The sequence below is a fragment of the Carcharodon carcharias genome, chromosome 5 (genome assembly GCF_017639515.1).
Source record: "Carcharodon carcharias isolate sCarCar2 chromosome 5, sCarCar2.pri, whole genome shotgun sequence".
NCBI lineage: Eukaryota > Metazoa > Chordata > Chondrichthyes > Lamniformes > Lamnidae > Carcharodon > Carcharodon carcharias.
In genome coordinates this window covers 71,670,144-71,914,998 of record NC_054471.1, presented here as the reverse complement: position 1 = coordinate 71,914,998, position 244,855 = coordinate 71,670,144, and the positions used below count along the sequence as shown (strand labels likewise).

The 244,855-nt window shown below is 44.4% G+C and overlaps 1 protein-coding gene across 4 annotated transcripts; it reads right to left on the bottom strand.

The window, feature by feature from the left end:
- Window positions 1-2,725: 2,725 nt before the first annotated feature.
- LOC121277904 (cAMP-specific 3',5'-cyclic phosphodiesterase 7B-like) lies at window positions 2,726-231,224 on the bottom strand. 4 transcript variants are annotated; one of them, XM_041187728.1, is made up of 13 exons: window positions 230,770-231,224; window positions 185,431-185,491; window positions 76,426-76,509; window positions 71,023-71,174; window positions 54,001-54,064; window positions 46,976-47,071; window positions 37,086-37,186; window positions 33,239-33,370; window positions 30,426-30,517; window positions 27,859-28,003; window positions 22,629-22,725; window positions 6,907-6,987; window positions 2,726-5,068 (listed from the first exon to the last, which is right to left on the bottom strand). In XM_041187728.1, the coding sequence occupies exons 1-13, from the start codon at window positions 230,788-230,790 to the stop codon at window positions 4,860-4,862; spliced, it is 1,335 nt and encodes a 444-aa protein (XP_041043662.1). In that variant the 5' UTR covers window positions 230,791-231,224; the 3' UTR covers window positions 2,726-4,859. The 4 variants fall into 4 exon arrangements, with proteins under 4 accessions (XP_041043662.1, XP_041043660.1, XP_041043663.1 ...); XM_041187726.1 differs by lacking the exon at window positions 230,770-231,224 and adding an exon at window positions 155,982-156,135 and having other exon boundaries at window positions 185,431-185,489; XM_041187729.1 differs by lacking the exon at window positions 76,426-76,509.
- Window positions 231,225-244,855: the final 13,631 nt, after the last annotated feature.

Here is a 244,855-nt window from a genome sequence, read left to right as displayed (position 1 = left end):
GTGGGGAGGGGAGGGGGTGAGAGTCAGACTTGGCAGGGGAAGGAAGAGTGCATGGGCATGGGAGAAAGTCCCGTGGGTTGGTGAGATCCTGTTGGGAGGTGTAGTCCCTTGGCGAGGGGGAGTAGTAGGAGCGGGTGATGGGGGGAAGAGACCCCTTGGGGAGTCCTCTATTGGATTTATTAATAGCCATCTTGATTTTAAATTCACTGGTTTTGGATTCTCCCAAAGGTAGAAATATTTTTTCCATGTTTAACATGTCCAACCAATTCATAATTTTAAAGACCTCCATCAGTTCACCTCGAAGTCTTTTTCAAAAGAAAAAAAGTATTAAATTTTTCCTGATAATTAATATCTAAGTTATGATACATCCTTGTAAACCTTTATTTGGACTTTCTTCAGATCTTCTAAGGTCTTTTTTACAGAATGATGCCCAGAACTGTACACAGTATTCCAAGCACAGCATGAATCAGTATAATGTAACTTTGCTACTTCTGAATTCTGTGCCTCTAGACATAAATCTTAGTGCTTTCTTAATATTTTTAATTGCTTTGTTGACCTGTGATGCTGCTTTTAGTGATTTTTTTCACCTGCTCCATAGGTCCCTTTCCTAGCTATACTCCCCAAGTTTAGTATCATCTGCAAGTTTGTATATTGAGTCTCTTGTCCCTAAGTTTAAATCTTGTCAATTATGAACAGTGGTTGCAGCACTGATCCTTGTGGAATACCACTTTCTATCTTCCCCCAATCTGAATAACCTTTTACCCGTACTCTTTTTTTTTTTGCCAATTTGCTATCTATTCAGTGATACTTGTTTAGAGTCTCAGCACATTAAATAGGCCATCAATAACAATGTGTCATGCACTCTACCAGACGTGGATAATGCAGACGAAGATATTCTTCAGGCAGCAACATTTTCTCATCCAACTGACCATATTTTCTTGAGTCTTGACAGTAGGTTCAATGGAATAGTTCACTGATGACGGGAGGGTCTATGGCAATTTAACCTTATCTTAACTGCATCTGTCTTCAATAAATTGTAGGAGTCACTGGATGGAAGTTAGGAAGCATGACCTTGGCTGTTTCCGCCCCCCCCCCCCCTCCTTTTCCATCCTCTTCAACTAACTTCAAATTACTGAATCTAAGTTTAGCATTACTACTGCTTTCCTGGCTTACATTAATTAAATTAGAATTGACTAAAGATCTATCTATCTGGCTTTATCATGGTTGACCAGCTCAGTAATGCATTTTTCTTTGGCGTCACATTATTTGTCTGTCTCCTGCTATTCCTCGTGGTTGAGAGAAACACATTACCACCCATTCTGCATAGTTGACCAAAAAGAATGTTAACATGTACCCATCAATTACAAAAACAATAGTCTGACCAATCAGCAGTAAGATCCTGCCCATATTTCCATTCTCTACTTTATATAACTACTTCTTTCACTTATTCTAGTTATTTCTCCAGCTAATGGGCAGAGCATGTTGCCTGAATACGGCTGGAAAATTTGTAGATCCCCTCGAGCTATGTGCCTGATATGGAATGTACATTGTAAATATCGAGAGTATTGAATTTGTGTTGAGGCACCTTAGTGAGGAACATGCTGTTGGGAGAAAAGTTGAATTCTGTTGCACTTCCTGTGAGTTTTCAATTTGAAACTTTTTTGTTTGCCCTTAGGCTGTATGCCTGACATGAAATGTATAATCGTAAATATCAAAAATATTACAATTGGTTAGAGGCACCTAAGAGTAGAACATGCTGTCTGGAAACAAGTTGAATTTTACTGCACTTTCTGTAATTTTCAAGTTGGAATGTTTTGTAATGTGCTTTTACAAATTTTATGAATAAAGTATATTTTTGGGGACAAAATCCAGTTCTTCTAAGGAATTCTAAGGTAACAACGCTTTTCAGAGCAAATTTTACATAAAATCGTCTTACTCAATACCACTCTTGCCATAAAAACCTTCAAGGAACTTTTAAATTGAAATACTGCTGAGCACATTAGTTGACAAAAGATGGAATGCTAATTGTTTAGCCTGTTTATACTTTAGATATGACCAAAGGTTAAGTCAAAATAGATTTGTTGACCAGTCTTTGGTTAGTTAATTCGGTTAGTAGCAACTAATTCTGTGCAATACAGGTTAAAGTTTCCTTTAGCAATAGTACCCATTACATTTGCAAGCTTCAATTTGCTGATTGGTTTCTATTCTGTTCAAAAAGAAGGCATTTAACCCTTTCAATTGCTGCAGGTCTTTAACTCCTGCAGCAGGAATTAAAGGCCTGCAGCATGAACAAAACAGGCATGCTCCGAATCAAATGAATTTCTAATGCATACAACTCACCCAATTTATCTTAATGAGGTTGAGCTAAGAAGATACGGCAGGGCAAACCAGCACTTGGATCTATAAAGGTATTTTAGTGTTTCTAGCTTGGAGATAGGAAAATTCATCGGAACATTATCAAACTAGCACCATGGTATGTATCTAAGTAAATCGAATACAAAATGTTTAGACACTTTCAAACAGCAATTAAAATGTTGACCAACTCAATCATCTAATATTGCAACACTGTCAGCTAACTTTTTGACTAATGTTTGAATAAACCTGAATGCACTATAACACAACTTTAGACACTGCATTGTTAAACTAGCCAATGGCAGATGATGCTGATGCATTTGTGTATGTTGTCCTCCTGAAAATTGTAAATCAAAGTCAGTCAGTCCAGTTATTGATATATCATTTTGTTTGCAGATTTATGTTTTTCATAAATGGAAAACACAAGTGACATATACAAAAGTTTTCTAATTATGATTAGTTCGAGTCCAAAATCTTGAGAACTGAAAGTACAGCACTCTATTCTTGATTAAAATTTAGTTTTAGAAATAACAATAATAATTCTTGGCAACACTGCATAGCAGTCACAGCAAATTTCACAATATATTCATCACAAATTTTCAGCATTAGACAAAGTTTACATTAAAATGGTGCTATCATACAGCTGTAAGGCTTGTTTACATAGGTTACAGGAATGTACTGTAAGAACCTAACCTCTAAATCAAAATATTGCCTTTTGTATATTGATTAAAGTTTAGGTGTACATAAATCTGTAAGAGTAATCATTTTAAAGTTACTTACACATAATGTAAGGTTCATCCTTGCTGTGTAAATTAAATCCAAGGTTATATAGAAACAGGAATAGGCTATTCAGTGCCTTGATCCTGTTCCACCAGTTAATTAGATCTTTTCTGATCTATACCTCAACTTCATTTACCCACCTTTGAACAGAAAGGCAAACAAAGATGAACAAAAGCCTTTTTTGTTTTCATTATTAAAACAACAGCTTGTATAACAAAGCATTTCTGAAGGTGTGTGTGTGATTTTCTTTTGCAGTCAATAGAATAATAAATACATTTCAACCTCTGTAGTATGACAACATGGCTTTCAGGGCTGATCTGTTCATTTATAATTTTTAAGCAGAAAGTACATTTATTAAAAAAAACACATTTACTTTCTCAGACCTTAGCTGATGATCTGTGACATCAGTAAAATGCCAAATCTGTACAAACTGTCAAATGGTTTTAAATTTAATGGCATTGTTATGCATTAGTGGCATTGAAAAGGAAATAATCCCTAGAGTTGCCTCAGTGAACAATTAAAAATAAATGTAAATTGTGTAAGGAGAAAATGGAATGTTTGTGAAGTTTTGACGCTCTTATTAAATACCATTACCAGAACAATAGAAATGAAACAGCTTGCTGTAATTAGTAATGACAAATAGTTTACTACAAAGGATGCCTGTGCTTAATTATCAAAACAGTATAAGTATAGCAATGGGTGCAACGTTAAGGCTTTATAGGAACATACCAGTGTACTACAACTAAAACAGCTATTTACATTTGTTCTATGATTCTAATTTTTGGCTTCTTTTAATACCAATGGTATTTATTTTTCACAGTGTAGCATTTTTTCAACACAGAATTCTAAAGGTACCGATCTTTTGTTGTTTGTTATCAGTAGTAAATGTCTGAGAGAAAAAGAGAGACTAAGACAGAGACAGAGCGCAACATGGAATTGTGTATGCCTTCTAATTGATCGTATTTATATCTCTACATCTTAATTTTATTTATAACTATACATGAAAAAAATCTATACGTGTACTCAGTAGGTATGCAATCCAGTTCTGAATGCCACATCTGCTTTCTGATGCAAAAGGTACAAAAATGAAAAAGTTTGGTTGTTATTCCAAAAAAAACTATTATTCTCAGTGCACACTCAAAATCCCATGGATTCTGAGCTCAGTTGAAGCTGGTTTTAGCAATGGTTTATAATGGTGCAGCCCAGCTGCAGAGCAGTCGAATGTTATGTTCTTCAGCATTTGTCAGTTACAGCCAAAGCCACATTGCTGAATGAGTTTTGTCACTGCACCACAATGAAGTAAAGCTGACTTTCTTTCCGTGGCTTTTCCGTCCCCATTTAGTATCATTTTCAGCCCACACTGTTCTCTACCCATCAGTATAACCTTAGGTAAATGCCTTTGAACCCGATGCTTGATATTTTGGGATTTGAATCTTGCTTCTGGTAGAACTCAAATATCATGTCTTTTCCTTTTTTAATCAAACGTAGTTGGAGGTTGCTGAGGTAATATGCGGAGCACATTTTCAAAATTGAAGATGGAGCAAAGAACCCGGAAAAGACAACCATTTTTAATTGTAACAAATTGTTCTCTTCCTTCATCTTTTCTCTGGAGAAATTTTTCCCAGACCCTTTAAGATTTTTTTCATTTCACTCAAATGGCAAATTTTGAAAAAGGAAAGTGAAGAATAAATGGCATTATTTGACTGGACCATCTAACTGGATTTAGATTATTGATGTTCAGCTTCCTGAGAAGTTCTGCTTTTGTCTTCATTCATTTGGGCTGAATTGTCCTCACTGTTATGTTGTTTGAGAAGCAGTCCTCGCCACCTTGTTTTGTTTTTTCGCAGATGACTCATCATTGTTATACTCAAAGGAGTATTTTCAGTAAAACGAGACCATTCCACAAACAGAGGCTCAACAATATAACTCATAAAACCTAAAATAAGGAGTAATATGAAATTATATTTTTTTCTATAATGCAAGTGTAGCTATTGAACAGTTAGACAAATATTTTACTAGTGCTTGCAGTTTCTCCTACAATATATATGCAATAGAATGAACCATTAACATGGCATGCTAATTAGTGACAAAGTTACAATTAAGATAGTCAATAGGAGTTCAGATCTCAAGCTGTCACTCACTGATAAAACATCAGCTCATCACTCTCCTGAAATTAGGGAAGTCTTACCGCTTCTCTCTCCCAACCACTGCCCCACCCTACAACACTTAATATTTATTAACACTGCTTCATCATGGCAGTAGCTTTAGCTAGCTATAACTGGATTAGATGCATGCAAAACTACTAACCTGCTCATGGAGAAGATCTATGTTCTTGAATGTTTGGAGTGAAAATATTATTTTAAGATCTTAATTTCTCTATAATTTCCAAAATACATGTAAACTAGGCTAAAGACTCAATTAATCCCTTTCCCCCTCACAAACAAGGAATGAGGCAACATTGTTCAGTAACCCACTGTATTTATGTTTCTTTAAAATTTTGTGCTGGATGACATTGTAAAAGATGCCTGATCTGGAAATTTCAGAAAGAACTATGATGCTCCTTTTTGCAGATGATATTGAATTATTGATGGTTTCAATTGGGAATTTTGTGCTCCCTATTTATCATCTTGAATAAAGGATCCTGCGATGTGACATAGGAGGTACCTGAACTGGTATTATTGCCTTGCATGATAAAAAATGTTGTTTGGAAAATACAGAATGCATCAATTCCAATTGTTCATTGATGCCAGTAACTAGGTGGCTTGATACATGTCAATTACAGCCTTGAAGTAGCCCTTCAGGATTGTTATGAAAAGGAAACAGAAGACTTCAGTCTACCTTATCTCTTTTCAATCATGGAAAATTCTCAAACAAGTTAAGGCTGTGGCATACAAGTCATAGCATCAAATTATTCTCCTTCATGGTTCATAAATCCTTAACAAGTAAAAAAAAGACTTCCTTTGACTCACTTGCAATATCGAGGACCAAACTTTGAGGTAGATTTATGCCTAAAATGGAAGACAGTTGCAAGGAGAAGGTTCTCTGGCTACACTGACCCATTACTGAATCACTCTCATGGCAATATCTCTTTGCCAAAGCCTGGCTTAAGCATTTATTAAGCTGAATAGCCCTTGTATGTGGCTTTGGATTTTGGTGTTTAAACAGCAAGGTGCTAGCAAGTTGTCTTGAGCGGGTTCTTCCACTATGCTCAAGGCAGATTTCCATCATATAAGTGACGACAAAACTTGGAATTAGGACGTCTTTCATTTCTACTTTCCTGGGTCTAAACTCATCTGCCGCCATGTTTAATTTTGCTACAGAGCTACATTTTACATTTCTCCTCTTGTCACTGCAATAGGCTCTTTGCATCCCCATGCATTCTCACTCTCAACTAAACATCTATTCTTCCACTATCTCAGACTTTTAACTTGCTTGCACAAGTACTTGTCCTTCCTCTGGTTCAAGCTGGGTATCCACTGCCATGCCCCCTTCAAACAGCCATCAGTTACCTCATCTTCCTTTTCAGGGTCTTAATCATCTTTGCTTTTAAAAGGTCAAAAAACCACCTTCAACCTCAACACCTGAAATTATCTCTAATAAAAACAGAAAATGCTGGAAAAACTCAGCAGGTCTGGCAGCATCTGTGGAGAGAGAAACAGAGTTAATGTTTTAAGTCCAATATGACTCTTTGGCACACTGAACTTATCTCCATCCTTTCTCTTCAAGGTCAAACACAAGTAGAAATTTGTCCATAGTTTCATTGCATTATTTTACCTATTTGTATGCTGGGAATTGTGTCTTTCTGTTGATTGCAGAGTGGACTAACTTCAAACTGAAACCGTTGCTCGAGGTCACCTGCAAACCAAATAAACAACAGCATTTTTGAGAGAGAGTGAAATTTACCAACTCGAAATTTTCAAGAGTGGGCACATTTTTGAAGATACAAACGCAGGGGCAGGATTTTGAGTTCGGAGTGTGGGTGTGGTTAGTGGGTCCAGGAGCAGCTGGGAAATGGGCCGCCGCCTGCGATTGGCTCCCCCACTGCGATTTCACACTGGCGAGCCAATTAAGGCCTGCTGAGCATCAACGGCAGCTCCCCAATGGTCGGGAGAGGGTGGGCCGGGGTGGGGGCCTGTTAGCTGCCAGGTCCAATGATGACCCGGCGGTCGGTTCAACCAGCACAGTCAGGCCCTGGAAAGCTGCCGGTGACAAAGACATCTTCGGTGTTGTCGGCAGGAGATTAAAAATTAAGGATTCATGCGGCAGCAGTTGCCAGGTTCGAGGGCAGGTCAGGTGGGCACTCGGCCCCCTGGTTTTTTGATGAGTGCCTCGCGGTCCTCCTGGAGGAGGTGGCTGCCAGGAGGGACACCCTTGTCCCCAGGGATGGAAGGAGGAGGCCACCGTACCTTACAAAAGGAGCTTGGGAGGAGGCAGCAGTGCTGGTCAGCAGCCATGAAGTTTTGTGGCGCACTTGGATCCAGTGCCGCAAGAGGTTTAATGACCTGCTGCACTCAGGAAAGGTGAGTACCGTGTTGTCATGGATTAGTCTGTTGAAGTATTAAGGGTGGCCAACCCCCGTGGAGCTCAGGGGTGTTAGAGAAGTGTCAGTGATGTTGGAGCTGGCCAAGGGGATGAGCCCTGGCTGCCTGGACTGAATGCCTTGCGGCTCGAGGGCCATGACTCAGATATGCCCTGCCAGGTGTTCCTCAGCTGCGTTTGGCCAGGCTGCAATGGCGCTGGAGAGTGGACTAACCAATGCTCCTCCGTCCTTTCAGGAGAAGATGGCCCATAACAACATTAAAAGGTTGCAGACCGGTGGAGTCCCCGCTAACCTAATCCTAACCAGATACGAGGAGGGTGCCTTGCAGCTGGAGAGGCGCCATGCACCTCAGCTGTAGAGAGGCTGGGGAGTCAGATGAAGGTAAGGGTGCAGTGCACAGAGGTGAGAGTTTTGGATGTGCAAACATTCTTGCGTAGTCTCATCGTTGATGGGGTCCTCAAAACTGGATTCCCCTTTGATCATTGAAAGATGATAGCACCATGTGGCAGATCGCTGTTGTCTCCCCAGGGCGCTCGACAATGTGATGACTTAAACTAATGACATGTCCTTGTTCTCCCTTAGGTTTGCCACCGCACATCCAATCACAAGACCCCGAAGACCCACCCCTGGTGCCAGAGGCCTACCAGGCTCCACGTGCACCTGCGTCATACCCACTCTCTGAACCAGGCACCCAGCACAGATACCAGCACCTAGTGGGTGTTAGATCTTCGGCTAGAATGTCAGTGCACAGCGGTGAGGGCACTTCACACTCTCTTGAGGTGCAGTCGGAGTCAGAGTGTGCCTAGGGCGCTGGCAGTCAGAGGACTGCTAGAGACCAGGACAGTGCTCAGATGAAGGTGGATGATGAGCCTCTGGAGTTGTCCATTAGACGGCAGATATTATATGTCCAGCAAGATGTGTGGGAGGATCTGGCAGAGATCCATGAGGGTATGCGTGCCGTTGTCTCCATTATGGAGGAGTCCATGCAGAGCATCAGCACTCCGTTGACCCTCATGGCCTAGTGCACTGCCTCCTCCATTGAGAGAGTGGCCACTCTCGTGGAGAGGCAGCTCCAGGCAGATAATCAAGTGTTCCTGGGGTTGCGCTCGGACCTGCAAGCCCTCACACAGGCACTGAGCTCAGGTGGTCAGTGTCCGTGTGGGAGATGGATGAAGCACCCAGTATCCCGGCTAGGTACCCGCCCATCAATGTGGAGCAGGGAGGTCCAGAGCGACCTCATGTTGGCGTACGAGCTGCTTGTTGTCTCTACGGGCTCCTCTCAGGGCGCTCTAGATGATGGCGGCAGCTCCTTTGCCTCTGCCAGTGACGGTGGGATCTGATGAGGCTGCGACGACTGGGGTGATGCCAGCTGTGGCACTGGCCACTCCCTCCCAGGTGGGCCAACTGGCCAGAGGACGACTGCCAAGGTAATCCAGGCCAACAAGACAGCAGAGTCAGCAGGCTGTCTCTAATACCAGTGCCAGCGAGGGGGATTGCCAAGACGTAGCACTCGCAAATGTAAGTTTAATTCACCACGAGCACAAGAGGGACTGGTCACGGATGATCTCCTATTGTGCAATATTTTGTTTATTTTAACTGTTCTGGGGCTGAAGAGCAGAGAAGGTTCTATTAATTTGTTTTGACCGTCAACATGAGATAAATTTTCTTTTGTCATAATGGCCTGAGTATGTTTTACCTTTTTTATTTAATGTGGTGCAGGGTACACCACTATGTAATGCTGGATGTTGGTGGCTTGAAACTTTATTGCACAGGCACTGAGTGGATTTTGGGATCAAAGGAAAGGGCCATTTCAGACATCCAGGATGGAAGCGGCAGCCTTGGTGTGAGGTGGTAGCACTTATCTGGCAGCCTAGCTGAAAGAGCATTGGATCAAGGCATCCCTGGTGTCCCTGCCTCCCTGAAGGATACAGAGGTCTGCCTTCACACCCTCAGCGTTCTCCTCACCATGCTCCTCGTCTGACTCACGACTGGATTCATCATCTGTGGCCTGTGCAGCTGCATCAACATCCTCTTCCTCCAGTGGGTCCCCCCTTGCCAGTGCCAGATTGTGGACAGTGCAGCATGTGACCATTATCAGTGACACCCACTCTGGGGGGTATTGTAGTGCTCCCCCTGAACAGTCCAGGCATCGGAAACGAATCTTCAAAAGACCTATGTTTCTCTCTATCACTGCCCTTGTGGAGGCACGACTCCTGTTATACCACTGCTCTGCTTCTGTTCTTGGATGGCGGAGAAGTGTCATAAGCCACCTTTTCAAGGGATAAAGGCAAAATACTGTGGATGCTGGAAATCTGAAACAAAAACAAAAAATGCTGGAAAAACTCAGCAGGTCTAACAGCATTTGTGGAAGAAAGACAGAGTTAATGTTTCAAGTCCGGATGACTCTTCTTTCAATGGATAGCCCTTTTCACCCAGCAGCCATCCAGTCGGGCTGGAGCACTGAAGAGCTTCGGCACCTGGGAGTGTCTCAGGATGTAAGCGTCATGGGAACTGCCAGGGTACCTTGCACAGACTTGCAGAATCTGCATCCTGTGGTCACACACTATCTGCACGTTCACGAAGTGGAATCCCTTCCTGTTGGCACCTTGATGGCCGCATGTGTGCAGTTGATTGCACCCTGGATGTGGGGGGACCTCAACAATTGCTGCAAAGCCTCTGGTTCACTCTTCCTGACTGGCCTCGTCCGTACGGAAATGAATGAAAGTCAATACCCGCCTGAGCAGAGCTTCTGTCACCAGCTTGACGCAACAATGGACAGCTGATTGGGAGACTCCACAAAGATCCCCCACTGACCCCTGTCAGTGGCATAGAAGTTGAGGGCCGCTGTGACCTTCAGAGCCACTGGCACAGGGTGTCCACCCACTTAGTCAGAGCTGATCTCAGGCCCGATCATCTGACAAATGGAGATCACTGTCTCCCTTGAGAGGCGGAGCCTCCTTCGGCATTGCACTTCGGACATATTGAGGTAGCTGCATCGCTGCCTGTAAACCCTGGCAGCAGGATAGTGGCGTCTTCTGCAGCTGCTAACACCTTGGACTGCCAGCTGGTCCTGTACCCCCGGTGCCTGCGCCTCTCCTCCCATAGGTCGCTCCCCAGGAAACCTGATCTCTCCCTTCTGCCCCTCTTTTTCTCCTCAGAGGAGTTTCCACTAGCGGAGACCACAATCCGCATTACCAGGGTAACGGAAGGCTGTCTGATACCTGGAAGGGTCCACGCGGTCTGAATTCTCCGGGGTCCTTGGATACATCAAGGAGCCCTGAAATGAAGCCTGGAAATGCCAACGGTGAAGATCTGAACAAAGATGAAGCTGCCATATGCCAATAAGTTACCAGCAGCAAACTATCTACTTAACTCCTCACTGGCAATGCTGCTGGCCCTTTTTATCTCGACTGTGGATGAGGTCTTTGAAATTGTTGGCTGGCTGCCTGCCACTTTGCCTGCGACAAGCACAAAATCGCATGGGCAATGAAAAATCAATGTCAATTGACTTTTAATGGCCTTAACTGGCCTCTTAGTGAATGGTGGGTGCAACTCCAGCACCCGCGTACTACCGCTGACCAAAATATCGCATGAGTGCACAATGACGTTGGGATGCTCGCCTAATGTCATCACATGCCACTTTACGCTCGAGCGTGTTGGGTGCATGCCCGCACAGCGAGCAAAAAATACTGCCCCAGGGACTTGGAATGGGAATCTGGAAGTGATTATTGCTTTGAAATCATCCTAAGGTATACATTTGGTTACTGAGGGACGGGTTATTGGGAAAGATGGAGAGAAATTAAGTTTAGGAATCCATTTGTTGACAACATCCATCAGGAGAACACAAGAAATAAAAGTACTAGACAATTCAGCGCCTTGCGCCTATTCCACCAATCAATATGTTCATTACCGATCTTCTACTTCAACTCCTTTCTGGCCTGCTCTCCATATCCCTTGATTCCCTCAGAGATCAAAATCTATCAATCTCAGTCTTAAAAATACTCAATGATGGAGCATCCACAATCCTCTGGGGTAGACAATTTCAAAGATTCACAAACATATGGATGAAGAGATTTCTCCTCATCGCACCCCTTAGATCGACCCTTAGCCTGAGGCTGTGCGCCTGTGTTCTAGAATCCCCAGTAAAGGGAAATAACCTCATTGCCTCCCATTTCAAGCCCCTTCAGGATTGTGTATATTTCAATGAGATTACCTCTCATTCTTCTAAACTCGAATATTGCCCCAATGTACTTAGCTTCTCACCATAGGTCAACACTCTGATGCCGGAAACCAATTTAGTGAACTTTTGCTGTACCATCTCCAAAGCAGGTATATCATTCCTTAAATATGGAGGCCAAAACTGCATACAGTACTCCAGGTGTGGTCTCATCAAAGCCCCATACAACAGTAGCCAGACTTACTGGTTCTCGTACTCCAATGCCCTTGCAATGAACACCAACATGCCAGTTGCCTTCCTAATTGCTTGCCATTTCTACATGTTAACTGTGTGTTCCTTGTACGAGTCCACCCAAGTCTCTCTGAATATCAAGATTTCAAAGTTTAAGGCCTTTTAAAAAATCTTGGCCCATAACTTCCGTTCCGGGTGTTGGGCGTATCCGGGGGTTCCCCAGAAGATACTCTGGGCGCCCTCCAGCCTTAAGTCCCCATGCAAGAACAACACACGAATTGCCCGGGAAGTTCAAACGTCTTAAATTGGAGACTTTGGATGGTGCCAACTGTCTTACCAGAGTAGTTACCTGGGAAAAGTTAGAAGAATTAAAACCGCTTCTAACTCATGGTTAACTATCGACTATAGTACTGATGTCACCCCCCCCAACCCCCTCCCAGCCCCCCAGCACGACCCCCCCTCACTCCACAACCTCCTGACTACACTTTCAACCCCTTGACTACCCTCCCACCAGCACTCCCCAACTACCCTGCCGGCCCCCGATTACCCCCAGATTACCCTCCTGACCCCCTGACTACCCCCTCATCGCCCAGACTAACCCCTCACCCCCAACTGACCATCCGATATCCCCCCAAACTGACCACCTCCCTCACTGACAACCCAACTGACTGACTGCTCCCCTGATTGACCACCCAGCCTCCACCCCGACCTCTTTTTTTATACATTCACAAAAGCTTTTACAATCTTTTCTTATATTCCTTGCTAGTTTACTCTCATTCTATTTTTTACCCTTTTTATCAACTTTTGGGTTGCCCGTTGCTGGTTTTTAAAATACTCCTAATCCACGGGCTTACTACTACTCTTTGCAACGTTATAATCCTCTTCTTCTAACCCAATACGAACCTTAACTTCCCTAGTAATCTATGGATGGATCGTTCTTTCTGAGTTTTGGTTTTTAATGGAATATATTTTTGTTGAACCTTTTGAATTGTTTCTTTAAATGTTTCCCACTGTTTACTGCCATACCTTTTAGGCTATTTACCCAAGCAACCATAGCAACCCTCATATGAACATAATTAACTTTAAGTTTAAGATTCTTGTTTGTGACTGGAGTATGTCGCTTTAAAACTTAATATGAAATCCAATTATATTATGATCACTTTTTCCCAGATGATCTTTTATGATAAGATTGCTAATTAAACCTGTCTCATTGTACAATACTAAATCTAAAATAGCTTTATCTCTAGTTTGTTCCATAATGTATTGCTCCAGGAAACTGTTGCAAAAGCTTTTCTAGACTATCTCTTGCCAATTTAATTTGTTTAGTCTAAATGACGATTAAAGTCCTCCATGATTATTATATTGCCTTGGTTCCAATAATTTCTTATTTAATGCTCTGTCCAACATTATAACTACTGTTAGGGGGCCTATAAACTACTCCCACCAGTTTTTCTAACCCTTGTTTTCCACCCATACTGATTCTACTTCCTAATCTTGAGTCAAGATCATTTCTCACTACCGTCCTTATATCATCCTTTACTATCATGGTTACTACTTTTTCATTTTGTCTGTCTTTTCAAAATGTTTTGTACCCTGGAATATTTGTTTCCCAACTGGCCAGGGGCAAGAATGGAGGCAGGTGGGCACAGAATTTCATGTCACCAACCTGCATGCCAGTTCCCTGGCTCCATCCGCCCCCTGGCCATTTTCCTGAAGACAGGGTGGAACACAGCAGGGCTACCTGCCCACAAGTGGCATGTAGCCATACGAGTCTGTTAATGGCCGCTTAAGCCAATTGTTGGACACTAACTGGGACCTTCTAGTCAATCTCCAGGTCCCTGCAGGTGACAGGTCACTACAGTTGCCTGGAGGCAGAATGGGACTGGGCAGTCAGGCAGGCTTAGAGACCCATCTCACCACTTGCCCGCCCCCAATCTACATGGGTTCAGCAGTACTGCGGCTGCCCTGTGGAGGGGTCTCGCCCCACAGTGGTGCCTTGATTGCAAAGGCCTTTTTATTTTAAATTTGATAAATTGAAGACAAGTGACCTCACTTACCCTTACAGACATCCAACTGCTACTTTCAAGCTAGGGAGTCTCATATTGGCCCTCCAGCTTCAAAAGCCCACCTTCCACCCCTAATTGGATGGCGGGTCTGTTCAGGGATAATCACAGATGGGTGACTGCTTCCCAAACAGTGTGTGCTTTTGAAGCTTGATGGTGAGGTCTGATGGGCCTGATGGTGAGGTCCTGAAGCCCGCAGGAAATCCTGTCCCATGTCTTTATAATGGCAAGTATGTCTAAATCATTTATCTCTAATTGTGGTGCCAGGTCATCTACCTTGCGATGAATGCTTTGTGCATTCAGATAATGAGCCTTTAATTTTATTTTCTTTTACTATTATTCCATCAGTTTGCATGCCAAAAGATTAGTGATTGTAGGATCAAATAGGCTAGAAAAATAACTTGCAGTGGTTTACCAGGAATTTATGGCCAGTATATAGATGGAACACAACTGAAGTTATCTAGATACTTTGAATTTCACCCATCTGGACACAAGTCAATTATGTTTCTTTTTGAGCAATACACTGAAATATAAGAACATTTTTTTTCAATTAAACAATTCAGGGAACATAAATTTCCCAAGACAATCAACCAGGCCCAGAACTCATTACTCACTACTAGGTTTTCCAGTTTTTTGTGACTTAAATACCCGTTACCCTAGTTAGCGGCAGTACTTATATACAAGTGGGAGAAGATGAAATTAATATTTCCTCCTCATCAGTCTAAGCAAGTATACATTTGCTCTGCATCTCTACCAATGCTGCTCTAAATAAAAACTAAGGAGGTGTATAACTAAACCTGGGAAAGACAGTCTTAATTCCACTCTCTTGTAGTCTCTGCTCAGTTGCTTCCGTATCACAATGGCTGAGATCAGCAACTTCTGAATTAAGGAGTGAAAGAAGAGAAACCTGAACCCGTGTCCTATGACACACTCTAGGGGCAGAATTTTCCAGTCTGTGTAGGGGTCAGGCCTGACGCATAGAAGAGACTGCGCAGTACAAAAAAAATTCTTTATTCTAATCATTTACCATCTGATTAATGTAAGAGGTACAGAGGGAGAGACAAAAGGCCCTATGCCAATTTAAAGATGTTGATTTTGGTGCCAGCAATAATGAACAGTGCCGGCGGGGTAGGGGGGGATGTGGGCTGGAATCCCGCTCTCCTTCCAATTCAGGCCAATTAAGATAATTTAAAAGCTTGTTTCGACTTTTAATCGCTTCTGATTTTGAAAGGGCCAGACAGGTTACCTGCACCTTCAGAAACTGAAGGCAGGTGGACACAGAGTGGGAAGCCTAGATAAGAAATAGGAGCAGGAGTAGGCTATTCAGCCCTTTGAACCTGTGCCACTATTCAATAAGATCATGCTAATCTGATTGTGGCCTCAACTCCGCTTTCATGCTTGCTGCCCCCTCACAATAACCCTTGACTCCCTTGTCAATCAAGAATCTGTCTGACTCAGATATCAATATATTCAATGGTCCAGCCTTCACTGATCGCTGGGGAAGAGAATCCTAAAAACTAACAGCCCTCTGAGAGAAGAAATTCCTCCTCATTTCCATCATAAATGGGAGACTTCTTATTTTTTAACTGTGGCCCCTAGTTCTAGATTCCCCCATGAAGGGAAACATCCTCTCATCCTCTCAGCATCAATTCTGCCAAGCCACCTCAGAATCTTATATGTTTCAGTAAGATTTCTTCCCATCCTTCTAAACTTTCCATGAGTATAGGCCCAACCTGTTCAATCTTTCCTCATAAGCCAAATGCTGCATTTCAGGAATCAGCCTGGTGAACCTTCTCTGAACTGCTTCCATTGCAAGTATGTCCCTCTTTAAGGAAGATGTATACTCTTTAAGGAAAAACTGTATCCAGAATTCTAGATGTGGTCTCACCAATGCCTGTGCAGTTGTAGCAACGCTTCCCTATTTTTATACTTCATCCCAATTGCAATAAAGGCCAACATTCCATTTACTTGCCTAATTACTTGCTAGATCTGCATGCTGACATTTTGTGATTCATGTACGAGGACACCCAGCTCTCTCTGTACCACAGCATTCTGCAGTCTTTCTCCATTTAAATAATATTCTGCTTTTCTGTTTTTCCTGCCGAATTTTCCCATAGTGTACTCCATCTGCCAAATTTTTGTCCATTCATTTAACCGAGCTAAATCCCTATGCAGACACTTTGTATCCTCCTCGGAACTTTCTTTCTTACCTATTTCCGTATATTCTCACCAAATTTGAGTACAATACAATTGGTTCCTTCACCCAAATCATTGATCTGGATTGTAAATAATTGAAGCATCAGCACTGATCCCTGTGGCACTCCACCAGTTACAGTTAGTCATCCTGAAAATGACCCATTTATCCCGACTCTGTTTCTTGTTAGTTAGCCAGTCCTCTATCCATGTTAATATATCATCCTTGAATGTTGTCAAAACAATACTCATATCAACCCACAGCTGGTCAGCCAAATATTCCACCTTCCATATATGTTGAAGGAGAGACTCTGGAATATGTTGAGCGCTTTCCAAACCTCTCTCAAAAGGCCTTCGTTGATGAGGAGATCCAACATAGGATCAGCTGTGCCAGCACAGACTTCTATAAATTACGATAATGAGTGTTTGACAACAAAAACCTCCACAAGTCAACAATGATCCTAGGCCAGGACTGATGAGGCAGACCAGCCAAAAGTCCATTGACTTTTGGTGGGACTGAAAGATCCCGGCAGTGGGTGGGGCTGGAAAATCCCAGCCCTTGTGCACAGAGCAGAAGTCATCACTGCACTCTTATACGGTAGTGAAACCTGGATTATGTATTAGTGACACACAAGAGCAGTAGAGAAATTCCATCAACAATGAATCCACTGCACGCTCAGGATTCAATGGCAGGACCGTCGAGCAAATGCCAATATCCTTCTTGAAGACAGCTCCACAGGCATTCAAGCAAAACTCCTGAAAAATCAACTTGAAAGGACTGGACACAGTGGCCAGATGGCTGAAAACCACCTTCCCCACCAGGTCCTGTTTTCTCAATTCTCAAATGGCCAATGTTCCAGGGGAGAACAAAAAAACTGCTTCAAGGATACTCTCCTTGAGGTCTGGCAGCTTTGACATTAGTGACTGGGAGGAGCTTGCTACCAATGTTTCAAAATGGCGACAACTTGTCCATCAAGCTGCATCGTGCTTTGAGTAACAATGAAGAGGCAGAACGGCGGCAGAGAAGGAAACAAAAGGCAAATCCTGCACTCCAGATCCTACTACCTTTTGGGGCATCCTGCTCCATTGTGCTCAAATATCTGTGGATGAAGAATCTGCTTGTTCAGTTACATGAAGACCCATGGCAGAAACTCATGTAGACCAAGTAGACATCATCCTCGAATCAAGGCATTAGGAGGGCATGGGAGAAGAGGAAAGGCAGGAAGGCAACAGAGGCCAAACCCCCCAACACAGGATTGACCAGAGGTATCTGAAGATGGCTGAGCCCCATGCTGCAGGAGATTATGGGCAGAATTGTCCCAGATTTGCACTGTGCGATAGCAGATGGGTTAAATGATGTTCTACCCGCTGGCCACAATGGTGGCTTTTCACACCATATTGTCCTGAACCTGCCTCATTAATTATGCATTCCCAGGAAACACGCCACTTCCATGGCAGGCATGCTCTCATTTGCATGCTATGTCACTATTTTGCTGAGCGCCCTATTTGTAGTCTAACTGCTGCACACCTCTTAATGCTTCCAGCCCAGAATTGTCGCACAGAACACAGGATGGCCCCAAAAGGCAAAAAGACTGCAGCACCCAGGTTTAGTGACACGTCGATCGAGCACCTTTTGGACACCGTGTAGGCCCACCGTGATGCCCTTTACCTCCACTCTGGCCGCAGGAGGGGCAGCAGCATTACCAATCCAGCATGGGAGGCAGTGGCAGTGGTGGTCAGCGCCAATGGCCTTCCAAACAAGACAGCCGCCCAGTGCAGCTACAGGATGAATGGTCTCATCCGTTCTGCCAAGGTAACTCACTCTTCTCATGATTCTCAACTCTCTCACTCACAATCCCATCACATATCCTCAGGGATTTCACCCCTCAAGGGACAACACCACTAGCTCTCACACACACCCTCACATCTCCATCAGGCTTATAACCTCTCGAGCTTGCATCCTCATCCGGTCCTTGGCTTCGTTCACCGCAAAAACATTCCACGAGGTGACATGTGCCCTGTTCTCATGCAGGAGAAGCCTATTTATATGAACCGGAAGAGGTCCCAGACCCAGGGAGGTGGTGTGGCCCACATTTGACCTCTCACTCACTTTGTGGAGCGTGCCATCACACTGACTGGTGAGGACATGGACCGTGCCTGCGGTGACAATGAGGTCAGCGGTGAACACCCACATGAGGATCCTGCACCTCATCATCCCTCTCTCAAGGCAAGTGTGAATGCTCCCTCTCCTGTTTTTGAGTCTGTTGCCATGCACTATTTATCTCTACTTTGGATCATAGGGAGCTGTGCCAAGTGGCCGATGCCCTGAGCCAGCGAGTCCCTCAGCTCCATTCAGGTCCTCAACTCCAGCCAAGAGGACACCTCCTCTTTTGAAGAGCTGGAAATAAGCAGCCTGGAAGATGCGTCACAGTGCTTACCCACACCCTCCACCAGTGCAGAGACACACACCTTGTTGGGACCTAGATCTTGGGTTCATCTGGTGGTCACCACACGGACACATATCCGCAGCAGCAGGAGGCAGATTTGTGCGAGCGCCCCGACAGGCAGAGGACTGCTGGGGATCAGGCATCTGTGAGGTCCGAATCAAATAATGAGCCTCTGGACTTGGCCTTCCAACTCATCCTGGACAGTCAGCAGAAGGCGGGGGAACATCACGCATAGCTATTGGAAACCCTCAACAGAGTGGCTAAGAGTCGCAGAGTGCGTCCACCTGCTCTCTGATGAAGTGGTGCCCACATGTGCGTGTATGGAGGTCTCCATGAAGAGGATGGCGGATGTCATGGAGACGCTGGTCCAGCAAAATGTGGAGATCTATTAAGTCCAGCATTCCATTGCGGGAGCCATGGGTGAGTCTCTGCAGTGGCAACTGGGGAGGAAAACGGGGCACCTTGATGTCCCTCCAGGTGCTGCTTCCCCTCAAGGAGTCAGGCCGGGTGCCCTGAGCAGCAGCTAGACACCTTGGGTCATCTACTCAGGAATCTTAGAGGTTGTCCACTCCCTCTGAGTCCCTTTTGCCTGTGAGCCCCTTAACCTTGCCCTCTGTCACCGCAGAGAGAGCAGCTGGCCAATGAGTGCTTCTGGAGGAAGAGGTGTGTACGTGGCAGGGCCATTTGGAGCCTCGTGCAAGCACTCTCCCATGCACGTGGATCCTTCAGGTATCACACTCATCTCAATGTCCTGAGCACTTTGAATGCTGCCTGCTGGATTTGCTTTCAGTTGTCCATCTGAACTGACCTGCATTTCTGCCTACCCACTGATCACAATCCCATGCTGCTCCCGATCTCTCCCACTATGATTTTAATTTCACTTTCGATTTAGGCAGCATGGTCTGGATTCGCTTTCTTATCAGCTCCCCCTTCTTTTCCCATCCCCTAATCATCCATTTCCTTTCCCCCATCACAGTTGACCTCCCTGGCATTGCCTTCCACGTTCCCTCCGTGACCTACCAGCCACAATTCTTTTCCTTTGGGGGTGTCCAGGTGAACATTCACGTTCCCTCCCCAAAAATCCCACCCCCATCCACATTCACCTCCCTGACCTCCTCCTTCCCAGCTCCAGGGTCTATGTTTACTTCTGAGTCCCCACCGACCAGTCCCTTGTACTGCGATTGTCGAATCCTCAACATCCCACCCTACTGCCTGACTCTGCCCTTGGTCATTCTCACCATTCCCTCATACCATGCCCACCCTCAGTTTTCTCCCCAGGAGGGAGTCATGGACCCATCAGACCCCTCCCTTGCACGTTCAGCTGGACATCCCCACCTCCGGACCCCTTCCCCTCTGAAACCTGACCCCCCTGGAACCATCCCCCCGGAACATCTTCACCTCACTTTGGTCCTCCCAACACCCCGGACTCCCCCATCCCTGCTTAGTCCCTCCTCCTTCCTGACTCCCTCAGACACCCTTACTTCTTCCGCCACGCTTAGTTCTTCCCCCTCCTGACTCCTTCCTCCAGCCTCACTTCTTCCTCCTGCCTTACCCCTTCCCCCTTCTCGACTCCTTCCTTCACCATTACTTCTTCCTCCCCCCTTACACCTTCCTCCACCCTTATTCCCTATCCCCATGCCTTCCTCCCCCGGCCTTCCTCTCCTCTCCACATTTCTTCCCCTCCCCCGGACTCCCTCCCCTCTCTGAACTCCTTCTCCCCTCCGAACTCCTTCTCATGCACTGTCCACACCCTTACACTTACCTCCCCAGTTGCCATCTTCTCTTCTGCTAACACTTCCTCCCCTGTACTCCCTCCCCCCTCCCAATCTCACCCCCTTGGTAGCTTAATTTCCCGCTTCCAACCTCAACCCCCCGATACCTTCATCCCCCCCACCCCCCCACCCCCCGGCCACAACCTTAACCCGACCGACACCTCTTCCTCTCCCAGTCAATCCTAGACCTTCCTCTCCCACCCCCTCGACCATCATCCGTTGTGAGCATCAGTGATGACTTTCCAACATCCATGAGCTGCTTCGCAGCAGAGCCATGTCCATGAGAATCCACCCAGCATGCCATGGACATTCCTCCAGTGTGCTGTTGCTCCTCGGTTGCTCCATTCCCTCACTGTTCAACTGGTCTGCAACCAAAACAAGAGCTTCCTGCATGAGTGTGTGTGCTTCCCTGGCACCTGCCATGGCTCCTTCATCCTTTGCCAGTCCAGAGAGCCTCAGATCTTCCCTCCAACTACCAAAGTGATGGATGGATCCTAGGGGATATCCATTAAGAGATGATTAACCCCTCCATGGGAGCCCTAGATAGAGGCCCAGAGGTGAGATAACAAATACCACCTGATCAGTAGGACAGCTACTGAGCAGGCCATCGGATTTCTGAAGATGTGATTCCAGTGCCTGGACCAGTCCAGTGGTGCCATCCAATACCCTTCTCAAGAGCCTTGGCCATTGTGCTGGTCTGCTGTACTTTCCATAACATGGCTCTCCAAAGGTGTGGACCCTGAGGATGTTGAGGTCCTTGACAACTTATCAGGGGAGGATCAGCTAGTAAGAGAGGAGGAGGAAGTGAAGGCCGAGGGAGATTATACCGAGGGGTGCCCATGCTGCATGGAGATGGCTACCCTCCAGGAAGAAATCCTCTCTCCTCTCCCTCATGCCCTCCAACATTAGATCCAGGTTGGCACTGATGAAGCGAAGGTCTGCCTTGCCCTGGATGCCAGGCCTCAGGCTCCCTGTGATATCTCGCTCTCATCTGTTCAAGTGGAAGGCTTTAGCACATGCCGCAGATCTCTTCCTCAGGACAGCCAGTAGCCTCAGCGATGGCTGCATGGGGTGCCTAAATGAGTCCCAGACAATATCTGACCCAACTTCATTTCTATCCCCACTGGCACTAGGCGGACTGAAAACTCACCTCCAAAGCAATTAAGGGGTCACTCCAGTGAAAATCCAAACTTCGGTCAGTTTCCCAACAGAGTTTCTGACTTAATAACAGGCCCAGCTCCCATCTCCTGCTTCATAGTGAAAATTCAACCCAACAATGCAGTTAGATGCTAGGCATTCTTCATAAGAATACTAGAGGAAAGTGAGTTTTGATGAACCAAATGGCATTTCCCTTTCCCTATACTCCAAGTGGCAAAAAAACGGTTGGTATCTCTTGGCTGGGTATAATAGTTTTGTTAGTGCCATCTTTGAAATAATTTGGCCAGCAGCTGGAGAGTTCCTTCAAATCTGAGACTAACTTTTTCAATGTTTTTTTCACCTCAGAAATAGAGTGGAAACAGGACTCTCAGAAACAAATGTGTTAAAGATTGATCTTGTTATATCTGTCAGGATAGAATATGAATGAGGTATAAAAACAATCAATTTTCATGCACCCATAAGCCAGAAACTGCTGATTATATTTCTTTTTTTCTGAAGGATCTTAAAGACACTTTTAGACCTAGTAGTGATATTTATACGTTCCAAGTTAAATAAATCCAGGAGCTATTGCTAACAAAGCTGAAAAATAAAGCTCCTTTTTACCCATTTGTACATTTTTTTCCATGAGAATTTCTAAATCTTGAATTTGTATTTGTTTTCTTTAGGAAAATTAAAGTAACTGATTCATCCATCACACTAGAAGTGATCATTTCCTCTTTGTTTGCTAGTTTTCCTTCCTGTTTTTAAGTGCTTTTTTTTTTACACCTCATTACCATTGGTTTAATTGGAATTTTAAAAAATGCAACACACCCTCTTGGACCACTTATAACAACATGGAGTGTCTATGCTCTAGGCATGGGTCATTTTCCTTGGAATTGGCTGAACTCAAACAGAGTTCACGGTGGCCCCACAAACCTTGTCTGTAGAATTCCTCACAGACTTTCTCACTCCATTGCTTGCTCATATTCCAGACTCGACAAGGATTACAAATGTCTGCGCACTTCAGTGCTATCTGAAAAAAGTCAGAAACAAACAGAAATTCTCCAATGAAATAGCAAGTAAGATTTTGGGTTTGTTTTAAAGCAAGCTGCCACGAAGTTACAGTGGTAATATTCTTGTAAAGTGCTGGTTATCTGGCTCCACAGCAATAGATAAAATTAATTACAAACCAATCTAAACCCATGAAACAAATTAGTGCCTGTTTAAGGAAAAGTCACAAATCATATCTTATGTAAATATACTACAGCGCACCTCTGTATTGTGAAACTTACAGGGTATGTCATTCTTGACTGTGGCATCATTTTTCTTAGGCCTTTGTGGTAACTTGCAGTAGTTCTGCAAAACCATACAAAATACCTGGAATACTATTACAGGCAGCATAGTATAGAGAGGACATGTTGGCACCATCCTCTCTATTTCAGTTCATCTATTTACACAGAAAAGGGATTGCTGTCTTCTCTGCTCTTTTAGAGATCAGTCACAGATGCGATCTTCCTTATTTTCAAAGTCTCCAAGTAATAGCTAATACTCTGTGGAGAGTGTAGAAAGGAACAAGGAAAACTGAATTGCAATCTGTCTCAGAGAATTGAAGGGGATTTTTTTTTTGCAATGAGGTGATAAACCCTTCTGGGTGATTCCCTATATTGAAATCACTTAAGTGGAGACACTCTATCCTGCGTGTCTGAAATGGATGCTTGCAGAGCTAATTTAATTAATTATAATTAAAAAAAAGCCAATGTATTATTATGAGACCACATAAGGATTATATGGCAAGTGCCATCAACAATGGTAGTTACCCATAGGAAAGTGAGGCAGCAAACATTCTGGAAAGCTAAAACATTTAACATTCATATGCTGGAAAATCTTTACTACAGAAAAAATAATATGTTCCACTATTACCAGATGCTCCAGGTTGAACAAGAGCTTATCCAAAACTACAACTTCTCAGACTGCTGTGCTGTTTGAGAAGGTTTACGAGACTAATACCTGGAATGGGAGGGTTGTCTTATGAGGAAAGGTTGGAGAAACTAGGCTTGTATCCAAGTTTAGAAGAATAAGAGGCAACTTGATTGAAATATATAAGATCCTGAGGGGTCTTGACAGTGTTGATGTAGAATGGATATTTCCTCTTGTGGGAGAAGCTGGAACTTGGGGTCGCTGTTTAAAAATAAGGGGTTGCCCATTTAAGACAGATGAGGAGAAATTTTTTCTCAGAGTGTTTTGAGTCTTTGGAACTCTCTTCCTCAAAATGCAGTGGAAGTAGAGCCTTTGAATAATTTTAATGCAGAGGTAGACAGATTTTGGATAAGCAAGGGGGTGAAAGGTTACCGGGGGTAGGTGGGAATGTGGAATTGAGGTTTAAATTAGTTCAGCCATGGCCTTATTGAATGGCGGAGCAGGCTCGGGGGCCGATTGGCCTATCTTGCTACTAATTTGTATGTTCATGACCTATCTTGGATAAGGTTGACAACTTGAAGAGCTTTTTCCATGGCTGCTGAACCCACTGAGAAACTCCCTCAAAGCAGGGGAGCATCTCAGTCTTGATGTCTTAGCATTTGATGTTCCTCAGCTGTTTCTCCAGCTTCAGTGAAAGTAGGCCATGCAACTTGGGCATAATCACAGAATCACACAGTGCAGAAGAGGCCCTTCGGCCCATCGAGTCTGCACCGACACGTGAGAAACATCTGACCCACCTACCTTATTGCATTTACCAGCACTTGGCCCGTAGCCTTGAATGTTATGACGTGCCAAGTGCTCATCCCGGTACTTTTTAAAGGATGTGAGACAACCCGCTTCCACCATCCTAGAATCTAGATCGTCACCACCCTCTGGATAAAAAAGTTTTTCCTCACATCCCTCCTAAACTTCCTGCCCCTCACCTTGAACTTATGTCTCCTTGTGACTGACCCTTCAACTAAGGGGAAAAGCTGCTCCCTATCCACCCTGTCCATGCCCCTCATAATATTGTACACCTCGATCAGGTCGCCCCTCAGTCTTCTCTGCTCCAACGAAAGCAACCCAAGTCTATCCAACCTCTCTTCATAACTTAAATGTTTCGTCCCAGGCATCATCCTGGTGAATCTCCTCTGCACCCCCTCCAGTGAAATCACATCCTTCCTATAATGTGGTGACCAGAACTACACACAGTACTCCAGCTGTGGCCTTACCAAGATGCTGTACGACTTCAACCTGACCTCCTTACTTTTATAATCTGTGCCTCGATTGATAAAGGCAAGTGTCCCATGTGCCTTTTTTACCACCCCACTAACATGCCTCTCCGCCTTCAGAGATCTATGAACACACACGCCAAGGTCCCTTTGTTCCTCAGAACTTCCTAGTGTCAAGCCATTCATTGAATACTTCCTTGTCAAATTACTCCTTCCAAAGTGTAACACCGCACACTTTGCAGGGTTAAATTCCAACTACCACTTGCCTGCCCATTTGACCATCCCATCTATACCTTCCTGTAGCCCAAGACACTCAACCTCACTGTTTGACACCCGGCCAATCTTTGTGTCATTCGCAAACTTACTAATCCTACCCCCCACATAGTCATCTATGTCGTTTATATAAATGACGAATAATAGGGGACCCAGCACAGATCCCTGTGATAAGCCATTGGACACTGGCTTTCAGTCACTAAAGCATCCTTCTGTCATCACCCTCTGTCTCCTACAACTAAGCCAATTTTGAATCCACCTTATCAAATTACCCTGTATCCCATGTGCAGTTGCCTTCTTTATAAGTCTCCCATATGGGACCTTGTCAAAGGCTTTGCTGAAATCCATATAAACTACATCAACTGCACTACCCTCATCTACACACCTGGTCACCTCCTCAAAAAATTCAATCAAACTTGTTAGGCATGACCTCCCTCTGACAAAGCCAAGCTGACTACCCCTGATCAAACCTTGCCTCTCCTGTGGAGATTGATTCTCTCCTTCAGAATTTTCTCCAATAGTTTCCCTACCGCTGAAGTGAGACTCACTGGCCTGTAGTTCCCTAGCTTATCTCTATAACCCTTCTTAAATAGCAGAACCACATTAGCTGTTCTCCAGTCCTCAGGCATCTCCCCTGTGGCCAGAGAGGAATTAAAAATTTGGGTCAGTGCCTCTGCGATCTCCTCCCTTGTCTCCCTCAGCAGTCTGGGACACAAATCATCCAGACCTTGAGATTTGTCCACTTTTAAGCCTGACAACACCTCCAATACCTTGTCACTCTCTATATCATTTTGCTCAAGAACCTCACAGTCTCTCTCCCCGAGTTCCATACCTTCATCCTCATTCTCTTGGGTGAAGACGGATGTGAAGTATTCATTCAACACTCTACCGATGTCCTCTGGCTCCACGCATAGATTGCCCCCTTGGTCCCTAATGGGCCCTACTCTTTCCCTGGTTATCCTCTTCCCATTGATGTACTTATAGAATATCTTGTTTTTCCCTGCTTTTACCAGCCAGAGCTTTCTCATATCCCCTCTTTGCTCTCCACTTGCTTTCTTAAGCTCCACCCTGCACTGTTTGTACTCCATTAATGCCCCCGCTGATTTGCTTCCCTTGTACCTGCTAAAAGCCTCTCTTTTCTTTCTCATCGTATCCTGAATATCTCTGGTCATCCATGGTTCTCTGGGTTTGTTACTCCTTCCTATCACCCTAGAGGGAACATGTTGAGCCTGTACCCTTCCCATTTCCTTTTTGAAAGCCCCCCCACCACAGCTCTTCTGTAGATTTCCTCACAAGTAACTTCCCAGTCTACCTTGGCCAGATCCTGCATTATTTTACTAAAATCTAATCTCCCCCAATCCAAAACATTTTTTTGCAACTTGCCTATTTCTTTGTCCATAACAACATTAAATTGTACCATGTTGTGGTCGCCATCAATCAAATGCTCCCCCACCACCACCTCAGCCATCTGTCCACTTCATTCCCCAGAATTAGGTCCAGCACTTGAACTGAACAAGTGTATGCACAAGGGCAATAGTGGCAATGTTATATTTTGAACAGACATTGATTTGTTGGTTAAGTTAAATCCAATAATATGGTTATTGTTGGCCTTTTACCTGCCCCCCCCACCCCGTGCAATTTCAAAGCTCCATCAATGTCAAAAAACCTGCGTGCTACAGACAGAGCTAAGCGATATAACTAATGGATCAGGTCAAAGCTCTGCAGTCCTGCCACATCCAGTCATGAATGGTGGGGGACAATTAAACAACTAACCGGATGAGGAGGAGGATCCATGAACATCCCCACCCCGAATGATGGTGGAGCCTGGCAAATCAGTGCAAAAGACAAGGCTAAAGAGTTCAGGCAGAAGTGCTGATTTGGATGATCCACCTTGGCCTCCTCCTTGGGTCTCCATCATCACAGATGCCAGTCTTCAGGCAACTTAATTCACTCTACATCATATCAAGAAATTGCAAAGTGCACTGGATACAGAAAAGGCTATGGATTCTGACAGCATCCTGGCTGTATATGCTGCGCTGCCACCTCTCGTCCCACAGGCAGTACAACTGAAGACTTGTGTTCCAGGACTAGCTGTGCCACTAGAAAAACTGTTCCAGTATAACTATAATACCAGATAATGTGGAAACTTGCTTTTCTTTATTCATTCATGGGACGTGAGTGATGCTGAAAACTCCAGCATTTGTTGTGCATTCATAATTGCCCTTGAGAAGGTGGTGGTGAGCCACCATTTTGAGCCACTGTAGTCCATCTGGTGCAGGTATACCCACAGTGATGTTCAGAAGGGAGTTTCAGTATTTTGACCCGGCAACAGTGAAGGAATGGTGATATAATTCCAGGCCAAGGTGGTGTGTGGCTTGAGGAGAATTTGCAGGTGGTGGTGTTCCCATGCATCTGCTGCCCTTGTCCTTCTAGGTGGTAGAGGTCGTAGGTTTGGAAGGTGCTATCGAAGAAGGCTTGGTGAATTGCTGCAGTGCATCTTGTATAAACGTTAACTCTGTCTTCCTCCCCACAGATGCTGTCAGACCTGCTGAGCTTTACCAGCAATTTTGTTTTTGTTTCAGATTTTCAGCATCCACGGTATTTTGCTTTTACAGCCACAATATAACTGATTTGAGCGTTAATGCTATTAAAAGTAACTGTTCTACTTTGCAGACATTCAAAACTAGTATTTTCCATTAACATACCTGAAGTATGAAGTGTTTGTGATCTGCATCCTCCAATGATAAATCTCTGTTGTCTGAATGAGTTTTCATTCTTGCAAGAAACTCATTTTGTCGGCTAATATCTGTGGCCAGAATAAGAGATCCTAACTGTTGCTCAATGTCTTGTCTGTAATAAAAGCAAACTACATTATTTTCTCAACATCAGTGCCTTCATTGAATATAGCAAAACAAATAAATATGTGCATCAAGGTGGCATAGCACCTTGTGTTTCAAAATGGGTGGAATGCACGTTCACATCTGCACCCTCCATAGAACCATAGAAAAACTATGGTGCAGAAAGAGGCCATTGAGCCCATTATGTCTGCACTGGCCAAAAAGATAAAAAAGGAACTAACTGCTCATTTTAATCCCACTTTCCAGTACCTGGCCCGTAGCCTTGAAGGTTACAGCACTATCATCAGATCCAGATACCTTATAAATGAGTTGAGTATTTCAGCTTCAACCACCAGCTTAGGCAGTGAATTCCAGATGCGCACCACCCTCCAGGTGAAAAAGATTTTCCTCCCCTCTAATTCTTCTACCAATCGCCTTAAATGTATGCCCCTGGTAAATGACCCCTCAGCTAGCGGAAACAAGTCTTTCCTGTCTACCCTATCTACCAGGCCCCTCATAATTTTGGGCACCTCAATTAGGTCACCCCTTAGCCTCCTCTGTTCGAAGGAAAACAACCCTGGCCTATCCAATCTCTCCTCATAGCTGCAATTTTCAAGTCCTGGCAACATTCTTGTAAATCTCTTCTGCATTCTCTCCAGAGCAATTATATCCTTCCTGTAATGTGATGACCAGATCTGTATGCAAAATTCCAGCTGTAGCCTAACCAGCTTTTTATACAGTTCCATAATTACAGCCCTGCTTTTGTGTTCAATACCGTAGAATCTTGCCTTTGAATGCCTCCTACTGATTTGACACAGTTTTTCCTTCTAAGAGCTGTATCCAGTCCACTCTCACCAGCTAACCTCTCAGTTTTGTAAAGTTTGTCTTCCTCTAATTTAGAACTTTTACTCCTATTTTATCTATGTCCTTTTCCATAATGCTAAATCTAACTATATTGTGGTCACTATTTCCAAAATGTTCCTCCACTGCTACTTCATCCACTCGACCAACTTCATTTCCTAGAATTACACTCCCTCTCACTGGGCTTGCTTCATGCTGGCTAAAAAGGTTCTCTTGTATTCATTTCAATAATTTTGTGCCCTCTGTGCCCTTCACACTGTTCATATCCCAATTGATATTAGGGTAGCTGAAGTCCCCAACAATGACTGCCCTATTGTTTTTGCATTCAGAAATCTGTCTACAAATTTGTACTTCTAACTCCCCTCCACTATTTGAGGGTCTATAGTACACCCCTAACAGTGTGGCTGCCCTTTTTTATTTCTGAGTTCAACCCATAGGGCCTCATTTGATGCTTCACTTAGTTTATCATCCCTCCTCACAGCTATAATTGATTCTTTAACCAATAACCTACACCCCCACCGTTTTTATCCCTCCCTCTAACCTGCCTGAAAGCTCCATATCCACAATGACTTCAGCCACCACTCGAAACCCAGAGCTCAAGGTTCTGCAGCTGGCAATACTTCTTGCATGTCTGGTTGTCTAGGGCACTGGTAGCATCCACAGATTCCCACATATTACAAGACATGCATTCCATACAACCGAGCTGTCCTGCCATGGCTTCAATTTACTTCGCTTGTGTTAACTTTATTTTACTTGGTTTTGACTTAACTTTATTTTCCTATTGCTTGTGTTTCTTACTTAAATGTAAGTAGCCCCTTCTTTTGAAAATAATGTGTTTTTCTAATTCTCAGCTACTTGATGACACTCCCTAACAGCAGTTTCTCATCAACCAATAAATTTAGGTTTCTCCAGTGATGTTAGGTGCTGCTGACTGCCTGGTTCGGAGTCCTCCTCTTGCATTCTCCTCTAAGTGCTGTTGCCTGCCTGTCTCAGGGTCCTCCTCTCGCTCTCTCCTTTCCACATGCCAAATTCTTGACCTCAATCATTCAGTAATGAGGAGGTGCCTTGCAAAGGGCAGTGCTTCTCCACACAGAGGAGGAATTGGAGGAGAGACTCCTGTGCTCACCTCCTACCAACCAACCAACTTTATTTGTTGTACATACATGATTGCATTTGAGATGAAATTATCTTTCCAAATCAAAATGATCTGAATAATACACAAGCATACCAGTGTTAAAAGAAACAACAAATTGATGATTTTCTGTGTCCTTATTGATGCTCTGACTGTGCTTATTCATGGAGTGTAATGGAGTCAAAAAATATGCCACTGTGTCCCAATACTTTGCAGTGAGAAGCAAAAAAAACCAAAATCAATACTAATATTCACTGTCGTTTTCACGTCACATTTTCCATCACGTATTTGACAAGTAAATGAAAATTTGGTTCACTTCCAGATCACACTCGATTCCCAGTTGAATGCTGCTCTTAATCATAATCCTTTATTAAATATAAAGGATACACTATTGTTACTTTTACTGGAGTGTATTGAATTGCTATAAATAAACATTACTCACATCATTTCCACAGGCAGATGAGCCAGCAGACCTGATTCTCGGAGCATCCCGACTGTAGATCTCCAGTGGTGATTCTCCAGTACAGAGATATTCTTAAAAGAGAAGGAAATTAAAATAAATGAAGAATATTCTGTATTTACAAATGGCTCCAGTGAGTAAAAGATTAATCCATTCTAACACCAAGCCATTGAAACCAGAAGACCCCTGGTAAGAACCTGATTTGTGCTGAGTTAGGGGATCTCAACTAGGGCAACAGTAGGATTGCAGCATTTGGCCTCTGTTAAGAAGGGGACAAGAAAAATAAATAGTGCTGGTTCCCACATTAATTGCTTCTCTTAGTTTCTCTGCACAGCACTCAAAAGGTAGTCCAGCTGAAATAGGGAACTCACATAATGAAGAGCTGTGAAAAGAGAGCTCATGTACTAAGATGTTCCTAAAAGACCAAGAATCTTCCAATCTGGAGTCTAAGTTCAGTGGCAGGAGCAGAGTGGGAGTGATTTCCGCTGGGGTGGGGGTGGGGTGGGGGGGCTGGACAGCTGGCTACGCATGATCCTGCGCTGTTCAGCTCATTACATATGCATCTGCAAGGAGCACGGCGAACCTCGTGGGTGGGGGGGTGGGAGACAGGAAGTCACTGTCCTTGCTGTTGACTCATGGGGTCGAAGGTCTGGGCACCATATTTAAAAGGCACCCAGACAACCATTCATTCACTCAGTGCAAGCCAGGAGCTTCATATTCTCTTGGGGCAGCATTTTCGGGTCAGTGAGCCGGCGGGGGGTGGGGGGGTGGGGAGGAGGAGCAGTGGTGGCGGGGCCCACTCGCCGACATGTAAAATATCATGTGGTGACGTCGGGCAGGCATTCCCATGTCACCGCACGTCATTTAGATTTTCAGTTCAGAGGTCGCGCAGCCGAGTCGGCAGCACACCCGCCCAACTGTTAAAGGCCTATTAAGGCCATTTAAGACCTAATTAACTCAACTTAATGAGCTGCCTGTCCAACCTTAAGGTTGGCTGGCCGGTGAAGAGCCCAGGCGGCCTTCGCATTTTTCATGAAACCTCATCCACGGGCGGGGTGAGGTTTCATGAAGTGTTTTAAAATCTTATAAAAATTTATACAATTATTCTTTGACATGGTCCAGCTCATGTGATAGTGTCTGTGGCAGGCAGGCTGATTAGGATAAGTTCAAGTATGTTTTTCCTACTTGTTGGTTCCCTCACCACCTGCTGCAGACCCAGTAGGAGCTATGTCCTTTATGACTCGGCCAGCTCGGTCTTCAGTGGTGTTACCGAGCCACTTTTGGTGAGGGACTTACCTCCATCCTACATTCCTGCGCCCTTGCATTCCCTCACTCCCTCCTACCCTTCCCTGGATGGTCGGTCTTCTTTGTCCGGACAGTCTCTCCCCCTCCCCACTGGTCCTCTCTCCCCTGTCCTGCCTCTGCTCCAACCTCCCCCGCTGGTCCTCTCTCCCCTATCCTGCCTCTGCTCCATCCTTCTCCGCTGGTCCTCTCTCCTCTTTCCAGCCTCTGCTCCACCCTTCCTTGCTGGTCCTGCCAACCATGTTCAGCCTCCGTGCAGCTTGGCCTACTGAGACCAGATCTCAGTCAAGAGGCTAACATTTCTGAGCAGTCCCCAAGAAGGCCAAAGCAGCGGGTACTCACTTCAAAGTTGTGGAAGGAGTCAACCTCGCCAAGTGCTCGCCATTTAGACGCAGTGGTAAATGTCAACGTTCTAATTTCTGACTGGTAGGAAGCTTAATTTAGAGGGGGAGCTCAATGCTGGCGAGCCAACCTTTTATTGAACGTACATGATCTGCTAATACATGCAAAAGGACTTCCCAACGTTGCTCTTTGGGAACCTCGGTCAGAAGTTCCACCTGCCTTTAAGGTCCAGGGAACATTATCATAAAAGTTCATCCCGCCTTCGGGAAACTGATTTTTGGCCTCACGCCAAGTGAAGGTTCCCCCTCCATCCAAGTTTCTTGCTGCTGGCTGGCCTGGAAAATTCCGCCCCATGCTTAAGTCAGGATAGTAGTGTTTATAGATCTATAGATCCTGTCCACAAAATGCATGACAAATCCAGCCTTGCCAATCACCGCATCATCAGTCCACTCTCAATCATCAGCAAAGTGATGGAATATGTGATTGAGAATGCTATCACGTGGCAGTTGCTCTGCAATAATTTTCTCAGTGATGCTCAGTTGAGGTTCTGCCAGGGTAACTTGGCTCCAGACCGCATTACATCCTTGGTCCAAACATAGTAAAAAGGAGTTGAATTCAAGAGGTGAGGTGAGAGTGATTTCCCTTGACATCAAGGTAGCAGTTGATCAAGTGCAACACCGAGGAGCCATAGCATAACTGATGTCAATAGGAATCAGGGGGAAAGCTTTCCACTGGTTGATCTAGTACAATGGAAGGGCTCGGGCTCTTTGACGCTAATCCTCTCAGCCCCAGGACAATGGTGCAGAGTTCCTAGGGTAGGGTCCTAGGCCCAAACATCTTCAGTTGCTTCATCAATGACCAATGATCAGAAATGGGGATGTTCGCTAATGATTGCACAATGTTCAGTACAATTCGTGATTCCTCAGATAATGAAACAGTCTGTTCCCACAACCTTCAAGCTTGGGCTAATAAGTAGCGAGTAACATTCATCTGACATGAGAACTTTTACTCCTGGTCTATCTCTTCTTATCCATTACTAAATCTAACTGAATTAGGATCACATCCACCAAAATGCTCTTCCACTGACATCCCTTTCACCAGCCCTGTACACTATATATAAACCAGTGAAAAATATTAATTACCATATTTACCTGGTATAAACTGGCTAGATGGTGTTTGGTTTTGATTAGAAAAGGCTGGTTGACTCCTGGATGATCAACGTCATGTGCTGCAGCTGCCATCAAACCAAGCATGATATCAAGTGGTGACAAAAACCGGGAAAGCTTTAATAAAAGTAAAATGGGAAAATGATTATAAAATACTTACAAATTGTTTAAACCATTGCTAAATATTATGCCATGGCAGCTACTTATATTCCAACAATAAGAGCCCTTGAATATAATGACATGTACAAATATAATGATGAAAGCAACCCAGGATTCCCACAGAGTTGGGTGGATCAATCAATCACTGACGTGGAGTGTACTTTCCAACCTGTATACAGTACCTATACAATACCCTCTTAGTGCCATTTGCTTGCATACAGGCCTCATTATGCATATTTATCTAATTATACACTTCAACCTAGTTATGTAACTATCTTTTGCTGCACTTGTATAAGCAAGAGAAGAATATCAACAATCATCAATAATAATATTTATCAAAACACTGAGATATGTTGCAGACAGCAGAAAACAATTATTCTGTTCTAGTGGCTAACCATGGATTCTGTGGCATAACATTACACGAAAGGGAACGTTTGAGGCAGCTTGTTCGGTTGAGGTGATTAACTTTAATCATTTAAATCCAGTTTTGTGTTTGTAAGCCAACACTTTAAAAATAGTGCAATTTTAGACTTCCAGCTTGGAGCTAATCATAGAAATCTTCATTGGGTTAATAAATTGAAAATCAAATCGCAAATCAAGAGGATACCAAATTAATTGATTTCTGACCATCATGAATTGCAATGTAAAATCACGAACACACCATTAGATCCTAGCCAAGTACCTGGTGTGACTACCAGGATTCACCCTCCCTGGACCAATGGTGCTGACCCCACCAAGATTCATGAGTCAGGGAGAGGACTGTAAATTTAAATACATCAGTAGGCGTTCATGTCACTTGGGTGCATATTGGGAAGTGTGTGTGCATGCGCACCTTATATAGTATTGATAAGATCTCTTGAAATTATGCAGCAGAGCGCAGATTAAAACTTTGGGTGTAAATCATTTGTCACAAAACCCAAATGTTAGCCTATGCTTGATAAGCGCGAATGGACTATTGTGTATTTACAGTGCTGTATTTATTTCTAACTTTTAATACTTGTTATTTATCAATACAATCTTTGGATTTCAACAATATCCTACCCCTATAACCTGGAAACCTGTAGTTTATTTGCATTTGCCCCTGCACAAGCTCTTTGAAAGAGCTCGCCACAGTCTGATTACCCTGGCCTCTCTTCATGCCCTTTAAAATTGCTTTACAAAATAATGCTTTTAACAGCGATAAAAGCTAAGCTTTAGCATGGAGATTTAGGTCATGAACACTGGTGCAACATAAATCTTCTAGGGCTTTATTTTTCATACAGTGAAAAGCCCTGATAAGAATAGATCAAAAAGTTCCCTGTTCCTGATTCACTTCAGAGTGAATTTCATCTTTTCTTGATATAACTTTACATGAGTGAATGCATCTTCAACAAAATATGAATAAGACCACCTGATGTGTCCTCAATCCCTTTGGAGGCTAGTTGTCTATTTCTATACAACAGGGGTTACTAGCTAGTGCTATGTTTTCCCTCAACTTCAATTAAGTTAAACCAGAAACCAATAAGCATAACTGCGAGAAAGAGCGGGCGAGTAAATGTTAAGCAACATTGTACTAGCACAATAATCAAATTTAGGCTTGTTTAAATTAAACTATAAGATTGTTTGTGGAAAATCATGGAAACAGGTTCAAGACATTACAATGATCATTACTTTGTTTACATTTTTAACTGGAGTAACTAAAGTAGGTCACTGTTCTCTGAGGTTTACAGTAATAACATGATGAGCCTTTTAAATATCCATATAAATATGAGACAAGTATACAAATCGGCATACTACTCTTATCCCCCACCTACTGAAGATACTGGGTAACATTTCTTTATCTAGCATTTAGATGATTATTTAATACTCATAGCACTGTGATTCCTGTCACTGTTTGAAAGTCTTATTTGCACATGTGCAAATGTGCAATGAAGATGGTGACATGATCAAAATGGTTTCAGGAGTTTTCAGTATTCTAGAATTTTTTAATATTCTGCCTTTGCTGCAGCAGGTACCTGAGAAAGAGATCAGCACCAATAAAACTCATTTATTGCTGCTTCAAAGGCATCTCTTCCTAATAACAGCTGCTTGACATTGCACCAAGTTTGTAGTCAGATCTTACTGGATTTAATCAACTCATCCAGCTCATCAGCATACCTCTCAGATTTGAACCTACAGCCAATTCCATCTTTCACACCACAAGCCAAACAAACTCTTGTCCTCTGCAGTTCAGCATCTCTTGTAAGCCATTCACCCGCATTTAATTCTCACTTGGCTGCTGACAGTGTGAATATCACTACTGTGCACAAGGAAACATGCCCCTTCTCATAGTGCCTTCTTGTATTGTGAATTTTGCTAAAGCTAGTCCCAATTGAATTTAAGTGCAATTAACCAGTTTTTTCCTAACAAGGCTGGCATTTCACCCTTCACATGCAAATTGTGCGCAATGATGAGCGACTTTACGTATTGCTTCTTGAAAGTGACTGGAACCGACACATTTCCCACTGGGGATTTTCTCTCCTCCATAACTTCGGAATTCTATTTGTGATTTCTCCAGTTGATGCTGACTTATCTTTTGATGGTATAGTAATTCGTGAATGACTGATGCCCCTATGTCGACCTTCATGTTTACCAGAGCTCCATACAATGTTGCTTGGACTGCAATGCCCTTCAAATTTCCACTGGACATCCTTGCACTTCGGGTTATATGGTTTCAACTGATTCTCCATTGCCCTGGTGCTGTTCGACAACTGTCTGCAGTGATTGCTGTTTCCTCCAGTCAGCATGTTCATGTTTACATTCTTTTGATGTGCCTTGGCAAGACGACCATTCTTCTCGCAGCTGTAGTACTCTGCTATCACAAATGGATAATTCTGTGCCTAATGGGGCCAGTGTTGGTCTAAGCACCAGTAATAGGACTTTTAGTACATCTGCCACTACTAACTGCTGTAGATGGGGTCTTCTGGTTACTCAGTTGCAGCTTATTTATTTCAGCAGATGACTGGCAGTTGTTAACTCGAACTTCTCTCACGTCATGCTCTGCCATGTCCATGGACAATGCTGTTTGCAAGCTATGTCGAAAGTTAACTTTGGCAATGTCAGCAATTTACTGCGAATGTACTCGCTTTGTAAACCACACTCAAATCTATCCTGCAATGCTCTCTTTTGAAATTCTCCAAAATTAGAATGGATGGAAAGCTTTTTTAAAACCACGATAAAGTCTCCAATGTCCTCACTGAGCAGTTGGTTCCTGGTTCCAAACCAATAGCTTTCTGCAATCTCCAAGGGCTTGGGACTATGGTCCTGCTCAAGTTTACACAAAATGTCTAACAGCGGCATGTCTTCCTGTGTCTTCAGTTCCCCAATTTTCTCTAAATAGAACTTGATAGCTGTGATAAACAGATAAAGGCCTAGATTTTTCACTCAGACAAAATCCTGAATGAAAATATAGCGAGACAGAATTATGCCTAATCACATGGTCTACCTCCATCGCAGTTTCCAGGGTCAGTCGGTATGGGAAATGCTCCCTGTAGTGTTGCGGTGTCAATAGATGCAGCCTAAAGCAAACCTGAAGCCCAAAAGAGCTGGAAAGAAATTTGCATTCAGGTCTATGTTGCTCTGCGTCTAGCCTTTGTATAAGTTTTTTTAAAGCCTTTTTTGTTTGTACTATACCGTAAATAAGATACATTCATACCTTTGGTTCTTTTAGATAGCAGTGCATTGCCTGAGTCACATCAGCAGCATGAACAGCATTGTGATATGGGTTTTGGCTGTGATAATCTTCTTGAATCATAACTGGTAGCAAAAAAATATATACAAGTTAGGTACAAATTTAACGGCATAAAAGTCTGAAGCAGTAGTTACACAAGCATAAAACTTTCATGTGTGATTTAAATAGTTATCTGGCAGAATAAAAATGAGTTATGAAACTAGATTGCATAGTATTTTATAAGAGTATAAACCAGTTTTCTTTTGAAATGAGAAGTTAACCTCAGCTTTTTCCCCCAGGGTCATGCAGCAAGCGCAGCTGCATAAACTACTCAAACTTCCCACTAATGCTATTCTGAATCAGCTACTAGATCTTTAAGAGGTGTCACCAGAGATGACTCTCCGATTTTGCCTTCCTAGGTTGGGAACTGCCTACCTTCTACACTCCATCTACTTGTGGTAACAAGGCTGAGAAGAATCCAGCAGTTCAGGGGATTGAACTGACTCCCATGACCAAGTTTTTTGCCTTTTTTAGAGAAGTATAATATATTCAATTACCAATCTACTTGCTCACAGGGAAATAAATGAAACGCAAAATCAACCCAAGACACTTTTGTGCAACTCTGAACCACCTAAAGAGGAATGTGACCTGACCACTGTAAATAAGTAATAACCTGGTCCAAGAAAAGATGATCTCCAACATAAAAGAATGTCCAGCCAAAATCAGCAGCATATACTTTGTTTTTCTCCTCAAATGTAAATCTAACATACAGAGAAGCAGAAAAAAGAAAGTTGAATTATTTACCAAATTACAAGTTGGTGTATAGGTTTGTTATTGCCCTACTTGAGTGGTTACACATCAGATGCTGGTCATCCATGTTACAGGGCACTGAGGAGTTCTAAATGCCTGATGTGTACAATGCATTATTATGCACCCTAAGGCCTAATAACCTCAATGGGGCTAAAGCACCCCCCAAGCCAAACCTGCCTGTTATGGCCTTTAGCCTGTCTGTCTCTAGTTCCTCTTCTATCTCCCCTTGTGCCCTTTCAAAGTTCATCTTGCTATGAAACTTATCTTCCTGCTCTGTTGACTTTATTCCCAGTTAACTAATAGTCATTTTGGCAGTACAGAACTTGAGTATTGCTGAAGAAAGAGACATACTGTCTTGGACTCGGGACCCTGTTTACGTGGTTGTCGATAAGGATGTATGTCAAAGTTGGGCCTAGAGGGATCCCATGGCAACATCATCAATTTGGGCATCTTTTGTCAGTTTCTACAATGGAATTATACCTAACCTCCTAACCCTTGCATATTTCTGATACGTAGATGATACTTTTGCTATATTTGAAACTGCAGCTACATGTAAGCATTTCCTTACACACCTTAATGGGCTCCATCCTGTGCTCAAATTCACCTTTGAAATGGAACAGTCAAATGAGCTCACTTTCCTCAATGTGCTAGCTGAGAAATTTGCCAGGGGATTCTCTACTGCTGTCTACCACAAGCCTACCTTCACTGGTCAATACACATGTTGGGGTTCCTATGGTTCCACGTGCTATAAGATTGCCCTTATCGGCAACTTTGTAAACAGGCCTGAGCTATTTGCTCACTGTGCAAGCTTGACTTCAAAATAGGGCACATCAAAACCATTCTGTCGGATAATGGCGACACTGATCATTGATCACTGTATACCAAGCAAACTCATGAATAGGCCTATGGCCACCATTTTCAGTCCTCAAAAGTGCCCAGTTTACCTCAGGTTACCCTGGAAGGGTAAGGTGTCTCAAAAATTTGAGCAACAGGTAAAATTAGCCGTTTCACGCTGCTACTATGCAGTAGCAACATGAGTGGTATTTACCACTAACAGGATGCTGCTATCAAGCCAAAAAGATGGTCTGTCTATAACACAAATGAGCAATATGGTATATGAATTTCAGTGCTGCTGTGATGCCAGGGTATGTAGACCGTACGTCCCAACAACTGGTGAATCGTAATCAAACAGCATGTCCCTTCAACCTTTTGCAACAGGCAAAGTACTGGCCATATCCAACCAGTCCGTGCTCGCAAAACTCAATACATAGGGCTGAATTCTCCCAACCTGCCCATGGCAGGTTTCGTGGCGGGCGGAAGCGGAGAATCCAGTGGCAGGCAAAAAAATCACAAATCCACCATCATAAAAATAGCTTGCAATTCTCCCGACGCTGGGTTGGTTGGCTCCTGCTCTTTCCCTACATTGTCCCGAGGAACACCACTGTGCTGTGGTACTCATGCAGGCCTCCATTTTCAGAAACTAGCATTTCAACTGGGATGGGCTGTGAGGCGAGGGGCTGATGAACACGAGGGAAGCAATGGGGAGGGAAGGCTGTGAAAGGGCAGTTAGGGGGAAGGGTGGGCAATAGGGAGGGAAGGCTGTGAAATGGCAGTGAGGGGGGAGGGCGAAAACAAGGAGGCCTTTCTGGGGTTGTCCTCTAACCTCTTGTTGCCACAGGAGTGAGCAGGAGTTTGCTTAGAGAGAAAGGAGGAAGACCTCCTTGCAATGAAAGCGAAAGGCTTCATTAGCACTGTTAAAGGGCTACTCAGAACTCAGTGGCTTCACATCACAGCTGCTGCATCTCAAGAGTAACACTTTGGAATTTAGAATTTGGGAATGCAGGCAATAGTGAAGGAGGCACAGCTGTATCATTTATGACATTCCATCAATGAAGGCCTATCACCTGTTCACCAGATGTGACACTCCTAATGGGCCAAAGGGCATCCACTCATTTACCATGCACAACTGATTGGTCATTAATATGCCACATCAGAGATTGGAGCACAGAGCTATGTTGGGTCACTCATCTCACTGAAACTTTAGCATCCCAAGCAGGGCTCAAGATGTTACATTTCTGCGATGCCATCTTGGTCACCTCGGTGTGTGTGCGAGTGTCTCAGGGCCAAGGTGGCATCAGCCACCATGCAAGTAGGGCTAGAAAAACTATGGACCCTTACAATTTCCATATGTTTCATCTTCTGAACTTCACCTTCTTGCGCCTTGAACTATTAATGTCTTCAATGTTTCCTTTCAGAAAGAAGACAAAAGCACATAGGGATCCAGGGCTCAATGCTGCCTTTGTCAAGGTCCTAATGCAATGGACGAGGCGAAAGAAGGAGAGGTGACTTCACGCATAGCTCCAGCAGGAAGGGGGAGAGTCCTAGACAACTAGGGTGACTCGCCAGACTTATGGTTCATTGTAGGAGAGTCTCCTTTTTACAAGTGAGTGAGAGGCAATGCTGTGCACGTCTGTGCTTGTCCTAGGATCTGGTACATCACATATGCCACATTTTCGTGAAGACCTGACACCACGTGGAGTTGGAGGGTATCCCCTGCCAGTGGCTTTGAAGATGACCGCTGCACTCAATTTCTTTGCCTCTGGGTCTTTCCAAGGATCAACTGGGGACCTGTGTGGCATCTCTCAGTCCACAACACATGGATGCATAAAGGGGGTCACAGATGCCTTTTACAGGAAGGCCCATCATTTTGTGAGGTTTACTCTGGACAAAGAGAGCCAGGCTGCGAGGTTCACTGGCTTCGCCACCATCTCAGGCTTCCCAAGAGTGCAGGGTGCAATAGACTGCACCCATGTGGCTATATGGGGCTCCATGGCAGCAGGTCCTAATGTTTATAAATTGCAAGGGCTATCATTCCATCAATATATAACTGGTGTATGATCACCAGAAGCACGTATTGCATGATTGTGCACGGTACCCTGGGAGTTGCCATGACTCCTGTGTCCTGAGTCACTCCCAGGTGCCTCAGACTTTTGAGCGGTCATTACATCCGCAAGGATGGCTGCTTGGGGATAAGGGGTACCCACTGAAATGCTGGCTGATGACTCTGGTGCATTGCCCTCAGAGTCATTCCGAGGTGAGGTACAATGCTGCTCACAGCTCCACTCGCTCCCTTATAGAACAGGCCATAGGGCTTCTGAAGATGTGCTTCAGATGCTTGGACTGCTCAGGTGTCTCAATCCAATACACTCCAGACAGGGTTTCCTGCATCATCGCAGTGTGTTGCGCCCTTCACAATCTGGCAATGCAAAGAGGCGTCTTCCTGCCAGAGGATGACCTGGAAGAGGATGAGAACTCATTGGATGATGAAAATCCAGAGGCCCTGGAACCTCATGAGGTTTCTGAGGGTCAGTATGAGCGCATTCACGCCATGGAAGAAGGATGACATGAGAGATATGCCTGTGAAACGTTAATCGCTGACAGGTTCCAGGAAGAGTAAAGTGAGGGAATATGGCCACATCTCTCCTAACCCTCAATGCTATTTTTTTTCAACTCAGGGATGTCCACCCACTTGCAGCGAGAACGAGTCCCGTATGCACACTTATGCGCTCTGACCTCATGAATCGCCAGGCTATGATCTTTGCTTTGGTCTGTGGAGCCCTGTGAGTGAGCTCGCTCTGCGAACTGAGTGTCCACTTAGGAACAAGAGCAATAAGAGAGAAGACTTGAAGCCTTCGCCGCCATCTAATGATGCAAACACTGCTGCGACTGAGATGTGGAAATGCTGAGGGATCTCCTCCTCCTGTGCATGTCTTTTCTTCTGCCACTACCATGAGGAGACACAAATGCCACCAAAATATCAATGCTGATGAACTGCCCTCACTCAATGGCGTTCCTTCTAGAAAAAGGGTTAGAAACACTTACATCACACAATTCAAATAAAGATTTAAACACATCCCCCTGACATCACACAAGGTTGTGGAGACGAGTTCAACTGATGTTGACATCACAGGAATGTGAATCTCACAGTGGGACACTGTCACTGAGTGGGAGGAAGGCTAAACCTCGAAATAAGAGGATTCCAAAGTATAAAATCACAACATCTTCAGTTGACAGGAACATTCACATAACCATCAAATGTATTAACAAAGCTGCAGTTTATTTACATGCCTAGCACACGCGTGACCCAAATGTGACATCAACTTTTCTTAACTTCCCTAACTCTACCGCTATGCTTGGTTGCAGCCCTGACATCTGAAGCAGACGTGGAGGCAGCCTGCTGATTGCTACATCCTGTTGTCTGTGATGACCTTGGTGGACATCCTCTGGTGGCCCGAGGCCTGGAGGGCCTTAGCCTGATAAGGGTCACTTGCTCATGGGTGAAGTGCCCTCGCCAGCCTGAGCAGCTGGAGTGGATGGGGTCACAGGCAGAGGGGGCTGTGAGCGGCTGTACATCCTTGGAATGCCCTGAGAGGAGCCCCTAGAGCATCCAGCTGATGCCCGTCCTCCCTGTGGGTGCCTGAGGGCCCTGCCCTGACTCCTGCAGGAGATAGTGCACCTGGAGGGAGGTCAAGGTGTCTCGTCTCCATATTGCCTACATCTTGACGGTGCCCACCAAGGTGTGTGGCCATGAGTGCAGGGCCAAGTGCAAATCCAGCAAGACCTGCTGGACCAAGGTCTCCATGGTGGTTGCCAGCCTTCCCATGATGACCTCGAGGCGCTCGCCTATCGGAGCCATGACATAAGACAGAACACGGAGGGACTCCTCCATCGTTCACTCTAGTTTAGTGAGTGAGTGTCGAATCTCTGCCTGGTGTTACGCTGCCTATTTCTGCATCTCCAGCATAGATTTGCTGGCCGCTTCCAGAGACTCATCATCTGACTCCAGCAGCCATCGGAGTGCTCTAGACCTGGGCTGTCCCTGCCTCCGACTGCTGCGGGGATGTGTCAGTGAGGTGTTCTCCAGAAAGTGAGCCTGAGCCTAATCTACAGCTGTGCCCCACCGACATGTGTGACTCCAAGCTGGTGGAGGGTGTGTGTGAGAGCAGTGACGGTTCATCTGGAGCCTGTCCTCCTCAGCCAGCTCAGCTGCAGCCTCCTCAAAGTCAGTGACAGCATTGATGTCAGCTGTCCCTCCCCTGGTCTGCGCTCACTCTCACCCCTGTTGAGCACCAGCTTGGCCTGTGAAGAAGAAAGAAAGACATGTGATGAGAAGGGATGGAGCAGAGTTTGGGTGTGATGCATGACCCCTGTGTGTGGTGAGCCCTCCCAAGAAGGGCCGGAGGATGGAGTGTGAGCAACATGGTAGGTTGGATGGTGGTGATGTGAAAGTCTTGGTGAGATGTTGATATTAGTGAGTGTTGATATGTGTCACCCACTAATGGTTGCGTGATATCCCTAAAGAGAGCAGCTGTTTCAGTGCATGATGCCATGATGAAAGTTTGATATTGGAGGGAGTTGAAGGATGACTTACCCTGGCGGAGCGGATGAGATCATTCATCCTCTTCCTGCACTGGGTGGCATTTCAGGCGCAGTTGCCAGCCATGCTGACCTGCTTCGCAATGGCTTCCCAGGCCAGAGAGGTGAGGCTGCTGTGCTTCCTGCAGCCATCCCTGGGATAGAACCTGTGCATTTGCTCCTGCACCCCTTTGATCAAAGCCTGGAGGGCCTGGTGCATGAAGCGGGGCACTGCGTTCTTCTTCAGGATCTCGGCCTTCCCCTCTTCTGGCTGCCAGGCATCTCTGGTGGGATGAAGAAAGTGAGACTTTGTGTTGGTCTGGCCTTTAAATATAGTGTCTGGACCTTCGAGCCTGCCACTTAAAGGCGGCCGCACGAATCAACACCCAACCCGCCAGGTGATTTGGACTGATATGCGCCTTTGTGTAATTAATGAAGTTCCAAATGCAGAATCGGGCACAAGCTCCCACCATTCCATACAGCAGGGTGGGCGCTGCTGAAAACGCCAGTTAAAGGCCAGTCAGCCTGGACCAAGTGCTGAAATGCTTAGCGCTGCCGGGGTGGGGGCAGGAAGAGGGAGGGCCAGGATGTCAGCACAGGCGCGGGTGAGTGCTGTGAGAAAGCTCCCTGAAGGCAGACAGCTGCCTCAGGGAGTTGCAGGCCTGAAAATCATCAAATAAAGGCTTAAAAAGCTGAAAAAAAGAAACCATTCATCAAATTCAATCACCCGAAAATATAGCTGAGAAAAATGCTGCCCACAGTTATTTATTTTTATTTTACTTCATAACGGAAATTTCATCTCGCCCTTGGATGAAGCTTGATGAAAAATGCAAAGGCCGCCTGGCCGATTCGCCCATCCGCCAACAGTAAGGTTGGATCGGCCACGAAAAGTCAGAGAAAATTGTGCTCTTAATGGGCTTAATTGCCCTCTTATTTGTTGGCGGGCGTGCTTCCAACTTTTGCACGCGCCTGCCGAGTGAAATATCGCGTGAGTGTGCAATGACGTCATGGCACTCGCTTGACGCCTTTTCGCATGATTTTACACCCAATCAGGTCAGGTGCGCTCCTGCCTGTGGGACATAAAATTCAGCCCCTTGTCTCTTTTTTCAGCAATTCCCACGTAATTGTTGATCGCTGAACATTTCTTGCAAATTTCCATGCTAGCGAACGTTGTAAATGGCTTTCTTTCCTCAGGTACTGTTCCGTTCCCTTTTAAAACCAGTGTCATCACCTTTTTCAATTAACGTGCTCTCAAATCTCACACTGCGAACTATTGTTCCATCTCCAAATTTCCTTTCCTTTCCAAAGTCCTTGAATATGTTGTCACTTGTTAAACCTGTGCCAATTTTTCCTGCAATTCTATATCTGAGTCTCTCCAATTAAGCTTCTACTCAACCATAAGACTAAAAGTCTAAAAGTCAAAGTCACGAATGACAGTAGCGGCCTGGACTAATAATCCAGAAAACATGAATTCAAATCTAACAAAGAATTTGGGCACTTGAGTTCAGTTTAATAATCTGGAAAAAAAAACCTGGGATCTGTAAAAATATCAATGAAGCTGTTCAAATTGTTGTAAAAACCCAACTGGTTCACTAATGTCTTTAAGGGAAGAAAAGCTGCAGCCCTATATGTGACTTCAAGCCCAAATCAATTTGGTTGACAATACAAGGCACTAGTTAGACCACACCTAGAATATTAAGAACAATTTTGGCCCCATTATCTAAGGAAAGATATACTGGCATTGGAGGCAGTCCAGAGAAGGTTCACTGGGTCAATCCCGGGTATGGAAGGATTTTCTTATGAGGAGAGGTTGAGTAGGTTGGCCCTGTACTCATTGGAATTTAGAAGAATGAGAGGCGACCTTATTGAAACATATAAGATTCTTGGGGGGCTTGACAGGGTAGGTGCTGAGAGGTTGTTTCCCCTTATGGGAGAGCCTAGGACCAGAGGGCATAATCTCAGAATAAGGGGGCGCCCATTTAAAACAGAGATGAGGAGGAATTTCTTTTCTCAGAGGGTAGTCAATCTGTGGAATACTTTACTGCAGAGGGCTGTATAGGCTGGTTCGTTAAGAACATTGAAGATTGAGATAGACATATTTTTAATCAGTAAGGGAATCAAAGGTTATAGAGAAAAGGCAGGAAAGTGGGGTTGAGGAATGTCAGATCAGCCATGATCTCAATGAACGGTGGAGCACACTTGATGGGCTGAATGGCCTACTTCTGCTCCTACATCTTATGGTCCCATTATTGGAGAGAGTCCATCATAATGATATATAATTTTGAAGATTTCTATCAGATCGCCAATTAAACTTCTCAACTGAAATGGAAAGAAGCCCCAAGTTCACGAGTCTCTCCTCACAACTGCAATTCCCTTTCAGTTGTAACCTCCTAGTGAATTAACACTGCAACTTTTCCATGGATTTTATGGAAAGAATTTCCCCCCCCCGTTAGGGGTTAAGTGCAGGAGGGGGCACGGTCAGGCGCGCCTCTGATCGCCACCCGCAACTGGGGGCGCGCTGCCATTTTACGTGGGCAAGCCAATTAAGGCCCAACCAGTGTGATGTCTGCCAGGAAGCACTATGTGCTCCCTGTGCAGGTGGGGTGGGGGGGGATTTCCTCAGCCAAGTGTGCGCTTTTTTTGTACATGCGCGCAAAAGAGCGCACTCATTTCCCTGAGGCTAAGTGCTGCCTCAGGGAGATCGGCGCCAAATTCAAAAATGGTAAAGGTGCACAAACAAAATTTCCCTGACATGTCCCCTCATGTGACACTGTCACATAAGTTGAGACATGCCCATCACTTTAAATCAAACATTTATTAAATTTTTAAAAACCCTCATGAAACCTCATCCCTAAGGTTGGATGGGCAGGTCCATTAATTATGTCAATTACTTTTTAACTGGCCTCAATAGGTCGTTGACAGGTTGGCGAGTGCACAGCTGATTTGGCTGCACCCCCGCCGACCTGAAAATTGAAATGATGTGGGGTGATGTGGCGAGTTCCGCCCAACGTCATCCTGTGTCATTTTACGCGTTGGCGAGCGGGCCCCGACTCCTGCTCGCTGACCTAAAGATCCTGGCCTATATCTTTCTGACAATGGAGTGATCAGTATTGTATACAATTATCCAACTGCAGCTGAACAAGATCTTGTCCATCTTTACCAACTCCATCCAAGCTTTTCTGACGGTATTCTTTACAGGGTGGCTCCTCTTAGCTCTGAAAAAAATCTACCCTCATTCAGAGCACCTCCTGAAAGTCTGGAGAAACACCTTAGAATGGTGCCATTCTGCCTGTACATCGTGCTTCTGCCATTTTTAAAAAACTTAGAGTCAGTTCTCAGGTAGTGGCGCAAAATGTGCAGTATTGAATTGTTATACATAGTGCCTGATATTTAATTCCATTGACTGCAATAGAAATGAATATTCACTAATAATTCAGTTAAAGGAGATGGCCTCACTTTATAGCACAAAGCCAGCAATATATACACCTACAGCACTTAAGGAACAATGTTCCTAGTGCCTTTGTGTGTACTGCATTATCATTCTTGTGATATTTATTTTTAGAAAAAAATACATCAACAGTTTTTCAGCAATAATATTAGGCTCACTACATACAATATATGTAACACTTCCAAATATTTATTTGACTTACCTAAAAATCTGTGCAATTTTACCATATCCAACTGGAAGTGATGAATGAGACCATGGAGATTAAATAGGTGACATAACAGGGTGACAAGACTATTCCCTGAAATAAAGGAAGAGCTCATTAGTAATTAATTAGCATTGACAAAATTTTAGGACTGACATTTAATAAAGCAATAAATTATAGGGTCATCCTATATTATAAGGATCACGTTGCTACACAAAATTTCTCCTGGATAAGGAGTGTCCTAGGCCCAACCATCTTCAGCTGCTTCATCAATGACCTTCCTTCCATCATAAGGTCAGAAGTGGGGATGTTCACTGATAATTGCACTATGTTCAGCACCATTTGCGACTCCTCCGATACTGAAGCAGTCTATATCTAAATGCAACAAGACCTGGACAATATCCAGGCTTGGGCTGAAAGGTGGCAAATAACATTCGCGCCACACATGTGTCAGGCAATGACCATCTCCAGCAAGGGAGAATCTAACCATTGCCCCTTGATATTCAATGGTATTACCATCATTGAATCCCCCACTATCAACATCCTGGGGGTTACCATTGACCAGAAACTGAACTGGACTAGCCATATAAATACTGTGGCTACAACAGCAGGTCAGAGGCTAGGAATCCTGCGGCAAGTAACTCACCTCTTGACTCCCCAAAGCCTGTCCACCAACTACAAGTCACAAGTCAGGAATATGATGGAATACTCTCCACTTGCCTGGACGAGTGCAGGTCCAACAACATTCAAGAAGCTTAACACCATCCAGGACAAAGTAGCCCGCTTGACTGACATCTCATCCACAAACATTCACTCCTTCCACCGCTGATGCACAGTGGCAGCAGTGTGTACTATCTACAAGATGCACTGCAGAAACACACCAAGGCTCCTTAGGCAGCACCTTCCAAACCCCTGACTGCTACCATCTAGAAGGACAAGGGCAGCAGACGCATGGGAACACCACCGCCTGGAAGTTCCCCTCCAAGCCACTCACCATCCTGATTTGGAAATATATCGCCGTTCCTTCACTGTCACTGGGTCAAAATCCTGGAACTCCCTTCCTAACAGCGCTGTGGGTGTACGTACACCACATGGACTGTTGCGGTTCAAGAAGGCAGCTCACCACCAACTTCTCAAGGGCAACTAGGGATAGGCAATAAATGCTGTCCTAGCCAGTGACGCCCACATCCCATAACTGAATTTAAAAAAATGTGGGTTTGGCGTTTCAATTTTGTTGATGGAAAGAAGAATAAAAACTAGAACAGTCTGGAAGAAAAGTAAGTTTTTCTCAGTCAGCATCCTCTGCACAATAAGATTATTCTAATAGTTTGCCCATACAAAGAATTCAAAATTATTGCTGTTTTATGATGTTTTCTCCTTTCCTCTTTTGTTCTGGATAAGTAATGTCTCCCTGAAGCAGAGACCAATCATTTTCCCCATTGCTGCAATTGGCATTTCCAACTGTGTGTGCACATGTCAAAGTTTTAATTCTTCTTGTGCTATTTCTTATTTTAGTTCATCAATGGCTCCTAAGATCCTAATTTTCTGATTGTCCAAATGTCCTGTTTCTGTGTTGTATAATTCCATATACTTCTATGTAGAATGTATTCCCTTTCAGTTGTTTTTTTTAGGCTATTCTTTCTTTTATGTACATAACCCAGTCTTGTTAGCTCTGGGTTTCAAATTTTACAATAAGTAAAAATAAGGGCACTATTATCCATCATCAAAAAGCATTATAATAACTTAGATGCTTATCCCAAAACATCTCTCAACATAAAACATATTCTCTCATCCCTGTTTTTGTTCTAGCAAAACTAAACTGCACCCTTCCATGGTTCCAATATTCTTTTAGGGTGCTCAAAACTGTGCACATTTCAACTGCAACCTAATCAATGTCTTTTACAGATTCATCATCACCCCTCTTTCAGAATCCCATTTGCCCTGTCAATAGTTATTTCCACATGCAATCAACATTTAAATAGTTGTGTACTATGACTCATATGTTTTTATGTTCCTCTATTCTATTTGATACATAGGGTATATTTATGTTCTCTGGTTTTGAAATTTGAAAAGGCCCAAGAGTGGGGACACAGGACACAATGAGCGATTGACCCACATCCATTGTCTCTGATGCAGGCAGCAAATTTTGTGTTGCCTGCTCAGCTACATGATTGAAGCGTGCAGTGTTAGCTGCTGGTTTTTACATGTAAGCTAATAAAACCCAGCTCTACTTCATCACCACCACTCTCGATTCCTCCACTGTTGCTAAATTATCAGGCTGCTTGTCTGACACCCAATGCTGGATGAGCAGAAATTTCCACCAATTATGGGAAGAGTGAAGCCTTTGTTTTTGGTCCATGTTCCAAACACCATTCCCTAGCTACCGATTCTATCTCCCTGGCAGCAGCCTTGAAATTAAGCCAGTCTGTTTGCAACCTTGTAATTACATTTTATGCCGAGGTAAGCTTATGTTTGTGACATTACTAAGACCACCTAGTTCCACCTTCTAAACATTGCCCAACTTCACCTCTATCTCAGCTCATCTGCTGCTGAAACTTCATCCGTGCCTTCGTTACCTCTATACCTGACTATTCCAATGCACTCCTGGCTGGTCTCCCACATTCTACCCTGCACTGGAGAGGGTGTAGAGGAGATTGACCAGGATGCTGCCTGGGCTGGAGGGTCTGAGCTATGAGGAAAGATTGGATAGGCTGGGTTTGTTTTCCTTGGAACAGCGAAGATTGAAAGGGGATCTGATAGAGATGTATAAGATTATGAGGGGCATAGATATGGTGGATAGGAAGGCACTTTTTCCATTAATAGAGGGGTCAAAAACCGGGGGGCATAGATTTAAGGTAAGAGGTAGAAGGCTAAGAGGGCAGTTGAGAAATTTTCTCACCCAGAGTGTGGTGGGAGCGTGGAACTCACTGCCTTGAAAGGGTGGTTGAGTCAGAAACTCTCGTAACATTTAAGAAGTATTTAGATATTCACTTGCGTTGTCGTAGCCTCCAGGGCTATGGGCCAAGCACTGGAAAATGGGATTAGTGTAATCAGATCTTTGACTGGCAAGGACACGAAGGGACGAATGACCTCCTTCTGTGTTGTAAACGTCTATGAGTCTATAAACTTGAGGCCATCCAAAATTCTTCTGCTCGTGTCTTAAGTTGCATCAAGTGCTGTTTCCCTATCAACCCTGTGTTTGCTGACCTATATTGGCTCCCTGTCAAGCAACATCTTGATTTTAAAATTCTCATAGTTTTTTGCAAATCCCTACATGGCCTCACCCCTCTCTATCCCTCCTCCAGTCCCACAACCCTTTGAGATATCTGCACTCCTATAATTCTGGCCTCTTGTGCATCTCCGATTTTAACCGCTTCATTGTTGGTGGGCGGGTCCTCAGTTGCCTCGGCCCCAAGCTCTGGAATACCTTCCCTAAACCTCTCCACCTCGTTTTCCTCCTTTGTGATACTCCTTAAAACCTAGCCCTTTTTTCAAGCTTTTGGTGAACTGACCTAATACTTTGTGTCATCTTTTGTTTTATAATGCTTCTGTGAAGCACCTTGGGATGTTTTACTGTGTTAAAGGCCCTATAAAAAATTAAATTGTTGCACTGTAGGTGCGCTAGGTTGGGAAAAAGCACACAGAAGGCAGGCAGTAAGAGAATGCACAAGGGTGATTGGCTAATATTTATATGGAATATGGGATTGTTTGATTGATAAAGTTGGTTTGGAATGTTTGTTTTGTGGTGGTTTTTACTTCAGCATTGTGCCAGAGAGATGCCAGTGAGGTGTGGGACTGCTGTTAAATGGAGAAGTGGGGTTGCATTCACTGGTATCGCTGTCATTTGAGCTGCTCACAGATAGCCCAGCTGAAACGGGGCTGTGTCGGTTGCCTCCTCCTTTCCTCCTGATCACCACATATGGTGGCAAGGGTTATGTCCTCACGATGGCATGGCTGATGGCACACTACAGCAAATCATGATGAACTGACACATGCTCGGAACAGTACTGCAGGGCTCCTCTGGAACTATCCAGGCAGCAGAAGCTGACCACCTGTCAGCTCTCATTATATGCATGCTGCCCAAGAGTGTTTGGGTTATGCACTGGAGTCATGAGCCAGGCAGTCAACAGATTGTCCTTTTCACCCTGTGGCCACCTTCTGCTTTCTCAGGGTAGTTCAAATGCTGATGGACAAAGGAATCATAATTGCTGCCAGGATACTGGGCATTGATCTGCATGATGAGCTGAGCATGGGTACTCCCTGCAGCATGTAGCGCGCCACTACCTACCAAATATCCACATAGCCTTAAGTTACTTTTTTCTACTTCAGCAAATGGTAGAAAAAACATTTTGCTAGACCATGGCTTAGGCTCTATGTCTTAACAATAAACACGAAAAGTTAAATTAAACAGCAGTAAATTAAAGTCACTGTGGCCTTGAACTTCTTTGCTTCTGACTCCTTCCAAATGTCACAAACAAAATTTGTGAGTTCCATTTTACTGCCCATGATCAGAATGTTGGTAAGTAAAAGGTGTATCTTTTCTTACCCCAAAGCGAGAATCTCAATTTTAAAAATTCAGCTTTTGTCGAGTTTTAAAACAAAAGTTTAATTATTATCACACACTTACCCCGAATTTTAAAATGCAACATCTCACTCACTCATCTCACACACACACTCACACACCCAACGGTTAGATACAGGTGAACAATACGGTTGCAACTTATAATTATCTCAATCTCTTTTGCTCCAGGCCTGTAGTTTCTTCAATGAAGGTGATGCTTTATTGTTGAAGCGAGAGTTTGGTCAAGTGGAGGGCTCCGAGTAAGCTGAGAGGTTTATTGTAGTCAAATTTTCAGATGGTTTGCTCTCAGGTGAACTCAAAGTTGGAACAGGTTGGGAGGAGTCCTCACACTTTCAAGGTATTGCTCTTTATTACCCTGACCGCTTGGATGACATGAAGCTGGTTTGATGGCATTCAGTGGAATTCTGTATCTGTTTGCAAGCAGCTTCTGCTAGTTTAAGAGCAGACAACCAAAATGGTTTCCTCATCATGCGACTTCCACAAGTTCAAGGTCCTTTTTTCAAACAAAATGTATCTGTTTATTCCAACCATCCTGTGTTGTTGTTTGACACCTTGAGAGTTTGAACAGCCAATGGCCAGAGTCTTCGGGTCGGCGAGCGGGGGCAGGCCCCACTCACCGCTGCGTAAAATGAAGCGTGGTGACATGGGCCCTGCATCCCAATGTCACCGCGCATCATTCTGATCCTCAGTTCGGCAGGCACGCAGCGGAGTCGGCTGCACGCCAGCCAAACTGTCAAAGGCCTATTAAAGCCATTTAAAAACTAATTTAAGTGATTAACTGAGCTGCCCATCCAACCTTAAGGTTGGCGGGCAGGCAAAGACCCAGGCGGCCTTCACATTTATAATGAAACCTCATCCATGGGTGGGATGAGGTTTCATGAAATGTTTATAAATTGAATGAAAGTTTTTATTAAAGTCCATTAACATGTCCCAGCTTATGTGACACTCATATGAGGGAACATGTCTTAAAAATTTTTCTTTCTTTATTAAAATTTGTACAAATCAAACTAATCTCCCTGAGGTAGCTCCGTGTCTCAGGGAGATTTCTGTGCTCTTTCGCGTGGCAGGCTCTGACTCAGCCTACTGCCTCCGTCAGCACAGGGAGTGCTCAAATGGCCAATAGGCTCGCCCACGTAAAATGCCGGTGCGCAGCCGATCACGAGTGGCGATCAGCTGTGCGCCTGCCTGGGCCCACCTAATGCCCCCCAACCGGAAGAAAATTCTCTCCAATGTCTTTGTGTTTGAATGACCCATTGAATTTGAAATTACCCTTTTGAATTAGTTTCAGAAAGGGAATTTATACAACAGCAGTCTGGAATGTTCCTTTTGTTTCCTCGAGACATTGGAGTGGTTTCAATCAACAAAAGAAATCAGGTGTCCCTCGGGCAGCCATATTTTGCAATATTTTGTTCAGTTTTAAAAATATAAATTATTGATTGAAAATCCATTAAGTAATGGAACAGGGCACACAAGGATCAGCTGTAGATCCTCGAGGCATTTTAAAAGCTACACACTACTGCATCTTGCTGGTCACCGTTGCCCTTTTTGCCAAAGCTGGACAGAACATTTTATTTAATAGGCACGGCCTCAGAGGGACTGTGGCATTGGGTTTTGCCTCTGTTGGCGCTAAAATTTTCTTTTACAAGTCTGGAGTTTCATTCCTTCGGATTTTAGTTATTGTAGGAGTTAGTTTATATTTTCTCTTATTCCTATCTTTCCCTCTTTTTATTTTGTTTTCCATACATGATTTGGCATTAAATTAACTGTTTTAGCATAGACTTCCTGCATGTCACATTAAGAACTCTTCTGTCTGATTAGTTAAAATGATACACAGTTGCTTGCCCTGTTCAATCGGGTTCTAGAAGGAGGTGAAGGTGTCTCACCAAAATGGATTTCTAATTACTGCAGGTTCTTGTGCAAAAGCCCACAGAAACAGTAAGTGTAATGAATGGCTGGCACAGTTTGTTCATCGCTGACTGAAAATTCTGGATCATTATGTCATTTACATCAAAGGCATTTAATTATGTGCCAAAACATGTTATTGTAGACATACACAGATTATTGGTAAGGTCATATTTGGAATACTGTGCGCAACTTTAGACAGTCTAACCTTCAAAAAGTACACAGATGTGTTGTAGATTGTTCAGAGAAGTGTGTGAAGGATGATTCCAGACGTTAAGTTTACTAAGAAAGAATCATGGCCTTGGCTCAATGGTAGCTCTCTTACTCGAGTCAGAAGGTTGTGGGATCAACTACCACTACAGAGACTTCAGAATATCTTCACTTTGTTAGTAGCAACATCTTGCAACTACATACAGTGATATCATTTTTTAATATGCTTATGTAACATTACATTTTGTACAAGTACATTTTGGTAGACACAGTACAAGCTCCCTCATCAGCAGCATACACCAACTTACTAAAAATTCACTGATTAACTTACCATTTGTCAGACGGTCAAACAAGAAAATGTCAAAGTTCCACCTTCCAACTTTTGATAGCATATGCTGTAATGAAGCAAATTGGGAAAATAAAATCAATTTTTATGCAGCTAAACACATAAAATAAAACAGTGATTACATTAATTTTATTGACTATTACACCAAAATAACTTCACCTCTGTTTTTATTTTGGTATTGGTGGAATTTATCACAATTGAGAGCAGTCAGCATGTTAAGGGAAAGAGTATAGTTTCACACAGTGATCTCACTAGAACGGCTTTGCAACAAATGTGCTCAAGCCCCTTTTAAAAATTTAAGTGTATCATAACTATTTAATATCTTACTTAACATGTAATATAAATAAAACAAAAGAGAAGGAATCATTGGAGGCATTCTAAATTGAGTACTGAATTGGAACAAACAAGCAACCTAAATCTAAGTGAATTGCAAGAAATGAAAAGGGACTTGATTGGGGAGGAAACGGCAAATTGATTTTCCCAAATTAAACAGGAGTTTTATTTTCACCATTACTGTTCTTAACTCATATTAAATCCAGCAAATTCTGTCCTTTGATTTAAATTTTGTTTTCCTCATATCTCCAGTGCTTTATCCTCTTCTTCTACGGTGAAGGCTGATACAAAGTAATTACTTTGCTGGTCTGCCCTTCCCTTATTTTCAATTACATATCTCCGCCTGTTTTTAGGGACCTACATTATCCTTAGCCACCCTCTTTCTCCCAATATATTGGTAAAAACTCTTAGGTTTATCCCTTGCAAGTTTTATTTCTTTTTGCAACTCTTATTATATATCTTTCCAGCCCATGTGATCTCAAGTCTTTGTATTTGTGTAAGATTTTTCTTTTAATTTTAACTAGCTTTCAATTCTTTTTGACCTAGGTTGTTTAATTGCACAAATAAAGTTCTTATCCTTTAGAAACATGTAGGTGTCTTGTATTGTATTAAGTACTTCTTTGAACACTTCCAACTTAGTACCCATTAACAGTTTCACCCAGTTTACTGTGGTTAGTTTCTGTCTCATAGCTTCCAAGCTAGCCGTAACTAAGTTTAAAAGCTTGGTTCGTGATTACCCTTCTCTTAAACCTGATATTGAATGCAAAAAAAGTTATAGTCTCTATTAGCTAGGCGTTCCCTTACCATTAGATTGCTGATTAATTCTGCCTCATTACTCAACACTGAATCTAGAACACCATGTCCTCTTGTTGGTTCAAGAACACAATTCCAGGAAACTGCATCAAACATATGATGCCATGCTTTGAACTGTGGCAGCTGCTGTTTTCTTATCTTCACACTGCTTGCTCAATAGGAGTGAAAGGATTTGCAGGATGATTAACAGGCCACAATATGAATGCTCCTTCCATAGTCATAACCATCTTTATACCAGTCTAAATATGAGGGCCATTAGTTGTATGTAGTTGGAGACTTCTCCAGGCTCACATAACTCACTTGTTCACCAATGCGTGTAGCCTGCTGGATGCCAAGCCAGAGCTCCTATACCCACTAGCTGGGACAGTCTGGAGCAAAGCTTGAAGCCTGTAGCTCTTGACTTAAAGGCAGGAATGCTTCCACTAAGCCAAAGACTCACTACCACTGTAGAACTGAACAGAATAAATAAAATCAAAACACAATTCCGCAGCTCATTTGAAATTCAGATTGAAAGTTTATTAAAAGTGTCCCTGGTTCATAATTTGAATTCTCTAAATGTTCAATATTTGTGAGAAATAATCTGTTTAACTTCATAGTCATAGTCCATTTTATTATAGTGTAAACAGCCTTTTTCTATTTGTTTAATTTGTTCAGGAAGTTTTACATAACCACAAATGATAGCTAGTTGTGAAGTATTTTTGGCAAAGTTGTAACATTTTTTAAGTTTTCAAAGAATGTTTGTGACATAATTATATTTGTGACTGACAGTGCCCAATTGTGAACCTTAAGCTAAAAATGAGTAACCTGAATTGAAAAAGGTAGAAACAGATTTATAAGATCAATTATGGATTTAATGTCTAATTTTAGTACATGGTCAAACACACTACTGAAAAACAAATGGTGTGTCAAATGGCAATTCATTCAGCTTCACGGAATGGCATTGAATGAAAATCTGTTACATATCTAGATATCCTACTTCATATACAACCTTAGTTTAGCAGCGCTGGGAGGGTGGTCCCAGGCTTTGACATTAAAAAGGCAATGGGGTAGATTTTAGTCTTTACTGCCTGGGAAACAAGCATCTGGGCCTCGTGGTCCTCTCATCAATTTCCCAAACCCCCCTGAGGCCATCCCTTTCTCACTCGTGAAATGCAAACGGCAGTTGCGGTGGGAGGGGTGCTTTGACCCTGGCAAATTTACCTGATGTCCACATGTGCAACAATTGACTCCCAGGCCAGTCATGTGGTTAATCACAGGAAGTACACCACCTAAAAGAGGATTCAGGCTTTAGAGCGATCTTTTCAGCAGCACCACAAGAATGCTATGACCAAGCACTCTCAAGCTCTCTCATGGTGGCAGAAATCCGACTGGGAGCCTGCCATTCCTGGGTGTTACCAGAGTCAGAGGGTGTGGGCAAAGACCAAGCCAGGGGATAGATCAATGGAGAAGCAGTGGCAGACATTTAAGGGGATATTTCAGAATACTTAGAATAAGTATTATTCCTACTCTAAAGAAAAACTCTAAGGGGAGGACCCACCATCCATGGTTAACTAAAGAAATTAGAGAAAGTATCAAACTTAAAGAAAAAGCATATAACTGTGCAAAGATGAGTGGCAGGTCAGATGATTGGTCAGGATATAAAGAGTGGCAGAGAATAAAAGATTAATTAGGAGAAAGAAATTAGGGTATGAGAGGAAGCTAGCTAGAAATGTAGAAATGGACAGCAAGAGTTTCTGCAGGTACTTAAACAGGAAGAGTAGGTAAAGTGAGTGTTGGTCCTCTAGAGAATGAGAATGGGGAGTTAATAGTAGATAATAGGAAATGATGGATGAAATTAACAAATATTTTGCTTCTGTCTTCACTATAGAGGATACAAAAAACATTCCAGAAATAGCCATAAATTGGGAGGTGGAGGGGAGAGAGGAACTTGGTGAAATTACAATCACTAGGGGAGCAGTATTGAGAAAACTGAGGGAGCTGTGAACTGACATGTCGTCGGGTTCAGATGGACTTCATCCTAGGGTCTCAAAAGAGCTAGCTAATGAGGTAGTAGATGCATTGGTGTTAATTTTCCAAAATTCCTTAGATTCTGGAAAGGCTCCATCAGACTGGAAAGTAGCAAATATAACCCCTCTAATCAAGAAGGGAGGGAGGCAGAAAACAGGAAACTATAGGTCAGTTAGTTTGAAGTCTGTTGTGGGGAGAGTGTTACAGTCAATCATTAGAGAAGTTATAGCTGGGCATTTAGAAAAGCTCAAGGTAATCGGGAAGAGTCAACATGATTTTATGAAAGAGAAATCAGGTTTAACCAATTTATTACAGTTCTTTGAAGGAGTAGAGGGGAGCCTATAGACATACTGTACTTGGATTTCCAGAAAGCATTTGATAAGGTGCCACTACAAAGGTTATTGCAGAAAATCAAAGCTCATAGTATAGGAGGTAATATATTAGCCTGGAGGGAAGATTTGCTGACTGGCAGAAAACAGAGAGTATGCATAAATGGGTTTTTGTCTGATTGGCAGGATGCGATGAGTGGAGTCCTGCAGGGGTCTGTGCTGGGGCCTCAACTTTTTACAATTTACATCAATGACTTACACGAGGGGAGTGAAGGTCTGGTAGCTAAATTTGCAGACAAAACAAAGATAGGTAGGAAAGTATGTTGTGAAGAAAACATAAGGGGCGGAATTTTCTGTGCCTGCTGACATCAGGCATGTTTGGAGGCGTGAGTGGAGAATATGGCAAGGAGGTCAAAAATCAGTTTCATGCTGTTGTGAAACCAGTTTGCAACTGTCCACGCTGCCCATCAACGGCGGGCCGCGTTTCCCACCGTCGGATGTCAGGAACTTTATCGTAATCCATCTGCATATCATTATAAGCTCAGCTCACCAGAATCATCCCCCACATTAGATCAACCGAGATCACGCCAATGTGTTTCACAACAGTATATATAGGGGATGTAGATGGAGGGCTGCTACTTCGAGGGGAACTCGGAGTTGAGTACACAGTAAGGTTGTGCAGCACTCACGAGGGCCGCCTGTTGGACCTCAAGGTTGAGGCACTGCACATTCAGGTGAGGGCACAGGTGAGTCACTTTTTCCCAGTTGGCTGACAGTGCGGGGCCGGGTCAAGGGCTGTCCTGCAGTTGAGGTAGGTTGCGGGGTTTGGACAACTGGGACAGTTCAGATGCAGCCAGATTGACATGCTTGGAGTCTGGCCCCTAGCTTATCTGTCCACTCAAGCAACGCAGAGGCGTGGAAGTGCCACCAAGTGCTCCAGAGCTTTTCACCCTTTGGGCACATGTTGCAAACTAATGAGCATTTTATTGGACTGCAGAACAGGTGGACACCTATGCACATTGTACAAGCTCCTTGCAAAAGTTTGTCATGGAGCAGTCACTGGTGGAGGTGTTCACAGCCTCTTGCAATGTCATCATCCCGGTTTGGACTAGTCTCCCCCATGGTTCAAGCTAACAGTGCAGTCTTGCAGTGCGGGTTAGGAGAATGTCTGTACCTGAGCTGACAGCACAGCATGCAGTCCAGTGGCCAAAGCTGCTGCCAATCGCTCAGGTGGAGTGGGAGTGAGTTGCAAGGGGTTTCGGGCAGCCATGCAGTGCACTAAACACTGGATATCCAAGTGCTGGCCAGCACTCTCCAGGATGCGTTAAGAGATCTTCAGACTTAACAAAGGCAAGTTCTTAGAATGCCCATGTTAACACATGCGTCTCTTTATTTCAGCCTGCAGGAGGAATACATCAGGAGCATGGATCCTAGTGACCTAGCTGTATGCCTCGTGGCTTACAGAGCATGGAGATGAAGGAGAAGAGAGTGACGGAGGTGCCTGGTCGGGCAAAGGGAGGAGCAACACCAGCAGGAATAAGAGGCGGCTCCCGCTCACGCTGCTGAATAGCCACAGTGAGCCGTCACTGGTCGGTGCCTAGCTAGACCCAGGGTCAATAGGCACTGCCTTTCATTCCTTCAGATGACCTAGAACCAGTGTTGCTGAAGACTGCGCATTTCCAGGGAACTGGTCAGTCACATCTGCCACCTGCTGCAGGATTGGCGCCACGGGGACATGGAGGGCATCCACTGCCAGGGGCTGTGAAAGTGACTGTGGATCTTAACTTTTATGCCAGTGACTCCTTTCAGGGCTCCACAGGTGACCCCTGTGGGATCTCACAAGCCTCCACCCACAAATGCATCCATGAGGTCACGGATGCCACCTTCGCAAAGGCACACAACTTTGTGCATTTCGCCCTGGACCAGGAGTGCCAGGATACAACGGCGATTGGATTTGCCCAGATCTCAGGTTTCCCACAGGTGCAGGGTGCCATCGACTGCACTCACGTGGCGCTCAGATCTCCATGACAACAAGCAGTCAATTATGTCAACTGTAAGGGCTTCTACTTGCTGAATGTGCAGCTGCTGGTGTGCGACCAGCACAATGCATCTTGCAGATCTGCACACAGTTCCCAGGGAGTGTCTATGATTCCTACATTCTCAACTGGACTCAGGTCCCTGACATCTTCCAGGGTCACAGAAGCTGCATGGATGGCTCCTGGGGGACAAGGGCTACCTGCAGAGGACGTGGCTAATGTCAACGGTGTGGTGGCCTCAGACTGCAGCAGAGCGACGGTATAACGAGGCTCATGCTGCAGCTCGCACCTTGGTGGAGCAAACCATCGGGATGCTGAGAATGAGGTTCTGGTGCCTGGACCGGTCTGGTGGAGCCCTGCAATATAGTCCACCATGGATGTCACACATTGTCATCATCTGCTGGGTCCTTTATACCTGGCGCTGTAACGGGGAAAGGAGCTGGCTGAGGAGGAGATGCAGGAGCTGAAGATCTCCTCTGATGAGGAGGACGTTGACAGTGATGAGGGTGAGGAGGTCCTCGAAGGCGAGGATGTCCTCGAAGGCGAGGATGATAGCAATGAAGCTATTGCACTGCCCAGATGAGGCAGGCGTGCTTGGGAGGCCCTCATAGCTGCTAGATTTGCAGAGGATGATGGTGACATGAAATGAAGAGACACCAAAGATCCTCACATTGCATCTGTGAATGTTTGACTCCAGTCTGGCTGATGGCAGTGCACATACCCTCTTTGATAAGGCTCCTGTCATGGGGACACAGTTGAGGCCCTAATAGTCCCTCGATTCTAAGAGGATGATGACAACATGCAGTGAGGACACCCCATAGATCTTCACATAGCCTCTGTGAACATTTGACTCCTGTCTGACCCAGAGCAGCTCCTTGCACCCTGTGATCAGGGTCATATCATGTAGACACAGCGTGAAACTTTAAATGCATCTGATCCTTTGTCAGTCTTCAGCACCCAACCCCTTCAGGAGCACAGCATCACTGATCTCAGATGCTGAAGAGGTGGGGACCAGCCCCACCTTAAAGGTGCTGAGAGAAAACAGAGAGAATGATGGAACTCTGTGATGCCTGCCCAAGACATTCTGGCAGCAATGACAAGCATCATCGAGGTGCAGGCATCACTAATGTTTCCAGTGAGTGTGAGGCCGGACCATCACTTTGGTCTGAAGGCTGATAAAAGCACAGGGAAGAGGCCCTGGACTGAGACATCTGCCTTTAATTTGTGCAGGAACCAAGGTTTCACATCTGTGTGACATTAACACTGTTCATCAGAACAAGGAGCCATAGACAAGGAGACATTCTTGAGAGTTTATTACAATAGTGAACATTATGCACAAGTGATTAACACCTGTGCTCAGGCTGTGCAATTGTATCTTCTTAACCTTCCTAACCCTGTCACTACGTCTTGGTGCTCCCCCGACACCCACGGTGGAGGTAGAGGCAGCCTACTGACCTTGACTGGCATCCTTTGGAAGGCCAAGACCCGGAGGGTCCTGGTCTGCTTTCAGGGTCCTGCTGTGTGGCAGTGGCTCCCTCCTCAGCCCGTAGAGCTGCTGGGGTCACAGGAAGGGGGGATTCGGATGGGCCGAACTTGGGTGGATGGCCCTGGGGTGTGCACTTTCTGATCCTCCTCCTTATGGGTGTCCAAGGGCCCTTGGCTGACTCCTTGAGGAGAAGGGGAAGCTGGAATGAGATCGAGCTGCCCAGCACCCCTCTCGCGTTGACATTGCTTGAGGCCAATTATGGCATCAGCGACGGAATTCAGCCTGCACAGTAGTGCAGAACCAATATACTAGACTAAGGTCTCCATGGCGGCCACCATCCTACCAGTGTTGACCTTGGTGTGTTGGCATGCCGGCACTATCGCCTCAGACTGAAAGTAGAAGGACTCTTCCATCATGCCTTGCAATCTGAGGAGTGCAGCAGACATCCCTTCCTGATATTGTCGAGCTTGCCTCTGCTGCTCCAGCAACTGAGGTATGACAAGTCCAGAGGCTCATCATCTGACCTGGACTCAGCAGATTTCTGGCCTCCAGCAGTCCTCTGAATGTCAGAAACCAGGGAAGTCCCTGCCTCCACCTGCTGTGGATCACACAGTGCAGCGTGCTCACCAGATTGTGACCCTGTGACTCTCTAGAACTAGATCCCACTGTGGTGTGTGTCTCTGTGCTGGAGAGTGGGTGAGCGCTGTAGCGAGTATTGAATGAGGGTGCCTTCAGATTCTTCTTCAGGGCTTGATTGGAGGCCCTGGATCGTGGATTCCTTTGGTTGTTTCCCAGATGTGTCTGCGAAAGCAAGGGGAGATAATTAGTGCCTGGCAGTGGCCTGTGAACCAGGATACATCACTCACAGCATGGTTGTCTGATGGATGTTGCACTGCTGGATCCTCACTTGGTAGAGCAGTGCTGAGCTCACTGTCAGCACAGGAATGGTCCAGATCCTCGCTGGCCAGCTGGATGGCTCTGTTTTCAAAGTCCGTGAGGACCTTGATGTCAGGCATTCCTCCAACGGTCTGCCACCTCCCCCTCTTGTGTGCCAGCTTGTCCTTCATGAATACAGATGGGGAGAGTATAAGCGGGGGAGCCTACCAGGCCAGATGATAAGTATGCTTGGCATGTGTGGGTGGTGAGTGGTCCTACGGATGGGATAAGGGCAATGAAGGTGTATGTGAGAGAGTGAATGGTGATATCCCTTGAACTGGCAGTGACTGAGATCCCTGTGAACGTGTAATGGGTTTAACAGCATGTGAGCTGAGAGTGATGAGAAGAGTGAGTTACCCTGGTGGAATGGAGAACATTAATCATCCACTTGTGGCACTGGGTGGCTGTCCTCTTTTGCAGGGCATTGGAACTTACCAGCGCTGCCACCGCCTCCCAGGCCAGATTGGTGATGTGCTGCCCCTCCTGTAGCCAGAGCGGGGGTAGAGAACATCGCAATGGGCCTCCACGGCATCCAAAATGCACTCGAGGGGTGCGTCACTAAACAAGAGGGCTGCAGTTTTCTTGCCTTTCAGGGCCACATCTTCCGTGCAGCAGTCCTGGCCTGGCAGCACTGAGAGGTGTGTGCACGGCTGCACTTTAAATATGGCACCCAGCATGAGGAAACAGCAAGTTGATGGTGTGGTGGGCGAATGAGAGCCCACCCGCCATTGAAATGGCAAAGAATGCATAATTAATGAGGTGAGATCAGGATGATATGGCGTGAAAAGCTGTCATTGTGGCCAGTGGGAAAAATGCCGTAGAATTTGTATTTTTTGATTTTGGTTCTGATGAAAACTCCACAGAGGAACTCAGAAACTTAGAAAACTAAATTTGATTTTTTTAACTCCAATGTTGCCAAATAGGCTGGAATACAAGATTTGATTTCTCTCTTTCTGACAACACATATTTATATTTTTATAGAACAATTATAGAGCAGCTTTAATGTCATCAGGATGTCCCTAAGAGCTTCACAGTGAAATAATTGTTTTGAAGTGTAATCCCTTCGTTTTGTAGGAAAATATAGTAGCCAGTTTGAGCACAGCAAGGTCCATGAACAACAAACGTGATGAACAACCAGATGATTGGGTTTCATGATGTTAGCTGAGGGAGCCCAGGAGAACTCCCCTTCATATAGTGCCATGGGAACTTGTACAACCACATGACCACGCAGAGAGAGTCTCGTTTTCACGTCCTATCTCAAAGTAATCTAGATTATCTGTTCAACACCAGGGGCCAAATTTTCATCTGGGTGCAGAGTGTCATATTGGTGCATGAATGGCCACACTTAAGCCTGGATTGTCGCTCCTGAGGCAGGTGCACAGAGGCAAGAAATTTTCCGATTCGCTGAACCGGTCCTGGATAAAACAGCTCTGGATGGCTGGATTTTCACTCCAGGTGGTGGCGTGATGGAGTCAGGCCAGCTGACCCCGGAAGCAGTAGCTGCTGTGCTCCTGCTGTGTGACAGGAAGTGGTTGGAAGTGCTGCTGGTCCTGGGAGGAGGTATCAATCAGGAGTCAGGCAGGCACTAACTGTAATAGTTGTCCAATTGGTTGTGTCATGAATTTAAGTAACTGCATGGTCCCCTGCTTCACTCATAGTGGAGGCTATTGCCTGCCATGCCCTCTTGGTGACTGTGGGCAGGTTCCACCGGTCACTGGGGAATAATGTGTGCTGGCGTCTCTTGATCTCCTCAACCAGGATCTGGGGTTCCTGGTCATTGAAGTGAGATGCTGTCCCTTATGTATGTGCTTCAATCTTTTCTTTTGCTACTAAATGTTTTAATTTAGTTTTTAAAATCTCTAAAGGTGTTAGTGGACTCATTACTTCTGAAATCAGTGCACAAATCTTCTCGTAATAAATACAAATCGCCAAACTGTTGTGATAGCGTGGCCGTTTCCTTTGTGGATTTGGTCTGCATGACACACATCACCTGCCAAGTCATAAGAGTTGCTGACACTGGAAGAGATGCCCCATTGTGGGCCTTCCATAGGAACATCTAGAGATTACTGCTGCCTATTCACCTTGTACTGAAAGAGCACACACTACAAACTTAAGGCTGGAAAAGCTTCACAAGATGCAGCGACTTGGCAGCATCAGCTGCTCACAACATTCTGTATTGATTTAGATTAGTATAATGCCTCAGAGGATTATGATACACACCACATGCAGAACCTTTGCCTGTCCACTGACCCTCTTTCTTCCCATCTCTCAGGGTGCAGTCATGCAATTGAACTTTGCTTAGTACCCTCACAGCTGCACATTGTCATGGCAGACCAGTGTGACTCAGAGGGAGTAGGATAGTTTGCGTTCAGGAGAGTAACATGCCACCTCTGAGTGACAGGAACAGATGCCAGGCCACCTCACAACAGCAGGCACTTCTAAACCAGAGACCATGGTATGTGTATGAAAGGAGGTCCGTGTGTGACCAGTTGAAGCGGGAAATGTTACATGCCCCTGTTTTGCGTTTATCTGTCACGCTAGAATGTCAGAAAGGAGGCCAAGTGCAGAAGTAGAGAGACAGGCGGCATCCCACTTCAGAGATCAGGAACTCCATATCCTGGTTGAGGAGATCAAGAAACGCCAGCACACATTATACCCCAGTGGCCGTGAAACCTGCCCACAGTCGCCAAGAAGGCATGGCAGGTAATAGTCTCCACTATGAGCAAAGCAGGGGACCATGCCAGATCATGGATACAGTGCAGGAGGAGGTTCTACAGCCAGCTTTACTCCAGCAAGGTGAGTTGTTTGTCAGAAGTCCACAGAAGTCCAAGTGATGGTTGACATCCGAATGCTGCACCTATGTTGGGAGACTTGGCACATATCTTTCCTACAGCATGTAGACTTATATGTCCAATCCACTCCTGTGGAGCCAGGCAATAATAGGTAGAACTGTGAATGTCCACTGTGATGCACTGCCATATTCAAGAGCCTTGACCCGGCAACACTATATAATACGGTAAAATCACTCTTGATGTTGTATTTGCAGGACAAGAGTGTCTACAATGCCAGGGAGATGGCCAGGACTGGGGGTGGGTCTGCCAGGCCATAGGTGATTAAAAATGTTGTGGAGGTAGCCGTGGAGGTTGCAGCTGGTTGTCGGGGATGGAGAATCACCTGTAGGAGCTGCTAAAGATGATGTTACAAGCGCTTTGGAACATGATGTTAATGGTGGAGGTGATCTTGTTAGTGCACTAAGCAGAAGAGGATGTTGATATCCGAGGGAGTGGGTGGCACCTCAATTATGGTTAAAGGTAATGGTGTGTATCCAAGTGTGCTTTCACAATGTCAAGGGCTAAATCTCATTAGCTCCTTTTGTGTTTCACACAAGTCCCAGCGGTACTCGCTCATCAACACCCACCCCCCGCCATGCCCCCCACCCTCACCATGGGCTGCTTCGTCCCTTAGGCAACAAGAGGAGGAAGAGATGTCTGAGGAGACAGCATCGCAACTGGTTAGCCCACACTCTACCAACACAACTATTAGTACATCAGAGAAGTATAGCGGACAGGTAGAATCAGTGGCACGTGCTAGAAACATAGAAACATAGAAACTAGGAGTAGGCGTAGGCCATTCAGCCCTTCGAGCCTGCTCCGCCATTCATTATGATCATGGCTGATCATCCAACTCAATAGCCTGCTCCCGCTTTCTCCCCATACCCTTTGATCCCTTTCGCCCCAAGATCTATATCTAACTCACAACGTTTTGGTCTCAACTACTTTCTGCGGTAACGGATTCCACAGGCTCACCACTCTCTGGGTGAAGAAATTTCTCCTCATCTCATTAAATGGTGATGAAGGGCACTACAACAGAGTGCAGGAGGAGGTGTCTGAGTCAGAGAGACCTGTGCATAGAGCCCCTCAGAGGACAGTCATGATGATGCTCCAGTAAGCATGGAGGTAGGTAGGGCCTCAGGAATCACCTTGTGGGGCACAGTACTTGGGAGCCTCAGCAGCAGATGTTTGGAAATCTAGAGGAGTTCCCTGAGATAGCGCAAGCTCATGTGCTGCAAGTGGAGGAGTCCGTTACAATGATGGGCTCTACTTTGCCTCAGGAGATCAACAGCATGAGCTCCAGCCATGACAGAATGGCTAATCTCAGAGAGACACATGCAGTATCACTCGAGGTGGATGCAAGAGCTGCGTAACTCCCTGCAAAGGGTACAAGGCTCACTCAGTGGCCTGGAGCTGTCCATTCAGAATATGACTGCTGGTAGCCATGGAATACATAAGGAACTGCGTCCCCCTAACAGGACGTTTGCACTGGTGGCACTGCGGTTGCCAAAATGGATGACTGCTGCGCTCAAGAAGCCAGTTCCAGCTAACCCACCTGAAAGCCAACCTAAGGCTGTGGAGGTTAGTGAGGAGGGTGAAAGTTCTGAGACATCCCAGCACTCCCATCTTCTTCTGACTCCCCAGCCCTTCCACCAGCACCCTTGTTTATGCTACTTGTCGCAGTGACAACTGCTGCCACTGCCGAAATGCAGAGTCTGATGTAAGTCCCCGACGGTCCCTCCGTGATGAGGCCAGCCAGCCCGCTCCTTGTTGCCATACAGCACGCCCAACTGAGCAGTCAGCCTCCACCTCCTCCGAGGCAACATGGGGCTGGAGGGAGAGGCACTATATAGGAGCGTTCATGAGTACAGGGCACAGTGTTACCTTGATCATGGATAGGTTCATCATGGTTTCATTTCATATCACTTTGTTGACATCACAGTTAAGTGTGTTGTAAAGACACACCTCTATGACAAAGAATGTTTTGGGGCAGGATTTTTACCTTATTGGGTGGGCGCGGCTGGCAGGCCCTGGAAATCTAGAGGAGTTCCCTGAGATAGTGCGAGCTCATATGCTGCAAGTGGCGGAGTCCGTCACAATGATGGGCTCTACTTGACACCGACCACCGCCCGCGTTCGAGTCTCATCCGCAATTTCACGCTGGATGGCCAATTTACAGCCAGCCAGTGTGAACTGCGTGCTGCAACGCTGAGTGCCGTCGGGGTGGAGAGGAGAGCGAGCGTGTACAGAGCTGCCTCAGGGAGCTGAAGATTTATAACAGTTCAAATAAAGACTTAAAAAGTAAGGTGAACATGGCCCCTCATGTGACTGTGACATGAGCAGGGACATGTTATAAATGAGATTTCAACATTTTTATTTTTTTTTAGCTCCTGTTGGAACCTCATCCCACCTGTGGGTGATGTTTCAATAAAAATCCAAAGGTCTGTGGTCTTTTCGCCCGCTCGCCAACCAAACGGTTGGACTGGCAGCGAAAAATCCGATTTAATGAATTGATTAAAGGCCTTAATAGGGCTCTTAATTGACGGAAGGCGCTGCCACCTCTCGCGTGCGCCCACTGAGCAAAATATTGCGAGAGTGCGCGATGACATTGGGACGCTCACCCGAGATCTCATTATGCACTATTTTACTCTCGTTCGGTTCGGGCACACGCTGCCCAACAAAAGAAAGATTCTGCTCTTGGTCTGTTTGTACACTAATACTCTCAATGAGAATGTTTACAGGATAAATAAAGTTCTTACCATTGGCACTGAAGACTGCATGCTGAAGTCTACCTATTGCTGATGCCATCAGAAGCAAAGGTGTGCCCATGCATGTCTGGCAGTGGCAAACTGTTTCCTTGTCCAGACTTTCAGATAAGGTAGTAGTACACCAAGGGTTATGACTTGAGATGCTCCTTGCAGCATTTCTTGCCCATCAATGATTGTTTTTAAGGGAGGATCAATGATCAGGCTCAATGATCAGTTTATCATGTGCACTTCAAGCAGGAATTTTGGGCAGTCATCCGCACATAATTGTTACACAGTGACTAAAGTGGATTCCCTGCATGGCAAGATCCCATGTATGAACCAGGGAAACATGCCTGAGTGGTTTCTCTACTATATTTGAAGCCTTTATCTTCTAGGTGGTGCAAGCTGTAGGTTCACAGGGAGCCAAGATGTTCGACAGCATTGCATGTTGTAGATGTCACACACTGCTGACACTGGAGGCCAGTGTTGGATGGGTAATTTGGAAGATAGTTGAAGGAGTGGCAAACACACGGGTAGCATCACTCTGTACCATGTGTATTCGCTGCAATACTGGTAGCACATACAATCATATCTGAAGGTCGTGGATCTAAAGTTATGCTTCCTGATAGCAATCTTGGCATAGTGAGCATTGTTTGACTAGGTAGAAGGTTGGGTCTTCTCTGGCTCACTGACAGCCTCTAATATTTATGTGTATGGTCCAAGTTGTGAAGGGCTTCTCAAGGTGTATTTGTGCTCGCTATGCTGAGGCCAAAGGTTATGATGGTCATGGTTTCAGCCATGTTGATGTTCTGTTGGTTTTCTTTCTTGTCGGGAATTTCCCTGAGGAGATGTGGCTTCCAAGTTAAAGGTTAATTATATGGAAGTTACTCTCTGAGGACTGGCTGAAGTAACTGGTGACATTTCAAGAGCCTAGGAGAATCTGCTCTGTATTAACAGGCTTCTGATGATTACTCCCTCCTGTAAAGAATCTGCCATGGCTACATGGGCCTGCTCCTCAGGTGGTCTCCCTTTGCTGCCCTCTTCCTCCTCCTCCGCGTCATCTCCATTATCCTGGACAGAGGGCCACCTCCTTCTCCTCCTCATTGTCCTCCTGCTCAGACGTCATAACTATAGCGCTGACTTCTGTCCTCTCTGGTTGTAGGCCCCTCCGCTGCGCCATGTTGTGCCGAATGCAGCATATGATAGTTATTCCGGAGACCCTTGTAGCAGAATACTGTAGTGATCTTCAAGAATGGTCATGGCACCTAAAACTCATCTTCAAGATGCCAATGGCCCACTCAATTGTGTTGCAGTTCAGTACATGGCCGTTGTTGTACTACCTTTTGGGTTTCGTGCGTGGCCGCCTAAAGGACAAGGTACCCCTTGTCTGCCAGAGACCAACTATGGACCTGTGTTGATGTCTGAAAAAGCCGAGGCAGCTGCAAACTCCTCAGTATAAAAGAATCATGGTAGCATCCTGGGTATTGTGCACATATTTGCAGGAACCTCTTGGTGTGGTCATACACCACCTGCACATTCAAGGAATGGAAAGATTTCCTGTTAGTGAAGGCCTCTAGTTGATGACTTGGTGCCCTTATGGTGATGATTGTGCAGTCTATAGCTCCCTGTATTTGAGGGAAGCCTGTGGTTTCCACGAAGCCCTCTGCGTGTGCAGCCACATCCATTGGGATGTTTATCTGAGCAAAGAGGGCATCTGTAACTGCCTTGATACGCCTGTGGATGACTGATTGTGAAATGCTGCAGAGATCTGCAGCAGACCCTTGGAACAGGGCAACAGCATAAAAATTTAGAGCTTCTGTGACCTTAACTGCCAGCAGCAGAGCATGTGGATCTGCAGGCTGTGATGCCAGATCTTGTTGCATTGTGACATGTATCCCTGTCATCATTTCTATGGTTAATCTCAGTCTTCTTCTGCGCTGTTTTCCTGTCATGTCCATTTAAGACCTTCAGATTCAGTATATCTTTACCTCAGGGTAGAACCTTGTGGTCTCCTCCTCCTCCTGTCTGGTTCACACTGTATTGCCTCCAATTCCTGGCCTTGTTCTCTTCCTCTTGCCACATGTTGCTCCCTCCCAGGTGCCTCTGTGACCCATATATAAAGTGGGGTCTTCCTCATTTCAGCAGCTTGTTTGGCACGATGTGCACTCATCCCCTTATCTGGCACACTACCCTTCCTCCCACCTGGATGCCCGAGTGAAGATGGCCAAAAAGATAGGCCCTTCCAAGGCCACAGGCCCCACCCTCCAACTCCCTTGGGTCTCAGCCTTACACCTGTATTTGTGCTAGTGGACTTATTGTGGCACTTCTTTAAACTTTCTGTGCTCTCCAAAAATACCTCCCGCTAGCTTTACAACTTTTGTTGTAAAGTTGTAAGTCACGCAGGTCGGGTTCTGGAAATGGCAGTGACAAAAATAGCTCCCGTTTGCAGTCAGTTGCACATTTAAATGTGCCTCTGCTTCCGTGAAATGTACCTGTGTGAAATCCATCTCAACCTCATTCCTCCCACCCCCACCAGCGCCAAAAATGGTTTGTGGCAGACAATGGGGCCTGACTTGCAGACCTGGGGCCTCGCCATTTTGGATAAGGCGCAGGGTCTCTATGACTCTGTGAAAATCCAAGCCTTGGTTATTTTTTGGAGGAAGTCCGATTTTCCTCTGCATTCCGACCCTTTGCCATTTTCCTCAGGCCTGATGGTGTGCCGGGAATGCCTAGTGTGCAAAATGCACACCTGCCATGCTGAGGTCTAGTTCCCCATTTTAAATGGGGGATGAAAATTGGATTTCCTCTGTGCACTATTTTCGTCTGGTGGTGTGGGATTTTGGAAGATATACCAGGTTTGAGAGTTTGTGAAGAAAATGGAAAGCCTGCTGGAATGTTCTGAAAGGTTGATATAAAATGATTTTGCACCTTCAAATGTCTCGATTAGGTGCTATATTGTAATGTAAATGTGTTTTTTATGTAGTCATTCATAATAAGGTTCTGTCCTTTAAAGCTAAATTGAGCCTTACATTGACCTGCTTTAGTTCAGATGCATCACATAACTTTTTCAATGGAGAAAGTGTCATAATGCAACCAAAATGTTACAAAATGTCCTGTCAGTCTGTGCTGTCATCTTTCCAACAATGATTTACATGGCTTTGGCTGATAGAAAGATAACTGCTTTTGATATTTCAAACAAATCTAACCACCTGCTCCCTTACATTGATTGACATGCACTCTGCTTTGAAATTAAAATGGCCACCTCCTATTTTCCCTTCCCAGTGAGTAGTTTATTATTTGGACAGCGATCTCGGTTCCTGGTCTAGAGCTTGGATTCACAACCTTCTGACTCAGGGGCAAGACCCACCATGAGCCAAGGCCCCTTAATCTATTTCAACTCAAATTCTAGAGAGAGTCTTAAAAGTTTTTAAGCTTTGGTTCCAGTTTAATGAAGGATGATTGAAATCATGTTAATTAAAATCTCACGTACTCTGGCTTGTCCAAGGTAGTCCTCATCCAGTAAATGCAGACATGTCTGTGGTACAATGCCACGTAGCAGTCGAGAAGCATGAAAATACCTCTGAAAGCTCAATAGTCTTTTCACCCTTTTCTTTGTGCCAATTTCACCTGAATGTGCGGTTGCTAAACAAAATGAGAGAAAAATTTGTATAAAAATAATTGGAAGTTAAAGACACACAAATTAAATGCATCCTACAAAATGTAGCCTGCATGCTTGATATATTATTAAGTCTGATTTGGTTATTCCTAGTTCCTAAACCAGGAGCAGGTTACTCACCCATTGGCAAACAGCCATAAAGCACTCTGAATCAAAAATAGCATTGTTCTCATTAAATTATAACAGTTACATCTGTTTAAACTGTGTAACTTTCCCATGGTGTTGCTTACAATATGTTGTAGAGTATACTGCTACACAATTAGAGAAGTATTGGACTATGTTATATACATTATATTGTATAGTGGAGCTGTGTTTAACTTGTTCTGTGTCTTCAAAGCTACCAATTATTGTAAATAGACACATTCTGAAATCCATTAGAGCTAATTCCTGTTGCTGTATAATGGTTTGGGATGAAAAATTGTCCTTGGCGGTCTTGAAAATGGGCAATCGTGAATCAGTAGCACTTTTGACACACCACCTAACTTTCCACTCCTTTGTATTCAGACTGGCAGTTGCATGTAAATCCTCATTTGGGGAGAGGCCAAGTGAGAGAGGAGACGAGCAGCAAATGGCTCACTTCCCATTTTTAAAAAAATGCTATCAGTTCTTTGAAAAGTTCTCTGCCTGTTCAGTCACGATTTGTTCAAATGTCATTGAAATTTTATAAAAATATGTTTTCTGAGTCAATGAAATACAAATGGGACACCTCCAAGTGCAACAAAGAGGTGCAGCTGATGTAAAACTTATAAGTATAGGCTTTGATTGGTTTTAAAAGATGGCCAACGATATGCCACATGTAGAAGGGATATGCTTCTTAGCCTCCTCCTTTTTTCATTATACCATAAAAATTGAGATTTCCATTCCCCTCTCGCTCTTTCTGTTAACTATGCCAAATTGCATCACTAACCTAAGCTTTTCCATTTTCATCAATTACAACATGCTGCTTTTTAATAAATACACAGAACTAAAAGAAGGAGAAAAACATTAGTTCCGAAAACTAACAGATTGAACTAAGACCAATGATAATAAGTAGACCAAATGATAAAGGATCCCCCTGGCCTCACATCCTATCACAATCACTGCATTGTTTATTGGATGAAATGGAAGACTAAACATAACTCCACAAATTAACCCTATAAATGGGAATATTTGGAGATTTTTTTAATGATGAAAAAGATGTACTGCACTTGGAACCAACACTTCATCTACATAACATTTACAACAACTCCTTTCTCCTTTAAGTTGGACTAAGTTTTGAAGGGGACTTGTCCATTTTAAGGTAATGCCTTCTCCTTTCACTCAACTGTACCCTCACCTACACCTTTGATGCCCTAGTCCCCAATAAAAACATGATTCTCTCTCACCTTGGCCATTCCCCCTGGTAGGGCCCTCATCCCTGCTCCCTTAAATCCAAAGAATGCAGATCTGAAAGGAGATGGGGCACAATTGGCTTAGCCATTCACCAGCACATCTGGTTGGACCATATAAACATTACTCAGTCCTGTTATTGTCTGCGAAAGCAATTCATAACTCCAGGACTATCCTGGATTGCAAAGAGAACATCCAGCTTCTTTTTTCCACCGCAAACCATCTTCTTAAATGCCTCTTCCCTGTCTATTCCACTCTCACCTCCAACAGTAAGTACGAGGAGCTCATGAAGATTGGCTTGGATTTTCACTCCTGAATCAAGTCACGGGGGTTGGGAAATTTCCTGGTTCGCCATGCCCCTCTCGGGAAAAAGTGCCCCAAATGGCGGGATGGGGTCAGGCCCGCTTTCCCCGGATGCAGATAGGAGATGGCTGCTGGGACTGCCAAGTGCTAAGGCGGGCTATTTCAAAGGCTTGCCTCGGTTCTCTGGGACTTTGTCCCAGTTGTTTTCTTAAGACATCGAGCCCTCTTGCCCTCAGCCCTGAAACCTGCTCACCCACTCCACCCACTTCGCATGGCCATATATGCCAAATCAAGCCAGCCTATGCAGCTTTACATGTCGCTGAATGTTGGGAGCCAGCTGATTTCATGTACATACCAAGTAAAGAAAGTCATAGTCTTGAGCTTACTGACATGGAATGTTTGGTTTTGTTTTAAACAAGCCAATCCAAAATAATCTACCCTGATATTACTTTTTAATGAACTAATAAATGGTAAACATTTTGAGATCTTGATACACAATAGAAGAAAATGTCCTCCATGCGGTACATGTAGTGAAACTGTAAATATGAATGCTTTAAAAGACTTCACAATATGTAAAGCACAAAGGAGTGGCTTTTTGATAGACAGTTAACATTTCACACAGAAATAAAATATAACCATTAAATATAATAATAGTGCATGCAAAAGAGTAACAATTCCTAATTAGTAACTTGAATTCGGGCCAGGACTTTCGCAGAATGGTAATCAGAGTTGGATTGCCATTCCACTCATACTTTTTTTACCTTCTAATCTTTTCGATCCTGTCTCGCCCGACCTTCCGACTCAGGCCGGGCAAGACTTGTGCAGGGTAACGTGTTCCTGAGGCTTTCAATTCAAGCGCTGCTGAATTGGAGGCAAGGAGGCCACATCCCCTTTTTTACGGCACTGGCTGCTGTAAATCAGGTGAGTTTAAAGGTCCTGCCCGGGAGAAGGTGGGTTTCTCAGGTAAGTAGTTAGAATTTGCGGGCGTGGGGGCGGGGTGGGGGTGTGAGGGTGTCAAGCACTTGGTTGGTTGGTGGGGGGGGGGTGGGGGGGTGCAGTTGGTCGGCCAGGGGTTGAGGTGGGCATCGGGCAACCAGAGGGAATGGGGGTGGTCGGCCACTAGGTGGAGGGGGCAGTTAGGAGTTTGGACAGCCTGGGAGGGAGGGAGGGGTGGTGTCTGACATCTGGTGGCGGTGGGGGGTTGTGGTGGCTGGATCTGGGGGTGCCAGTTGAAGGGGGTGGTGTGATTTGGACAGTTGGGGGAGGGGTGCCAGACAGTCAGCAGAGGGGGCAGACGGTTGGGCGGTGGGCAGTCAGCGGGGGGGGTGTGGACAGTCACTGGGAGGATGGGTGGGGAGGGGGGTGCGAGGTCAGGTCAGGTAGGCCAGATCGTGGGGGGGGGGGGGGGGTGTAGTCGGGTGTTTGGGGTGTCCTGGGGAGGGCAGGGTGTCCCATGGGGGCAGGGGTTAGTCAGGAGTGGGGGAGTTCAGGGGAGATCCTGTGGGAGGGATTCCTTGGGTGGGGAGAGAGCCCCATGGGTGGGTGTGGGAGTAGTTGGGAGCATGAGGGTAGTAAGGGGTGGTGGGGGTGTCGGGGGCATCCTGTGGGAGATGGTCATCGGTGGTGGGGGGGGGGCGGTGGGGATGCGGGTGGGGCATAGGGCATCCCATGGAGGGCTGGTGTGGGTGTATACATAGTTACCCAGAAGCTGGAAGTGCTTTCCATTCTTCTAACCTTTTTTGTGTAACTACTGCTGTAACACAGTTGGAACTATCTGAAGTTTGTGATTTATATTGCATTTTTGGACAGGTGCCCAGTGCAGGGCATCGAAGGTTTGCTTTTCCTGGGCAATTGCCTTGCAAACCTTACCTGGGAACTTCCAGGGGCAGGGTTCTCCAGCGCATCTTTGGGGTACCCCCCCAGTTACACTGCCCTGGAGCATGGAAGTTACGGCCAAAGACTTTGCGTTATCACAAATGTTTGCTCGGTGCTGTTTAAATAAGACATTGCAAATTTGCATTTGAGCAACCTAAAACAAAGCCTTTCATACGTCAAAAGCATTCCAGCAATTTAATAAAGTCAATGTGTGTGCTTCGTTCTCTTTGAAGGTTTCCTATTTGAAGCTTACACTACATGAAGCCGGAAGCAGGTGCTACAGTGCGGTGTGCATATGAATGCTTCAGAGTCAGCATAGGAAATGGACTTTAATCATTTGAGTGCTTTAATTTTGTGCTTTGCCAATAGCAGAGATTATTTGACATGAAAATTTTCCAAGAGATTTGCAAAGATCCAGAATTACACTTCAAAGCATGCAAGCCAAGAATTGCATATGCTTGAAAATGGATTAGCGTACAGTATTTGTCACACACAACTGGTTGCTATTATTGAGTTCATTGGTAGGGATGTCACTGCCAGGGCCTACATGAGTACATGCGTCACTTTGCTGTAAAGCAGACCAGCAATTATTACAATTTTTGCTAATTATATACAATGTCAGAGTGTTTTTCTTTTGAAAAAAAGGGTTGTGTTCGATTCACTATTGATTTAATCAAGTTTTGTACACTGCCATTGAAAACAGCACAAGTGATTCTTATTATCTGTAAAGTGTAGGGCAGAGTTAGCATGTATCGGGGGCTGATCTCTAGACACTGAAATTTGTCATAGGTTCCCTATTAATTTTCCGCAGATGGACTCAAACATAGTCATTAGATTGCTCCTGCTTATATGATCTATGTTTGCACAAAATGGCCCTCTCTCTTTTCCCTCTCCCTCCCCAAAATAAAAAAATCTTTAATTAGGTTCTCTGTGAGCAGTACTTTAGGGGGCTTGCTAGATAGGATATCCAAACCAAATTTTAATAAACTGTATCCAATTATATAATGGGCACTTAAAATTTGAATTTAAATAAGAGATGGGTCCCATATACGTAGTACAAATGGCAACTGTTTGAAGAAAAGCCTCCGGCCCCGTGAGCCAATGCTGTTGTTTATAGCTTCACATCATCCAAATTGCCCGTAGGTTAACTTCTATTACCTCATCAACTGAGGATTTTCTCTTGCAGGGAAGTACATTTGGTACACAGGATGATGAACTGCAGTCAACCTTTAACCAAACATACTTCTCTTCAAGAGAAAACCCTCCGTTTTTGAGGTAACAGAAGTTAACCTACGGGCAATTTGGATGATGTGAAGCTATAAACAACAGCATTGGCTCACAGGGCCGGAGGCTTTTCTTCAAACAGTTGCCATTTGTACTACATATATGGGACCCATCTCTTATTTAAATTCAAATTTTAAGTATGCATGATATAACTGGATAAATGCAGTTAATTAGCGCAGTCAATTTCTGACACAAATGCAATTTTGTTTCAAAAGGGGAATCCATGATGAATGGCCAGACAGTAAACTTCCTCACTTTAATTTTACTGCAAATTCACAAGAAAGCATCCCCTTGCAGGAATTCAGCAAAAGCAGCAGCCATGTGCTGTGAATAAAAAACTCTGGATCCTGTGGGTTTTTGTCTCAAGTATTCTGTTGTGGTACTCACTATTCAGAAGGCGAAAATCAATGACTGGGTACGACCCTCGGCGCTCAGAGAGAAGCCCTGCTTGCCCCCTCACTCGTGCATTTCCTGGGAAAACAGATTCAAGAGAAACATAAGAAATAGTGGTGTCATTGTTCAGCATTAGTATTCTATGCTGCTGTCTTAGTCCCCTTTTATTTTCCATCACATTTCTAAAATCTTCACATGTTGTCAACTTAATTGGATCAATTTCCATGTTTTGATAGAAGTAGAAATGTTGAACGTGATATCTGCAAAACTAAAGTAGGTTCTACAGTAATTAACTAAATAAAGTGACTAGTGTATATAATCAGTGCTGTCAACCATCAATTACAATTTTATTAAAGATCCAGGCCTAGGTTTTCTCTAGGCTAACATGATGATGGAACCATAATAGGTGGGCAATTCTGCCCACTGCTTGCACATGCTTTCAAGGTCCAACTAATGTATGTACACAAGTGTGGATACCCAACAAAAAGATCCATTTGTGGCTGGGCTCATATGGTAGAGGAGGTAGAGGTCTTAGTAGTTCCACAGGTTTCAATATCCCAGAAGCAAAAGAACTGCAGATTCTGAAAGTATGAAAGAAAAAAATCACTCTGGAAACACTGAAGGAAGTATCTGTGTAGAGAGTAGATGAGTTTTGATGAAGACATTAACTCAGCTGTTTTTGTCCACAGATGCTGCCAACATTTTCAAGATTTAGGGCCCAATTTTAACTCACTGAAAACCCCAACCACTTACATAGAGTTAAAATTTGGCCCTTAATGCTTGACTTATTTTGCTGGGCCTGTGATTATCTGTGAAATTTACTTGAAAGTCAGAAGCTGCCGGAAGAGAAGGAGATAAAAGCAAAGAACTACGGATGCTGGAAATCCAAAACAAAAACAGAAACAGAAATACCTGAAAAAACTCAGCAGGTCTGGCAGCCTCGGTGGAGAAGAGCACAGTTGATGTTTCGAGTCCTCATGACCCTTCAACAAAACTGAGGAGAAGGAGGTTCTTTTAGATATGATGCCATGTTTTCAGGGGAGTTCTTGATTTTAGGTAATGAAAAGTTGTCCCTGTTAGTTTGCTCCTGATTTTTCCAGAAGTAGCAGGTGTTTTTCCAATTGCTGGGTCTTTCCAAATGAGCCTGTTCTCCTTCATGTCTAGTATTGATTAAGCTGCTACAGCTGGATCCCTCTGGCCAAGGCAAAATTATGAAGTGTTCTGGCAAAATTTGTGAGAACCATGAGAGAGCACATGATGCCTTACCACCTAGATCTGTTGAGGCAGCAGAATTGAGTTTTTGACAGACCAAAGGCATGCTGAGTGATGGCTCAAATTGTTGAATGCACCTCATTGTATAGTTCCTTGTCTAGTCTCCCAGCAAACTTCAATAAAGTTTTTAGTTATAGCTGGAGAGGATCCATCATCTCCAAACAAATCATCCAGTAAGTCCACCTGGAACATGACAAACAAGTGTTATTGTCTCAGCATGAATGAGTCATGGTTGCTCCTCAGGTATCTAGCATGTGGTGAAATATAATTCTGCTGTTGCAAATAGTATCCAACACCTCACGGATGCCCAGTTTTGAGCTGCTAGAGCCGTGCTTAATCTAATCTAGCACAGTAGTAGCATGATATAACCTGATGTTTTTATCTTCATTGTGAAGACAGGTATTGTGAAGACCTATTTATGCAAATACCATGCAATGGTCACCAAACCAATATTGTCATGGACAGACACTTCTATGATAGGTAAACTGGTGAAGACAAGGTCAAGTAGGCCGTTGCCTTTTGTCCTCTTTACTTTCTGCAAGCTTAGTCAGGTAGTTATGTCCTTCAGGTTTCAGTCAGTTCAGTCAGTGGTGGCACTACCGCTCATGGTGACTGAAGTCCCTCATCCAGCCTTTTTCTAGTATCTTGAATATTGCTGAAAAAAGAGCATGTCTAAGCTTTTCATCTTGCGCTCATCAGGACACTCGCAAGAATAACAATATAAGGGGGAAAACAATAATACTGTATGCAAAGAGTGTGCCAAGTGGTTGGCAAGTGTTGTTGCCATGGAGAATGCACCACTGACGGTGACTGACAATTAACTGCCAAGCATTGTTTGAAATTTAAACCAGGCTGCTTGACCTCAATGGGGATCAGAGATCTGAATTTCTGTACAGCAGGAGTGATCACACATCTTGGCATCAATGGTGAAAGGACAACATAAATCATAGATTGCCAAAAAAAAGTGAAACACTACTAATTTGGAGCCAAGGAACAGAAGTACACCTAATGCCTGCAATTGGCTTCTCATTTGTTTTTGTCACTGTTGTAATGTAGGAAACATGGCAGCCAAACACAGCAAGATCCTGCAAACAGCAATGGAATAAATCATCACATTGTCTCTTTTAGGTGTTGGCTGATGGATGGGATAAGTGTTAGCCAGGACTTCCCTGCTCATCTTCCACGGGATATTAACATCCACCTGAGAGGACCTTAGTATAACATCTTGTCTGAAAATCAGCCCCTCCGACTCCCACAGCGTTGCATTGAAATATCGGCCAAGTTTCTATTCTCAAGTCTCTAGAGTGGGTCTTGAATCCACAACCTGCTGACTCAAGAAGTGTGAGCACCATCACTGAACCAATGGTGACACCTATTTCTTGCAAGCTCCCAGACAAAGTGTCTATCCATTCTAGACAAAAACGCTGTAGAATAACATTCCTGTAAACAAGCATTGCTGCTTCTACCGCAGCCTAGGTCTACAGACATCAACGGAGCCTCCCAAAAGGAACATTTCCTGAGCGGATGTTTGGCTACTTGGCATATCCCAGTGGTGTCTGTATATAAACATAGTTCCTGTTTGATGACAAAGTTCACCCTGAATCACATCTAACTGTCATTAAGGGTGGAGTACATATGGCAGACAGCTCAAAGATACTAAAACATCACATACATTATAGGCCCCGGTCAAATGGAAATTAATGTCAAGGTCAGTAAATGTGTCTGTAACATAGGAACTGCCTTTAAACAGAAGCTGTGTTTGGAAAGAAGAAAACTGTCAAAACGTTTTTTGTAAACTGTGCTGTTAATTGATCTTGGAATATAAATTTTACATTGTAAAACAAGTTTATATCTGGTTGTTTAATATGTGGTTAGAACCAGGGATAAAATGTTTGCACTGTATTTTAAGTTACAAAATTCTAAAAATATAAGCTAGTGAGGTCGTACAGTAGTACAAGGAACACAGTCACAAGCAAAATGTTCTTTTACGCAATCATTCCCTTTATCCACTCTGAGCAGTGTTCACACAGAATACCTTAGCTTCTGCCAAAATTTTGTTATTGATACTCAGTTGTAAAAGATTCTGCTAATCCACATGATAAAATTTTAATTCATCACCTAAAGCTATCTACTGTCTGTTGTATATTTTATTTGAACACTACACTGTCAGTGGAAAATGAAATAGAATTCGGTGGCTCTCCTGTGGCAACCACATGCACAAAATAATAATAAGTTGTTGACCATTTGAAATCTCCATTCCAAATGATTTTTAAATATTCTCTCAAATTGGATGAGTGAAATTTAGTGAAACTTTTGAAGTTTTCAGAATCAACAGAGATGGCAAGCCATCTTTTAAATTGTAATTTCTAATTCCATAGGGAAGTGGGATTATAGTACATATTTTCTGGTTGAAGAGTCCGTGTAGTCGCAATGGACTGAATGTCTTACCTTTTGCGTTGCAATTTCAACGGGATAATTTTAAAGTTTTAACAGCTAAGGTTAGAGAATTGATTGCCTCTTTTATGCCCGGTTCGATTTTCATTTCCATTGAAGCAGCTGAATCACTACCACCTGTTTTTCGCCCAGTGGTAAAAGTGAAAATTTGCCCCATCCAATAAAGCTAATTTGGCTACGCTACTCCAGCCTTTCTGGATCCTTGCCAACTATTTTGGTTCTGTTGCAACTGAACAGCCAAACCAATTTAGTTCTACTATCTAAGAATATCATCTCTTTCTAAATAAATCTCCCCAACCTTCTTTGGGTTTATACAAGTATTCATGTAACACTGTTTCAGAAGAGCTTTCCTTTACACCATATTGATGATCATATCAAGCTGGCACTGCAGTTAGGCTTGCCAATTCTGGTTGACATATTTCTGGAGGGTTGCTCACATGACATTGGATTACACAGTATTCAATTACATAACATGTGATCATTTCTGTCCACTCTTTGCAAATATTATTCCACTTACCTTAGTTGAGTATCTCAGTGTCATCAATGGCTGAATAACATTTTAGTCTTTTTGCTTTGTAGAATACAAAGAGTTCAGTGAGATGAATTACAACATTATTTTATAAATCAAACCAAGTCTAGTTAACTCATTTCCTGTGCATATTTTGGGTTACTACTATACATTTTGTTTCCTTCTACTAAGTGGAGCTGCCACAAGTCCAAATTCTTCCCCCCTACACATTTTCAATTTTGCCCCTCACATTACCTGTATTTTCCATCATTTCTCACTGCTGGCTCCCATTGCCTTTGTTTGTTATTCTGATCTTGCTGCACTCCCTTCTAGTTAACCAATTGCCCACACATGACTAATCTGGCCCAAAACCTTTCACGGTGCTCCACGCGGATAATTTAAATTAAGGTGAGCATTAGAATGCTGCAGGGCCACAGGTTAATTTTCAGCCTCAAATTCATTCCCCCACCATGCATTGTACAGGGATTCCTCATCCTCCCAATTACAAACTGAATTTTACTGTCTTTGCCAGTATTTTCTCCTCTCCAGTTTGTCTGAGGCGCACTGGTGTGAAGTTCACTTCTCTCCTGTGTTGCCACCAGCAGTGTCAATGAACCTCAATTCTCAAGAAATTTGGCTATCCCAACCATAGTAGACATTGCACCACTCAACTTAATCTTTCTTACAGCTAAGATAAAAACAATAGTACACAACCAGGGAGGGTACTTGCATTAAATGAAAGCATTCTACACTGCAAGATCTCAAAGGTTAATAAAATGAGTCCTGGATCCTGACAGCAGACCTGCTGCTGGTGGAAAAAGCTCCCATTCACAATCAATTAAACCAATCAATCATCATCTGTCCTCTCAGATGAATATAAAGATCCCATAACACTTGGTTTCTCTTGGTTTCCTGGCCAACATTTATCCCTCAAACAACCACTAAAACACAAATGGCTAAAATAATAATTTGTAGGTCATTCTTGTTTGTGGGATCTTGCTGTGTGTAAACTGACTGCCACATTGCCATACAAGTGGTTATACTTCAAAAGCACTTCATTTGCTGTGAAGTGTTTTGGGACATGAAAGATGCTACATAAATGCAAGTTCTTCTGTCCATACCTGTACACCAATGACGTTTCACAACTTCATGTGCTCAAGAATTTCAATCATAGGTTGATCAGCATGATGTGATCCCTTGTGGGTGGTTTTGGAAAAGTTATAATTCAAATGGTTTTATGAACCCAGTACACCCATATACTGTTACCACTATTGCCCTAATCTAGCATTGTCTGTATTCCTCCCTAAGGTGTGTCACAAGGAAAGCTGCAAAACTAGATTCCCCAGCTTCATAATAACTGACATAGCCCCCAAGAAACAACAAAACTACACTAAAAACAAGTAGAATACAAGCTTGCAGTCAAACTAATCAACATTCCTCCATATATAGGTCTGAATAATACGGTCTGTGACAGTGGGCGGGAGTCAGACTCTGAAGCAAGTGGCTCTCCGACTCCTGCCCAATGCCACCCCCAACCCCCAGCTGCTCTAGGATGGTGGATAATACAGCAATCCTCCAATTATCATTCGCCAGGGGGGTTTCTAGTCCGGAGTGTTTCAGGAAAGTGGCCTGTGCAACCAATGGGACCTAGAGAGCGGGACCTCTGGACACTGAGCTGGCAGGCCGGGACCCGGAAAGAGGTCATGGCCACTAATTTAAAGGGACACCTGGCATGGGAATGTGTCAGGTACACCAGGCGTAGGAGTTTTCCAGAAGGCAGAGGATTTTGATGCAGTGTATAAATATTTGCAAGCATTGGCACAGGTGAGTCTGAATTTTCAATTCACCTTAACTATTTTCACAGAGGGACAAAATTAAGAAGCTTTGGCAGGGAAGTCGCAGCCATGACACCACATCCACAAACATTCAGTCCCTCCACCACCGATGCACAGTAGCAGCAGTGTGTACCATCTACAAGATACACTGCAGGAATTCACCAAGGGTCCTTTGACAGCACCTTCCAAACCCATGACCATTACCATCTAGAAGGACAAGGGTAGCAGGTAGATGGGAACATCACCACCTGGATATTCCTCTCCAAGTCACTCACCATCCTGACTTGGAAATATATCGCCGTTCCTTCACTGTCACTGGGTCAAAATCCTGGAACTCCCTTCCTAACAGCACTGTGGGTGTATCTACACCACATGGACTGCAGCCGTTCAAGGAGGCAGCTCACCACCACCTTCTGAAGGCAGTTAGGGATGAGCAAGGAGCGAAGCCCACATCCCATGAATGAACAATAAAAAAGCACTCTATGCATAACCCTGATGAAAATGGGGAAATATGGAGCAGCTGACTGATAACTATCCTTCTCCCTCCATGGATGGCCAACAGAAGGAAGCCAGGTGATGGGGAGGGAAGAAGGATCAAGATGGCCCCAAGTTTCATCGTTGACTCATTGTGAGCTCTCCTCCAGGCTGTTAGTAACAGGCAGGATGTACTCATGCCTGCCAATGGGAAGAGAAGACCTCCCAGTGTGACCAGAGCAGACTGGACGGAGGTGACAGCAGAGGTCAATAGTGTTGGGGTCGTCTGGAGAGCCTGGACTCAATGTTGAAACAGATTCAATGATCTTTTAAGATCTGTAAGGGTCAGTAAGTCTCCACTGTGGGCATGAGCATACACCAGTCATGGGAAGGCTCAATCTGGGTAATGCTTTGTATGCTGCTTAGAAGTGTGAGGTCACATGATGCACCAATGACATTGAACCTGGCCCTGAGGCCTATGTAGGGGGTGGTGTTGGGGTTGGTGGTATGGGTGGTGGGGGGTGCGGGGTGAGGTGTGGAAGGCACACAAACTATTGGCTGCTAATCATTGTACAGCTTGTGGAGTTCTCACAGCACATAAGTGTGAAGGAATGAGTGTACCTGAGAATCTAAATCATCATGCTGTGACATTTCGTTGCAGGAGAGAAGCAGGGCAGGAGGTGGTGTTATCAATCTGGTCATGCTGACCCCACGAGAGGAGGTGGTTGTGGAGCTCGTAGCAAGTGACTTGAGCCGTTCCATCGGCAGGGGTGAGATTGGAGGAAGGTCTCAGGTAGTGAGATTGCAAATGGCATTATCTATAGTTGAAAGAGAGAGGTGATAAGAGGGCTAAGGGTGGGGGTGGGTGGGGGTGGGATGCATGATGCCTGCTATGCTGTTATGAATGACTTGTTGATGGTATATGCACACCAAGGCTCTCATGGACTGGGGAGGAAACAGTGTCTGCACTCAAGGAGTTGTTGAATTCTAACAGTAATAAAGTAATATCTCATTCTGCATGTAGTGCTACTGTAGCTGAAGGCTGTGTCTTCACCTCAGAACGAATGTGCAGGCTGCTGGAATGCAGAGGTAGGCTGGGTGCAAGGCCTGCCTCTGTGCATTGGCGCTGTGTTTGAGTAAATAAAAAATAATAATAAAACAAAAAACATCCCTCCAACCCTCACCTCTCCCACACACTCCTTATGCCCATCCATGCCAACCCATGCCTCCATCCACCCACCATGGCCCACATAACTTCTATCCCAACTTAATGCCCCATCTACCAATCTCCCATGGACCCCATACTCCCTTTATCAACTTAGTACCAACTCATGCCAACCCATGCCTCCATCCACACCCCTTTGCCCTTACATCGTCCATGCCAACTCACCAATATCCTTGAACATTTGCTTGACAGCATTGACTGATAGTTGCTGGGCAGCTTTGACACCTCCTGGACAACTTGGACACTCCCGGGATAGCTTTGACAGGTTTGATAGCTAGGCAGCTCTTTAACAGTTCCTTGGCAGATGGACAGTTCATTGACATGTGGTCAGCTCTTTAACAGTCCTTGACAGCTAGACATTTCCTTGACAGCTGGACAGCTCTTTGACAGCTGGACAGTGCCAATGATTTCATGTGTAATCATGTACACTTTTAACAATTCTAAAGGGTGCTTTACTTCTCCCAAAGTTCTGGGACCAAATCCAAAGGGGTACCTTAGCTCTCCAAAGGGGTACTTACCCTGGCTATCCAAATCCACCAAGTTCAGGCCTCCTCTTACTTGTTCTAATCTGCACACTCTGGATTCAACACTACTGTTCTTCCAAAATCCCACTTCAGTGGAGGCAGGTGGTGATTTAAATGGCCAGCTGCCTCCACAAATTGTGCATGCACAAACCCTAGCCAGACTCTAGTCCTGTCCCCGCGAAGATAGGAAATGCTGTGTTGAGGGGGGACTTAGAAATTTTAGCCAGTTCCAGGATTTTCACACAAGAGCCTCTCCCACCACGGTGAAAATTCGGGCCTGAGTTCTTATTACCACATCAAGTTTATTGTTAAGAACAGCCAGTATAAGTATGGAATTCCCACATACTTGAACACCAAGTGGATCCAGTATTAAGCAAACATAACAGGTATAAGCAATAACCTTTTGCTGTACCTTGTTAGGTGATTGTACATGGCAGCACTATTTACTGACAATTTTGACACTAAACTTTTATAAATTTTAGAATATTGGTAATGAGATCTGATAAGAAAGAAGAGGTAAGTCCAACATGTCTTGAGCAGCCCTCTAAATTCATCATTTCAAATTACTCCAACTATCGTTATCAGCAGCATTGATGAGGTTCAACACATTTTTGAGGGTATCAGGCTCTAGAATGCATCATCAAGAGGTGGAAAGCAATTTCTTGGTTTAAGATATCCTCTGCAGAGCTATAGGCAAGAGCGAAATATTGGATAAAGTTTGGAATTTCTGCCCCTTTGCCACTTTGCTCTTTTTTTGTCTCAAGACAGTGACTAGATAAAAACAGATACTGTGCAATGTGAGTTCAACCATAAGCACAGAGACATAAGAGCATTGCTAGTGATTTTGCATTAATATGATGGTCATCACATTACACCATCTGTCCAGTTGAAATGACACAAATGCCTATGAGAGATTTAGTGGCCTTCTTCCTTCTCCAACCAGAAAAGGTAGAGCTTAAGCCAACTTGAGAAGAATTTTCAGGCAACTTGGTACTGTGACTGGTGCTCCACTCTACCCTGAGGGGAACACTGTGGAGGGTACTGCCACTGTCAATACCTCTGAAATCTCACTAAATAAGCACCTATCTAACTTTTGAAATGTCATTTCCAAACCAGAAAAGTTTACACTAATTTATTTTGCAGTACTTCAAAATTGTTGGATCCTGGTCACCATGTTGTCGGGACTTATGGATTTGGGTTGCATACTTGTTCTGGGATGGCCAAGTTGGTACAATGGGAAGAGTAGGTCAGTAACATTTCTTAGGTGAAACATATTCTGTTTATTTACAAAGGTATTCAGCAGCTACACTTGTGTGCTTTCAACTCAAACTCTGTCTCCACATTACAGACTCTAACTATAGACTACTGACTACTGAAGTAGCCCACGCAACTCCTCTACTGGATACTAAGATCACGTGATCTTCCATTATAACATTCTTCTTAAAGATACATCATACATCAGGTTACCAGAAAAATGGATAAAAGGAGACAATGTTATAGTAATTTTAGAAAAAAGTTTCCAGCAGTATAGCTAATTCAATTTTATTTAAACTTCAAGAAGTTCACCATGCAGAGTTTATATATGCTTGGATTAAAAAGTTTATAAATCAATCATTCCTTAATCCTGTGTCATTCTTGGTCATGATTGTTTTTCAATTTGATTTTCACCCAGAACAGTTATGAGCCCTAACTTGGCCATACAGCCTGAATTGTGGTCGTGAAAAGCTTCTGCAAACAACTATTGCACACGACGTTAATATAGGCCATGATTTTAATTATATGTTAATGTATCATGTGGCTTGGGGGTGTACTATTTCACAAATACATATAAATTATTTGCCAAATAAGTCTTCTTTAATACAGTTTGGAAAAGATGCAAAACATCAATTTTAAAAACTGACCTGAATTTTATATACACATAAAACTACATTTAAAGTGGATAATTTCACTGTTTTAAATGTTTATTTTCAAATTTGACAATTGGCTGAATTGGCAGACTTCTATAGCAATGGGGCAGATGATTCAACTTGGTGAGCGAACAAAAAATTTAAGTTGGTTGCATTGTAAACCGCTCTTTAGCACAAAAATATAGTACAACTGAATTTGGCTGAAGTTTTTCAATAACCACATCCTGCAATAAAAATCTACTTTTACTAAATTAATAGTTCTGGGTAAACTGCATTAAAGTACAGCCCTTACTAAAAGGGCACTCAAGCGCTATTATAATTTTGCAGGTCATGGTTGTGTGTCACAACAAAATATGCTGTGCAAGTATTAGTAGCACTGTACAATCCTTTATCACATATTCAATTAAATAAAAATTACAAATGCAACTGTGTAATAAGACAGAGCTCATTTGTTAAAGCATGAAGACACCAACAACTCTCAACTGCAATTATAGCCTTTTAGTCAATGCCCATTCCAGTGAACTGTTGCAGTCTGATAAATAACAGTGCCTGCTGTGCTATCTCACTCTGCAAAGATATCCTGTTGCCATGGTTCAGTAACCAATGATTCCTCTTCCTGCCTCTCCTCTTTCCTCCTGACGTTAGCAACACTTTATCTCTAGTAAATAGGACCATTGCCTTCAATCCTCCGATTGCTTCCATTTCCCTTTGGTAAAATCCTGTAAAGAATAGTCAATCTATCTTGACCGCACGCATTGCTACTTTTTCAAAAACAGATAATTGCTTTACACAAGTCATTTACCTAAACACCAACAGAAAGGGGCCAAGACAGGTTTCGTCTTAATGGATATTCATCTGTCACTTCAGTACACTAAAAACTACTGAGAAACTGCCAGGTATTCTAAAATCATGAAATTCGCTGGGGCCTTTTAGAAAATACCTGTTAATGATGTTAAGACTGCAGGACAACATTAACGATTGATAGAATAGCCAATAGGACACAAACATTTTGGGCTGGATTTTACACTCTCTTGCCAGCATATTTGAAGGTGGGGGGAGGGGGAGCTCATAAAATGCAGTGCATGACCTTCCCACCACCTTCCCACCCACTGCCTACCTGTCTCTCATTTTATGTTGGGCAGGGAAGGTGTCTGGCACCCCACCCACAGTTGGGACTATTGAGGCCCATACGTGGTCAATTAATGTGGGGACTACCTTTGCATGGTCTCCTGTGCACATCGGGGCTCCTGCCCCCAATGCCATATCCACCCCCCCCTTCGCCCTTTAATCCTAGCCCCTGGCCTCTCAAACCCAGCCCCTCACCCTCTTAATAGGGTTTGCCAGCCAGACCCCACCGATACCCTGGACGTCCTTGTCAGTCTGGCCCCATTATCCCTTCTGTGTCCCAGCAGTGGCTACTGCTCAAACCTAGTGCTGCTTGGACAACAGTAGTCCGCAGATGGGGGCAAAGAAAGTTAATCATGCACCAAGCGTAAAATGGCTGCGGGGCAGTGGGCTTTTGAACGGATGAGCTCCCTGCCAGGGAATATGGTGCCCCATAAACTTTTTTATTTGCTCACAGGATGTGGGCATTGCTGGCTAGTCTAGCATTTATTGTCCATCCCAATTGCCCTTGAGGTTGTGATGAGCTGCCTCCTTGATCCACTGCAGTCCATGTGGTGTAGGTACACCCACAGTGCTGTTAGGATTTTGACCCAGCAACAGTGAAGGAGCAACTATATATTTCCAAGTTGGGATGGTGAGTGGCCTGGAGGGGAACTTCCAGGCGCTGTTCCCATGTGTCTGCATCCTTGTCCTTCCAGATGGTAGAGGTTGTGGGTTTGGAAGGTGCTTTTGAAGCAGCCTTGGTGAGTTGCTGCAGTGCATCTCGTAGGTGGCACACATTGCTGCCATTGTGCATCAGTGGTGGAGAGAGTGAAAGTTTAAGGTGATGGATGGGGTGCCAATCAAGCAGGCTGCCTTGTCCTGGATTGTGTCAAGCTTCCAGAGTGTTGTTAGAGCTGCACTCATCCAAGCAAGTGGAGAGTATTCTATCACACTCCTGACTTGTGCCTTGTAGATGGTGGACAGTCTTTGGGAGTCAGGAGGTGAGTTACTCAGAATTCCCAGCCTTTGACTTGCTCTTGTAGTCACAATATTTATATGGCTAGTCCAGTTCAGTTTCTGGCCAACTGTAATGTCAAGGATGTTGATAGTGGGGGGATTCTCTCTTGTTGGGGATGATCATTGCCTGGCACTTGTGTGGCACGAATGTTGCTTGCTACATGTCAGCTCAAGCCTGGATATTGTCCAGGCCTTGCTGAATATGGACATGGACTGCTTCAGTATATGAAGAGTCATGAATGGTGCTCACTAGGTGCAAACACCCATGAACATCGCCACTTCCAACATAATGACGGAGGGAAGGTCATTGATGAAACAGCTGAAGATGGTTGGGTCTAGGACACAATGCTGAGGAACTCCTGCAGTGATGTCCCGGAACTGAGATGATTGACCTCCAGCAGCCACAACCATCTTCCTTTGTGCTAGGTATGACTCCAAGCAGCAGAGGGTTTTTCTCCTGATTCCCATTCACTCCAATTTTGCTAGGCTCCTTGAAGCCACACTTGGTCAAATGCTGCCATGATGTCAAGGGCAGTCACTCTCACCTCACTTTAGGAGTTGAGCTCCTTTGTCCATGTTTGAACCAAGGCTGTAGTGAGCTGAGTGGATCTGGTGCAGGTTATTGCTGAGTAAGTGCCACTCTATAGCACTGTCAACGACACTTTCCATCGCTTTACTTATGATCGAGTGTAGACAGATGGGGTGGTAATTGGCTGTGTTGGATTCGTCCTGCCTTTTGTGGATAGGACATATCTGGGCAATTTTCCATATTGCCAGTAGATGCCAGTGTTGTAGCTGCACTAGAACAGCTTGGCTAGGGGTGCGGCAAGTTCTGGAACTCAAGTCTTCAGCACTATTGCTGGAATATTGTCAAGGCCCATACTCTTTTCAGTATCTAGTGCCTTCAGTAGTATCTTAATATCACATGGAGTGAATTGGATTGGATGAAGAAAGGCATCTGTGATGCTGGGGACATCCGGAGGAGGCCAAGATGGATCATCCATTCAGCACTTCTGGCTAAAGATGCTTGTATATGCTTCAACCTTATCTTTTGCACTGATGTGCTGGGCTTCCCCATCATTAAGGATGGGGCTATTTGTGGAGCCTCTTCCTCCAGTGAGGTATTTAATTGTCCACCACCATTCACAACTACGTGTGGCAGGACTGCAGAGCTTAGTTCTGATACATTGGTTGTGGGATCGCTTAGCCCTGTCTACAGCTTGCTGCTTTCGCTGTTTGTCATGCAAGTAGTCCTGTATTGTAGCTTCACCAGGTTGACACCTCATTTTTAGGTATGCCTGGTGCTGCTCTGGCATGTCCTCCTGCACTCTTCATTGAATTAGGGTTGATCCCTTGGCTTGGTGGTAATGGTAGAGTGGGGGATGTGCTGGGCTATGAGGTTACAGATTGTGTTTGAGTACAATTCTGCTGTTGCTAATGGCCCACAGCGCCTCATGGCTGCCTAGTCTTCAGTTGCTAGATCTGTTCCAAAGCTATCTCATTTAGCACGGTGGTAGAGCCACACAACACAATCCTCAATATGAAGACGGGACCATGTCTCCACAAGAACTGTGCGGTGGTCATTCCTACCGATACTGTCATGGACAGATGCATCTGCTGCAGGCAGGTTGGTGAGGGTGAGGTCAAATATGTTTTTCCCTCTTGTTGGTTCCCTCACCACCTGCCACAGACCCAGCCTAGCAGCTACGTCCTTTAGGACTCGGCCAGCTCAGTCTATAGTTGTGCTACCGAGCCACTCTTGGTGATGGATATTGAAGTCCCCTACCCAGAGTATATTCCATGCCTTTGCCACCCTCAGTGCTTCCTCCAAGTGGTGTTCAACATGGGGGAGCACTGAGTTATCAACTGAGGGAGGGCAGTACGTGGTAATCAGCAGAAGGTTTCCTTGCCCATGTTTGCCCTGATGCCATGCAACTTCATGTTGTCCGGAGTCGATGTTGTGGACTCCCAGGGCAACTCCCTACCGACTGTATAGCACTGTGCCACCACCTCTGCTGTACCTGTCCTGCCAGTGGGACAGGACATACCCAAGGATGGTGATTGTAGTGTCTGGGACATTATCTGTAAGGTATGATTCCGCAAGTATGACTATGTCAGGCTGTTACTTGACTAGTCTGTGAGACAGCTCTCCCAATATTGGCACAAGCCCCCAGATGTTAGTAAAGAGGAATTTGTGGGGTCAACAGGGCTGGGTTTGCTGTGGTTGTTTCTGGTGCCCAGGTCAGTGTGTCCAGTTTCATACCTTTTAGGCTTTGCAGTGGTTTGATACAACTGAGTGCCAAGCCATTTCAGAGGGCAGTGAAGAATCATTCATGATGCTTTGGGTCTGGAATCAATAATAGGCCAGACCACATCAGGACAGCAGATTTTCTTCTCCCGAAGGATGTTTGTGAACCCGATGCATTTTTATGACTATTGTTTTGTGGTCACCATTAGACTAGCTTTTAATTCCAGATTTATTAATTGTATTTAAATTCCACTAACTGCCATTTGAACCCGTGACTGCAGAGCATTAACCTGGGCCTCTGGATTACTGGTCCAGTGACATAACCACAATGGCATTGCCTCCCCCTAAAATCCAGCCCTTTATGACTATCTTGGACTACTGAGGAACTAAAAACAATTTTTGTTTTTTGAATAAAGCAAGGAACTAGTATGAAAATATGAGTACTTGATGCGACTCTGTTAGTATTCACATGTACACTGATGACACCCAGGTCTACCTCACCACCACCTCTCTTGATTTCAGCTCTGTTGCTAACTTGTTAGACTGCTTATCCAATATCTGGTACTGGATGAGCAGAAAATTCCTCCAACTAAACATTGGCAAGACTGAAGCCATTGATTTGGTCCAAACTCTAGTGCCTAACGACTGATTCCATTCCTCTCCATGGCTCTGAGATTTTGTTAGACTGTTTGCAAACTTGGTGTCACATTTAATCCAAGTTGAGTTTCTGACCTCATAACTGAACCATCGCTAAGAGGTCCTTTTCCACCTCTTTTCCATAGCTCGCCTTGTCCCTGTCTCAGCTCATCTGCTGTTGAAAACCTCATCCATGCTTTCGTTTCTTCTATACTTGACTATATCAATGCATTCCTGGCTGGTCTCCCAAATTCTACCCTCCGTAAACTTGACATCATCCAAAACACTGCTGTCCGTGTCTTAATTCACTCCAAGTCCCGTTTCCCTTTCACCCCTCTGCTCACTGATCTACATCGGCTCTGAGCAAGCAACATTTTAATCTTAAAATTCTCATTCTGATTTTCAAATCCCTTTGTGACCAACCGCCCCCCTCCACCCCCCGCCAACCCCCCACCCCCAGACCCCCACATATCTCTGTAATGTCCCCAACCCACAGCCCTCTGAGATATCTACGCTCCCCTAAATCTGGCCTCTTGTTCATTCTCAATTACAATTGCTTCACCATCGGTGGCTGCATCTTCTGTTGTCTAGGCCCCAGGGTCTGGAATTCTCTCCCTAAACCTTTCCGCCTTTCTACTTCACTTTCCTCCTAAAAGACACTTCTTACAACATAGGTTTTTGACCATACTTTTGGTCATCACGTTATGTGGCTCAGTGTCATAGTTGTTCTATAATGCTCCTATGAAGTGCATTGAGATATTTCATTACATTAAAGGTGCTATATAAATATAAGTCACTGTTGTTGCTGATGTGACAATGCCATAAAATAAAAAGTCAATCAGCATCTATGAAGGATAAAGAAATATGAATAAAAGGCAAATTTGCTTTGGAAGAGCGGCTTTCAAGATCCCAAAGTACTTTGCATCCAGTGAAGTGAAGTATTTTAAGTGTCATCGTTGTTGTAATGAAGAATGAATGGTAATATGCAGTCAAACTGTACACAGCAAAGCCATCCAAATAGAAATGAGGCAAATGATCTGATAGTGGTCAGAATTTTCCCTGAAATCAGCAAAGTCCGATATCGGGTGGCAAAATCAGCATTTGAACCGCCAACAGCAATGGCGGAATTTCACTCCGTATTGTGTGGAGCATTGTTAGAAAAAAAATCAGAGGCACGGGTTATTACGTCAGATCACTGTTGGGGTGACCTCGGATTTGCCTGCCCCACCGTGACCTCAGGACTTCAGTAATCCAGGGGCCATGTTTAAAAGGCGCCCCTGCACAGAGCTAGCACTCTACCAAAACGGAAGCTGCTGGAAAGTCATGGCTACCAACATAAAGAAACATGCTGTCCCCAAATTTAGCAACACCTTCCCAGGCACCTACTGGATGCAGTGGAGTCCCGCTGTGATGTCCTCTACCCCCGCTCTGGCCGCAGGATGGGCAGCAACCTCACTAATCCAGCTTAGCAGTGGCAGTAGTGGTCAGCGCCAATGTACTCCAAAAATAGACAGCCACCCAGTGCCAAAAGAGGATGAATGATCTCCTCCATTCTGCCAGGGCGTGTCACTCTTCTCATCACTCTCAACTCACACACTCACAAACCCATCAGATATAGGGATTCACTCACTGCCAATTCAAGGGACATCACCATTCACTCTCTCATACACACCTTCATCTGCCCTGTGGATCATGTCCTCATCCCATCCATTTCGCCACTCTCCACCCACACATGCCAGGCATACTGAACATCTGGCCTGGCAGTCGTCCTGCTTACACTCTCTCCACCTGTCTTCATGCAAGACAAGCTGGCACTCAACAAAAGGGAGAAGTCGCAGACCGGTGGAGGAAAGCCCTACCTCAAGCTTCTAACAGACTTTGAAAATAGAACAATTCAGCTGGCCGTCGAGGGTGTGAACTGTTCCTGTGCTGACGGTGAGGCCAGTGGTGCTCAACTAAGTGAGGAATCAGCAGTGCAACACCCGTCAGACAACCATGTTGTGAGTGATGTGTCCTCTTTCACGGGCTCCTGCCATGCACTAATTATCTCTCCTTCCTTTTCCAGGCACATCTAGAAATCAGCGAAGAGGTCTACGAGCCGGATGCCCTGAGGACACCACGGAAGAAAAGGAGTCCACAGAAACCAACTGTGAAGGCCATCACAGCGCTCACCTACACCCTCCACCAGCACAGAGACACACACCTCAGCGGGACCCAGTTCCAGAGCAGCCACAAGGTCACAATTTGGTGAGCACATCACACTGTCTGATCCACAGCAGGCGGAAGCAGGGACATTCCAGGGTACCGGCACTCGGAGTATTGCTCGAGGCCAGAAATCTGCTGAGTCCGAGTCAGATGAGGAGCTTCTGGACTCAGTTCTACCTCACTGCAAAGCCAAGCTCGGGAACATCAGAAAAGGCTGTCTACTCAGATTGCAAGGCACAATGGAGGATTCCGTCCGCCTTCAGACTGACGCAATAACGCTGGCATGCCAACACACTGAGGTCAACGCTGATAGGGTGGCGGCCGGTGTGGAGACTGCCATGGAAACCTTGGTTGAGGACATTGGTTCTGCACTGCTAGCAGGAACTATACTCCTTTGCTGAGGTACTTGCTGGCATCCATCAGTGTCAATGCTGGGTGGGGTGGGGGGAGGCATCTCGAGCTCACTCCAGCTGCCCCTTCTTCTGGAGTCAGCCATTGGCCCTCAGGCACTCATAGAGAGGAACATCAGCAGGTGCACAGCCCAGGGCCACCAACCAAGGTGACTCTGGGAGTGACCGACCCATCCGAATCCCCTCTTCCTGTGACCCCAGCAGCTCCATCTCCGCATACTGAGGTGTGTGGCACTGCCACACAGCAGGACCCGAAAAGCAGGCCTCCAGGTCTCGGCCCTCTAGAGTGCACCCGCCAAGGTCATCACAGACAACAGGGTGTAGCAGTCAGCAGACCACCTCCACCTCCGATGTGGACATCGGGGATGCACAAGACATAGCGGCAGGGATAGAAAGGTCAAGGAGATGTAGTTGTATAATGTGGGCATGGGTGTTAATCACTTTTATGTAATGTTGACCATTGTAAATACACTCCCAAGAATGTCTCCTTGTCTATGTCTCCTTGTTATGCTGAGCAGTGTTTGTGTCAATCAGATGTGAAACCTTATTTCCTGCACAAAACGAAGGCCAGTGTTGCAGTCCAGGGCCTCTCCCCTGTGCAGTGTGTAACCTTTTGAGCACAGTGATTGTGCAGCTTCAAAGTCACTGTCCAGATTAGTGATGTCTGCACTTCCATGTGACTCGTGTTTGCTGCAAGTATCATGTACCCAAGCGTCACTGGATTCTGTGATGTTCTCTGTGGGCTCTCAACATCTTTGAGGCGGGGCTGCACCCCATCTTGTCACCATTCCTGACAGGTGAAGGTGTGGTGCTGAAGGGAACAGGTGATGAAGCCTGCCAATGGATCAAGTGCGTATGTGCGCTGCCCTGAGCCAGACAGGTGTCAGATGTTCCCAGATGCAAAGTGAAGATCTCAGGCGTGTCCTCACTGCATCTTGTCACCATCCTCCTGGAATCTTGTGGCAATAAAGACCTCACGAGCAAGCTTGCTTCATCTGGCCAGTGCAATGGCTTCATCGACTGCACCCTTGCCTTCCAGGACCTCATCGCCCTCATCCCCTTCAAATTCCTACTCATCAGGGGAGACGTACATCTTTTCCATCTCCTCATCATCCAGGTCCTCCCCCCTTTGCATTGCCAAGCTGTGTAGCATGCAATAAACCACGATGATGTGTGACACCCTCTGGGGAGTGTACTGGAACGCTCCACCAGGTCTGCCCAGGCCTCATTTTCAGGATGTCAGTGGTGCGCTCAACCAAACTCCGGGTTGTAGCATGAGTCTCATTGTACCTGAGACCACTGCACGGGCGTCATCAGCCACGTCCTTTGCAGGTAGCCCTTGTCCCCGAGGAGCCTGTGTTGCCCCTGGGAGATGTCAGTGATCTGAGACCTGCTGAGGATGTACGAGTCATGGACACTTCCTGGGTATCTTGCATTTGTTCTGGTCACAGACCATCTGAACATTGAGAGAGTGGAAACCTGTGCAGTTCACATACTGGGCTGCTTGGTTCCAGGGGGATTTAAGAGCCATGTGAGTGCAGTTGATGGAACCCTGCACCTGTGGGAATCTGGAAATCTCAGCAAATCCCAGCGCTCTTACTTCCTGGCTCACCCGATCTCTGTTGAAGTTGACAAAGCTGAGTGCCTTGGCAAAAATAACGTCCGTGACCTCCTGGATACATTTGGGGTGGAAGCTTGTTAAATCCCGCACAGGTCCCCACTGGAGCCCTGGAAGGAGTCACTGTCATAGAAATTGAGTGCGGCGGTAACTTTACCTGCCAATGGCAGTGGATGCCCTCCAGTCCCCCGTGGCACCAAATCCTGCAGAAGGTAGCATATGTGAGTGACCAGTTCCTTTGATATGCGCAGTCGTCAGCGACACTGGTTCTCGCCCATCTGCAGGTAGCACATGCACCATCTGAAGACCCTGAGTCTAGCAAGGTGCCTATGAATGACGGCTCTGTGTGCGGAGGAGGTCGTGCCACCCCTTGGTCTTCAGGGTTCTGCTCCTCTCTTTGGTGAGCCAGCCGCCTCTTTCACATTCTTCTCCTTCTACTCTCCTGTCGATAAGCATTGAGGCAGACAGCAAGATCATCAGACTCCATCTTCCTGATGGTCTCCTCAGTGCAGTATCAAAGAGAGAGAGATGCAAGGTTCAGCAATTGTCTCCTAAGGACCACTCTTGGTCAAGTCATCGCCTGCGGCTGCCTCTCAAGGCTCCTTTATGCATGCCAGAGAATCCAGGCCACCACATGGATGCCCAGTGTTTAGTGCGCATGATGGTTGACCAAAACAAAACCCACCACGGCCCCACATCACACGACCGAGTGGCCGCAGCTTTGGCCACTTGATTACATCCTGAACTCTCATCTCAGGCACAGACATTGTCCTAACCTGCACTCCAAGGCTTTGCACTTTGCTCGGACCATGAGAGTGACTTTTCAGTGTCTACTTAAAATACATAATGCAAGTGATTAGGAGCGCACCCCTCTGTCAGGTGTTCCTTTCCAAAGGGAATCCTCAAACTTGCCCAGTCGCCCAATGGTTCCGCAGCACCATAGCACTCATTTGATTTTGAAGCCTGCGCGCGAAGGTTTAACAGTGGAGGGACAATCATTGGCACTCTCAGGAATTAGTGCTACTTGAGTGGGCACATTTGCTTGACTAGGCTGACTCCAAATATGTCAACTGAGCTCAAGGTGGACAGTCTCAGCTGTGGAAAAGTGCACATCTTTGACATGTTTTTCCATTGGCCTGGACGTTTTCTTCCCCGCCAACTCTGGCGTGTGTTAGTGCGCAGCCTGCAGTCTGTGATGCCATGATCCCCCCTTGCACTGTTGTTCTAGCCCCGAGGTTCTCTCTGCTCCAGCACTGTTGCCCTAGCCCCGACACCACAAGCCAGCCACAAAGAAACTGCTTTGGATACTTGCCAGTGACTCCCTTGAATCCATGGAGCTACTTCCTTGCATAGGGACTTTCGGGAGCGCTGCACTAAGTTGTGTGCACTCACTTCCGAGTTCCCTTCGAAGTTCAGGTCCCCAGGTGCACACCTTTTAAAGGCAGTTGTAAATCATGCCCTTTTAAAATCACGCCGACATGGGATTTAAGTTTGATGTATGGGGGTGATTCCAGCATGTAGCCATAATAATGGAGATCACTGAAAGTACTTAAAGAGGTAGATAGATTTTTGAAATATTGGGGAGTTGAGCGCTGTCAGAAGCTGGCACGAAAGAGGCTGGGGCAGATCAGGCATGATCTTATTGAATGGTGGGGCAGGCTTGAGGGGCCAAATGGCCTACTCCTGCTCCTATTTCTTATGTTCTTATAATGATATGCAAATGTATTAAAATTACGACAATCTAGTAGCTTCACAGTCACCCTTACTGGGACTTGGGTCTGAACTTTTGTTCCAGGGTCCGGGCTTCGACATCGGCTGCGTTTCCAGGTCCCAATCCCATGTCGTATTCGTGCCTGACTGTTCTAGATGTGGGTTAAAAATGGTACATGGAGTGCTAACCCCTGCCTCCCGGTGTGCCACTGGGAGCCGCCTCCATGCATCGTTGGGATTTGGACTCAGTGGGAGGGGGTTGCAATTGCTGATTAGGCTGTTGTCACCATCCACACCTCCACCCCAATCAGCCTCTTCAAAAATGGCCTGCAGGTGGGAACGTAGCTGGCAAATCAGCATCCCAGCCAATCGTGGGAAATTGCAGTCCCGTCTGCCTCCAGTCCCTCCTTCACTGCCGATTGAAAATTCCTGACTCAGAGGTAGGTTATGGCATTTTGGGTGTGTTGCCTTTGATGAGAATTGAAAATTAAACTTGCACAGGCACTTCAGTAATCTTTTAACATTGCCCATCCAAATTGCCTTGACAGCATTAGGTGCCAATTGTGCTGCATGAGACTGGAGTCTTATGTAGAATAGACAGGGAGGGATGGCAGATCTCTGAATGACTGTAACCAGTTTGCTTTTTATGACAATACAATAGCTTTCATTTATTCTTTTCCCCATTGGTGCTTACCACAGATTACCATATTCATTGGATTCAATTTGACAATTTTCCATGGTGGGGTTTAAAGTTAGAACCTCTGAGCTCTAGGCCCACAATGACACAACAATACCTGTTGCTCATGTCAGTATTCTGTTCTCATGAATGCTTATGTACCTTAAACATCATAAACTCTCTTTTTACAGATGCCAATGTGTGCATTTCCTGCTTTTACAGTTTTTAAAAATTTTGCAAAATAAATAAAAAACTGTAAATAATCAAAATTGCCCTCTGATGGGAACTGGAACAACATACCTGAAGCAGTGCCCCATGTGCACCTTAACTAGGGAATAAAGGAAACATTTGCACTGCTTTTGTTAGCAATGTTTCTGACTAATTAAAAGTGAATAAAATAACAAGGCAAACAAAATATATAAGGAAAGAGGGTTTCAGGAACTGTTAAGTATTCTCACTTAAAAGCTGAGGGCAAACTATACTCGGGGTTTCTAGACATAACGTGAAAGTTCAAAATATCCTTAACCTGCAGTTACTGAATTATCACCTTTCTTTGTTCATAACATTTACATGTTCTGAAGGTTAAATTTTGAGCAGCTCATTGCCCCTTAATGTTTTTATCAGCTTCTCCTAATCTGCTGCATTGATTACTAACGTCAGCAGAGCAGTTACAGTAACTTTGTGTTCCCATACTCTCCTTGCTGCAACCAGCATAACCTTGATAACCTTAAAAACATGATTTTCTTTATCTTTAGTGGAACCTAAACTGCTGATTTTGGTTGCATTATTTTATTTAATGTGTCATTATAATTTTGTATTATAAGTTAGATAGTTAAGGTGCAAGAGGATGTTATTAAAAAAAAGGCTCAATTTCAACAGGCCAGGAGAAAAGGCTTTTTTTAAACCCCATTTTGGTATGATTGATGGCTGCTCATCCAAACAGGCAGGCTGTCCATTCTCTGCACTGTTTCTGCTGGGCCTCCCCAGACCTATATAAAGCAGAAAGGCATCTTTTGAAGTAAGATTGCATTCCCTTCGGCAATACTTCATTCGAACAGCGTGGAGACAATTATCTTGGCAGGGTTGCCCCAAAGTTTCCTGATGCTTCCACGGAGCTCCACACAGAAGAGGTCAGATCAAAGGCTGGGGATAGAGGAGTGGTGGTGGAGTGGTACTGCATTGCAGCATATGCAGGAGTACCCTCAACTGCCTAGAAGGCTTGGACAAAGACTCAGTGTTAGGTTTCACTCCTCAGGCCTGGTATGAGTATGGGAAGAGATTCAATGACCTCAGAGGAGCAGCAAAGGTGCTCATTGTCTTTCCATCTTGCTCGACAACACCTCACAACACTCCTTTCACCCCTTCCACAATACTCAACAATTTCATCCTCTCCACCACATTGTTCAACATATAATCACAGGGATACTGCAACACCTCTCTTTCTCATCCCAAACACATTCACCTCTTCCTTTCCTCCCTTTATACTATGTAAATTCTCTCTTTTCCCACATCCCAGCATTTGCACGCCCAGCAACTTCCCTCAGTGCTCCTTTCACACATTTGGGGCAGGATCTTCCGATTGGCGAGCGGGGGTGGGGCCCGCTCGCCGACGTGTAAAATGACACGGGATGACGTCGGGTGGAACTCCTGATGTCACCCCGCGTCATTTCCATTTTCAGGTCTGTGGGGGCGCAGCCGAGTCAGCTGCGTGCCCGCCGACCTGTCAACGGCCTATTGAGGCCTTTGAGAAACTAATTAAGGTCATTAATGGACCTGCCCATCTAACCTCAAGGTTAGCGGGCAGGCCTGGAGCCCTGGCGGGCTTCAGAAGAAGCATAGAACCACGGGCGGGATGAGGTTTCATGAAGGTATTTAAATTTTTATTCAAGGTTTCAATAAAAGTTGTGGACATGAGGGGACATGTCAGGGAAATTTTTTTAGCATTTGTATTACAAATTTTAAATCCGAGCCGATCTCCCTGAGGCAGCACTTAGCCTCACGCATGTGCGTGAAAAAGCACACTCCCAGCTAAGGAAATTCCGCCCCCCCAACCCCCCTCCCACCCACACAGGGCGTGCTTCCTGACTGACATCACGCTGGGCGAGCCTTAATTCTCCCAACAGGGGAAGAATTTTTCCCTTGGTTCCACATTCATCGCCTCCCCATCCTCATTCCATGTTTGCTCCTTCACCAATTCTCAGCACACATACTACATGTCCTACATATTTTCAATTCCCCTTTTCACCAGCCGCTTATTCAAGTCTCAGCCACTCTTCTGCAGCATAAAAAGGCACCAGCTCTGGAGATTAATGACCCAGCTAAAGTCATGATCACAGGGAAAGGCAAGGCTGGCAGATAGCTTACCTGAACAGGGTGTCCTGCATATTACTTGTAACCTTTCAATCAGTAAATCACATTCTCAAGACTGTCACCTGCTTCTCAGTGCCACCATAACTTGTGCTGTTTCTCATGCCTCTTAATCTTTCTCAGTAGCAAGAGCTTCCTGAAGGAGACAACTCAAAGGAGGGCAATCCTCCTGAAGATGCATTATCATGCGTCCCATCCCTCCCAGACACCTGCCCTCCATGGGGTTAGATAGTGAGCCAGCAATGGCTATACATGCTGAAACATGCAGCAGCACAAGTAAACTGCAACAGGTCGCAAGGACAGCTCAGGACCCACCAAAAGAGCAAAAACAAAATACTGCGGATGCTGAAAATCTAAAATAAAAGCAGAAAATACTGGTGAGGCTCAGCAGGTCTGAGACATCAGGGACTAGGTCATAATGAGCTACCTGGAGGTGACTTCATAAGGGGGCAGGGCGGCAGCACTTCAGGCAGGCTTTGAGCCCCTCTCAACTCCCTGGCCACATTGCCACCACATGCCGCCTTGTGGAGAGGTTCTCCTTCCGCAATGGTAGCATAGCTGCTGAATGTTTCTTTGTAAAAAGTTGGAGAAAGGGCATCTCAGGATGGAGCTGCCCTATTTCTCTCTTACCAGAAACAGAAAACTGCTCCTCCTTCCAGCTGGGCCTCCACTAATTGACCAATTTGGGGAAAATCACTTCTGTGTGACTGTCCTCCACATAGCGCAGTGTTGTGACCCCCATTTGACCCTGACATCGGTTCTTGACCCAGAACCCAAAATCCTGCCCCAAGGGACTTCCATGATTTCAGATCAAAAATGATATTGGGGTGCCAATAGGATTTGATTCGTAGGTATACGAACATACAGATTAGGAGCAAGTGTAGGCAACTTGGCCCCTCGAGCTTGCTCCGCCATTCAATAAAATCATGGCTGATCTGATTGTAACCTCAACCCCAAATTCCTCCAATAGCCTTTCACTTTGTTGCTTATCAAGAATCTTTCTAGCTCTATCTTAAAAATATTCAAAGACTCTGCTTCCACCACCGTTTGACGGACAGAGTTTCAAAGGCTCACAACCCTCTGAGAGAAAAAAATTATTCTCATCTCTGTCTTAACTGAGCGACCCCTTATTTTTAAACAGTGATCTCTAGTTCTAGATTCTCTCACAAGAGGAAACATCCTCTCCACATCCACCCTGTGAAGACCCTTCAGGGTCTTAGATGTCTCAATCAAGTCGCCTCTTACGCTTCTAAACTCCAGCGAATACAAGCCTAGCCTGTCCAACCTTTCCTCATAAGACAACCCTCCCATTCCAGTTATTAATCTAGTAAACCTTTTCTGAATTGTTTCCAACACATTTACATCCTTCCTTAAATGAGAAAACCAATACTGTACACAATATTCCAGATGTGGCCTCACCAATGCCCTGCATAACTGAAGCATAGCCTCTCTACTTTTGTATTCAATTCCCCTTGCAATAAACAATAACATTCTATTAGCTTTCCTAATTACTTGCTGTACTTGCATATTAACTTTTCGCAATTCATGTACTAGGACACCCAGATCCCTCTGCATCTCAGAGCTCCACAATCTATCGCCATTCAGATAATATGCTTCCTTTTTATTCTTCCTTTCAAAATGGACAATTTCACATTTTCCCACATTATACTCTATTTGCCAGATCTTTGCCTACTCACAACTTACTTAAGTCACTGAACTCATTTAAATTTAGCAACCACTTCTTTGGTCCCTTCTCCCAAGTCACTTATATAAATTGTGAAAAGTTGAGGCACCAGCAATGAACCCTGTAATACACCACTTGTTACATCTTGCCCACCAGAAAATCACCTATTTATGCCTACTCTCTGTTTCCTGTTAGCTAGCCAATCTTCTATCCATGCCAATGTATTACCCCCTACACCATGACCTTTTATTTTCCATGATAACCTTTGAGGCGGCGCCTTTCCAAATGCCTTCTGGACATCGACATACAGTACATCAACCGGTTCCTCTTTATCCACAGCACATGTTACTTCTTCAAAGAAGTCCAATAAATTGGTCAAACGTAATTTCTCTCTCACAAGATCATGTTGATTCTGCTTGATTATCTTGAATTTATCTAAGTGCCTGCTATAACATATTTAATAATAGCTTCTAACATTTTCCCAAGGACAGATTTAAGCTAACTGGCCTGTAGTTTCCTGCTTTCTGTCTCCCTCCCTTTTTGAATAAAGGGGTTACATCTGCTATTTTCCAATCTAATGGAACCTTCCCCAAATCTAGGAATTTTTTGAAAATTAAAATGAACGCATCAACTATCTCACTAGCCACTTCTTTCAAGACCCTAAGATGAAATCCATCAGGAACCGGGAACTTGTCAGCCTCCAGCTCCAACAGTTTGCTCAGTACAACTTCCCTACTGATTGTAATTTTCTAGAGTTCCTCCTGACCGCCACACACACACACACACACACACACACACACACCCCCCCCCCCCCCCCCCACCCCCACCAGCCATTTCCATTTCCTGATTCACAGCTACTTCTGGGGTGTTACTGGTATCCTCTAGAATGAAAACTGATGCAAAATACTGGTTCAATTCATCTGCCATCTCCTTACTTTCCATTATTTTAATTTATTGGGCCCTCATTTGCCTTTGGTAGACGCTTCAGCAGAATAAAAGAAAATGTGTGGTTAAACCGATGGCTGCCGGAGTCACAGCAGGAATGAAGAGATAAGTGCTCTGTAGTAATGTTAACTCCCTGTCTGTCCCATTCTTCACAGATCAGCAGGGTTCAAAATCAATCTAATGTGCCAAATTATGTTTAATGTTTTTAATATATTCATTCACAGGGTGTGGGTGTCACTGGCTATGCCAGCATTTATTGCCCATCCCTAATTGCCCTTGAGAAGGTGTTGGTGAGCTGTCTTCTTGAACTGCTGCAGTCCATGTGGTGTAGATGCACCCACAGTGCTGTTAGGAAGGGAGTTCCAGGATTTTGACCCAATGACAGTGAAGGAACAGTGAAGAAATATAATCCTTTACCTTCCAAGAGAAAATCATAGGTTGGAATTTTCCTGTTCCCCCGCGGTGGATACCCCAGCGTTGGGGCCAGCGAGCCATTGAAATATCCATTCACATCGGTGGGACAGGAGGATCCACCAGCGTCAGGGGCTGGAAAATTCCACCCATAGTTTCGAAGATAGAACATACACTCCACTAATTAAAACTAGACTAAAATTAGTTGTTAAGTTGTTACATTTTGCTGAATGCAGGAAAATATCTTTAATAATAATATTCCACAACTGATATAGAAAGCAATGCAGTAACATATAATGTGCTGTAAAATATAAACATCTGCATGCTGAAGCACTCTCCACTTTTAGTAATTTGATGCAATTTGACAGCATCAGCATTCAGGATAGTTCTTTGCTTCAGTGTGTTTTCTTCTGTCAGAGGCATTAGATTGACATTTGGTGGAACCCAATATCGCCAGAGCAACTACAAGCACCCGCTCAGATGGAGAGTTCCATTAGAAATAAAAATAAATAAGTTGAAAATGCATGGGAATAAAGTTGAGCTTTTGCATCAATGGCGGTCCTTTTTAAATTTACCAACAGCATAAAATGGGATTTGGTCAAATAGAAGTGCAGAATACAAGAGGTGTGTGGCAAATCCAATATCACCACCTTACACTACAGCCAAAGCTAAAATTATGTCCAATAAAACAATAATCGCAGTACCCAGTGATTGTAGAAAGTTACCCAGGTGCTCACCAAATATCAGGACATGGACAAGTAGGGTTGGGTGGTGAGGCAGAACTTGCTAGTGCAGTAGAGCAGAACGTTTTTTTCCCCCAGATTCCAAAAACAGAGTAAACCATGAAATCATCACTCAATCATCCCAACTGAATTGCAGGCCTTGCTAACTATCCACATTCATGACAGTGCCATGCTCTCAGATACAGGAGTCTTCAATGTACCAACAAAAATGACAGTGGGAAAAAATATTTTTGTAGCTTAGAAATCTGATTCAGAATGATGATTAAACTGGTGGCCCACAAAGAATAGAAAGATTCTTGGTGTTACTGATCAGCTGCAGAGATTCTGGCTGATTTTCTTCTCCCCAGCCTAGGGATATAGAGGCAAACTGGATAGTGTTGGCTTAGAACAGAATTGACAAATTAATAATAACTTATTTGAATAACTCATTTCACATTGCGCAATCAAATTTAATTGCCATTTTATATATGCAGCAACAACAGTAAAACAACAATATGTTTATTTGTATTCTAAGCTGCTCTTTCTGAATACTCATTACTATTACTGTACTGTCAAACCTGCTCTCATACAAGAACAACATGCAACAATTTCTTATCCGTTATGATTATTAAGGATTACTATGAGAGTTTTGGTCTTGGGTGCCTAGTCCATCATGCAGCATCTCTCAATAAAGTGCTTGAACACATGGGAGCAACCCATTATCATAAGCTATGGCTTAGGAATATAGAAAAGAGAAGTATGATATTTTTCTATGTCAATCTAGATACTAATTTAGATTTGAGGACTTTAACCAAGAACCCAATATTGCCACTATCAGAACTGAAGTTACATGTACTTTATATATTGCATATTGATCCTGATGATCAAATTAATCCTTTAATTTGTTACACCCATTCAACAACACTTCTTTCATCTGCTTCTGCCTGCCAAAGTATTGGAGTTAACTTTTGGCTCAGTTTCTGTCTCTTTTCTTTCCATTGTAAGTATATTGCAATTTAAGACCATAATCTTAATAGTGCTAGTGCACTATTCATGGGTAAACTGTGAATTACTAAAAGTTTCTGTAAAATAAGGGTATTTGGCATTAAAAGGGTTAATGTGGGACTGAGACACATGGCCTGAAACTAGAGAGAATTGTGGACTGGACAGAGACCTGTGTAGAAGCAAGCATAGAGTTAGCTCATAGCTTGGGCTATTCCCTGTATTTCTGTACATTATTATGTATTACAAATAAACAGTTAATGTTCAACCAGACAAGACTCAGAACCTATTTGTGAGACCTAGTGAACGTATAACATGTAACAGCTTCTGGCAATATTTCAGTCTTATTTTCAGTCTGTGGGCAGGGTCAACTAATGAGAAAGAAGCAGTCAATCAGTTTTGAGCTGCAATTAGGAGCTAGTTAAGCAACTGAAACTGAACCAGAAAGGCAACACCACCTGATTACTCACCAAACTGCTGTAGACCAGGGTGTCACTGACTGAGAAAAGCCAGTTTACTTGACAAAGTATTCAAGGACTTAAAAGTATCTCTCCAGCCCTCCTGAAAACACCAAACATGGGAGGAGGTATCTTAAACTAGTCAAAACCACTCAGCATCCAATTCCAGTTGTGGCTAAATCTACACAGTAACATTCCAGGAATATCAAGGTTATTAGAATATAATATCCCACTAGGCTGTCCTGAAACCCGGTATGCATTACAGCAGCTTATGGAAAAGCTGACATTGCTCTTAATGCTCTTGTGCTGTTAGTTTTATAAAAAGAAAAGACTTGAATTTATATGGCACTTTTCACAGCCTCAGGATATCCCAAAGCACTTTACAGCCAATGAAGTACTTTCAAAGTATACTCTGTTGTAATGTAGGAAATGTGGCAGCCAATATGCACACAGCAATGTCCAGCAGCCAATATGCACACAGCAATGTCCAGCAGTGAATATGCACACAGCAATGTCCAGCAGTGAATATGTACACTGCAATGTGATAATGATTAGATAATTATGTTTTAGTGATATTGGTTAAGGGATAATTATCAACCATGATACCTGGGAGAATTCTCCTACTCTTCTTCAAGTAGACGTGCAGATGGGGGTATTGGTTTAATGTCTCATCCAAAAGACAACACCTACAACAATGTAGCACTCTCCCAGTATGACAATGAAGTTTCAACCTAGGTTACATACTCAATCTCTGGAGTGAGACTTTACCCACAAGCTTCTGAATTGTAGTCAAGAGTGCTACCTACTGCACCCACATTATTTGCCACATCAGTGAGAAAATAAATTCCCTTCTTCAGTCACATCAAGCATAAATGTTAATGTTTCCCATCCTGGGAAAAGCAGCAAGTCTGCAGAATAGCATTGTCTTCTCATGTAACCACAGTTCGTCAAGTTGAATTGCCAAGCCTCTTGGACTATCCAGTTTTCCTTATTCAATAATTAATTTTATGGGCACTGTTGCTGACAACCTGAGATAAAATGCAAAACAGAATTTGTGGTTTGTACATGTGGGACTTCTTTCATGACAGCTTCAAGTTCTGGTGTCAAAACTTTCCTGACCTCAGTGTCATGAGGGAGAACTCACAAAAGCCCCGGGGCAGAGGAACGTGGGGTTCCAAAATTTGGATCAAGTCCAAAACCAGACAGGAAACAAGATGGATTCACAAAATATGCTCAATCCCAAATAAAGGACTGGCTTAAACAATTTTTTTTTAAATTGGCATGACCACCAGATACAATGTTACAGTTTTAATTTAAGATACTTGATAAAACTCAATCTTTTAAGTATTTGTTTAGCTTAAAGAAGCTTCATTTCGAAAAGAAAATCTGTTAACATAACACCTTTGTAAGTTAATAGCTGTACAAATATCACAGTACAAAAATGAATCAAAGTGCATAGAAAATAAAACTGGGCAAACTGCTATAAAATCTAGAAGATGAGTCATATTTTCTAAATTTAAGATTAAAATTACTGAGGACAGTGCAACTTCTAAGTTTTCCAAAAAGGCAAGTTAAAAAATGTAGATGAACTTGCCTTTGCAATAAATGTGGTGTTCACAGAAAAATGAAAGAACATTTTGTATAATAGTCAACTGTGATTCGTTTAAAAACGTAGTGTAACGCGCAAGCTACAGTCAACTACAGGGAACCTCAGCCATTAGAAGGTGAGTGTAAAAATATTTACAAACTGAAGGGAAATGTCATGTGATCAATTGGATAGGAAAAGTAAAATATGTACAGATCTCAATGCTTATCAACCAAGATTAAATCACCCCAACAACCCTTATAAAGCACAAAGTGTTTTCTTTTTATAAATTTATGAATTACGGAATTACACGTTGTATGGAGGACTGTTGTATGAGGATAGATTGGGCTGACCAGGCCTGTATTCACTGGAGTTTAGAAGAATGAGAGGGGATCTCATTGAAATGTATAAACTTCTGACAAGGCTGGACAGGACAGACTGATGTTTCCTCTGGCTCGGTGGGGGGAGGGGGGGTGGTGTCTAGAACAAGGGGTCACAGTCTCAGGATATGGGATAGACTATTTAGATGAGGAGAAACTTCTTCACTCAGAGGGTGGTGAATTCTCTACCACAGAGGGCTGGGAGGGCCAAGTCATGGAATATATTTAAGAAGGAAATAGATTTCTGGACTCTAAAGGCATCAAGGGGTATGGGGAGAGAGCAGGCACTGAGATAGAGTATCAGTCATGATCATATTGAATGGTGGAGCAGGCTTGAAGGGCCAAATGACGTACTCCTGCTTCGATTTTCTCTGTTTCTATGTTTCCCTGTGCTTTGTGCAGCCTTCGGATCAAAGTGATGGTCCGGCCTCACTCTCCAGGGACAAATTACTGATGCCTGCACCTCGATGGTGCTTATCATTGCTGCCAGAATGTTGTGGGCAGGTGTTACAGAGTTCTGTCATTCTCTCTGTGTGCTCTCAGCACATTTAAGGTGGGGCTGGCCCCCATCTCTTCAGCATCTGCGACCAGCAATACTAAGCTCCTGAGGGGGTCGGGTGCCGAATGCGGACAAAGGACCAGATGCTTTTGAAGTTTCATGGCTGCATCTCAGACATTCTCAGAGGCTATGTGAAGATCTTTGGATTGTCCTCACTACATGTCATCATCATATTCCTGCAATCGAGCAACTATTAGGGCCTCCACTGTGTCTCCATGATAAGAACATTATCACAGGGTATATGCATAGCCATAAGCCAGACTGGAGTCAAACGTTCACAGATGCAACGTGAGGATCTATGGTGTTTCCTCACTGCATGTTGACATCATCCTCCACAAGTCTAGCAGCTACGAGAGCCTCCCGAATGTGCCTGCTTCGTCTGGCCAGTGCGAGGGCCTCATCCTTGTTATCGTCGCCTTCAATGATCTCCTCACCCTCATCCCCATTGGTGTCCTCCTCATTGGAGGAGACATCCAGCTCTTCCATCTCCTCCTCAGCCAGATACTCTTCCTGTTGCAGCACCTGTTGTAAAGGGTGCAGCAGATGACGATGATGTGTGACACCCTCTACGGACTGTATTGCAGGACTGTATTGCACCAGACTGGTCCAGGCACCAGGACCTCATTCTCAGCATCCAGATAGTCTGCTCCACCAAGTTCTGAGCTGCATTATGAGCCTCATTATACATTCACTCTGCTACACCCTGAGGCCGCAGCATGGGTGTCATCAGTCACGTCCTCTGTGCTTAGCCATTGTCCCCAAAAAGCCATCCCTGCAGCATCTGTGGATCCTGGAAGAGTTCAGGGATCTGTGACCAACTGAGAATGTAGGAGTCGTACACACTCCCTGGAAATTGTGCACATGCCTGCAGGATGTGTTTGTGGTGGTCTCACACCAGCTTCACATTCAGTGAATGGAATCCCTTGCCATTGACATAGACGGCCGTTTGTTGCAACAGAGATCCACGCACCATGTGAGAGAATTGGATGGCACCTGGCACCTGTGGGAAACCTGAGATATGGGTAAATCCAGTCGCTCTTGCAACCTGGCTCTCCTGGTCCCAGGCGAAATGCACAAAGTTGTGTGCCCTCGTGAAGATGATGTCTGTGACCTCATGGGTGCATTTGTGGGTGGAAGCTTGTGACATCCCACAGAGGTCACCTGTGGAGCCATGAAAGAAGCCACTGGTGTAGAAATTGAGCGCCGCAGTCACTTTCATGGCCACTGGCAGTGGATACCCTCCATTTTCCCATGGCACCAAATCCTGCAGCAGCTGGCAGATGTGACCAACCAGTTCCCTAAACATGCATAGTCTTCGGCGACACTGGTTCTCGGTCATCTGCAGCCATGAAAGGCGGCATCTATAGATGCTGGGTCTAACTAATCGCCGACCAGTGACGGCTCGCTGTGGCTCTTCGGTGGTGTGTGAGGATGTGCCAGCTACCCCTTCCTCCAAAGGGTGCTGATCCTCCCTCTGCACAGCCAGGTGACTCAGTCACTTTCTTCTCCATTGTCTTTGCTCTCTGTAAGCCAGGAGGCATACAGCTAGGTCACTAGGCTCCATGATCCTGATGCACTCCTCTTGCAGGATGAAAGAGAGAGACGTGAGGGTTAGCTTGGGTGTACCAAGAACCTGTCCTGGTTAAGCCTGAAGGCCTCTTAACACATCCCGGAGAGGGCTGGCCACCACTTGGATAGCCAGAGTTTAGTGTGCTGCATGACAGCCCAAAACCCCACCTTCCTCTGCCCCACTCCACCTGACCAATTCGGGGCAGCTTTGCCCACTGGACTGCATGTTGTGCTTTCAGCTCAGGCACAGGCATTCTCCTAACCTGCAATGCAAGGCTGTACTGCTAGCTTGAGCCATGGGGGAGACTGGCCCAAACAGGGATGATGATGTTGCAAGGGGCTGTGAGCGCCTCCACCAGTGACTGCTCCCTGGCCAGCTTTAGCAAGGAGATTGTCGTCCAACTGTTCTGCAGTCCACTAAAATGGTCATTAGTTTGCAGTCTGTGCCCGAGGGGTGAAAAGCCCTGGAGCACTTGATAGCACTTTCATGCCTCTGTGTTGCTTGAGTGGGCAGAGAAGCTAAAGACCTGACTCCTAGCATGTCAATGTGGCTGCACCTGAACTGTCTCAGCTGCAGAGGAATGGTCACTTTATACAAGATTTCCCTAATGCGTGGCTGCTTCCCTTGCCCACCCACCCCCCTTATTCTGCATGTGCTTGTGCACTACCTTCAACAGCAGGGCAGTCCTTGACCCCTCCCCCAACACGCCTGAACCACACAGCAGCCCTGGACCACCCATACTGCACCCCCCCACCCCAACAACACTCCTCAACTGCAGGGCAGTCCTTGCCCACTCCGCCCCCCCCCCCCCAACATGCAACCCGCACGATCAGTCCGCAATGTTACTGTGTAGTCACCTCCGAGTTCCTCTCAAAGTGCAGCCCACCAAGTGCAGTCCTTTTATAGTTATTGTGAAACACGTCGTTGGACGATCCAGTGGGGGTGGGGGGAAGATTCCGGCAGGGTGGGATAATAACGATATGTAGGTGTATAACAATGAGATCCCCGCTGCCCAGTAGTGGGATACGCAGCTCGCCATCAGCGGGTGGAGTGGATGATCTCAAACTGCTTTCATGATGTCGTGAAACCGATTTTTGGCCTTCTTGTCATTTTGTCCGCTCACACCACTGAAAACGCCTGACGCCAGCGGGCACAGGCGATTCTGCTCAAGATTTTTTATGTGAGCGTCTTAATAAGGACTAAATCAAGGAAAAAAACAGGCTCAGTTTAGTAGAAAATCAATTATCTCTTGAGGGGCAACTTTACTCCAGAGGTAAAAATCTTAAGCTGGGGAAAGCCACTGCTCTTCCTGGCACAGACCAGCAACATTATGTTAGCCATAGGTATTTTGCCATAACCTATAGCGTGAATAACAAAGTGGCGGAATTCCAGCATCAAATATCAAAGCATGCACCATTAAAAATTATGTAGGTAATGGTATACAGAAGCCAATTAAAATACTCTTTAAAAAAAAAATAAGGCTGGAGATCTTAAATATCCCCATCTCTACCTACCAGTCCTCGCTCTCTCTGTCTGTTCAGTTACCATGCCCTAAGAGGGTGTTGGCACCCATGGACTTGATCCATGATTATGCTTGGCAATGTACTGCAGTGGTTGGCTGTTGCCTTCTACAGTATGACTGACCAGGAGGCTCCCCCGCTCTTACCGCCTGCCATCAGGTGTATCAGAAGGATTCACAGGTTAATAAACAACCTGTTTGGCCACATTCTGAATGCACCTTCCATAACCACCAAGTCCTGGAGTGGGACTTGAATCTGGAGTTTCTGGATCTAGGAGAGGGACGGTACCCACTGGACCACAAGACCTCCCACCTACCAGTCCTACTTACTCAAAATTACTCAGAAATATCTTTCAAAAAGAGTCAATGGGCAAGTGACCAGCCACCACTAATAAAGTGTTAGCTGTTCTACCAAGGAGATTAATGCTGTGCACCCAGTGGTCTAAATAAATCAATTGGATTCTGCAGAAACAAGCTTCTCATCCAGTTTAATTTTGAAGTGTTAGAACTTGGAGAAAAACTAAATTAACACATGCTCACTCCAATGTAACTCACAGTCCTTTTTAAGAATGTTATGTTCTTTAGTTCTTGAACTTATTTATCCAGAATGGGTTTAATTGCCTTCCTCATACCAATTCGAAGTGCCCAAGTAAGCAATAAAATCTTTAAGAGTCATGGCCCTTACAGGCAGTAGTTTTAATTCCAATTCAACGGCCACAGGTAATACTTCAGTGCGCAAACCTAATGGGGATGCATTTCTAACAGGATTTTTTTGTTGTTGCTGGTAATCCAGGATTTATTGCACACCCCCGAGGACAGTAAAAGTCAATAACACAGTTTGGGATTGGGATTGCATGTACATCAGCCCAGGTGAGAATGGCAGGTTCCCTTCTCTGAAGGACATTAATGAACCAGGCACTTGCATGTGGTGTATTATGCCAAAGCATGATGCTGAATTATGATACTGGAGATGTGACCAACAGCTGCGTGAAATTTGTATTTGTTTGCAGTAATTAAACTATAATCTCCCCTAGGATTGTTCATGTTGAGTTAGAAGGTGTACTGTTTTAGAACAGTAGTGATGTAAAGCCATTAAAACCACAACGTATTATTGGGACTATTGATTTACAGTGACTGAGCCAAATTACAATTTTATTACATGCTATTCTGTAATTTACACTAATGCTTTGGGAGATTAAATTTTCTAACTCTGCTCATTATTCTATGAAAACCTTAAATGCCTTTATTATTAATGTATCCAAGAATGATCCTACAAAGTTAAAATATAAGAGATAATCTGAAAAGAGTTTCACTATTATGTTTTTAGATTTCTTGTAATCTTTTCACTCCAGATAGTTTTGGTTCTGTGCTTCAGGTCATTGTCTTAGCTTAGCCAATGCTCCTACAGCCTCAAGTGGGTTTTTGTTTGCCCAGATTTCTAGGCAAAATTCACCGTGTGCCAGGGAAGATAGCAGCAAACCCCTTTTCAGGTTATTTCGTATCCTGGTTCCAACAATCTTAGCCCACTTTTAATCACCTCATAACACAAAGAGCAGCAATGCAGTCAACATCTTCCAAACACTCAGCAATGGAAGTGGTTACATATATTTGATCTCTCAGAAAGAACAGGTTGTGTACATGGTAGTAGAACCGGCGGACAGAAAGACAGCTTGTATAAAACTATGGGGAAGAAGTACCCAGGAGCACCCTCCATACAATCCCAACTCTTTTGAATATCAGCTGTGAGTACTCTGTCCTATGTCATACACATGATCTTAGCTCTCTCTCTCACACACACTGGCCCAGATTTTCGTGCAGTCATGGAGACTCCATGCATTAACTAAATTGTGCTGGGGCCCCAGATCCAGGAGTCCTGTCTGCATTTCCAATAATTCTTATTTTTACTGGTTGTTGGGATGGTGGGTTGGGGGGGAATGAGGCAGGATGTGATTCACACATATGGGAAATCCAAACCAGCAGGGCCATTTGAGCTAAGCGCTGAGTTAAAACAGTCCTCATTTTCGCAGCAACGAGGTCCATTTCCCATAGAATGTGACTTACATTTTTGAAAAGTACACCTGAATGTGTGTAAAAGATGGATAAGGTCTGTGGAACTGTCAGCTGTCAAGTTATTTAATCCGTTGCTCTTTAAATTTTGAGAAAAAAGCCTTCTGTGTCTCTGAGTTAAGAAAAATCAATGCTTGCAATTTCAATAGCTATTTGCAGATATAAGCCCAAGCGTAATCATTATAGTACTGCTTGACTGCTTCTACAACCTGTCATTATCACATTGGAGAGCCTGTAATTTCACAGTTTAACTGATAGCACCAAGGTGTTATTAAGGGACTAACTGCCTTTGCGGGGCCATGAATACAAATGTTTGTTTCCATGGGGGATTAAGTACTTGAAAGGATTTAAGTGTATTGAATGGGCTTTTAATAACAAATGTTTTCAATATATTGTAGTTTGTAATAGATACTTAGAACTTAATTTGACCTCAGCATGGCTCCTGAGGTCTGCCCATGCTGGGTATAAGGTGAGTTCTCATTGGGGGTGTAAGGGCAAAGGGTGGTACTTGGGAGAATGGATTGGCATAAATTGGCACTATATTGGCATAGAGGCTTTAGGTGCCATGGGGATAAGTGAGGGTAATGGGTTGGCATGGGGCTATAGCAAGCAAAAGGGGGTGGGTAGAGGGACATAGGTTTGCCTGGAGGGTATGAGGGGCCATGTGGATGCATAGAGGGGCATAGGTTGGCATGGACATTATGAGGAGCCATGCGGGTGGATAAAGGTGTATATATTGGCATAGAGGGTATGAGAAGCCATGGGGAGGTAGGTGAGGGCATGATCCAGAATGCATGAGACATGGGGAGTGGATGGGCGATGAGGGGGTGCAAGGGGTGGGGTATAGAGTGCTTAACTACTTCTTGTACAACTGGGACAAAGTCCAAGAGATGGACCCTTTAAACAGCCCGCATTGGCATTTGGCAGCCCCTTTGGCTGCATCAGAACTGTTTCCAGGGGTGGTGAGCCTCACATCAGACTGCAGAATGAAAATCTGGCCATATGGGGCTATTTCTCCTGATGTGGATGCGTCAAGCCTGGAATTTTCCCGACTCTGCACACCTGTCTTGGGAGCGAAATTCTGGAACACTAACTCCAAATCATGCAATACACTGAACTTAAAGCAATTTTTAAACCCCTCTACAGCTTTTCTGCTGCAGATTAAATAAATAACACAAATGGAGCAACATGAAGCAGGGAGAATGGGGAGAAAATCAAAGTAAACAAATTGGGCAAGAAATAAAAGTGATTATTTATCCCCAATTATCAACATCCTGGGGGGTTACCATTGACCAGAAACTGAACTGGGCTAGCCATATAAATAATGTGACTAGAAGAGCAGGTCAGAGGCTAGGAATCCTGCAATGAGTAACTCACATCCTGACTTCCCCATCTACAAGGCACAGGTCATGAGAGTGGTGGGATACTCCCAACTTGCCTGGATGAGTGCAGCTCCAACAACACTCAAGAAGCTTGACACCGTCCAGGACAAAGCAGCCCGTTTGATTGGCACCCCATCCACAAACATTCACTCCTTCCACCAGTGACGCACAGTAGCAGCAGTGCGCACCATCTACAAGAACCACTGCAGGAATTCATCAAGGCTCCATAGCACCTTCCAAACCTACAACCACTAGCTTCTAGAAGGACAAAGGCAGCAGATGCATGGCAACACCACCTTCCAAGTTCCCTTCCAAGCCACTCACCATTCTGACTTGGAAATATATCACTGTTCCTTTACTGTCGCTGGGACAAATCCTGGAACTCCCTCCCTAACAGCACTATGGGTGTACCTACACCACATGGACTGCAGAGGTTCAAGAAGGCAGTTCACCATCATCTTCTCAAGGGCAATTAGGAATGGGCAATAAATGCTTGCCCAGCCAGCGACGCCCACATCCCAAGAATAAATAAAGAAAAAACAACGCAGGAACATAATCCAGCAATCTATATAAACTCAGTCACCTAGCCTTCTTGAACTGTGAATGGATACAGTAAATACAATTGCCAAATAGATTAATAGTGGGAAAGGGGCTATAGCCAATGAAAATGAGAAGGAAAATAAACTGTGTAGAAAAGCAATTCAGTAGTGCAAACAATGCAATAAGCAATGAGCAAAAGAGAAAATTCACAAATTAAAGAAAAAGGGAACAAAGGAATGAAACATAATTGTAAAAAGTAATTAGTGAAAATGAAATGCAAGGGGTAAAGCAACAAGCTTGTGTGCAGGTTTCTCCAGTGGTGAAGATAGAGAAGTGAACAAATTTAACATTTGGGGAACAGCAAGTAACTCAAACGCCAACTCAGTAAAGAAAGAAAATATATTCTTGAGAAACAAATTCAATAGGAGGAATGGGACAACTGGTGGTGGGGAGTACAACAACAACAACTTGTGTTTATATAGCACCTTTAACACAATAAAACCGCCAAGGCAATTCATAGCAGCGTTATAAGGCAAAATATGACACTGTGCCACATAAGGAGATAATGGCCAGGATTTTATGGCCCCTCCTGCCTGGCGGGGTATTGCGGTCCTGCTGAACTGAATGGAGATTTAAATGGCTCACAGCATCTGTCAGGAGGAGACACATCGCGGCAGGGCCGTAAAGTCCTGGCCAGTAGGTCAGATGACCAAAAGCTTGGTCAAAGAGGAAGGTTTTAAGGAGTGCCTTATAGGAGGAAAGAGAGATAGAGAGGCAGAGAGATGTAAGGAGGAAATTCTAGAGCTTAGGGACGAGACAACTGAAGGCATGGCCATCAATGGTGGAGTGATTAAAATCAGGGATGCTCAAAAGACCAGATTAGAGAAGTGTAAGGATCTCAGTGGGCTGTAGGATTGGGAGAGATAGGGAAGGAGGAGGCCATGTAGGGATTTGAAAACAAGGGTGAGAATTTTAAAACTAAGCCATTGCTTAGCTGGGAGCCAGCGTAGGTCAGCGAGCATAGAGGCGATAAACAAATGTGATTTGGTGTGAGTTAGAACATGGGCAGCAGAGTTTTGAATGACCTCATGGTTAAAGAGAGTAGAGTCTGTGAGGCCAGCCAGGAATCAAGTCTGGAGGTAACAAAAGCATGGATGAGGGTTTCAATAGCAGAAGAGCTGAGGAGGGGCGAAGTTGGGTGATGTTATGGAGGTAGAAATAGGCCAATCTAGTTCTGGCATGGATATGTGGTTGTAAGCTCAACCCGGGGACACATATGACACCTAGGTTGCGAGCAATACAGTTCAGCCTTAGTGCCAGAGAGAGAGCTAGATCCGGTAGCTAGGGGGCAATGTTAGTGGCAGTAAGGGTTAAATTTAACAGTGAAACAGGTAATTGAAATGCGAATGGGAAGCAGGCTCTCTGGGCAGCAACTGAGAGAGAAGTAACTGAGCAAACAGTAGAAGAAGTGAATGAAATAAGCCCTGATAGCAAAGCTGGAGTCTTGTGTGGTGATAAAAAAAATTAATTCAATAATAATAGTAGGGAAATGAACTGAACACACAGTAGAACAAAATGACTGAAATAAACTAGGAAAGAGGATTATTGGGCAGCAATGGCAGTGACAGGGGAGGCTTAAGGTATTTCTAACAGTGGTGGCTTAAAGAAAATAAACTAATTCAATGGTGAGCATGGTGGGGAAAAAGTGAACTGCAAAGAAGGTAAGGTTTTACTTATAATTTTTAAAAAAGCAACAAATATTAACATGGCAGTAGCTATGCTCAATGTATTCTACAGAATCTCAGTGACAAAATAAACTTCAGTCATGCAATTAGATCAGATCACTTGGCATTACCCTCTAAAATAAAATAAAATATGCTTAAGTTAAATATTTCAAAGCATGGCAAAGAGATGTGACACTGATATGAATGCCACAGTGCTACTCAAAATCACAATACAGGAGGTAAGCTGATAAAGAGACCAGGAATGCATGCAATATACAAAATTTGTAATATCCATCAGAAAATTCACTGTTACATTGCTAAGGATTAGTTGCTGATTGTATTTTTTAACAGCTAGCAGGGTTTCTTTTGGTGATGATGTGACTCCAAGATGATGCAAACTCAAAACCAAGCAGGCCCCCAGTCTTCTGGGGAACTGTTAACGAAAGGCCTGCCAGCCTGGCTCACCCTTAGAACGTGGAGTGTTAGACCTGTTAGCGAGGTCAAGATTCTTCCCAGACAGCTTCGGATAATCCTGGAAGCCAATGTCCAGTGATTTAGCACTCCCAGTTTGAACTGAATCAGCTTTAGAGTGAACTTCGCTAGAACCTTTAACAGCACTGTACTAGCTTTACTATTCCTAATAGCAGCTTTTCAGGAATAGAATCAGCTTCCCATTCAGGTGGTTCTTCCCATATGGTTCTGTGTTGACACCATCAAATCATTCATCACACCTGCTTTGGCTTAAATTCAGCCCACAGGCAACAAAAATAGGCAAGCTGAAACTGCCAGCTGAGGTTGGAGTGGGGAGTATGAGGAAGTGGAAGGCATCGTTGGTGAATTACGATTTGCAAAAGGGAAAAAAAACTGGACAAGCTTCTTGATTAAAAAAATATAGCATGTCCCTGAAGTACATACTTTTCACTATGAACTTTTCAGAGGTTGGCCTATTTAAATCGTAGATCTGCCTCATTAAAATCATTTTTTCTTTAATTTCAACAAATTAAAGAAACTATTAAATTTCCAGTCGTGACCCAAATAGTCTGCGCTTCATACCCTACCATGAAGATTTGTCAAAGAATCCTCATTCAGAAAAAAGCTTTAGTTCGCTGCTTGCAAGCTGCTCTTCTACTTTCTGATTTCACATATCTTTCTATAAACTTCAGAAGGCTTCGAAGACTGTGCATCTTGTAAACAGGCAGGCACATAGCAGTAACTAGGCAACAGTTCTTTCCTTGCTTTCCATTTTCTACCTAGCTTTGAATTTTAAAATCTATTTAAGATTAGCATTCTTCTGATCACCTTTGTTGTGGTTAAAGCAATGCAGCAGAAACTTTCTTGTTGAGGGTGCAGCTACCTTCCTTAACTAATGTCTGTATTCAGACTCCAAGGTCCTTGGTGCTTTGGTACAGCAATAATACAGTGAATGTATGCCAATCAAAGTTATACACTCTCTCCCATTTGCTGCTTACAGACAAATACACCATCAAGGCTAAGGCATAAACAATAATTCAAAATAAAACAATAAGCACTTCTTGAATGTCAATAAAATCCAATCAAGAAGGACTCTGCAAATATCATTTCCATGAGGCCATTAATTATCTCCTAAAATTGCTTCTAATATTAACCGAAAATCATCCATCCTCCAAACAACAATCACCAAAACACATTTGCATAGAATTACATGGAATGCATAGCATAAAATGTACAACGACCCAACTGGTTCAAGACAGTGATATGCTCCAAATAAATCTCCTCTGACCCACTGAATAAATCAGCACCCAACAGGCAATCCAACAGACTCAGCTCACAGATGCCTTTCACTCGGCGGTCTGGCACCATGCCACATCTTGCTCTAACAACTGCATTATGATGCAGATTTTAAGAATCCTGTTTGAATTTACCCACTGTATTGCAATTAAGTAAGCTTTTGGCTTTCCTTTCTGTTCTTACCAATTTTGAAAGGTTTGTCCCAGTTAGTCAAATCTTTTTGTAACCTCAACTGCCCTTATGTTGTGGAGGAGGAGTGTTGGGAAATCAACATCCATTTCACATTCCAAAAAGAACTGTGAAATGTATGAAAGAAGGATAAAGCACAATGTGCTTGAGGAAAACAAACACTTCTGTGTAGTAATGCATTGAGTTGCAATGAATTCTCTTTCCAGTCTTCACTTCCATCAACCATTGTTCCACTGGACGGAACAGACTTGTTGTGCTACCCTGTCAATTATTATAAGTACAAAATAAACTTAGCGTGCACACTCTCCTAAGCTCCAGTTTTTGAAATATTGCAGCTGACGTCTTCGCTCTTCCATCAAATCCTTAGCACTGAATATAAGGGCCTAAAGGATTTTGAATATTTTTCACTAATCAGAATACAGGTACTGCTTTAAAAAATTCCAAAGTATTCCTGCAAGATTTACCGGCAAGAAAAATCTGCTCTCTGGCCTCTGCACATTTGCTCCTCAGTTGTATCTTAGACTAGAGCATATGTAGCCAATCATTAACATATAAATCTTACAAGTAAGGGAGCATGGAATGAGCAAAAATATTCGACCCATAAAGTCTGCTTCTTTCACAGAACTGATTATGGACTCTACCAATTTAATTTCCTGAGGAAAAGTTTTCCAAAAATACATCAAGTAAAGGCAGTCCCACGCATCTGGGCAATGGAGTACTGTAGAACCATGGGAGGAGAATGGTATGATTGACTGTCAATGGCTGCAGACATGGTGAGGAGGGTGAGGAGGTATATTGCACCACAGTCATGGTCACCGAAAATTATTTGTGATGTAGCTTTGAGTAATCTCAGTGCAGCAGCAGGATTGGACAGATTCAAAGTTGGAATTGCAGGAAAGATGGATACAGATTTAGAAGGTGACAATAAGGGCGCGGGGCAGGAAAGGGAGATTGGAAATGAGTTAATAGTTTGCAAGGGCAGAGGGATACGGGTAGGTTTTTTGGAAGTGCAGTGATTTCAGAAGTGTTGAAAGAGTTGTGGACGATTGCCCGAGGAGAGGAAATCATTTACAACAGCTCACAAAAACCTTGAAATGATACTAGAGATTTGTGAATTTAATTCCAATAGAAGCCCCCAATCCAACAGATATTTGAACAAATCAGCAGAATATTTCCATTTTGATTGAGCAGCTAGCACCCGCCTCTACAGACTGCTTTTAGTAAAAGAGGAAGCATGGGGTGAGCAAAAATATTCAAACCCAAAAAGTCTGCTTCTTCCACAGAACTGATTTTGGACTCTAACCACTCAATTTTCTGAGGGAAAGTCTTCCATAAATGCATCAAGCAAAGGCAGTCCCACTCAACTGGACAATGGGGCACTGCAGAACCACTATGGGTGACCGTCAAAGGCTGCAGATTGGTCGAGGATGGGAGAAGGTATATTGCACCACAGGGCAGAATCATCCCAGATTTGCATTAAGTGCGGTAGCAGGCAGGAAAAAGAATGTTTTACCCACCGGCCGCAATGGCAGCTTTTCATGCCGTGTCGTCCCAATCCCACCTCATTAATCATGCATTCCAGGGAAACATGCCGTTTCGATGGTTGGGAGGGTAGGCTCTCATTTGCCCACCACGCCGTCACCTCGCTGCTTCCTCACACCAATTGCCATATTTAAAAGTGCAGCTGCACATACACCTCTCAGTGCTTCCCACCCAGAACTGCTGCATAGAAGATACAGCCCCGAAAGGCAAGAAGACTGCAGCCCCCAGATGCAGCGATGTATTCTTGGAACATCTTTTGGACGCTGTGGAGGCCCACTGTGATGTCCTCTACCCCCTCTGTGGCTGCAGAAGGTCCAGCAATCTTACCGCTCTGGCATAGTAGGGATTGGCAGTGGTGATCAGTGCCAATGCTGCATGGAAGAAGTTGGGCATCCAATGTAGATAGAGGATGAATGATCGCATCCATTCCGTCATTGAAAGGCCATCATCTCATCACTCTAAACTCACTCAAACCCATCATGCATTCGTTGGCATCTTACTCACTGCCAGCTCAAGGGACATCACCACTCATTCTCTCACACACACATTCATATCTCCATCCGGCCTCACTTCCTCTGGAGATTGTCTCCTCAGCCCTCACCATCTTGAGTCACTTGCGCAGATCAACTTATGCCCCCACACACACATCCTGGGATACCCCACTTCTCCAGTACAGTCCTTGTCCTGCAGCCTCTTCCCTTGCCTGAGGCCACTTCTTCCCCTTCCCCAAGCAAGCCCTAGCCCTGTAGCTGTTGAAAAGCCATCCCCCCACCTTACAGCTGACCTGGTATGTAAAGACCTGCCTGTGAGCCCCCCTAAAAGTGATGTGGTGCTGTCTGCAAAGCCAGGGGCTGATGTCCGTGAGTGCTGTCCAAAGCAAAGTAGGCAAACAAACCTTGAAGTCCCAAATGAAGTGCAGCTCACTAGGTGCATGTCGCTTATGTACAGTTGTAAAATGCATCAAATCAAGCCGATGCACTCGGATGATCCAGCGTACGGGAATGATTCTGGTGAGCTAGCTTATAAAGACAAGGGCCAGGACTTTACAGCCCCCCCGCCCAGTGGGATATTACAGCCCTCCCGAACTGAATGGAGATTCAAATGGCTCACTGCATCCGCCAGGGGAGACACGCCATGGTGGGGCCATAAAATCCTGGCCATGTAGATGTATTACAATGAAGTTCCCGTCGTCTGACGGCAGGCAATTGACAGGCAGGGTGGATGGATGATTGCAAACTGGTTTCACAACGTCGCAAAACCGATTTTTGGCCTCCACACCATGTTGTCCGCCAAACATGCCCGCTGCCAACAGGCACGGAAAATTCCACCCACAGTCTTTATGGGTTGAATATTTTTTTATATTAACATATTGGCTGAGATTTTCACGCAATGGCTAGATGGTTGACAGAAACTGTAATTTGTGCTGTCATGTGCGCCAGTCTCCGATCACTTACTTCATGGTAGGAGTTTGGGTCAGGAACTTGACAATGGGGGTCAAATGGGGGTCAGGACCCTATACTGTGTGGGAAACAGTCAGCTATTAATGAGTAGCCAGAGGCTGTGCGTCTCACCTCATTATGGACTGCAGAATGGCTCTTGGTGCTGCAAGGCCAATAGGAGGCCCTTCAGCTTGGAAGGAGCAACAGTCTTCATCCTGAGGCACCCTCTCTGCAACTTTTAAAAGTTTTAAGATAAAAAAATGGCCTCAGCAGCCAGGAGTCCCCTCCGCAGGCACAACTATGGCAGGCTGAGGGAGCTTCAAATCTTGCCTGGAGCACTGGCCTTTTGTCACTGGGGGGCTACCTTCAGCCAGCTGGCCTGTTCCTGATTCTGCTGGGGGCCCACAGACTGACTGGAATTTTCCAACTGGCCTCTGTAAAGAGCAAATAAAGTTACCTCAATTGGCTGTCTGCCGCTTGCGGGCGGGTAGCTCTTCCAACCCCTATCCTGCCTCTGTGAAAATGCCTGGGGATGGGATGATGCTGGCAAACCAGCATGCGAGTCAGTGGTGGGAATTTTTGCGCTCCCCCGGCCTTGCCCCATATTTTCCTGCCTTTCCAATGAGAATTTGAACACCACAGTGAATTAGGAGTTGCACGGACACTGTTCATTGTATCTTCTATTGCTCCAAGGACCGAGCCATATTCTCACATCCTGATAGATTAAAAAGAAATGTTTGGAATAAAAATCCTGAATTGGAGCTGTTTTCAATATTTTTTAAGAACACTAATACTTCAAAAAAATATTGGATAACCACAGCTATTGGTAAAAGCTTGCTCTTTTTGCTGATATAGTTGCATGGTGGTAAGGAGTCATCGATAGCACCACCGCTACTCTACGGTCAGTTAGTATATTCTTTTTGTTTCTGTGGCTGCAATACTCAGAATATCATTTTCTTTTTGCCCATCATCTTTGAGGATTAACATACGTAGGCAATATGGAAAAAGAAATAGCTATCAGATGCTGCAAACTGTTGCCCACTGAAACAGTGAATTAGAGATTAGATGGGTCCCTGGTGCATTTCTGTGCTTGTACTCTTTCCTCAGGGCTTCTTACACAGTTAGAATTTCCATAAAGCTTGTTTTTCTTGGATGGCACACAGTTCAAATGAGTCAAATCTTATCCAAATTAAGAAAAAAAGCAATGGATTTTATATAAAATTTCCTTTTACTTTGTAGATTTTAGTAATCCATATTGCAAGCCAATATCTGACCAGAATGTCTGAGTGTGGAACTTATCAATTGAAGATGTTTTAGATTGCTTTATTGTGTAAGTTAAATGTTTAAATGTTACACCAGTCTTAATATTAAAAAGTAAGTTTATTATGTTGCTTCTTTCCATTTCAATTGCTCTTTCCTGGTCTTTGACTTCCACACTCAATTTAAGGCCTTTTTTTATAGAGGCCAACAGTTAGTTACTGGCAATTAAAATCAAACTGCAGTTTTATTTTAAAATGACAAATTAAATGGTAATTCGATGCATTCAAAATTAATTAAATATTCATCAATTTGAGCGACTAGATCATTGCAATGAGACCAGCACATCCAAAGACACATTTATGGTGAGATGGGAAGGGTGCAGTCGATGAACCCTGAACAGGCAAAGGAAGCAGAGGTTTCGCAGAACTTAGCAGGATTTCTTTATTATATTTGGTTCCATTTCACACTGGCAGCCAGCCAAATGGGCAGCCTAGCCAGTGGGCAAGAGAGAACGCCAGTGGCATGAGGCTACTGCCTTGGGGCAGTCCTTGGCAATTGAGAGGGCGTAAAGTTGACCACTGCGGCTTGCAGCTACAGGCAATCAGCATCACAGGCTGAGAAGAGTACATCTAGGTTGGCAGGGGATGGTTGCTTATCAGTGGCTGCGGGGGGATGGGGGGGGGGTAGGTACAAGTGGGGGTTGGTGGTGGTGGGCAACTAGGGCTAAGGTGGGACAAAAGCTTTCACTGCTCCTCCTGGCCCACGATGAGCACTGGAAATGGCATTTGCCTTGGGGATCCAAGTGAATTTTAAATTGAGTTCCCAATTCTGCTGCAGGGGCCCAATATATGTTAATAATTTTTCCATTAATATTTAAGTAAATAAATATTTAATTATTTATATATTATATGATCCAAATAATGCATATATAATACATATTTAAATATTTACTATAAATATTAATATTATTTAAAAAGTGTGCTAGAGAAAATAATGGGACTTATAGCAGATAAATCTCCTGGACCTGATGATCTACATCCCAGAGTGTTGAAAGAGGTGGATGTGGAGAAAGTAGATGCATTGGTGGTCATCATTTAAAATTGCATAGACTCTGGAATGGTTCCTGCAGGTTGGAAGATGGCAAATGTAACCCCATTCTTTAAGAAAGGAGGGAGAGAGAAAATGGGGAACTACAGACCTGTTAGCCTGACATCAGTAGTAAAGAAAATACTAGAATCTGTAATAAAGGATGTATTAAAGGATGTGATAACAGGACACTTAGAAAATTATGTTAGGATTGGGCAGAGTTAACGTGGATTTATGAAAAGAAAATCATGTTTAACAAACTTGTTGGAGTTTTTTGAGGATATAACTAGCAGAATAGATAAGGGGAAACTGGTGGATGTGGTATGTCAAGATGTTCAGAAAGCGTTTGATAAGCTCTCCAACAAGAGGTTAGTTAACAAAATTAGAGCACATGGAGCTGGGGGGAATATACTGACATGGATTGAAAACAGGCTAATGGACAGAAAACAGAGAATAAGGAATAAATGGGTTATTTTCAGGTTGGCAGGCTGTGACTAGGGTACCACAAGGATCGATGCTTGGGCCCCAGCTATTCACAATCTATATCAATGATTTGGATGTGGGGTTTAAAGGTAATATTTCCAAGTCTGCAGATGACACAAAAGTAGGTGCAAGTGTGAGTTGTGAGGATGATACAAAGACGCTTCAAGCAGATTTGGAGGGGTCAAGCGAGTGGGCAAAAGTTTGGCAGATGGAATACAGTACAATTTGGAGAAATGTGACGTTATCCACTTTGGTAGGAAGAACAGAAAGGCAGAGTATTTCTTAAATGGTGAGAGACTGGGAAGTATTGAACTTCAAAGGGATTTAGCTGTCCTTGTTCATGAGTGACTGAACATTAACATGCAAGTACAGCAAGCAGTTAAGGCGGCAAATGGTATGTTGGTCTTTATTGCAAGGGGTTTGAGTGTAGGAGTAAAGATGCCTTACTGCAATTATATAGGACCTTGGTGAGACTGCACCTGGAGTGTTGTGTACAGTCTTGGTCTCCTTCCCTAAGGAAAGATATACTTGTCATAGAGGTAGTGCAATGAATGTTCACCAAATTAATTCCTGAGATGGAGGAATTGTCCTGTGAGGAATGATTAAGTAGACTGGGCCTTTATTCTTTGGAGTTTAGAACAATGAGAGGTGATCTCATGCAAACGTACAAAATTCTTACAGGGCTTGACAGGGTAGATGCAGAAAGGATATTTTCCCTGGCTAGGGGTGTCTAGAACCAGGGAACACAGTCTCAGAAGAAGGGGCAGGCCATTTAGGACTGAGATGAGGAAAAATTTCTTCACTCAGAGGGTGATGAATCTTTGGAATTCTTTGCACCAGAGAGCTCTGGAGGCTCAGTCATTGTATATGTTCTAGACTGAGATTGATAGGTTTCTACATATTTAAAACATGAAAGGATATGGGGATAGACAAGAACATGGTGTTGAAGTAGAGGATCAGCTATAGGAAATAGGAGCAGGAGTAGGCCATTCAGCCCATCGAGCTTGCTCCGGCATTCAATACGATAATGGTTGATCATCCGCTTCAATGCCTTTTCCCCACACTATCCCCATATCCCTTTATGTAATTGTATTTAGAAATCTGTCAGTCTCTGCTTTAAACCTACTCAATGACTGAGCTTCCACAGCCCTCTGGGGTAGAGAATTCCAAAGATTCACAACCCTCTGAGTAAAAAAATTTCTTCTCATCTCAGTCCTAAGTGGCTTCCCCCTTATTTTGAAATTGTGTTCCCTGGTTCTAGACTCCCCAACCAGGGGAAATATCTTACCTGTATCGATCCTGTCTATTCCTTTAAGTATTTTGTAGGTTTCAATGAGATCATCTCTCATTCTTCAAAACTCTAGAGAATAGAGGCCCAGTTTCACCATTCTCTCTTCTTGGACGGTCCTACCAACCCCAGAACAAGTCCGGTGAACCTTTGTTGGACTCTCTCTGTGGCAATAATATCCTTCCTAAGGTAACAGGACCAAAACTGCACGCAGTACTCCAGGTGCTATCTAACCAAGGTTCTATATAATTGAAGCAAGACTTCTCTACTCCTGCACTCAAATTCTTTTGCGATAAAGGCTAACATACCATTAGCCTTTCGAATTACTTGCTGCACTTACATGTTAACCTTCAGTGACTTATTGATGAGGACACCCAGGTCCCTTTGAACATCTACACTTTCTATTCTCTTATCATTTAAGAAATGCTCTGCCAAAGTGGATAACCTCACATTCTTACACATTATATTCCATCTGCCACGTTCTTGCCCACTCACTAAGTTTATCCAAAGTCCCTTGAAGCCACTTTGCTTCTTCCTCATGACACACATTCTCACCTAGCTTTGTGTCATCTGTGAACTTGGAAATATTACATTTGGTCCCACATCCAAATCATTGATAGATATTATGAACAGCTGGGGCCCAAGTACTGATCCTTGCTGTACCGCACTAGTCACAGCCTGCCAACACGAGAATGACCCGTTTATTCCTACTGTCTGTTTTCTGGCTATTAACCAATCCTTAATCCATGTCAGTGTATTACTTCCTATCCCTTGTGCTTTAATTTTGCTAATCAACCTCCTGTGGGGGATTTTATCAAAAGCCTTCTGAAAATCCAAGTATACTACATCCCTTTGTCAATTCTGTTGGTAACAACCTCAAAAAACTCCAAGGGGAGAATTTTCTCCCAGTCGTGAGGGTTGGGCAAGACTGCAGCCGATCTCCGCCCACGATCAGCTGCGTGCCGCCAACTTAAGTGGGCGGATCAATTAAGGCCCATCCAGCGTGACGTGCACCCAGAAGTGCTCAGCGCTACCTCTGCGGGTGGGGGGAGGAGGAGAGTCAGGGCCTGCACTTTTTTGCACATGCGCTCAAACGAACACAGAAATATCCCTGAGGCACGGAGCTGCCTCAGGGAGATTTATTTCATTGTAAAAACCTGAAAAAATTAATCGGACATATTCCCGCTCATGTGACAGCATCTGTGAATTTTATTAAAAATTTTTATTGAAGTTATAAAACCTTCATGCAATCTCATCCCGCCTGTGGGTGAGGTTCCATGAAAAGTGCGATGGCCGCCTGGGCTCTTCGCCTGTCCCCCAACCTTAAGGTTGGACGGGCAGCCCTGAGAAGCAGTTTAATTAGTTAATTAATGGCCTTAATAGGCTTTTGACATTTCGGCGGGCGTGCAGCGGCGTCGGCTGCACAAACTACCGAATTGAGGATTGGAATTACCTGCGATGATGTCAGGACACAGGCCCGACGTTACCGCGTGTCATTTTACATGTTGGTGAGCGGGGCCCACCTCCCGCACATCGACCAGAAGATTCCGGCCCAAAAGGTTTATCAAACATGGTTTCCCATTCATAAATCCAGGTTGACTGTGCCCAATCAGATCAATATTATCCAAGTATCCATTTATCACATCCTTTAAGACAGACTCTAGCATTTTCCCTACTGCTGATGTAAGGCTATAGTTCCGCGTTTTCTCTCTCCCTCCCTTCTTAAATTGTGGAGTGACATTTGCTACCTTCCAATCTGCAGGAACATTCTAGAATCTACAGAATTTTGGAAGATGATCACCAATGCATTGACTGTCTCGATAGCTACTTCTTTCAACACTCTCAAATGGAGAATATCAGGTCCTGGGGACTTAACAACCTTCAGTCCCATTAATTTCTCCAATACAACCTTCTAAGTATTACTAATTTCCGTCAATTCCTCATTCTCCCTAGTCCCTTGGATTTCTAATACTGGGCTACTTCTTGTATCTTCCTCAGTGAAAACAGAAACAAATGCTGGGATTTTCCATGCCCGCTAGCATCGGGCATGTTCAGTGGCGTCAGCAGCCAATATGGCGAAAAGGCCAAAAATTGGTGTCATGGCATTGTGGAACCAGTTTGTGATCATCTGCTCTGCCCACCGATGGCGAGCTGCCTTTCCTGCCATCGGACATCGGGAACCTTATTGTAATACATCAGCATATTATTATAAGGCCAAACTGCCGGACTCAGGCCAACTGCCAACCACACACCTCACCCCCCCCGCCACTGCCCCTCCTGCTGCTGGGTTGTCTGCCCACACGCCGACGTGTTTCACAGCTGCATATAAAAGGTGTGCACTTGGCGGACTGCACTTTGAGGGGAACTCAGAGGTAAGCACACAGTAATGTTGCAGAGCGCTCGCCCTGTTGGACTTCAAGGTTGAGGTGCGTTGGTGGGGCCAGGGCTGCCCTGCGGTTGAGGTGATTCGAGGTGGGGGGTGGGGCAAGGGCTGCCCTGCAGCTGAAGGTAGTGTACAAGCACGTGCAGTGTTGGAAGAGAGTTGAGTGAGGGAAATGGCCACGTTTTAGGGACACCTTGTACAAGCTGACCATTCCTCTGCAGCCGAGACAGTTCAGGCGCAGCCGCTTTACAGGTTGGAGTTGGGCCTCTAGCTTCTTTGCCTACTCATGCAACACAGAGGCATGAAAGTGCCACCAAGTGCTCCAGAGCTTTTCACCCCGCGGGCACAGACTGCAAACTAATGAGCGTTTCAGTGGACTGCAGAACAGTTGGACGACTGTGTTCATTGTACAATCTCTTCACTAAAGCTGGCCATGGAGCAGTCACTGGTGGAGGTGCTCACAGCCTCTTGCAATGTCACCATTCCGGTTTGGACCAGTCTCCCCCGTGCGTCAAGCTAACAGCACAGACTTGCAGTGTGGGTTAGGAGAATGCCTGTGCCTGAGCTGAGAGCACAGCATGTAGTCCAGTGGGCAAAGCTGCCGCCAATCGGTCAGGTGGAGTGGGGCAGAGATGGGTGGGGTTACGGGCAGCCATGAAACACACTAATCTTTGGTCATCCCAGCGGTGGCCAGCACTCTCCAGCATCCGTTAAGGGGCCTTCAGATGTAACAAAGACAGGTTCTTAGTGCACCCATGCTAACCAACACATCTCTCTCTTTCATCCTGCAGGAGGAGTATATCAGGATCTTGGAGCTTGGTAACCTAGCTGTATGCCTGGTGGCCTACAGAGAACGAAGACAATGGAGAAGAGTGCGACTGAGGCACCTGGCCACGCAATAGCAGGAGCAGCACCCTCTGGAAGAAGCGGAGGCTGGGGCTCCCGCACATGCCGCTGAAGAGCCACAGTGAGCCGTCACTGGTCATCGCCTAGCTAGACCCAGGGTCTATTGACAGTGCCTTTCATTCCTGCAGATGACTGAGAACCTGTGTTACTAAAGACTGCACATGTCTAGGGAGCTGGTTGGTCACATCTGCCACCTGCTGCAGGATTTGATGCCACAAGGACATGGAGGGTATCCAGTGCCCGTGGCCGTGAAAGTGACCGTGGTGCTCAATTTCTACACCAGTGACCCCTTTCAGGGCTCCACAGGTGACCTCTGTGGGATCTCACAAGCCTCCACCCACAAAAGCATCCATGAGGTCACAGATGCCACCTTTGCGAGGGCACAGAACTTTGTGCATTTCACCCAGGACCTGGAGAGCCAGGATGCAAGAGCGATTGGATTTGCCCAGATCTCATGTTTCCCACAGGTGCAGGGTGTCATCGACTGCACTCATGTGGCACTCAGATCTCTGTCACAACACACGGTCAACTATGTCAACTACAAAGGATTCCATTTGCTGAATGTGCAGCTGGTCTGCGACCACCAGAAACGCATCCTGCAGGTCTGTGCATGGTTTCCAGGGAGCGCGCAACCCCATACATTCTCAGTTAGTTGCAGATCCCTGAAGTCTTCCAGGCTCCACAGAGGCTGCAGGGATGGCTTCTAACAGACAAGGGCTACTCCCAGAGGACGTGACTGATGACACCTTATGTGGGGGCCTCAGACTTCAGCAGAGCGAAGGTATAATGAGGCTCATGCTGCAACTCACAACTTGGTGGAGCAAACCATCGGGATGCTGAAAATGAGGTTCTAATGCCAGGGCCGATCTGGTGGCGCCCTGCACAGAGGGTGACATGCATCATCGTCGTCTGCTGCGCCCTTTATAACCTGTCACTGTAATGAAGAGAGGAGCTGGCTGGAGAGAAGATGGAGGAGCTGGAGGTCTCCTCCAATGAGGGGAACGCCAATGGGGATGAGGGTGAGGAGGTCCTCGAAACTGACGATGACGGGGGCGAGGCCCTCACATTGACCAGATGAGGCAGGCATGCTTGGTAGGCCCTCATAGCTGCTAGGTTTGTGGAGGATGATGACAACTTGCAGTGAGGAGACACTATAGATCCTCACATTGCATCTGTGAACATCTGACTCCAGTCTGGCTTATGGCAGCACACATACCATCTGTGATAATGCTCCCGTCATGGAGACGCAGTGGAGGCCCCAATAGTTGCTCGATTGCAGGAGGTTGATGACGACATGCAGTGAGGACACTCCATAGATCTTCACATAGCCACTGAGAATGTCTGACTCCTGTCTGGCTGAGGGCTGCTTGCTTGCACTCTGTGATCAGGGTCATGTCATAGAAATGCAGCCATGTAACTTTAAAAGCACCTGATGCTTTGTCCGCTTTCAGCACCTGACCCCTTCAGGAGCACAACGTCACTGAAGAGATGGGGGCCATCCCCCCCTTAAAGGTGCTGAGAGCACATAGAAAGAATGACAGAACTCTGTGGCGTGTGCCCACACCATTCTGGCAGCAATGCCAAACACATTTGAGATGCAAGCTTCAGTTATGTGTCCAGGGAGTGTGAGGCTGGATCATCACTTTGGTCTGAGGGCAGCACAAAGCACAGGGAAGAGGCCCTAGACTGAGACACGTGCCTTTACTTTGTGAAGAAAGGCTTCACATCTGAGTGACATGAACACTGCTCATCATAACAAGAAGCCATAGTCAGGGGAAAATTCTTGGGAGTTTACTGACAATAATGAAAAGTATGTACAAGTGATTAACATCCATGCCCAGGCTACCACGGTTGTGGAGCAAGTGAATATTTGTGGAAAGGGTGCCAATCAAGTGGGCTGCTTTGTCCTGGATGGTGTCAAACTTCTTGAGTGTTTTTGGAGCTGCACTCATCCAGCTGAGTGGAGAATATTCCATCACACTCCTGACTTGTGCCTTGTAGATGGAGGACAGGCTTTGCAGAGTCAGAAGGTGAGTTACTCACTGCAGGATTCCTAGCCTCTGACCTGCTGTTGTAGCCACAGTATTTATATGGCTGTTCCAGTTTGATTTCTGGTCAATGGTAACCCCCAGGATGTTGATAGTGGGAGATTCAGTGATGGGAATGGCATTGAATATCAAGGGGAGTTGGTTAGATTCTCTCTTGTTGGAGATGGTCGTTCCCTGGCACTTGTGTGGCATGAATGTTACTTGCCACATGTCAACCCAAGCCTGGATCTCGTCCAGCTCTGATGAAGAGTCATACAGACTCAAAACGTTAACTCTGTCTTCCTCTCCACAGATGCTGTCAGACCTGCTGAGTTTTTCCAGCAATTTTTGTTTTTGTCCAGGTGTTGCTGCTTGTGGACATGGACTGCTTCAGTATCTAAGGAATCACAAATGGTGCTGAACATTATGTAATCATCAGCAAACAGCCTCACTTCTGACATTATGATGGAAGGACGATCGTTGATGAAGCAGCTGAAGATGGTTGGGCCTAAGACACCATCCTGAGGAACTCCTTCAGTGATGTCCTGGAGCTGAGATGATTTACCTCCAACAACCACAACCATCTTCCTTTGTGCTAGGTATGACTCCAACCAGCGCAGAGTTTTCCCCGATTTCCACTGACTTCAGTTTTGCTCAGGCTCCTTGATGCCACACTAGGTCAAATGTAACTGAAGCCCCTCATCCCTGCAGTCATTTGCATGAATCTTTTCTGCACTCTCTTAAATGCCTTTATTTCCTTCCTAAAGTGTGGTGCCCAGAACTGAAATCAATGCTCCATTAGGGGCCAAAACAATGTTTTATACATGTTTATAATAACTTTGTTGCTTTTGAACTCTATGCCTCTACCAATAAAGCCCAGGATGCTGTATGCTTTTTTTATGGAATCACAGAATGTTATGGCACATTAAATTTCATTGCAATTAAATGCATTAAATTTCATCTACCACTTGTCTGCCCATTCCACTAGTCTGCCTCTTCCCTCTTGAAACTTAAAACGGCCCTCCTCACAGCTCACAATAATTCCAAGTATTGCTGAAAAAGGAGATATGCTGTTGAAGCGTTCCGCCTTGCAATCATCAGGACAGACACAAAAAAGCCAAATTTCAAAGGGAGCAACAATTTTCCTGCATGAGAAATGGGATGCTGATTGGTTGGCAAGTCAGCTCTGATTGGTAGAGACATTGTCATGATGGAAGCATCAGGGAGCTAGAGTCCCGAATGCTTTTGCTTATTCTAAAAAGGTGCAACACTTGGACATATGCTTTTTGCCTATGTGTAGCTTCTAGGAAGCATAAGTGAGGTAGAATCACAGAATTGTAATGGTGCAGAAGGAGGCCATTCAGCCCATTGTGTCTACATTGGACGCTCTGAGCATTTTAACTTAGTGCCAATTTTCTGCCTTGTCCCCGTAACCCTGCACATTGTTTCTATTTAAATAATCACCCAATACCCTCTTGAATGCCTCAGTAGAATGTACCTCCACCACACTTCCAGGCAGTGCCAAACCCTAACTATTCGCTGTGTGAAAAAGTTTTTTTCTCACCTTGCATTTGCTTCTTTTAAAACTTTAAAACTATGCCCTCTGGTTCTCAATCTGTTTACGAGTGGGAACAGTTTCTCCCTTTCTACTCTGTCCAGACTCCTCATGATTTTGAAAACTTCTATCAAGTCTCCTCTTAGCCTTCTCCTCTCCAAGGAGAATAGTCCTAATTTCTCCAATCTTTCCTCATAAATGAAGTGTCTCATCCCTGGAACCATTCTCGTAAACATCTTCTGCACTCTTTCCAATACGTTCACATTCTTCCTATAGTGTGGCGCCCAGAACTGTACACAATACTCCAGCTGAGGTCTTATATAAGTTCATCATAACCTCCCTGCTCTTGTACTCTATGCCCCGGTGCCTTATCAACTTTAAATGCCGACAGCTTATCCAATACCTCCTCCTTATCAATTTTAAATTCTTCTAGTGACTGAGTTTCCTCCTCTGTCATCATGGCCTGAGCAGCATCTGCCTCATAGGTAAAGACAAAACTAAAGTATTTATTTAACACCTCAGCTATGCCTCTTGCCTCTATGTGTAAATCCCCTTTTTGGTCCTAATCGACCCTATTCCCCCCTTTTATTATTGATGTGCTTATAGGATGCTTTGGGATTTCCTTTTACGCTAGCTGCCAGTCTTTTTTCATAGTCCCGCTTTGCTTCTTGTACATCTCTTCTGAACCTTCTGTACTCAGCTTGGTTCTCAATTGTATTTGCTACTTGACACCTGTCACAAGCGCACTTTTTCTTCTTTAACTTAATTTCTGTCTCCTTTGTCATCCAGGGAGCTCTGGATTTGTTTGTTCTACTCTTCCCTTTTGAGGGTACATGCCTTGGCTGTGCCCAAACCATCTCCTCTTTGAAGTTAGCCTATTGTTCAGCTACTGTTTTTCCCGCCAACCTTTGGTTCCAGTCTATCTGGCCCAGCTCCGTTCTTGTCCCATTGAAGTCCGCTCTCCGCCAGTTGATTATTCTTACTCTGGATTGACCAATGTCATTTTCCACTGTCATCCTAAACCTTGATACAATGATCACTGTCCCCTAAATGATCCCCCACCATCACTTGATCTACTTGGCCCATCTCATTCCCAGGTCTAGCAGTACCTCCTTTCTTTTTGGACTCGACACATACTGCTGTAGGAAATTCTTCTGAACTCAGCCTAATACTTGGCCCTCACTGCCCCTTACACTACCACTACCCCAGTCTATATACAGGTAATTAAAGTCCCCCACTTTATGATGTTTACACCTCTCTGTAATTTTCTTGCAGATTTGTTCCTCTATATCCTTCCCACTAGCTGGTGGCCTATATATTACACCGAGCAGTGTAATTGCACCCTTCTTATTACTTAGCTCTAGCCAAATCGATTTTGTCCTTGAATCCTCTGACACATCCTCTTTCTCCAGTACTGCAATACTCTCCTTAACAAAAACACTACCCCTCCTCCTTTTTTCCCTTTCCTATCTTTTCTGAACACCTTGTAACCAGTAATACTTAACACCCATATCTGCCCTTCCTTAAGCCAGGTCTCCATTATCACCACAACATCATAATCCCACAAGGCAATCTGTGCCTGTAACTCCCCAATTTTATTAACAATATTACGTGCATTCACATAAAAGCAGTGTAACCCTGATTTAGACTTAATTACTTGCTCCCTTACTCTGACTCCACTTATTAGCTTACTATTCTCTATTTTAGTGCTATCTGCCTCTCCCAGCATTCCGTGCACCCTGGTATTATTTTCTAATATTCTCTCCTGGTTCCCACACCCCTGCTGAGTTAGTTTAAACCCTCCCCAACAGCACTAGCTAAACGACTTGTAAAGAGCTCAGTCCCAGCTCTGATCAGATGCAACCCGTCTGGTTCTACAGGTGCCATGTGCCCCAGAGCCAGTCCCAGTGTCCCAGGAATCTAAAGCCCTCCCTCCTGCACCATCTTTCCAGCCTCACACTTATCTGTCTTATCTTCCTATTCTTGTACTCAGTTGCACATGGCACTGGGAATAACCTGAAGATTACTACTTTAGAGGACCTGCTTGCTAATTTTCTACCTAGCTCAGTACATTCCGATTGCAGGACCACATCCCCCTTCCTACCTATGTTGTTAGTACCAATGTGGACCATGACCTCTGGCTGTTCACCCTCCCCCACAAGAATGTCCCGCAGCCGTTCTGTGACATCCTTGACCCTAGCACCAGGGAGGCAACAAACCATCCTGGAGTCACATTGACAGTGCAGAAATGCCTGTCTGTTCCTCTAACTAAAGAATCCCCTATCAGTACTGCCTTTCCATTCTTCTTCCTCCTCTCCTGTACAGCTGGACCACCTGTGGTGCCACAGGTTTGGCTCTTGTTGCACTGCACCAAGGATCCATCACGCTCACCGGCATACAGAATGAAAACCAGTTAGTGAGCGGGACCTCTGGGGACTCCTGCACTACCTGCCTGTTTCTCTTAGACTGCCTGGTGGTCCCCCTTTCCCTATCTGCCTGCTTGCCTCTAACTTGCGGCCACTTCTTCGAACGTGCTATCCATGTAGTTTCCTGCCTCACGGATGCACCTCAGTAACTCCAGCCGCTGCCCAAGCTCTGAAACGCGGAGCTGAAGCTTGCGCAGCCGGTGACACTTCCTGCACATGGGCTCGTCTGGGTCACGAGAAGTGTCCACGACTCCCCACATGCCGCAGGATAGGCATTCCACTTGGCTGAGCTGTCCTGCCATGCCTTAATCTTAAACTTTAATATCACATTTTTACTTAAACTTTAGTTAATTTTACATACTTTAACCTTATTCTTGTACAATTAACTATAAATTGGCAATTAGTAGAAAGTAGAAATTCTTCGCCCTTACTCACAAATCAGCTCCCTCTCCTGTGCCTATAAATTCTTACTTTCTGTGTGCTTGTTTAGAAATTTAAGTTTCTGTACTCACACTGTTTTCAATCTCCTGACTGTCTCTCCACTCGCGCTGTATTATCTCCCGAACTCCCACTGTTTTACCTCCCGAACTCTTGCTGTTTCATCTCCCGAACCCTCAATGTTTTATCTCTTGAACTCTCACTGTTTTATCTCTTGAACTCTCACTGTTTTATCTCCTGAACTCTCATTGTTTTATCTCCCAAACTCTTGCTGTTTTATCTCCCGAACTCCCGCTGTTTTATCTCCCGAACTCTCGCTGTTTTATCTCCTGAACTCTCGCTGTTTTATCTCCTGAACTCCCGCTGTTTTATCTCCCGAACTCTCGCTGTTTTATCTCCTGAACTCTCGCTGTTTTATCTCCTGAACTCTCTCTGTTTTATCTCCTGAACTCTCTCTGTTTTATCTCCTGAACTCCCGCTGTTTTATCTCCTGAACTCTCATCGTTTTATCTCCTGAACTCTCGCTGTTGTATCTCCTGAACTCTCACAGTTTTATCTCCCGAACTCTCGCTGTTCAGGGGATAAGCCAAGTAGAAAATTATTTTAGTTGGCCCGACTTAATAATCCTTCCCAAAAGTATAGTTCCTACTTTATTCTAAACCTTACGAATAGAATAAACCTTAAACACTTACTAGATGATCACTGAATACTCACCAAACAGATAGCTTCTTCCCCAACCAATCAAATCACTTCTTTCCTGTGATGTCACAATTAGTTTTGCTCACTCTCCTTTTGAACTCAGCGCAGGCCGGTATTGAACAGCTGACAGGGTCTGCCTCTCTGACTGCTCTTCCCCAAGGTGGGTCAAAGGTACATTGCGAACCTGACTGATCATCTTAAATTTGTTGTTAGTGTCATTCTTAGTACACTTGGGATTGTTTGACAAATGTTACCCAATCACGGAATCACATGTAAGGTTGGATATTATGTTCTGTGTTTTGCAAGCATGTGTTGGTTGAGAACGGTCAGTACTCTGCCTATTGCAAACTGCCAAAGACATGTGTCGTTTGATATGCTCTACCAGTCGTTGGGACAGAGCAGCGTTTGCTTAATAATCCTGAGTGTGCTAGGACTGTAGTTCAGAGAATCATGCTAATTCTCTGCGGGCACAGGTTCAAATCCCACTGCGGCAGCTAGGGGAATTTAAATACAATTAACAAAATATGGAATTGTAATCTAGTAATCTAGTCCGTGGTGGCCATGAAACTATCAGCAATTGTCGTAAAAACTCATCTGGTTCACTAATGTTCTTTAGGGAAGGAAAATTGCTATCTTTTCCTGATCTGGCCAACATGACTTCATATCCACAGCAATGTGGTTGACTCTTAACTGCTCTCTGAAATGTCCTAGCGAGCCACTCAGTTCAAGGGCAATTGGGCATAGGGATGGGCAACAAATGCTGGCCTTGCCAGTGATGCCCATGTCCCATGGAAAGGATTAATTTTTTAAAAAGCTACATCAACTGCATTACCCTTTTCAAATCTCTGTTACCTCATCAGAAAACTCAAGCAAGTTAGTTAAGCATGATTTGCCCTCATTGTCCTGACTAATGTTGCGATATGTTGTAGCATATCATGGGAATGTAATCAGAGATTGCACATTACAGTTGTGTGAAAACTGGCTTCAATCCAGTAAAATGGCAATCACCAGTGTTTTTAATCGTAATTGAGGGAATGGGGTTATGATAAATAAATTCTCCCTGCTTCTGCAAAGGTACAGGGGCAGAGTCCCAGGTAATTTTGGTGAAATACAAGTACTGGCGTAAGTGATGCATGTCATAGTTTCTTAGCGAATCTATGACATAGTAATGGCATATGCCTTTACTACACCACATGGTTTCAGGTAATTCTATGCCATATGACCAACTCACCTAGATCATAGGGGCCCAAATTTTTTGGTCTCCAATGGTTGGAGACCAGATGTACCCTGGAAGACATGCTACAGATCTCCTCGGAAGTCCCAATTTGCTGACTCCGCAGGAATTGCCCAGGAAGATTCAACTTCCTATGGGCAATTCCCCTGCTCCCCAGGACCCTCTGAAAATGTCTCCAACTGTGAATTAGAGTTAGTGACTTTGGAGAGTTCCGACTTACTTATCTGGATAGTTATCCAGGAAATATTTGACAGAAAAATAACATTGCTAACTCCCGGTAACAATGCAACAGATCACCCCCACCAACCCCACCACCGACTTCTCCCTCAACCTCCCACCTGACAACCCCCACCCTCTGACTCTCCCCCAACCCTCTGACTCCAACTCCCTCCATGACCCAACTGCCCCCCACCCTCTGACTACCCCCCAACCCCCCCCCACCTCCCCCCGACAAGACCTGATCTGACCTCACAATCCTACCCACCCTGCCACCTACCACCTTGCTATCTTACCCAGCTGACACGCTACCTACTCTATCATCATGCCATTTACCACCCTACCCAGCTGACACTCAACCCACTTACCTCACTCACACTCATCCACTAACACGCTAAAAAGCTATTTAAATGTCCCAAAGATTTTCAGTGTGTGACTGAGACTTACCAAAATATATCAGCCAGTGCAGTAAAAAGGGGCAATTTCTTGGCTTCCCCCAACGATTCTGCACTATGAGAAAGGACTCCGAGATTGGCAAGCTCTGCATTACTGAAGATGCCTGGTTTGGAAGTCTGAGCCAGAAATGAGGAGCTCCATCTTAGTGCAAATAAAGAGGAGTGGAGTGGCAGTCCGACGGAGATTGCCACTCCTCAGAAAATTTGACCTAAGTACAATGAAAATGGAGCTGGTTATAACTGCATATGTACCATGATAAGATCAAAGAAACCAAAACCATGTTAAGTATTGGACACAAATGCTTTACCTTTGTCACAGTTATTTAATATAGCTGCCAAAATTTCACACTTCAATATTTCTTGCTTCTTTAGAAAAAAATAGTTGCCCTCAAGTGTTCACTGCAATCCTAATAATTGATTTCCTGTGATTTATTGCTCTCAAGACTTTTTTTAAATCATTAAGCATTGGGTGAGGTAGGGGGGGGAAGTGGGGGTGCAAAAAGTTGGTCATGGCAGAATCTGTGAATGGCCAGTCCTGCTTGCTATGAGTCAAAAAAAAAATACTGTGGCATTTTGCACCCCATGCCAAATGTCAGGTAGTATTTAATGCAGTGAAATCTGAGTGGATATGTTTTAGGACAAAGATTAAGAGTCGAATCTTTGTCTGGGCTTGGGAAATCCGACCTATGCACTTTTGCGGCTCACAAACTGCACACCTGACCCATGCGTGACTTTACGGAGGATTTTTGTCTTTTCACACTGGTCAGGTTTGCAGTACACTTTGCGAGCTGCAATGGACTGCGTGAGGCGTGTGTATTTATGGAGGCGAGCAGGTGAGAAGACCTTCCTCAGTTCTCCAATACAACAGTCCAGCTCCCAAAATTTTCCCTAAACTCCACCACTACAAGGTGGTCAAATTTTTCTTTCAAGTGTAAATTTTTTTTCGAGTGTAGATTTTCCCCCAGGTGTAAATTGATCTTTCAAGCGTCAAATGCAGTTTTTTAATTAGCCAGGGCCATTTAAATTACAGTATAGGAAAGATTTCAGCACAGGCTGACAGGCCATTTTGTAACATTTTTCACTGCCTTATGTACTTTCTCCATTGGAAAAGTACTGTAAAGCATGTGAACAATTACACAATTCTGGTCAATGTAATGGTCAATTTGCCTTTAGAAGGCAGATCACAATGATGATTTACTACACTAAAAACATATCTACATTACGATACAGCACCCAATAGTGACATTTGAAGGCATAAAAAGCATGCAACCGTCTTCAGCCAGAATTGCCAAGTGGATGATTTATCCCAATCTCCTCCTGAGGTCCTGAGGTCACAGATGCCAGTCTTCAGCCAATTTGATCCACTCTATGTGATATCAAGAAATGTCTGAAAGCAAGGGACGCTGCAAAGGCTATGGTATTTTGGCAATATGACTGAAGACTTGTGTTCCAGAACTAGCTGTGTCCCTAGCCAAGCTCTCTCGATCATCAGCAAAGTGATGGAATGGGTTGAATACTGTGCTATCAAGCAGCACTTATTATCAAGAACCTCTTCTCTGATGCTCAGTTTGGGTTCTGCCGGATCCACTCAGCTCCTGACCTTATTGCAGCCTTGGTCCAACCATGTACAAAAGAGCTGAACTCAAGAGGTGAGATGAGTGTGACTCCCCTCGACATCAAGGCAGCATTTGACCTAGTGTAGCATCAAGGAACCCTAGAAAAATTCGAGTCATAGGGAATCAGTGGGGAAAATCTCCACTGGTTGGAGTCATGGAAGCACAAAGAAAGATGGCTGTGGTTGTTTGAGGACAATCATTTCAGTCCCAGGACATCGCTTCAGGAGTTCCTCAGGGTAGTGTCCTAGGCCCAACATCTTCAGCTGCTTCATCAATGACCTTCCTTCCATCATAAAGTGGGGATGTTCACTAGTCATTAAACAAAGTTCTGCACCATTCACGACTCCTCAGATACTGAAGCAGTCCATGACCATATGGAGCAAGACCTGGACAACATTCAGGCTTAGGATATTAAGTAGCAAGTAACTTTCGTGCTACACAAATGCCAGGCAATGACCATCTCCAACAAGAGAGAATCTAACCATCGCCCCTTGACATTCAGTGGCATTACCATCGCTGAATACCCTAACATCCTGGGGTTACCATTGATCACAAACTGACTGGACTAGCCATATAAATACTGTGGCTACAAGAGCAGGTCAGGGGCTGGGAATTCCACAGTGAGTAACTCACCTCCTGACTCCCTAAAGACTGTCCACCATCTAAAAGGCACAAGTCAGAAGTGTGATGGAATACTCTCCACTTGCACGGATGAGTGCAGCTCCAACAACATTCAAGAAGCTTGACACCATCCAGGACAAAACATTTGATTGAGACGCAATCCACTACCTTCAACATTCACTCCCTCCATCACCAACACACAGTAGCAGCAGTGTGTACCATCTACAAGATGGACTGCAGCAACTCACCAAGGCTCCTTCAACAGCACCTTCCAAACCCGCGACCTCTACCACCTAGAAGGGAGAGGGCAGCAGATGCATGAGAACGCCACCAACTGCAAATTGCCCCCAAAGCCACACACCGTCCTGACTTGGAACTACATTGCCGTTCCTTCACTGTTGCTGGGTCGAAATCCTGGAACTCCCTTCCTAGCAGCACTGTGAGGGTACCTACACCACATGCACTGCAGTGGTTCAAGAAGGTGGCTCATCAGCACCTTTTTAAGGAGAATTAGGGATGGGCAATATATGCAAGCCTAGCCAGCGACATGTACACAGAATAAAAAAAGCAAACATTTTACATTTACATAACAGTATTTCTGGCTCCACAGCAGGTTTTCCTTTTTCTTCATGAACGTTCAAACCTGCGTGCTTTTAATGAGCTTCCAGGACACCACATCACCAGACAAAAATGGTGTGCAGGAGGAAATCTGAGTTTTGTCCCCCATTTAAGATTGGGAACCTGACCTCAGCTGGGCAGTTCATTCCCAACCCACAAAAAGGCCAAGGAAAATTTCTTGGGATCAGGAATGCGAAGGAAAATCAAATATCCTCCAAAAAAAAAACTAAGTATGACCATTCGTGCGCCAAAACACGCATTCACACCCAGCCAAAAATTCAATCCATAGAACAGGAAATACATTCCTAATGAAGATTTAAAAGGAATAGAGGAACTGACAGACTTATGGGGTTCAGGCACATAAATCATTAAAACTTGAAGAATTTGATAAAGCTGTTATAGATATGCTTATAGGGTTCTTAGGTTTTATAAAAAGAGCAGTGTACAAAAGCAGAGAAATCACTCAATACAAGTCATTGGTTACATTATAGAAATGTTGTCAAAACCATGGGGAGGATTCAGAAGAGATCCACTAAAATCATACCCAGGATGAGAAGCTTAAGTCTTGGCAACAGACTAGAGAAACTACTTCTTTGAAAAGAGTCATAGAAGGATAAGTGAAGATCTGACAGAAGTACTCAGAATGATGAAGAACTCTGGTCAGGTTAATAAGTAATTGGTGTGCATAAATTTAAGGTCAACAACAAGAGAATGAATTTAGGGGTTATGAGAAATTTGTTTATGAAGAAGTTTGTTTATGACAGGGACTGTCCTCCCCATAACAGTGACAGCTTCCCACAATGCACTTTCTATAAGCTTGAGCTCATCCAAAACTGTGCAGCCGGTATCCTATGTTAAGAAACTCAGATACCCTCCTTAGTTTGAAGTTCAGAGGTTGGGAACTCCAGTTGCCAACGGACTTCAGGCCTCCTGTGCTGGCTGGAAAATGGTCACACATGCACAGTTCCTTTTTTAAAAAAACTCTTCAGGCTGGGAACTAGTCCTGCGTGCCTACACAGAAGAAAAGAAACAGAATGGTGTGAAAAGACAGGTCAGGTGACCTGATACAGAGCACCATCATCTTGTAGGTATCCCAAGGAGCAGGACACGGGAGGGGGACAATGGAGAAGGTCCCAAACCAGGAAGGGGGACAGGGGGAGGTCTCAAAAGATAGTCCCAGGTAAGGGGCAAAGCCAGGGGACAAGAATAGGTTCCCTTAAGTCAAGTTGCAAAATGGAGTAGAGTAAAAATTCAAGAAAGAGTTGCAGGGAGCAGACTTTGAGCGAAATGGACATGAGAGGAGCCCTGAAGATCCGAAAATGCAGTTGAAGGTTGGTGACCCTGTGCTGCGGGCCTTTGGGGCAAAGGTGCCCCTTTGGAGCAGTGGTGTCCAGCTTGGCATGACTGAGGATCTGAGACTGTGCATGGAAAGTGAAGTTTGAATGTACTCGGAGATCCAGAGGAAAAGCATCTCGGAAGGGAAGATTGAAACCCTGTGAGGTGCTTCATTGCTGAAGATGTCCAAGTGAGAGAGACTTTTGGAGAGATTCCAAATTGCAATCTTCAGATATGGAGACTAGAAACCCTCGTGAGAAAGACGAGGTTTCAGTCAGATTGGTTGGCTCACTGTGTGACAAACGTCTGGGTGGGTTGTTGAGAAATCCATGAAATCTGTTCTGGTTGCACCTGTCATCTATTGTGTCATGTGGTGTGTCCCACCAGAGTTTGCCTGTTAATTCACATTAACCTGATACTTACCCTGAATATTAGAGACAGATATTGTAAATTGTTTTATCTTTCTGAACTTGTAAAGTTTATTTTTGTTTGTTCAAAACCAGTGAAATCTTTTGGCTTTTTTCGCTCAGTAAGCGTCTTGAAGATCAAACTTTAAACAAAACATTACTGGTCCATAACTGGATCTGCCCCCATGTCCCGGGGTCTGGCAAGGATCATAACACCTAACTCACACCAAGTCCCGTTCACCAATTACCCATGTGTTTGCTGACCTGCATTGGCTCCTAGTCCATCACCGTCTTGATTTTAAAAGTCTCATCCTTGATTTTAAATTCCTCAATGGCTTTGTCACCCAACAACCCCCCAAACCCACCTCATCTTGATAACATCCTCCACTCCTACTAGATCTTGGCACTCCTAATTTTGGCCTTTTGCACTTCTTTGATTTTTATCATTCCACCATTTGAAGCTGAGCCTTCAGTTCCCTGGACCCAAAGCTCTGGAATTCCCGACCAAAATTTCTCTGCCTCTCTAGGTCTTCCTTTTAAGCACACCCTAAAACCTACCTCCTTGAATAGCTTTTCAGCCACCTGTCCTAATACCTCTTTACGTGGCAAGTTTTATTTGATAATGCTTCTGTGAATTGCCTTGAGTCATTGTAATACATTAAAGGCACTGTATAGATGTGTGTTGTTATTGTTAGAGGCAGAATCCATTTTTAAAAGCGTTGTAAAATTTAAGTGCTCAGGTCATCTTGTGAAGATGAATGTTGTCATTTTTAATATTTTGGGGAATATGGTAGTATTCTGTAAAGAAGGCTTTGAGCGTGTGTGCATGTCCATGATCAATTAAACTGGGGGAAGGTTGGTAAAGATAGCTTGTCTGTAGGAATTGAGAGATGAAAGGTAAAGATGAATGCATTTGTAATAAGAGGTTGGTGATTTTGAATGTATGACTAAATAGGTTTTAAAATTTACATTAGGTGAGAGGTAGGGACTTGACTTTTCAGCTGTTAAATTTCAAAGGATAGTTTAGAGGTGACAAGGGACTTTTACAACTTACAAAGCTTTCATAGGTAAACAAAGGAAGATTATTAAATTTTATTTGACATAAAATGGAGGTTTAGGAAAACATGAAAGATTTTTATATTTTGGAAAAATTAAGTTCCAAGAGGTGCTTGGGACAATAGAGTCTAAGATGAAAGGGAAAATAAGATATTTAAGGAAAGAAGTTTAGTTGAGTTGTGGTGGCTATGTGGGGTGGATGTCCTGAGCCCACCTCTGTGCTGAGAAAAGTCATGAATTTGAAGCAGCCATCCAGTTTCAAGCCAGCAAAGTCTTTGTTTTCAGAAAGCAATCTGTTTCTGAATGATCTTGGGTTTCCGCAGCAGAGTGGAAGAGAGTGAGAAGTCGTGTGGTATGCTTTACTAAAGTAGCAGCAGTTTTTGCCTTGGGTAATATTACTGGATTCTTATGGTCACAAAATCTATAAGGGAGCTGTTGCCAAGCAGTTCACTTGTGTGTTCTGACTAGGTGGGTTTTTTGGGGGGAATGTTTTGTAAGACTGTGGCCAGAATTTTGCTGTTGGTGATTTGGGGGCTGGGCCCGCTCACTGACAGGAAAATGACACGGGATGATGTCAGGAAGAACCCCCGACGTCATCCCGGTCCATTTAAATTTTTAGGAAGGCAGGTGGACAGCGAAATCAGCTGTCCGCCTGCCGAGCTGTCAATGGCCAATTGAGGCCATTGACAGGATAATTAAGATCATTAAAGACCTGCCCGTCCAACCTTAAGGCTGACGGGCAGGCCAGGAGCCCCAGCGGGCTTCTGATAATACATGAAACCTCATCCACTGGCGAGATGAGGTTTCATGTTCGTGTTTAAAAACTTTAATGAAGTTTCAGTGCTTTTTATTAACATGTCCCATCTTGTGTGACATTGTCACATGAGAGGGACATGTTAATAATGTTTTTATTTTTCTATTTTTAGAGTTTTTTAACCTGTCACTAATCTCCCTGAGATAGCACTTAGTCTCAGGGAGATGTGCGCTCTTTCACGTGCATGCGCAAAACAGTGCATTTTGACAGTTGGGGAATCCCCCCCCCCCTGCCCCCCGCACCCCCCCCCCCCCCCCCCCCCCCCCCCCCCCCCCCCACCTCCCCCGCACAGGAAGTGGACAGCGCTTTCCGTTGGGCAGGCCGATGGGCCACTCAAAATGGCAACGGGCCCTGTTTCGGCAGCGGAGGTCAGCTGCCCGCCTGCCGTCAAGCCGGTGGGGCCCACTCGCCCACCAAGGGCAAAATTCTGCGCATGTCAACTATGTCATTTTAATCTTATGTGCTTAAGTATTTTTCTTGTTAATAAAGCTTTTAATTTTAAAATCTTAAAAGTGTTATTGGGATTCTTTGCTTCTTAGATCAGTAGTTATCAATTCATTTTTAAAGTACAAAAAGAAAGGTTATGATCAGTAAGACAGGTCTCCCTCTGGGATGTGGCTTGTTCAGCAAATGACATCGGCAGTGGCCTTAGCAATCTCATTAGTTCAACTGTAGTGGCACAGAGGAACTCCTGGGGCAGGGTTTTCCGGTCGTCGGGCGGGCACACGTCGGGTCCGGGAGTGGCCGAGAAATGTGCAGCCACCCGCGATCTACTCCCGACCGTGATTTCAAGCTGGCTGGCCAATTAACAGCCAGCCGGAGCAAAAGGCGTGCTGAGGAGCTCAGCGCTGCTGAGGTGGGGGCCGGGAGGAGTGCGAGCGTTAAATTCTGCGCATGGGCGGGGGCGGGGGGTGGGGGGGGGAGGAGGTGGGCAGTGCACTGAAAGCTCTCTGAAGGCACTGAGCTGCCTTAAGGAGCTGAAGAATTGTAGAAACAAAAATAAAGATTTCAAAAATGAGAGAAACATGTCCTCGCGTGTCACTCAGTCACACGAACAGGGATACATTAAAAATGATGTCCAAGCATTTTTATTTTTTTAAAATTACTGTTGGAAACCCCATCCTGCCCATGGATGAGGTTTCATAAAATTTCTTAACGCCGCCTGACCAATTTGCCTGCCCGTCAACCGTAAGGTTGGAAGGCAGCGACAAATGGGTCTCAACTATTTGATTAAGGGCCTTAATCAGCCTCTTAATTGTCAGCGGGCACGCTGCCAACTCTCACGCTCACCCACCAACTGAAATATTGCCTGTGTGGGCAATGACGTTGGGATGCTTGCCCGACGTCACCGTGCGCTACTTCACACCTGGTCGGGTCGGGCGCGCACCCACCCACGGGAAGTAAAATTCTGTCCCTGTAGTGGCCATCAGGGCATTTTAATAATGAATTCTACACAATTTTTGTTTTAAATCCATGGTTAAATTGCCTTTTGAGCCAAACAGTGCATTTTATGGTAGAAATTTAATTTAAAATTAGTGGCGAGCCATTTGCGCCAAAGATAATTGGAAAACCTGCATCCTAAATGGAGGTTTGCTCATATAAAATTTATTGACCTCACGCATGTATAACAAACCACAGAAAATGTTAGTTTTAAAAAATGTAATCCATGGAGCAATATTCTGATGCAAATGGCAGATCACGTGACAGCAGCCAAAGAATGGAACTGAGAGGGATAGACTTCGTCCATTAAATTAAGTGAAGAAAAAAATCCTTAATGGTCTTGAAGATTTGGAAGTAAATTAATATCTGGTATACCAGTGAATTTCCTTGGTTCCACTCACAATGGATTTCAAATACCTGCTCTCTTGTTATATAGAAGAATTTTGACAGGACAAGTCCTTGTGTAAAATATCACCTCGTTACATAGCATCTTTTGTTATTGCACTTCATGTTCTTTCCCTTTGTGCATAAAGCTGCAGACTGTTTCTTTTGTTACTATGTTCTTGTGTCTAAGATATTGGTGTACCTTATTTGCAAGACAAAGATTTCAGGACTCTCGATTATCCACCAATTTCGACTATCCATGAGGGAAAGGAGTTCATGTCCACTCCATTATGCCACATTTTTTTGGGGAGAAGCTGAGTTGAAATATAACAAATGGATATTATCCTCTTCCTTTAAAACTGTGGAAAACAGGCCATAAATTCACCTTGGGCAGTAATGCAAACTGGATGATAGCAAATCGGCAGCTTATTCTGTATTCTGCCTGTTTTATTCCCCTTGACAATTTCCCATCGCCCATTTTGCAATACTGTTCAAAATTAAATTTATACCCAATGTGCCTTTATAAAATCAAAGTAAACCTGACAAACAGAAATAACCACACAAATGTTTGCTAACGTTTGAGAGCAGTCGTTTCTGCATGCAAATGGATTATGGCACATTCTTTTAAATATATCATTCACTTCCCCACTCAAAGTTAAACTCCAGGTTAGAAGACCACATTATCTGCCAACTGTCTGCTTTAATAACTTCAGTTAGTTTTTATCATTACTGAGACAGTCTCTTTAAGCAATGTTTGATTAACCTATAGCCTACCTATGCCGTCCTGTTGCTCTTGATCTCAGTTTCCATTCTTTCCTCCAAAGTGGAAAAAGGATAAATTAGCATGTAGTCAGTCTAGCAATCTGCCTTGCATCATGTAGCAGCTGCAGTATCAGTGATCATTCACAGTTCAGTTCTTCCCCTCACCTACATGTACTGATCTGTGTGCAATTTTATTCATATCCAACACAGAACATGCAACACTCTCCAAATTTCTGGTATATTTAAATGTTTACAAGACATTTTTGGGTTTTTTCTTTGGAGGGAGATGTACCTTTAAAACGGTCATTGTTCCCTTATGTAGCCAAATGTATTTCCATATCTGTGCACTTACATTTTATGGGGAGAAATTTCTCTCCATCGTGCAGACTGGGCGGGAGCAGACGTAGGCTGGCGTGCAGCCCATCGCCGCCCGCGATCGGCTGCACGCCGCCATTTTACGTGGGTGGTTTAATTAAAGCTCGTCCGGAAGCACTCAGCACTCCCTGTGTGGGCGGGGGCGAGGAGGGAGAGTCAGGGCCTGTGCTCCTTTGCATGCGAAAGAGCACAGAAATCTCCCTGAGGCACGGAGCTGCCTTAGAGAGTTTAATTTCATTGTGAAAACATGAAAAAAGATTTGAAAAAATTATTCGGACGTGTCCCCTCATGTGACAGTGTCACATGAGCTGGGGCATGTCTATGAATTTCATTAAAATTTTTATTAAGGTTATAAAACCTTCATGAAGCCTCATCCTGCCCGTGGATGAGGTTTCATGAAAAATGCCACTTGGGCTCTTCGCCTGCCTGCCAACCTTAAGGTTGGATGGGCAGCCCCGAGAATCAGTTTAATTAGTTAATTAATGACCTTAATAGGCCTTTGACAGTTCAGTGGGCGCGCAGCCGACTCCGCTGTGTGCTCACCGAGCTGAGAATCAGAATGATGCATGGTGATGTTGGGACGCATGCCCAACATCACCACACGTCATTTTACACATCACTGAGTGCCTACCCCTCCCCGGCACGCCGACCAGAAGATTCAGGCCTATATGTTAAAAGAAATTTGCTCAGAATCCTCTTTGAATGATTCCTCCACAAAGGCTTCCTTCTCAACATTTCACTGGAAGCAGGTATGTTCCATTCACACTGAACAATGGTGCTTCAGGAAAAGAAGTGCAAAAGATGCATTTCAATTTATCTCAATTATTAGCTGGTGAGGGTTGTCATTTGCAAAACTCATACTAAACAAAAAGGCAAATGAAAATGGTTGGAGAAATTTAGCTCATTGTGCAGCTGAAAAATAGGCAGCCAGGAGTCAAAAATCGGGGGTCACCTCAGTCACTCCATTGATGCTCAAGGTCTGTCTGATGTCACATTCAGGCAGACTGTAAACAGGCGACCAGGCTTCTGTGGGGCTCCTGCTCTTTCTGATCCCGTACATCTAATCTGAAACTTACCTCTTCAGTTCCACCATCAGTGAAACTAGTCAGAGAGTGCACAGCAACTGGGATCCAACATAGATCACAAGGATAAAAACAAAAAAACTGCGGATGCTGGAAATCCAAAACAAAAACAAAAACAGAATTACCTGGAAAAACTCAGCAGGTCTGGCAGCATCGGCAGAGAAGAAAAGAGTTGATGTTTCGAGTCCTCATGACCCTTCGACAGAACTTTCTGTCGAAGGGTCATGAGGACTCGAAACGTCAACTCTTTTCTTCTCCGCCGATGCTGCCAGACTTGCTGAGTTTTTCCAGGTAATTCTGTTTTTGTTATAGATCACAAGGAACCTGATTTGTATATCAAAAAGAGCCTAGAGTTTGTATGGGCAAATACTTTGGCCACTCATGGGTAGGCACCTCTGAAAGGGCACTGACGCAGAATTCTCTGTGCACTTTACCCAAACAACAAATTAATGGAACATCTCTCCTTGTAAATCATTCAAGAATAATGATCCATGAATTTAACGCAGCAAAGTCACAACTGGCTGGATATTAGCTCAGAGGCGGGGAGGGAGAGGGGTGACTGCTTAATGTCCAGGAAACGAAGAAGAACAAGTTTCCCCCAGGTCCAGCCAAATTTAATGGCAGGGACTGAGTAATATCTGTTATCTCTGTTTCCTGGTCACAGACAGCCAGATTGTGAGGCTGGCTCATATTCGGGTGTGGAGGCTTTTGGCACCAGCGGAATAGGGGAGGAGGAAAGGAGGGATCGGAGAACTCAGAGGAGAGTCTGGAAGAGTCGGTGATGGTGGACATGTGAGGTCTTGGTGGAGGAAGGAAGGGGGTAGTTTGGAGGGTCCGTGGGGGAGATCAGAAGCATCAGAGATCAGAGGATTCAGGGGAAGAGATAGGAAGAGTTGGTGGTGATCAGAGGTCCCGAGGATGGGGCCAGTGTGAGGGGCTGGAAGAATTAGGGTGGGGGTGATCAAAAGGGTTGGGTTGGAGGGGTGATTGTGGGATCCTGGAGTGGGTAGTCCTCATCTCCTTTTATCAGACTTGTTTCTCGAGGCCCAGGAAACCCTTCCGGACTAAAATTAAATTTAAAATCATGCTTAATTCTGAGACACACGTTGTTACATGCTAAAAGCCACCTGTTTGTAGGGGTTAAAACCTCCCCCCAATTCCCCGAAATGATTTATCCAGAGAAGCACATCTGTACAGTTCATCAAATTAGACAATGAATACATTAAAAAAGGCTACAGCTACTCTGAAGGAAAGCATGACTGCTGGATCAGGATGCACTCTGTGGAAAAAGTCAAACAATGCTGCTAACATCAGTTCACACGTTCTGAACATTTTTATCATGAGGAAAGAGTGGTGATGCTTACCGTTTCCCCATCTTAAGTCTTTTTAAATGTATTTTAATATAAGCAGTGCAAATACCCATCCTTTCAAGTTACAGGATTGATTTTCAGTTTATTCTGCCTTTTTCAAATAGAGACTTGGCGCGGAATTTTCCGGTCCTGCCAGTGGCGTGTTTCATGGTGGGAGGCAGCAGAAAATTCAGAGAAAGGCCAAAAGTCAGGATCCCACCAGAGGCAAAACATGTCGGAATTTCCCTCTCACCACCTTCATGGTGGGCTGAATGCAGGTCGGATTTCCCGATGACGCATGATGGGAACCCCATCCGCATGCATTAGCTTGTCATGAATACTCATTAAAAATGCAACTCGCCAGAATCACAGTCCTCCTCCTAATTACATGCCACGCCTGCAGGAAATTAGATCAGTCTCATTCGTGACCAAATATGAGTGGCATGTAGCAGTCCACCCTCACTTCGCTCATGACTTCAAGGTGAGTGCAACATTTGGAGCCTACCTGCCAGCGTGATCACACTCTGGTGGTGGTTTATGCTTGGACTGCTCACAGTGGGTGCCTCAGGGTGTTGAGCAGGCCTGGTCACGATGGGTGCCTCAAGGTGTCAAGCTGGGCTGCTCACGGTGGGTGCCTCGGGGTATTGAGCTGGGCTGCTCACAGTGAGTGCTGGACTTACTCCGGGACAACAGTATTGTATGCTGTGGGCCTCAGGCAGGACTGCACTCTAAGACAGAGATCAGCATGGTGACAGGGGACTGGGGGGAACAGATGACGGAGACACAAAGGTGAAGGGGGTATGGTGGTGTTTGAGGTTGTGGGGGTGGGGGCGGGGGGTGGCAGTGGGCACAATGGCAGGCAGAGGGAAGATTGTGGGTGGGGAAACTGGAGCCTGACAAGGAACACTGGAACGCAGACACAAAAGGGGGTGGACGGGATGTGGGGTGAGAGCTTATAGGCAGTCCTGGGGCCCTATGGACCATTTAGTTGGGGTAAGAGATCAAGACAGTCCTGGGGCTTCACAGGCCATGCTACAGGGCTATGCATAGCACACACATTGTCTTCCCGCTTTAGGGAGGGGCAAGGGGCAAGTGCTCAATGGGGATCAGGCACAGCTTGGTGTGCAGGGCGCGATCATTGTCTCACACGGGGATGATGGGTTTGTGGATGGGAGTGTCTGGCTCGGTACTGAGCTGCATGGGATGGTCATGGGCAGGTTAGGCATCTGCAGCCTGTAAATGGGGAAAACAAAATAAAGGGAGGTTACTTGGAGCTCTCCAGGAGGGGTTGCGGGGTGGTGGGGGGTCACCTCTGTATCTCACCTTGAATACAGCTCCAAGATCGGAATGGGCGAGCTTCACATGGGGCATGGGGACACTAACAGTTCAGTGGGGAAGGCAGGAATGTCCATGACAATGACAAAGAGATACAGGGTTATTGTGGGAGGCTGGAGTATCACCAGAGGGAGTTCTACCTACGCATCGTGAGGTTCGAGGATGATCGGTGGGATCCGGACACTGACAGAGGGAGGGTCAAAGCTGATCTCGAAGTAAAAATGCAGCACCATCATCTTGAGACCTCAAAGTTATGACACAAAGTTATAATCAAAAGTGGAAAAGAATCTTCTTGGGGAGAGGGGCGGCAGTGTGACGTAGCGTGAGTGGAGCCCATGGCTCAACTAAGGGGCCCTCTCAGGGGGCACCCTCAAACTGCTTAGAGTAACACACTGAATGAACTCTGAGCTGATAGAAGTCTGGAAGATTGTTTTGAGAAGGTGCAGTTGGAAGCACTGACATTTGGAACACTTTAACATGAGAGTGCAGGATCATTGAGGTCACAACAAAGTAGATCAATATGAACATTAACAGAAAGGAATGTGAGAATGGAAGATGCAGCCAACCATTAAAGGAGCACAGCTGCTAGTTATCTTTTTTTCTTCATTTACGGTATGTCAGCATCGCTGGCTAGGTTGGCATTTATTGCCTATTCCTAGTTGCCCTTGAGAAGGTGGTGGTGAGCTGCCTTCTTGAACCGCTGCAGTCCATGTGGTGCAGGGACACCCACAGTGCTGTTAGGGAGGGAGTTCCAGGCTTTTGACTCAGCGACAATGAAGGAACGGCAAAATAATTCCAAGTCAGGACGGTGAGTGACTTGAATGGAAACTTCCAGGTGGTGGTGTTTCCATGTATCTGCTGCCCTTGTGCTTTTAGATGGCAGCGGTCATGGGTTTGGAGATGTTGCCTAAGGAGCCTTGAGGCAGAATTTTTCCCTTGTCAGGCGAGCGTGTGCCCAACCTAAATGGGAGAAAAATAGCAGCTGATGATGTCGGGAGCAATATTTCAGTCAGCTGGCGTGCGCGGGAGTCGGCAGCGCACCCACCGACAATTAAGAGGGCTGTTAAGCCCATTCATTCGTTAATTGTATGGAAATTTTCTCTGCCATCCAACCTTACAGTTGGCGGGCGGGTGAAAAGGCCAAACGGCCTTTGGAATTTAAAGAAACCTCATTCACGGACGGGATGAGGTTTCTGATGTCAATTAAAAATAAAATTAAAATGTTTAAATCTCATTTCTAACATGTCCCAGCTCATGTGACAGAGCCATAGGAGGGGGGGCGTGTTTACCTTAATTTTTAAATCTTTATTTTTAATGTTATAAATCTTCAGCTCCCTGAGGCAGCTCTGTGCCTTCAGGGAGCTTTCAGTGCGCGCACCTACATGCATGTGCTGACTTGTGTGCTTGCCCTCCTTCCCTTCGCCCCTCACCCAGGCAGTGCTGAGTGTTTCAGCGCGCGATTCACGCTGGCTGGCCGTTAATTGGCCAACCAGCATAAAATTGCAGTCAGGGCCCGATTGTGGGCATTGGACCGTTGAGCAGCAGCTCCCGGGCCTGTCCACTGCGCCCGCCTGATGAGGGGAAAATCCTCCCCTTGGTAACTTTCTGCAGAGCATCTTGCAGATGGCACACATTGCTGTTTGTCAGTGGTAGAGAGAGTGAATGTTTGTGGATGGCGTGCCAATCAAGCATGCTTTGTCCTGGATGGCTTGTAGATGGTGGACAGGCTTTGGGGAGTCGGGGGTGAGTTACTCACCACAGGATTCCTAGCCTCTGACCTGCACTTGTAGCGACAGTATTTATATAGCTAGTCCAGTTCAGTCTCTGGTCAATAGTAACCCCCCCCCGGATGTTGATAGTGGGGGATTCAGTGATGGTAATGCCATTGAATGTCAAGGGGCAATGGTTGGATTCTCTCTTGTTGGAGATGGTCATTGCCTGGCACTTGTGTGTCGCGAATGTTACTTGCCACTTGTCAGCCCAAGCCTGGATATTGTCCAGGTCTTGCTGCTTTTGGACATTGACTACTTCAGTATCTGAGGAGTTGTGAATGGTGCTGAACATTGTGCAATCACCAGTGAACATCCCCACTTCTGACCTTATGATGGAAGGAAGGCCACTGATGGAGCAGCTGAAGATGGTTGGGCCGAGGACACTACCCTGAGGAACTACTGCAGTGATGTCCTGGAGCTGAGATGGCTGACCTCCAACAATCACAACCATCTTTCTTTGTGCTAGGTATGACTCCTACTAGCGGAGAATTTTCTCCCTGATTCCCACTGACTCGAATTTTGCTAGGGCTCCTTGATCCCACGCTCAGTTAAATGGTGCCTTGATATCAAGGGTAGTCACTCTCACCTCATCTCTGGAGTTCAGTTCTTTTGTCCATCTCTGAACCAAGGCTGTAATAAGGTCAGAAACTGAAACTGAAGCGGAACATAAACTGAGCGTCAGTAAGCAGGTTATTGCTAAGCAAGTGCCACTTGACAGCACTGTTGATCATCCCTTCCATCAACTTACTGATGATTGAGAGTAGACTGATAGAGCGGTAATTGGCCAGATTGGATTTGTCCTGTTTTTTGTGTCCAGGACATACCTGGGCAATTTTCCACATTGCCAGGTAAATGCCAGTGTTGTAGCTGTACTGGAACAGCTTGGCTAGGGGCATAGCAAGTTCTGGAGCACAAGTCTTCAGTACTATTGCCTAACTTGGACTTGATGCAATCATGGCCTCCTGAATGAGACACTTCTTACAGTCACAGAGATGCGCACATGGCTGGAGAAACCATCAAGGCTTCATGTATTGTGCATTGGCACTAACAATGAAGACAGCTAATTGAAGATGGGTCAAGATTACTGGTCACCCTTCAAGGCAATTGAGCACACATACCTCCATGGTGTCTTGTAAGGAATAAAAGCTCAATGCAACTTGCGATCTCTTTCAATAAAGAGCTTGGCACATCTCCCTGACCTTACAGACTACATGAGTAACTGAAATGAGTCTGCTTGACATCACGTGAATGTGAAGCTCACAAAAGGAAGCAATCCCGAGTGGGAGCTTAGGTTAACCTCGCAATAAGAGGGCACGTGGATGTATATGAACGGCGCATTCAAATTAAGAGTCCATTGTCAGGAAAAACAAATGTATTTACAAAGGTGCTGGATATAAACAGTGAGTGAAAACCTGTGAACCGGAAATGATATCAATGTTTCTTAATATTTTCAACACTAATGATATGTCCTGGTGCATCCCTGACATCTGCTACAGAGGTGGGGGCAGCCTGCTGAATGCGACTTGTTGTCTTTGGTGAATTTGGCGGGTGTCCTCCGAATGACTGAGATCTCGAGGGCCCCACCCTACTTTGGGTATCCTGCTGTGTGCCTTCCTCAGCCTGTGCAGCTGGAGGTGGGGGAGGTCACAGGCAGAGGGGTCTGAGATCAGCTGCACATACATAGAGTCATCCAAATGGATGGCCCCAAGGTGCCCAGCTGCTGTTCCTCCCCCCTTTGGGTGCCCAAGGCCCCCTGCCTTACACCCTGAGGTCACGGTGCCCTGCCCCCTCTCACCTAGCCACTGATAGATCCCACCAAAGCCTATAGCGATGGGGCGCAGGTCCAAGTGCAAATACAGCAGAATCTGATGCACCAAGGTATCCAAAGAGGCCGCCACCCTTCCCATTGAGACCTCAAGGCGCTTGCATGTCGGCGCCACCACATCGGACAGAAGACGGACGGATTCCTCCATCTTTCACTCTTGTCTGTTGACTGCCACTTGCAACCCTGCTTGATGTTCTGCCGCCTGTCTTTGCACCTCCAGCATTTTTGTCATGGCCATTTCCGGAGGCTCATCATCTGACTCAGACTCAGCAGGTGCCTTCGAGGGCTGGAAACCTGGGCTGTCACTGCTGCGGAGTCGCGTCAGAGAGGTGTTCCACAGAATGTGAGCCCGAGCCTAATCTAGATGCGTGACTGATCAGGGTGTGTGTCTCTGCGCTGTTGGAGGGTGCAGGTGAAGGAGTGATGGGCTTTCTTCAAATGGATCCTCGTCATCCTCTGAGGTGGGCTGGGGGCTGGGGCTTATGTTGGCTAAGCTGGTCTGTCTGAACCTGCTGCTGCCTGTGAGAGAGCGAGCAGACAGATTTAGTTCATGAACAGGCCGAATATAACAGTGCATGTCACTCACTGCGAATGTCAGGATGTGATCAACTCATGGAGGGCTCACCCGTACTGGCTTGCTGAGAGAGGCCACTCTCGCCTTTACCACAGGAACGATCTCTGGCCTCCCCTGCCAACTCGGCAGCATCCGCCTCAAATTGAGAGCTCCTGATGTCGGCCATCCCTCCTCCAGTCTGGGATCTCTCCCTTTTGTTTTGGGCCTGCATGAAGACAAATGGATGGAATGTGATGAGAAGGGATGGAGCAGAGGTTGGGAAGCAAGCATACCCACTGTGTGCTGAGCCCTCCCCAGTAAGGCTGAAGATGCTGTTTGTGCAGGATGATAGATGAGATGCTGGTGAATAGGCTCTCGATGCTGATATCTCCCCAGTTAATATTGTGTGAGATCCCTGAGCTGGGTGATGCTTCAAGTGCATAATGCCATAATAAGGGTGTGAATTTGGAGTGAGCTGAAAGTTACTTACCCTGTGGTGTGGATGAGATCATTCATCCTCTTCCTGCACTGGATAGCATTTCTCTGGCAGTTGCCCGTGGAGCTGACCTCCTTTGCAACTGCCTCCCAGGCTGGTAAGGTGAGGTTGGTGGACCTCCTGGATCCATCCCTCCCAGTGCTGGTGGACACCTCTAATTAAAGCCTCCAGGGAGCTGTGGCTAAACCTTGGCGCACTCTTCTTGTTCCTTGGATCCATCTCTGGAACTTCCGACCACACAGCTGGGCTGCAGAGCAATGTGTGTGTTCGGGTGATATTTAAATATGGCACGAGGTGATGGCGGACAGACGAATCAGTGCCCACCCAACACGTGATTCAGTGAGCAGCTCACCTATGCATAATTAATTAGGTTGCAAGCAGAAGATTGGGCGTGAGAACCCAACCCGCTGATCAGCGGGAAACCCGCCGCTAATCCTGCCCGCAATCACACTTACTCTCCCGAATGGAAAGTTCCGCCCCCGTTTTTAAATTCAAAATTTATTTTGGCTTGCATACAGTTTAATTTCACACGTGAGCAACAGTGGGGTCATTTATGCATTGTACGTGATCCTTTGAATGTGAATAAAGATCACACGTAATTATATTAATCTATGAGGAGATGTAGAAACAAAATTGATAGCCACTCAATTGGCATCACAAGCTAAGTATACCTCACCCACAAAGAGGTGCACACATGCAAAAACTTCAAATCTATTTATCATGGCAATTAGTACTTTAAAGGAATTCTGAGCCTTAGTATATAGTGTTCCTTGCTGATAGCAGTTTTTAAAAAATTTCCACCTTCAATTCTTTCCTTAAAAAATTAGTCTAGCCTATCTCTTGAAATCACATTTAGTGTCTATGAAGAATGGTAGTTTACTTCAGTAGTGCAGGCCACTTTCTTTCCTATCCCATCGGGCTGGAGGAGAACTTCTGAAACCAATTAATTTGATAATGGGGTGGGGGTAAGGGTGCAAAGCATTTTCAGTATAATCTTCCCTGTTATTTTGACAGTAATTTACTAGTCATATAACTTTAGGATCATGCCTCCATTTAAATGTGAAGGGGAAAAATCACTGACCAAATGGTTCTTAGAGAGGCTTTATACTTTCTGAAGTCACGGGAACCATAGGATCTTCCTCAATCATATATTGCAGAAATATAGCATCCCTTGTTGGATTATGATCATTTAGGACTGAGATAAGGGGAAATTTTTTTCACGCAGGAGGTTGTGAAACTTTGGAATTCTCTATCCCAAGGGTTCTGAATGCTCCATCATTGAGAATATTTAAGCCTAAAAAGACTGATTTTTGGTCTCAGGGAATCAAGGTATATAGGGAGCGTGCAGGAAAGTGGAGCTGAGGCAGAATGTTTGTATTGAATGGAGCAGGCTTGAGGGGGTGTATGGTCTCTTCCTGCTCCTATTTCTTATGTTACAGTACAGGCTAAAATTATGCAAAGAAAATAATGTCAAAAACAATAATAATGTGCTTACATTTAGGGCCAAGTGTTTTAATGCATCTAGCAGCTGAGTCTTATGGACCAGAAAATCCCATGTTCGATTCCTGTTCTGGAATTAGCTGAACTCAGCCGAAGGCAGGAGTAGGAAATGTTACAGTTTGCCTCCGTTACCTTGGCAACCAACAAGTACAGACGTTTTCTACTCTCTCCACAACCCAATTTGCAAAACAAACTGAGTGCTGGACAATACAATGATTAAAGGAGCTAGTGCTGAGCTCCCAGCAGATTGCCTCTTAAAGTTATCCACAATCAGCTTCCTTTCCTTCGACTTAGTTGTATCTATGTACCCAAGCATGAAGGACCTTGCATAGTTCTCCAAACCAGTCTTCCACCAAAATTTGCCTTGCTTAGAATCTTTTAAATTAGTCTGTCCATCCCAGATTATAGCTGGCTGTAAACTTTACTCGTGAGTCATTCCAATCTCTGACAAACCAAGTCCAATCCTGTTAGCATTTGCCCCAGGGTTTGAATATACTAAGATAAAAGCAAAAAACTGCAGATGCTGGAAATCCAAAACAAAAACAAAAATACCTGGAAAAACTCAGTAGGTCTGACAGCATCTGCGGAGAGGAATACAGTTAACGTTTTGAGTCCGTATGGCTCTTCAGCAGAAGGGTCATATGAACTCTAAACGTTAACTGTATTTCTCTCCGCAGATACTGTCAGACCTGCTGAGTTTTTCCAGGTATTTTTGTTTTTGTTTTGAATATACTACTTGTCTTTGAAGTAGCTGCTTCCAATTACCAAATTCCCAGGGGAGATGGCATTATGGCCTGGGCTATTTCGTTAGCAGAGCCCATACCAACCTCACTCCACAAAATAATTATATTGCTCTTGGGAATAAAGAGCATGTGCACAGTGAGTCCTGAGGTGTAAAAAGCGTGAAAAGAACATACATTTCCATAGCGTTTCTCACAATGTTTCAGTGCACTCAACAGGACAGTGCATGAAAAGAATGGACAGCAAGCCATCGAGAAGAAAGGGCTGGGAGGTGAAAGAGAGCTGTAAGTATGGTCCTTAGGGGAATTTTTGAAGCAGGAGAGAGGTGATAAGGTGGAGATTTTGAAGAAATATCCAGAGGACATAGGTGGCTGAAACACCAACTGTCAATGATGGTGTTAGATCAACCAAGTAGATTAATTCAAACTATATAAATTCAGATACCAGAGATGAATCGAATTGTTGGTTTTATTAATATCAGAATGTAGGATATCCATCAAGGACAATTCAGGCATGTTTTCAGAGTGAAATATTAAATAACTACTGAAATCAGTGGGAGAGATTGTGGTGTAATGGTAACATCACTAGACTAGTAATCCCAGATACCCAGGCCAGGTTCAAATCCCACCACAGCAATGGGTGGAATTTAAATTTAAATTTAATTAATGTAAAGTCTGGAATTGAAAGCTAGTCTCAGTGATGGTGACCGTGAGGCTATCACTGATTGTTGTAAAAACCCATTTGGTTCACTAATGTCCTTCAGGAAAGGAAATCTGCCATCCTTACCCAAACTGACCAACATGTGACTCCAGACCCACAGCAACGTGATTGACTTTTAACTGTCCTCTGAAATGACCTAGCAGGTCACTCAGTTCAAGGGCAATTAGGGATAGGCAACAAATGCTGGCCTCACCAGCGATGCCCACATCACATGAAAGAATAAATAAAAAACTCATTATAAACCTAGATGAACATTAGATGATTTGCTCTAAACCTATCAATTCAGAGAATATTATCACGTTATCTATCTGTATCACATGCTTCTTCTTAGGCAGTCCCTTGGGATCGAGGGTGACATGTTTCCTCTCAATTCAATGGGTTCTGTGATGGCTGATAAGTCCAATGTATGATCTGCAGACTCTGCCACATGCAGGGCAGGTGGTGCTTGGCGGAATGCATACATTAATTATTGGAAGGTTTATGCATTCTCTTCGATGCCTCAAATTCGCCTCTGTGTGTTCCTGACAAAGTCTCTCAATGTGTTTGTTGCCTTCCCAAATTGATCACAAGTGAGGGACTCCCATGAGTTGGTGGGAATGCTTGACCTCTTCAGGGATGCTTTGAGGACATCCCTAAATCCTTTCTGTTGACCTCCTGGGGGACTCCAGCCAAGACTGAGTTCCAAGTAGAGCTGTTCCAGCAGGAGTCTGGTGTCAAGCGTATGAACAACATGTCCTGCCCAGTGGAGCTGGTTTTGATTGGTTAGTGCCTTGATGCTGGGCATGTTGGCTTGGGAGAGGATGCTACTATTTGACCAACTTTCTTGCCACTGGATTTGGAGGATATTGCGAAAGCACTGTAGGTGGTACTTCTCTGGTGTTTTGAGGAGCCTGCTGCATCACCAGTAGTTAACAATGTTGCAACACATATTAAAAGCTGTGGAATTTTAAAGGCTCTCCAAATTTTCCTTACCCGCCCACGACAGTGTCTGCTGGTATCAAGGCCAGAAAGTCCTGTCCATTGGCTCCAATTATAACATGCAGGTACATTGGGAACAGGGAGGTGCACTATTGCATAAGAAAGCCCAGAAGTTGGTCCAGTATGCCTATCAGTGGTATTTTAATACAGCCAGCTCATTATTATTTTACTTCCTGGTTCAGCGTTGTTTGCGTGGCAATAGGTGAGATGACCAGCATGACACTATCTCAACTCCAATACTTATGGGCCAATCTAAACGTGAAATTTCAAGGAGCCAGGAGTGAGAAGCAAGAGAATCCCATGTGTGACAAAGCCAGAGAGAGAAATGGTGGAATTTTCTCAGGCCAGTGAAAGTGGGGTCATGGGGAAATTGCAGAAAATAACATTGGGGCACCAAGGTGACCCTGCCCCATACTGACTTTCCCACGGGCAGGTTCTGAGTTTAGCGGGGAACTGTTGCTGAGGAGTGAAGCCAGTTGAAGCACATAAGGCGGCAATTTACCAAGATTTTGCGCTGGGATTCTCCTGTTCCCAATAGCTCTGGAGTTCCATGCTGTATCTGCAATCTGACAGGTTGAGAAGGAGATGGCACAGCAGGAAGAACTTACTCAGTGAAACAGACAAGTTGGGAAGGCTTCAATCAGTTACGCTGAATAGCTCTGGCCATGGTCAGCTAAGAGGTTGATGTCCAAAGTACTCCTTCTATCAGTGAGTACTGTCACTGCTTGACAGGTGGATCACCCAGAGTCACAGAATTGTTACAGCACAGAAGGAGGCCAATTGGCCCATCATGTCTGCATCAGCTCTCTGAATGAGCAATTCACTTAGTGCCATTCTCCTGCCTACTCCCTTTAATCCTGCACATTCTTCCCTTTCAGATAGAGGTTTAAATCCCTTTTGAATGCTTCAGTTGAATCTGGCTCCATCACAATCTGAGGCAATGCATTCCAGACCTTAACCAGTTGCTGTGTGAAAAAGCTTTTCCTCATGTCGTTTTTGCTTCTTTTACCAATTACTTTAAATTTGTGCCCTCTCGTTCTCGGTCCTTTCACAAGTAGGAACGGTTTCTCCCTATCTACCCTGCCAGCCCCTCATGATTTGAATATCTCTATCAGATCTTCTCTCAGTCTTCTCTTCTCCAAGGAAAATAGTTCTAACCTCTCTAATCTATCTTCGTAACTGAAATTCCTCATCCCTGGAACCATTCTGATGAATCTTTACTGCACTCTCTTCAATACCTTTACATCCTTCCTAAAGTGCAATGCCCAGAACTGGACACAATACTTCAGCTGAGGCTGAATTAGTGTCCTATACAGGTTCAACATAAACTCTTGCTCTTGTATTTTATGCCCCTATTAATAAAGCCTACGATACTGTGTGCTTAATTAAACACGCTCTCAGCCTGTTCTGACACCTTCAATGACTTATGCATATCTACATGTAGATCTCTCTGCTCCTGCGCACCCTTTAGAATTGTGCCCATTATTTTAAATAGTCTTTCCATGTTCTCCCTACCAAAATGAATCAATTCACACTTCTCCGCATTGAACCTCATCTACCGCCCATTGCACCAAATTGTCTATTTCTTTTGAAGTTCTACATTATCCTCCCTACAGTTCACAATGCTTCTAGGTTTCATTTCAACCACAAGCTTTGATATGTCATTAATATATATCAGGAAAAGGAAGGGTCCCAACAATGACCCCTGGGGAACTCCACTTCAAGCCTTCCTCCAGCCTGAAAAACATCCATTAATCTGTACTCCCTGTTTCCTATCACTCAGCCAATTCCGCATCCATGGCCAGAATCTTGCATTGATTGAGCAGGTGGGTGCGCACCTGACCTAAACACATGCGAAATTGCGCAAAATGGCATCAGGCGCGTGTCCTGATGTCATCACGCACACGAGCAATATTGAGGTCAGTGGGCACATGTGGAGTTGAAGCCATGTCTGCTGACAATTAAAGGGGCAATTAAGGCAATTAAAAACCCTATGTTGCCCGTGTGATTTTGCGCTCGTCGTATGGGCAAAATGTTGAGTGGGCAGGCAGGCAGCCTGTTTTTAATGAAACCTCATCCAAGGGTGGGAGGAAATGTCCGGGCTGGAATATAATGAAAAATGATACCTGGGGACTGATGTTTTTGGAGTTTGCTGTCAGGTGCTGGAATGTGTTGCACAGACACAGTTTGGTGCATTTTCCTCTTGTCCTTTAATCTGTCCAGGCCTGCAGCTTCCTGAGGCAGCTCCACATTAGCTGTCTGCCTTCAGGGAGCTCACTAGAGGCGCCCACCTGCACCCTCAATTTTGTCAGTGCCTGCCCTCTTCCCGCTTCCCTCGGTGTGCGTTTCACGCTGGCTGGCCATTAATTCCTCACACCCACTTACCTTGTAGCACTTATTCATCGTTTCCCTTGCAATTTCTCGTATCCCCATTTATCCATCCACCAATGCTGCGCACCTTAATTCTTATCCTCACACACTCTAAAACCCGAGGCCATTTGCCAAGGGTGTTTCAGCAGTCCCAGCAGGGATCTAGGCAGTCTGCTCAAGTCAGATGTTGCACCATGTAGGAGCGGTAGAAATGGGAAGGGAATAGCCTGTAATTGCACAAGGGTGCACTCATGTGTGTATGACAAAACATTGCTACAATGTTTTCAGTCTTTATTAGACTCACATAAATTTTATTAGGTTTCACCAATTTTCAATCTTGCCTGCTTTTGGATCCAAAGTGGCAAATTACTTTTTAATTTCCTTGATTATGAATAGAAAGACATGGATTGACGGGACCAGTGTGGAGAAATGCAATGGGCTTGTTGTTTGCAGGGCTGTTTTGTGTCAATCGCATTGGGGGTTCGGAAGAGTGGCTGTTGCACGTGGTTTTGACATGACCCACTATGCAGCCTTGCATTAATAAGGACATTCTGGGCAGCGATGTGAGCAGCTGGTGCTGCATTGCACTCATCACCTTTCTCCTCCCAATTCCACATTTGCTCTTGGCTTCAATTTTTAATTTTCAGGTTCATTCGGCCCCTCATTATTTGCTTTTAACCATGGCAGCTGAAGAACATGGTCATTTTGCAACAGCACCATCTATAGTCCTGGAAGACTGCAGGTTCTAATATACGCTTCAGGATTTAAAAAAAGAAATAAACTGCATATAATTGAAATAAAAGCAGAAAATACTGGAAATGACATTTGGGTAATTGCTTTGATGAATATTTTAATTCTATGACCCTGATTCCCTTGTAACAGAGCCTTTCAACAGTGACCTTTCTGCCTTCACTCTCCTGCTCTAGCCAAGCTTACCATAAACCTTTACAAAACAGTACTTCATTCTAATATGCTGCAGTCCTCTGGTCGGAATGTTAACTCCAAAAACTTTGCCTGCCTTCCCATTCATTGCTCTCTGCCTTTTTCACGCTTGAATTTCAGAAAAGTCTTTGGGGTAGATATTGACTTCCTTAATTTGCCTACTGTTAACAAGATGATAACATTCCTCAAACGGGGTCAGCACCCTTACTGGCTTTGTAACACCGGCGAAGCAGCCCGTTCCGTTTTGAAATGGACTGACCACCAGGTGTCCAAAGTGCTGGCATGAGGAAGCTTTTAATATGGAAATTAGGGCCTTATGATGTAGATCGGCCCATGATTGCTATTTTTAGTTGAAGCTGGTCAAGCCCTAAACAATTCAGGCTCTGCTCAGGTGATGAAACCAAAGAAGCCCACTAAAGGTGCACACTGAATTACATTTGTGAGTGGCAGGAAGACTCCTCAGGGGTCCATAAGAATAACCTGAGCTAATGTCACTCTGCAGCATGACTGCGACCCACCCTAGCCTGATTTTGAGGCCTCAACCTGGCAAGCTGCACCAGTATGTATGTTTGGTCTCCTGCAACTCACCTAGCTGCTAGATTTAAATGAGGTCAGGGCCTCAAAATCCCCAGGGCTTCCTTGCCACTGAAATGGGCAGCAATAAGCAAGCTTGAAAGCCTAAAAGTCTAAAATTGAAAGACTCCTATGGTTGCACTTTCTCACTTGTATAAACACTGTTCGATAGTTTCAAAATTTAATTTTCATGCGCAGTACCTTAAAGAAGGAAAATAGTACAAGTCGGTATTTTCTTTGGGCTCAGTTCCATGTGCAAATTCATGTGTACATATACAGCAACTTGAGAATTTGAATAAGTTCAGAAATTTGCACGAGCTACAGTTTTGCCTGGAGGTAGAGGTAAGTTAATGAGTGGTACAGGGTTTTGGCAGAGGTTTCATAGAATTGATATAAAAGATCAAGGGAATTTAGACGTAATGAAAAGCAGACAAAAGTCACTTAATGGCCATTTTCACATCATGGCTAAATTTTTGCACCAAAAATTAGCCTTCTGACATATTTACACCAATGATTTAGTGCAGGTTTTCAGAATGTTCAGGGCTAATATATGAAGTGCCGGGACCAATACAAGTCAACGTCAGTGGAGTGGTTGACATGGAGTATTTTCTGGACATGATCTGTGTGGAGTTTATGGAGAATGGAGAGAGGGAAGCTAGCAAGGAGAGCATTGGTGAAGTCAAGTTAGGGGACTGATGAACTAACATATAAGATTTCAGTGTCAAAGGATCAGAGGTGGGAACAGGGGCAGGGGATGGACAAAGTTGGAGAGGTGAAAGTAAAAAGGTCTTTCAGATAGGAGGGTGGAACTAAGCCCAGGGTTGAATAGAATGGAAGGTTAAATCAGTTTGATTGAATCTGAGACAGGCCAAGGAGGAGGAAAGAATCAATGTCAAGGGAGCAGGGTTTGTGGCAGGGGCTAAGGGACTTTGTTCTCCCCAAGTTAGTGGAATTGTAATTCATTCAAGAATCTATGCAAATGAGCATTCTGAGAGCAAACTGGTAACTTAAGAGTCAAGGGAGGTGATGTAAAGGTAGTACTAGATGTCAGCAGCACACATGTGGAAGCTGACCCAGTGCTTACAGGTGGTGTTATGAAAGAAAAATAACAACCACCTTATATTTCTATATAAGGCGCCTCACAGGAGCATTATAAAACAAAGTGTGACACCGAACCACATAAGGAGGTATTAGGTCAGATGACCAAAAGCTTGGCCAAAGAGGTAGGTTTTGAGGAGTTTCTTGAAGGAGGTAGAGAGGCACAGATGTGCATGGAAGTTATTCCAGAGCTTAAGGTCTTAGGAACTGTATGAAAAAGGAGCGAGGGCCAAGACAGGACCTTCGGGGATGGTGTGGAGGGCAAAAAGAAACTACTGCAGTAATGAGAAAGGATCTTAGCCCAAACAATCAGAATATAGAATCAGTATAGGTGGAGCTAAGAAATAATAAAGGGCTGGAATCACTGTTGGGAGTAGTTTATAGGCCCCCTGACAGTAATCATGGTGTTGGGCAGAGAATAATTCAGGAAATTAGAGGAGCTGTGATAACGGCAATGTAATAATTACATAAGAAAATAAGAAATAGGAACAGGAGTAGACCATTCAGCCCCACGAGCCTGCTCCACCATTCAATAAGATCATGGCTGATTTTCTTGTGTTTCGATTTTCACATTCCCATCTAATCCCGATGACCTTTGATTCCCTCGCCTAACAAAAATCTATCTGCCTTTGCATTAAAAATATTCAATGACCCCGCCTCCAGAATCTTCTGAGGCAGAGAATTCCAAAATCGCACAACCCTCAGAGATAAAAATTCTAATCATCTCTGTCCTAAAAGGGCGACCCCTAATTTTAAATGAGTGCCCCCCTACTTCTGGACTCACCCACAAGAGGAAACATCTTTTTGACGTCTACCTTGTCAAAGGCCATTCAGGATCTTGTACACTTCAATCAAATCACCCCTCACTCTTCTAACCTCCAGTGGAAATAAACTCAGTCTGTCCATCCTTTCCTCATAAGACAACCCACTCATTCCAGTTATCAAACTAGTAAACCTCCTTTGACTCACCTTCAATGCATTTACATCCATCCTTAAATAAGGAGACCAAAACTGCATGCAGTATTCGAGGTGCGGTCTCACCAATGTCCTGTATAACTGAAGCATAACATCCTTACTTTTATGTTCAATCCCTCTCGTAATAAAGGGCAGCATTCCATTAGCTTTCTTATTTACTTGCTGTACCTGCATACTAACTTTTTGTGACTCATGTACTAGAACACCTAAATTCCGCTGCACCTCAGAATTATGCAGCCACTCTCCATTTAAGAAATGCTCTGCTTTTTTGCTCTTCCTGCCAAAGTGCCCAGATCAATGCCAACAGCAGGGGTTTGATTCCCTTTCGGGCTGGGGCAGACTCGGGACCTGCCTCCTCACCCTACTCATAGTTAAAAAAAATCACTTTTCCATGGTTTGGAGAATAATCACCAAGGATCTGCCTTTGTGCAGACAGCTCAAGAAGAATGTTGAAGTTTGTGATATATATAAACGATTTAGTCTTGAATGTAGGAGGGTTGATCGGTAAGTTTGCTGATGCCACGAAAATTTGTGGGGTGGTAAACAGTGAGGAGGATAGCCTTAGATTACAGGATGATATAGATGGGCTGGTCAGTTGGGCTGATCAGTGGCAAATGGAATTTAATCCGGATAAAAATGAGGTGATGCACTTGGGCAGGACAAACAAAGCACGGGGATACACGATGAATGGTAGGACCTTGGGAAATACCAAGGATCAGAGGGACCTTGGTGTGCATGTCCACTGGTCCCTTAAGGTAGCGAGACAGGTAGATAAGGTGGTCAAGAAGGCATATGGGATACTTACCTTTATTAACCAAGGCATAGAATATAAGAGCAGGGAGATTATGCTGGAACTGGATAAAATGCTGGTTAGGCCATAGCTAGAGTATTGCGTGCAGTTCTGGAATCCGCATTATAGGAAGGATGTAATTGCACTAAAGAGAGTGCAGAGGAGATTTACCAGGATGTTGCCTGGGCTGGAGAGTTTTATTTATGAAGAGAGATTGGATAGACTGGGGTTGTTTTCCCTGGAGCAGAGGAGATTGAGGGGGGACTTGATTGAGGTGTATAAAATTATGAGGGGCATAGATTTAAGGTAAGGGGCAGGAGGTTTAGAGGGGATGTGAAGAAGAAGTTTTTCACCTCATAACATTTAAGAAGTATTTGGATGTGCATATGCGATGCCATGGCATACAAGGCTATGGGCCTAGTGCTGGAAAATGGGATTAGGACAGTTAGGTACTTGTTTGACCGGCGCAGACTCGATGAGCCGAAGGGCCTTTTTCTGTGCTGTAGACCTCTATGACTCTATGACCAAGGAAGGAACAGATTGTTTTAGATCTTATGTTGTGTAATGGGACACAATTGTGCAATGGGGCGAATTGGTTAAGATAGATTGAGAAATATGATTCAAAGAAATGAGGGTAGATAAGCGTGGCGAGCATTTAAAAAATTAATTCATAATTCCCAATGAATATATATTTTACTTGAGGAATAAGTCTCCACTGGGAAACTTGTACAATTGTGACTAGCTCCAGAAATTAAGGGCAGTATTTATTTAAAAGGAGAGGCTTACAGTGTTGACAACAAGAGTAGTAAGCCTGGTGATTGAGAGGGTTTCAAAATCAGCAGAAATTGATAAAGAAGGAGATAACAGAATATGAGTGTAAACTAACAAGAAATATAAAAACAGATGGTAAAAGCTTTTGCAAATATGCAAAAGGAATATATAGCTGAAAATAAATGTAGGTCTTAGATCGAGAGTTAAGAGAAATTATGATGGAGAACAAGGAAATGGCAGAGACATTAAACAAATATTTTCTATCCCTCTTCACAGTAGAAGACAAAAACAACATACTGGAAAATTGTGGAGAATCAAACGTCAAATGGACGTAAAGAAATGTAGACCGGTAAAGTGATTGGACAAGAAGGTGGAAGTTGGGAGTATGAAATGGGGAAATTATCTGCCTTTGTAGGAGGAATGGAAAAACAGAGTAGTTTTTAAATGGTGAGAAACTAGTAAAATAAAAACAAAAAACTGCGGATGCTGGAAATCCAAAACAAAAACAGAATTACCTGGAAAAACTCAGCAGGTCTGGCAGCATCGGCGGAGAAGAAAAGAGCTGACTTTTCGAGTCCTCATGACCCTTCAACAGAACTGATCTTTCTTTACAAGGAGAGGGAAATATAAGCTGGTTTAAGGTTGCGGGGGGGAGAAGTGGAGGGAGGGGGGTGCGGTGTTAGGATAGGAGCAGATCATCAAAAGATGTCACAGACAAAAGAACAAAAGAACACAGAGGTGTTGAAGTTGGTGATATTATCTAAACGAATGTGCTAATTAAGAATGGATGGTAGGGCACTCAAGGTACAGCTTTAGTGGGGGTGGGGGGAGCATAAAAGATTTAAAAATAATGGAAATTGGTAGGAAAAGAAAAATCTATATAAATTATTGGAAAAAACAAAAGGAAGGGGGAAGAAACAGAAAGGGGGTGGGGATGGAGGAGGGAGTTCAAGATCTAAAGTTGTTGAATTCAATATTCAGTCCAGAAGGCTGTAAAGTGCCTAGTCGGAAGATGAGGTGCTGTTCCTCCAGTTTGCGTTGGGCTTCACTGGAACAATGCAGCAGGCCAAGGACAGACATGTGGGCAAGAGAGCAGGGTGGAGTGTTAAAATGGCAAGCGACAGGGAGGTTTGGGTCATTCTTGCGGACAGACCGCAGGTGTTCTGCAAAGCGGTCGCCCAGTTAACGTTTGGTCTCTCCAATGTAGAGGAGACCGCATTGGAAGCAATGAATACAGTAGACTAAGTTGGGGGAAATGCAAGTGAAATGCTGCTTCACTTGAAAGGAGTGTTTGGGCCCTTGGACGGTGAGGAGAGAGGAAGTGAAGGGGCAGGTGTTACATCTTTTGCGTGGGCATGGGGAGGTGCCATAGGTGGGGGTTGAGGAGTAGGGGGTGATGGAGGAGTGGACCAGAGTATCCCGGAGGGAACGATCCCTATGGAATGCTGACGGGGGGGTGAAGGGAAGATGTGTTTGGTGGTGGCATCATGCTGGAGTTGGCGGAAATGGCGGAGGATGATCCTTTGAATGCGGAGGCTGGTGGGGTGATAAGTGAGGACAAGGGGGACCCTATCATGTTTCTGGGAGGGAGGAGAAGGCATGAGGGCGGATGTGCGGGAGATGGGCCGGACACGGTTGAGGGCCCTATCAACGACCGTGGGTGGAAAACCTCGGTTAAGGAAGAAGGAAGACATTTCAGAGGAACTGTTTTTGAAGGTAGCATCATCGGAACAGATGTGACGGAGGTGAAGGAACTGAGAGAATGGGATGGAGTCCTTACAGGAAGCAGGGTGTGAGGAGCTGTAATCGAGGAAGCTGTGGGAGTCGGTAGGCTTGTAATGGATATTGGTGGACAGTCTATCACCAGAGATTGAGACAGAGAGGTCAAGGAAGGGAAGGGAAGTGTCAGAGATGGACCATGTGAAAATGATGGAGGGGTGGAAATTGGAAGCTAAAATAAAAAATTTTTCCAAGTCCCGATGAGAGCATGAAGCAGCACCGAAGTAATCATCGATGTACCGGAGAAAGAGTTGTGGAAGGGGGCCGGAGTAGGACTGGAACAAGGAATGTTCCACGTACCCCATAAAGAGACAAACATAGCTGGGGCCCATGCGGGTACCCATAGTCACACCTTTTATTTGGAGGAAGTGAGAGGAGTTGAAGGAGAAATTGTTCAGTGTGAGAACAAGTTCAGCCAGACGGAGGAGAGTAGTGGTGGATGGGGATTGTTCGGGCCTCTGTTCGAGGAAGAAGCTAAGGCCCTCAGACCATCCTGGTGTGGGATGGAGGTGTAGAGGGATTGGACTTCCATGGTGAAGAGGAAGCGGTTGGGGCCAGGGAACTGGAAATTGTTGATGTGACGTAAGGTGTCGGAGGAATCACGGATATAGGTGGGAAGGGACTGGACAAGGGGAGAGAGAAGGGAGTCAAGATAACGAGAAATGAGTTCCGTGGGGCAGGAGCAAGCTGACACGATTGGTCTACCAGGACAGTTCTGTTTGTGGATTTTGGGTAGGAGGTAGAAGCGGGCTGTCCGAGGTTGGGCGACTATCAGGTTGGAAACTGTGGGAGGAAGATCCCCAGAGGAGATGAGGTCAGTGACAGTCCTGGAAACAATGGCTTGATGAAATGGCTTGTCAATAGCTCAATGGTTATTTGTACAAGATAAAGAGATGTCAAGTGCTTATAGCTTCTATCGTTGTTGCTTTAAAGGTCTGGTTGATTGGCACTTTTATAGGGTGTAGCAACAGCAGCTTTTTTTTTAAAAAGGAAATTATGAATAGTGCATTTTTAAGCCGTTCTGCATGTGCCATTGTTACTATAGGGTTGTTTTTGGTTCTGTACAGTGTATATAGGATGAATGGGCATGGAATCTGGCATGGGGGAATGAGCAACCATGGGGGTGAGCGGTGGGTCATGAGTTGGTAGGGAGGTGCATAGGTAAGACCTTTTTACTTTACCTTTCAAAAGGTTCCCAAATCCAGACTATGGTTCACGACCCCTCTCTGGGCCAGTGGACCACAAGTTGGCCCAACTCCACGAAAATTGCAGGGGATCAGGAGATGCCTACCCACACAATGGAGCCAGCCAGGCCTGGAGTGCAGAGTGTGGGCTTGCTACTTGCGTTCTTATCCTGCGCCACTGAAAATTGGGGGCACTGGGAACAGGGGAAGGGATCCCAAAATCAGGTCCTGCCTGCCATTTTTAATGCTCACTGCCTTCATTGACACGGAGGTAAGAAAATCCAGGCCCGGGGATCAGCCTCTTAGGAATTGGCCAGAGAGAAATTTATTTTTCTCAAGAAGATGGGGGGAGGGGGGTGTGGTCGTGAATCTAGGGAATTCTTTAATTGTAGGTTAAATGGTTGCAGTAATAAACTCTACCTGATTAGCCTTGCACTTCTATCTCAAAATTTGTCCAGAAACTCTAAAGGATTGTGGTCTGTGTAAACAATTGCTTCTGATTCAACTTTCATGAAAAATACCCCATCAGTTTCTCAATTCCAGTGTCATCCTCTTTTAACAATACAGCCCCAATGCCTATATCTATTGCGTCAGTGGCGAACTTAAATTGCTTGGCATAATTGGGTACTGCCAAAACTGCTGTCGAAGTCAATACAGTTTCCAAACTGCCAAATACCTTCTGACACTCCTGTGTCCATTGAAACTTCTTGTTCTTTTTTAATAGTTGAGTCAATGGAACAACCACACTGCTAATTATTTTGTTCAAATTTCCGATAAAACCCACTCATGCCCAGAAATCTCAAAATTTCTCATTTTGTTGTAGGCATGGGGAAATTCATGATAGTCTTGACTTTCACATTTCTCAGAGTCACCTCATCATATCCAATGGTATGGCCTAGGTATATAACTTGCACTTTTGAATATTCACTTTTAGCAAAGTTCACCACCAGATTAGCTCCTTGTAATCGATCAAATAATTACTCCAGACGTTGTAAATGCTCCTCTCACGATTGACCGAAAACTATCAAGTCATCAATATAAACAGCACAATTGCTCAGTCCTGCAATTACTTTGTTTGTTAGTCTTTGAAATGTTGCACGTGCATTTTTCATACCAAATGGCATGACTTTAAACTGATATAATCCATCTTGTGTCACAAAAGCCGATATCTCATATTACCAATAATGGTAATTGCCAATATCCTCTTAGCAAGTCAATCTTTGTGATAACTTCTGATTGTGCCACTTTCTCAATGAGATCTTCCAACCATGGTATAGGATATGAATCCACTTTTGTCACCGCATTCACCTTTCGATAGTCCACACCCAGTGTTTGCGTTCCTTCCGGTTTCGGTACCATCACAATAGGCGCACTCCAATTACTGCAGCTAGACTCAATATTATTTTGAAGCACAAATTCAATTTCTTTCTGTACTTGCGATAACTTTGCCAGATTTAATTATAAGGATGTTGCCTTATCGAAGACAAAACTTCTACACATACATCATGTATAGCTAAATTTGTCCTTCCCAGCTTATTCCCACAAATATCTTTGTGTGGCCGCAATAGCTTCCCCAAAGTGCTTTGACACTTGTCTGGAAGCTAACTCAATATTACGTTTAAATTTTCAAGTACCCGCTTATTATCCAATTTGATTAGAGGAAAATCAATTTCAAAATTCTGCATTTCTATCTCTTTCTCATTATCTACCACCACCAATACCTCCTTTTGGACCTCTTTCCTGTCAAAGTAATTTTTAAGCATATTTACATGACACACCCTCTGCTTCTTTCTTTTACCTGGAGTACTTATTAAATAATTTACTTCACTCAATTTCTTTTCAATCCTGTAAGGCCCACTAAAGCTTGCCTTTAACAAGTCACTCAGTACTGGAAACAGAACTAGACTTTCCATGGGCGGGATGAGGTTTTCAAAAGCAAATAAAAATAAAATAAAAACTTGAATTTTTCATTAATAACATGTCCCTGTTCATGTGACAGAGTCACATGAGCAGGGACATGTTTTATTACATTTTTATTTTTTAAATTATTTTTCATATATCTTCATTGCCCTCAAAGAGATTATGTAGTGTGCACTTGAGTGCATGTGTGCAGGTCGTGCTAGGCCTGCTCGCCCTCCTCCCACTGCCCGCACAGGCAGCGCTAAGCGCTGCCATTTGCGTTTCACGCTGGACAGGCCTTAATTGGCCCGCCAGTGTAAAATTGCCTTCCGGGCCTAATCGTGGTTGGCACTTCGCTTCCTGACCGCTCCTGCCCGCCCCCGCTGAGCCCGCACGCCAAGGGCAAAACTCTGCCCCCTCTGAACAACAAATGTCACTATCCAACAACATTAAGGAATGACTAGCTCCTGTGTCTCTTAAAATTTTAACATCTTTACCTACTCCACCCTGTACACAAGGAAAGACTTTCCCTTCACACACAAAATCTTTAAACATTTCTGCAATCTGCTCCTCAGAACTCCCTTAGGGACAGGATTTTACTTATGGCAGGCGGGTTATGCAGGAGCAGGCACAGGCAGGCGCGGAGTCGGGCGCACCACTATTTTACGCTGGCGGGCCAATTAAGGCCCGCCCAGCGTAAGATGCAGCTGGTAGTGCTCAGTGCCACCTGTGGAGGCAGGGGCAGGAGGGAGAGTCAGGGCCTGTGCTCTTTTGCGTATGCGCGCAAAAGAGCGTAGCAATCTTCCTGAGGCACAGAGCTGCCTCGGGGAGATTGAACAGAGAATGAAACATTTTAATAACTGATGTTAAAATTGATTCAAATATGTCCCCACAAGTGACAATGTCACATGAGTTGGGACATGTTTGTGAAGGTGGGAAAATTAATTTACTGATTTTATAAAAGCTTCAGGAAACCTCAGCCTGCCCATGGATGAGGTTTCCTGAAAAACACAACGGCTGCTTGGGCTTTTAGGCTGCCCGCCAACCTTTAGGTTGGACAGGCAGTGTTCTTAACTAAGATAAAAGCAAACTACTGCAAATGCTGGAAATCTGAAACAAAAATAAAAATAGCTGGAAAAACCCAGCAGGTCTGACAGCATCTGCAGAGAAGAATACAGTTAATGTTTCGAGTCACTATGACTCTTCATCAGAACTAAGGCAATATAGAAATGAGGTGAAATATAAGCTGGTTGAGATGGGTGGGACTGGTAGTGCTGGATAGAGGGCCAGCGATAGGTGGAGGCAAAGAAGAGATTGTCAAAGATATCATGGACAAAAGGACAAAAGGGTGTTGTGTTCCAATAATTTATCATTTTTAAAAAATATGTAGTTTTCTTTTCCCACCTATTTCCATTATTGTTAAATGTATTTCCATCCATTGTTTTATCTCTACCTTTTAGTCTATTTCGATCCCTTTCCCCCACCCCACCCCCACTAGGGCTGTCTGTCGCTTACTCGTCGTGCTTTCTACCCTTAATGTCATAATTAGCACATTCCTTAGATAATATCACCACCGTCAACACCCCTTTGTCCTTTTGTCTATGACATCTTTTTCTAGCTATTTTTGTTTTTGTTTCAGTGTTCTTAACTAGTTTAGTTACTTTATTAAACAAAAATAAAAATACCTGGAAAAACTCAGCAGGTCTGGCAGCATCTGCAGAGAGGAACACAGTTAATGTTTTGAGTCCGTATGACTCTTCAACAGAACTAAGTAAAAATAGAAAAGAGGTGAAATATAAGCTGGTTTAAGTGGGGGGGTAGAGCTGAATAGAGGGTCAGTGATAGATGAAGATTGCCAAAAGATGTCATAGACAAAAGGACAAAGAGGTGTTGAAGGTGGTGATATTATCTAAGGAATGTGCTAATTATGGGTAGAAAACAGGACAAGCAAGGTACAGATAGCCCTAGTGGGGGTGGGGTGGGGTGAAGGAATCAAAATAGGCTAAAAGGTAGAGATAAAACAATGGATGGAAATACATCTAAAAATAATGGAAATAGGTGGGAAAAGAAAAATCTATATAAATTATTGGAGAAAAAAAGGGGGGGGGGGACCAGTAAGGGGGTGGGGATGGAGGAGAGAGTTCATGATCTAAAATTGTTGAACTCAATATTCAGTCCGGAAGGCTGTAAAGTGCCTAGTCGGAAGATGAGGTGCTGTTCCTCCAGTTTGCATTGAGCTTCACTGGAACAATGCAGCAGGCCAAGAACAGACATGTGGGCATGAGAGCAGGGTGGAGTGTTGAAATGGCAAGCGACATCTGGGTCATGCTTGCGGACAGACTGAAGGTGTTCTGCAAAGTGGTCACCCAGTCTGTGTTTGGTCTCTCCAATGTAGAGGAAACTGCATTGGGAGCAACGAATGCAGTAGACTAAATTGAGGGAAGTGCAAGTGAAATGCTGCTTCACTTGAAGTGTTTGGGCCCTTGGACAGTGAGGAGAGGAGAAGTAAAGGAGCAGGTGTTGCACCTTCTGTGGTTGCATGGGAAGGTGCCATGGGAGGGGGTTGGGGTGTAGGAGGTGAGGGAGGAGTGGACCAGGGTTTTCTGGAGGGAACGATCCCTGCGGAATGCTGCCAGCAGTGGGGGTGGTGGCGGGTGGGGGGGGGGGGGGGGGGGGGGGTGGGGGGGTTGGTGGTGAAGGGGAGATGTGTTTGGTGGTGGCATCATGCTGGAGTTGGCGGAAATGGCGGAGGATGGTCCTTTGAATGTGGAGGCTGGTGCGGTGATAAGTGAGTACAAGGGGGACCCTATCATATTTCTGGGAGAGAGAGGAAGGTATGAGGGCGGATGAGCGGGAGATGGGCCGGACACGGTTGAGGGCCCTGTCAACCACCGTGGGTGGAAAACCTCGTTTAAGGAAGAAGGAAGACGTGTCAGAGGAACGGTTTATGAAAGTGGCATCATCAGAACAGATGCGACGGAGGCGAAGGAACTGAGAGAATGGGATGGAGTCCTTACAGGAAGTGGGGTGTGAGGAGCTGTAGTCGAAGTAGCAGCGGGAGTCGGTAGGCTTGTAATGGATATTGGTGGACAGTCTATCAACAGAAATTGAGACAGAGAGGTCAAGGAAGGGGAGGGAAGTATCAGAGATGGACCATGTGAAAATGATGGAGGGGTGGAAATTGGAAGCAAAATTAATACATTTTTCCAGGTCCAGACGAGAGCATGAAGCAGCACCGAAGCAATCATCGATGTACCGGAGAAAAAGTTGTGGGAGGTGGCTGGTGTAAGACTGGAACAAGGAATGTTCCACATACCCCATAAAGAGACAGGCATAATTGGGGCCCATGCGGGTACCCATAGTCACACCTTTTATTTGGAGGAAGTGAGAGGAGTTTAAGGGGAAATTGTTCAGTGTGAGAACAAGTTCAGCCAGATGGAGGAGAGTAGTGGTGGATGGGGATTGTTCGGGCCTCTGTTCGAGGAAGAAGCGGAGAGCCATCAGACCATCCCGGTGGGGGATGGACGTGTAGAGGGATTGGACGTCCATGGTGAAGACAAGGCGGCTGGGGCCAGGGAACTGGAAATTGCTGACATGATGTAGGGTGTCAGAGGAATCACGGATGTAGGTGGGAAGGGACTGGACAAGGGGAGAGAGAATGGAGTCAAGATAGCAAGAAATGAGTTCCATGGAGCAGGAACAGGCTGACACGATTGGTCTGCCAGGACAGTCCTGTTTGTGGATTTTGGGTAGGAGGTAGAAGTTAGCTGTCCGAGGTTGGGAGACTATCAGGTTGGAAGCTGTGGAAGGAAGATCTCCAGAGGAGATGAGGTCAGTGACAGTCCTGGAAATCATTTTACACATCGGTATGTCAGGCCTGCCCCCACACACCGACTGGAAGATTCAGCCCTAGGTAAACTGAACACATTCCTACTTCTTTACCTATCGCCAATTCCCCCTGTTTTACATGTACACAAACTACTGCTTTTTCCTGTGCCTGAACCTCCGAACCTACAGTACTTTTACTTCTAGAACTTTTCTGCATCCCAATAATCCCAACAGATTTTCTCTGTCATTTCCAACAAACTGACTTTGTGTGTCCAACTTTATTACAATGAAAACACCTTAATTTTCCAGTGTCATCTCTATCCTTACCACCTTCATTTTTATTCTGAGAAAAACCTTCCTGCAAATTTCTACCTTCTCCTCTTCCCTGACTACCCACCTTCCTTTCACCTTTCCACTTTCTATCCTTCTCTGATTTAAAAGGGTGATGAAAAAAAATGTTTAGCTCTATGAATTAACTCATAATCATCAACTGTCTCTGCTGCTTGTCTTACTGTTCCAACTCGTTCTGCCAAACGAGTTCTCACTACCAAAGGAATTGAATCTTTAAATTCTTCCAAAATAATTACCTCTCTAAGAGCTGCATATGTCCCTATCTTTAATGCTGGTATCCACCGGTCAAAATTATGTTGCTTTATTTTCTCAAACTCAATATAAATTTGCCCAGGCTCTTTTCTCATTTTCCCAAATTTCTGCCGGTATGCCTCAGGAACCAATTCATATGCACTCAAGATAGCCACGTCATAGTTCACCGACATTTCCTCTGACAGTGAAGCATAAACCTCATGTACTCTGCCCACCAAACTGGATTGTAAAAACAACGTCCAGTTTTCCTGTGGCCATTTCATCTGTTCATCTATCTTCTCAATTGAAATAAAGAATGCTTCAACATCTCTTTCCTCAAACTTTGGAAGAGCTCGTATAAATTTAAACATCTCCCCACTGGATTCTGATATGGAAATAAGTCCTTCCTCACCTACTGGTGTCTCTTTTTTAACTGTCAGCCTTTTAAGCTGGAATTCTCTCTCTCTCTCATTTTCTCTTTCCTCCTTTTTCTAACCTCGCCATTTCTAATTCCCTTTCCTGTTTTCGTTCTTTCACCTGCCTTTCTGCCTGTTCCCTTTGGAATGCCTTTTCTCTTTCTTTTTCTTTTTCTTTCTCTGCTCTTTTTCTGCTGCATCTAGTTCCAATTTTTTTCATTTGCAACTGAATTTGAGCCCATTTCAATGACCCATCCCTTGGAGAACTTGGTCTCTTGGGTAATCCTTCTAATTTCAAATTCTGTACTATACCTTCAATTATGTCTGATTTCCTTACCCCTCCAGGTAACACCAATTGTAACTTATCTGCCAATTCCATTAACTTAACTTTATTTACCTTTTGTAAACCAGCCAAAGTTATAACTTCAACTCCCAGGCAAGTCTTAGCAGCTGCCAAAGCCATATTGCAGTCTCAACACTTCAAAAAACAAACCTCACACCAGCTCCTAAATTTAAAGTGCTTCTCGTACTTGTAACCTTAAGATTCACCAACTCCAAACTAATCAAGGAATATCAAATATACCCCGCGAAGCACCCCCAATTCTGTTATGGCACAGCAGATGGTAAATGCTGAGCTATTCAAATCCCAGAGGGAAACTTGAAACAACTGCCACAACTATTTTTATTTCGAGGTGCATGCCTTGAACTCAGTAGTAATAAGACCACCAAGTCTTATAGGTTTCTTACAAAACTAAATTAAAGCTTTATTAATAAAAAAATGATTTTGAGCACATGCATGGGTTTACAAATTGCTACTATGACAATTCCTAGCTCCCCTACATAATCCAACTCCCAATTACACCTCTGTTAAGGCACAATAAGACATTTAAGGTTTTAAAAGACCCAGGGAAAGTAACACGATACCCTGAACAGTCAAATTCAAAGTGAGTTTTTCTCAGCTTTGGTTTCTTGTAGACAGCAGCTTGAAGCTTAGATGCTGGAGGCTTTTCACACTTGTGTTAGATCTTAGAATGCCTTCTTTTCTACACACCTCATCTCCTTTATACAGATTTCTCCTTTGAATGCAAATTCTCATTGTTTCACAATGCCTTTGGACTTTATCTCTCTAATATTAAAAAATCTATCGCAGTACCAATTTTACCAGTAATCTTTGGGGAAAATAAACACACTGTTTCTTAACTTCTCCTGGCTAGGTGAAACATTTCACCCCCTCTTTTGAATTCAAGCTAGTCTGGTTTATTTAAAAATGTAAATGTTCATTTTATACCTCACATTCTAAAACTTCACCCATGTTTACCTGCTTATCATTTCAAACCTAGCTTATCTTCTGATACATCAAAGCCTTCAGACCAGCCAACTTTAATTCAATTAAATCCCACACGCATACACACACACACACACACACACACACACAGATCCATAGACACAGATCCCACTATTATTCTACGTTACAATCAATTCCAATAACATTATGAAAATTATTATATTTTCCTGGCAACAACATTCTGACCAAATAATTTCATGAAGTGGCTGCAAGGCTTCTTTTTCTGATCATTTCTTTGCAATTTTCTATAGATAGCAAAGCGTTTCACAAGAGGACATGAGCCACTACTTCATTATGTCTATACCCAATTTTAATGAGTCTCAAGTAGTGTAGTTTTGATACGAAGTAAACAAATTACTACTGATTTATTTAATGTGCAAAGTTAACTTACATTGTTATACAGTTGGCAAAATGATTGATACCCATCCTTATTGTAGACGTAGTTTAATAAGTTCTTGGACTTGATATTGAGTGCTCAAGTATGTCTTTGATCCATTGTTCAGTGCACACATCATTCTCCGTGTGTGCACCAAATGTTCGAGAAGGTGTGCAACTAGAAAGATTTGGCGCATGTGCACACAATGTTCGAAAAGACATGCTACTAGCAAGATTCTGCATATGTGCAAATTGTCTGGGGTACATTAGCTGGTGTTATTTTATTCTATTTCATTATTTTACCCCATAATACATGAGTAAAGTCTGCAAGGTGGCTAGCAAACATGTATTAAGTGGCAAAGACTCCGCTACTCCCAAAGGAAAGAGGCAAACTATTACCTTAGAACAGAAATTAGAAGTGTTACAACAAGATGATGCTGGTGAGAAGGCAGCAGTCGTAGCAAGTTCACTTGGGCTTCCGCTAACGACTGTGTGCACCATCAAGAAGAACAAAGGTAAAGGCTAGTGGCCAAGGTGCTACTTCTCTAAGCGCCAATAAGATTACCTGTACTAGGTGCAGTGTGTTAGAAAATATGGAACAATTATTGAGTGTGTGGATTGAGGACCAGAACCAAAGAAACATGCCCATTTACATGCTGACAATCCATGGAAAGGCTAAGAGTTTGTTTAACGACCTGAAAGAACAATTGTTTTTGTGTATTATGCATTGTGTGCATTGTGTTTTGTTTATTTTTGGCTTATATATAAGGTGTATTTCAAGTTTATGGGCAGAAATTTTCACTCAGCGGGCGGGCGTGAGATGACACGGGTTGACTTTGGCCGAGGGCGCCAATGTCAATGCGCAGTCATGCGATAGTTCGATCGGTGGGTGCACGCCAGAGCCAGCAGCGCGCCCTCTGACAATTAAAAGGCCTGTTAAGGCTATTAAATAATCAATTAAATTAAAATTTTTGCTGCCTGTCCAACCTAACGGTTGGCAGGCAGGCGAAAAGGCCAAGCGGCCTTTCCATTTTTTGGAAACCTCATCCATGGGTGGGATGAAGTTTCCAAAAGCAAATGTAATTAAAATAAAGGTTTTGTAATTGAATTAATAACATGTCCCTGCTTATGTGTCAGAGTCACATGAGGGGACATGTTTTATTATCTTTTTATTTTCTTTCTTATTTTTTGTTATATCTCTTCATCTCCCTGAGGCAGCTCCATGCCTCAGGGAGATTATGAAGCGCGCACTCACACGCATGCATGAAGTTTGCACTTGGCCCGCTTGCCATCCTACCCCACCCCCAACACAGAAAGTGCTCAGTGCTGCCACATGCGTTGCACGCTGGACGGGCTCTAATTGGCCCGCTAGCGTTTAATCGCAGTGCGGAGCCGATCTTGGGCAGCGGTCAGCTTCCTGACTGTCCCCACTGAGCCCGCCCACCAAGGGCAAAATTCTGCCCCTTGTTATATATTGGGGTGAAAATCTTGAGTTGTGAACACATCTCCTGATATTACATACATTTAAATGGGAAAACTTGCTTCAATATAAGCAGTTTTGATTTAAGTAGTGGTTTCCAGGAACCTGTCTATTACTTAAAATGGGATATTCCTGTACAGTTGGTACATAATTCTAAATCAGATAAATTCTCCCTATGGTTGGAATGATTGAATTGTTATGTTTCGAGCATTTACCAATCATTCCTGTGTAAATGTCTGGTTGACAGGTAAATATATTGCAACTCTTGCAGGTTTTGCTTCATTGCACTAAGGGCGGACTCGTCCCAGATTTGCACTAAATGTGGTAACGGGCGGGTAAAACCATGTTTTACTCGCCAGCTGCAATGGTGGCCTCTCACGTTGTATCGTCCCAAACCCGCCGCAGTAATTATGCATTCCTGGGAAACATGCCATTTCGATGAAGGACGGGCTCCGATTCGCCTTCCATGCCATCACCTCGCTGCTTCATCACACTGGGTGCCTCATTTAAAGCACAGCCGCCCACACACCTCTCAGTGCCTCCAGCTAGGACCGCTGCAAATAAGACATGGCCTGGAAAGGCAAGAAGACTGCAGCCCCAGGTTTAGTGATGCATCCCTCGAGCACCTTTAGGACGCTGTGGAGGCCCTGCCGTGATGTCCTCCTGCTCTGGCCACAGAAGGGGCAGCAACATTACCACTCCGGCTTGGTAGACGAAGGCAATGGTAATCAATGCCAATGTTGTGCAGAAGAGGTTGGCCATCCAAAGCTGATAGAGGATGAACGATCTCATCCGTGCAGCCAGGGTAAGGCAACCATCTCATCATTCTAAACCCACACACTCAAGCACATCACACACACTGGCATTTCACTCACTGCCATCTCAAGGGGCATCACCATCCATTCTCACACACACACACCCACATCTCTATTTGGCCTCATCTGCTCTGGAGACTGTCTTCTCAACCCTCATCATCGTGAGGTCACTTGCACAGATCAACATGTGCCCCCACACACAACCTGGGATACCCTCCTTCCCCAGTACAGCCCTCACCCTGCAGCCTCTTTCCTTGCCGGAGACCACTTCTCCCCCTTCCCCTGCAGCCATACAAAGTAGAGACCTGCTCGTGAGCCCCACTATAAGTGATGAGGTGCTCTCTGCGAAGCCTGGCACTGATGACTGCGAGTGCTGCCCAAAACAAGGTAGGCAAACAAACCTCGAAGTCCCAAGTAAAGTGCAGCTCGCCAGGTGCACATCATTTATGTGCAATTATGAAACACATCGGCGTGCAATCACGTCGATGTGGGCGAACAATCCAGCGGGGGTGGGGAGGGGGGGATGCTGATGAGTCCAGCAGGCTAGCCTTATAATGATATGCAGATGTATTAGAAGTATTACAATGAAGTTCCCGATGTCCGATGGCAGGAAAAGTGGCCCACCATCGACAGGCTGAGTAGATGATCTCAAACTGGCTCCATGACGTCGTGAAACCGACTTTTGGCCTTCTCGCCATATTGTTCACTCACGCCACCGAACAAACCTGACGCCAGCAGGTGGGGAAAATTCCACCCCAAGGTTTTGTAGCCCAGCCCCAACTCTTAAACCCCATCACAAAACAAATTGTTTAAAGAGAGTAAACAGAATCTCAATATCAAACATTTTAGTAAACATTAGTACAATGACTTGAGATTATCATAGCTCATTTCTTGATACACCTGTATAGATTTTCATAACAGGGAAACATTGGACACTGCACATTGCTTCTGCACCATTACACTGAATCATAGAAGAACACAATTCAGAAGGAGGGCCCTCAATCTGTCAAACCTGCATCAGCTCTTTCAAAGAGCAATCCAATTAGCCCCAATCCTTTTCCAAACGCCTGCAATTCTTTCCCCTTAAAGTATTTATCAAATTGCAATTTGAAGGTTCCCACTGAATTTGTATGCAGCATCCTATCAGGCAGTGTATTCCAAATCCTAACCATTCATTATGTAAAAAGGTTTTACCTTATGGCCACTTTGGTTCCTTTGCTAAGCATCTTAAACTGATGCCGTCTGGTCATTTACCTTTCAGTCATTGAAAATGGTTTCTCTATATTTATTCCATCTAAACACTTCATGATTTTAAGTAATCCTATCACATCTCCTCAGCCTTCTCTGCTCTAAGAAGAAGTTGATTGGCAGAGATCCATATCGACATTTAACAAAAACATTTTTAATCAATCTAAGAACATCCAGAAACGTAATGATTGCCGTTACTTTCAGAACGTGGGCTCTAATTTATTTTTGTAAACGTTAGGTAGGAAATAGATGGTACTGAAAATTATGCAAACATCACATAGTTTTCTCAGTCCTTTAGAACACATGACCTAACACCACAAGCTACTGTTGCTGCCTTGAGTTAAAGGTTCAAATATATAGGGCAGGATTTTTAGGTTGGCGTGCAAGTGCAATTGGGAGGCCCAGGAGTTGGCCGGGGAACAGACTACCACCCGCGATCAGCCCTTGACCTTGATTTCATGCTGGTTGGTCAATTAATGGCCAGCCAGCGCAAAGTGCGAGCTGAAATGCTCAGCACTGCAGGGGTGGCCCCAGGAGGAGGGTGAGTGCTGAAGTCAGTGCGGGCACGGGGGAGCGCAGCATGAAAGCTCCCTGAAGGCAGAGAGCTGCCTCAGGGAGCTGAAGATTTCAAAACAATTAAATAAAGATTTTAAAATACGGAAAAAAACGTTCACATATCACAGTCAGTCACCTGAACATATACACGATGAAAATTCTGTCCATACATTTTGTTTAAGTTTAATAATGGAAACCCCATCCCGTCCTTGGGTGAGGTTCCATCAAAAATGCAAAGTCCGTCTGGCAGATTCGCCCATCTGCCAACTGTAGGGTTGAACAGACCATAAAAAATTGGGGACAATTGGAACTTTAACAGCTTTAATTATCTTCTAAATTGTCGACGGATGCACTTCTGACACTTGCACGTGCCCGCTGACCAAAATATTGCAGGAGTGCAGGATGACCTCGGGACGCTTGCCCGACGTCGTCTTGCACGATTTTGCGACCGATCGGGTCGGGCCCGTACCCGCATGCCAACCTAAAAATTCTGCCCATAATCTACATCCCATGGTACTGGACTGCTAATTTATCTCCTGCGGTGAATAATACATATTTGTGATTATAAAGCTTTTTTTTCAATTTTCTTTACTTCTGAGAATAATAACTAATGCTTGTTATAACTCTGTTAGTATCAACAAGCCTTTGGTATCTTACCTAACTTCTTCATTGATGACTTGTGCGCAGTGAGCAGTCATAGACTATTCCAGCAAGGCACAATACATTTTTATCTTTTATCCTTGGAATGTGGGGGACACAGCTAAGGCAGCATTTATTGTTCATCCCTATATTTCCTGAGGATATTAAAAGGTCACCAACGTGCTAGGGAGATGGAGCTAAATGTAGGCAAAAGCCAGGTGAGGATGTCAAGTTCTCTTCCCTGAAAGCTACTAATGAATTACTTGGGCTTTTATGATAATCTGACAGAATTTCATGTGCCAGGATTTTTAGGGTAGCGGGGTTCCCTTGCTGCCATTGAAGGAGTTGGCAGCAAACACATCAACTCTAATACTGCCTACCCTGCAGCCATTTGGCTGGAGGCGGGACTTCCAACCCTCACTCAGGGGGACATTCCACTTCAGAGAGCTGCCTGCCAATCTGATAGGCCTGCAGTTCTCTAGTCCTAGCAACACCAGAAGCTGCAGTGGACAGGATTGGGCCTACAAGCAGTCCCCAGTTTCTACGTCTCTGGAGTCCAGGGCCAGGTAAGCATGGGGATCTCAGGGCAGTGTGGGAAGCCCAGATTGGGCAGGGATGTTTGTGGAGAAGCCAGGTTGCGGGGGGAGGGTGCACCTGCAGGGCCCAGACCTTCAGGGGAGCATCTGATGTTAAAAGGAGGCTGCGGATGGGGCACCTCCCCGCTTCCCACCCGTGGCCTGAGCAGGGTTGCTTTTCGGGCCCCCCCTGCCCCTGAACTCCTCCCGCCGCCCTGAAAATTGGGGTTGGTGGGAAACGGTCCTAAAGTGGTCACTAATTGGCCACTTAAGGGCCTCAATTGGGGCAAGGGTGAGCCTAGGCCTTGCGCATCCTAACATAAAATTGCGGGGAGGCTGGGGCTGGCGGGAGCCCGATTGGAAGGCCATCCGAAAAATTTCACGGCCATCCCCACCTTTAAAGCTGCCAGCCAGGGAAAGGTAAAATTCTGCTCATGGTAATTTTTCTGGAGCTAGCATAAGGCTTCTTTTCAATTCAATGGTGGGACCTGAATTTCTGACCTCGCAGTCAAGTTAAATGTGTTTATCGGACACATAGAAACATGCACAGTCTTTCCAAGAGTGAGTACTAGATAACAATCAAGAGCAGGAATGCTGGCTGGTTTGTCCCTTCCATGCATGCAGCTGCAGTGACCAATAATGGAACACAGATCTGGAACAGAAACTAGAACTGATGGCAAACCCGAGTTCTTTATCAGTAAACTTACACAGACATTGGTGACAAGATAGGGCGAGTTATTTGTATACAGAATAAAAAAATGAACAAAACTTTAGATTAAACATTGTAAAATGTTTTCAGTTTTATACAATGGCCTTGTAAATACCTTTCAAAAAGGACGAATCTTACCTAGCATGCGAACACATAGGGCATTCTGATCAGGACCATCAAATGAGATAGCTCCGCACCTCTGAAAAGAAAAGAAAATCCTTTAGTTTAGCTCAATAGTGTAGATCTTCAATCTAAGGACACAGTCCTCTTTGGGTTTTTACAGAACACAAGGTTAATTTTCTCAAGATGTTACTGAACAAAGAGAATTCTATTTATTAAATACTAAAAAAAACCCTCCATTGTGGAGATAGGCATATCCTAGTCCTCTGCAATTTTCACAGAATTGGGGCAGGTTTTTAAAGAGTTGTGGTTCACAGCCCCTCAGAGGAGTCATGAATCCTAGTTCGCATGAATGGGCCTTTTAAAATTTGAGTTCAGAAGGTCCTCCTCATGCCCCTCTGCCAGGCTATTCCCCTCCACCCAACTCCCATGGGCCCTCATAGCCCCAATACCACGGGTGAGATAATGATCTTTACACAATACAGAGGTGAGTTTGCATATTAATAAGGTGTGTTTGCATGCAGAGTAAAGTGAACAATACAAGAAAGACACAATAGTGGAACCTCAAACCCTGATCAAACACCATGGCAGGAAGGGAGATAGGATATAAACAGGGAAATAGATAGAACCGATTATAGAGGATCAAAGGAAGAATGCCAAGAAGAAGCAGGGGGTACGTCTCTACCCAAGGAGTGGGTAATACCATTTTACTTATTCCTCTGCACTATTGCTAAAGTGGTTGTATTTATTTTACTTATTCCATATCAATGAAATCATCACATAATCAATATGGAGTCTCCCTCAAGTACGTACAATATCATATGTATCATATATTTTACAAAATCACAGAATTTTAACAGCACAGGAGGAGGTCATTCAGTCCATCATGTCTGCACCAGCTCCCCAAATGAGCATTATGACCTAGCACCATTGTCCTGCCTTTTCCCAGTACCCCTGCACATTGTTTCTATTCAAATAATCATCTAATGCCCTCTTGAATGCCGCGATTGAACCTGCCTCCACCACACTTCCAGGCAGAGCATTCCAGACCCAAACCACTCGTGTGGGAATCATGTTTAACTGATCCATTGGAGTTCTTTGAAGGAATCACATGTGCTGTTGATAAAGTGGAACCAGTGAATATACTGTACTTAGACTTCCAGGGCATTTGATAAAGTATCACATCAAAGGTTATTGCAGAAAATAAAAGCTCATGGTGTTGGGGGTAACACTTGGCATGGATAGAAGATTGGCTAGCTAACAGGAGACAGAGAATTGGCATAAGTGGGTTTTTTTCTGGTTGGCAGGATGTGACGAGTGATGTGCCACAGAGATCATTGCTGAAAAAGTGTGAAAAAGCTTTTTCTCACGTCACATTTGCTTCTTTTGCAAATCACTCTAAATCTGTGCCCTCTCGTCCTTGATCTTTTTGCAAGCAGCACTGTTTCTATCTACTCTGTCCATCCCCCTCATGATTTTGAACATCTCTATCAAATCTCCTCTTAGCCTTCTTCTCTCCAAGGAGAACAGTCCCAATCTCTCCAATCTATCTTTGTAAGTGAAGTTTCTCATCTATGGAACCATTCCTGTAAACCTCTTCTGCACTCCCTCCAATGTGTTCACATCCTTCCTATAATGTGGCACCCAGAACTGTACACAATACTCCAGCTGAGGTCTATCAAGCTTCTTACATAAATTCAGCATAACCTCCTTGCTCTTGTACTCTATGCCCCTATTAATAAAGCCTAAGATACTATATGCTTTATTAACTGCTCTCTCCTCCTGCCACCTTCAAGATCTACGCACATGTACATCCAGGTCTTTCTGCTCCTGCACTCCCTTCAAAATTTATCCCCTTATTTTATATTGTCTGTCCATGTTCTTCCTACCAAAATGCATCACCTCACACTTCTCCGCATTGAACTTCATCTGCCACCTATCTGTCCACTCCACCAAACTGTCTATGTCCTTTTGAAGTTCTACATTGTCCTCCTTGCAGTTCACAACACTCCCAAGCTTCGTATCATCCGAAAACTTTGAAATTGCCCCCTGTGCACCAAGAGCTAGATCATTAGTATATATCAGGAAAAGCAAGGGTCCCACTACCGACCCCTGGGGAACTCCACTACAAACCTTCCTCCAGCCTGAAAAATATCCATTGACCATTACTCTCTGCTTCCTATTTTTCAGCCAATTTTGTATCCACATTGCTACTGTCCCTTTTATTCCATGAGCAATAACCTTTCTCCACAGTCTGTTGTGTGGCACTGTATCAAATGCCTTTTGAAAGTCCATATACACCACATCAACAGCATTACCCTCACTGACCTTTTCTGTTACCTCTTCAAAAAACTTCAGCAAGTTAGTGAAACATGATTTCCCTTTTAAAAATCCATGCTAACCCTTCCTTATCAACCAATATTTTTTCATGTGACTAATTCTATCCTGAGTAATTGTTTCTAGAATCTTGCCACCCACTGAAGCTAAACTGACTGGTCTGTAATTGTTGGGATTATCCTTACAATATTTTTTGAACAAGGGCGTAATGTTTGCAATTCTCCAGCCCTCTGGCACCTCCCTGAGTCTAGGGAAGACTGAAAAATTATGGCCAGTGCCCCTGCAATTTCTAATCTCACTTCCTTCAATATCCTTGGATGCATCTCACCAGTCTTGGTGCCTTGTCAACTTTAAGTATCGATGTTTGCTCCAAGCAGTCTTTAAAAATGGATCACAATTCAGATCCTTGTACTAAGTCTATTCAACATTAACATTATTTTCATTGTCGGGCCAGAGAGTAATAATTCAAACTTAAATAATGTTGTGCAATTGGCTCGGTTTGTGTATGTCCTTTTTAAAATTTGAGCTGCCAAACATTTGACATCTAGGCAGTTCTAGTAGCTCTTTTCCAGGATATAATCTTAATTAAATCAAGAGACAGTTTAGAGCTTAGATGAAATAAAGAACCACTCAGCCTGAAACTTCTTAAAAAGGCGGAAAGCCATATGAAGGGCTCTCACAGCAACAACAAAAGCTGAGTTTCCCTTGGGTTTCACAGATTAAAGTTACAACAGTAGTGCCCTGGCAGAAACTCAATCCTATTTGGAAGCTACCTTTAAATAATTTGCTTATTTCTTTAAGCGTTGCTTATTTTAAATTACTTTACCCATGAGGAGTTGGTTAATACACTTTATACTGTACATATATATGACTTATTTGCTGGTTTATCTTTTGTGAAATGAATTTAGTCAATGATTTTAAATTACAAATGAAAGGTAATGATTTGAAACAAAAACTGAGAATCACTCAGCAAGTCAGTCAGTGGCTATGGAATGAATAATGTTTAAGCTGTAGACCCTTCATCAGGACTATACGTAAACGTGTTAGCTTGTCCTCTAAACAGATGCCGACCTGCCAAGTGTTTCTAGCATTTTTTGTACGAGTTTCAGTATCAACAGTTTTTTTTTGCTTCCGCAAGTGTCATTCTCTCTTTGTTTAACAAATACAAGAGGAATCCTTTGAAGGCAAGTAGCTAAAAAGTCCAGTAGCTAAAAGTAATATAAAGACTGAAATTTCTGATTCATTATGCTAGGCATTCTACAGGAAGACCACTTCGATCTCAAGACTAAGATGGACAGACTGGAAGGTCTGGGGGGCTGGGGATCGCTCATGACAATAATTCAAGTTGCGATGTATATGCACATTCATGACGAGAAGGAGCCACGGGGGCTGGAGAACATGAAATTATCAAAGCAACAGTGGGGATCAGAAGAGGCACAAACTTAGCTGTGTGGAGACTGGAAAAGTTGGGGAGGGGAGAGGAGAATAAAGTGATAGGAGGAAACAGCAGCAAGTTGGAGTGGTTACTGGGACAGTTTGGGCTTGTGTATCTTTGGAAGCAGGTAAAAATGGACTGTGGAAAGTTGGGAGTTATTCTGCCACATGATTTTCTTAAAAGAACAATTAGGAAAATCTATCAATAAACAGAACTGCTTTGTTTAACTCTTGGGAAGCAATTTTACAGGCTTCCCAGCCAGCATATTTGCAGGCAGGTGTGAAGTTGGGGGGGGGGGCGCACTACGTAAAATGTAACGAGTGACTAGCCCACTGCATTCCTGCTAACCCCCGAGCTGTCATTCATATTACAGTGGGCAGGGAAGGCGTCAGCCAGCCGGCCCGCTTTAGGCCTATTGAAACCCTTAACTAGCCAAATAAGCCCTCTTAAGGGCCTGTTTCCACATCCACTGCAATAATGTGTGTGGCTGGGGAAGGCAGAACAAACGAGGCTAGCCTGCTACTTTTGGAATGCCCCCTAAAAGGTGCGAAGTGGGATACCGACTTTGGTGGGGGGACTGCGCCTGAGCCCATCAGGGGGGCACCTGGCCCTCCCCCACCAAGATCATATCTCCCTCCACCGGCCTCCAAAACCTAACTGCTCCATGCCCCTTCCCACTCTCCATAGGGCTCCTGCTACCACCTGAGGAAAAACCCCAGGCTTACCTGCAAGTACACTACTGCATTATGGTGCTGCTCGCACTACTCTCGCTGGCGGGACTTCCAGTGCCTGAGGGGCGGAAATCCCACACCTACATTGTTAAGGCTACTTCCAGTGTAGTATCGCTGTGGAACAGCCCTTTTCAAAGTCGTCAAGCCTAAGGTTGGCTTTTCTTTTTGGGGGGGGTGGTGGGTGGGGGGGGTGGTGGTGGTGGTGGAGGAATACGCCCACCCCCTGTAAAATACGCGCCTTGGTTTTAGTCATGTGCCGTATAAAGAGAAAGCCAAGGAACCTTGGTCTGTCATAAGAAAAAAACGTGCATTCTTCGGCTCAGTCCATCAACTTTTTGGTTTTGTGTTGAAAGAATATGTAGCCATTTTGATTCCTCATACTGTGTCCCACCATGGGGAAAGATTGTTGAAAATGATAGCTAAAGATTACAGAGCAGTTTACCAGAGCTAAGCCCAACTGAATATCAATTCTTATACAAGGTCTTCAAAATGCACACACACACACACACACACACACATGAATTTTAATGGTTTCATACTGCAAAATGGTAGGAATTGTAACGTGCATTCTGTAACATGAATTGCATTAACACTTTACCCTTTTTACAGTTAAAGTGGCATGTTTCTACATAAATCTAAAAAAGTGAGCAGATAATACAAAATAATTAAATAAATACTAAAATAATTCTTGACATTACGTTTATACAATGTCATTGTGATGAACAATAAAACTTTGCAAGCATTGTTTAAAGTACTATTATTATTGTCCTAATATAGACTCTCTGTCAAAAGTAGATCCGTTTTCCTCATGTGGGAGAATTTATAATTTTAGGGTAATGACCTTTCAATAGCATTTCTATTTGAGGTTAAGTGCTGATTAAACATTGAGTTGAAAGAACACTGTGAAGGAAGCTGTTTGGATGGTGGGGAGGGTCACATAACAACTTGATGATTTATGATGCAAAGTAGTTTTTGAAATGTTAACAACTTTGAAATTAAGGTTGTTGAAATAGCATTACCACCATGACATCAAACAAGACCAACATGCCTGCCAATTTTAAAAGGAAAGGATAATAAAGTTATGTTATGAAATCACTCCCATTTGTTTAATTTAGGTAGCAGACATACTATGGAATGTGCATAGCAGTTCTTCTCTTCTTCCCCGAGTGTCCAAGCATAATGAAACACGTCAGTGGGGGCAGGAAACTGACGATAGAGATTGGTCATCTGATTTTCCTTTCCACTGCTCCACTCCTTTTTTTAAATTCATTCACGGTATGTGGGCTTTGCTGGCTGGGCCAGCACTTATTGCCCATCCCTAGTTGCCCTTCAGAAGGTGATGGTGAGCAACCTTCTTGAACGGCTGCTGTCCATGTGGTGTGGGTACACCCACAGTGCTGTTAGGAAGGGAGTTCCAGGATTTTGGCCCAGCGACAGCGAAGGAACAGCGATATATTTTCAAGTCAGGATGGTGAGTGACCTGGAGGGCAACTACCAGGCAGTGATGTTCCCATTTATCTGCTGCCCTTGTCCTTCTAAGTGGTAGTAGTTGTGGGTTTGAAAGGTGCTATCTAAGGAGCCTTGGTGAATTCCTGCAGTGCATCTTGTAGGTGGTACACACTGCTGCTACTCTGCGTCGGTGGTGGAGGAAGTGAATGTTTGTGGATGTGGTGCTAATCAAGCAGACTGATTTGTCCTGAATGGTGTCCAGCTTCTTCTGTGTTGTAGGAGCTGCACTCATTTAGGCAAGTGGGGAGTAGTCCATCACATTCCTGACTTGTGCCTTGTAGATGGTGGACAGGCTTTGAGAGGTCAGGAGGTGAATTACTCGTCACACGATTACTAGCCTCTGACCTGCTCTTGTGGCCACAGTATTTATATAGCTAGTCCAGTTCAGTTTCTGGTCAATGGTAACTCCCAGGATGTTGATAGTGGGGGATTTAGTGATGGTAATGCCATTGAACATCAAAGGGCGATGGTTGGATTCTCTCTTGTTGGAGACGGTCATTGACTGGCACTTATCTGGCGCAAATGTTACTTGCCACTTGTCGGCCCAATCCTGGATATTGTCCAGGTCTTGCTGCATTTGGACATGGACTGCTTCAGTATCTGAGGACTCACAAATGATGCTGAACATTGTGCCATCACCAGCGAACATCCCCACTTCTGACCTTATGATGGAAGGAAGGTCATTGATGAAGCTGCTGAAGATGGTTGGGCCGAGGACACTACCCTGAGGAACTCCTGCAGTGATGTCCCGGAGCTGAGATGACTGACCTCCAACAACCACAACCATCTTCCTTTTTGCTAGGTATGACTCCAACCAGCGGAGAGTTTTCCCCAATTCCCATTGACTCCAGTTTTGCTAGGGATTCTTGATGCCACACTCGTCAAATGCTGCCTTGATGTCAAGGGCAGTCACTCTCACCTTACCTTGGGAGTTCAGCACTTTTGTCCGTGTTTGAACCTAGGCTGTAATGAGGTCAGGAGCTGAGTGGCCCTGGCGGAACCCAAACGGGGCATCAATGAGCAGGTTATTGCTAAGCAAGTGCTGCTTGATAGCACTGTTGATGACCCCTTCTATCACTTTACTGATGATCAAGACTGATGGAGCAGTAACTGGCCAGGTTGGATGTGTCCTTATTTTTGTGTACAGGACATAACTGGGCAATTTTCCACTTAGCCAGGTAGATACCAGTGTTGTAGCTGTACTGGAACAGCTTGGTTAGGGACTCGGCAAGTTCTGGGGCACAAGTCTTCAGTGCTATTCCCGAAATATTGTCAGGGCCCATAGCCTTTGCACTATCCAGTGCCTTCAGCCGATTCTTGATATCACTGGAGTGAAGCGAATTGGCTGAAGACTGGAATCTGTGATGCTGGGGAACTCCGGAGGAGGCCGAGATGGATCACCCAACTCAGCACTTCTGGCTGAAGATTGTTGCGAATGCTTCAGTCTTATCTTTTGCACTGATGTGCGGGACTCCTCTATCATTGAGGGTGGAGATATTTGTGGAGCCTCCTCCTCCAGTGAGTTGTTTAATTGTCCCCCACCGTTCATGACTGGATGTGGCAGGATTGCAGAGCTTAGTTCTGATCCGTTGGTTGTGGGATTACTTAGCTCTGTCTATCACTTGCTGCTCATGATTTTTGGCACACAAGTAGTCCTGTTTTATAGCTTCACCAGGTTGAGACCTAATTTTTAGGTGTGCCTGATGCTGCTCCTGCACTCTTCATTGAACCAGGGTTGATCCCCTGGCTTGATGGTGGTGGTAGAGTGGGGGATATGCCAGGCCATGAGGTTACAGCTTGTGTTCGAGTACAATTCTGCTGCTGCTGATGGCCCACAGCGCCTCATGGATGGCCAGTCTTGAGTTACTAGAAATGTTCGAAATCTATCCCATTTAACATGGTAGTAGTGCCACACAACACAATAGAGGATATCCTCAATGTGAAGGTGGGACTCTATCTCCGCAATGACTGTGTGGTGGTCACCGACGGTATCATGGACAGATGCATCTGCAGTAGGCAGGTTGGTGAGAATGAGGTCAAGAATGTTTTTCCCTGTTGTTGGTTCCCTCACCACTTGTTCCAGACCCAGTCTAGCAGCTATATCATGTAGGACTTGGCCAACTTGGTCATTAGGTGCTACTGAGCCACTCTTGGTGATGGATATTAAAGTCCCCCACCCAAGGTACATTCTGTGCCCTTGCCACCTTCAGTGCTTCCTCCAAGTATTGTTCAACATGGATTCAACAGCTGAGGGAGGGCAGTTTCCTTGTCCATGTTTGACCTGATGCCATGAGACATGGGTCCGGAGTCGATGTTGAGGACTCTCAGGGCAACTCCCTCTCGACAGTATACACCACTGTCACATCCGCTGGTGTCTGTCCTACCAGTGGACAGGACATATCCAGGAATGGTGATGGTGGAGTCTAGGGCATTATTTGTCAGGTATGATTCCGTGAGGATGACTATTGTTTGACTAGTCTGTGAGACAGCTCTCCCAATTTTAGCATGCAGGTGGGGGTGTCGCAGGGCGTCAGGAGCGTAGTCGGGGGTTGAGAGTTCAGGGGGTGGGGATAGTCAGGTGATCAGGCTGTAGGGATAGTGGGGGGAATTGGGAAAGTGGTCTGGGAGGTCAGGAGGGTAGTCATGAGGGCGGGGGGTTAGCCGTGAGGTGAGAAGGGTCAGGGGTTGTCGAATGGTTGGGAGTGGGGGTGTAGTCGGCGGGTGGGAGGGGTGGTGTCGGTGGTGCAGGGTGATGGAGGCTGGAGGACAGTACTATAGTTCTCCAGGAGTTAGAAGTGGTTTTAATCCTTCTAACTTTTTCTGGTTAGCTATTCCGCTGAGATTCGGAACCATCCAAAGTCTCTGATTTAAATTGGAGTATTGGAGGGTTCCAGGTCCATGACAATTGCCCATTGGAAGTTTAAACTTCCCAGGCAATTCCTGAGCAGTCCTCACAGAATCACTGCTGGATCACCAGGTTGTGGTCCCTCCCAGTGCATCTTCTGGAATACCTCCAGGGTACAGCCCCCTGGGGAATGGAGGTTCTGGGCCCATAATACAGATTAATTGTAAAGGTCTTTCTTCGAAGTGGGATATACTCACTCCCTCTTTATTCCTACTTGTAAATCTTATCTTTCAAAATTACAAAAGCAGCATACTGTTAGATGCAGAGAAAATTCAGGTAGATTAATAAGACATAAGAAATAGGAACAGGAGTAGATCATTTGGCCCCTTGAGCCAACTCCATCATTCAATAAGATCATGGTTGATCTTCTTGTGTTTCGATTTACACATTCCCATCTACCCCTGATAACATTTGATTCCCTTGCCTAACAAGAATCTATCCACCTCTGCCTTAAAAATATTTGATGACCCTGCCTCCACTGCCTTCTGAGGCAGAGAATTCCAAAGTTGCGCAACCCTCTGAGAGAAAAAAATTCTCCTCATCTCTGTCCTAAAAGGCCAACCCCTAATTTTAAAACAGTGCCCCTAATTCTGGACTCACCCACAAGAGGAAACATCCTTTTGATGTCCACCTTGTGAAGGCCATTCAGGATCTTGTATACTTCAATCAAATCACCCCTCACTCTTCTAAACACCAGTGGAAACAAGTCCAGTCTGACAAACCTTTCCTCATAAGACAACCCACTCATTCCAGGTATCAATAAATCAATAAATACTTTCAACAACAATAAGTTATATTTATATTGCACCTTTAACATAATGAAAGGTTCCAAGGTGCCTCACAGCAGCATTATTCAATGAAGTATGTCACTGAGCCACCTAAAGAGAATAGATGACCAAAAGCTTGATCAAAGAGACATATTTTAAGGATTGTCTTAAAGTTGGAAAGTGAGATAGTGGGGCAGAGAGGCAGAGAGACAGGGAGGCGGAGAGGTGTAGGGAGGGAATTCCAGAGCTTGCGGCCTAGGCAACTGGAAAATATGAATTTCACATGAATTTTTCTTTCCTGCTATACCAAATGCATTAACTAAATATAGGCAAGTTAACATCTTGCACAAAATAACAGAGAGGGACATCATATTTAAGCATTTGTTACTAATATTGCAAGGTACAATTTCAATCCAAAAGACCACTCATTAAGTTACAGTGTATTGATATGCAACTAAATCTCAAAGAACAATTACAACTTTATAAAGAGAATGTAAGGCAGGTAATAAGAAAAGCAGTATGATGGCATAGCAGACACTGGCAGTCCAGAGGCCTTGATTATCTCCAGAAAACAGAGGAGTTCAAATTCCACTGTGATAGTCAATTTTAAAAAGCTGCTATCAGATTGTCATAATTGGAAGGAAATCTACCATTGTTAATCATTCTGTCTTACAACTCTTTTGAGCACTTGCTCCTTTGTAACTCTTTCAAGTACAAACACATTTCCATCTGTTTCAGATGAAGTTACATTATTTCATTGTTTGCCCTTGTGAGATTTGAACTCTTGATCTTGGGGTTACAAACCCAGTACCATAACCACTTGGCTATTTAGGCCAAGCTATTCTGTTTTATAACTCTTTCGAGTACAAACCCGTTTCCATCTGTTCCTATTCAGATGAAGTTACATTGTTTCATAGTTTGCCATTGTGAGATTTGAATTCTTGATTTTGGGGTTACAAACCCAGTACCATAACCACTTGGCTATTTAGGCCAAGCAAAAATCCACTTCCATCTGTTTGAGATGAAGTTACATTATTTCATTGTTTGCCCTTGTGAGATTTGAACTCTTGATCTTGGGGTTACAAACCCAGTACCATAACCACTTGGCTATTTAGGCCAAGCTATTCTGTTTTATATGTGATCTCAGTCCAACACCAGCATGATTGACACTTAACTGCCAATTTAAAATGGTCTTGCAAGCCATTCAGTTGCATCAATCCTCTACCTGCAGTGATTAAGATGGTCTCACTACCACTTTGCAGGGCACCTAGGGTTAATTAATAAATGTAATGCTCAAATCTTCTAGTGCTAATATTTTTTTAAAAGAGCCTAAAATTCTCTTTCACTTGAGCAACTTTTGTGACAGCTTAAATAATATCCTAGAGACACTGGATTAAGAATTCTCTCATCAAACACACGGGGTGGAATCTTTCAGTCCTGCCAGCAGTGGGATTGCAGCGGGCTGGGGCACTTCATCTGGCAGGAGGTAAAAATATCTGCTCTCTGATGGCAGGATAAGTTGTTAGAATTTTGTCTTCCTGACTTTTAAGGCGGGTTAAAGACAGGTCAGTTTTACATATAAGTATGTGAGTGCTGGGCACCTGGCAAGCTTTACCTCCTCCACCACTCTGAGGTCGTAGATGTTGATTTTGCTTTCTTGGGGACCTCGCATAACTTTGTTCAAGTCCATTAGCAAACATTGTGCCAAGGCTGGACAGGGGAAGCAGGGGAAGTCTGGGGCGGGGGGGTGGGGTGCAGGATTGGGGGATGGGGGGGGGGCGCGCAGGATGGCAGGGTGTAGCAGGCTTACATGGGAAGGATGGGGAAAGTGTCCAGGGAGGGGAGTGTGAATGTCTGGGAAAGAGGGTGGGGAGGGGGCATGAGAGTGTCTGGGTAAGGTGGATTTGGAATGTCTTAGAGAGCAGGGTTGGTTGTGTCGACGGTGGGGTCATGGGGGACAACTCAGGGCACTGGTGATAGGAGGGAACGGTCACAGTCAGAGGGGGTAGTGGGATGTGGTAGGGGGCAGGTCCAGGATGAGAGTCTGGTGGGTGAAGGTCTCATTGGATGGATAACCGAGAGGGACAAGACAGGTGGCTTGGATAACTAGAGGGGGCAGGGATGTGGTTACTCACAACTGCAAGCTTCTCCAGTGCTAGCTGCAGCCGCAAGGACTCTGGAGGAGTAGTGCCGAGCTCCTGGCCCTCATTGAGTGAATGTCTGTCCAGGTGCTCTTTAAATATGGCGCTAGGACCTTCGACCCCATGAAGTAATGGCAGGGAGGGCGACATGAGATTCATCGTGCTCCCCCTAATGCATAATTAATGAGCTGAAAAGCAGAAGATCATGCTTGTTCACTTGCCCCACTGCCTAGCATTTTCTTGCCTGCCACTGGACTTAGTGTCCAGAATGGAAAATTCCACCCACAGTAATTTTTTTTATTCATGCAATCTGTGAAATTTTATGGTCCCTTACCAAAACTCTGGTGCAAACCTGGCTGAATCCCTAGAGAAATAACTGGTTGTGTTTTATTGCGGACCTCAGAGCACGAATGTTGGACATCTATGTGGGTCCTGAGCCCGGGCATGACCTCAGCGCTCACAACGAAGAAACTTTATATGAGATGGCCTTCTGACCACCTCCATGTTTGCATCCCAATTATAGCCAGCAGGCAGATTAAGAAAATAGGAAGCCCAATAAGTTTGCAGCAATGTCTAGATGGAAGTCCTACCAAGTCAGGATGGGTTGTGGCTTGGAGGGGAACATGCAGGTGGTGGTGTTCCCATGTCTCTGCTTCTTGTCCTTCTAGGTGGACAAGGTAACAGGTTTGGAAGGTGCTGTCAAAGGAGTGAAGGAGCCTGAGCAAGTTTCGACAGGATTTTCCCCTAACTTCCCAAACTGTGTGGAAAATTCAGCCCAATGTAAATGGCTGCCATAGTTCTGGTGGGCATGCATAAGGAACTCAAGGAATTTCAGGGCCACAGTTCCCAGCCAAGGTTTTCTAACATTTTTATTATTATAACACTGACTAACATTTATTTGTTTTAAATCGTTTACACTAGCATTGAAATATTAAACAGAAAATCCAGGATTTTGAATCAAACAAATCTATTATCACAGTTGTAAATTTAATGAGATAGTGCTACTAAATCATTGCAAACAGCTGTCACTGGTTACCAACAGCTTCATCAGGCTTAAGGCAGGAAGAGGGCTCAACCTTCCCAGTGATGCTTTTTCCACAGATTACAAGAAAGGTTCATTGCCAGAATACGAAAAACTACAATGAACAACCTTTCAACAGTTGTACAATTGCTTTTCGGTTGCCATTGGTCCTATAGAATCCACCACACTCCACGAATGGGGCAGGTTTCATAACACAGGGGACCAGGACAATAACATTCCAATTATACATAAAAGTTGTTCTGTACAATGTCAATGTGACAAAGCTGGAGTTCAGCACTTTGGCTTTATGCCTGCCTCATTACATTTACATTGTACAGAGCCACAGCATCAAACACTGATGGGGCACATCATCAATTCACTCCAAGTTATAGATTTCAGCTGCAGAAGGATGCGATGTCACCCTTATAGCTGTAGCTGACACAAGGCAAAGAAGTGGAAAGAGAAAAAAAATAGAAAAGTATCTTCAGAGAGAAAGAAGATGCCATGAGCTATAAAATAAAATTTAGCGCAGAATTTTACATTCCGTGGGTGGACGCGCGCCCAACCCGATTGGGTGTAAAATCATGTGAGATGGTGTCGGGCGAGTGTCCTGATGTCATCGCGCACTCGGGTGATACTTCGCTCAGTGGGTGCACACAAAAGTCAGAAGCACGCCCGCCAACAATTAAGCAGGCAATTAAGCCCATTAATGGCGCAATTGTCTATAATTTCTCGTGGCCCGTCCAACCTTAAGTTGCCGGACGGGCGAATCAGCCAGGCATTTTTCATGAAACCTTATCCAAGGGCGGGATGAAACATCCCGTTAGGAAATAAAATAAAATGTCTGGTGACAGCATTTTTATGAGGTATGCTTTCTGGTGCTTGATTGTGATGCATGGACATTTTATTGCAGCTTTTTAGTGCCTCATTTCATTATTTGCAGGTCTCCAGCTCCCTGAGACAGCTGTCTGCCTGCAAAGAGCTCTCTCGAAGCCCTCACCCGTGCCTGTGGTGACGTCGACGCCTGCCCTCTTCCCGCCCCCACCCCAGCAGCTTTTCAGCGTGCATTTCACACTGGCTGGCCATTAATTGGCCAGTGAAATCGCAGTCGGGGCCCGATTGAGGTCGGAGACCAGTTTCCCAGCTGCTCCCAGGCCCCCCCCGCATTGTGCGCGTCTGAAGATGGAAGCATTCAGTCCTTAGTGTAAGTTACCCAACTATTAACGCAAATTGTCACATGTAGTACAACAATCGAACAGATGAAAGGCTTGTTAACAACAAAAATGTACACATTTTCTAAACTGGTGACCCAACTGATTACACTTTGACTACATTTTCCTCCTTTCACTGATCTTGGTAAAAACATGTCAATGCATGTATAAAACACTGAATTTGCTTTATATTCACACTAACACTAGCAACTGAATGTTGTATCTAGTTTCGGTGGAGAAAAGAAGGAAGATAAAGTAATGGCTTAATTGCAGACAATAAAGAGATGGTCTGCACTAAAATGTTCAAAATATCCAGTAATTTGAATTAAGCAACTTGAATAACAGAGAAGGTGGGACTTAACCATTGAAATATTTGAATTACCAATTTTAAAATAGAAAGTAAAGGGAGTTCAGGGGAAGCAATGGCATAGTGATAATGTCACTGGACCAGTATTACAGAGGCCCAGGCAAATGCCCTGGGGACATGGGTTCAAATCCAACCTTGGCTGCTGGAGGAATTTAAACTCAATAAATAAATCTGGAATTATAAAGCTGGACTCAGTAACAGTGATCATGAAACAATTGTCATAAAAATCCCACTAATGTCCTTTATGGAAGAAAATCTGCTGTCCTTACCTGGTCTGGCCTACATGAGACTCCAGACCCACAGTAATGTGGTTGACTCTCAAATGCCTTCTGAAATTGCCTAGCAAGCCACTCAGTTGGATCAAACTACTACAAAGCCTAAAAGTAATAAAACTGGACAGACCTAGGCACCAGAAATGACAATGACAAACTCAACCCTTTTGACCTGGCAAAGTCTACATTACTAACATCTGGATCAAGTGCCAAAACTGGGAACGTAACAGCTTGACATGGTCTTGGTCACCAAATCATACCTTACAGACAAGGTCCCAGACAGAGCCATCATCAACCCTCGGTATGTCCTGTCCCACCAGCAGAGGTGGCAGCACAGTGGAGGGAGTCCTCAACATCGACTCCGGACCCCATGAAGTCTCCTGGCATCAGGTCAAACATGGGCAAGGAAATCTCCTTTTGATTACCACCTACTGTAATGAGCCAAATTCACGTACTTGGGCCAGTTTTAATAGTGCGACGAAATGATCGAGCGAGAAATCAATTGTCTGTCATGGACTCCTGTTCGCAAGAATTAGCTACAGTGCATGAAGCAGTAGGAAGTGAATCGATAGATTCACTTGGTTTGTGGGACCAGTGGTTACAGCATATTTGTCCAGCAGCAGTATCCCGAGTTGAAGCAAAAAACATGTCCAAGGCTTTTAAAACAGAGTTAAAGTCTATGGGAGTGTGTCAACCCCCTGGCTGCGAAGGATTTTTTTAAAATTCATTTATGGGATGTGGGTGTAGCTGGCTAGGGCTAGGATCAAATCACTGTCACTCTATGCCAAAAAGGCCAACAGATCACAGAGACCCTCTGTATTCTGTGTAATCACAGTATCTCTTTACTCAGCAGGAATGCACGGATACAACTGGGCATCCGACAAAAAACAGATGATGTCCTTCCACCAGTCAACAGGACTGAATTCCTCCAGGAGTTTCCATGACTCTTCCAGGGGCTGGGTAAACTAAAAAATGAATATCACATTTCACTGCTCCCAGACGCCATGCTGGTGTGCCTGTTCACCCCCAGGAGGGTACCACATCCTCTACTACCAAAGGTCAAAGAGGAAGTTGACCACATGCTGCACAGGGGTGTCATTTCACCAGTCACACAACCAACCTGGTAGTGTTCCAGGCTGAAGACAGTTCTCAAACCAAACGGTCAACTCAGGTTGTGCATGGGCCTCACGCAGTCAAAAAAAGCAGTCCAGAGGGAACTCCACCCAATGGCGTCTGACAAAAAACAGATGATGTCCTTCCTGGTTGACGGTTGCCTGGAGACGGTTGCCAACAGCATCCCCTTCACCAAATTCGATGCTAAAACTGGGTTTTAGCAAATATCTCTCGACCAGGCTGCCAACCACCTTCATCGTGCCATTTGGCCATTTTTGTTTTAACCACCTTCTTTTCTGTATCTCATCAGACCTGGAGATATTCAAGTGCACAATGTCAACGATCCTAGAATGCAATCAGGGAGTCACCTGTCACATGGGTGACATCCTTATCCATGGCTCCACAAGAGAAGACCATGACCACAGGGTCCGAGAAGTTCTTAAGGTCCTTGGGGAAGCAGGATTCACATTAAATGACAGTGAATTCACCAAGACCACCATCAAATTTCTGGGACACATCATCCAAAAACAGGTTATCATGGTGGACCTTCACAAAACAAAGGCCATCACCAACTCTCCCCAATCAAAGGGTATTACGAATGTGCAGCAGTTTCTAGGGATGGTAAACCTGGTGGGCACGTTAATCCCAAATTTAGCCACCATCTAGGAACCTCTACGTGATCTCCCAAGGTAAGGCCAGCAATGGTTTCAGGGGCATTGAACGACAAAATGTCTTTCAATGTATTAAATACAGGCTAGTCTCTTCAGATGTGCTGGCACATCAAAATCCTACAATGCCCACTGTAGTGACTGCTGTCGCTTCCTCCACTGGCCTTGGCACTGTTCTGATCCAACTCCAGAAGAATGGCAACAGGAAGCTGGTATACTTTGCCTTCACAGCATTAATGGGAACAGAACGATGCTACACCACGATCGAGGAGGAAGCAATGGCTGTCACATGGGCCGTTGAGAGGTTCTCGGACTACCTGATAGGCTTGCCCTTAGAGACGTAGAGACTGACCACAAACCCCTCATTGCCCTTTTGAAGAGGTTGTTAAAATGTCCCTGTGCGTTGCACAGTTTCACCTTCGCTAGGTGTGTTATCAATACACGGCTGTCCACCTTCCAGGAAAGTCGTAATCCATGGCTGATGCTCTGTCCAGAGGTACAGTAGACCAAGCTACTGCCTTGGATTTTACATTTGTCTCAGAAGTGGAGACATTCTTTTTGACTGTAATGAACTTATTGCCCATCACCACCACGATGGTCCAAGATGTCTGAAGAGCACAAAAAGAGGACATGGAATGTACCGAAGTACGAGATTTCTGCCTGCAAGGTTGGTCTAAAGAGTCCTACAGACGCTGTGTAGTCCTACAGGCTTCTCTGTAAATACCAAAAACAACACAGACACTAACCATAGTAATTTTTTTGATCACCACCTGGTCATTCCTAAGTCTATGTGAGCAGAGGTCTTCCACAGGCTCCATGGAAGCCACCTAGGGATTGCAATGTGCAGAGCATGTGCACTGCAATTTGTGTTGTGGCCAGGCATGACACAGGCTGTTCAAGATTTTGACCTGTCCTGTCACACCTGCAGAATTAACAGCCAAACACCCACCCTGGTGCCATCCAGTTTTCTACATTGACCTATGATCATCAAGGCAAGTCATATTTCGTTGCTGTAGATTATTACTCTAGATAGCTGGAAGTAGTCAGACCCCACACCACTGCAAAAGAGTCAGTGATCAGGGTGCTGCAGACCATCATCTACACCCATGGCTTCCATGATGAAATTATCTCAGATAACAGCCCATAATTTGCTAATGACCACTTCAGGAAATTCACTGCTGACAATGGGATCACCCATATCACCAGCTCCTCTCTTCATCCTCAAGCTAACAGGGAGGCTAAGCGAGCAATCAGGACCAGCAAGGCCCCAATGTCTAAGAATCCAGCCTGGCATTCAGCCTTGCTGCATTATCAAGCCACACCTCTAGCTAATGGATTCTCTTCAGTTAACTTGCTCATGGGCCAACATCTAAAGACACACATTCCTCTTCTGCCCAGGAACTTGCAACCTAATGTTACCCCTGCTGACCACAAGAGGGTGACACATAGGGAGAGCAGCCTCTGGAGAAACGACAATAGCGGTACAACTGCAGGAATAGGGACAAGACCATACCACCCTTAACTCCGGACTAGGGAGTTTAGAGCTGTGATTGTAAGTCAGAAGGTTGGTCCTTACCAGAATGGAGCACACATGGTCATGCTTGATCCACACACTGTCTGATGCAACAGGAGAGCCCAGATTTCATTGCTATCCAAGAGACCACTGGCCTTCGATTACCATATAATTTGGGATGAAGACCCCAAGGATAGTTTGAGCGACTTGCAAGATACTGACCCCCAACCCAGGACCCACTTCCAGAGCACCAGCCCCACGTGGCTGTCTCAACATCACAGAGCGGTGACACCACCACAGAGACTTAGGCCAGAATTTTCTGGCCCTGTTGGCATCGGGTGTCATGGTGGGCGAGGGGTTGGGGGGGGTGGGGGGGGGTGGGGGGGGGGGGATGTGGGAGAGACAATATGGTGAGAAGGCCAAAAATCAGTTTTATGCCATTGTGAAACTAGTTTGCCCTTGCAATATCTTTATTAAGGTTTGGACCAGTATCCATTATGGTTCAAGCTAACAGTGCAGCCTTGCAGTGCGGGTTAGGAGAATATCCGTGCCTGAGCTGAGAGCACAGCCTGCAGTCCGATGGCCGGAGCTGCCACCAATTGGTCAAGCAAGGGGAGGTAGGTGGGGTTTCCGACAGCCAATGAGTGCACTATACACTAGCCATCCAAGTAGTAGCCAGCATTCTCCTGCATACATGAAGAGGCCTTCAGACTTAACCAAGAGAGGTTCTTAGTACACCTATGCTAACCCACCTATCTCTCTCTCTGTTTGATCTTGCAAGAGTAGAACATCAGGATTATGAAGCAAGGTGATTTAGCAGTATGCCTCACGTCTTACAGCGACCAGAGCAAAAGGAGAGGGCGGTGGAGCATCTGGCTTGGCAAAGGGAGAAGCACCTCCCTCAAGATGATGGGGCAGCAGGGCCTGCTGTGCACATAGCTGAAGATCCACAGCCACAGTGAACCATCGCTCATAGGCGCCTCGCTAGAACCAGGGTCTAGAGATGGCGCCTGTCATTCCTACAGATGACCAAAAACCAATGTCACCAAAGTCTGTCCATGTCTAGGGAACTTGTTGGTCACAAATGCCACCTGCTGCAGGATTTAACGGGGACATGGAGGGCATCCACTGTCAGTGACCATGAAAGTGACCACGACGCTTCTTCAAGGACTCCACAGGTGACCTGTGTGGGATCTCGCAAGCTTCTACGCACAAGTGTATTCGGGAGGTCATGGACACCATCTTCACGAAGGCAACGTACTTTGTGCATTTTGACCAAGATCAGGAAAGCCAAGAAGCATGAACACTGAGATTTACATGGATCTCTGGTTTTCCACAGGTGCAGGGTACCATCGACTGTACTCACATTGTGCTTAGATCCACGTGGCAACGAGCAGTCAACTGTGTCAACCGGAAGGGCTTCCACTCGCTGAAATGTACAGCCAGTGTGCAACCACCACAAATGCATCCTGCAGGTCTGCGCAAGATTCCCAGGGACTCCATGAACCCTACATCCTTAGCAGGCCTCAGAACCCTGACATCTTCCAGGGTCCACAGAAGCTGCAGGATTGGCTCTTCAGTGACAAGGGATACCCAGAGAGGATGTGCCTGATGACGCCTATGCAATGGCCTCAGACTGCAGCACAGAGACAGTATAATGAGGTTCATGCCTCGACTTTGGTGGAGCAAGGCAATACAGTCCCCTGAGGGTGTTGTGCATCATTGTTGCTTGCTACGCGCTCCAAAACATGGCGCTGCAATGGGGGAGGACATGACTGAGGAGGGGACGGAGGACTGCACGTATCCTCCGATGAGGAGGACGTCGAAGGGGAAGATGATGTTGAGATCCTCAAAGGCGAGGATGCCAGCAATGAGGCCAGACGAGGCAGTCACCTACTGGAGGCCCTCATAGCCACCAGATTCATTGGGGATGATGATGAGATGCAGCAAGGACAGTCTTGACATCCTCACCTTGCATCTGTAACATCTGACTCCTGTGTGGCTGATGGCTGTGCACGTATCCTCAGTGCTCAGGCTCATGTCATGGAGACATAGCTGAGGCCCTAATAGCCACTAGATTCCAGGAGGATGATGACGACATGCAATGAGGACACTCCATAGATCTTCACACAGCCTCTGAGAATGCCTGACTCCTGTTCAGATGAGGGCAAGTCGCTTGCGATCTTTGATCAGGGTTATATCATGGAGACAAATTGTGAAAATTTAAATGGATCTGATCCTTTGTCAGTCTTAAGGAGCACAGCATCACTGGTCACAGATGCTGAAGAGATGGGAGGCCAGCCCACCTCAAAGGTGCTGAGAGCACACAGAGAGAATGATGGAGCTCAGTTGACACCAGCCCATGACCTTCTGGCAGCAATGACAAGCACCAGCAAGTGCAGGCATCACTAAAGTATCCAGTGAGTGTGAGGCTGGGCCATCACTTTGGTCTGAAGGTTATACAATACACAGGGAAGAGGCCCTGCATTGAGACACCTGTATTTATCTTGTGCAGCAAGGTTTCACATCTGAATGACACAAACACTGCTCCTCAGAATAAGGAGCCACAGGCAGGGAGACATTCTTGGGAGTTTATTTACAATAGTGAACATTATATATTAATGATAACAACTGCACCTTCTTAACCTTCCTAACTCTGCCACTACATCTTGGTGCCCCCCTCAACATCCACAGCATATTCTCCTCTGCAGGGCCAAGATCTTGAGGGCCCTGGCCTGCTTTCAGGGTCCTGCTGTGTGGCAGTGGCACCCTCCTCGGCCTATAGAGCTGGGGCTGCTGGGGTCATAGGAAGAGGGGATTCGGATGGGTGGATACTCCTGGAGTCACTTGGGTGGGTCGGCCCCAGAGTGTGCACCTGCTGATCCTCCTCCCTATGGGTGTCTGAGAGCCCCTGACTGACTCCTTGAGGAGAAGGGGTATCTGGAGTGAGATCAAGCTGCCCCACACCCCTCTCACCTACACACTGTTGGAGGCCAACTATAGCATCAGCGATGGAGATCAGCCCATGCAGCAGTGCAGGACCGATGTCCTGGACCAAGGTCTCCATGGCAGCTGCCATCTTACTAGTATTGACATCATTGCGTTGACATGCTGCGCTATCACCTCAGACTGAAGGATGAGAGTCCTCCATCGTGCCTTGCAATCTAAGGAGTGCAGCAGGCAAACCTTCCTGATATTCCCGAGTTTGCCTTTGCAGCTCCAGGAACTGAGGTATGACCGAGTCCAGAGGCTCATCATCTGACTTGGACTCAGTAGATTACTGGCCGCCAAAAGCCCTCTGAGTACTGGACACCTGGGAAGTCCCTGCCACTGCCTGCTCCGGATCAGACAGTGCGATGTGCTCACCAGATTGTGATGCTGAGGCAACTCTAAGGCAAGGTCCCTCTGAGATGTGTGTCTCTACGCTGGTGCTGGGTGTGGGTGAGTGATGTGACGGGTCATCAATTAGGGTGTCATCAGATTCTTCTTCCGAAGTGTCTTCAGGCTTGAGTCGAGGAATTGGCTCATGGATCCCCTCAGCTGTTGCTCTGATGTGCCTGTGAAAGCAAAGAGTGCATGGCAGGGGACTGCTGAACTGGGGAATTCACTCATAGCATGGTTGTCTGATGGAATTGCTGGATTCTCACTTGGTTGGCACCACCGGCCTCACTGTTAGCATAGGAACAGTCCAGATCCTCGCCAGCCAGCTGGATGACTCTATTTTCAAAGACTGTAAGGATCTTGATGTTAGGCCTTCATCCATCGGTCTGCGACCTCTCCCTTCTGTTGTGTACTAACTTGTCCTGCATGAAGACAGATGGAGAGAGTGTAAGCAGAACGCCTGCTAGGCCAGATGAGAAGGATGCCTGGCGTGTGCGGGTGGTGAGTAGTGCCATGGACAAATTAAGAGCACGATCCACAGGGCAGATGAAGATGTTTAAGAGACTGAAAGATGATGGCCTTTGAACTGGCAGCGGGTGAGACCCTGTAGATGTAAGATGGGTTTGTGAGAGTGATGAGAAGAGTGATTTACCCTGGCAGAATGTAGAATATCACTAATCCACTTTTGGCACTGGATGGCTGTCCGCATTTGCAGGGCATTGCCACTGGTCACCACTGCCACCACATCCCATGCTGGATTGGTGACTTTGCTTGCTGGTCTTCACCCAGAGTGGGGTAGAGGACTTCACAGCGGGCTTCCACTGCATGCAGTAGGCGTCCAAGGGAAGCGTCACTAAATTTGGGGGCAGCACGTTTCCTCCCTTTGGCAGCAGTGACTTTGCAGCAGATTCCAATCCCTTCGAGAGCGCTGGCTCTGTGCAGGACACCCTTTAAATATGGTGCCCAGATTACTGAATGCCTGAGGTGACGGCGGGAAGGGCAAATCAGGGCCACCCCACCAATGATCCAGCATGCTTCCCATGAATGCACTATGAATGAGGTGGGATGTGCTTGGAATGGGACGAGACGGTGCTAAAACACACCATTGCAGCCAGCGGGTAAAAGGTCCCTTTTCCCACCGCTACCGCACTTTGTGCAAATCTGGGATGATTCTGCCCTTAACCTCTGACCAGGGAACACTGTTATTAAAAAAGTAGATTTACACTTGGTGGGTGGTGTAGAGTAATGGGTTAATCGAATAGGTATGATAACAAGTGATGCAGATGTATCTGTGACATCAGCAGTTATGTACTATAGACTGTGTACAGCAGGCAGGCAGCACTCGGAGATGTGCCTACGCAGTAACCCATCTTGTATATTTTGTCCATAGCGTAAACATAGGACTAACTACCTGAGTCAGGCTACAGCCCCTATTCATAAGACACAAGACCTAGCATGTCCATGAAACAGCAAGGATGCAGAATGTACTCTGGGTGGGGGATTTCAATGTCTATCAGCAAGACAGTCTTGGTAGCACCACTACTGACCAAGCTGGCCAAGTCCTAAAGGACATAGCTGCTAGACTGGGTCTGTGGCCGGTCATGAGGGAACCAACAGGAGTGAAAACCTACCTGACCTCAACTGCACCAATCTACTTGTCGCAGGTATATCTGTCCATGACAGTATCGGTAGGAGTGATCACCATACAATCCTTGTGGACACAAAATTCCACTGCCACATTGAGGATACCCTCCATCGTGTTGTATAGCACAACCACCGTGCTAGATGGGGTAGATTTCAAGTAAATCTAGCAACTCAAAACTGGGCATCCATGAGGGGCTGTGGGCCATCAGCAGCAGTAGAATTGTATTTAGCTATAATATGTATAAGTCCTAGCATGCCAAAACTCTCACTCTACCATTCCATCAAGTTGGGCAATCAACCCTGGTGCAATGAAGAGTGCAGGAGGGCATGCCAGGAGCAGCGCCAGGCATACCTAAAAATGAGGCACCAGCCTGCTGAAGCTACAATACAGGACTACTTGCATGCCAAATAGCGGAAGCAGTGTGCATTAGACAGAGCTAAGCAATCCCAAAACAAACAGATTAGATCTAAGCTCTGTAGTCCTGTCACATCCAGTCGTGGATGCTAGTGAATAAATAAACAACTATCAGGAGGAGAAAGCTCCACAAATGTCTCCATCCTCAATGATGGAGCAGCCAAGCACATCAGTGCAAAAGATAAGGTTGAAGCACTTGCTACATCCATCTCGGCCTCCTCCAGAGGTCCCCACTTCACAGGTGCCAGTTTTCAGCCAATTTGATTCACTCCGCTTGATATCAAGAAACAGCTGAAGGCACTGGATATTGCAATGGCTATGGGTCCTGACAACATCCCAGCAATAGCACTGAAGACTTGTTCTCCAGAACTTGCTATGCCCCTAGCCAAGCTGTTCCAGTACAGCTACAACACTGGCATCTACCTGGCAATGTGGAAAATTTCCCAGGTATGTCCTGTACACAAAAAGCAGGACAAATCCAACCTGGCCAATTACTGCCCCATCTGTCTACTGTCCATCATCAGTAAAGTGATGGAAGGCGTCATCGACAGTGCTATCAAGTGACACTTACACAATGTGAGTGACCTGAATAACCTGCTCACTGATGCTCAGTGTGGGGTTCTGCCTGGGCCACTCAGCTCCTGATCTCATTACAGCCTTGATCCAAACATGGATAAAAGAGCTGAACTTAAGAGATGCCTTGAAAGTGACCACCCTTGACATCAAGGCAGCATTTGACCAAGTGTGGCATCAAGGAGTCCTAGCAAAACTGCAGTCAATGGAAATCAGGAGAAAACTTTCCACTGGTTAGAGTCATACCTAGCACAAAGGAAGATGGTTGTGGTTGTTGGACGTCAATCATCTCATCCGGGACATTGCTGCAAGAGCATTACGGAATAGTGTCCTCAGCCCAACCATCTTCAGATGCGTCATCAATAACATTCCTTCCATCATAAGGTCAGAAGTGGGGATATTTGCATAATGTTCAGCACCATTCGTGATTCCTCAGATAATGAACAAACTGTGCCCATCTGCAATAAGACCTAGACATTATCCAGACTTGGGCTGACAAGTGGCAAACACATTCATGCCATACACAAGTGCCAGGCAATGACCATTTCCAACAATAGAGAATCCAACCACTTCCCCTTGATTTCCAATGGCATTATCATCACTGAATTACCATTGACCAGAAACTAAACTAACCCTGCCATATAAATGTCAGGTCAAAGCCTGGGAATTCTGTGGAGAGTAACTTACCTCCTGACTCCCCAAAGCCTGTCCACCATCTTCAAGGCATAAATCATGAGTGTGATCGAATACTCTCCATTTGTCTGGATGAATGCAGCTCCAACAACACTCAAGGAGCTTGACACCATCAGGACAAAGCAGCCCATTTGACTCGCGCTCCATCCACCACCTAAAACATTCACTCAGTCCACCACTGCCGCAGAGTAGCAGCAGTGAGTACCACCTACAAGAAGAATTGCAGCAACTCACCAAAGTGTTTTCGACAGCACCTTTCAATCCTGTGACACCTGCAACCTAGAAGGACAAGGGCAGCAGATGCTCGGAAATACCACCACCTGCAAGTTCCCCTCCAAACCACATACCATCCTGACTTGGAAATATTATCGCAGTTCCTTTACTATGGCTGGGTCAAAATCCTGGAACTCCCTTCCTAACAGTACTGAAGGTGGCTCACCACCACCTTCTCAAGGGCAATTAGGGATGGGCAATAAATGCTGGCTTTGCCAGCAACGCCCACACCCCATGAATGAACATCAAAGAAAAGTAGGCTGTATTTCTACATTAGAATTTCTGAGACCATGTACTTGTTGAATCGATCTGTTTTGATTTGTTTCATATTTTAGTGCTGGTTCTTGCTTCAAAAAACATGGAACAGTAGCTAACACTACAATTCAAGGCATGATCCTACATCTCTTCTGGTGCAGTAAAATGTCAGACTATATCAGTAGCCAAACATCAGTTCCTGAACCATATTAACTCCAACTTTAACCTAACCCTTCTGGCGGGAAGAGAGATGATTAAGATTATATGGCTGTTTTACATCATGCATCATTTTGTCCTCCAATTGCTTCACAAACATGAATAAACATCAGGCAATAAATTCTCCTTGCACCCAAATTCAGATGCAATGTGGGAGCAGTAACTGATATGGATGCCCAGTGACAAGGGCAAGAGGCACAAAACAAATCTGGGTTTGTGCCTCATTTCCATATGAGGGCAAAGCTGTCAGCGCTACTCATGCTGGCCATCAGCAGCTCACCCATAGGAGTGCAGAAATTTGGGAAGTACTGACAGTGTTTAAAAGGAGGCTATGTCTCTTAAGGGGGGATGAACATTACCTCTGCTGCATTTTTGAGATTTCAAAATTAAAACAGAGCAGATCCACAAAGATAAAAGCTCTGTACAAGGGTCATACGGACTCGAAATGTTAACTCTTTCTCTCTCCACAGATACTGCCAGACCTGCTGAGTTTTCCAGCATTTTCTGTTCTTGTTTCTGATCTACAATGAATTCTGAAAGGGTTCCTTGATTCCTCTCATTCACTTTTCTTCCCAAGCCCATTGCATAATGGGACTAGGAGAATAGCAGGAGGATAACCCTCTTGAAGATAAATCATTACTGGAGCTTACCTTTGCAAACATCAGCTAAAATTCGACACTCTGTGTATGTTAGGAGGGGCATTTAGAGGGATCTGTTCATTGGGCAGGCTAAAACTCAACATGACGTGCATGACTCATGCACATTAGGCATTAGGCATTTTATTATTAAAGGGTTATTTATTTAAAAGTCAACTTCTACTGTGGCCAAGGTCCGAATTGAGGTAAGTTTTACAATCAATCATTCCAAGTGAAATATTAAAATACAAAATATGAAAGAAAGAACAGTAAAATAACACACTTTCATCAGATTAGGGTCCTTACATTATCAGGATTCAAATTGTAACTGTCATTAGAGTTTGTTCTTTGTGCAGATGAGCTATGTCACAATGCAAAATCTGAAGGCCTATGCTTCTTGTGCACGGGACAACCACATGTGCAGGTAGCGTCACCAGCTGGAGGAGCTTGAGCTCTGGGTTTCAAAGATTGAGTGGCAGCTGGTATCGCAGTGGTGCATCAGTGAGGTTCAGAGTTTCATGGAATAGGTGACCACCAGGTAGTCAAGGGGGACCAGGAAGGGAGTGCGACAGTCTCCGGAATGCATCTCACCCTCTTCCAGTAATTAGTTCTGAATACTGGTGAAAGCGATGGTTCATCTGGAAAGTGCAACCACAGTCAAGTCTGTTTAACCAGTGCAAGACAGAGGTATGTTAAAGGTTTTGAAAATTTGGAAGCCTAGCAAATTGTTCTGACCTGAATTCAGCTAGCTGTAAATTGCACCTGCTAAATCACAACTAATCTGCCACCTACAGAAATTTCACTATTTCCTCTTTTTACTCATGTAAAGAATTTAATTCCATCCTTACATTTATATATCATATATCTGGTTTACCAAAACAGACTAAACAATTGAAACTGCTAGAATAACATAATGGAGACCTTGAATACCTCCAAGTGTAGGAGACAATTTTAAATTACTGAGCTAGGGAATTACTTAGTTTCCATGCACAGTTCTGTCATTGTATATTACAGCTAAAATCTCAACTATTAGCAACTTCACTATTTCAATTTTCCAGTATTCTTCAGTTTGCATGGCAACTAGGCTCAGTTTTTTTTAAGTGAAAGAACTTCATTATTTTCTATGCTGGACATCCTCATGGCGTCCCAAACGATTTCACAATTATCATATTTTTCCTAATATTATTGTGGGATATTTTAAAGCAAGCTTATGTGTGTGTGGATGTATGGTTCTGTGTGTGGGGCTAATTTAATTAAACTAGAGTCGATTAGACTGCAGGGTTTAAATTATTGAAGAAGTGAGGTGGAAAACAGGCATTTGAAATGGAGATGAGTAGAGTTAGTGTGAGGTCAGCAGATACGGTGTGAATTGAGCTTGCATTTTCAGATAAGTGGAGAAGTGTTTGATTTTCAAAGTGCCATGGAATATGTTTACAACTGGCAAGATAAATAAGATAAAGTGATTATGTTGATTTTCCCAAATGTGCTGGCATAATGAGAACATGATTTTTTTTTATATTCTGGGAAAAGTAACTTCTAAAGACAAGGGAAAACAATGGAATTTATAGACCAAAAAGGGAGAAATATATTTAAAGAAGAATGGAATGCTGTGCGAGATGTGACCATGTGAGATCTTGAAAAGTGACTGTGTGAAGCAGACTTGGGGAAAAGCCTCTAGCCATTCTGCAGAGGTTTGCTGTTCCAGTAACCAAAGTTGTGTTAAAAGCCTTTGGAACTCCAGATTCCAGTGGGTGCTTGTGGTAAAATTGCTGGATGACTTCATAAATTTGGAATCTATCTGGACTGTTGCCTTAAAGGGGGTGCATAGTTGGGAGTCTGGTTAAGTGGAAATTTTGGGAACTGTTATAACAGTGTAATTGTAATCTTGTGTGTGCTTAAGTTTGTTCTTCTTTTGTTAATAACTGTTTTAATTTACTCTTTAAAATCTCTAAAGTTGGTAGTAAACTCATTGCCTCTGACTTCAGTGCACAAGCCTTCTCGTAATAAATCAAATTGCAAAATCATTGTAATAGCTTGGCCAAGTTTCCCTTGTGGATTTGGTCAGCCTTGCAAATACCACCTGCCATATCATAACGTAACCAATTAATTACTTTTGAAGTATAATCCCTCTTATTTTGTGGGCAAATTAGCATGTAATCCTTTTGCATTATGAATAATTTTCAACTTAGATGATTATTTTGTTAAGAGAGAAAGGCACACCAAAGAGTAAATGAAAAAACACAGCTCAATATTAATCACTAAAGTTAGATATCAATAAAGATCAGCAATGCTCTCTGTCACGTTTGCAAGTCACTGAAGCAGAACTTGCAACAGAATATTAAATAAAGAAGTAGGTAAATGTTCATTGTCGAAACAATCCAATTCACCACTAACTCAAATAACAGCAATCTTACTTTAAGCATTATGCTAAACAAAATTGGGTATGGTCATGCCATGGTTTTCACTGGACTATAAATCTGAATTAATATTCCAGAGAATCTCAAATCCCAAAAACTGGTGGATTGGGGTCAAGTCAGATGTTAAAATGCAAAGAATCTAGAATGAGTCTGATCTGCCTCAAACCCGCTCAGTTTCACTTTTGATGGAACAGGGGACAAGGAGGGTACAACCAATTTGCTCGTGGGAAGCACGATGGTTATTTAAATATAATAATGAAGCTGCTTTCCTTCCTTTCAACTAGTCATTCTACTATATTAAAAACTACAGGTGGCAGTGTTTTCCTGGCCTTGACAAATGCGTCAGCTTAATGGAAGCAAGGAAGGCTGAATCCATGAGATAAGTGCCTTTACAGCACCGCTTATGGGCCAGAAGAAGCAGAAGTACTTCCTCCAGGCTGTTACAAATATCTAATTTTATGATTCATATGTTTTAGGGGTATAACTTTTAGTATTAGAATTAGAAAATTTAAATGGAGGATGAATTAAATTAAAACACCTGGTAATTAGAGTAATTTCAGATCAATGGGTGGCCTATGTTTGTTTAATAAGGTCATAGTGGGTAATATTGGAAATTAAACGACGGACTACCTCTCTGAACTTCTTGGTGGAGATGGGATGTCTACAGCTGTCTCATCTGGGATTTAAACTATTCCTACGATTTCCCATGACAAAGGAAAGGTTTGGCATTTAGAGGTAATTAGTTTAAATCTCTGGGCATAATTTTGCCCTTGGTGGGGGTGCGAGCCCCACTGGCTCGGCAGCGGGCAGACAGACGACCCCCGCCACCGAAACATTTTGAGTGGGCGGGCCGCTTCCTGTGCGGGAGGGAGGGATTCCCCATCTGTCAAAGTACTGTCTCAGGGAGATTACAGCAAAAAACTTTAAAAATAGAAAAATTAAAAAGTTATTAACATGTCCCCCTCATGTGACAATGTCACATGAGATGGGACATGTTAATAAAAAGGGCACAAACTTTATTACATTTTTAAAAAATGGACATGAAACCTCATCCCACCAGTGGATGAAGTTTCATGTACTATCAGGAGCCCGCTGGGGCTCCTGGCCTGCCCACCAGCCTTAAGGTTGGACGGGCAGGTCTTTAATTATTTTAATGAGCCTGTCAATGGCCTCAATTGGCCATTAACAGGTCAGTGGGCGGACAGCTGTTTTCGCTGTCCGCCCGCCTTCCTAAAAATTTAAAGGGACCGGGATGACGTCGGGGGTTCCTCCCGCTGTCAGCCCGTGTCATTTTCCAGTCGGCAAGCGGGCCCTGCCCCCAAATCACCGATGGGAAAATTCAGTCCACTATCTGTGACATACCAGGTGTGCCACGTTGACGTAAGGATAGTCTGCATGGAGGTTTACTTTGGCTTGGGTTTTATCTACATGATTCCTCACAGAAAGACTGGGTCAGGGGCTATAAAACAGCTAGAAGGCTGTCAGAAATCAGGGGTTTTCTGATTTGAGGTCACTAAGTAAAAATGCAGTAAAGCCCATGCTTGAGCTGGGGAGTCCACAATCATGATGTGTTGAAGGAGAATTGGAAGGTTTGCTTAGCCAAATGCTAGTGAAAGGACCCCAAGAAATCTCAGAGCTCAGAGAATAGCAAGAACCCACAGTAGAATCAAAGTGAATTGCTGAGAGCTGTGGCACACTTGGTTTGTGGAGAAGTGAAGGAACCCTCATGACTCTGTGAAAAATAAGGGAACTCTTGAGTGGAAATAAAAGTAGACCGAGAACTGTGCTGTTAAAGTTTTCAATTTTAACGTATAGGTACTTACAAATATAGTGTTAAGTTTGTTGTGCTTGCTTTAACTCTTGTGCAGTAAAAGTTTTGTTTAAAACGTGGAACCTTATTGAGTAATTCTTTCAGTTGATGACTGGGAATTCAAATTACTTTTTAAAAAATTACTGGTGTCTACTAGGATCATAACAAGACCCAATGAGCTAGTCAGCAAGCATTGCCCCTCTCACTCCATACCCCTCCACACTATCTCTTATCACTGCTTTCCCACCCACTGACTACCATCAGATCGCACCCTTCCTCTGGCGAACGGGTATATCTCCCCACCTCAATGGGGAACCTCCCCTCCAAGATCAGAATCACCCCATGATTTCTTTCATTCCCTCAATTCATCCACCAACTCTAAGCTTCAGCCTTCTGGAGCAGGCTTTCTGCCTTAAAGGCCTCAGGCCTGTGGGCAGAAAATCCACAGAAAAAAAAGTAAACCAGTAGATAGTAGTGCTAGCAGTAGTAAATCATACAGGACATTCAGGAAATCCATTCTTCTGGTTTCCTGACCTCACAATGGCCTCCCTGCACAATTAGCCTCTAGGCTAAATCTAGACACATCAATCCAAATTCTAGCATGACAAAATTTGAAAACAGCTTCTGACAGAGGAACCTACAAAGTCAGAAGGAAACCTGCAATGTTTGCTTGATCTGGCCTTTTTGTGACTGCAGTTACACAGCAATGTGGTTGACTCTTAAATACCCTCTGAAGTGCATTCTGTTGTAAACAATGCAGAGGACTTCACTGTTTGAAGAAGATCTACTATCTTCTTAGGGCAATTAGGGTTGGGTAATAAATGTCAGTCTTGCCAATGACATCCACTTCCTGAGAATGAACGAAGAGGAAGATTTATGGAACAATTTTATCTGGGCTAGATGGATGCTGGGACCATTTTTTTTTCTTTATTCATTCATGGGATGTGGACTTTGCTGGCTGGGCCAGCATCTATTGCCCATCCCTAGTTGCCCTTGAGAAAGTGGTACTGAGCTGCCTTCTTAAACCGCTGCAGTCCATGTGGTGTAGGTACACCCGCAGTGCTGTTAGGAAGGGAGTTCCAGGATTTCGACCCAGCGACAGTAAAGGAATGGCAATATATTTCCAAGTCAGGATGGTGAGTGACTTGGAGGGGAACTGCCAGGTGGTGGTTTTCCCATTATCTGCTGCCCTTGTCCTTCTAGAGGCTGTGGATATGGAAGCTGCTGTCGAAGGTGAATTCCTGCAGTGCATCTTGTAGATGGTACACATTGCTGCTACTTCGCGTCGGTGGGGGAGTGAATGTTTGTGGATGTGGTGCCAATCAAGCGGACTGCTGGTTGAGAAATTTATTAAGGGGCATTATTTCATATAAATGATGTTTACCTGAAGTTCAGTTTTATTCAGGCTGGTAAAATTGTATCCCATAAAATTTGGCTTGCTACTAATCAGACATGTGGGTGCCACTCCTTAAGTGATGCTCCATGTCACCAGGGAGCCCTGTAAAATTTGGCCAGTAATCCCACCCAAGACAGACAGGAGCTTAATTACCTATGCAATTCATGGGTTCAATGCCAGTTGTTGAACACCTTTTGCAATTTTTGATACCGATGGACATAGCGCACATATTTTGTAGTGGTACATCCGTGTAAGGGACCTACCTGTGGTTCTTAAAGTGCGTGCTACAGGAGGCCAAACAAAATCATAGGTACATTTCAGGTATAAAAATTGCAACACAGCAAAGTTCTCAATTCGGTAAAATGTTTGACATAGTGCGCAGAATGTGAGTATTTTTAACCTAACTCATCGATGGAGAAAAACGCAAGACACAAGATTTGGATGCTGGTTTTACACCCTCCTCTCCAAAACAAATATTACACACTGCTGACTTCCACTGAGAGTAGAATTGGACAGGGCTTAACAACAGTATTCAATGCAGGTTAAATTAAATTTGCCCCATTTGTAATCTCACCATGATAACCATATCAAAGGTTTTATCATTTTGCAACTATAGTTTTTTTAATTCATTCATTCATGGGATGTGGGCATCACTGTCCATCCTTAATTGCCCTCCCTCAGAGAGCATTTAAGAGTCAACCACGTTGCTGTGGGTCTGGAGTCATATGTAGGCCAGGCCAGATAAGGACAGCAGGTTTCTTTACCTAAAGGACATTAGTGAACCAGATGGGTTTTTACAACAATCATTAGACTTTAAATTCCAGATTTTTATTAAATTCAAATTCCACCATTTGCTGTGGTAGGATTTGAACTCAGGACCACCAGAGTGTTACCCTGGGTTTCTGGTCCAGCAACAATACCACTACACCATCACCTCCCCCATAGGCATAGATTTCTTTTCTCTTTCTCTAGAGGTTCAGGTTGCAGATGGCGTTTCTGTCTGAAATGTTCCCACTGTAGCTGCTGAGTCCATGGGCTCCAATTTACAGAAATCTCTGAGGGAAAGATTCAATTTGCTGTGAGATTTCCCCCTAGATATCATTGTTTGTAGGCTTCACACTTTATGGTGGTGACAACGTCCATGACAAATCAGAGGAGCAAAGCAGGCAGCCAGTATACACTGATATGCAGCTGACAGTTGCAGAGTCACCTCATGACCAGCTACTGGGAGTTACATACCACATGCATCCCATGAGGCTTCAGCTGATAGTCAGGAGTCGGCCACCACACTTATTACTCAGGGAAGGACATAATTTAATAGAAGAGTGGACTACTTACGATAAGACACACACTATACACTATCACCAAACCTGCTGTCCTTATACAGTCCAGAGAGAATTGAAAGTGTGGCACATAATTGGTCTGTGGTCCTGAGAGTTGAGTTGAGAATTACATATTGAAAACTGGGCATCCATGGTAGTTGAAACAGACTGTAAAATATAGGGCATGACATTCACCCACTGCTTTCTGCACAGTAGGACTGAACTATTTATGTCAGAGGTAACTTAGCAAGTAAATGTCAACTAGCAACACGTGCACCAGTCTTTCAAGCTGCAAATCTCCTTTATCTATTTTATTCTCCACTGCCAACAGTTATAGCTGGACCACCAGCTGCATGATAGCTCCTTGCTGGATGGCACAGGGCTTGGAATTCTTGGCAGGGTTAAACCGCAGGACCAACCCCAACTGCAGAATGTGCGTCCCCACCCCAATCCCCCACCACCATCCCACTCACCAATCTAAGTATGTCAAAGATCTGTTCCACATAATACAGAAGCCAAACTTTCTAAGCAACAAAAAAAATCCAACATGAATTTTAAGAAGCCAAATCAGAGGCCTGATCTTTAAAACAGCCATGGGGGAGCTGTGTTATCGAACTTGAAAATCTGGGAAATCTCACAAAATTTAACACAGAACCGATTAAAATGCACAGTATTTTACATGAAATTGGAAGTTAAATGTTGCTCTTCCAAGGCTGTCGGGAAGGCTTTGTAAAACATTTAAAATTGTTGCACTCCAATATTAGAAAGCATCAAAGCAGGTGAGACGGCCTATTCACCTGATATCGCAATTTATGCTTCAGTCTCTTTTTCTGAGGTTTCAATAAAAAGCAATTAAAGTATTTAAAGAGTGTTCACAGTCAGAAGGAAATACTTCCACTGCTAACATAAACCTCTCATACTTCCATATACACAGCACCATAATGGTATCCATTTACAAACTATGTATATGAAACTACTGCTAAAAAGTCCTACTTTGCAGGAGGGGGAAAGTTGTGCAGAATTTCTAGTTGTGATAATTCCATAAAGTAAATTGTAAAAATAGCATGAACTCCCTCTAAAAATGTGCTTCCGTAATAGAAAGGTGCAGAATTTCCTGAAAATGTGCCAAATAGCATATGTCTGATGCATGCTGCTTTGAGGACATTTTTAATACTATGACTGAATTTCCTCAACATACCTGGGTAGCAACAATATCTACATTTGTTTCAAGTTGTAAGATTCATTTTTTTTTTAATATTGACTTCGACAACATCAACTGTACTTGTATAGCACCTTTAACAGCATAAAATGTCCCAAGGCATTTTGCAGGAGCATTATAAAGCATAGTATGACACCAAAACACATAGAGAGATATTAGGACAGATGACCAAAAGTTTTGTCAAAGAGGTAGACTTTAAAGCGCAACTAAAAGGAAGAGAATGATGTACAGAGGGAGAGAGATTTAGGGAAGGAGTTTCAGAGCTCAGGGACCAGTCAGCTGAATGCAAGGCCATCAACGATAGGGCAATTAAAATTGGAGATCCCTCCAGCATAATGACACAAGTGTGAATTTTTGCTGATGCTTGCACAGTGTTCATGACTCATCAGTTAGTGAAGCAATCCTTGTCCATGTACAAGAAGACTGGGCAACATTCAAGCTTGGGCTGATAAGTGGCAAGTAACATTCATACCACACAAGTGCCAGGCATTGACCATCTCCAAAAAGAGAGAATCTAACCATCTCTCTTTGATATTATCATCACTGAATCAACATCCTGGGATTACCATTGGCTAAAAACTTAACTGGGCCACTATACAAATGCAGTGGCTACAAGGGCAGATCAGAGGCTGGGAATTTTGCAGTGAGTAACTCACCTCCTGATTCCCCAAAGGCTGTCCACTACCTACAACACACTAGTCAGGAGGGTGATGAAATATTCTCCATTTGCCTGGATTAGTGCAGTTCCAACAACGCTCAAGAGGCTCGACACCACCATCCAGGATAAAGAAGTCCACTTGATCAGCATCCCTTCCACCATCTTAAACACTCACTCCCTCCACCACCGACACACCGTAGAGGCAGTGTGTACCATCTACAAGCTGCAAGAAACGAACTCGTGAAGCCTCCTTTGACAGCAACTTCCAAACCCACAATCTCTACAAGTGAGAAGTACAAAAGCAACAGGCGCACCACCACCTGCAGGTTCCTTCACTGTCGCTGGGTCAAAATCCTGAACTCCTTTCTAAGCATTGCAGTGTCTACCTATGCCAGATAGACTGCAGCATTTCAAGGTGGCAGCAGGTGGCTCAAGGACAATTGGAGATGAGCAACAAATGCTGGCCTTGTCACATCCCATGATACTACAAAGAAAATGCTCAGGAGGCCAGATTTAGAGAAATGCAACCCTCAGAGGGTTGAGGAGCTCAAGGAGGTTATAGCGATAGGGAGGGGTGAAGCCAAGGAGGTATTTGTAAACAGGGATCAGAATTTAAAATCAAGTCATTGCTTAACAGGAACCAATGTAAGTCAGTGAGAACAGGGTGTCTTGGGCCAATAGTAATCCCTCAATCATCATTTCTAAAAATTGATTATCTGGCCATGGGTGAATGAGACTTGGTATAAATTTGATCAGAGGTAGCATGGGTTTTGATGAGGTCAAATAAGTAGTGTCATACATATCCCTCAGAGTACAGAACCCAAAACTGGAAAGTAGGTCAAAAAGAAAGTGACATTGATCTACAGTAGCAGAATCATTTTTGCTGACGTATAATGGCAACATTTTACATCCAAGATACATCCATTCCTGGTTACATCTAATTCAATTTGACAAATGCCATGATTGGACTTAAACTCAATGACCTCAGCATCCAGACCATAACCATTGTACCACTATACTCATTATTATTTACCATGTCCATCTTGAATGAAATACAACTTCTTTCAACTGAACATCAGTAAAACCAAAGCCATAACTTTTGGTGATTGCCACAAACTCTGATCCCTTGCAAAAATGCCAGCAGCCCCCTCAGACATTCACTTTGGTTAAACATACCTTGCATCTTCTGCACCATCATGTTTCTTTATTTTTACTTCCACAGAACAGTTCACAGATTTCCAGGCTGTAGTGAATTAGGATATCTTTTAGCTTGGGGCCATAGTGGGGTACCAGTGGGTTCTGCTAGAAAATCCTCTCACTGGCAAACATGGACAGTATAGGGTCAGGCTTGGTTATGATGGATTCCACAATTGAGCAGTCTGCTACCATGACATCTATTACCCAAGTTCTTGAATGAAAATGTACTTTTTGGGTAAGTTAGCAGAGCAGTGATTGCCTGCAGAACTATAACCCAGCACCTTCGGAAGGATAGAAAAGCGGAAAAGAAAAGCACTGCAATAATAAGTAAATTATTACATATGGAACAGTACAGATCCCTTATTATGGTGATAATTATTTATAATAGAGCAATTTAGTATAATAAAACACTGTTAAAGAATATACATTCATGTTTGAAGGAACATCTGATGAGGAAAGTCATTTTGTTTTGTTCATAGCGAATCAATGCAAGGACAATGAGACTGAAGACATCATGATGCACACCTTTCAGAAATTTTCTACCAAAATGGCAATAATTGTCTATTTAAAAAAAGATGCACTTTCATCTTTATAACCTAGATTTTAGTCCTGAGCACTTTAATCAGATAAAAGCCATCTGTCTTAAATAGCTGCAAAGGCCCCAAGAAAAATTAGTTTGAGTACAATTAACATAATTTCTAGCAGGTTTGATTGTTCCCCTCAGAGATCACAAGTATGGTTGCTGTTGGAATCAAAATAATAACACTGGAGCAGTACAAAAGAGGTAAGCTTGTGCTCACCATAACTCTGCTACCCGTATCTTAATTCACATCAAGACCCGCTTGTATGTCACCCCAGTGCTCATTGACCTACATTGGCGCCCAGTCCAGCAACCACTCAATTTTAAAATTCTCATCCTTGTTTTCAAATTCCTCCATGGCTTTACTCTTTCCTATGTCTATAGTCTCCTTCAACCCTACAACCCACAGAGATCTCCACGTTCCTCCAATTCTGGCCTCCCAGGGCTTGTTGAAATTGTACACTGAGTTTCATCCAAATAAACCTGGTGAGCTGCAGCTCTGTTGTCTGAGGCAACTAACAGCTTTGAGCTGGCGGTGCTGCTGACAACAGCTCCTGTAGGTCCTGGGTGGAAAAAAGTGTTGCAAGCCAGGGCCAGCAGAGGCTCACAATAGTGCTCCACTTTATGGACCTCTCCCCATTTTGCACCTGATAACCAGTCAAAATCAGTTCTGTTCCATTCCCCCATTGTCCCCAATTCCTTTAATCTGACATGTTTCAGACATTTTTGAATACTAATGTCTTCTAAATAAATGGTAAAAAAAATTTGCAAATTAGAATGTTTCTGAAAACCTAATACAGCAGCTGAGTATGTCCATAACTCGTACAATTTTCCGCAAGTGATTAAGTTCAGTTTTATGTAAGGGTTTGAAATTCAGATGCTCCAATATTATTCTCCTTAATTGATGTAGATTGGGTAAGCCATTGGCTGCGCCTTTTCTGGGGCCACTGAATCACTATTATGCTCACTGTAATGTTTTCAAATTATAATTCCAAGAAATTTTGCAGTGAGGCTACTTCAAGAGGATCATACTCCAAAACAACACAATTTAAAGTACTGCTGAAAAAATGTGAGTAAGTTTTTCATCTTGCACTCATCAGGACACTCACAAGAATATCAACATAAGGGGGAAAACAACAATTTATACTGTATGTGAAGAGAGTGCTGATTGGTTGGCAAGTGGCATTGCACGTCTCTTTTTTTCAGCAATAGTATTGCTGAAAATTCTGTACTACCAAACAAAAACTTAAAGTGGGAGATCAAGCTGTTTCAGGAAATTGTGGGCCACTTTAAAAGTAAAATATGAATTGTGAAGATTAGATTTTTACTTATAGTTTAGTGAATATTTTAGTGAAACTTATTGACACTTTTGTCATTTAGAACCAGCCGCAACAAGCACTCTCTGTTCAGATACAGTATATGTCAAATGTCTAGTAAAGCTCTGCCTACTCTGCCTCAACAAACATACCTTAACCCTGAACTCAGAACACCCCTACAATAACAATGTAACCTTTTTCCCAACTCACATATAGCTTGGAGCTCCAGAGCAAAATTAATTTTATTTCAATTAATGTTAAATTAGAGTCAATTTTATGCAATTGACCTACAATTAGGATTCAGATTACACTAGTCCAATTTAAGTCTGAATAGCTAACAGAGAAAGGAAACACAATCCCAATCAGTTGCACTGCATTCAAAATCAGGTTCCTGGGTCAAAGAATAACATTCAAGATCATTATGCTAACCAGTCTCCCTTTTTACATGAAAAAAATTTGCTTTATTCAAAAGGCCAATATCCTTTCTTTGGATTTTTTAGTTGAATATGGTATTTAAAGCCTAAACAATAATCATGATTTATATTTGTTAATGACCATTAGTGTAAAATAAAATCAAATGCTTCATATTTTTCTGAACTATTTATGCATTTTATTATTATTCTGCATTTTGAATTACCAGTTTTACCACTAAAGATGTGATTTTTTTTCACATTTATGAAAATATTAAACCAGTATCTCAGATGCATAAAACCAATACTAAAATGAATCCCACATATTGCTGAAAAAAATGTTTCCCCAATTATCAAGAAAAGCTGAGACAAGCAGATTTTCAGAAATCTGTGCAGATTAAGAAGTAAACAACTCTACAAATTTCCCTTGTAAATCTGTAGGAACAATTAACAGCAGTGGTTTGCATGTTTGATATAACAGAATAGAAAAAAGTGGCTGGAATACTTATGTAGGAGTTACTCCAGTATATTCAAAAATGTGTGAACCAATATCCATGTTTACATGTACATTGTGAGGAAATGTGTCCCTGTCCAAGTGAAAGAAAAACAACTGTTTTTGTGTTGGACAATGGAAAGCAGTTAAATATTAAGGAAAGCTATGTTTTTATTCTTTCATAGGAAAAGGACATCACTGGCAAGGCCAGCATTTGTTGCCCATCCCTAATTTCCCATTTCAGAGGACAGTTAGGATTCAACCACATTGCTGTGGGTTTGGAGTCACATGTAGGCCAGACCAGGTGAGGATGGTAGATTCCCTTCCCTGAAGGATATTAGTAACCCAGATGAGTTTTTAATAATTAATAATTGTTGCCACAATCACTGATTCTAACTGCATATTCTAGATTTATTAATTGAATTTAAATTGTACTAGTTGCCATTTGAACCCATGTCCCCAGGCATTATCCTGAGATTACTAATTTAGTGATATTACTGCTATGCCACCATCACTCCCATATATAATACAGCATGCTTTGTGGTTAGATCAGAATGTGTGAATAGGATAAAAACAAAAAAATTGCGGATGCTGGAAATCCAAAATAAACAATAAAAAATATCTGGAAAAACTCAGCAGGTCTGGCAGTATCGGCGGAGAAGAGTACAGTTGATGTTTTGAGTCTTCATGACCCTATGATGCTGCCAGACCTGCTGAGTTTTTCCAGGTATTTTTTATTTTTTGTTGTGTGAATAGGATATCTGATCATGTGCAACATTAAAATGCATCATTCCAGCATTTTTTTTCTTTAACTATTATCTTAAAAACAAGCAGTCGCTCACACTACGACCTGATATATTATTTATTGTGATCGCACACTTGGGCTGCCGATGAGGCACCTGTAGATTTCCTTTCCTTTGGTCACAATAACTTTGCATCATCCTTTGAGATCTGTCACTTTTAAGGGTCATTTTCACTTATGCTGATTTTTATTGTTTGATAATGTGGTTTTCAAAGAATTCATCACCCCATGAATAGTCTGAGATTACTTTGGCAGTCAGTGGCTCTGCTTACCTTTCAATAATGTAGACATTAAATAGGAAATAGGGTAGAGTGATAGCAAGGAGCAGCTCAAAGGTTTAAGAGATTGTGGGAGGGACAGCAGACACATTCATACAGTATTGCTATTTCATTAAAATTTACATAGTGAGAATTATAATCTTATGAAATAAATTTTAACATAAAAGCAATAACTACATAAGGCAGCAACTCCCTTAGCAAAACTAAGATTATTTGTATAACAATTCGTTAGCATATTAGCTTTATATAAGAAAAATGGTATTTTACAACTATTTTCCCATGGTTCTGTCTCTTAATGTTGGTTTGTTGATCATGGCAGAAACTATTAAATGTCTTTCTTTTTCAGTGCAGATAGTACAAGCTTCAATTTTATGCTTGCACAACACTGCCACGTTGTTATGTACAATTACAAGTTTCTTTTGATCTGACTTTATGAGTTACAACAAAATCTGAATTTATTTCCTAAAAAGTAGCCATGTAGATCTGAGTCAAAGCCTAAATGCTTTTGTGCACACTAACATTAAATCAACCATGCCTTTACATTGTCCCGTTCGGGAAAAAGAATCATGTGGATGTGCACACTCTTGTTACTGTGCCAACAACCACCTGCTGTGGCCTTTGTATTAAGTAATTCCGTAAGGTTTTTCACTCTGAATGCCCCTGGCCTAGGTTTTGTATATTATTGTTCTAGACCAACTTTACTGACAATCAGTTAAGTCGGAGAAAGACCAATTACCGTGGAAAGTAATCTGACGATTAGGAGATTTTTGTGTCAGGCTGAAATATTTAATTGATTAGTTAGTAGAGATCAACTTGGTATACAATTAGTTAAGAAAAGGACAAGGCGGAAATTTCTGACCAACAAAATCTTGCTTGACTACACACAGGTACAAAGAAAAACACCACTGTGTCAAACTAATGTGTTTTGTGTGTGTCCCAACACATTTTTGGACTGCAAAGCAGTTGCCAAAACAGTACGTCATGATGTCAGGAAGTACGCATGTGAAGGGGGAGGGAAAGGAATTAGCTGTAGCTTCCTTTTATATATAAACAAGCTTTCTAGTCTTTTTAACCTGCAATCTGAAAACATATCTGAATACATTTCAGAACTCCATTTGTGGCAGAAGGATTTGATTTTTTAAAAAATGTAACCAAAATAGCAAAATTAATGTTGTGCAGGATTATTTACTCTATTCCATAATCGCGGTTATTAAACTTACTGGTCACAACATTTACATGTAAAAATCTGTAAAATTTAAAATACTGATTACTCACACATTCAGGAAAACTTAAAATATTTCAAACTGGAAATTGACACGTAGCTAATATAGGAAAGAACTCTCTCACAGCTTTTGGTTTTGCTTTTGCAAATTTTAAAAGCAAATCATATCAACACTGAATTCCATAAAGGAACTGGCGGCAGAATGTATCCTTGATTCAAAGGGATGGATTCAAATTCTACCCAGATTATTGAGAAAAAGGCTTCCTCTCTGTCATGACTGTTAAAGGACCAATGTGAAATGAGTTTTTTCAGCCTCGATCCAACTCCCACTGGGTTCAGATGCATAGATCAGAATTGCACATAATTCAACACAAATTGGTACTTTCACTCAGAGGTCACAGAGATGGCCAGTGTGGGAAATTATAAAATAAATCACACTGGTGCAATAGGAGGTGATCTGAATTTGGAATTGTAGCATACCCTGAAGCATGGTTTAGGGAATTTTACTCTATCTCTATTATGATATAATTAACCTGGATGAGCTGACATTGAATACCAAAATATATTATGTTTTTTTTTTGGGATGTCACTAACCAAATCAGCGTTTATTGCTCATCCTTAACCAATGCTGGGCCACATCTGAGGCCAATTAAGAGTCAACCACACAAACAGGGTAAAGATTGTAGGTTTCTTTCCTGAAAGGACATTAGTGAAACAGTTGAGCATTTACAACATGCCAATAGTTTCATGGTCACTTTTACGGATGCCTGCTTTATTAGTTCCTTTATTTTTAAATTGCATTCGAATTTGCAAACTGCCACGGCGGAAATTGAATTCACAATGTTTATTATTAGCCTAAGACTTTGGATTACTAGTTCAGTAACATAACTACTATATTACCATTCCCTTAGCAGTTCTCCATAATCAACAGCAAGCATTTTGAGAATTATTGGTTTACTATTAAGATGACTGGTTTCCACAACAGAATTCAGAATTTTCTATCTGCTTCTGGCTCAATAAATTATGACGGGACAGTGGTTCTTAAGTGATGCAAGAAAATGCAATTCTGACAGCAACTTCACAGTGATCTTCACCTCCAGAGTTTGTCAGCAGTAAAAATATTTAATTTTTGCAGGTGTTTCTTAATGCTATTAACAGCAATAAGTAAACATTTATTTAGCTGTTTAATGATGAATTTTCTTATTGAATAAGTGTGAAGCACAGCCACCTCACACCTCCCTTTTAGGCAACTAATATGCTTGGAGCAACTATAGGAAAGAGAAAATAAAGATTCTTTAAATAAACTGCAGCCAGATTAAGGTTGCAATTTTGAAGTGTTGCCATGGTCTAGATTAGAAAATATGCAAAAAGATAGCTGTAAAATATTGATTTTTGAAACAGTACTTGAAAGATACACAATTCACAAGTGCTGCAGGCACAAGTTAAAAAAGACTTTCTCACAAGCAAAAGATCAATAGATTGCTTCATTAGATGGTGCAATATTGAATGTAAATTAATGAACTGGGACTTAAATTCATTCCAACACAAAGCACATGATACAAGCAGATTTTTGAGGTTTTGACATTCTTCTTTCTTCCCTAAACCCAAGCCATTCACCAGCCATTGAGACTAGCCAGACTCTGTATGCTCAGCAGGTTTCTATCAATTGCACTCTTAAGTTGGCCCTGGAGATGCAGAAGATTAGTCCACGGACAACTATCGCATCTCTTGTCCCTGGTTCTCTTTGGAGTTGTGTTTGGCCTACGTTTGGCACCTTTCCACCATAGTGTGGCTGACAATGGCAACAGGAAGAAGGCAGCAAATCTGTATCCCATTACTCTGTGATGCAATGCCACTCTGAACCAAATTTGTGACACATCTTTTAAGTATTTAATTTTGGTTCCCTTTCACCTATAATGCACCAGCTGTACCAAATGCTGACATAGATGCTCAGACATAAAAAAAGGTAAATTATGACTAATAGCAATAACATTATACACACACAAAATGCTACTAAACCAAACAACCTAGAGAGATGTGTGAACCACTGGATCAGTTCAAAAGTGACACCATAACCCCAGGGTTAGGTTCCAATCTAACTCTGTACAGAACTGGTGTGAGAGCACAGAACAGTCAGTGTCACATCACCTGGGTTGGAAACCCCCATTGCTGCAGTACAAAACTGGGTTTAAAAGTAGACCCTGCCAAATTATAAATTTACTTAGTAAGAGCTTATCAAATGTCTGGAAAGTGCGGGGCACTCTGCATGTACGAACAATACCCGCTTGTGCGGAGCTCTCTGTCGGGGAGAATTAGAATTGGAGTCAGGTAGTATAAACAACGTACTGCCCAGCGGGAACCCATACTGTGGTCTCATGTCAATAGTTACAGTATAAACACACTCTGCAGCATCCACGAGATCCACTGATATTGGCCACCTCCCGACAGAAAAAAGTTGAAAGTTTTTTTTTATTTCTGGAATTATTTCTGAACCGTTAACGTCCATAAAAGTGTCCTGTCGCATAGGCACATTGCTATTTGTGCCACTGCTAAAAGGCTCTCGTAATTCACACTTCTGTAAAATAAACTCCGGTCGGTGCAACACATTCACAAAATGCATTCCGCAAGTTAGCAAAGAAATACAAACACCATCAATTTTAGCATGGATCACAGTTACGTATCCTGGTGTATCTTTTTTTGCCTTGAGAGAGTAAACCGACATGAAGCCACACAGCTCCCTGAGTAAACATTCATTTCAGTACCTAGCGTACTAGCAGAACAACCTAAACACGCTAAAAATTTCGCACAGTCGTGCGGAGCAAAAAACCACAGAAAAGAGACGGTTCTCGGTGACGGGTGGGCTCAAGCTGCTCTCTGCTGATTTTGCTTTGCCCGGCTCAGCGATAGCAGGAGTCAGAACTTGGGGAAGCCTGGGGGAGGTGGGGGGGTGGTGCTGCAATTGCCAGTACGTTGTGACTTTAAAACTGCTGGCGCCAAGGCAAAGCTCCGCCACCACTGGGTCAGGTCACTCGCATACAGTGTTCGTGCATTTACAGTCATCTGTTGATCCTGTTAGCGGGCAGATTGCATTCCCTGGAAACCTAGCAGATCCACACATTTCAACAACAACCTATTCACACGTCATTTCGAAAGAAACGGTAGCAACATCACTGCACCCCCCCTCCCGCACCCCCTACCCCCACCACTTACCCCCGGCAAACACAACTACCACCCCCCCCCCACCCCCGCCACCCTCACCACTTACCCCCGGCAAACACAATTCCCCCCACCCTCACCACTTACCCCCGGCAAGCACAACTCCCCCCCCCACCACTTACCCCCGGCAAGCACAACTCCCCCCCCCCACCACTTACCCCCGGCAAGCACAACTCCCCCCCCCACCACTTACCCCCGGCAAGCACAACTCCCCCCCCCCACCACTTACCCCCGGCAAGCACAACTCCCCCCCCCACCACTTACCTCCGGCAAACACAACTCCCCCCCCACCGCCCCACTTACTCCCAGCAAACACAACTCCCCCCCCCCCCCCACCACCACTTACTCCCGGCAAACACAACTCCCCCCCACCACCACCACTTACTCCCAACAAACACAACTCCCCCCCCCCCACCACCACTTACTCCCGGCAAACACAACTCCCCCCACCCCCCTACTTACTCCCGGCAAACACAAATCCCACCCCCACCACTTACTCCCGGCAAACACAACTCCCCCCCACCCCCCCACTTACTCCCAGCAAACACAACTCCCACCCCCACCACTTACTCCCGGCAAACACAACTCCCCCCCCCCCATCCTCACCATTTACCCCCGGCAAACACAACTCCCCCCCCCAACCCCATCACTTACCCCCGGCAAACACAACTCCCCCCCCCCCAACCCCACCACTTACTCCCGACAAACACAACTCCCACCCCCCCACCCTCACCACTTACCCCCGGCAAACACAACTCCCCCCCCCCCAACCCCACCATTTACCCCCGGCAAACACAACTCCCCACCCCCCCCAACCCCACCATTTACCCCCGGCAAACACAACTCCCCCCACCCCCACCACCACCCCCCACAACACAAAAAAAACACAACCGCAATTACATATTTACTTGCCTCTTCCTCACCTTGAAGCTTCCACAATACGTACCTCAACCATTAAACAAGACATTTAACCATAGTGGCAGACTGGTGACCCTGGAATGCCTTGGAATCTCTAATTGGTGCGGATTGCTCATGAAGATTCGCGCTGCAGAATCCAGCAGCTGCATCCAGGATGGCAAAACCCTCAGACACACACCTCCCCAAATAAATTGAAAAAAAAACACAGCAGACACCGAGTGACTTCAGGAAAACCCAATCTCCGCCAGTCTCTTGTTGTTTCTATTTCCCCCCTCCCCTCTCTCTCTCTCTCTCACACACACACTGTTTGAAGCTTCCCTTTTCTGTCAAGAGAAAGTGCGAGCAGGGGCGCTGAAATAACGCTGCCTGGACACACACACATATACCATGTGAAGTAGGTGTGGATGAACAGGGAAAGAGAGGCAGAAGCACCTCCAGCTCACTGCCGCCCTGCCGCTCTCTCGGGGAGGAGCGAGTGACGCTCAGCGAGCGGGCTGAACCATGGATGGCGGCGCGGCCGTGAACCTCATGTCCCCTTCTCCCAGCGGTGACCTTAAATCCTCCACCAGCCGCCCCGCTTGCTTTAAGGATCTCCCTTCACAACAATGACACTAGTTATTTTTTTAAGGTTTTCCAACTTCCCACCCTTGCCTGTTACACCCGTTTTTTTTATTGCTCGCCTGTCTCCAAAACGGGTTTCCATTTCATTCTCTTTTTTTTTTGTATATCACTTGGGTTTGTAAGAGGCGTTCACGCCACAGACTTTGTTCTGGTCAACCACTTGCCAAAGATTTTCTTTTCCGCAACTGCCCAAAGGAAGCATCTGCGAAGACCTTTCAGCCCTGTGACCTTTCATCAGAACACATTTGAAACGTTCACTCTATTATTCCCTCCACAGATGTTGCCATATCTGCCCAGTGTTTCCAGCGTTTTCTGTTTTTATTTCAGATATCCAGCATTTTGCTTTTGTACCCAAGCGAAGCTGTTTGTTTCTGTGAGCAAGAGAGGGAGATAGCAATTTTTTTTAACTGAGGATATTTCTCATTTCAAAAGTAATCGATTTAAGCACTAAATAGATCCTTTTCAGTCCAAAGTGTATTGCTTCATGAAGTTTTTCATTCCGCTTTCGAGACTTTTCGCCCAGTTCTAATCAGTCCACTCATCCTTCGTTTTCTGTTTCCATGCCTTGTACCTTCTGTAATTCAGAAGGTAGAAAAGGCAGCCGTCTCCCTTGCTAAGCCACTGACATTGGCCATTTAGCTGCATTTCCAGATCCTGTCCTGAGACACATTGGTGTCCACAAAACACACCTGTGCAATGTGAGCTGTGTTGTAAAGTAGTGCCTGAAAAAAATATTGCATTCCACAAAAATTGGTCTTTACAACATGGTTCTGAAATAACTATACGGTGATGCATTCATTTTTTCTTGTTGTATAGTTCATATCTGGGAAAAAGCAAAGAAAGGTCAGGAAAATAATCTATCTGACACAAGGCTTTAAAGAACAGAGTAGAGATTGGTAGCTCATCAGTGGCATGTTTTGTGTCTTTAACTTATGTTGCACGTTCATTGTTTTATATTAACAGTGGGTGAGTCATGTGGAAATTGAGTCAGATACATGGAGGGTATTTTTCACCTTCACCTTCTGGGCAGTAATGTGTCAGAGCGGATCGCCCACCTGATTTGGAATCAGCTTGATTTTCATTCAACTGATTCCAGTGGCGTGAAAGTTTGCCAGGCAATCCACTGGACTAGATTACCATCCAGGCAATGAAGGTGAAAATTTATCCCATGCTGTATTATAACAAGAGGGGTGTTATGGCAGGTAACACACAAATATTATCAGCATCATTGATTTACTGTGATAAATGTAAAATATTGTGGATGCTGGAAATCTGAAATAAAAACAAAATTGCTGGAAAAACTCAGCAGGCCTGACAGCATCTGTCGAGAGAAAGACAGAGTTAACGTTTCGAGACCCTGTGACTCTTCTTCAGAACTGATTGTGGTGTTCTGGGATTTTAACCATTATTTTGGGGATCAAATTCCCTAACTGTCAGTTTTTCTGTGACACCTGTAAATCAGAGGCCTTGACTGTTTGATCTTCCTTTACCCACGGACTCCATTTTTATATTTTACCTTTTATTAGGCCAGAGTATGCAGCAAGGTTTAGCATGTTGTCACTGTTTGGCAAGACTCGGGAAGGGGCTGTGGGCTGGATCATGAGTTGCTTGTACTGGGGAGAGAGGTGCAGAGAGGTTGGGAGCACTGAAGGGGAAGAGTCTTAGAGTTTGGGAAAACTAGAAGAATGTGGTCACATGGTATGGAGGCATGGAAAAGTGCTAGAATGCAAAAGCAATGGGGAAGGTGGTTGTGGGACTGGGCCTGGAGTGTTACTGTTGTCTGGGAAGACAGAGAGAGCCTTAGAAAATGGAAGACTTCTGGAATATAGGAGTCCAGCTTGGAATTTATGGTGGTGACACTGAGAAGAGGGTTCCCAGTGTTTGGAAAAATGGGGCTTTGTTGGGATGGGAATTCCTACATCTTTGAGAAGTGTGCCTGGCACATGGAAGAAATGGGGAGGATCACAGGATTTTTGGAACAGAGGAGTGATGAACGAGGCTGTAGTGGGATCTGGGTTCAGTGTTTTGGGAGAACTGGGAAAGGATTTCCATGATCTGAGAGCAGCAGACAGATGTTCTAGAATCATGGGGAGGCAATGGCGTAGTGATATTGTTACTAGACTGGTATATGAAACTTAGGTTAATGTTCTGGGATGTGGGTTTGAATCCCACCACAGTAGGTGGTGGAATTTGAATTCAATAAATATCTGGAATTAAAAGTCTAAGATTGTTGTAAAAACCCATCTGGTTCACTTATGCCCTCACCTGGTCTGGCCTGCATGTGACTCCAGACCCACAGCAATATGGTTGACTCTTAAACATGCCCTCTGAACAAGAACAATTAGGGATGGGTAATAAATACTAGCCAGTGACGCCCACATCCACATCCCAGAAGTGAATTTTTAAAAAAGACAACATTGCAGCAATTGGGGCTCTGAACACCTGAATCTGGAAAGATACCTGGGATCTGGAGACATTACAAGAGGCAATAGTCTGAATCAACTTTGAATCAAATTGCTCTTTGAGCAATTAAGATGGAGGCAGATCCATGTCTCCCCATCACCCTCACCACAAGCTACTCACCATCCTGACTTGGAACCATTATTACCGTTCCATCAAAATCTTGTAACTCCCTCCCTGTGGGTGTACTGTGGGTGTACCTACACCATGTGCAGCAGCTCAAGAACGTGGCTCACCTCAAGGGCAATTAGGGATGGGAAATAAAAATGCTGGCTTAGCCAACAACACCCACATCCCATGAAAAGGATCATTTAAAAATAATAATTTGACAGCTTTGGAGGGACACAGGGAACTTCTGCCAATATATAGGCAATTTTGTTCCTTTGCTCTTGGGTGTGCCTGATCACCTGGGGAGATGAGAATTAATTTAGATGGATGAATTGGACAGCCCCCATTATGGATATCCCTGCATGATTTACTGCTGTAAGTCCTACTTGGGTAGTTATAATGCCAAAGTAGAAAAGATAAAAATCTGCCAAAATTTATCTTTTCCTCTGAAATAATGTTTCAAATTCAAATATGCAAAAGCTGAGGCACTGTATTACCAGTACAGTCATATTGAATTCTGTTTATTGAGTCTTTCCCTTTCTCTCTTTCGCTCTCTCACACACACACACATACACAGCCTTGCAATCTGCCTGTATCGCTAAAAAAGGTATAACCACTATTGCAACCTAGCATGCATCCTCTATTAATGAGGCTTAAATGAGGACGGTCTTGAAATCAGATATCTGACTCAAACCTGCCCTGTTCTCACTGGGCGGGTAAACATTACTTAAACAAAACTTTTGAAATTAGCCCTCTAGCTTTTTCCAATAATTTTGTTAAACAACCAAGCATATAATGTTGGAGGTTGATGAGTAACATATTTTCAGTTGGGTTGCCTAAATGCTGCTGAGGCATCCTGAGAAATTATGCACACTGTTCATGCTCAAATTGCAGAATTTGTCATCAGATAACACTCATAACTTTGGACAAAAACATCAAGTCCAAACTCAGGCTCACAGGAGAGCCCCAGGCCTTCAAATAAGAACATTAATGTAGGTACCCAAAGACAATGCAAAGATACTTCAATGGGGAACTTAACCATATTATTTTGAAATATATAATTTTGTGATATTTTTACTTTGTTTAAAGCCTTAATTTATAGTTTATTAGCTCTGGAAATTTCAATTTCTAAGGAAAGAGTGCAGTCCCAGATAAATAAAGAACTTGCATTTATGTTGCACCTTTCTTGACCTCAGGACACCCCAAAACGCTTCACAGTCAATTAAAAGCTTTATCTTTAAGTATAATTCCTGACCTAGCTCACCAGGCAGAAAAGGGATAGGTTCAGGTCAGGCAGCTGTTATACACCTGCCAAATTATCGCCTTCATTGATTTTCACCGCCAGCAGGTTAAGTTGAAAGCAGAGCCGTAGTCGGTTGTGGTGTCGGCTTATGTTTCTGGTTTTGGTTCAGGATCTTCAATGAAACTATCCAGAGCTTTAGTCACCTTTATTGTTTTGTCAAGCTTTATTGTTTTTGTAAATGTAGATTCTATGGTTATACAATTCATGCCAAACGAGTACAAAATATTTAGATATTCTATCAATAAGCACATAGTATAATATTCATGCATTATTTCAGCTGCATTGTAAAGTTCTTCATCTAACAAACTGTATTCATAAACTAAACAGATAGTTTCCAATTATGGAGAGCACTAATTATGCAAAGCAGTTTAAAAATATGAGAAAATATACAGGCGGTGCGAAAGAAAACAATGACTATGGCTCACACTTTTACTACAAGGTGGGAATCGCGAGTCGGGCCATTTCCCAAAGTTGCGATCCTGCTTCCTGCCTGACTAGTACTCACCCATGCTATTTTCATCGTGGGTTGGCAGAGGCAGGTTGAGCAAGGGCCGCTACCTCCTGAAGTAGGACTGAGGTGGAAATAGAGCCAGGCAAATGCTGAGGCATGTAGGTTAGAAGGCCCATTTCAGTTCCCTGGGGCATCGGCCCAGTTCTGCACCTAAATGTTAGGCGCCCTAGCCCTCATTCCCTCACCCTACCCACACCCATGCCCCCTCCATACCCTCATGCACCCTCCACATCCCCCAAGCCCCTCCATCTCTCCATACCTCCCATGCCCTTCCATAGCCCCCTGCCAGATCCATTCCCCCAAGCCTTCTCGATACCTCTTATGACCCCATATCCTTAATGCTTCCTCTATACCCCCATTCCCCATATCCCTGTGCCCCTCATATTCCATGTATCCCCATGCTCCCTCCATAAACCCCATGCTTATTTCTCCATGCCCTCTCCATAACTTCTTCTACTCCATATCCACCCCCCCCCCCCCCCCCCCCCCTCCCCCTCACCCCCATGCCCACTCACCTAGTTTCCACTCTAGGAAGAACTCATGATCTCTGTAATAACATTGGGAAGTCTTGGAGATGTTCCTGAAAACGTCAAAATAAATGGACGCTCATTCAAAAGCCATGTAAAACTCATAATCCTATCGGTAATATATCAGTCAAAATAAACAAACAGCTATTTGAAAACCTCTTCAAACAAACATAATCCTTTTAGGATCACATAAAACTGCCTATAAAAACAAAACCAACAGTTCCCTTGACAGTATCTTAACAACTTCCAATAAACTGAATCCATTAGTGGGGATTGGAGCTCAGTCAAGCATTCATAATGAGATTCCATTGCACAACTGTGTCAACAAAACCTTTAGAGCTGACTGAATTAAAGCATTTGAAGAAGTGGAAAAGATGGCCATCTGTTGTACTGCTTCAAAGGCTGAACAAGTGGTCGACATGTCAATTACAGAATTCAACTATCTGTCCCACTGCTTCAAAGGTGAGTACCAGCTGATGGAGTGGAAAGGGGAGTAGGCTTACTCTGACATTGAATGTACTAGTAGAGGCATCCTCCTGGTTGGGAGCAAGCCAGAGGATCACAGAGAGGGGCTGCAAGAGGAAGAATATAGGGTCAAGATATAGGGTCTACTCTCCAAGAGTCAGCTACCTGCAAATGACAGAGCCAGAGGAGTCTTTGCCTATCCAGGCAGATAGTCTGAGACATTTATGCTCTGGTCCACAATGATCTGACCTGGTGCCCCATAGCCCCCACGACAGTCCCATACCTGCAGCTGTCAAGGTCATTGTCAGCCTAAATTTTTACATCTAGGTCATTCCATAGATCAGCTGAGGATCTGGATGGCATCTCAGAGTCGGCAGCTCACCATACCATCGGGAAGGTCATAGATGTTCTCTTCCAGAGGGCAGGGGAATTCTGTTTTGATATTGATGGGCCATGGCAGGCACAGAGGGCATTGGGCTTTGCAGCCATGGATGGATTCCAAGGGGGTCATCAATAGCACCCAAGCAGACATCAAGGCATTGACAGACCAGCCAACCAAATTCCTGAACAGAAAAGTCTTCCACTCACTAAATATCCAGCTGGTCTCTGATCACATATTGCAGGTCTGTGCTCGGTTCCCAGCAGTTGTCATGATTCCCACAAGAGTCTCAGGTGCAGTACCTCTTTAGACCAACATCCAGACTCCATAGGTGGCTGTTGGGGGATAAGCGTTATCCTCTGAGGAGTTGACTCCTGATGCCCGACATATACCCACAATAAATAGACAATTGGCATTTTCAGTTGCCTTGACTGGTTGGGTGGTGCCCTCCAGTACAAGCCTGCCAGGGTGCTTGGCATTGTGACCATTTGATGTGTGCTGCACAACATGACAATGCAAAGAGGCCTGGAGCTGGATAAAGAGGAGGATCCAGCACACCATTCTTCCTTGAAGGGGGATGGACAGAAGGAAGAAGAAGAAGATGAAGGTGCTGCTGCAGAAGGGCCTGTGCCCAGGCATTGGAGGAAGACTGCTGAAGCCATCCCAGGCCTCACAGCAATTGGCAGGCTGGTCTGACTGTTGGTTCAGCAACAGTTCACTTGAGTACCTTAGGAGCCTATGACAGATCATTCTCAACTCACTCTCCATCAGAGCCAGCACACACACATCAGAAGAATCCCGTTGCTGCCCAAACACATTGAAAATGGGGTCTCCACATCACAAACCATGCAATCATACCAAACCCAGACCCACCAATAAATTTCATTTCACTTTTCTAAACAAACTTTAAAAACACATAAGTCTGATTGAAATCTTAAAAAAGGAAAAAATGACTTGCATTTATATAGTGCTTTTCACAACTATTGACCATCTCAAAGTGTCTTACAGCCAATGAAATACTTTTTGAAGTGTTGCCACTGTTGTAATTTAAGAAACACAACAGCTAATTTGCACTCAGCAAACTCCTTCAAACAGCAATGTGACGAAGACCAGGTAATCTGTTTTAGGTGGTTTATTGAGGGATAAATATTGGCTAGGGCACTAGTGAATAACTCTGTTGCTCTTCTTCAAAATAGTGCCATGGGATATTTTACATCCACCTGAGCAGGCAGATGAGGTCTCAGCATAACATCTCATCTGAAAGACAGCACTTCCAACAGTGTGGTGCTCCCTCAGCACCACATTGGAATGTCAACCTCGATTTTTGTGCTCAAGTCCTGGAGTGGGATTTGCACCTAATTACTTGTGGTTCAGAGGCAAGTCTGCTACTAATAGAGCCATAGGTGACACTGTGCAAGTGTCATTATTACAAAATAAATCAATGATACAACATACAGAAAACTTCACACAGGGGACCCATCAAGTACAACTAATGGTGTGGCACCTTCCACTCACACCCGTTCCTTTGAGGTGCTCCCCTGTGGCTGAGTGAGAAGTGGAGGCATCTCGCTCCATTGTCTCTGCTCCTACCTGAGCTATCCATGGCTTTGGTCTTCACTTTGGAAGTACTCGCGGGGGCTCCTCCACAGGCTGTTTTGCCTCTATCACAGGGCCTTGTGGCATGGATGTTACCTTAGTCTGAGGGGCCAAGGAGGTGAGGAATGATATTGGTGTTCCCTGAGGGGTAGCCCTCTCATCAGCCTCTTCGACTTTTACGCCCTTTTATGGTGCCGTTTCATGTTGGATGAGTCCACTGGCTGGGACACAGCTGGCCTTCACTCAGACCATGTTAGCACCATCAGCAACACTAAATGGTCAGAGAGTCTACCGAGAGTATCTTTTTGTGCATATCAGCTCACTAGTCCTTGCACAAACTCAGAGTCCTGCATGCAGCTCTTCATGAGGGTGGCCTCCATCAATGGTGGAGCTCAAGTGCTCAAATCCCTGAGGCATTACAGAGTACAGGAGCTGCATGGATTCCTCCACTGTATGCTCATGGCTCCACAGTTACTCAGCGATCACTGGCATTTAGGAACTCATTTATTTCTGATGCTCCAGAAAGACCGCCCTTGCTTGTGACACCCGAGGCCCAGCATCTTCACCCAGCAGGGCTTGGCTGTGTCTGTTCTCTGTCCTCTGAGACGGACTGTCCAGAGCTGACTCTGCCTCACTCTCCTCTTCCTTTTCACTTGTGAGGTGCTGCTCAACCAGCGCTCCCTCTTCTTTCAGTCCCACGCCACGTGAGTTTACATTCGTTGGTGGATGGTGTGGAGGTAGATGTGACAGTGCAGGCTCTGTGGAGTCTCCCCTGACTGAGAAGGGCCAGCAACATCTGTGTAGTATTACTCTGCTCCACTTCCATGGCAGGCCTTGTAGGAGACACAAGAAGGCGGCGATGAGAACTTGATCAACTCAGCAGGTGCGTCAGCACAACCAACCTCATAGATGACAGTGGTTGAAAAAGCCACAGCGTACATCGGGCTAGAGTTTCCTCCATGCCCTTCATCTGAAGATAGAGCTATCAAATGACTCTGTTTTTCATGGCTTCCTGTCTCACCAATGCGAACAGTCTCCCACAATGGCACTTGAGACAATATCAAGTGCTGCCTCCTCCAGCAGTGTGAAGTTGTGACGATCAGCAACGCACCACCCATTTGCGCAATCTCATGCCTGTTTTGCTGCCTCTTTTCCTGCAGCATAAGGAGACAATGATGTATGAGTAGCCAGGTCTCTCTCACTTCTTTCAGCCTGAACTGACATTAGATGTTGTACTCCTCAGTGATTCTCCATTATTAATTGCACCCTATCTGTGAGGGTGGCTGACTTTTCTCTAATGCAACTGGGCACTTAGTCTGCTTAGCTCATGTGCATGCTGTTGCATACAGTGTTAAAGGCCTGTCACCCAGGCATCATTTGCCACTGACCTGCTCAGATCCTAACCCATGTCCCCCATGTGACGCCCCCAGGGCTGACATCTGTGGTAGTTTCTTCAAGGCCCTTTTGGTCTTTTGAGGTGACTTTCTTCTGACAGACACTGGGGGGAGAATGTCCTACCTCTTGGTGAATACCTCTGTCAATGCCTCAAGAGACGTTGGAAAATCTTGACTTCACTGTGGATGTCCGCCTGTTCCAGTACCAGCCCACTCAGAACCTTCTCTTGGCACATCTTCAACAAGCAGCAAGCCCAGATATGGCTGCTGTTCGCCTTTTCAAAGGGTCCCCTGGATCGATGTTCTTGTTCCAAGCCAATCCTGGCACCACTGATTGGGCACCGATCTCACCTCCAGGCCAATTAGGTATTTACATTTGAAAGTAGCCTCATCACTGATGCAGTGCAGGGTCCAGACCCGGAAATTATCTGGGCGCGGGGTTTTCAACCCCGATTTGAATGTCCAACCTTGGATATCAGCTCCATATATCTTTTCTAAGCTGTTTCAATAAGTGGCCAAGTCTGAATGCACTATTCAAAATGTGGAGGGGTCAGACCATTGCATAGCTGCAATATGACATTCTTCACACTATACTGATTTGCTTTCTTGATTCCTGCTCCATGATGTCTGAGTCCTGAATGTACTTTGGTAGGAAGAACATGAGGGACAATATAAAATAAGGGATTCAATTCTTAAGGAGGTGCTGGAGCAGAGGGATCATTTATAGATCATTGAAGCTGGCAGGACAGGTGGAGAGAGCAGTTAATAAAGCGTACAGTACCCTGGGTTTTATTAATGAGGCATAGAGTACAAGAGCAAGGAGGTTATGCTGAACTTGTATAAGACACTAATTAGCCCTTGGCTGGAGTTTTGAGTACAGTTCTGGGCACCACACTTTTAGAATGATGTGAATGCATTGGAAAAAGTGCAGAAGAGATTTACAAAAATGGTTCCGGAGATGACAAACTTCAGTTATTAAGATAGATCAGTGAGAAGGTTAAGAGGAGATTTGAAAGAAGTGTTCAAAATCATGAGAGGCTGATCAGAGTAGATAAGGAGAAACTATTTCAGCTCGTAAGAGGATCGAGAATGAGAGGGCACATAATTAACGTGGTTTGCAAAAGAAGCAAATGTAATGTGAGAAAAAACCTTTTCACACGGTGAGTGGTTCGGGTCTGAAATGCACTGCCTGGAAGTGTGGTGGAGGCAGGCTCGATCAAGGCATTCAAAAGGGCATTAGATGATTATTTAAATAGAAACAATGTGCAGAGTTATGGGGAAAAGACAGAAGAATGGCACTGAGTCATAATTCTCATTCGCAGAGCCGGTGCAAATACGATGGGCCGAATGGCCTCCTTCAGCACCATAACAATTCTGTGATTCTGATATCTTTAAATCTCTCTTAATTTCACCATTAGTTAGTTTAACACAATTCATAGCGTAAACATTTCTTCTTTTTTTATCTTCTGTTGCAGTTATTTAAACTTGTCCAATTTAAATTTAACCGGGATAAAAACAAAAAACTGCGGATGCTGGAAATCCAAAACAAAAACAGAATTACCTGGAAAAACTCAGCAGGTCTGGCAGCATCGGTGGAGAAGAAAAGGGTTGACGTTTCGAGTCCTCATGACCCTTCGACAGAACTAGGTGAATCCCAGGAAGACGACTTTAGGTCTTGACCTTCCTCCTCCCTCCCCACCCCCCTTCTGTTTCTTCCCCCTTCCTTTTGTTTTTTTTCAATAAATTATATAGATTTTTCTTTTTCCCTCCTATTTCCATTATTTTAAAATATTTTTAAATCTTTTATGCTCCCCCCACCCCCACTAGAGCTATACCTTGAGTGCCCTACCATCCATTCTTAATTAGCACATTCATTTCGATAATACCACCAACTTTGACACCTATGTGTTCTTTTGTTCTGCCGTCTGTGACATCTTTTGATGATCTGCTTCTATCACTGCTTTTGCCTACAACCACACCACCCCCCTCCACTTCTCTCCCCCCACCCAATTCCCCCACTCCCACCACCACCTTAAACCAGCTTATATTTCAACCCTTCCTGGGATTCACCTAGTTCTGTCGAAGGGTCATGAGGACTCGAAATGTCAACTCTCTTCTTCTCCGCCGATGCTGCCAGACCTGCTGAGTTTTTCCAAGTAATTCTGTTTTTGTTTTAAATTTAACCGGCACTGCTTCAGACACTTATTGATTTGATCAGCATCTTTTTGATTATTCTTGGCTGTTTATTTCCCCCAACCAACTTGGTGTTGTCCAGCGATTTGACCAATTTGCAAAGAGTTTCTGAACCTAAAGATTCAATATAAACTATTTACAAATTAGACCAAAATTGATATAAATTATTACCAATTCCCAGAAAACTCCACAGGCTTCTTTCTCCCTGCCATGGGCTGGATTTTATGTACTCCCATCGGTTATACTTTCAGTGGTGGTGGGGGCGGACATGTAAAATAGGGTGAGTGCCCATCGTCTCACCCACCCCCATAACACGGTAATTTAAACAAGAAATTAAAGGTCAATTTAAGGGTCAATTGAGCTCGTTCACAAACCAAATGACCCCAATAATATGCTGCTCATGCCAATTTATGGTTGCTGTGGACAGTCAGGTGGTAGTGGGCAGGCTGTTTTTTTGAAAAGGAGGCTACTATCTTCAGGGAGGTCCCCTTTGTGCACTGGGCCAATCTGATTGGCTGGCAGATCCTGAAGGTGGGATTGTCTCCACAGTAAAGGGTGGAAGTCCCGCCATCCACCGATTTAGACCACCCACAGCACCTTATGGCTGTGGGGTGGGCTGGCATGGAGAGTGTTGGCTCTCAGCCGAATTTCCTTCCCAGGGTTGGGGGGGGTTGGTGGGAGCCCATCAGATGTAGCTCCATTATCCTGCATCCTGATAAGTAGTCATTACTTTTGTGCTTTATCCATTTCACTTACCTGGAATTCTGATTGTAAGCTTTTTAATAGCTTTTCATGAGAAACATTGCCAATTGCATTTTGGAAGTCTTAGTATATCACACCATATGATTTGTCACAATCCACTTGGCATGCCACTTTCTCGTAAGGGTCAGGAGGTTGGTCAATTAATAATGATGTTATTGATATACATGATGAATTGGTTTGTAGTCGCGTGGGTAGTTGTGACAATCTTTTTGATAATAGGTACCACATTGGCCTGTTTGGATTTGATGGGATTTTCTCTGCACTTGTTAACTCTGTCATTATAAGCTTAAATAATGGCTCATGTCTCCTGCATATTCTGGGACAATAGTGTAGACTTGTTTAACTCCCTGCAAGAATGGCCACTGGCTACATCATGGCACAGGATTAAGAAACATTTAGGTGACGGGAATGCTGTGGTCATTTCACCTCTCTAACTGCAAATCCCCTCTCTCTGCCCCTGCCAAATCCACTACTTTCCTGCCCATCACATGGAAATGGATGTGGAGATAAGGCCCAGGAGAATTTCCCTCTTGTCTGTTCCACTTATCACCACTTTTCAAAACACCATGTAAAAAGTGGCTGTATTCCCTGGAAGCTAAAGCAAAGGCCCTTAAGTCTTCTTGTGCAGGAAGAAGGCCTTATAGCAGACTCCTCTCCACCCAGTTAGCCCCTGCTAAAGGCCATGACCTCAGCCACAGTTTTCAGTCCAACAGCTAGCTTGATCTTCCTGGTGGTCTTGCCCCTTTAAGGTCCCTGGCCAGATGCTGCAATGGCATCCCTGAAGAAACAGTTAGAGAAGTGACAAATCAGTGACAAATCTTTCCCCTAAAGAGCAGAATCTCAGTATATGACTCTGGTCAATAGTAACTATAAATGCAGCTGAGCATTTTTTTAAGCAATTAAAATTTACTCCCCTTTTCGTGTGTAGCATTAGGATCAAGTTCATAAACTAGATGGGGTATTGAACCATTGAGTTTGTCTGTCAGACACAATGTCAGGTAAATAGTGTTGGAATACTGGGAACAAAATTGGGAGGGAAATGCAGTTCCACATTTGGTAGAAACATAAAAATATGGTACCAGATAAAACAGAATAGCTGGTTCCTTTTTTTTTTGTGAGAGTTTAAGGAATAGGCATTGACAATTATTAATATTATCTAAGGATAACATTTAAATTACAATTTTGCATTGCTGAAAACAGTTTCTGCTTGACAACAATGAAAAAGTAACAGTTTAATTCAGGAGCCACGTCCTGACCCTGCTCCAAAGAGGAGAAATATGAAATCTTTTATATCGCTTTGGTTTGACACCACATGGTGTATTGTCAGATTTGTTTTAAAAGTTTTCAGAGTATTCAGTTGGTCCTTCTGAGTACTTTATACATTCATCCAAAATGTATTAAGATGTATTGGCAGTGCAGACTGTGCTTTTCGCATTGTAAAAATATTTAAAATTTAATGATAGGGAATGGAGCCATATTCCTGTGTAATAGCATGCATGCACAAAACTCTCTCTTGGCCAGGAGATTTTGAATTTTAACAGGCAGAAACTTAGCATTATAAATCATGCTAAAGCTTACTGGTCTCCGCCCTAACCTGCAAGTGGAAACAAATTGCTGTATTAATGATGTTAGCACAAGCAAGCTTGACCACAATAGACGAGCTGCCTTAAGAACATAACACAATCTTTATCCAGTTGAAAATACGCTTTGTCTGTCAAAAATCTATGTAAACCTATTCTTTGATGAATTCATACGCTCATTATTTTAGGGCTGGAAATGTAAGCCTTTCCCTTTT

What these genes read in the sequence shown, in the direction of transcription:
- LOC121277904 (XM_041187726.1), bottom strand. Translation starts at nt 156,096, where the DNA reads ATGGCCGACATCAGGAGCTCTCAATTTGAGGCGGATGCTGCCGAGTTG. An exon ending in GTTTGACCGTCTGACAAATG is followed by an intron (nt 47,072 to 54,000) that starts GTAAGTTAATCA and finishes CCTTTATTTCAG; the next exon opens with GGAATAGTCTTGTCACCCTG. An exon ending in TGAGGAATTCTACAGACAAG is followed by an intron (nt 6,988 to 22,628) that starts GTTTGTGGGGCC and finishes TTTGGTTTGCAG; the next exon opens with GTGACCTCGAGCAACGGTTT.